This window comes from Paroedura picta, chromosome 3 (genome assembly GCF_049243985.1).
Source record: "Paroedura picta isolate Pp20150507F chromosome 3, Ppicta_v3.0, whole genome shotgun sequence".
Taxonomy (NCBI): domain Eukaryota; kingdom Metazoa; phylum Chordata; class Lepidosauria; order Squamata; family Gekkonidae; genus Paroedura; species Paroedura picta.
Window position 1 is genome coordinate 155,738,623 of NC_135371.1, and position 268,149 is coordinate 156,006,771.

At 44.9% G+C, this 268,149-nt stretch overlaps 4 protein-coding genes, 1 long non-coding RNA gene and 2 other non-coding genes across 11 annotated transcripts in view; 4 read left to right on the forward strand and 3 right to left on the reverse strand.

Moving 5' to 3' along the window:
* The window catches only part of LOC143833257 (sterile alpha motif domain-containing protein 9-like), a 15,166-nt gene extending 11,506 nt beyond the window's left edge, over positions 1–3,660 (reverse strand). Inside the window, 1 exon segment of the mRNA XM_077328851.1 lies at positions 2,767–3,660. The gene's annotated coding sequence lies outside the window, so the exon portion shown is untranslated.
* Positions 3,661–9,401: 5,741 nt separating this feature from the next.
* Positions 9,402–93,971, reverse strand: ERN1 (endoplasmic reticulum to nucleus signaling 1). Its single transcript, XM_077328852.1, has 22 exons — positions 93,667–93,971; positions 67,273–67,393; positions 47,454–47,487; positions 44,286–44,358; positions 37,054–37,126; positions 35,378–35,500; positions 32,224–32,325; positions 31,853–32,114; positions 30,153–30,231; positions 28,004–28,169; positions 26,806–26,924; positions 25,322–25,513; positions 22,743–22,998; positions 20,610–20,700; positions 19,385–19,574; positions 18,090–18,189; positions 15,561–15,760; positions 14,625–14,772; positions 13,718–13,845; positions 11,211–11,334; positions 10,903–10,970; positions 9,402–10,554 (listed from the first exon to the last, which is right to left on the reverse strand). The coding sequence occupies exons 1-22, from the start codon at positions 93,763–93,765 to the stop codon at positions 10,351–10,353; spliced, it is 2,952 nt and encodes a 983-aa protein (XP_077184967.1). The 5' UTR covers positions 93,766–93,971; the 3' UTR covers positions 9,402–10,350.
* Positions 93,972–103,024: 9,053 nt separating this feature from the next.
* Positions 103,025–104,966, forward strand: LOC143833259 (uncharacterized). Its single transcript, XR_013229576.1, has 2 exons — positions 103,025–103,384; positions 104,867–104,966. It is a non-coding gene; the product is annotated as an uncharacterized LOC143833259 (long non-coding RNA).
* Positions 104,463–104,525, forward strand: LOC143834611 (small nucleolar RNA SNORD104). The gene has a single exon (XR_013229859.1). It is a non-coding gene; the product is annotated as a small nucleolar RNA SNORD104 (small nucleolar RNA).
* A 31-nt stretch (positions 104,967–104,997) lies between the features above and the next one.
* Positions 104,998–105,137, forward strand: LOC143834614 (small nucleolar RNA SNORA50). The gene has a single exon (XR_013229862.1). It is a non-coding gene; the product is annotated as a small nucleolar RNA SNORA50 (small nucleolar RNA).
* Positions 105,138–107,377: 2,240 nt separating this feature from the next.
* TEX2 (testis expressed 2) lies at positions 107,378–202,783 on the reverse strand. Of its 5 annotated transcripts, none has more exons than XM_077328857.1 (12): positions 202,601–202,783; positions 151,528–153,167; positions 141,766–141,966; positions 138,904–139,240; positions 135,594–135,841; positions 132,598–132,741; positions 129,008–129,107; positions 125,361–125,493; positions 115,717–115,836; positions 112,135–112,344; positions 110,895–111,015; positions 107,378–109,441 (listed from the first exon to the last, which is right to left on the reverse strand). In XM_077328857.1, exons 2-12 carry the CDS (start codon positions 153,139–153,141, stop codon positions 109,319–109,321), a joined length of 3,351 nt encoding a protein of 1,116 aa, XP_077184972.1. In that variant the 5' UTR covers positions 153,142–153,167; positions 202,601–202,783; the 3' UTR covers positions 107,378–109,318. The 5 variants fall into 5 exon arrangements, with proteins under 5 accessions (XP_077184972.1, XP_077184968.1, XP_077184970.1 ...); XM_077328853.1 differs by having other exon boundaries at positions 115,717–115,842; positions 202,601–202,782; XM_077328855.1 differs by lacking the exon at positions 202,601–202,783 and adding an exon at positions 202,394–202,563 and having other exon boundaries at positions 115,717–115,842.
* A 37,479-nt stretch (positions 202,784–240,262) lies between these two features.
* Positions 240,263–243,913, forward strand: LOC143833262 (uncharacterized). Its single transcript, XM_077328858.1, has 4 exons — positions 240,263–242,219; positions 242,687–242,770; positions 242,952–243,035; positions 243,315–243,913. The coding sequence occupies exons 1-4, from the start codon at positions 241,598–241,600 to the stop codon at positions 243,842–243,844; spliced, it is 1,320 nt and encodes a 439-aa protein (XP_077184973.1). The 5' UTR covers positions 240,263–241,597; the 3' UTR covers positions 243,845–243,913.
* The last annotated feature ends 24,236 nt before the right edge of the window (positions 243,914–268,149 follow it).

A 268,149-nucleotide genomic window follows, 5' to 3' on the forward strand; every position in this document is an offset into this window, starting at 1 on the left:
GGAGGTCATCAACATATGGGTCAGAAATCATATTATAAGTGCATAGATAATTCTCTTGTGCACTGAAGGGAGATCAACAAATCAGACTTGAGTGTAATAGTTTACATTTGCTGTAGCAGTCAGCCATGGTTGCTCCTCTGGCATTTGAACTTAGCACTTTGGGAGAGGTCATATCATCTCTACTTTGGATGGAAGTCTAATAAGGTAGCAGTGCTTGAAAGATGCTACAGTATGAGTGTGTGGTGTGTTATTTTGGGTGGGGAGCAGAAAACTCAGTTGAAAGAATCTATAGGAGGAAGTTAATAGCAAAGGAAAAAAGAAACATGCATTTCTCCTACAGCTTTTTGAAACTCTTGGGGAACACTGACAGAAAAAGGCAGTTCAACATTCTCAAATCCTCACAGATTTATTGGAGAATTTTGCTATTCTGAGTGCCAAGAACATTACCATAGTTGCTGTAGAATTTTAGGTAAGGTTGAAGATCCCCACCCCCCCATTTCTATATTTCTGGATGCGGGATATTTGAACAGAGAGAGAACCATGCATATGGCAGAAGAGGAAGAGATTTAAACAAACACTTATGCAGGTGTCATAGAATCATAGAGTTGGAAGGGGCCACACAGGCCATCTAGTCCAACCCCCTGCTCAACGCAGGATCAGCCCAAAGCATCCAAGAAAAGTGTGTATCCAACCTTTGCTCGAAGACTGCCAGTGAAGGGGAGCTCACCACCTCCTTAGGCAGCCTATTCCACTGCTGAACTACTCTGACTGTGAAACTTTTTTTCCTGATATCTAGCCTATATCGTTGTACTTGTAGTTTAAACCCATTACTGCAATTTAAACCCATTACTACAATTCCCATGAGCCCCTGCCAGTAAACGCTTATGGGAATTGTAGTCCATGAACCACAGGCTGACTACCCCTGCTGTATAGGCATGCTGTACAGACAAGCTCATAACTTTTGTAGACAAGTTCTCTAAACACATCTAGTTTGGATCTAAACCTCTACATTCAGGGCCATTCCAAACCCGTTCAAAATTGCACAACGGTTGCAAATTGAAATCGCTACTGATTTGCTATTATGCACAACGTCGTTGACAGTCTGCAACACTCCTGAAACCGATCCGCAAAAAGCGCTTTGTTGTAGCGCTTTCAGGGAAATCCCAAAAAGTGGATTCACCCTCCGGAAAGCGCTACACTCTTGCAACCAATCTGCAACACTAGCGGGAAAGTTCTGTGCGTTACCATTGTTGCGGTTTCTGCAAAGTCCCTCCCCCTGGCTCTCTCCTCTGATCTTCCGGCGAAGCGATCGCCATTTTTTCCCCGAGCGGAGATCAACGCATTGGCGAGCCTCTGTTTACCCAGCGAGGCTTCCCTAGCTGCAGTCCCTCCCCAGAGCTGTTTAAAGTCACCAAGCAATACACAGCCCCATTTGCTGGTTTATTTTCCCTTTATTTTTTACTCTATTTACGGCCGAAAATCGTGCCCGTGTGTGTGGGGGTTATTTTTTTTCACTCGGGGGGAAGCGTGGCAACGATGAAACGGCAGCTCAAACACCACCTGCTAGCTAGATGGGTCCCTCCGTTGCAACGAATCAATGCAGATTCGTTGCAACGTGTGTGTGTGTGTGTTTTTAAACTTCCTTAAAGGGAAAGGGGCTTTTCGGGAGCATGATTACGGCCGCCCATTGGCTGCTTGACGGCCAGGGGCGGGACAAAGCTTGGCAATATCGCTTCCTGGCTAGTGATTTTTGCCGAGACCGGAAACCTGTGGGAAACGATAGAAACGCAACTGGATCCCACTACAAAGGCAGGTATGCATAACGACGAATTCCACTATTTAAAATGGCGTTTTTTCGTTCCGCAACCAATTTGCTACATAGATCCTGGTGTGGAATGGCCCTCAGTAGTCATTTACAGCAGAAGTTAGTAGATAAAGCCAAGATAATCATTGCATTGTGGGCATGTATTTCTGGTGGTCTGCACCAACTCGGGTTACCAACCTCCAAAGTGTGCCCAGAGTTCTTCCAGAATTACAACTGACCTCCAGATTAATATGGATCAGCTCCTCTGGAGAAAATGGACACTTTGTTGATGAGCTTCCTTCCTCTCCCTAATTCTCTCCTCTGCATTCCCTAGCCCTGAATCTCCAGGAATTTCTTAGCCCAGAGCTGGCAAACCTACGTGTACCCTCTCAGAAAAAGTTATAATTGGCAGCTTGCTTGTATCCTGTCATTCTTCTCAGCTTAGTCCAAAGCCTTCCTCCATTCCAAGGAGTCTTTGTCACATGTGAGACAAAGAGAATCAAAAGATTCTCTTACGTTAAAGGAAGGTCCGTTGGGATAAAATTTGGCTGAGTAAAACTGAAGAACACATACCGCTGTGATAATTTCTCCCAAGCACTAGCTTTCTGTTTGCTTAGCAGCAAGTTCACTATGCTAAAGAAAAGCTTAATTCCTCATCAGTTTTTAGCAAAGCTATCCCCCCCCTCCCCAGCCAAATATATCCTGCAATGAACTTTAAACTGAAACAACAGCAGCAATTCGCATCTCACCTCATAGTCTGCAAGTAATAATGCAAAATTATTGGGCTGGCACTGTGGACAACCATTTTGCGTTTCTGCAGCAGCAACTCCTGCTCTTGAAAGGAGACGATGTAAGATAACTTGTAGAGATAGAAGCGAAAAGCAGGAAAGTATCGTCTCTTGACTCAGCTGCCCGAAGCAATGACTTCATCGACTGCTCTCGGCTGCACAAAAGGGACTTACCTTGGACAGTGTGTAGAATCCAGAAAAGGTCCCATTTGAGCTTCTAAATGGTGAGGGGGAAAATATTTTCTGCTCCTGGAGAGGGGCTGCTTGGCAGAGAGGAAAGGAGTCACAGGGCAGACATGCCACTGTGTCTACAAGACACTGGGGGAGTTTCCGGGAATCCAGAGTTTCTTGCTGAACTTTTCACTTACCAGATTTAGAAGTTCACGAACAGGAAGCTAAACAAAATATGAGAGTATATTCCCAAACCAAATCTGCTCAAATGGGTTTTGGAATGTATGGAGGTTGCTGTCTTGTTTTCTCCGTTCCTCTGCCTCCAAGGAAGTGAAAATGAAACTTCATCTGTATAGAGACTGGGTGGGGCGGGGGTGAAAGGAAAGCTTGAATTGGTTTGTTCCCAATCATGTAGCATTTGTTTCATTTCAAATAAAAGGAGGAGGATGTAAAATGCAGTAGTTTAATAGTAAGTGGAATGGTACAGCATCAGAAGCAGGGACAACTATTAATAAAATCTAACTGATATCAGGAACGTGAGGAAACAAGGGGAAGAGTGCCTTTTCATAATAATTTGTTTGTCTGGTTTAGTTATTTGTACTCCTACCTATCCCCTATTTTTTTCCCATTTTGGTGTCATAGATGGGTTTGAGAATGACCATCTCTCCAGGAAGTCTTTTTATAGCAAGTATATCTGCTAACAGGCCTTGCTGCTAAAGTATAAAGTGAAGAAATATTACATTAGAGCAAGGGAGAAACTGGGACAGTTAGTGATCACAATGATATTTTTTTCCTTCACTAGATCTGCTTTGGCTTGTTGGTGAATGACAGAAGAGCATGAGATTGATCAGTAGTTGTTTTAACAGAAGTAATGGCATTAATCAGAATTTTAAGATTAAATCCACATATTAGAAAAATGCTCCTTGTGATCTGCTCTGACTTGGGGAGGCAAAGTTTTACAAACAACTAGAGCAGGGGTAGTCAACCTGCGGCCCTCCAGATGTCCATGGACTACAATTCCCAGGAGCCCCCTGCCAGCAAACGCTGGCAGGGGGCTCCTGGGAATTGTAGTCCATGGACATCTGGAGGGCCGCAGTTTGACTACCCCTGAACTAGAGCATATGAACTTAAACATTCCACAGATACAGCCAGGGTTTCCTGGAAGCAATTCTTGCAGTTGAATCCATGCACCCCCCCCCCCAATTGGAACTTACCCAAACTGGACATCTCCTGAGTTTTATTTGGGAAATTAGTGATTTACTTGGGGGCTTAGTGAGAGGCAGGCAACTATGGGACCTCCCCCGGTTTATAATGGGATGTTCCCTTAAGAGACTCTCAATAAACCAGTCAGGTGTAAACTACAAATGTTCCTTATTAGAGAGAATTGAAGAGGCACAGGCATACACCAAAAACACATAAGTGACTCATGCTCCAGAAGTCTAAGGAAAACAAGGGGTGAAAAGGGATGTAATTTTTTTGGGAAAAGGCAATAATTACTGTCACAATGTGAAGAGAGAGGCTCACAGATTCAACTAAATGGCCAACGCTTTGTGGAAAGAAAGAAAGAAAGAAAGAAAGAAAGAAAGAAAGAAAGAAAGAAAGAAAGAAAGAAAGAATAAATAAGCCTATGCATACGTAGGCACTGTATAGAAGGCACCCAGCACACTCTTGGTGCAAGCAAAAGCTTATATCTTGAACAAAATTTTGTTGGTCTTAAAGATGCCACTGGACTCAAACTTTGTTCTGTTGTTGAGACCAACATGGCTACCCTTCTGAATCCACTTGGGCCAATCACTTGGCGTCATCCTGGGACCAGCCTTGTAGAAAGCAAGAAATGATTACCATCTTTAGAAAACAAGTAAAGATTACCTTGTAGAAAAGAAGTAAAGATTAGGGAAACTGTGTAGCCAGCATTCCTCAAACATGCAGAACGGGCCCCCAAGCTGGATTCAAGCTAGTTTATTCAGTCATTTGACATGTAAACGATATTTATACTAGGACTAAGAGCAGTGAAGTTACTTAACAAATATACGTTCTTACTGCATGTTTTATTTTGTATTACTGTATTGTTGTTGTTGTTAGGTGTGAAGTTGTGTCCGACCCATCGCGACCCCAAGGGCAATAATCCTCCAGGCCTTCCTGTCATCCTACTGTCCTCCTACTATATTGTAGGAGGTTTTAAATTCTGGTTTTAATAGATGTATCGCCTCATCTTATGCTGGTCTATGACCGTAATAAAGAGTCTGTCTGTCTGTACTTAACAATTTAAAAAGTGGCAAGATTAAAATGTCACAAATGAATACAAGTTTATTACATGTGAATATTAAACAAAACTGACCATTGCTGGAGGCAAAATACTGAACTGAGAAAAGCTGTTAATATGACCTATTAAAAATATATATATTATTATTTAAACTTTTATTCCACCCTATAGATTCAGCCAACTCAGGATGGCTCACACCATAGTTAAAATCACTTGACTAAATTTCTAAAATGCAAAAATAGAATCTAATTTAGATTTAAACATTTTCAACATAAAATTAAGCTCCAATATTGCCTATAAAATTTCTCGGTCATGCGATTGGGGGGGGGGGAAGGGAAATAGCATGGACCTCCCTAAGGAGTATAGTTTGGTGGGTACAGACAGAGAGGTCACTGATGTCAGATATCAAACCTCAAGCCCTGCAGAACTGTCTGAGGTCCCGCAGGGTTCTGATCTCATCTGGCAGAGCTGGAAAGGCCCTGACTCTGGGAGAGACCAATTGGATCTCTTTGTGGCCAGGGATCCTGAGTAGATTAATGCTCTTTGGGGGACGTAATGGAAGAGGCAGTTCTGAAGATATTAAGGTCTCAGACGGCTCACCTCTGAAGGTGAGAAACAAAACAGATCTGATCCAGTCCTCAATCAGTGTAGGTGGGAGAGCACAGGTTTATCCCCAGGGTTCCAGACTAGCCAACTGCATTCTAGACCAGTTGAAGTTTCCAGATCAGCTTCAATAGTAGCCCTGTGCAGAGTGAGTTACAGTAATCCAGTCTGCAGGTGACTGTTGTGTGGATCAGAGGCTGGGTGCTGACAGATAGGGTGCTCGTTGCTGTGCCAGGCAAAGATGATAAAAAGCCTGGTGGGCAGCGTTTGTGGCCTGGGCCTCCCTAGATAGGCACCCAGGGTCTTGATGGTTGCTGGAATGAAATTCACAAGTGACAAACACAGATGTGCCAGACAGCTTTCCCTCAGGCTTTCGTATTCATCAGGCCACAGTGCTATTTTCAGGAAACTCTTAGCTTTTGTTTCATGTCTCAGCCTTCGCATCTCTGGAATGCAGTCTGCCTCCACCCATTGCTTAGTCACACATGACCATATCATTCCTGTTCTGCACAGTTCTAAAGAACAATGTCATCAAATTTTGGGGTCAATTTTCTCTGTAGCAGGTTGGGCCAAACTGGCTCTCTGGATGTCCATGGACTACAATTCCCATGAGCCCATGCACTCATGGGAATTGTAGTCCGTGGACATATAGAGAGCCACAGTTTGGCTACCCCTGCTCTATAGTGACCCTGAGCAGCGGGGTGGGTGAGAAACATAACTCAACGCTAACCTTAGCATCTCATGTCAGGCTGTTTGAATGTCCCAATTATATTTTTCTAGTAATTTGCTCCCTTGGACTATGTCTACTTTAGATTTCACTGTTCAAGCTGATGCTTTTGTGCAGAACCCAGCTCTCCCCTACAAAGGTTTCTTTTTCTATTTACTCAAGTGATTTGTGCTCAGTGACTCATCACGTGCTCTGAGGTTCCCCTTCATGTGAACGGGAGATTAAAATGTAAACAGTAAAATAAAAAGGTAAAGGTATCCCCTGTGCAAGCACCGGGTCATGTCTGACCTTTGGGGTGACGCCCTCCAGCATTTTCATGGCAGACTCAATACGGGGTGGTTTGCCAGTGCCTTCCCTAGTCATTACCGTTTACCCCCCAGCAAGCTGGGTACTCATTTTACCGACCTCAGAAGGATGGAAGGATGAGTCAACCTTGAGCCGGCTGCTGGGATCAAACTCCCAGCCTCATGGGCAAAGCTTTCAGACAGCTGCCTTACCACTCTGCACCACAAGAGGCTCTAAAATTTAAAATAAAGGTAAAGGTAAAGGTATCCCCTGTGCAAGCACTGAGTCATGTCTGACCCTTGGGGTGACGCCCTCCAGCGTTTTCATGGCAGACTCAATACGGGGTGGTTTGCCAGTGCCTTCCCCAGTCATAGGCAAGAATTAAAAGCTATGATGGTTAACAATAGCTTTGATTGCGAATGTTTACAAGCTTTCCCCATTCTGATAGCCACTTTAAAATTTATTTCCCAGTGAGATATAGCCTAGTTCAGAGGTCCCCAACATTTCTTTTGACCTCGTGGGGATACCTTTGGAAAGTCTGACCTTGTGGGGGCGCTTGGACAAATGCCATCCTAGGTCTCTGGAATCCTCAGTCCCCTTCTTGTATTGGTCAGTCAATAACATCTTGTTTCCTTTCAGAACTGTGTGTGGGCGGTGTATTTGGTGCTTGGTGCTCCAGCATTGTCTCGGAGAAACAGCAGGGAGATGGTGTCCATTTGCAACTCACCGGATTATTCCTGGCCCTTGCAGGGAGGTCATTGATGTGTTCTCTGGAGAAAGCCTGAAAAACCAGGGGTCAGGAGGCAGCCTTGGGAGGCTCTGCTTTGTCACCCATCCCTGTTCTGTGGATGAGGCTGACATATCCTTCCACAGTTGTATGTGGCTGCATTTGTCAATTAAAAAAAAAATCATGGCTTCTTTCTAACCCCCATGACCTTAATAAGGCATTTGTGGCCTGGCTTAGCAGGCACCAATCTGAGGAGTCATTCATGGGAGAGAAGCCCAAAAGGCAGATCTCCCTGCATATGGGGTCTTTGACCCATTATCATGTATGTTGTGTGGAGTTTCGTTATTCTAATCATGAACGATGGGAATGGAACTTTGGGTTGGGGAAGGACCTCTAGGAGTGGAAATGCAAGGGGGCCTTGCCAGTTCCATAGCTGGCAATCATCCCTCTTCAAGGGCTAAGTAAATAACTCAATGAACTCAGTAAGGTAGGTTAAAAAAAACTACTCAGTCAAGATTGCACAGTGAACCTAGATTAAGGCTGAGTGATGGATATTGACAACCTAGCCTCAAAGGTCCATGTCTAACACTATCATTAAGTAGTTCTCACTAATCACTTTTCATAGAGTACAGACGAGGATACCTGGGAAGAACATGCCTTACTTTTTGGTGACTGGGGATAGCCACAGCCAGCAGAAAGGAGGGGGCAAAAGGCTCCCTGGGGGCACTTCACCCTTATATTTAACCCTCTGGTTTAGCTCTCTCCTGATTTGAAGCAGGGAAAGAAAATGAGAGGGTTAAATGTCAGAGCCATTTAAACCCTCCTGATCTGCTCCCACCAAAGTGGCTGGGAGCAAAAAACCGGAGGGTTTAAAAGGCTTGGAGCCTTTTAAACTCCTGCTTTCTGCTCCACGCCACTTTTGCAGGGAGCAGAAAGCAGTGGCTTAAATAGGTCACAAAGCTGGGCAAAGTGAGTTCTGGGCAGGGTTGTGGGATAAAGAGGAAGAGGGGGCTAGGAAAAGGCTTTCCTTCCAGTCAGGGTAATGGCTGATCTGTTCTTGTGGGAATGCCAAAGGAGTGGAGAAGGTATTCCTTCCAGTCACGCTGAATGGAATTGTGCTCACCCCTGTAAAATTAAAAAAATATAATTCAAGCATTTCACAATCTAGTTTGCTTTTTATTTTTTTTAAATCTCTGTGAAGTTTTTATTTACAAGAATTATAAAAGTACTGTACAGTAGAGCTACAAAAATATGAAACGTCATTTGAATCATTAGGTAAGTCTGCCGTTATTTTTAAGCTTTAAAGTCCTGGAATATCCACATTTTGGTATCTTACCTTACTATCGGCTGTTGCATTACAAAACTAGAAAAATCCACTTCCCTGTGATGAAAGGCCCCAGAGAACAGAACAATAGACAGAGTATAAACAAACAGACAAGCCCGAAACCCAGCCCCATCAATGCCCAATGATACAAACAACCATTAATAATTTATCCACTTAAGACACACAGGAGCACAACCACACAGATTAAAAGCATGTATTAAAACATCTTATCCAGAATTATTGAGAATGCACAAGGCTGAAAAGATGCAGTATACCTTCCTGTTGCCAACTTAAAAAAAAAAAAGAGGCTACTGCACCAGACAAGATTCCAGGGTTTTTCTTTCGTTCTTTAAAAAGAAAAGATTTGGCATACTTATATTAGTACCATTTCAATATGGTACCCCCTTTGTATTAAAAATTAAATAAATATAAATACGTAAAATAAATATTTTTTTTGTGTGTGTAAAAGGCTAATACAAATGTCACATTGGAACGTCGTAGCACGTTGCTGGGGATTCGTAGGGCTTTTCTGCACACTCCAGGGGCACCGCGGTTCTAGGAGTACGGAAAACTGCATCCTTCAAAATGGAAAACAGGCGTCTCAATTGCTTTAGCTTTCCAAAAGATCTTGTGGGGATGGGGGAAGCAGATTCTACTGCTTGACAGAAAGAACCTCGGTCCAACATCTAAAAATCTTAAATGTCACCGTTTTTGGTTTTTTTTAAGGCAATTTAAATCCCACTTAGTTTCCACCTACCAAGCTCTGGTACTTCTGGCTGTTTGTTAATAATCTTACGAACAAAAGAAACGCTACCCTTTTTGCTCCTTGTTTCAACTGAACCATCTTACCAAGTCATCAGATTCTTGTAAAGACCCCAGAACTGGTACTTGAATAGATTTCTTTCAAACGCATAAGGGACTTCCAGTATCAAGTATTCTTCCAGAAATACCAGATTTGTTTGGTAGTATCTGGACAGACATTGTTAACTTATGAATCCAGAACCAACTTTAGGTATATCCAAAATTATCTGGAGACTGACTTTGGAGATCTATACTCTCCACATTTGTATTTCTGATTCTGGTCTACTTAAGCCACGGAATTCCCTTTAACAATCAACCGTTCCCTCATGTCAAAGACATTGCTTCAAGTACAGATTTTGGTAGTGGTCTGCTATTGGACAGAAATGGTGCGCTACAGTATAAAGCTCCTTCCTGAGATCCGGGAGATGCTTGGCAAAGGGACGGGTTCCAGTCAAGGCTTCTTGTTTTAGCATCTCTGTGCAGGAACGTTGGCCGAACACCGGCATTAAAGGAGAGTACAGTGTTAAGTCTTTCCAAGATCACGGTCCATGCGTGAGCCAAGTGGCACTATTTTATCCTTCACTGTCCTTCTGAGGAGCGGTTCCTTGACCACGCCCGCCTTCTGTGATGTAAAGCTTTCTGGAAATGACCACATCTCCCCACCTCGCCCCCCCCCCCCCATTTCCCACCTGGGGTTCTGTTCCTGACTCAGAGCAGGCGGAAAACAAGGCACATCGGAGAAAGTCTGGATTTCTTTAAGAGGATTATTCACGCCCTGATGATCCCTCTAGTCACCCTGCTAAGGCCAGGCCTGTCTCACAGCCCTGTGTGTGTTAAGAACAAGGAGTCCCCGTCCGTCACACTGCATCTCCAGGAGGTATCTGCTCAGAGTCCTGCATATAATAAGGCTGGAACAATCTTTCCTGGGAGCAGATCTGCATAGCACGGTAGGTGTGCAAGAGAAGGTGAGGGAAACGCAACGTAAAGTAGCACACAAAGTCGTCTGGGACAGAGCCCAGGGTTTCCTGCACTTCTTGGGGCAGTTCTCTATAGTGGTGCTTCTGGAAGGGGGGAAAAAAACCGAATCAGAATAAAGCACGTGCATGGAATTCACATGTTTTAAACGTAGCCCATGAGAAGAAGCCCTCCTTAAACCAGCCTGCTTTAGTTTCCATGGTGCGACTTTAAACGTTTTCGTTCCCATAGCAGCATCTACTTTAAGCCCAGGGACTGTTTACATGAATGATACCCAAATGGAATCGCCAGATTTGTCCCTAGAAGTACACTCATAAAGGGAGACTATTTCTGTGAAGCCATGTGCAGAAAGTGGGGAGACAGCCCGGGCACCCTCACTGCTATTGCAACCCCCCCTCCTTTAAAACAGGGTTTACCCCTCCAAATATAGGTACCTTATTTCTCATGGCCCGCAGGAGATCTCTCACTGAATTCCCTTTATAGGATCGGAATTTTCGAAGATCTGAAAAAGGAAAGGAGAAAAGGAGAACCATGACATTAAAAAACCCAAAACAAAACAGCTTAAGTATATTTGCAACCATGGTTGATTCTTCCTTTTTTGAAATGTACCAAGCCCAAACTTCAAAACAGTTGGGCTTGTTTTGTGCTCCCCACCCCGCCATCAAAAGAAGTCCGCACGGCACAGTTATCATGTATCAAAATCCAAATCGCTCCAGCAACTTTCACACCAATAAAAATGTACCTGTCTGTAAAGGGACAGTGATGTGCTCCCTCCAGTCCATTTTCACCACCACTCTCCCCCCTTTCTCCAGCTCCTTGACTATCAGGCCATCTAGGGATTCTTTTTCTATTCGGTCGCTGACATCCTGCAACAGACATGACAGTTATTTCCCCTGAAGGTTGGCCCTGAGTTTTTGTGAATGCTCCTGGAGCAACGTGTTGTCCCCCTCTTTTCTCCAGGCAGGGTGGCTCCTCCTCCTCTTTCTGGAATATCTTGACTAATGTACTTGAATAGGCATGTGCTGCTCAGAGGGCCAGTTGTCCAGTGAAGTCATACATTGGACGGGCAGCAGAAAGCAGCGGGGCTGATGGGTCTCCTATGGCTTGAGCCACTTTGCAGCACCACTACAACTGGATTTTGGATCTGGGCAGTTACTCCAGGACAGCAGAGGAGGAGGTGGCCAGCGCTGTCCTTTTTGAACCCTCCTTCCCACAGCAGCAATAGCAGCCCCCCTGTTGTTGGGAAGGTGGGACAGGGGACTGGCCCACACCAATGCCTGCACCAGGGGAAAGGCCGCAGGGGTTTGCACTGGGCAGTTATTAGGTGTTGCACTGATGCAAGAGGCTGCCGTGCCCAGCCTTGAGTCTTCAGGGGCTGGACTGCCTGCAGCCAGTGCAACCAGCACGCACACCACTGAGCTGTCCTCTGCCCCCTAGGGCAGGTGTCAGGGGCACGGGCCAGTCAGGGTGTGTGGCTCCAGTGTGCCCCCATCAAGTATGGCACTGAAGGCACGAACCCTGGTTGCCGTATCCTAAATACTGTAGAACAACTGTAAGTTGCTCTATGGTAGGCTGATCTAGAAAATGACCCAGAAACCTCAGTGGCTGCAGAGTGCAGTGGCTCAGTTGTTGTCAAAGGATAGTCAAAAGTAACATATCTGGCCTAATTTAAACCATCTGCCAGCTTGTTTTCAAGTTCAATTCAAAGTGCTTGTTGTGACCTTTAAAGCTCTTCACAGCTTAGGGCCCACACATCTCAAGGGCCATCTCTCCTCATAAGTCCTTGTACGCCAATTGTGGTGCTGCTAGTTGCTTCTCCATCAGCCAGAGCACATGGCTTTCCTGTAGAAAAGTGGTTCTCCACCTTCCTAATGCCACGACCCTTTAATACAGCTCCTCATGTTGTGGTGACCCCCAACCATAAAATTATGCAAGTGTTCTTTCACAGGAATTAAACAGAAACAGACCAATGGCATGAAGATCCATTCTTCATGATTGTATATAAGTTGTATATAAATTGGCGGGTGCCTTCAGGAGGAGCGGCAAGAGTGGTGGCGCCCCCCCCCCCGGGCAAACTGCTCACCCTGCTGCGACCCCTGGGAAAGGTTCGTTCGACCCCCAAAGGGGTTGAGAAGCACTGCTGTAAGAGGTCCCACGCTATGGAATGAGATGTTTGCCAGGGAGCACTGCTGCTAGAGGTGCTTAAGGTGGCCCTGCAAGGCCATTTTCATTTCTAGGGCTTTTATGGGCTGCAGGCTCCTGGCGTTTAGGGGAAGAGGGGTTTAGGTGTATGTCTAAAATATAAACTTGGAAGCCATCTTGAGTGACAGGAATATGCAGGTCTGTTTTTATTATCTATGTTTAATTAATGTGAATGCGGGATTTTAATTAGTCTGTTAATGTTTTGCTTTTATTTGTTCTATAAAGACGCTTGCTCCTGGGGAGGAAAGATATGGCAAATCTACACAGCATCCTAAAAAGCAGAGACATCACCCTGCCAACAAAAGTGCGTCTAGTCAAGGCTATGGTCTTCCCAGTTGCAATGTATGGCTGTGAAAGTTGGATCATAAGGAAGGCCGAGCGTCAAAGAATTGAGGCTTTTGAACTCTGGTGCCGGAGAAGACTCTTGTGAGTCCCTTGGACTGCAAGGCGAACAAACTGGTCAGTCCTAGAGGAGATCAGCCCTGACTGCTCCTTAGAAGGCCAGATCCTGAAGTTGGAACTCAAATACGTTGGCCACATCCTGAGAAGGAAGGACTCCCTGGAGAAGAGCCTAATGCTGGGAGCGATCGAGGGCAAAAGAAGAAGGGGACGACAGAGAATGTGGTGGCTGGATGGAGTCACTGAAGCAATAGGTGCAAACGTAAATGGTCTCCGGGGAATGGTAGAGGACAGGAAGGCCTGGAGGATCATTGTCCATGGGGTCGCGATGGGTTGGACACGACTTCGCAACTAACAACAACAATTTTATTATAAGCCCCTCTCAGGCAGGTTCCTGGAGAGACAGCCTTCAAATATTCTGAGCACGAAAGAAATAAAACATTTAAACAAACCAACCCAGAAAGAAAAGCCTCTATCTGACAAGGCTGAGCAAAAGAAAGACAAGCAGCAAATTAAAGAGCAAACATTTAGGCCATTAGGCATTTCTTCACATACTCCGTGCAAAAAATGACTCAAATATTAATCATATGCAGCTAAGTACTGATGAGCGCAGAAAACTGAAAGGAAGAGGAAAGAGTTGGGACTGACCTGGAAAAACTGGAGCTGCTTTTCTAAGCCCCAGAAAAATGGATGCTTCAGCACGCAGTTAGCTGACGGCCGCTTCTGTGGATCTGTGCTTATCATTTGCTCTATTAAGTCACGAGCAACTATATCCTCTGTGGGGGTGGGGGAACAGAAAAAGCAACATGCTTACAACCGGGCTACTTAAAATTGCAAAGTATTCTGATACCTTTGAGTACATCGTGTCGCCAAATGGACGAGATGCTGACACACACACACAAACCCAACAGTTGAACTTATCAAATTCTGTTTTGGTTCAAACTCCATACCTTTGCATAGAAAAGCTATTTGGATACTCCCCCCGTCTCTTTCCCAGAGACATGTCTGATGGTTCTTGAATGCTATGGGTAATATCTTCGCGTACCTTTTCTTGGCATAAATATATACAAAAATGAAGGGCCAAGCCTATTGCATTCAGGAATACAACGGGCAATAGATTGGAGGAGTGGGGTGGAGGAACTCTGTGGATGGCCTCCCCCTCCCCCCAGGACACGGAAAGGCTGGAGGCAGCTGTTATGGAACTCACCAGCAGGGGCAGCTCTCACACAGCAGGGATCTGCAGCCTCCGAGCCTCAGAGGGAAGTGGAAGGAGGAGGGGGTGGTCAGGTGGGGGACGGAAGGCAATTGGCTGGCCTCTGGACAGACAGGCAAGCTGGTTGGAGGAGGAGGCACTCAGGGGTGGGACAGCCATCCTCAGTGGGTGTTAAGTGCTGAGTGACACTTAAGCCATGAGACACACTCCTCCTCCAAGTCCTTACCAGAAATATATTGTGTGGAACAGATAACTTTTCAAGCAAGAAACTTTATGTCTAGCGCAAAAATCCACAATGAATGGCTGTATCTGCCAATGACAGGAAGCAATCCACTCGCTTACCATGCTTCTCTGGATTTAGGCAGTCCAGGCTGTAGGCACTCAGCAAAATATTGGCTTGCCGCTGCAGGGATTTGCCAAATGGGTGGTTGCCTTCCGATATCACGTAATAGAAGACACATCCCGCTGAAAAAATATCTACTGTATGGGTCTGCGAAAAGAAGCATTCGTAAAGAAAATTTACTAGAAGAGAATGGGATGAGGGGGAAAAGATGTTAAAATCCAAAGTCGAAGAGCAATGGAAATCTTATCGAAAAGTCCAATGTGTACATATTTTAAGCCAACTTGCCCTTTGGCAGAGAACCTCTAAAAATAAAGAATGCCACCAGTACAATCTGAAGTGCTGCATAATATAAATATAATAAATAAATAAATAAAAATAAAAGCACACAACACTAAGCTTAAAGTAAGTCGCTAAATATTAGAATTTATTTCAATTTAAAAAATGTATAATATATTGGTTGCAGTAACTGATTATCTTAAATAGCCTTTTGACGATTAAGTTCCACAAATTGCAGGAAAATCCATTTGGTGCCAATGTGGCTTTAATCTGCAGATTTAGATATCCTCAGTTGGGGATATCTTCACTTCATATATTAGAATCAGAGTTGGTCATCTAGTCCAACCCCCCTGCACTATGCAGGACACTCACATCCCTATCGCTCATCCACTGTAACCTGCCACCCCCTTGAGCCTTCACAGAATCAGCGTCTCTGTCAGATGGCTCTCCAGCCTCTGTTTAAAAATGTCCAAAGATGGAGAACCCACCACCTCCCGAGGAAGCCTGTTCCACTGAGAAACCACTCTAACTGTCAGGAACTTCTTCCGGATGTTTAGATGGTATCCTCCCAGCCAAGTCATGCTTCGGATCATACCCCACGTAACTTCCTCAAGAATAAGCAATGAGCCCAAAAGCCCCCAGAAGTGCAATTTGCTTACTGGGTTTTCTTTGCAGTCCTCACTCAGGATCTCTGGAGCTATCCAGCCTTCTGTGCCCGGCACCCCAGACTGACGGCTGAAGCTGTGCCTGCCCACCGCAAGCTTCTTGCACAGGCCAAAGTCTGAGATCATGGCTTTGACTTTACCGTGGGCATTAGGCATCGAAATGAGGATATTGTGGGGCTTCAGATCTCTGTGAACTAATACAAACACAATGGTGAGCCGCCAAGCAATTTTGTTGCTTGAATAGATCTCCGTGAATTCATTAATACTGGACCACAAACCATGAATGAATAAATAGGTGGTGCTACAACAGGACAAGGCAGGTGGTTTCCATACAGATTTTATCTTTGGTCTTTATTGGCCTCCCAATTGCAGTGGGTTATTTCTGAGCTTCCACACAACAGTGTAGCCCGTTCACTGAGCTGCCATGGTTTCCCGTGTGTCCTCAGACCACTTTGGATCCCATGATTCCTGAGGCATGCAGCTGAAATGCAAGGTATGCTGAGCTTCTTAGGGGCCACTCCCTGAAGTGCTATTTTCTCTGTCCTCTTCTTCTACAGCTGTCATTTCCTCACTTTTGCCATCAAATGGGGGAGGGGGGGGCTTGTTCAGGTTCTTTTAAAAGCAAAATTGGCAATAGCTAGATCACTAGATTGGAATAAGGTTCTAGCGATATATCAAGTCCTTTGAATTCTCAGCTTTCATATTTCAAAAAGTTAGTCTCTGGTCATGTGAGTTGCCAGGGATACCTTTTCCCCTTTGCTTACTTTTAAGCAAGAAAGAAAAGCATGGAAACTGAAGGAATGATTAAAAAATCAAATGCTCCCTTGTTGGGGAACGGGGTGGAAAGGGTACAGGGAAACCAACCACTGGGAAGGCCTGTTGCCACTACGCTGAACTGGTGAGTACAACAGGAAAACTACGGGGGATCATTGCCTTGGGGAAGACACCGCAGTGGTTATTCCCCCCACCTCCCAAAGATTCCCGAGTTTCCTGACCAAACTTTCCTGAGCCGCATATACGCTCACAAAGAGAAATGGTGTTATAATGTACCAGATTTATAAAACTTTACTCATCTTATAACTTTTTAATTTAGAGGGTTTCTCGTAAAACACTTGCAGTCCTAGGATTCTGACACAACACAAAGAAGTGACTTTTCCCTTTCATCCTCCCCAAACTTTTCCTTTGTATGTCAAAAACATCTGCTTGCTAGATACATTTTAGTTTAGAAAAAACTAAGGGCAATGTGTGTGTGTGTGTGTGTGGGGGGGGGTTATAGAGATGTATAAAATTATACATGGGATGGAGAAAGAGGACTGAGAGAATATTTTCTTCCTTTATTGCAATGCTACAACTGAGGATACTCAATAAAGTTGAAGGGCAATCGTTTCAGGACGGACAAAAGGAAACACATCTCTACTCGAGTAATTAAACCGTGGAGTTCCCTCCAGTGGATATAGTGAGGGCCATGACTATATATGTGGCTTTGAAAGATTAGACAGACACGTGGAGGATAGGAGGAAAAGTCCACCAGTGCTTTCTAGTCATGGCCACCAAGAGGAACCTCCATATTTAATGTCAAGCAAATCTCTGAATACCAGTCCTAGCAGCAACACCTGGCAGGACCTGGCCTGTTTGTTGGGCCTTTAGGTCAAGGACACCATGTAAAAGTGGATGCTGGTCTAGGCGGATCCTGGGTCCGATTCAAAAAGCTCTTCTGGGAATGGAAAGGCTCCATCATTCACAATACACAACTTCCTACAGTGAGTTGGGAAATGATATATTTTTATCACCTGAACAGAACATTTGAAGAAGAGAAGAAGAAGAAGAGTTGGTACTTATATACCACTTTTCTCTACCCGAAGGAGTCTCAAAGCATCTTACTGTCGCCTTCCCTTTCCTCTCCCCACAACAGACACCCTGTGAGGTGGGTGACGCTGAGAGAGCCCTGATATTCCTGCTCAGTCAGAGCAGTTTTCTCAGTACTGTGGCTAACCCAAGGTCACCCGGCTCGCCAGCTTAGAAGTCCGCACTCCTAACCACTACACCAAGCATAGGCAGAGTCTACCCATCAGTGTTAATGGTAAAACTGATACAACATTTCTCCATGGCTGCATTGTGACCATCAGAAGCCAAGAAGATCCCAAACCATCCTTAGAATGTCTTTGTTACAACCTTGTCATTATAGGGAGGGTGAGAATGCAGTTTAATACCCCTGTATATTTTGGATGGACTGTGCTACAGTTTATGGCTGTGCAGCCATAGCTGGTAAAATATACCACTGACCACCTGATGATGAAGCAGAATATTTTATAATCTTCCAATCCTGAAAGGGCCACTGAATTTTGACTGGTCAAAAAGTTGTTCTTGGTCTAAGGAGACCTGGCTTCAAAATCAGCTACAGTATGAAATGACTGACTGAAATGACACAATTTTAAGAATGATTTCAAACAACTTGTATCTCCCCCCAGCCCTGAAATACAGCTATCAAAGAACGGGATATAATAAAATACAACTGCTTCTTACCGATATTGAGAGAGTGGAGATAAGCAAGACCGGACATGGTCTGTTGCAACACGGTGATTGGCTCCAAATTGTAGCAGTTGAAGTCCTTTTGCTCCACATACTAGAACACGCATAAAACAAAGTGAATTTATAATGTGTGCTAGCACCCCAGGACTCTGCCCAGACTGCAAATGCTTAAGGTGATGCTATATCTCTGTCTCTATCTCTGTCTCTGTCTCTCTCTCTCTATAGATAGATAGATATAGATAGATATACACATACACACACTTAAGTCATAGTAGTAGCAAAATGTCATGCCTCCATAGTTATTTTATTGCTGGAGATCCCACTGCTATTTAGATTCAAACTAGACATTACTTTTTTAAAACCTTTCACAGGGGGAGGGTTGGCTGTTTAGCCCACACCCCTTAGTGTAGGAGAGGCCGAAGCCCCTCCTCCTTCTACTCTATGGTCTCAATCTGAATGGAACTCCGTGGGAACGTAGTTCCTTACTGCTGCTGTCAGACAGAAGAAAATGTGATTGGGGTTGGCGGGGCCAATTCAGAAGTGAATTATAGTGTCTGTAGATCGGCTGAGGACCGAACTTGAGACCTGAGGCTTACAACAGGGGTAAGTCAACCTGTGGTCCTCCAGATGTCCATGGACTACAATTCCCATGAGCCCCTGCCAGCGTTTGCTGGCAGGGGCTCATGGGAATTGTAGTTCATGAACATCTGGAGGACCACAGGTTGACTACCCCTGGCTTACAATGTAGATCCCCTCAGTTTTAACCGAAACTGACCAATAGTGCACACTAGTGGGAAGATCCATTGTTTGCTAGTGTATGTAAGTGGGGGTTTTTGGAAGGTTTGTTGGTTCCGTTCAGTTCTGCTTGTATCATGCTGGGGTCCATATAGAGAGCTCAAATCTCTTCCAGTGTCTGGACCCATCCTGAACCCACGGATTTAACACGAATCATTAAAAAAATGGTCTAGATTGGCCCTTGCTGCAGTCAAAGCACAGAACAAAAAAACACTGTCTAGAGGGAATCGTGCCTCCTCTAAAGCAGAGGTCGTCAACCTGTGGTCCTCCAGATGTCCATGGACTACAATTCCCATGAGCCCCTGCCAGCAAACGCTGGCAGGGGCTCAAGGGAATTGTAGTCCATGGACATCTGGAGGACCACAGGTTGACGACCTCTGCTTTAAAGCACAGCCAAGAAACTGCTCAACCTGAAACCGTCGCCCTCCCTCCTCGGAACGGCCAGGTCTCCCACTGCCAGAGCTGTCACAAGGTGCCTGTCCCCCAGCGCTTACCTCCTGCAGAGTGGCCGCACAGAGCTCCAGTGCGATGTACTGGAACTGGCGGTCCTTCTCCGTGCAGAAATAGCGGATGACGTTGGGGTGCTCGTCGGACTCCCGCAACAGCTGCACCTCTCTGTCAGCAAAGCTGAAGCATTCGGGGAGGATTCTCTTCACGGCCACCGCTCGGTTGTCAAAGGTCCCCCTGGGGATGTGCCGGCACATGGCAGAGAAACCCCTTGACTGTTAATAGTCTCTCTCAACTAGGTCCTCGCTTGAACTCCCCACGTCTCACTGCTTAAAATGGGCTCCCGTTTACACATGCAGGCATGAAAAAAAAAGCTCATAGTACTGTGAGCACACTTTGGGTTCTCTCTTTTAAAACGGAAAGATGTATTTAAAATCTCAAGATCATATCCCCAAGTGTAGCTCACTGATGTTTTATGCAGGGATACATAACTACTGCACTTTGCTGTAAGCCAGTTTCTAACGTCAGTCTGGCAACAGCTTCATATTTAAAGAGATTTCAGTTTAGTTTCGATAGAGAAAAATATTGAATATCCTTACATGGAAGAATACACACCAAACCACACCAAAACAGCGTACTCTCTTTTGATGGTTCTAATACTGGTTTATTGCAAGCACCCCACTAAAAGAATGAGATTATTAACTACTAGCAAGCAGGAATGCAATGGGTGCTAGGACCCAGGGGACACCAGGGGGTGCACATCTCTCTCTGTGTCTCTCTCTCTCCCTCTCCCTCTCTTGGTGTGCCTCACAGCAGGAGGCATAGCAGGCAATCAGGGCTGGTTTGTAGGAGGGAAGCAGGACTGGTGTACAGTTTGGGGCAGCTCTCTGTCTCTCTCTCTCCCCCTCTGTTGCAGCAGGGGCAGTTCTCTGTGTCTCTCTCTCTGTGGCAGCAGGAGCCATAGCAGGTAATTAGAACTCATTCTTGGGAGGAAAACAGGGCTGATCAGCAGCTTGGGCAGCTCTGCCTGTCTTTCTCTCTGCCTCCCTCACAGCAGGAGCGATAGGAGGGAATGAAGGCTCACGTTAGGTCTGGCAAAGCTCTGTGTCTCTCTCTCTCTCTCTCTGGCAGGAGCTGTAGGGGCAAGGCTCTATTCCAACTCGGACAGCCGGACACGTTCCACCCCCCCCAGGCTGTTTCACAAATATATAGAGGAAACATGGATAAGGATATGTTGCCTCTGAAGATCAGAAAGAATGATGGGTGCTTTACCTGTAAACAATTGTTCCCTCAGCTCCATGTCCAAGCATGTCCTTTGGGTGGAATGAAATCTTTCCAACCGTTATGACATCTGTATCTCCATCTAAGCAGCAGGAGAAGGGGGGAAAATTGCATTACACATAATATTTTTGGGTGCATACCTCAACTGGCATTTATTATTATCAGATAGATTTATTGCAGTGGGTTACATATGATGAAACTCCATAATATAAGATTAACTCTTAAAAAAAATTAATAACAACCCAATGGTAAAATGCCACCCCCACCCCCAAAATCCAGTAGCCCCCCTCCGTGCCTCAGGGGAGTACTAAGGGGCTGCTGACAATCCAGGTAGATAGATGAATAAGCTTGCCTGGCCTGGAGGGGCCCCTGTGAACTTCTATGCCCTGGCCTCAACCAAAGACCTGGCAGAAGAGCTCTGTCTTGCAGGTCCTGTAGAACCGTAAAGCTATTGCAGGGCCCTCAGTTCTTCCAGGAGCTCATTCCACCAGGTTGGGGCTAGGACCCAAAAGGCCCTGGTCTGGTTTGAGGCCACACGAACCTCCTGAGGGCTGGGCACCACCAACAGATTAAGACCTGCAGAGCACAAGGCTCTGCAGGGGGCATAAGTTGACAGGTGGTCCCTCAGATATGTGGGACCCAGACCATGAAGGGATCAAGACCTTGAACGTGATATGGACCACAAATGGCAACCAATGCAGCTGCCTCAGCACAGCCTGGATATGGGCCCTCCAAGGTGTTCCCATGAGGACCCAAGCAGCTGCATTTTGCACCAGCTGCAATTTCCGGGTCAAGGACAAGGGAGGGCCCATGTAGAACAAGTTATAGAAGTCAATTCTGGAGGTGACCGTCACATGGATCACCATGGCTAGGTGTTCTGGGAACTGGTAGGTTGCTAGTAGCTATGCCTGGCATAGGTGGAAGAATGCCTGGTTGGCTATCTTCATGACCTGCGCCTCCATAGAAAGGGGGGAGTCAAGAATCTCTCCCAGATTCTTGGTACAGGGTATGGTGACAATTCAGGACAGGTAAATGTGCTTCCTGACCTGCCCCCTTCCTTCCCAGCCACAGGACCTCTGTCTTGGAAGGTTGAATTTCAGGCGACTCTGCTCAAGCCACCCAGCTATGGCTTCCAAATATCTGGAATGTAGACATTCAGCACCAAATATGGCACTTTAAAAGATTCTCTTTAATGCAGAAGGGCAGATCTAGACACACAAGTTCCATCTTGAAATAGATGCCAATAACCTACTATGTTGTCTGACTCCTTCAGCAGTAGAAACTAATTCTAGTCAATCTGTAACTTGCTATATTAACTTTCTTATCCTTTGCATGAAAACAGATTGTGAATGGGTGGGCTGGAAGGGTTGTATCAAGGTGGCTCTTTCTTGCAGGCCCAGGAAAATGCCGATCTCCACATTGGGTTCAAGAGGTGAATTTCTCCAGGCCAGATTGGCTAAGGCAGGGGTAGTCAAAATGCGACCCTCCAGATGTCCATGGACTACAATTCCCACGAGCCCCTGCCAGCGAATGCTCATGGGAATTGTAGTCCATGGACATCTGGAGGGCCGCAGTTTGACTACCCCTGGGCTAAGGAATCTGGTATTCTTGGGGGGAAGGGAGGCATCATTTGAGCCTGAAATTGTGGTCACTATGGGTGGTCATTGTGAGTTTCCTGCATTGTGTAGAGGGTTGGGTTAGATGGCTCTGGAGATCCCTTCCAACTCCATGATTCTATGAAGCAGCTTGACTCTTACTTAAGAGAATGCTTGCAAAACAATCATGAAGGTAAAACGTCAGTGAACGCAGAGATACTACAAATGTGGGCAGGAGGATGGGAAATGCTTGCTTGTATCTCTAACAGCTCTCTTGAATACATCCACTTTGCAACAGTCTCCACAATGAAGGCTCATGGAAGGATGTTTTTCAGGGGCTGCCTCACCTTTGCCTCACCACTCCCATCTCTCTGGTGACTTGTCAAAGATCAAACTGGAGCCTAACCTACCTAACCCAATAAGCACCTTTTCCTTTGCTGTCGATGCCTCTCTTGTTGTGTTTGCTAGACTTCGGGAGAAATGCCAGCTGTCAGCCCTCCCACTAGGAAAATTAGATCCCCCATCTCACCTTCTTCCTGCTCGGTGGAAAGGCCACTCCCGACATCCGAGGCAGAAACAATGGAATACGCAGAGTGATTTGACGCCTTCGGGGACATGTTGGGGGTGCTGGTGGCTGAGCTCTCTGCCCTCGCGCAGGAACCGTCCGAGAAGTCGGCTTCAGGGGGCAAGTCGATGGCAGGACTGAAGGGCTGATGCTGCAACAGCTGGATCTTCTCCTCCAGCTGTTTCTGGAACTGCTGATGTTGTCGCTGATGGTGCATGCTCTTAAAAGGGCAGGGGAGAAAACCATGAATTGAGAATGAAATAATAAAAGTTTTATTTTACTGTCTTTGTGAGAGTTGCCATCTCTTTTTACTACTTTTTATGCTTGTTTGTTTTTATTTATTTATTTTTTCGTATTTATATACCGCCCTCCCCGAAGGCTCAGAGCGGTTTGTGACTTTGACTACGGATATGTAGCTTTAGAGTCAGTACTGAGTAGGCTGAAAGTTGATGGTATGTAAGCGCTGTGAGTATCCTTTAGGGCAGCGGTGGGCAAACTGTGGCCCTCCAGATGTCCATGGACTCCAATTCCCATGAGCCCCTGCCAATGCTGGCAGGGGCTCATGGGAATTGTAGTCCACGGACATCTGGAGGGCCACAGTTTGCCCACCCCTGCTTTAGGACATACGTTTGATACAAATGGAATAATTAATAGTTTTTCAAGAACATGACTGTATCTTTGCTCATGAATCAACATGAAGATGAGCTTAGCTCCAAGCGAGTATATTGGTGTGGAGAACAAGCTAGTTTTTTTCATGGCTAATAAGTCAAACATTTATACTATTAGAATAACTGTATCAAAAGTAACTGCCGACTTTAACTTCCACAGTAAGGCTTCCAAAAGGCTGTTACCACATGCTGACAATAGGAAATCCACGAGCGAACATGCAGTTCATTAGGAATGTATTTGCCAGTTTAAAATGTTTTAAAATTAAAGCCCACCCTGATATAGCACCAAAGGGCTTTCTGTAGGTTGCCGGAGGTCTCTCCCCCAAGTTCTGATTATGTCTATAGGCACTGGGTACTCCTTAACCATTTAACAGTAAAGACAATCCAAGATTAATCTGGAATTGAAATTGAGGGAGACCAAGGTCCTGGCCTGTGCTGTGACTGGTCCTCTTAGTCACTGTTTGAGAAAAGGTCATCATCACCCTCTAGAATTGCCAGGTCTCCCCCGGCAACTGGTGGGGGGATGGAGGGTTACTGACTGGGAGCAGGAGAAAGGCACAGCTAACATTGCAGCCATGTGTCTATGTCACTTTCAATGTACCAGGAAGTGGCATCATCACTCTGTGACGTCCGGGTGACATCCTGGTATTTGTGCAAAATCTCTATGGTAAATTGGGCTTCTACCATAGAGTTTTTGCCCAAATCCTAGAGTGGTGACCCGACACTGCTGATGTGATGACATCATTTCTGGGTTGTAGCAGAAATGACATAGACATATCATGACAACATTGACTGAGCCAGCTGATCTGTGGTTGTGGGGCCGGCAAAGGATAGTCTGATCTCCAGTTCTGTGTTGCTCTGTTTATCCAGTGCAATTTCACTCATATTCCCAGACAAGATCTCTCTTTATACAGCTGGCTGCCTGCACCTTCCTAAACTTCAGCAGGGATATAGCAGGAGAGGGCTGGGAGGAAGGGAAATCCAACTCAAATCGCTGTTAAGCTTTAGGCCCTAAAGGGGGGAGGCAGAACTTCTTCCTCAGAAGAAAGACCTAGATCTAGCTGGGCTGTAGCGTTGTGAGAATCCAGAGTATGGGGAATGAAAGCAATGAAAAGAAAATGCCATCTGGAATTAAGTGGGTGAGAGAAGGAGGAGAAGAATAGGGTCCAGACCAGGGTCAAGGGGCATTTTGTTAGCTCTAAGAATTATCTACAGTGAGCCTGTTTTCCTATCCCAGTCGATACCTCTTCCCTGGATTAGTGCCTGTGGCATGTTTCCCATTCTGATCCTCACTACAGGAGAAGAGGCAAAAACCTACACGTTTGGGGATTAATTAACTATTTTTGATAAAGGGACACAAAATAATAGTCCTCAGGTTTAGACCTTTTTCTTCCTTTCCTCATTTCAGTGTAGTTAAGCAGGAGTAGGCGTGGGTAGAGTTTATAGTCTGAACATCAGATTCCCAGGCACATTCCTGATTGATGTGTATAGGCTTTCGCAAACCTGGCTCACAGCGACGGCAAAATCACAATTCCAGGGGTGAGATATATGGGAACCAGAGGGAAGGCTTAAAATTTAGGACAGATACGTTGTGGTGGAGATTACGGGATTCTACTGACACCCCCTCCCTTTCTCCCTTGTTCTGATTCAAATCCTCTCCAGTGCAATTCTCAGGATTTCTCTCATTCTGACAAGATCCGGATTGTATTGCAAGCTTTCAAAATATCTGGAAAATCAAACAAATCAAATCCTGTACTTTGCCACTGTGGAGCTACCCAAAGGGCTCTGCGGCAGGATATAAACCTCAAATAAATGCCTGTTTCCTTTTGAGTCCTCTGCCAAATGGTGCAAGAATCTCACACACCAGCCCATTACCATTGGATACGTGATGACAAGGGCGACCCAGCTGACAACTAAGAATGTGCTGAGGATGACGGTGGCCATGTCCTTCAGGATGGAATCCACGGGAGCTTCGGGCCGGGCCGTAGGTTGGCCGAGCATCTCTTCGGCATCCTCCGGGATGGGAGGGTGCAAGTCTTTTGCGGAACGCCCAGCAATGTCGATTGCCTAAGAGGTAACCAGAGACTGCCTTAGTTGAAAAACCTCAACACAAGCAATGTCCACCATTACCGTTGGCAAGCTGCTTCCAATTCAGATTTATTAGTTGCCATTATTTAGTGAAAAATGACTCTGCGGTCCTAACCCGACTGCAGTAGACCTAGAGGGGAAGACCATTGCAGTTCAAGACATACTTATTAGACATCTCAATGCTCTTAGCCCAAGAGGAAGTGGCATTTCAAAAACTAAAAACCCAGAGATTGGAAGATAAAGGTAAAGGTAAAGGTATCCCCTGTGCAAGCACTGAGTCATGTCTGACCCTTGGGGTGACGCCCTCTAGCGTTTTCATGGCAGACTCAATATGGGGTGGTTTGCCAGTGCCTTCCCCAGTCATTACCGTTTACCCCCCAGCAAGCTGGGTACTCATTTTACCGACCTCGGAAGGATGGAAGGCTGAGTCGACCTTGAGTCGGCTGCTGGGATCGAACTCCCAGCCTCATGGGCAAAGCTTTCAGACGGCTGCCTTACCACTCTGCGCCACAAGAGGCTCTTGGAAGATATAGATGCCCAATTAATTGGGTCTTCAGTAAGCAGTGCATTTTCTTCCCAGTTCTGGGAAATCCCACTTTTATACATAGCCTTGCCAGTGTATCTCCATATTTTGGATGTAAACTCATTAAACAGAGCATATCTGTCAGCTTGTTTAAATAGTTTTCCATCAAATTCAACCCAGGGTAGTTACAACAAATTCCCCTCTCTGAGACACCATACCCAAGACACCCAAACTCATATAGTGTTAGAATGCCCAAAATGTGCTAGTTACTGACCCTCACTAGTTGACCATCTGAAGAAATTAAACATCTTTTGTGTAGACAAGAAACATTGAATAAAGATTATGTTCCACGAGACAGATCATACATCCATTGTGACAGTTGCCTTGATCCTGTCGGTCATTTTAAGAGACAACCTTTTAGCCACGAGCTCTGTAACTGCATAAAATGTTAATGCTATTGGCTTTGGTTCTGTTGATTCTTTAGGCCAATAAAGGTAATCTGATTCATGAGAATTTTAGGAGGAATTGTTCAATGAATAAACAAGCGAGGGGGACTGGGGAAAATGTATGGATTATTTTTGCCCATGCTTCATTCCACCTAAGAGCTGTGTAAAGATAGGAGCTTGTCCTGAACTCTGTCTGCGATGGTGTGAGAAATATATGCAGCTCCCTGTCCAAGCCCACTCTTGTAACACAATAAATTCATTTTCACCATACGTTTATTAGTACTTTAAATTTATTCCCAAACCTCCTCAAAAGCAGCTTTGTCTGAATCTGCTGGGATAATGTTTTCTTGCCGCTTTGGCAAATTGCTTGGGAATTTCTCCAGGATCTTCGTTGGGGCTGCCAATGGTGTCTCGTGGTGCCCTAGAAATTAGAACAGAACTTGTATTCTCCTCAAGGAAAAGAAATCATCTTGTGGCGGACAACAAATACATTAAACAACTCATACACGTAAAAGGTGGAAATGAAGCATTTTCTGTAATTGTTACAAAAATCCTGCTGGGTAGAAAAAAGTGACTATGCAGTCCGCCATGTATTAATTAAGTTCCAACTATTTCTATCCCACCTGCAACCAAACAGGGCACACTTTCCAGGAGTGGCTAAGCTTTTGTTCAGGTTATACTTGCTTGTTTCCAGAATCCATACTATCTATGAACATTGCCTTTTCAAGCAGTTATCATGGGCCATAGCTGTGAGTAGACCGCTGTGAAGCGATCAAATGTGTTTTAAAGACTGCTGGCTATCGTTCCACAGTGGCAGTGAATTTTTCAAGCTAAACATTTGCACAGTTCACAGATTTGTAGACCGCTGCTGTAAAATGGCTTGGGACTTGTAAATTACTGTCCAGGCTTTGCAAAGAATCAAAGGGGCCTGCTCACCCCAGTTTTAGTTTTGCCATCCTTGTCATGACAATTTAGGATGTAAGGAAATGATGGTCTATGGCAGAGGCAGTCAAACTGCGGTCCTCCAGATGTCCATGGACTACAATTCCCATGAGCCCCTGCCAGCATTCGCTGGCAGGGGCTCATGGGAATTGTAGTCCATGGACATCTGGAGGACCGCAGTTTGACTACCCCTGGTCTATGGCCAGCTCCCTGACTCATATTTTGCAAAATGGAGGCTGGAACATGGTGAGCTACATTCAGAACGTGAGAAAAAAAATCTTACTTAATATTATAAGGAAGCTACAATCACATTCTTGGCTCCTAAGAAAAAATACCTGTAACTGCATTATCAGTAACATATTAACAGAAAAAGAAATTTCCCTGTTGTGCTCTTGTGGCCTTTGTAATCTTTTATTTATGCTTTAGGAATCGTAAGAACTTTTGCCAATTGGGGAAAAAAAAAACATAGTAAAGGTCAAAGTTCACCCTAATTTAAATTTGGAGTTTGTCCACCAGAGGGCAGCGCATTACAAATGAAATCCGATCCCTTTCTGATACCTATTAAAAGCCAGTGATTCCTCAAATAGTTGAGTCTGTTCTTGTGTTTCAAGCCGGAGACAAAGTTCAGGTCTGTACTGGGGGTGATGACACATTCGCCATTGTCTTCAATGGTGACACCCCGTGTTTTGGGACCCTCTATCAACGGTATTGCACTTCCCCGGGGCTAGAAAGAGAGAGAGAGAGAGAGAGAGAGAGAGAGAGAGAGAGCGAGAGAGATTATTTATCACTATTCTTTGAACACAGCAATGGAACATTTAGTGCTTTCACAAAAGGCACAACAAAATCCTGCATGATAAGCCACTTGGATTTATTGGGAGGTTAGCTTCATTTTACATGGCACATAGGCTCAGTTTTGCTGCCTATTGAAACTAGTAAACAAGCCACCCATTCAAAGTGGATGGGCCATAAAGAATCTCCGCTTGTGACATATGGTAAACTGCCAAGAAAATAATGTCAGGTCTTTTACTGCACTTTACCTGGGCCATTAATTCAAGGTTGGGCACTGCAAAGATATAGCAACAGTATCGTCTTAGTATAGTTTAGCCCTGTTAACTGTGGCACAGAACAAAGTCAGTTTCTGCATCTTGTACAGGAAGAGCTTCACTGGACCTGATAAGGTGTTGTGGACTGGGAGCCAGTGATGCAGTCTGAGACAATCTCTTATTTCTGCCATCTGTTGCAATAAAATGGCTGCAACTGTAGTGGGGCAGAGTGTTCAATTAGGATCTGGAAGGTGCAGACTTGAATTCCCTCTCTGCCACCGAAACTTGCTGGGTGAGCTTGGACCAGCCTCCCTCTCCTTCTCACACGGTGGTTTGTAAGGATAAAATGGAGAAAGGGAGAATGAGGGCACTAGCCATTTGGGGGTGGGTCTTCACTGGGAATAAAAGCAGGGTATAAATCTGTCAATGAATGCGATTCTTTCCCTTGCACCACTGTCTGACTGTATATTTACCTTTTTCTTCCAGGAGGAAATTGGCCGTTGATTCTTGTTATATACACTCTCAAAGCTATTTCCTCTAACTTGAACAAAATACAACTAAGACGGACGAGGTTTCAAATTATGACATCTCTACGTTCATCACAAGCCTCCTATGGGCTGCTGGGGACCTTTCCTCTTGAAATGTAAGACAGAGGGAAGGACTTGGGTATTTTGTTTTCAAAATAGGACTTGGCTTTTTTGTAGAAACAGTATTTGTCCATGACTTAACCCTTGTTGTTTAAGGATCAAAAACTTGGTCGAAACATCGATTTACAGGAACAAAGTGCATTCTAGACATATTTTTGCTTAAGTTTTCTTCGTTGAAAAGGTACAGTATATATTTTTTCACACTCATTTATAGTAACCGTAGTCATGGCTTCTGCCAAGGCGTTCAGAGCTATAATCTATGGTCCCCTCCCTTCCCATTTAATCCCAGCAATGACCTTGTAAGGTTGGCTGAGAGTGAAAGAGCCGGTGTCACCGACTGAGCTTTACGCTAACCAACGATCTGGCGTTTCTATCATTAGGAGTGGTGTTCCTAATGATAGAAACGGCAGGGAGCATACCAAAGGGAGCATGCCACGGATGCTGATTACTTTTTGGGCAAGAATGCAAGCGATTGCTTAAGCAGTAATCAAACCAGGTATTATTTTTATTACTTGAAATTTATTTCCCGTCACTCCCGGCTGGGCTGGCTCATGGCGGGTTACAAGATAAAAAGTCAAAAACACAATAATCCCCTTAAAACCCCACTAAAACTACAAACAGTTCACAAATGCAAATCTCAATGTCAAGCATGGCAGCAAAACCAACCTCCCACCTAGCCTCGCTGGGGCACAGGGCGTAAACTGCTGGCCACCATTACTGAACACTAGTGGGGTGGAGTATTTTGGAGCAGCGGTCCCCAATCTTTTCTAGGTTGAGGACTGTTTCCAGGGGTGGGGGAGAGCCGGCGGCCCGGGCGCCACTTCGCTTGTGGCCTGGTGAGCTTCTCGCTCCGGGGGGGGGGGGGGGTAGAGGCAGGCGTGGCCGGCGGTGGCCCGGTACTGAGGTTGGGGACCACGGCTTTGGAATATTATGAATCCCAGTTCTGAAGAAACGAGGAAAGGAGTTTAAAGCACTATTTTGCGTCTGGGCATTTTCACTTCCAATTGCACAGCTTACCATAATTGCCACCCCTTCGTGAACCATGGACAGCGATGCGTACAAGCTGGTGGAATATTTCCCTACGTAGAGGGTTGGCCTAGAAGCATAACAACAGGAAGGAAATTTTACAACGTGATTTTCCATTTAAAGACACACACAACCATCTATAAACATAGTTATGCATTATATAATATACCAACAACGGTAAGTTGTTTGCGCAATCAGAAATATACTTATTATACTCAGAAAATAACACAAGATGGCGGCCAATACTCTACCAACGCCACGGAGTGCTCCTCGCGCAGCGCCGTGCCGACGCCTCCTGCGGCCGCCCCAAAATGGCAGCACTTTACACGTCCAAGGACAGAAGATCACCGCCATGACTTGGCCAACGCTGCAGAGCCGTTCCTTGCCCACCGCCCCGCAGATGCCTCCCACCGCCGCCCCAAAATGGCGCCGCTGCACAGAGCGCTGCTGCAGAGCCACTGCTGCTGGACCGACACGCCAACCCTTCGGAGCCCGCCCTGACCCGCCTGCCCTCCCGCTGCCCACCTCCGCACCTGTACGCCGCCGCATGTATGGCACCCGGTGAGTCTCCAGGACGCTGAGGGGGCGCCCAGTACGACAGCCACCACCCCTCCAAGCCAGGGCCCATCCAACAGCCTCCCGCGGCCACGGTATCCCCCAGCTAGCGCCCGCTGTATTTAACCCACAGCGGGCTTAATTCCTAGTAATATTATATAGCTAGAAAGGCAGAAGTGACGTTTAGATACTATTTAGTAAACAGGATCAGAGGGCAACTGTGATGTTCTGCAGTAGAAAAGGGACCTTTCCTCAGGAAGCTCTGACTCTTGAAGGGACATACCCCCAAAATCTTGCTGGTCTTTTAAGATGCAACAGGACTTGAATCTAGCTAGACCATGAATGCCATTTACACAACATGGTCATGGCACCATGCTCTATCTGCCCCTACAGCAGAAATCATACCTTGGAGAAAGGCGTTTGGATTGCCAGTCAGGCATAACTAGTATTTATGGGTACAATCACCCCAGGCCAGATGGGTACTGGGAATTCCGTTGTGAAATTTAATTCCCAGGCACATGGGGGGAGGGGGTTCAGATTGGGCCCATGGAATGTGTGGTTAAGGGACTTAACCTCCTCCCCCGTGCTTCTTTCCCAGCATGAAATGGCTCCAGGGATTTGCTGGTAGGATAGCCTATTTGTGCACATAAGTTTCTCCAGTCGGTAAAAAGTGGTTCCCAGGGGCCATTTCAGCTGCACAATAGTCCTAATAGAAATTGGGATCCTGCTCACCAGGGAATTAAGTTTCAGCATAGAACTCCCAACGCACATCTGACAGAGTAGAAGACACAAATAGGCTCTGTGACAATTGTGTAGTACCCTGCTCATTTTTGGTGCTGTAATGCCATCTGGGATTTTACAAAGATCAAGCAGGATACAGTTTTTACAACAACAACAACAACAGCAGCAGCAACAAAAGAATCAGCCAAAAAGACCCGAAGATTGTGATCCTATTCAACATACAAAGATCTCAGTCCCTTAAATACACAATCTGCAGATCCGAGACACAACAAATTTAAAAATCAGACAATCACTGTAGGCAACATGTGCTTAAAACATATGCTCCTTCCCTGCCAGAGAACACCTGAGTTGACCAGATATAAAAACATCTTTTAATCACAAAACTTAATACTCACACCAATTTGCTCTTGGCCTCCGTTTCTTTAGGAAAGGGGTATTTCCACTTGGTGATGCGTCCAACTTCGCCAGACATGAATGTCAGGTACCGCAGCGTTTCGATCCCCACATTGGTGTGCATCACTTTCCATAACCCCTCCCGCTGCCAAATGTAGAAAGCTACAACGGGGGAGCCATAATTCTGGATCCACAGGACGTCCCCAGATTCGCTGTCCACCGTCACCACCAGCCCATCTCCATTAGACGCAAAATGGGACATTTCTGGAAAGCAGACAGAGGCGAACTGTCACTTGGAAGCTCCACCTACTCACGGTTCTGAAAGCTTGATGTTATCGACACACTTGTCTTTAGTTAGAAGCAAAGTTCTTACTGTACTGCATGTCTTCTTCAGGCAACGTGGCTGCATAATCAAAGTAGGTGGCATTCCATCGTAGCTCTTTACTCTTGGTATCGTACATTGTTATTGTGTACTCTGTTAAAAAAAAAAGAATTGGCAATGTGCATTGGGTGGGTCAAAGCAGCCTGGTGCTTCTCTTGTGAGACAACCCTAAAAATAAACATCCCATCATCAAACAGTTCCTGGGGGTTGTGGTTTTTTTCCTGGCACTGGGTGGAGTTCAATAGTCATCTTGTGTTATTTTAAAAAGGAAACACAGTTTTTTTTCTCTTTTAGAACCTGGTTTTCAGATTATGAGCTCTCCCCCGCCTTCAGGTGTGTAGCCATTCCTGAATATGTGCTACAAGACTGATTATGCATGGGGTGGAAAGGCTGGGCTGGCACAATGCTGCTGCCATCCTGGCCACCTCCTAGCCCTGGCCCAAATCAGAGTCTCAGATGGCCCGCAGTAAGGGAACATGGATAATTTTGTGATCCCTGTGTTGCTGTGGTCGCCATCTGCAGCCCTACCGAGCCAGCCCCATGCAGGGACACCAAATGCCCCGGTCAGCTTTGTGGTGCTGCATGCCACTCTTCCGCCATTGTGCAGTGGGGGCCCCCCTCCCTGCCATGTGGGGTCTTCCAGCGCCGGTGTTGTACCTGTGTACACACAATGCCAGGGCAGTCTGCATGTGCCAGGGGATTCCTTTCCCCGTGCGTTCTTGGGAAGTGGCAGGGCATGCAGTCCTTTCAGGCTATCTCTGGTCTCCTCCTTGGGTAATGTCGCTGTATTGGGCTGGTTGATGTATTAGCATGGTTTTTATGTATTAGTGGTTTTTATCGGGGGGTTTTATATGCTGTTACCCACCACGAGCCTTAGGGGAGTGGCGGGCTATAAATCCAAACCCAAATCCAAATCCAAATCCAAATCCAAATCCAAATCCAAATAATAATAATAATAATAATAATAATAATAATAATAATGCTACCTCATCACAAGGAACTGGCAATAGCCCGGCACAGCAGCTGCTTAACTCACCTTTGTCTGCTGCATTGTGTCAGCAGAGACATAAAAAACTTTATCATAAGAGCCACTGATTCTAATAATTATAACCTCTCCAGTTCTGGAGGCATGTTTTCCAGTTTGAGACTGAGGAAGTGACAACAGCCAGGATCCACAAGGCTGAAGGTACAATTTTGAAGGAGAACTGGTATACTGTTTTTTTAAAAGATGTATTGCGTTGGCCAATGGCAAATATCTTGAAAGACCAAGATCAGATTGAGGCAGAGACAGATGAGCAATTTGGTGCCTTTTGGGAATTAATTTAGATGGTACCCTCCTCTCAAGATGGACAGGATGTTCCTAGGTCTCCAAAGGTTTCTTAGCTCACCCCATTGTTGTTATATCAACACTCCACCTGTTACTCAGATAAGCACCTAATTGGAAGCTCTGTCTTATCTGCTGAGGTGTGCATTCCATCTGGTCTGTAATAAAAGCTAGTCTTTGACCCTAGGCCATCTTGCTAAGGCAGAAATCAGGGGGAGCTAGCCATAGTCAGAAAAGGTAGGAATAACTCCATGAGGAAGACATAGCTCTGCAAGCATAAGGGATGCTCAGCAACGGGCAGTCATGTCTCTGCTGACACAATGCAGAAGACAAAGGTGAGTTAAGCAACATGTTGAGGAGGCCGGAGCACCCAAGTCCCTTCTTCGCATATATAGTAACTTTAAAAACATAGCTAACCCAATTGCATAACTTTCAGAAAATAAAGCCCAGGTTCTTAATAGACTATTACAGACAAAACCAATTTTGAAGCTGAGGTGCCAGCAGGGATGCAGAATCTACTCAGGGTTTTTGACTGAGTGCCACATTTACGTTTGCTTCCAGGAGGGGCGGGGGAAGCTTTTTATGAAACCCGGCAGGCATGGAGGGAAGGAACTAAGTTTTTGTGCTGATACCAATTGCATTTAAATAAATAAATAATTTGCAGTTACAAATATCAAAGAATCATAGAATCATAGAGTTGGAAGGGGCCATACAGGCCATCTAGTCCAACCCCTGCTCAACGCAAGATCAGCCCTAAGCATCCTAAAGCATCCAAGAAAAGTGTGTATCCAACCTTTGCTTGAAGACTGCCAGTGAGGGGGAGCTCACCACCTCCTTAGGCAGCCTATTCCACTGCTGAACTACTCTGACTGTGAAAACTTTTTTCCTGATATCTAGCCTATATCGTTGTACTTGTAGTTTAAACCCATTACTGCGTGTCCTCTCCTCTGCAGCCAACAGAAACAGCATCCTGCCCTCCTCCAAGTGACAACCTTTCAAATACTTAAAGAGGGCTATCATGTCCCCTCTCAACCTCCTTTTCTCCAGGCTGAACATTCCCAAGTCCCTCAACCTATCTTCATAGGGCTTGGTCCCTTGGCCCCAGATCATCTTCGTCGCTCTCCTCTGTACTCTTTCAATTTTATCTACGTCCTTCTTGAAGTGAGGCCTCCAGAACTGCACACAGTACTCCAGGTGTGGTCTGACCAGTGCCGTATACAATGGGACTATGACATCTTGTGATTTTGATGTGAATATACGGTGCAGCACAACATTATTTGTGTGCAGTCTGTGCAGCATTGCATTGTTACGCGAGCAAATTAACAAGGATCTCTCTGAATTACATAAACGGGCAACAAATTGGAGAATGAAGATTAATTTGAAGAAATGTAAAGTACCGCAAACTGAAGCAACCCCCTTAGCCTCACACACCTCTAACTTCACTTACATATGGGCAGGGTTCTGAACTGAGAATAACTAACCAAGAAAGAGATCTGGACTTTGGAGCAAGGATACGTAAATGAAAATGTCACCTTAGTTTGCCTATGTAATATGGAAATTTTTTATATTAGGGGATCTAAGAAAGAAAGAGGAAATTAAGAGGATAGTATTTTAAAGGTCTTTATCTAAATCTATGGTGCAAACTGCATTTGGAACCCTGTGACAGTTCTCATTTCCCAAGCTCAAAAAAAGACATTATGGAAATTGTTGTTCTATCTAAAGCAAAGCCTCCATCTTTAGAAATTAAATAAACCTAATGATTCACCAAAGTATCTCTTTCAAACCGTTAAATGTTAAGCAGCGGATGAAAAGCTACCTTACCTGTTCGGCCAAGATAAAGAAGAGATGTGGACGGGCAAAGGCTTTCGGCAACTGAAGAGGTCAGCGTTTGTTGCTTCTCCCCCGTCATGAGGTCTATCACATACCAGCTGTCCTGTTTCTTTCCTAGTCGGGAATTATTGGCATTTCAGTATTGTTAATACTCAATTATGCAAAAGTTATCTCCCCATCTGACCCCAGCCCAAGCTCCCCCTGCTACAACCAGCTGCTTTCAACATGTAGTGTTACACGAAAGAGAGTTTTATATCCCTTTTCCTTTCTCATCTTTGAAAAATAAGGGAACCGAAGCTGATACACGCAGCCCAAGTCCACTCAAGGAGCTGAATGACGAACCAGAACTTAAACCCAAATACCCAAGACCCAACATGACCAATGCACAGAGATTTGTGTTGGTCTGCAGCACAACAGCTAGATTTGAGTCCAGAAATACCTTAGAGAAAAATATACCCAAGATTGTGGAGATATGAATTTTGGAGATCCAAAGCTCCCTTTGCATCTGATGAGGGGTGCTTTGACGTTCAAAATTTTCTATCCCCCCAAATCGTGGTGGTCTCTAAGGTACTCCTGGACTCGCATCCAGAGTACAGGGAAAGATCCCTGACTATAAAATGGTTTTACAGTTAACCAGATTGAGATTAAAGTTTGACAATTTTCTAGCAGAAAACAGTGTGTTGCAAAACAGTTCACTGCAGCAAAGACCGATGATTTACAGTACAATCCTAGACAGTGTTAAACCTTTCAAACATGATTGGAAATAGCTGTGCTTGTCTATTGCAGCATAGTAAAAGGCCTTAGAAGGTCTGGGTCCTAAGTACCTGAGGGACCGTCTCTCAAAATACGTCCCGCAGAGATCTCTCCGCTCAGCAAATACCAACTTGCTGATGATCCCCAGCCAAAGAGAGGTGCACTTGGCCCAGGCTCCAGCCTGGTAGAATGAGTTCCCAGCTGAAGTGTAAGCCGTCATAGAGCTTTCTAAATTTTGGAGGGCTTGCAAGACAGCACTCTTACATTAGGCATTCCTCCAGGACCACCATCACCATCAAACTGGGCCACCTGCCACCCTCTGTTATGTGCCTGGTTGACAAACCCCAAGCGTCTTTTCCAGGCACATAGGGAGAACCAGGGTTACATTTATAGATAGACCCAATGTTATGCCAATAAAGGTATCTTGAGTCTTGATAGATCTAATGCATTCTTCAACATCTATTGTATTGGTTTTTAACTTACTGTGTAGGCCACCCCAAGACCGTGAGGAGAGGGGTGGCCAATAAAAATAAATATAAATGAATGAACGACTTAAAATCAAAGCCCTAGAAGCATCTTAAAGACATTTATTTCACGATGAGCTTTCACAATTTACAGCCTGCTTCTATGGAGAGAAATTTTGTTAGTCTTTAAGGTGTAACAAGATTTTTATTTTCTTTTACCCTTCAGTAGCTTTAGAAGGATATAACTCTGTCCAGGATTGCACTGTTGTATTTTGAAGAAAATTAAATCTGGATTTTAAATATCAGAAAATATCCAGAGGGCAGAAAATCAATGGTCATCAACTGGGAAGTAACGGTTGCGCAAGAATGCTGCCTCCGTACAGAGTTACTTGTACTTTTGTGACAGTGCTCTAAATTCAACTGACATTCAGAAAGCAAATGAGGCCTTACCCATGTATAGGACTCCATCCGAACTGCGACAAGGGGATGCTTGAACCAGCTCAGGAATGGTGAATGGCAGTTTCTAGAATACATCATTTCACTTTAGATACTTTATTCTGACACAAATGTGATTAGAAAAAGAGATCAGCAGGCTTTGTGGGGGTACATTTAAGAGTCTCACAATAAATTTGAAGATACTTGGGGCCTGCCTTTTCTTACACACGTCATTGTCAGCCGGAATAATCTATAAAATTACTGCATCATATGACGTGGCTGCCTCCTGTACCAGTGAAGCTGGGTGTGTAACTTTTCGCCACTACAATGTACCACATAAAGAAACAATGTACCACAAAATAACCGGCAACAACAATGTACCTGGAGCCTGTTTGCCCTTAATTTTGCCTTTGCCTCATTTATTCTTACACTATGGTTTTAATGATGAGATCTAAGGGTCCCCCCCCCTGGTTATTATATTGTAATATTGTTCACCTTCTTAAGATAAGGATCTAATTGTCTCTTTGAGAAAACATAGGGAATGGCAGCAGAAGTTCTCTCTCTGCTACGGTTCAAATGCACATTTCTTACAATGGAAGTGGATGACAATTTGGATGCCTGCTTGCCCTCCAAACATCCTCGCCACGCACAACAACATGTTCTGCCTATGGAGTTCTTAGATCCTGCTGGCTACTAACTTTCTGGCTGATCTTTTGAAAACCTGTCAATTTTACAGGGGACCCTGAGGTTGGGTAAGCTTTAGGTTTTGCATGGAGATCTTTTTATGTGCTGCTGTTTAGCATGCTGCCCTGACCTGGACGGCCCAGGATGGTCTGATCTCACAATCTAAGCAGGGCTGGCCCTGGATGGTACTTGGATGGGAGATCTCCATGGAAGACCAGGGTTCCTGCACAGAAGCAGGTATGGTCATACAATCTGAGCCACCTTGCTGGGAGGGCAGTTTAAAAATCCAATAAACATAAACAAACAACAAGCATATGTCTTACCTTGAAAACCCTATAGCAGGAGTGGCCAAAGTGTGGCTCTCCATGGGCTCAGCTCATGCTGGCAGGGGCTCATGGGAATTGTAGTCCATGGACATCCCGAGAGCCATACTTTGGGTACTCCTGCCCTATATGGTGGCTTTACATCAGCTGCAAGCCGATGGAACTTTACACATACACAGGTAGTATGCTATTATCGCAACTAGAAGGTGCTCTTTTTAGCTGGAGGTTTTAGGCTGTTATTGTTATCCTATTTTGTTAGTAATTATTTTTGAAATGCAGTTTCATTTAATTTGGTCACTTTAAGTTGCTTTGATCTATTTTTAAGAGACTGAAAGTACGTGCTTTCTGAATAAATAAACACAAAATGTACTGCTATTAGAAGAGCAGAAGGGTTGTTTTTTTAATACCCCACTTTTCACAACCTTACAAACACCTTTCCCTTCTTCTCCCTGCAACAAACACCCTGTGAGGTAGATGGGGCTGAGAGAAGTCTAAGAGTACGGCTCTGTAAGAATAGCTGTAAGAGAACCGTGAGTAGTCCATGGTCACCCAGCTGGTTATACATGGAGGACGAATGGGGAATCAAACCCGGTTCTCTAGATCGGGGGTCGTCTACCCCCGGTCCGCGGCCTGGTAGCGGGCTGCGAAGGCCACGGTACTGGGCTGCCAGCAGCCATGCCTGCCTCCACCCGCCCACAGCAAGAAGTTCATCAGGCCACAAGCAAAGCGGCCACTTTGTTTGCGGCCTGGCTAGCTTCTCTCTGCGAGAAGGAGAGGAAGAGGCAGGCGCGGCCGCCGGCACGCCGGAGACGCAAACACACATGTGCGGAGCTGCTGCGCATGCACGGTTGCACCCTGCTGGCGAAGACGTGCATGCACAGCAACTCTGCGCATGGGCATTTGCGCGCAGCTGCTGCGCGTGCACAGCGCTCGGGCCGTTGGCTCTCCCCCACCCCCGGAGGCGGTCCCCGACTACAGAAAGGTTGGGGACCGCTGCTCTAGATCAGAGATGCCCACAGAAACACATTGTGGCACCAGATAGAAGCAAGGATTGATTTTTTAAATACTGCCTTTCATATTCCATCCCTTGAGATACGTTGTCTTAAGATAGAGGTGCTAGTCAAGGGTACTTTTTAAATGAGATTTTTAATTCAATCATCCCATAATGGCTGTTTTCCTGGCAGAACAGCTGCAGCTCGGGCAGCTGAAAACATTTAGTAACCTGACAATCTAGATAACTAGGAGAGGATTAACATGGCCTCATCATGGCTCTGCTCACAGGATTTAAAAGGAAGACATAATCCTTCTATAATGGTTGGGGGGGGGGTTGAGAACAAGACTGCCAACTGCATAATATCAAGGCTGAGCCCCCCCCCAGTTTTGTGGGTATAAATCTCGGATAATTATTCATTAAATAACTTTACACTCTGGAGAAATAGTAAATTAGATATACAAGAAAGGTTACTAGATAATCAACATGGTAAAATGAGAAAAAGTTTTAAAGGGACTTAACCCCCCTTTTTTCCCAAATAAGGGAAGTGGTGACTGCCTTATTGAGAAGGCACAATGATTTGCAGCCTGGGTGTTGCCAGAACCACAAACGTTTCAGCATGAGCCAAAGGCTAAGAGCTTATAGACCTTGCCCCCTGAATGAACCAGAGAACTGGATCCAGAACCTGCCTTTGATGTACCGTTTGTTTGTTTGCTCATTCGGATTTTTATACTGCCCATTCTTTACAGCTCTGATATTTCACACACCTGAATGATATTTGGTTTAAATGGTTTATTCAAATTATACTTGGGGACAGCCTAAGCTACTTTGAGCCCCGACTGAAGAAATAAGCAGAATCGTAACCTGTCTACATTTTTAAAAATGTTGCCATGCTGAGAGGAGGGGCTGTGGCTCCATAGCACAGTATCTGCTTTGCATGCAGAAAGCCCAGATTCAATCTCTGCCATCTCTAGATAAATCGACTCCTGTGAAAGAACTAAGACCCTGCAGAGCTGCTGCCAATCAGCAGACCCTAAGGACCTTGACAGACTAGGTGGCTTTGTGTCTTATAAAAAAATCTCACCCACTGCAGTATCTGATGTGGCAAACTGGCCATTCAATGCCCTCGGGGCCACATGAGATGTGCACCAACCAGCCGTTTTGGCACTTAGGAAAACCAGTGGAGGCTGGGTAGGGTGGGGGGACAAGATCTCCCAAGACTGCTGCACCATGGGCCCAATCCTCAGGTCCCTGTGATAATTTTTAAACGACTAAATCTTCCTCTGCAATGGTGTCAGTAGCCGTGGGTTGGTCTCATGACTGCTGTCATGTCTAGTTTGGTCCACAGTATTTGTGCATGAGTTTATACATGCAGGTCCACTAGAGTCTGGATCAGGGTTTCTCAACCAGGGTTTTGTGCAACCCTGATGTTTCTGGTTGGCCCTGGAAGGGTTTCCTGAATGGGTGGGTGTTGATTAATTTTTAGTATATTTATTTGCATTTGTTAAACATTACCAGGCGACATGACCATATATGGCCATGTTGATCCCCCAAAATAGCCAATGATGACCCGGGATAGGGTGGGAACAGGAGGGGCTCGGGTGGGCATGTTTCCCAACCATATTCTGCACCATCTGCCACTTCGGGGGTTTCTCAAAGGCCGAAGAATGTCTCAGTCATTTCTCAACAGCAAAAAAAATTGAGAAAGGCTGGTCATTCACAATCATTGACTGCTCAGAGATACAAATCCCACAGACTTGGCAGGGGAGGGACCAAAACCTCAAGAATAGCAACTCTGAGACATCTGCACACACACACATTAAAATGTTTTTAGAAACTACTTCCTCTCCCCCCCTTCCTCCCAGAACTCCACCAGAGCGCTCTGGACCTGTTGTGGTATTGCACCGTTCCATCGTTATATTATTTTATTATATTGTTATACTGTTACATTATTCTGTTATATGGTTACAACCACTGTTATTAATTACTGTATGTTTTAACGAAGACTGTTTCATGTATCGTTGACTAGTTTTAATGTAAACCGCCCTGAGCCTTCGGGGAGGGCGGTATATAAATCTAAATAAATAAATAAATAAATAAATAAATAAATAAATAAATAAATAAATAAATAAATAAATATTTCAGCTTCCTTATCTATGAGCAGGGCATGGAGGTACTTTTGCACCTCAGTACAAATATAAAAATGCTGGACACAAAATATTCCCAAGAAATTGGTGACAATATGCTACAGCAATGAATACTGAATATTAAAAAAACCTGGTTGCAAGAAATAAAAGTCACACAGCTCCTTGCTACCCTAAAGCTATAATGTACTTCTAAATGGTGTAGGATGCATTCAACTTTATAATCTTCATCTACATTCTAAAGGCTATGAAAGATAAAAGAGTGATGTTCAGAAAACTCTGCCACCTACATAACAGCCAAAAATATAACTAATTAAAATGTATCTTTTGAGCATCAGAAAAGGGAAATGATGAACATAAAGTTATAAGGGGAAGTCATATCAGCTTCCAAGAAAAGAAACTGGTAGGAATCAGATATTTAACTTTATTTCATCATAAGCAGCTTTTAAACAAGCAGGCAGGCAACATCTATCTAGGGCAGGGGTAGTCAAACGGCGAATGCTGGCAGGGCTCATGGGAATTGTAGTCCATGGACATCTGGAGGGCTGCCGTTTGACTACCCCTGGTCTAGGGGGTCCTATCCGGCCCGTTTAACACTTTCTGTACTTTCGCAGAAGAGAACTGCAGAGGCATCTTATACTGAAATTAGTACAAGAACTGATACCCCTTCCATTGTGTCCTGGTCCAGGCTGGATTTCTCAACATGGCTGCTTAACACCCTCAGGCAATAATTGTTATGGCTCCTCAAAAGACACTCCAGAAGCTACTTAATCTCCTTCAAGTGCTGCACATGAAATACAGGGGTGGAAATAGGCCAAACACCCCACTTGTCTACTGGAAACCAAATCAGTTTTCCCGACACTCATAAGGCACCGGGTAATTTCTGCTCCCCCTGCCACGCCAGAAGTTTGAGAATCCAGAGAAGCAGGTGCCACACCGTGCGGGTGTCTCCATTCCTGGCACTGGCATCCTGACCTGGCACCAGCACTTCATGAAGTTGCCCAAACAGGACACGATTCTGGGAACCACAAGAACTCTGCGTACAGAACTTGGCAGCTTTCTGAGAAAAAGAGGAACGCCTAAGCCTCGGGGCAAATCAATCATCAATATCTGCGGCCTAGAAGAACGTCAAAGTATATTAGGCATCAACCTGTCTGCATCTTTTAGAAGGCCTGATTATTACATTTTCACTTGCTAGGGAATTTCCATATGCTGCATTGTCTTGAAATGGCACTTGAAATTTGGAAAAGTTAGCCATTTCCACTGAGGGCCAGAGTAGCGTAGTGGTTAGAGGGCAAGACTAAGACTTGGGAAATCTGGGTTCTGATATCCATTCTGCCATGGAACCTTGGGCCAGTTATACATGAAACTACATCACAATGTTGTTGTAAGTATAAAATAGAAGAGAGAACAGTGTATATTGCTCTGGATCCCTGGGGCTGGGGATAAATGAAGTAAATGAATAAATTAATTCTCTGAGGAGGGCCTAACCACTTCTAATATAATTCTAATAACAACTTTTAATATAATTAATTCAGTCTTCTCTCAACTTCACCATAGGAGAAGCAGACTCAAATCAGCAGTCTGGATGCATTTTCAAGATTTATATCTTTTTGTCTCTTCAATATGCTTGCAATACCTCAAGCAAGATGACTCTGATTGAACATTCTTGGAACTCTTTGGTTTGTTTACTAAGATGAACATGGTGCAATAAAGGCAATTCCACCCCTCAGGCACTCTCCTTCCAGTCAGGTTCACTTCCAATATCTGAGCTGACATCTAGAGGCAGTCCACAGTAGATTGGGGGGCTGGGGGTTGGCCTGGGGAGGGGCTGTGGCTCAGTGGCAAAAGCTATGCTTGGCATGCAGAAGGTCCCAGGTTCAATCCTTTGGCATCTTCTGTTAAAACGATCAGGTCGTCAGTGACATGAAAGACCTCAGCCTGGGGCTCCAGAGAGCTGGTTGCTGATCTAAAGTAGATAATCATTGATAATCTTGAAAGACTAATGGTTTGATCCGGTACAAGGCAGCTTCATGTGATCACGGTTTAGATGGTGGTGGGAGATGTGTGCATTGTTCTTCACTTTTCCTTGTGCTTTTTATCCCTGATTTCTCTCCCAACTGCCGCTTTATACATCATTCATACAAAGAAGCATAAATGTTGTCTGTCATTGTCATGTCCAGTTTTGGCCCCTAAATCCCTGGCAGGTGTGGGATAGTTCACAGCAGGCAGGCTGATGTAGGAGGCTTTTCTGAGTATACAAATGACTGGATAGTGCCTGGTGATGAACATCAACCTTTTTTTTTTTTTCCTTAGGGAACTACTTCTACAGTTTCACTCTTGCTTTTCATTTTAAAATAAAACAGTAGAGGCTTTTCTGCCTTTGCTATCACAGCCAGGTGCGGGAGTACTCATGCAGTGCTTAAAAATAAGTCTTACGTGATAGCTGCAAAACCATCCCCTCGCCTTTGCATTCGGTAAACTTTAAATGTTTATTTTTTCACATTAAAATAAAATAAGTTCTTTGAAGGCTACCTTTCTCTAGAAGTATACCCCACTGTTATATTTTTTAAAAACCAGAAAAGCTGTGAACAGAGGAGCCTTTAGTAGAAGCGAGATCTTCTGAACGGCCAGACTAAGAGTTACCTGAAAAGCGACCTATTGAGTCTGGGGTTTATCTACAGCAGGGGTAGTCAAACTGCAGCCCTCCAGATGTCCATGGACTACAATTCCCAGAAGCCCCTGCCAGCAAATGCTGGCAGGGGCTTCTGGGAATTGTAGTTCATGGACATCTGGAGGGCCGCAGTTTGACTACCCCTGATCTACAGCATGTGGGAGGAGGTTTGGCCACCACAGGGGAGGGGGTGATGGGTGGTGGCTGTACTTAGCATCTTTTGGGTGGTGCTGCACCAGCAAAGGGAGAGACTTGGCCTCTTCCATTGCATGGGTGCCCATATCTTTCTGCTGGCATTTTTCTGGGGCAGAAGCAATATCCTCTGAACAGCCAGACTAAGCATTACCAGGAAAGCATGTTTTTGGTCACTGGCAAGAGCTGTAACATTCTGTGCGACCAACACAGCTATCATCTGATCAAATCATACGTACAGTCAAGCCTTCGTTATTCTTGCCGCCGAGAGTGTACAGACTGCCGTCATTAGGGTCAGGAAGAAAAGCCGGTCTAGGAGTTAAGAAACAATTAAAACGCTAGTGAGTGAATTTGCATTTGTGAGATCAGGAAGCACAATGGCGGTTCTCGGTAAAGGCAGCTGCTTCCTTTTAGAAAGGCAAACTGTGCTATTCCCTCCTCCCCAAAGGAAAAAAAGACATGCGAAGTATTCGGCTGAGCTGTGTTCAGCAAATTAAACTGACAAGCCTTCAGCACAGGCCCCGTCCCATATGTGACTGCATAATCTCTTTCAAAAATCACACCCTGCACTTCTGCTTTAATCTGAAGGTTAAGTGGGTTTATTGTAGGCTTTGGAGGCACGTAAGCCTACCTCAAAACATCCCCTTTTGAAATATGTGACTGCTTTCGCGAAGTAATAAACCGTTTGATCTAGTAAACATGAAATACCACTATGTTTGCTGATAAAGAGTAAAGCAACCCTCCACCCAAAAAACACCCCCCCCAAGCACATCCTGTCCCCAAGAATGTTTAGTTACTGCTATTTGAGTGAGTCTGAACTTCATCTAGGTATTCTGAAAGGGTCTCTGTGGGCTACACAAATAGGTGAACTGGGTGGTAGAATCCTGAATGGAACAATGTTTCCCAAACCTGTCACTTCCTGGACAATAAAAGCCAGCACATCAGTGGATAGTCTAGTCCAGGGGTAGACAACCTGTGGTCCTCCAGATGTTCATGGACTACAATTCCTATGAGCCCCTGCCAGCAAATGCTGGCAGGGGCTCCTGGGAATTGTAGTCCATGAACACCTGGAGGACCACAGGTTGACCACCTACCCCTGGTCTAGTCCACAAGGTAAGACAAGGTTATTCTTCTTCTCTTCTTCTTCTTCTACTTCCCCCCCCAAATCCCCCCAAAGTCTTAGGGAAGCTTTAAAACTGTGACCCCTCCCTGCAGTTTGGAGCAACACAGTCTGTTCTACAGGTTCAGAACTCTTATTATCTCCTATTGTTAAATCTGTAGACCAGATTAACACAGAGAGTGAGCCAACTGCTCTCTCTCTCTCCCCCCCCCCTAACCTACCTCACAGGGCTGTTGTGAGGATAAAACGGGAAGAGGGGAGACTGAGCTATGCTACCTTGATCTCCTTGTGGGATAAAAATGTAACCCTCAATATGATGCCCTGTTGCCTGCTAACGAGCTTCCTGGTGCGCAGCTGGTTCTTCCCTGAAGCATCCCTTCCTCAAAGCAAAGATCCAGTCCAGGCTTTCCTCTACTCCATCTAAATAAGACACCCATAAAGCACTGTAACGCCCACTTGGAAGTAACCACTGCAGAAGTCAATGGCACTTGTCTTCAAATTTGTGTGGCTGGATCAAGCTCTTCAAAGAGCGCAAGCCAGCCTACTTCAAATGGAAACACAACCAAATATTTTAGAAAAGTGTAGACCACATGAAAGGGTGGGTTTTTTTGGGGGGTGGGGTTGGCTTTGTTTTATACTACTAAGTTTGCGGGCTACGCTGGCAATGAAATGGTAAGATCTTGTCTCCCCTTTCTAGGAGAAAAACTTTGCCTACATTCTATGCATGTGCTAAATCACAGCAAGAGCAGTGTGCGCATACCAATTCATCTTGCTGAATTGTGGGCTTGAATATATTTATTCATTTAGGAGATTTATATGTCACCTCTCCCGAGGCTGCTTGAGATGACTTTCAATAAAATCAATGTAACATTATCATCGTAGAAATAAATCAAGCCATTAAAGCAGGGGTAGTCAAACTGTGGCCCTCCAGATGTCCACGGACTACAAATCCCATGAGCCCCTGCCAATGCCGGCAGGGGCTCATGGGATTTGTAGTCCGTGGACATCTGGAGGGCCGCAGTTTGATTACCCCTGCATTAAAGACATAAAAACAGCAGAAAATACCTGTCAAACAAGCCTCACACCAGAAGCAGCCCTTAAAACTTCCAAAAAGATCAAAGGATTGAAATAAAGGGATCCTATGATCCTGCTCTTTCCTGCTTCTCTATGGCTATAGTGAGTCACTGTAGGGCTTGCTTCCTTTGCTTCTAGCATTTCTGTGTGCATGAGGGCTCCTTGAAAAAAACTGATCTTGCACATGCAGAAATGGTGGAAGCAGAAGTAGTGAGCATTACAGCAGAGAGAGGCCTCGGCAGTGGCTGGATAGAAGTGCGAGTGAAACAAAATAGGATCCAAGCTGAAATCTTGGTGTCAGTTATTTGGGCCAATTCAATGACCAGTTTGGATCAGACAAATGTTTACTGCAAGGGAGGCTCAGCGCCACTTGGTCTTTGAGCCAGGGCAGGTTGCCTCCCCTCTTCCTGCTCATGCATGGGGAGCATTTGGGTTATTGCACCCCATGCAGCACAGTGGAGTCTCCTGGGGCATTTTTTGGCTCCTTCTGAGTTGCCATACTTTCGCCGAGGACAGCCCAACTCTTCCCTTCCAGATGGCCCTGGCCTGACATAGGCCCCATTGACGCCCGGGGCAAAAAAGGGAACATTGATTCATCTGTGTTCCTTTGCCCCAGGGCAACTGAGGACATGAGTTGGGCCAGGCCTGGGACAGTCCCAGGCTGGCGCCAATGTTATGCAGAACCGGGAATTTGCCCTGCCACCATACGAGCAATGAGTTGGGGCAAATTCCTGGTGCAGAAATGGTCACAGTATGGCAAACCACAGTTTGTTGCTATATGGACAATCCTCAGATTCTTTAACTTGGACACTCCCTTCCACCACCATAGAAACTGCCAGATATTTCTAATTTTGTGGTAATGTCTAAGGAGCAAACAATGGCCTGTACGTTCTTCCTCAACCAGATGTCCAAATAATGGTTTGTTCCCTGTTTGGAAGCCTAGCTTGTGAAAAAAGAACATGCTGGTGAGGACATAATGCTAACCTATGGCTTCTCATGAAAGCAGAACTCATTCATTAACTGCCTGCCTGTGAGTGGAGGAGGGAGGGAGAGGAGGGAATATGAAAGTCTGATGATCCTTCGAGGCTATGGTTGGCCATATGTTTGAAATAAACCAGTACTAAGCTGCTTGTATTTACCACAATTCTCAACTTGTCAATGAACCAAGCTGTAACATGGAAACTCAAGCAAAGTAATAATGAAGGTGACTTACTCTTCTACATGTAATGGCACCTGAAGTACAGGATCTGCAAAAAAACAAAATAAGAAAAAGTCAAGACCAACCTTTTAAACATCACAACTGCACACCAAGGTTGAAATCCATGATATATAGCTGTGGTCCCCAACCTGTTTATCACTGGGGACCGGTCAACGCTTGGCAATTTTACTGAGGCCCCGGGGGGGGTAGTCTTTTGCCGAGGGACGTTGCCACCGCCTGAGCCCCTGCTCCACTTGCTTTCCCACCGGCACCCCTGACTTCCCGCCGCCCACTGGGGAGCGCTGACAGCAGCAGCTGCACAGTGCCACGCTGACGGGGAGGTGGCCGCTGGAGAGCATGAAAGGTGAGCAGACGGCAGAGTGGCAGGGCAGCCCCCGAGGCAGCTGCTGGGGAGGAAGACGAGGAGGATTCATGGCCTAGTACTGACTGATCCACGGACCAGTGCCTGAGGGTTGGGGACCACTGATATATAGGATTGCCAAGTCTAGGTTGGGAAAAACCTAGAGATTTGGGGTTTAGCCTCTATATAAATTCCCTGACCTGGAGGGCTTCCCTGATCTGAAATGCCCCCAAGTAGCCAAGGGAGGTCTTATTGATTCCAGGGCCCTTGGGGGGGGGGGGGGGAACCTTGGCTAGAACTCCATAGAACCACAGAATTGGAAGGGACCTCCAGGGTCATCTAATCCACCCCCTGCAGAACTCCAGATGCACTGCCTTCTTGCAGAGGCCAAGCAAGGGGTGGCTTTTATCACATGCAGAACCATCAGAAGCCAGTTGCCTGACTCTAGGCAAAGTAGGTGCAAATGGTGGCATAAGGCTGCTCATCTAGACCAGTGGTCCCCAACCTTTTTATCACCGGGGACTGGTCAACGCTTGATAATTTTACTGAGGCCGGGGGGGGGGGTAGTCTTTTGCCAAGGGCCGTCGCTGCCGCCTGAGCCCCTGCTCAACTTGCTTTCCCGCCGGTGCCCCTGACTTCCCACTGCCCACTGGGGGGTGCTGCCAGCAGCAACTGCACAGTGCCACACTGAGGAGGAGGCGTGGCCCGGTACCGACTGATCTACGGACTGGTACCAGTCCCCAGACCGGGGGTTGGGGACCACTGTTCTAGAGGACATCCTCTCCCCTCCACCATCAGCCAGTGCTCTTATCTATGGCTGCAGAAGCCTGAATGGTGTTATTCCTGCTTCTAATGCTTGCCAATGGAAAACATGCACAACAAGTCATACACAATTCATCCTCATCTGTACAGGACAGTGCTAAGAATACAACAAAACGAGATTAAAAACAGCCTCAGGTTGGAACAACCATCCAGTGACTAAGGAAAACACGCCAACTATGCCTACCCAAAGCTATAAACAATTTTAGATCAGCGTCTTTCTTTCACAAACACAATGATGCAAGAGCAAAGAAATAGCAGATTAAGAAATACTCTTATGAAGAGGCTCTCTAGGACTAAACAATTTCCCCCCTGCATAAGTAAGGTGATCTTTTTCTTTTCTGTCAGGGCCAAACAGGTGAAGCTTTCCCTATCAGTGAATGTAGGTGCCATAGAAAACTGCATCTGTTGAATTTCTGCCTGTTTAAAGCCCCCCCCCCAAAAAAAACCCAAAACAGCCCTTCCAGAAACATAGTACAAAACCTATACACAGATTTCACTTCTTCTGGTGGGAAACTATATAGATACTTTAATGTGTTGCCAACACATAAATCTATTTTGCTATGTGCATATAGAAGAAGATTTGGTTCTTATATGGCACTTTTTTCTCTACTAGAAGTCTCAAAGAGGCTTACAATCACCTTCCCTTTCCTCTCCCCACAACAGACACCCTGTGAGGAAGACGAGGCTGAGAGCCCTGATATTACTGCTCGGTCAGAACAGTTTTATCAGTGCTGTGGCAAACCCAAGGTAACCCAGCTGGTTGCATGTGGGGGAGTGAGGAATCAAACCTGGCTCACCAGAAGTCCACACTCCTAACCACTACACCAAGCTGGCTGCAAGCAACTACCACCTATGCTCTTTTAAAATATGGCATCACAGACATATGTATACTTTTTGCATATTATGTCACATACAACACTTCCAGCATGATATCCATGTGGAGTCCAATTTAACTCCAAACTCTTACAACGTATAACTCCAAACCAAGTTTCTGAACTGTATCTCCCTTCTTCTCTGAGTACCTGTTTTTGTTCCTGTTCCTTCCCCTCCTATTTTGGAGAACACCCTACTCCACAAAATGAAAATGATGCCACAAGCCAACTCCAGGTCAGGCTGCTTGGAAACCAGTTGAGTTCCATACCTTTAGCTGTGGGGATGCTGAAATAATCTGACGGAAGAGCAAAGCAGCTCCCCCCTCTGAATGACAGGACATTCAACCAGAGCCTGAGTTTACAAGGCATGGTTGAAGACAGGATCCCATGCAACTGTTTCAAAATCCTGTTGCATCTAACAAACAATATACCAACCAGGCCCAACTGTGGATTCTGGTTCAGCAATTACAGACCAGATGTCAGAGTTGTTTTTAATTTTACAAAGCAGTTTCAGCTCTGTGGGGAAAAAATAGTTTTGCATAGAATAAGATACTTCATTAAGGATGGTATATTATTATTATTAAGATGCCTCTTGTGGCGTAAAGTGGTAAGCAGCAGAAATGATGTCTGAAGCTGTCTGCCCATGAGGCTGGGAGTTTGATCCCAGCAGCCGGCTCAAGGTTGACTCAGCCTTCCATCCTTCTGAGGTGGGTAAAATGAGTACCCAAGCTGGGGGGTAAATAGTAATGACTGGGGAAGGCACTGGCAAACCACCTCATATTGAATCTGCCATGAAAATGCTAGAGGGCGTCACCCCAAGAGTCAGACATGACCCGGTGCTTGCACAGGGGATACCTTTACAGTATTATTATTGTTATTGTTATTATTTCTATGCCACCCTACCCCAGCTAGCTCAGGGCAGCTTACAACAGTCACATGTATCACATAAGATCAATAAAACCATACAAAATCCTAAAATTACTGACCTTAAAATTAAATTTAATGATTTCATAGAATCATAAAATCACAGAATCATAGAGTTGGAAGGGGCCATACAGGCCATCTAGTCCAACCCCCTGCTCAACGCAGGATCAGCCCAAAGTATCCTAAAGCATCCATTTCAGACAGGCCATCTTTTTTTCTATAGAAATATGTGTTATTCAAATACAATATAAATATATATATATATGTGGCATTGCTTTTTTCTCCAGTACTTACACATTAGAAGATTTATGCAGAGTAAGCACAATAAAATAAATGTATCTAGGACTCCTAATAATTTTTAGTAAATTTTATTATACCCTGACAAATGCTTAATGGCCACCATGTCTGCTGTACTTGCAGCTGCTGACAGAAGTCACGGCATATAAAGAAAGCTGGGGAAAAGGTATGTTAATATTTATAGCTGAAAGCCAGTGAATTAATCTGCATGAAGGTATAAACAAGTCAATGTCACAGTAATGGAAAATATTCTTACACTTATGTATTGCTGGTATCTGACACCAGAGAGATTGAGATATCACCCTCTATAACAAATTTATGTTGTAAGTGTAAAAGGCATTTGGGGTCCTTTCTTCATATTTGGTGGCAATGCTCAATTATAAAGATCTTTTGGAACAAAGTATTTCAATTAGTAAGAGAAATTACTTGCATAACAGATACATTTATTGCTATAGTAATTCAGACCAGATTGCAGACAGTAAATTATGTGTTTAATGGCAGCGGCACAAAACTTGGCAACCTGTATTGCTACCCAAGTTCCCGCATTGCTTAGCAACCTCATTACCCTATCTGTAGCCTGGAAACCTTTTAACTAGTTGTGGGTTAGTCAACTTGTACAACATGACAAGTGCATCCTGGTACAGCACTTTTGAATATTATGCCAAAAGGACTTTCCAATAACAAGATTTATTTGATAAGTACTTGATTCACTTCTGCCAGAACATTAATTGCAAAAGCAGGGAAGCAAAAAAGCGCATTCAAGATTAATTAATGTTTAAGGAAAATATGATAGTCAGTGTTAATGGGATTTTGTGTGAGTGCGTGTGTATAAGATGTTTTGGGAAGGAGAGAGATGATCACAATATACATTTATTAAAGTTTGGTCTCCCTTCTTTGAATACTGGAATAAAACTAAGCCAAGAGAACCAGTAAAAATAGAAATTTGGTTTAATTCTCCCCCGCCCCCTTCTATGAATGGGTTGTTTATAGACTGTTTATCTCCCTGACTTTACGTAAGAAACAGTATCTATTATTTATATATAATTATAATCTGCCTGTCTCACCCAGCTGAATGTTCAGCAGACAGGCCATACATTGTTTTCCTGTCAGAGAATAAAGGAACAATAAAAAGAAGATCTACAAGCAAAAGCTTTTATTTACAGTCAACCAAAATTTTTAATAACTAAGGAAAAACCTTAAGGTGGCTAGTTCCTAAGCGTTTAAGAAAAAAAAGTACAGCTGAAGTCAGAGTTCAACTAATACGCTAAATGAACCATTAGGTACTTCCTGTGAAGGGACTTCCTCCTCTGAGAAAAGGAGGCCATTTTGGTGGGTGATTCCTTCCCTCTAGTCAGGGAGGCAGGAACAAATTTTCCACTTCCTGTCTCCACTGTTCTGGCAACTCCAAAAGCAGTTAACAAACCTTCTAAATGATTAAAGAATCAAAACACGAACTATAACAAGGAAAAAGATGACCCTTCACAGTAAGTATTCAATAGTCTGTTCTCCCTCTGAGACATCTTAGTCCGCGCGTCCCCGGGGTCGCCCTCTCCCCCCACCCCGTCACAGCGGTCTGCGGCTGCCGAAAGGTTGCGGACCGCTGCCCTAAAGTGACGTACGTAAGGGTGTCTGGATGGACTCAGACTTTGGAAATGTGGCAATATCATTGTCAGAGTTAGAATCATAGAGTTGGAAGGGGCCATACAGGCCATCTAGTCCAACCCCCTGCTCAACGTAGGATTAGCCCTAAGCATCCTAAAGCATCCAAGAAAAGTGTGTATCCAACCTTTGCTTGAAGACTGCCAGTGAGGGGGAGCTCACCACCTCCTTTGGCAGCCTATTCCACTGCTGAACTACTCTGACTGTGAAAATTTTTTTCCTGATATCTAGCCTATATCGTTGTACTTGAAGTTTAAACCCATTACTGCGTGTCCTCTCCTCTGCAGCCAACGGAAACAGCAGCATGCCCTCCTCCAAGTGACAGCCTTTCAAATACTTAAAGAGGGTTATCATGTCCCCTCTCAACCTCCTTTTCTCCAGGCTGAACATTCCCAAGTCCCTCAACCTATCTTCATAGGGCTTGGTCCCTTGGCCCCAGATCATCTTCGTCGCTCTCCTCTGTACCCTTTCAATTTTATCTACGTCCTTCTTGAAGTGAGGCCTCCAGAACTGCACACAGTACTCCAGGTGTGGTCTGACCAGTGCCGTATACAATGGGACTATGACATCTTGTGATTTTGATGTGATGCCTCTGTTGATACAGCCCAAAATGGCATTTGCCTTTTTTACCGCTGCATCACACTGCCTGCTCATGTCTTGTCTCAGAGTAGAAGATCTGGGGTCACTGGCATGACCATCTTATAGAAATGTCAGAATGGAATTCATCTTCATTTTCAAAGGGTCAACTCCTTTTCTTCTACTCCACTTGACAAACACCTTTTAAGAAGTGTCATAAATTCTATTAGCTGATTGCTTTCACAGAATAGCCTAGTAATAACAAGTTATCCTGTTCAATTTCCAGGTGGTGAGATGCAGCCACTCTAGATGTGGATGCCAAACAGGTCCTTGTTGGAGCATGTATGGTGATCCTGGAAGTTGCCATTTCTTGAAGGTTGATGCCAATACTGTGTTAGCAACATGATCCCTGCCTTTTGCTCCTAGATCTTCCTGATCAACTTAGGAAGAATTGGTGTGGGAGAAGTTATCGAGCCTCTTGTGGCGCAGAGTGGTAAGGCAGCCGCCTGAAAGCTTTGCCCATGAGGTTGGGAGTTCGATCCCAGCAGCCGGCTCAAGGTTGACTCAGCCTTCCATCCTTCCGAGGTCGGTAAAATGAGTACCCAGCTTGCTGCTGGGGGGTAAACGGTGATGACTAGGGAAGGCACTGGCAAACCACCCCGTATTGAGTCTGCCATGAAAACGCTAGAGGGCGTCACCCCAAGGGTCAGACATGACTCGGTGCTTGCACAGGGGATACCTTTACCTTTACCTTTACCAAGTTATCCTGTTCAATTTCCAGGTGGTGAGATGCAGCCACTCTAGATGTGGATGCCAAACAGGTCCTTGTTGGAGCATGTCTGGTGATTCTGGAAGTTGCCATTTCTTGAAGGTTGATGCCAATACTGTGTTAGCAACATGATCCCTGCCTTTTGCTCCTAGATCTTCCTGATCAACTTAGGAAGAATTGGTGTGGGAGAACAGACAAACAGAAGACCCGTGGGCCACTATGACATCAGGATGTTGGTTGCTTTGGTCTTGGAATGGAAGAATCTGGTGAAGTATTGATTCATTCAATGGTTCTTTTGTGAAGCAAAGAGGTCTACCCGAGTGGGACTTGATCAGTTGGAACAGATCTTTCTTCTGGGACATTCCCCCTCTTGGATGGTCTTCCTACTGCAGGCTTTCTCAACCAGGGTTTTGTGAAACACTGGGGTTTCTTGACAGCCCTGGAAGGGCTTCTTGCACGGGTGGGAAGGGGAGGGGCCTGAGGTGGGCATGTACACAGCTATGCTTCCCTACCATATTCTGTACAATCACACCACTTCTGGGGTTTCTGGAAGCCTGAAGAATGTTTCAGGGGTTTCTCAATGGTAAAGAAGTTTAAAAAGGCTGCCCTACTAAGCCAGTCTGTTTGGATATTCATTGATCCTGTTATATGCTCTGCCTTGACTGATGACAGGTTCCTTGCAGCCCATCCTATGATCCTGATTGCCTCTTTGTGGAGCATTGAAGATCTGGACCATCCTTGCTTGCTGGGGCAGGTTTTGGCAGGCACACTGTCGGTTCTCATTAAAACATGTTGATCCTACCCATAGGCTGAAGTAGAGTAAGGCTAGATAGATTGTCTAAAGCTCCAGAAGGTTGATAAAAAGGTAAATCTTGCTTCTGGAACACCGGCCCTATACTAGTGAGTCTTCTAGCACTGCCCCCCAACCAGATAGATTGCTGTCCATGAAGATTTGCTTCACCTCTGGGATGCAGTACTCTTTTCCCTGCAAAAGTTGGGCATTCTTGTCCACCAGACAAGACTGATTCTTATTGTCAATGGAACCCAAATGAAAAGATCCTCTTTCCACATGATTTGTAGCTAGAATGGTTTCTATAGTTGCTGTAAAAGATCTTCTGAGCAACCAACCCCACTGGATATTCTTGATGCTGGAAATCAGTAGACCCATCAATTTTGGGAATGTCATCAGTAATGAGGATCTGCTGTTGATAATCACCTGTGCAATCTCCTTGATTTTCTTTGCTTTTGGTTTCCATTAGAAAAAAAGCAGTTGCATGTTGTGTCTAATATGACACTCAGCTGTTCTAGTCTGAAGGTCAGCTTGCTAAGCCTACAGCCATGATGTTCTTTGGAGGAAACTGATCTTTAAAAATCCCCCTGTCTGGATGGGGAAGGGCAGGAGGAGAAACTGTAGTGGGATTAACTTCTTGCATCTCCATCTTGGCAAAACCTGGCAATTTCCTCCCGCATGGCTTTTTTAATCAAGACTAAGAAATTCAGGGAGAACACTGAGGATCCCAATCCCTGCACATTACTCACAAGTAGATCAGAGGTGTCCTGTCAAAACTGGATCCAGTGCCGCTGTGACTTGTGTTTCTAATAAACGGATAGAGAGTCTCTCACTGGATCCTGCACTGTTTGTGACTTTATGGATGTGGGGAAAACCACTCTGCAGCCTCCTCCTGGTTGGTTTACAAGAGTGCTGATAGCAGTAACCACAGAAATGGCGGCCATGGGCTCCGTCAGCAGAGAGCAATGGACCATGAACAACTGAGGCCCCCCTCTGGCCAAGGCTATGCCGTCTTGCAAATTCCCTCGCTGTGACGGGCTTATGCTGCTTCTTGTGTTTTATGGCATTAGGGGGTTTGATTGGTTTTACTGGGGGTTTTATTCTGTTGTATGTAACCCACCCACCACGTGTCCATGGAGAGTGGTGGGATATAAATTAAAATAATAAACATATAAACAAATAAATATTTTGTGTGCTTTTGAGGTTCTAATCTCTTCGTGCTGGGAATGGCTGACAAAGTGATTCCTGTGTGATCTGTGTCGTGTCACTGTTCTGCCTGGGATTGGTGGTCAGGGGGGCTTCCAAACTCTCCCTCTAAGAGGAATTCATCACTGCCCTCAGGAACTTCCATGTTAGAGTTCTCAAAGGATGAACTCTCTAAGCCTGCAAAATTTTAGAAAATGTTAGACACTCTCCTGGCTCTTTGCCTGTGATCTCACGGGCACGAGAAACAGATCACGAGAAAGAGATCACAGAGCATGAGAGACAGATCAGAATAGGAGAGAAAGGGAGAAATTAGTGAGAAAGTAAAGATTTAGGAATATAAAAGAGTAAAAAAGAGGACTTTGAATTGAATAGGTGAGACACAGCCTATTCTGTACTACTCTTCCTGTTGAGGCAGAAAAAGAACTGAGAAGACAGGTGACATCAACAGAAAAGACAAGAAGTGGATAAGAATTTGTCCTGCCTGTTTGAATGGAGAGTGGGAATCATCCACCAAGATGTCCTTTGCCTCAGAGCAAGCACTAGAGTCACTTTATAGGGAAGGAAGTGGTTGACTTTTCAAAGTTACCTTGATAAAATAATAAGGAACAGAAATTTCTGTGTACAGATTAGAAACACAGCTTGGTTCTTAAGGAGTGTTTCTTTTTGAGTAGATCACAATTGATCTTGTGGTCCTCACTTTTAAATAACAATATTAGAATTTAAATATGTCGTCATGTAGCTTATCTAGTTGGGATATAATATTTTGTTTGTACTATTGCAGTTTTTTTAAACAATTGTGGCTGAATCCATTACTTTATTAGTATGAGAAACCTTCTGAATTGCCACATCTTGCGGTAATGGATTCTGTACCTTAATTTGGTGTAGAGAGCCAGCTTGGTGTAGTGGTTAGGAGTGTGGACTTCTAATCTGACATGCTGGGTTCGATTCTGCACTCCCCCACATGCAACCAGCTGGGTGACCTTGGGCTCGCCACAGCACTCATAAAACTGTTCTGACCGAGCAGTGATATCAGGGCTCTCTCAGCCTCACCCACCCCACAGGGTGTCTGTTGTGGGGAGAGGAATGGGAAGGCGAATGTAAGCCGCTTTGAGCCTCCATCGGGTAGGGGAAAGCGGCATATAAGAACCAACTCTTCTTCTTCTTAATTATGTGCAATGTGAAGAACATTTCTTTTGTTTCTCTTGAACCTCCCAGTAACCACAGAACTGGATTCCTTGAGAAAACATGAATCCTTTTCTCTCTCTTCCCACATGTTATAGCTGTATCTCTACCTGTTCTCTGTCTCTAGCAGTCTTTCCTCACATTAAAATGTCTCCTAGATTATACATTATGTAGATGTAGAAGTTTATCCAGATTTAACTCACTACTTGAGTCTATCCTTTAAAACTTCTCTTTTATTTTTCAACTGAATAACTAAAAACATTAAACAGAGGGGCATTATAGATTTGGATCAATGGCTTTACGATACCTCTTATTTTACTTTTAGTTTCTCTCATAATAGTCACATTGTGTCTTTTTCACTGGTTAGGCACTGAATTGCTATTTTCATCCATTCTGTTGGCATAAGTGAATCAAATAAATGCTCTTCTCACAGTTTGACATCAGCATATTCTCATTCATTATGACTGCAATTGATGTAAAGACCCTTCCCTTTCCCCAAAACACTCCTTTCCACAAAAAATTCAATGGCAAACTTGAAATGTGATAAAAGGTGGAAATGAGACAGAGAAAAGGAGAGTTCCCACTTAACCACCCCAAAATGCTATGGGTTGTGCATGTACACAAAATCCTGTGGGATGGGAGTTGCATTAAGGAGGGGGGACTGTGTCTGAAAAACCTGGCTGGATCCACTTCTACATTTGTTCCTAAGCAGCAAATGTATAACAAACATGGAAGCAGAACACCTTGCAGTAGAGACTGGATTGTAATTTCTGTAGCCAATTTTCATGAATAATTGAAAGGTAAACTTCACTGTTATTGGCACTGATCTGTAAGAACTTTGGATGTATGTATTTAAAGAACCCCTCATCTTGACAGGCCAAGTCCCTCTCAACTTCCCTGATTATTACATGTCTGTTCTATAATTTACACACCTGGTTGGCCTTGTCTAGACCAACATAAACATGTGCTAGAAACTTTTAATTAAGAGCTTGCAAAAAGTGGTAGCCACTGGAGAGTGCAGGGGAGAACTATTCCTTTTAGTTAATGACTCACAACACAAAGGTAACAGAAGAGAACAGTATAATATTGGTATAAGCAAGGACTGAGTTTGACCTCTTTCCTTGTTTAAAGTATCTGTTAGCATGACTCAAAGTTGACTGACGCCTAGTCAGTCAATCAGTTTATGTTCTTGACCAGTATAGCCAGGCCTGGTCAAAACTACACACTTCTTGTGTTACTGGCTGCTGATGCAATGTCTGGTATAAATATTTACAATGAGTATCACAAACACCAATATCTACTACAACTACATGATGTAAAGAAATAAAAAACAAACAACATTCCAATGTGACATATCCTCATTCATCTTTAACAGCTCAGGCAGTTTCATATCCCAGAAGTCAGTGCTAGCTTTCTATCAGTTGTAGAACCCACCTCCCTCTAAAGCCACATAGTTGAAAGAAAACCACAGATATGCAGTGGCTAGATAGTCTCCACTCTTTTAGATGGTTTGGAATCAGGACTCAGTTGCCAAGCAGGTACCAACAGCCTCATCCACCATGGGCACAACAATGCAAGTGCTCAAAATGCCATGGGCTAGAAAGATCACATCAAACAATCACTGCATTCTCGAGGTGGGGTTAGGCATGCCAAAGGAGGAAGGCAATTTTTACAAATGCACAACTATGTTACATAAAAATAGAGGATTCATTTAGAACGCGCCTTGGATGATCTAATCTAATGCAGTGGTTCTCAACCTTTCTAATGCCACGACCCTTTAATACTGTTCCTCATTTTGTGGTGACCCCCAACCATAAAATTATGCAAGTGTTCTTTCGCAGAAATTAAACCAAAACTGACTAATGGCGTAAAGATCCATTGTTCATGATTGTATATAAATTATTTTTTTCTGGGATTTTTCAGTTCAGTTCTGCCTCTTGTCCCACCATACCGATCTCACCCTTTCCCGCTGCTCCAGACAGATGAACACTCTATCTCGATCTACATCATAAGGCTGTTGTGTGGATGGCTCCCCCTCCCGGCCAAGCTGCTTGCCCTGCTGTGACCCCTGTGAAAGAGTCATTCGACCTCCAGGTTGAGAACCACCAATCTAATGTTTGCCGGCCATGATGCCTTTTGTAGCAGTGGGATCCTAGTGGAACTGCACAATCTGAATGGCAGGACAATGCAGTCACATTTTTGGTAGGTCAGTTTTTTCTGACTACCACTGCACAAGGAAAAACACTAGATTATCAGATTATCCATCTTTTGTGTATATGTTGTGAAACTTGTTTGACCAGTCACCCTTTATAGGCCATTCGTATCATATTATGGCCCAAAGCTTTACATGCATGCCCCCTTTCACAGTTTCCCTTGTCTCTGGGGAGAAGTACAGAGCATTTTCTTAAACTATTATAGCATTTCAGGTTTGTCAAGGAACAAGCTTAAACGGCATTGCATTGCTTCAGGTCATGTCAAAAGGCTACTGTCTAATTTCTTGTTCCCGGGTCAGGTTCATTGACGTTATGAACTAAAGTTCACAAATGCCCCTTTCTCCTGGGAGCCAGTTTTCCTTGATGGAAATTACATTTCAACCTTCATAGTTCCAGAGATAAAATACCAAATCGCAAACTAGCAATGTGCTCTCACCAACAAACTCCCTGCTACTCATTCAGCACTTAACGAGCCATTACAAACAGATTAATATTATTATATATTAAAAGAAACAAGAAGTGTAACAGTGTCCTGTTTCCAACAGAAACCAGACAGCACACAGACAAGGCATGAAACCCTTCCCCTATTGCTTCTCCCCTACAGCACAGAAGTTCAGTGCTTCTGATTCATGGCCAATTGGACGCATGACCAATGGCCTTAGACCAAATCAGGCCATTGGTCCATCAAGGTTACTACTGCCTTCTCAGACACTGGTTCTCTGGGGACGCTGGTAGAGTTCTTTCACATCACCTAGTACCTGGATGTTCCTTTTAGCCATTCCCTTCATGATTTTGACTAACCCCACTTAAACCATTGACAGCATATTCTTTGTGCACTGTATAAAGAAACATTTTAATCTCCCCTGAACTACTGCCCAACTCTCTATTTCCCACTTTCCTCCAATGGGGACCCAAAGCAGCTTACAGCATCATTTCCCCTTCCTTCAAATCATCCTCACAACGACCATGTGAGGTAGATTACAATGAGGCAGAATGACAGGCCCAAGATTACCCAGTGAGCTTCCATGACAGAGTGCAGATTTTAACTGAGGTCACCCACATCCTGCTCCAATACTCTTAACGTTCCACTAGGTAAGGTTTACCCATTTCATTTGGTGATCTGAAATGCTGCTGTTCTGACTGGAGAGGAAATTTCCTCTCCATCCTCTTTCTCTGCCCTGTGCATAGTTGCATACAACTATATCATGGTCACACCTTTCGATGTTTTGTTGTTTAGGCTTTTTTTAAAGACTCGAACATTTTAGACTTTCCCCAGAAGAATGGTGCTCTAATCTGCTAATCATTTTACTTGCCACAGCCTATACCTTTTTGGTGTTATTCTGTTTGAAATGGGGTGACTGGAACTTTACATAGTATTCCAGATCTGGCCATATGGAGTCATGGGATTTGCCTTTTTGTTTGTTTGTTTCAATACCCTTCTTAATGCCATTCAATGTTAAGTTTGTCTTTTTCATGGCTATCGCACACTGAGCACCTTACTACATGGTGTATGGGCTATCTGTGATCGTGACTTCCAGAAGTTTAATTTTGGGGGGAGGCATTTGAATTTTTGACATGGTCCTAAAGCCAGCACGGGTAGTGGTTAAGAGCGCCGGCTTCTAATCTGGTGAGCCGGGTTTGATTCCCCGCTGCTCCACATGCAGCCAGCTAGGTGACCTTGGGCTCCTCATGGCTCTGATAGTGCTGTTCTGACTGAGCAGTCCTTTCAGAGGTCTCTCAAGCCCACCCCACAGGGTGTCTGTTGCGGGAAGGAAAAGGGAAGGAGACTGTAAGCCACTTTGAGATTCCTTCTGGCAGTGAAAAGCAGGGTATAAAAACCAACACTTCGTCTTCTTAAAGCATGAGGAGGGGGTGATCCTTTCCCCCTTCTGTCTTTCCCCCTTAACACAGAGCAGTCTGAGCAAACGTTGATTTCTATCAAGGAAGTGATATGGGTGAAAAAGGTTTAACTCCTTCCTGCCCTGCCAGTGCTGCAGGCCTAATCTAAATCTGACTCATCACTCCACCCCTGCACCCAGTTTTTAAAGTACTTATCCAGAGGTAGGATCACAGTCCTCCAAATAATACTGATATTTTATGGTTCTAAATATCATAGAATCATAAACTTCCTGGGTCATCTAGTCCAACCCCCTGCACTATGTAGGACACTCACATCCCTATCACTCATTCACTGTAACTTGCCACCCCCTTGAACCTTCGCAGAATCAGCCTCTCCGTCTGATATGCTATCCTCCAGATCCTGGATAACAACAGCCAACTCAGACCATACCAGTATATATGTGATAAGGATTTTTTTGACCTCAGAGTGAATCTGCATGGTTGCTGATGCACTTAATTGTAAAAGGTTGGTGAGGTAGACTATTCTTCCCCATCCTCACAGTCACTCCCCAGACTGTAGAAGATGGTTTGATCCCAGTCCTCCCTCCACTGGCTATGATTTCGTTGAAGTTAATTCTCTTCCCTGCCATTAGTGACAGCTTCTGCCCTCACAGCCCCACCCTGGATTTTATTTCTTGGTTACGCAAGAACATGAGAGAAAATTGAGACAGCAAGTTGGGAATGGGCTGTTAAAGGCATGGCCCAGATACATTTTCTAGCTGGAAATATGGTTCCTTTGGGTTCTGGTTTGGGTTGATAACTCTGGGTTGGGAAATACCTGGAGACTTCGGGGGTGGTGCCATGGCCAGGCAAGGACCTCAGTGAAGTATAGAGCTATGGAGTTCACCCTCCAAAGCAGCCATTTTCTTCAGGGGAACTGATCTCTTTAGTCTGGAGATATGAGCTATGATGCCAGGGGATCCCCAGGTCCCACCTGGGGACTGGCATCCCTAGTTCTCACTGCAATGTCACATTGGTAAGGCATGGTTGGTAAACTATTATTGCTACAACTTGTTAAGGTTAGCAGGCAGGGAGATAGCTTGGGGGTACTGCAATCCTTGGATGAACCTCTCAAAAGATCGAGGAAGTACCTTGAATCCTGGAATGGTTCCTTAATCCAATGGAAAGGCAGATCCTCAGGGGAGAGATTGCCAAATGTATCTTGTCCTGTGCAATCCAGTTTTTTAATCAGCCCATATTAATTCCAGTATGACTGCTGGATCCCACTAATTACTACAGGTAGTCCCTCCCCACTGTTCATGCAAACATTTTGGCGCTTTCGCAGTGTTGAGCAAATAATGTTGCAATCTTATTTGTCCTCCGAGCTTTGCATATGCGTATCACCCTGTTTTCTCCCCTCCAGTGCTCTACTGTAGGTTTCCAAACTACTGTTTCAACTTGGTCTTTCATTTTGCGTTTTCAACATGAATTGCTATTTCATGAATTGCTTTCATGAATTGCTATTATGTTTTAAAGTCACACCAGTATAACAACAAAGCTGTCCAGGTTTTTGATTTCTTCTTATTTCTTTAAGGATCTTCCTTTCAGTCATGACTATTCTACAAGATTTTTATATTGACCACTCATAGGAAAGTGCTGTTTTCATATCTGTGACACCGAGATAGAACTAAGTGAGATATTAAGCTTTTACCTCAACGTTTAGAATTCTAGAGCGGCTTAAAGAACAAAACAGTTTTAAGAGTTTGGCTGCAACCCGTTTAAGACAGGCAAAGTGTGCTAGACACTCGTCTGTGTAAATGAGCCTGCTTCCTACTTGGTTGTAAATTCACTCTGTGGAACACAAACATAAGGAAGAAACTTCTCTTCTGCCACCTCTCACTCCTGTTCTAAAGGGGCTGCAGAAGTAAGTTTAACCAAGTAATCAAAGAAGTTGAAAAAACAAACTTGTATGTAAAATATCAAGGTCAACTCCAAAAAACCCCAAATTAAATTAAACCACAAAACACATATATATGCCATGCCATTGTGTAGAAGTGTAATTTCACAAAAAAGGGCTGTTTTTTTTCATTAGGGAAAAGTGCCCATATATGTAAATGAAGCTGATGGGATTTTATGTACAATTTTTAACTTAATGTTTACAATTTGATTAAACATTCTGTGATTTAATGTCAACTGTTTTGGAATTGAACATGATATTTCTACATACAAGGTTTCCCCTCTTTTTTAAGCTCTGGCTTGAAATCCCCTCCTTCCTTCCTTCCTTCCTTCCTTCCTTCCTTCCTTCCTTCCTTCCTTCCTTCCATTCTTTTATTTATATACCACCCTCCCCTGAGGCTCGGGGTTAGGTTTAACACCTGGTCAGGTATAATGACACAAACACTTCTATGAGATCTTTAAAACAAAAGGATCCAAGGCAGGCATAATATCAAATCATGTTTTAATATCCAGGAAAATATCTTCTCCTGTCTTTGTTGTGTTCAACAGAATGGAGGCTTGATATAATTGTTAGCCATGTCCTGATTGCTCTCTTAAGGAGAAGACTGCTGGAATATAATTGGGGTCTGTATAATTGGGATACGGAACTGGATCTGTTATAACTGAGATATAAAAATTGAATCCATGAATAATTTCACATTTTCCTCTCCATTATCTAGCACAAAGGGTTCTTACCACAGTTTACAATGACTGAAAAGATTTGGAAGTCACAAAAAAGATTTGTTTTTAATACAAATCTTGCAAAATTCTCCATTAGCTGTACCAAATTGTTTTCTGTTTCAAGCTAATAAGGAAACAGGGTGAAAACTGGTTAGCCCCATCACTGTAAAAGATGTCTCAGACATTTCTGTCCTATATAATAAAATTAAAGCAAGCTTAGTTCTCACTGTGTCCTGTGCAAAGAGGTTTTGTAACAATAAGCTAGAACACAGAAATGCTTTTAAAAGCAGCCTTAATGTTATTGACTCTTCTTAATCTGTGTTTTTATTGCTATGTGGAACTGAACCAGTGAGTATTAGGTACAGAACAATACAATGATTGAGTAGACCACATACAGTTAAGAATCTAGATTAGCAGGGCAAATAAAATAAAACTTTCATGTATAGAACTGGACTATCCAGTCTGACAGTTGTAACATACCAATGATATTTTGCAATGCGTTTCTTTAAACCTTGGACTAGTAATTTCCGTGTCATTGCTAGCTACAACAATCTTACTCCATGGACTTTACTGCCCTTTATTTATTATTTGCTTACATACAAGAGTCAAACTCAATAATGAATGCAGTTTACAAAGCCCACCCACCCCCATACATTTACCTATTGTAATACTACAGTACAGGCAACAGTAGAAAAATCGTTATTAAGCTTGGCCTTCTAAACCAGGGAGCTCCCATACAGATGTTGGTAAACACTATGATTAGGCCCATTGCACTTGGACTTGCATAGCCCAGGTTAGCACAATTGTTTCAATATTTGGAAACTAATCAGGGTTAGCCCTATTTGGTATATGCACATCCTAGATATTCCAGACTAATTTTTTTGTCTGGGAATAACCATCCTAACACAACTCTTGCTTGGGTTACCAATGTTGGAGAATGGTGTCAGTTGTTAACAATGTATCCTCCTGGATCAGACTGGTAGACCGTCTAGCCCAGTATCCTGTTGCACAGAGCAGCCAGTGAGTTGCCCTGGAGGGTCAAACAACCAGGGCATACTGGTCAAGACCCTCATCTGACAAGGGAGAGACAGTGGCTCAGTGGCTGAACCTCTGCTTTGCATGCAGAAGGTCCTAAGTTCAATAACTAGCATCTCCAGTTAAAAGGACAATGAAATACCTCAGCCTGAGACCCCTGAGAGCTGCTGCCAGTCTGAGTAGACAATAGTGACCTTGACAGGCCAATGATCTGATGCAGTATAAGGCAGCTTCATCATGTGCATTAATATTCATGTATGTATCTACCTGCTGCCGCCGCCTCTCTGCACTGGTATTCTGTAGACGGAGACTCCCTTCAGTCACTATGACTAGTAGCCATGGATGGACCTCTTCTCCATGTTTAAACCATCTATGCTTCTGGTCATCACAAGCAAATTCCACAGTTTAATAACTCATTTAGAGAAGTACTTCCTTTTTTTCAGTCCTGAACCTTTTTCTCAGCAATTTCATTGGGTAGAAGGGGGCGTACCCAAATATGCAAAATGGCGGGTGCTGCAAAAAACCAAATGCACACATTTCCACACTGAACAGCTCAAAATAGACACTGTCATACCCCCCCTTGAAAAAATGATAACTGAATTTCTGGGCATTCCTTTGCTACAAGGCAAGTGAGGGGGCAACTAGGGTCTGCGCCTGAAAAGGTGAATTTCAATGTGGCAAGGGATGAAAAATTCAACCCTTTAAAAATGCAAATCTAAATGATACCCCTAGTGTGGAAATGGTCCCAGTCTCTAATTTCCTTGGGACGCACAGCAAGGGGCCATGACTTCTCACATACATGTTTTGTGTAATCAGCCTTCAAAAACTCAGCGTTGGCTAATTTATTTTGAGTAGATCATGTTCCTGCACGAAGTAAAAATGAAAGCATCCTTTCTCGTAACTGATTCCAATGTTATACTATCAGCTTACTTCAAAGCAGCATCTGTCCACAAGACATTTTAAGCATTCTGCTTCTCTGGAGGTTTTCCACTACCAACCATTCTTTTATCCACAAATAGGGTTTCCAACTTCCAGGTAGCAGCTGAAGATCTCCCGCTGTACCAACTATTTCCAGGCAGCTAAAAGACCTATTTTCCTGAAGAAAATGGCCACCATGGAAGGTGGATTCTGTAGTACTATACCTCACTAAAGTCCTGCTTTCTACCCAAGCCCTGTGGTCTTCAGGCTCTACCCTTCAAATCTCCAGGTACTTCCCACCCTAGAAATGGCAACCCTATCCACAGGCAATATCTGAAGTTTAACAATACAGTCAATTCATTTAAAAATAGTGAAAGCTGCAGTATGAAGTATGTGCTCGCTTTTTCCTTCAGCTCACTTTTGGCTCAAGAGATTTAGTTCATTCAATGTTTCAGCTAAGTTTAAATGCAAACCTGACTGCCCGCTATAGAAAGAGAAAAAATATATTTTTAAGGCAATGTTTTGCCTGCTAAGCAAGAGTTGTACATGCAGATTGCTTTTTCCATCACAGGCTGTTTGCTCTGGGAATAGAACTGATCACTGTAGGTACACAGAAGGCACTCCTTATCAGACAGCCACAAATATTGGCACACCATCAATTAAAACACTCCAGAATATCACAGCAGTACAAATTGGAAGTCATGGAATAGCACAGCCAGACCTCAAAAGCAAAAGGGTGGCCTATATTCCAGTCATAATGCCAGTAGGGTAAAATTCTTAGGCGGTCAGGCTAAGACCAGATAGGCCAAAGTTTAGGTTCCTGCCCAAGATGCAGCTTGCTGGATGAATCACCTTCTCATAGTAACCTACCTCATAAGGTTATTGTAAGGATAAAAGGGAGGACAAGAGAACTACATATATTATATTATGCCAACTATAAGTATCACTCCACTTAGAGGAGAGCAGGAAAAGGTTCCTGTTGGCAGTAGAGGACAGGATCCGCAGTAATGGGTTTAAACTGCATGGAGAATGATATTGGCTAGATAACAGGAAAACATTTTTCACAGTCAGAGTAGTTCAGCAGTGGAATAGGCTGCCTAAGGAGGTGGTGAGCTCCCCCTCACTGGCAGTCTTCAAGCAAAGGGTGGATGCACACTTTTCTTGGATGCTTTAGGATGCTTAGGGCTGATCCTGCATTGAGCAGAGGAATGGACTAGATGGTCTGTATGGCCCCTCCCAACTTTAGGATTCTATGATTCTTGGAAGAAAGGAAGGATAAAGATACAGTTAGCACTAAAAATAATGTTATTGGACCCAGAAAGCTCCAACAGTTAGGCTAATAACACCGTGCTTGGTTCTGTGACATTAGTTAGTATTAACAAGCAGGATGCAATTCATGCCAGGAGCAGCAGTGCAATAATACACAAAACCTTTGAAGATATATGCAGATATATTTTTTAAAATCGATTATTCTTGACCAGAAACAGAGTGTAATCCTATGATGAAGAACTTTACATGGGATTGTATTGCTACAAACCAACTTTATGCAAACATACTTGTGAATAAGAGCCATTTAAATCGACAGAACTGACATCCATGTAAACATGAATGCAACCCGGACTGCAGACAGATCTTCCAAGATTATACCATTTTAACAGTGGCTACAAAGGAGACAAGGTAGCATCTCAAACTCACCTTCTTTCAAAGTCCACTTAATTGACCCTGTCCTCTTGCTCACAGCATGTAGGTTCCCGTCCAGAGTTGAAACAAACAGCAATGTTTCCGGAAGAGTCACTGAATTGGCATTTCCACAGCTCTGGGGAAAAAACAAACAAACCCCATTGTTTACTATTGACTGAGGAAAGTTGTAGGATAGCAAGCAGTCAAAAAGGCAAGAGCGGCAATCTTCCACCCTACTTCCCTGTAAGGATTGCTCAGCCTTCCCTTCAAGATAAACGGCTTAATTACACAAACCAACTTGGAGATCTGACTGATGTCCTACAGGATCACTGCTAAGTTCATGTGTCCCCATTTCTGAACTTTGCCTTGTTGCAACCATATTTTCATCACTTTGACTGTTCAGTTTAGAGATCGTAGGGAAAGAGATTGAGGAGTGGTTAATGTCACTTGACAAGGAACTTGACAACAAAACAGAAGTTCTAAACCTGCTTCATATTGCATTTTAATCCCACCTCTGAGACTCAAGGATATCTATGGAAAACAGTTGTCCCTTGCCTTCAGGCACCAATGGCAGAAGCAACTATCATGGAAAGGCTGCTGCCTCAGTAAGCAGATTTTGTGCATCCTTGACAGCAAAATAGGAGAGATTATTTGACTGCTGGGCCAGGATTCTTTGGGAAATTCTCCTGCATTAATATCAGGCTGCAGAACTGCATGATATCTTGCCCCATACTATTTATTTTATAGGATTGATATCCTGCCTGTCAGCAGAATCAAGGCCATCTAGGCACTTAAAAACAGCAGGAAAAATAAAAACAAAAACATAAAATGGAGTTAAAAGAAAAGCTAAAAGACATGTATATACAAATTCAGAAATATCAACTAAAGCACAGGGCAGGGAAGAGGGATCATCGAGGGAATGCCAGACAAAACAAAGTCTTAAACCACTGGTAGAAGACAATAATAGTAAGAGGACATACAATATTCCTGGGGAGGGAGTTCCACAGTGATACAGACCTATCTTTTTGTTGAACGTCAATTATAAAATCTTTTGCTACAGTAATGACAGAAAGACTAAGAAAATGTGGACCAAATTTAATATACACCGATCAAAAAGGCTTTGTACCAAAGAGGTATATGAAAGATAATACATGATTCATAATGGATACAATCAAATTTGTGAACAAGAAAAGAAAAAATGCAGTTTTTTATTTCTGGATGCAGAGAATGCATTTGATAATTTAACATGGCTTTTTCTACTGAACATACTTCAAAATATGGGCTGTGATTCTGAATTTTAGAACTGGATGCAACATATATACTCAATCCAACAAAGATGTTAATAAATGGAAAATTAACAGAAACAATTCAATTGTAAAAGGAACACACAGGGAATATCCCTTGTCATCCCTACTATTTATCCTAGCAATAGAGACTTTAGCTACAAAAATTAGATAAGACAAGGATCAAAGGAATAAAAGTTGATGATGTATAATTTGAAATGAAAAGCTATGCGGGTGTTGTAGTTCTGACTGTCTTGGATCCCCCAAAATTGTTACAGTATGTAATAGAACATATTGAAAAATTGGATCCTTCTCAGGATTCAAAATCTACAGGAAGAAGACAAAAATTATAACAATTTTTTAAAATTTAGAATAAGATACTGTGTACAGTAGCTAATGATTCCATTAAATATCTGGGAATAAATGTCACTGGACAAAATACATCTTTAAAAAATTATCAGAAGATTTGGAAATTGATACAAGTAGATTTACCTGGATGGGAAAAGGAACACACCAAGGATATCCTTTGTCACCCCTATTATTTATCCTATAGATAAAAATCTTGCAGCTGGGAAGAAACACTGCAATCAAAATGCATTTACTGCCAAAACTAATTTTTTAATTCCAAATGCTACCTATACATATAGACTACTGACAGACCCCCAAGGGGGTGGCAGGTTACAATGGATGAGCAATAGGGTTGTATCCTGCATAGTGCAGGGGGTTGGACTAGATGACCTATGAGGTCCCTTCCAATTCTATGATTCTATGAAAGAATGGCAAAAGACAGATAAATAAATTTATCTGGAATGGCAAGAAACCAAGAGTAAGCTTTAAAATTTACAAGAGGAGAAAAAGAGAGGAGGGGTAACAGTTCCATATATAAAATTATTACCAAGTGGCAGGCCTGGTTTGAATTGCTGATTGGATTAAAACCCAAGAAAAAAGAAAACAAAAAACAAAACTTGAATCACACAATTATTTATGGATTAAAAATCAATTTAAACAACCATTGTCTGGGCTTGTGTGCAGGAGCACAAATCCAGGGCGGATGAGGTGCACCGGACCAAATGTTCCCCTGGGCAGGAGCAAGAAGAGGCGGGACAACCGCCTCCAGCCTATTGCCCAGTGTGGAGCCACCAGTGTGGAAATGGTCAAAAGGAATCATACAGAGATGGATTTTTGAGAATAGCCATCAGCTTCAAAACTAAAGATTAATACAGAAAGGGTTCTAAGACAGCTGATTATAAAATAAAAAGACCATAAAAAGACCAATAGATATATAACATTGCTTCAGTTAGAAACAGAAGAAGTGAAAAGAAGGATGATTATATGCAGAATTTTAGAGTACAGATACCTATGCCTCAATGAGAATAGGCATTATGAGAAACTGGTACAAAATGTTTTTTACAAGATATATAACCCCAAAGGATATTGAGAAAGTAGGAAAAAAATACAAAGGAAAATGCTGGAAATGTCAAGACACAGATGTGAGTAGGCTTGTAAACAAGCAAAAAGACATTGCAAGGAAATATATGGGAAAATGCACAGCATATAAATATTTAAATTCCCTGTGTTAGCTAAAAGTATGCTATCAGGTATACTGTCTAATAAATTTCCCAAAAGTCTGATAGAGATATTCAAATACATGGTGACAGCAGAAAGAATTATCCTTGTAGGAAAACTGAAATTAGATATTTGTCTAAGCTTAGAAGAATGGAAACATGAACTTGCCGCCTATGCAGGAATGGCAAAATTAACAGCCTATTTGTGAATCAGATAAATTATGAAATTTGAGAAGAGGGTGTATTATACAAACAGAAGACACATTTAGAATGAGAAACAGTTTTAAAATCGCATATAAATGTATTGCAATGCAAGAAGGAAAATGAGAACAAGTTTTATAATAGACATCTTGAATATGACTGCATAAGGAAGTGCATTTCCTTACGAAAAGTCATCAAAACTTATAAGCATGTTTTCAGCCAATCAAAAAAAGCACACAAAAAAACAAAGCCAAATCCTGACCAGCACTCTTATGAGCGTTAAATTATAACTGAAACAACTGTTTAATCTCTGTTTTTATGGTTTAGACACCTGTCATGGTTGTGAAGTTTCAGAAAGATATTTAAATCTCAAATTACTATTGCGGGTAAAGTTTCAACTTTCATAATTACCACTCCATCCAATAAACAGTGACATTCTAGATAACCAAATCGTTCCATGACAGCAGAATATGTTTAGAACAGAACTAGAATATCAGCAAGCTCTGACACGTCACATCCTGGTTCTTGAAAAGTTCTGCATTTCCTAGTCTATTAGTAATCCAGTACAGCCTTTCAAAATAAAATTACTCAGCTATAGCAAACTCCTCTGCAGGGCACAGTCTGGACCACAACACTGCATCTCAGAAATAGGAATCAGACTCAATGCAAATAAATCTACAAAGGGGTTGGGAAAATTTAGGCATTACTTAATTCAATACAGCACAGGGTGGCTCCTATAAAAAAAGGATACTCACAGTGAAAGATAATCACAAAAACATCAAATCATGTCTGTTATGACATCTTTCACTTTCTTTCTCCTTGAAGGGGATACAAGAACAAAACCAACCCTGGGTCACCTATTCAAGCCTCCAACAAAACTAAACCAGATGCTTTTCCTGAATGGTCACCACTGCTCTGTGGGAACAGAATGTTTATCAGTGCACCACTGGCTCGTGTGTGAGCATCAATGCTCAAAAAAGTTTAACCCACCTGGTATACCCGGCACACAACACATTATAATTAAGGGTTAATGCATTCAGATTCAATACTAAAAGATAAAGGTAAAGGTATCCCCTGTGCAAGCACCGAGTCATGTCTGACCCTTGGGGTGACGTCCTCTAGCGTTTTCATGGGAGACTCAATATGGGGTGGTTTGCCAGTGCCTTCCCCAGTCATTACTGTTTACCCCCCAGCAAGCTGGGTACTCATTTTACCGACCTCGGAAGGATGGAAGGCTGTCAACCTTGAGCCGGCTACTGGGATTGAACTCCCAGCCTCACAGGCAGAGCTTTCAGACTGCATGTCTGATGCCTTACCACTCTGCGCCACAAGAGGCTCTGGATTCAATACTATCTGCTGAAATTGTAATATAATTGTGTGCTATCAAGTTGCAAGTGCTTCATAGCAATTCTAGGACTAGAGAGTTTTCCAGATAGATCTCCTGTTCAATTAAATGCTTTACCCTAAAGGCCATCATGCACTTTAGGGTGTTTCCACACAGTGTCAACTTTATTTTAATGTTTAAAGGGAAGATGTGCCTCAAATACATGGGGAAAATATGCCCAAGATATGACCATTTGAGCAAAGCCACCCTAAAATGTAATAAATTCAATTTACATTTTAATATAAATTAAGTAGAATGATGGGAAAAACAATTCTATGAACACTTGCTTGGAAGTATGGCCCACTAGGGTGAAAGTGACTTCCCTCAAGGAAGTACAAACAGATGCCTCACTCAAATTGCATGCAAACATTCTGCTGAGAAATCAAGAATATGAGAATGGTCAAAATAGTCTTCTCCAGGAATGAATTATGTGGGAATAGGGGGACATTATAATACCACAACTTATTTATACTGGGTTATATTAGGGGGCTATCTTACATAAACTTTACTGGCAATCCAATCCTAGGTATGCTAATCAGCAGTAACTCCTACCATGTTCAATGGTGTCTACCCGTGGGTAAACATGCACAAGATTATATTGTAAGACAACACTGAAATCTACATAAACTTCCGAAGAAGGAGCTAAAGTTTTGTTTTTTTAAGTGATACCATTATCATGCGTTACAAAATAAAATGAGGAAAAACAATCAGTCCCTGCCTCAAAGTTTACAGTTTCTGTTTTGACAATGGGGGAGATGATAGGGAGGGAAATTATTGATAAGATTTTTTTTTAACTGCAGTCAGAACTATGCAATTCTGACACTTCTTTGATCAGGAAATCTTATATGAAGAAGAGTTTGTTCTTATATGCCACTTTTTTCTACCAGCAGGAGTCTCGAAGTGGCTTACAATCATCTTTCCTCTCTCCACAATAGTGAGGCTGAGAGAGCCCTGATATTACTGCTCAATCAGAACAGCTTTATCAGTGCTGTGGTGAGCCCAAGGTCACCCAGCTGGCTGTATGTGGGGGAGCATGGAATCAAACCTGGCTTGCCAGATTAGAAGTCCTTGCTCCTAGCCACTACGCCAAGACACAGACTTTCCCATAAGTTAACAGATAATGAAAGAGTAAGAAACAGGATGTGAGAATCCTGGCTGTTACTTATTTGTTTAACTAGGGGAGTACAGTAACTTCTGTTTACGCAGTTTCATCTTTCTAGGCAAGGTCACTTCTGAAGGACATAATCAGAAGGAGGAGAGAATTACTCTTGCTATTCCCAAAAACTTTAATATTTTTTCTATTTTGCTAATCAACAATTCTTTCTCTCCTATAGTATTCATATTGACTTCTCTCATTGTAGGTTTCAAAGTATTCCGAGGGCATCCAAAACTCAATGAAGCATAATTCTATTATCTGACCTATGGCAATATTTAAACAAGTACTTTTAAATTATCACAAAATACTCTCTTTGGTATCAACTACCAATAAATAAACCTACCATGAAGCATATGGCTGTTTCCCACCCCTGGGGAACAAATGACACCCCTTCATCTATTAAAAGAAAATATTTATACAGCAGTATTTGTTTTGGCTAGCAGCCTTTGCCTAAGATCTAACTGACTACATTTACTGCCAGAAAGAAAAGAACAGAAGCATGTGTTTTCCAAGAAATAACTCTAGTTAAGCAATACTTTAACCACTACAGTACTGGCTAGCATTTTATTAATAAACAAATTGCACAAAAGCACAAAAATCACTAAGAAAAATAGGAGTTTCCTCTCACAGAGCAAAACTAATTGGGGATTTGTCTTTTTGACAAGAGAAGTGTATCAAAGTAAGTTGTACATTTGCAATGTCAAGAAAACATGTATCTGACCTTGGGATTAAAAGAAAAATTACTTTTCTAACCCTCAAAAAACTCTCTGGTGGCACAATAGAGGAAACTGACTGATGGAAGGAAAATGGTGCCAATAATGGTAGAGTCTTGAAAATGGACAGCTCTCTGTCCAAACTTCATGCTAATGTACTTGGACTATGTTTTTTTCAGAAAAAAACTGTAGTAGAACAGACTGGAGGAAGTGTGTGTTGATAAGGCCATCCATGGTCTGGGCCCGGTGTACCTGAGGGACCGTCTCTCTGCCAATGTCCCCCGAAGAGTGCTCTGCAAACAGTAACCCATTGGTGGACCTTGGCCCCAAGGAAGTATGTTTGACCTTAACCAGGGCCAGGATATTTTCAGTCTTGGCCCCCACATGGTGGAATGGGCTCCCTGAGGAGATCTGGGACTTGACGGAACTGGATCAGTTTTGCAGGACCTGGAAGACGGAGCTCTTCCACCAAGTATCTGCCCCCCCCCCGACAGAAAACACTGCCATCAAATTATCTTAATCTGGAAAAGATCTAGTAGGGGGTCTCTAAGAAATAATGTCTGCAACTGCTGTTACTGCTAGTCAAAGATGATGTTCTAAGTGTTTTTGTTTTAAATTGTTATCTATTTTTGTTTTGAATTATATGCTGTCCACTGCCCTCGTCCAGCCTGCCAGGAGGGTGATATATAAATTGAATGAATGAATGAATGAAAGGAAAAATGTGGAAAGTGGATGATTAGAAGATATTTTATGGAAGATTTAAAGAGACAGCACTTTTTTATGGAAGCCAAAGTAGAGAAAAACAATTACCAGGAAGCCACAAGTTTTTATAGAGCTTGGGCAGTCCTTGAGACAATATATATTATGATGATCTACAGCGGTTCTTATTCAGCAGATAGAATAACATGTTTTTATATGATTCTTTAACATATTCCTTGTGATACACCTTGTGAGATTCCTTGTGATACACCTCTTGCTCATTCTGAAATTAAACATCCATGTTCCCTTGTAGGGGTTGTAAACAGTTTGCTAATCTTATTACTTACTTCCTAGCAATCCATACACTCCTGAATCACTTGATGTGGAACATATGCAGTTAATTTTTATTCATTAAAGCACTGAAGTATATGTATACCTTTGCTTATCATCACCTAGATAGACCACAAGGTCCTGCCATTAATTAACTGTTTCTGCAAAACAGAGACAAGACAAAATGTCCTTTACACTTTTGGGCTAGCAATTGCTCCTCTCAACAGCAAGCAAGATAAATTCCCATTTTAAATGATTGTATTTCATTGTATTTTAACGTTAGCTCAATGTAAAAGAATACTTTACCCAGAACGCATGGCAAAATTAAAACTTACTCCCTTTCTCAGATGTCAGCTTTGAACATCCCAGGAGGCTCTTACATTAAAAAAAAAAAAAAAAAACAGCCCAGGATTCAAGCAATCAGTTCTGTCTGCTGTGTAATTATACATTCCAGTATCTCTTGTGCGGAATACGGACAGGTACATCTGTTCAGAGACTTTTGCTATTGGGTGAAAGCATGGGATGTTCTTGTCCTGTCAAACATAGGAAGATCCATAAAGTGTATGACATGGAATCATAATTATCTAAAATAAGAACCATGAGTCTACTCTACTGTCCTTTATTCTATAGCCATAAAGCAGCCCTTTTATTGTTGATAAACCCCTGGAACATTCTTCAGGCTTTGAGAAACCACAGAAGTGGCATGATTGTGCAGAATATGGTTGGGAAGTATAGCTATGTACATGCCCACCCAGGGCCCTTCGTCTTCCCACCCCCTCCAGGCCCATGATTAGCCATTGGGGGGGGGGCAGGCTGACATGACCATAATTGGTCGTATCACCCAATAAATATTCAATGAATTAAAAATAAAATAAAATTAATTAACTCCAATTCATTCAGGAAACTTTTTTAGGGTTCTCAAGAAACCCCAGGGTTTCATGAAACCCTGGTTGAGAAAGCCTGCCATAAAGTGAAAGACAAGACACAGACTAATAAAACTAGTGCTGTTTAATATATTTATATGTTTTTAATTAATTGAAAGGTTGCTTAAAATAGTATGTATACTCATAAAAACTGCTTCTAATTGTCATGTTGAAAGCTATTGTTTCTAGTCTCTGACTTTAATCTGATAATGCAATTTATTCCATTATAGTTTTATATATGCTCCTTAAGCTAGAACATTTTATTCTTTCCACAGCAATTAATGATCTTGAAAGTCCAAGCTTTAAAAGTAAAAGAAGAAGAGAAATGGGAGGGGGAAATGTGTTGTAGGATGAGGAGAGAAAGGAGAAGGGGGCAAGGTGAGGAGATGAAGACCATACAAATAAAATATTAAGGAGTGAAAAAGTAGTACACATTTCCTCTGGTAATCCAACTGTCATGATCTTAAGTCAACACTGTAATATTTTCAAAGTAACATCAGATTTACCTTGCATGAGCCTATCAGACTAATTATATTAGAGGACTAATTGATGGGTAATTGCAATGCCATCACAAAGATGGTATGTGAAATGTGTTTCCTGCATGCAAGTATGGTACAAATTAGTTTGGTTCCTCATGTGGTATTCAACAGATTATATAGATCATCGAAATACAATTTTAAAAAGGGCATTGTTCTTGTTAGGTGTGAAGTTGTGTCCGACCCATCGCAACCCCATGGGGCATTACCAGGATATAAAAAGCACATTACATAAATCTTAGGAATACCTGCATTGCACATCACATAACAAGTATTTTAATTTTACCTGGAATTCTTTCAAACTACTTATTCAACCTCCATCAACACTGTTATTCAACATCTTATTCCTCCCCAACATGAAAGTATTTGAGGAAATAACTTCAGAACGCAAAAACTCTGGAGGAGTGGAAATTAAAAGGACGGCTCCCGTGGAAGGCGACCCTGCAATGCTCAAACTGTTCTCTTGCTACACAACTGATTATAGAGTTGCAACATCTTGAGAATGGGGAACTTGTAAAAACTTCCGCAGAAAGGGGAACCTGGAAGACTTTCACATAATACTATAAATAACAGAAACAGAGCCTGCATAATCAATAGGGAATACATATGCAACATTTGTCTGGACAAATTATTCTGCTTCACTATACTTATTAAGACACATCCAAATGAATGTTCTTCCATCACTGATTGGGATCTGGAGTTACCCAATCACACCTGAGGGAGGGGCAAGAGTTAACTTTTACTTCTGGCAGAAGTCCCTTATGCCTTATAGAGTGCTGCTCCAGAAGACTTTCAATCTTCAAGGAGCTGGGAGGGCGGTACAGGAAGAAAGGGTCACCACCAGAAGACCACAAAAGCCCCGTGCGTAGAACAGCATATGTAGCAATTTGGATCAAAGAGATGGGATTGCTAGGAGTAATAATTCTGCTGTTCTAAACTGACTGAAAAGGCCCAATAGAACAGACTCATCAGCTCAACTACAGTCTGTGCTCCCAGCTATGTTTCCATATATAAATCCATGTAATATTCACTTGACTTTTTCTTGGGTAAGGTTAATATTCGCTGTTTTTTTCCTCTTTCTCTCCTTTCTGGTCCACAGATATGTAAATTTGGGCTTGAAAGCAAAAATGCATATTATATGTATTTCCGTGGTTCCCACAGTCACCGGACTTTCTTTTACCATTTAATCTAATTGCAGGTGACCCCATAGCTGCTTATCTCCCTGGGAGGAAAGAAGGTACATGTCCCTGTATCTTTTGCCACTTAGGGAGAAAAATAGCTGTGAAGGTCTTCTAATGCAGAGGTAGTCAACCTGTGGTCCTCCAGATGTCCATGGACTACAATTCCTGACAGCATTTGTTGCCAGGGGCTTATGGAAATTGTAGTCCATGGACATCTGGAGGATCACAGGTTGACTACCCCTGTTCTAATGGTCTTCTGCTCAAGTTGGAGATGCTTTTTTTAAATAAAAGAAAGCCATTAGGAAACAGAATCACAGAACTACCAAGTAGCTGGCCATTGGACATTAATAGCGCCCAGGCTTGTAAGTATGTCCCAGGAGGGTTAGAGTGTGGATTAACATATAATTATTGTTATTTCTGGTTATGCTGTATAAGGACTAGTTGAATGCAGGGCTATAGGATTTGGAACTCAATTTTTTAAAGTTTTTGGTTATTTCACCACACTGATGCAAGTGTTCTACTCCTGCTGACATGGGCAGGAGCATGCGAAAGATCACCGATCCATTATCTTTCCCGTACCACATACCCTCTCTAACCACAACTGACTCCTGAAGGGCCTTGCACAACGCAACTGCACATTATCTGGATGTCCTACTGTACCACAGCAACCCTAAAACTCAGGATGTGGAGTGCAAAAACCCATTTACTCAATCTGTCCACATTTTGCCTTACACAAAAGCAGATTTTGCCACTGGCTAATTCAAAAGTTGACACACAAACTCCAGCTAGCAGATAAAGAGAGGTGTGCATCCAGAGGTCCAGGCAAAGTAGCAAGGACTTACCTTTCACTTAAGCTTTGGAGCAGAGCTCTCTGCAAAATGCTAGATGGCGTCACCCCAAGGGTCAGACATGACCCGGTGCTTGTACAGAGGATACCTTTACCTTTTTTAACAAGGGCCCCATAACATTTGGAATGCCATAACCATGAATGCAGTAGAACAACATCTGAGACCAGAGGCACCTTTAAGACCAACAAAGTTTTAGTCAAGGGATAAGCTTGTGCATGCACACTTCTTCATTAGAATTGCACTGGTCCTGCTGCCTAGGATTGTGATTCTGTGCTGTAGTCCTGGTGAACTGGCATTTGCCCCAGTGAGGCACTGTGTTCTGCTGCTGGGCACTAGTAGGGTGGCTCAGGGTTCTGCTCTCCCTGTTCCCCCTCAGTTTCTACTTCAGAGATTCTCCAATGAGAACCTGGTCCTGTTGGGTTGGCATTGCCACAGTGGAACTGGTTCTGCTGGACAGTATTGCAACTGGTCCTGTTCCTGGGCTGGATTTCCCAAAATGCCCCCCTCCCTCACTTTCACTGCAGAGATTCTGCAGGACACGTACTGTTGCCTATTTCCCCTCATAGGATACAATAGATGATGGGACACCTTCTAGCACTTCACACTGGTAGTATAATGTGGATATCTCACACCAGTGAAATTTTTGATCCTAATCCTGTTCTGTGAAATTGTTCAGAAAATACCAACCAGGGTAGCTTTATCTACTAGAAAGGATACTTAAGAAAGAAGAAGAAGAGTAGGTTCTTATATAACAATAATAACAGGATTTATTCCACACTGCTATCAGCAAAGCTGTCTCGTGGCGGGTTGCATAAAGTTAACTTCTGCAGTAGCCAAATTCACTTGGTTGACTATTGAGATTAGGAATGTTTGGAAGAAATCTGGAGGAAATATGAAGAAGGATTGTACTACTTGCTAAATTTACAATGTATTTTAGATTATCTAGACTTAAATTTTAACATGATTGTTATTTATGATCCTTAGAATTTTCCTATTTTATTCCTTTGTAAATTGTAATTTATTTTATCTGTATGTAGTCTGTATTCTGGTCAAGTACTGTAATAAATCTTCTGATTCTGAATGGGTACTAGAAAGGATACCAAAAAAAGCTTCATGCAAATGCCACATAGGCCAAACTTATATCAAGTGGTAGCAAACATTACCAGGCTTGTGTATACTCAGGTTTATGGAAACCATCTCCATTAACCGCATTATTGGGTAAAAATAAAATTAAACCTAATTTACGTTTTCTGCTATAAATCCATTATGTTCAGAATAAACTGTTACAACCTGAAATCCTGCTTTCTGTAATGATCAGGAGGGGTCTCTTTCATTTACTTTGTTTGCTGACAGAATCAGAACTATCTGGTAGGCCTTCGTAAAGCCAGGGACAGACTGTTGTAATGCACTCCACTTGAGACTGCCCCTAGACCTTGTTTGGAAGATTCATCCCAGCGTCATCAACGAAGAAGTGATATATAAACGAAAAAGAGAAAATAAACAATGGCCCAGTTAAAACAAAATGCTGATCATATGCAATATCACAAAGATGGGTTTGATTTGGCTGCTAGGCCAACGTATGTGCTCTACACCAGTGGTCCCCAACCTTAGAGAGCCAGTTTGGTGTAGTGGTTAGGAGTGCGGACTTGTAATCTGGCATGCCAGGTTCGATTCTGCGCTCCCCCACATGCAACCAGCTGGGTGACCTTGGGCTCGCCACGGCACTGATAAAACTGTTCTGACCGGGCAGTGATATCAGTGCTCTCTCAGCCTCACCCACCCCACAGGGTGTCTGTTGTGGGGGGAGGAATGGGAAGGCGACTGTAAGCCGCTTTGAGCCTCCTTCGGGTAGGGAAAAGCGGCATATAAGAACCAACTCTTCTTCTTCTCTTCTTCTTTCTGAGGCTGGGGACCGGCAGGGCATCGGTCTGCGCCCACGTGGACCACGCCCACGCAGCAGGCCGCGCTCTCACGGGCCGCGCATGCGCGATGATTCCCTCTCCCCGCCCTCCCGCAGTAAGAAGCTTCCCGGGCCGCAAGCTTGCGGCCTGGGAAGTTTTTTACTGCGTGGGGGGGGGGAGAGGCCCGCAGGTTGGGGACCACTGCTCTACACAACTGCTCCAGCATCTGCCCTGGCTTTTCACTTAATGCCTTTCATGGATGCTATTTTTAAGCTTAGATCCCTACAGAACTTGAGCTCACTGCTTTTACATCCCATTGCAATTATCACAGCCTGCTAATTTACTAATGCTACCAATGCCCCAAGCTACAGCAACACTGCATACACATAGAATCATAGAATTGTAGAATTGGAAGGGGCCATACAGGCCATCTAGTCCAACCCCCTGCTCTACGCAGGATCAGCCCTAAGCATCCTAAAGCATCCAAGAAAAGTGTGTATCCAACCTTTGCGTGAAGACTGCCAGTGAGGGGGAGCTCACCACCTCCTTAGGCAGCCTATTCCACTGCTGAACTACTGTGTGAAATTTTTTTCCTGATATCTAGCCTATATCGTTGTACTTGAAGTTTAAACCCATTACTGCATGTCCTCTCCTCTGCAGCCAACAGAAACAGCATCCTGCCCTCCTCCAAGTGACAACCTTTCAAATACTTAAAGAGGGCTATCATGTCCCCTCTCAACCTCCTTTTCTCCAGGCTGAACATTCCCAAGTCCCTCAACCTATCTTCATAGGGCTTGGTCTATGAAGACCTGCTCTTTCTCAGAGGTTAGCCCAGCACTCCGCTTCCTCACAGACTTGCCCTGACATCTTTTCCAAGCCCTACTCATTCTGGCAAGCAGACATTTACTGTTAATGCTGGCCGGATCTCTTTTCCAAGTGAGATAAAAATGTTACTCATTACATACGCAACACAACATGCAAATTAGCTGCGCCCTCCAGCAGCTCATGTATATACCTCTAATGCATGAACAAAGTAATTTCCCACAACTCAAAGGGTACCATGCACCGTTGAGGCAGTCATAGTTATTTATTTTATATTTATAATATATTTATATTTTGACGTAGGCCTCTTCAGAAGGTCTTGGGGTGGCTCACAACAACATGATTAAAAGCTTGTACCAACTATCGGTTTTAAAATGACATCATCTAAAAATCAATTACACTCCAACAAATTTCCCTACAAAGCCCGGGAATTAAATAGATTGAATACGGATTATTGACCCAGGTGTAAGATGGTGGGAGTAGGAATCTGGCTGGGGGGGGGGGTCCTTATTTATCTGAGATTTTTATGCCACTGTTTCCCAAATCTGATGCACGTTTACTTGGGAGCTACTACTGACGGAATTTTTTCAAGGAGTAAATGTGTCGCACCGCACAAAAACCAGTGTAGATCATGGACAGCAGGAGTGGTTTGGGAGGGGAAAGCAGCCCTGAAAAAGGGTCCCATCCCCAGTTCTCAAAGGAGGGAGGGAAAGAGGAAGAGAAAGACTGTCTATCCCGGTGACACATGAACTGGTGGGTTGGATGCCTCTTTCCACATGCTGCAAAAATCCTTGAGTGAGCCAGGTGCTGCCTTTCCCACGCTGGCCCAGGTGAGGGAGAGGCCAACAGCTTACTAGGAAACATCCCAATGGCTCACAGCCAGTCTACTCCTGATGGAAATCCATTGTTAAGTATACATGTAGCCTGATCCTATTCACAATGACTTAAGAATGTGCTACTGAATTCAGTAAAACTTACTCCCCATGTATTCATGCTAAGGATGGGACTAGATGGCCTGTATGGCCCAACTCTATGATTCTATTCTAATTAATAATATTTATTTACTTATTATTTAAACGTATCACCCGCCACTCCTGAACCAGCTTGTGGTGGGTCACAATCTGTCCATATAAAACCCCAGTAAAACCCCATTAAAACAAACAAAGATAGCACTTGAAGTATTCCATCCCTGTTCAACATATTGCTACTCAATCTTGGATTGAGTGGGCTGGCAATTAATCAATAGACAAAATCAGAGCAGCCTGTCAATGCAAAATTCTGGCACTTAATTAAGGATAAAGTGAACAAACTGCTCGCTTGATATGAGTACACTTTGCTACTTTTCTACAACATTACTAAAAACATTGGAAGCTACTGTTCAATTTGTTCTGCAACTTGGCTCCACCAAGAATGAACAGTCCCATCTGACATTCAGATCCAGCAATATCTAATATTGAGAAAGAGTCAAGGAAGTTATTTATCAAAGGTACAATCATAACCTTTATTGGGAATCTACCCTCAGGTTTCCGTTAAAGGTTATGAATTTCAAAACAATAATAATTTTTCACCGCATTCCTTCGAACATCATTATCGAGTAAAGATTTGAACTCTCTGTACAGATTATTCATACAAGTTGTCACAGGCTCAGACTTTAGTGATTGGCTTTTAAATAAAGACTGACGCAACGAGACCGGGCCATGAAGCAGAGTTCAGATTTTAACAACTCACATACTTTCACTCAGTGAAAAGCAATTGTGTATATATAGGAATCGCTCCTACTCCATGTACAAGAGGATAATGTAGCATAGCCCCAGTTGCACATGTGGTTCTGGACCCAAAGGTGAAAACAGGTCATCACAGGGTGTCTCCTGCATTTGTCCCCCTTCTCTTTCCCCCTGTAATGGGGGAGGGAGGCAAGAGAAACACCCTTCTTCCTTTCACTCAATTATCTATTAATTGGGGGAAAGGAATAAAATAGAAGCCGACCAATGGAACACTGCTGTCATGGACCCTAGGATTTAAGTCAACCCTTGACTGTTTTCAAACTCAAACTGTATATCTGTACTTTTCTGCAAAGTAAGAAAACTGTGGTAACGACTCATGTTCAGTTCATGTTAAATCATACATGAATGACTGAATTCAAATTATTAATTATGATGATCACTACTATATACTTCTATTTTTAAAAAACGACCTTTACAAGAAACAAAATTAGAGGTCTGCCGTCAACAGATCAGCTGGTAAAGTCCAATACATAGAACCCTTTTCTCCCCAGCTACCAGGCCGGTAGATTATGGAAAAATAGTTTTCTTTCCTCTTCCTACTAAATTGTCCCTGACCAGATGCCTTTCCTGAGAGACCCACCTATCACTCAAGCTCTCTCTGGTACTGTCCCCCCTCAAAGTACCACAAATAATGTGAGCCATTTCCATCACAAGCATAATGCAGGATTTGTTTTACATTTTATATATCCCTATATAAATCAAATACATCTTATGCATTCCTCTTACCCATTGCAATATTACAGTGTTTAGGCTTTCAGCTTCCAAAAGCAATTTCATTAAAGCATGTCTTCCCAGAAGTCTTTTTACATTTTAGAAACCATTGCATTTTTCTAGGGTTAAAACTAACATCCCAGACAGCAGAGAGACGCCCTTAAGTAGCCTCCACTGCAACACGCTTCCTCTTATCAGAGTCATCACCAAGACAGTAAGAGGGACAAAGCCAATTGGATTTGCCAGAGATAAAAACAGTGCAAATGATGTAAACAATTTCAAGTATTTGTATGTTACTTCTATGCATGTGTGACCAGATAGGCATTTTATTTTAATTACTAACATAACTAGAGAAGCCAAGCCAGCCTGCACAATCTATGACCTTCCCAAGTCAAAGGGAACCATTCAGTGCCTCTGAGATGCTTGAGAAACTGTCTGCTTTTGCCATCTGGCTACATTAAGAGTGGCCTTGTCAAGCCCCTGGCTGCCCCAGGGCGGGCGGGTCATAGGATGTGAAGGTCTGATGCAGAATATTCTATGAATGGTCAATGTTTGATCAGAGGTGTTGCCCCATTCAAATCGATCCCTTGGAAGACTTACAGGGTTTTACTTTCAGAATTGCTCCACATTTGTATTTCTCAGTTCAGAGAATTCTGGCTTTATACAATTAAATCTCATGGGACAATTTATGATTAACATATATTGGTGTATTCAGAGGGGTAGCCGTGTTGGTCTTTAGCAGCAGAACAAAATTTGAGTCCACTGGCACCTTTAAGACCAACAGTTTTACTTAAGGTGTAAGCTTTTCACGCATCCATACTTCTTTATACATAATTGTATCTTCAGATACAAATTACATGGACATGAAAACTTATGCCTTGAATAAAACTTTGTTGGTCTTAAAGCTGCCACTGGACTTAAAGTTTGAAATACTGGGTGGAAGGATCACTCGGGCATGAAACTGGGGTCACTGTGGGTGGGTGGGCAGGCAGTTGTGAGTTCCTGCAATATGCAGGGGGTTGGTCTAGTTCAGCGGTCTCCAACCCCCGGTCCGTGGATCAGTCGGTACAGTGCCGCGGGTCCTCCTTGTCTTAATCCCCGGCTGCTGCCTCGGGGGCTGCCCGGCCACTCTGCCGCTGGCTCACCTTTTGTGCTCTCCAGCAGCCCCCTCGGAGTGGTACTGCACAGCTGCTGCTGGCAGCACCCCCCCAGCGGGTGGCGAGACATTAGGGGCACCAGCAGGAAAGCAAGTGGAGCAGGGGCTCAGGTGGCGGCGACATCCCTCGGCAAAAGACTATCCCCCCCCCCCGGGCCTCAGTAAAATTGTCAAGCGCTGACTGGTCCCCGGTGACAAAAAGGTTGGGGACCACTGATCTAGATGACACTGGAGGTCCATTCCAACTCTATGATTCTATGGTATACACAGTGTTCATGGGGGATTAACAAAACAAGTCCCAGCATTATATGTGAAAGCAGTAACTACGAGTTATTGTGCACATTCTTTCAAGGACACATTAGAAATATATATTTGCACACGTCCTACAATCTAAAATATGGCAGAGTATATTCATAGTTCTTATAATGAGTACTTAAGTCAACAAGACTCTTTATCTTCTACCTGCAGAACTTGTGTTCGATCAACAGCTGTCTTGGAATCCAGAATAACACTATGTTTTAAATGATTTCGACCTCTTTCTATTAAGCTTGAGAAGTTATAATAACATGAACTATTTAGAAACCACGAAGATGATACAAAAAGGCCCAAAGGTTCTTTCAGTTTCTTGACTATGTTAAGTTGTGAGAAATGGGCACAAGTTAGCTTACAAACTACATGTGATCTCTGATACAAATGAGACATGAAGTATATGCAACCGAAACGCTCCAGCTAGCGGGTGATATTCAAGCTCATGTTTATGTTTTTTTACTGTAGCCATCAGGTATTATCTGAGGCGGTATGGAGGACTAAATGTACCAGCACAAACCAGGGATGGCCAGTTTTAAGTATAATCCTAAAATTAATATAGCACAATTGAGAAGGTGCTTTTTCTAAGGATCTACATGCCAATCCAAACAAAATGTGAGTCCAGTAGTACCTTAAAGACCAACATAAAAGTCCTGGAGTATAACATCTTGTGAGTAAACATTCACTTAGATATATCAAGCATTTTTTATTCATCGCTAGAACTTAAAAATGCCACGGCTGGGCTGAGTTAGCTACATAGGTGTTATAGGCTCAACACGATTGTCAACTGCATTTCACAGAAATAACAAGCTGCTTACTAGTATCATTCGGCACCAGACGACATAGCTAAAGGGAGACCAAAAGCCATCTAGATTTGCACCCAGTCTGTGAGCTGCATTGACCATCATGGCTTAAATGAGATCATAAACTGCACCAGCTCTCCCACAACAGGGACCAACTGGGGAGCCTCTAGTTTTACTGTACAGATACCCTTATATCAACCACCCCGCTGTTCAGGTACGACAACCAGAGCAGAAAGGCTAAAGACCGGGGAGGGATGCTGGGATAAAAGGCATCCAGCTTAGAGGCAGTGAAGAGGCAGATCACAAAACTGGACTGTAAACCAGGGGTAGTCAAACCCGTGGTCCTCCAAATGTTCAAGGACTACCATTCCCATGAGCCCCCGCCAGCAAACGCAGGCAGGGGCTCATGGGAATTGTAGCCCATGAACATCTGGAGGACCACAGGTTGACTACCCCTGCTGTAAACGATCCACAAGGCCATGTTGCCACTGACTCCCTGTAATTTTACTAAGAAGAATCGCTAAAGACAGTTTAAGGATTAGGAAAAACTCTAATTCTTACTTCTGTAAACCAGAACAACTACAGTTTCACAGCTAAAGCATATGCTTCACTCGGGTTGATTTCCATTCTCCCAATGCTGGAGTTATACTCAGGAGAGTCCAGAAGAAGTCCTTGTTAGCCTATTCCAGGGGTAGTCAAACTGCAGCCCTCCCGATGTCCATGGACTACAATTCCCAGGAGCCCCTGCCAGCATTCGCTGGCAGGGGCTTCTGGGAATTGTAGTCCATGGACATCGGGAGGGCCGCAGTTTGACTACCCCTGGCCTATTCTTTCACCAGCCCATTTCATCAGTGAATGGCCAAGTGGATAGCCAAACTAGGATACCTTGCTTGAAATACAGGACAGCCCTAATCCCAAGAGAAAATGTGCTTTTTTAGCAGATTCACAGTATAAACCTAGACAGGTTTACACTCTTCTAAATCCACTGAAGCCTATGGGTTTAAAAGGGTGTGACTATGTTTATTATGTCTGCAGTCTCAGTTTAGCAGGATCAAGGAAATGCCAGTTTTCTGGTTCGCTTCCCCTGAGATTAGAGGAGAAACTTAAGGGACAGTGGAAAAAGCACAAGGCTTCTTCTAGAGAGCAGCTCTAAGGGGGAAAAAATCTCCTGTAATCTGCATTGTGCCTGACACAGGAAGAAAGGGAAACTGCTGAAGGTTTTTACTCAGATCCTGAGCAGAATGCAGGATCAGACTGTACAGTCCACATTTGCAAATAATCTATAAAATTCAGACTCTGAACCTGCTTCGCTCAGCTCGGTTGACAGCACAGAATTAGCATTAACAAATGACATTAACAAATGTAAATGGTGTTACTCAGTGTACCATACATATGGGCAAGGCAAAATATTTTTAAGAGCGCTTCTGCACAATAACATAAGCAACCAGCACGATCATCATATATACCCTATGATTCATGGAGCTTATTTTGTCAGCTAGTGCTCTAATTACATTGCTAGGTTACACGCTGACAGCATGAATACTTGGGAGAAAAAAAACAAGTCACTAAAATATCCTTAATGTAGCAGAGGCAACTGATATTCCAATTGTATTACTGATGTTTAAAGGGAAACAGTAAAACATTTTTTTTCAAATGGAAGCGAAAATAAATCTTAAATACATTTTAAGGCCACCGTGATTCTCACAAATATGAATTTATGAAACACTTGTTCTGTCATTCCAGCTCCACTATTTATTTCACTTGCATGCCACTGTTCCTTCAAGTAGTTCGGGAAACGACACATGGGCATTCCCCATTTTGTCCTTGCACAACAACCCTGCGAATTATAGTAGAAAGTAAAGATTGGCACAGCTTCCTGGTTCCGTAGGGGTCTGAACACAGGTCTCTCCACTCCAAGCCTAACACCATTCTCTACAGAACAAAGCTTGAGTCTGGGGGAATAAAACTAGCAACGTTTTATTCAAGGTATGAGCTTTCACGTATCGGACGAAGTGTGCTTGCACACAGAAGATTATATCTTGAATAAAACTCTGTGGGTCTTAAAGGTGCCCCTGGACTCAAACTCTGTTTTGCTGCTTCAGATCAACACAGCTGCCCACCTGGAACAATCCTTTACAGCAGTGGTTTTCAACCTGGGGGTCGGGACCCCTTTGGGGGCTGAACAACCCTTTCCCAGGGGTCATGGCAGGGAGAGCAGCTGGGCCGGGGGTGGGGAGCACCACTGTTGCTGCACCTCCTGAAGGCACCAGCCAATTTATATACAATTTATAACCAATTTATATACAATCATGAACAATGGATCTCCACGCCATTGGTCAGTTTCACTTTAATTTCTGTGAAAGAACACTTTTATGGTTGGGGGGGTCACCACAACATGAGGAACTGTATTAAAGGAAGGTTGAGAACCACTGCTCTACAGTATAGATCTATGTACTCATAGATGGGTAATTCTCGGGCAAAAGGTTAAGCATCCTCAGCTATCAGAAGATGGAGCTGATGCATCCTCAATTCATTTCTGAATGCAGTCTCTTTTATGGAATCACTTATCTCGTACATACTGGAAGGAATTCTCAGAAAAACAAGAGAAGTTGCAGCATACACTTGACCCTTTGCAAAGGAGATTATTCACTAGGAGCATTAGTTTTAGGCACAAGGAGGCGGATAGTTTCTCTTTATTAAGCTCTACCTAGTGGCATCTGTATCCACAGCCCAAGTATAAGAGTGTTTGTGTCTTATGCTTCTTTACTCACAGGTGCTGAACCCTTCAGGCGGTAGCGAAAATTTGGTAGGAAGGGCAAGTGCAGATGGACACTTGGCTGATGGCTGAGACTCACTTCATGTTAGTTTTCTAGGGTTCAAGGAGCCAAATAAACGAATCTTGCATTCATTCAATGGCTTGCGAGCCATGTGTGCTTCTTTGACATACCACTTGTGGTTCTCCCAAACACTGTTTTCCAAAGTGACACCTCCTTTTTTGTTTTAGGGAAGTGAGCAATAACTTAGCCCTGTGGTCATCATGGTTGATGGGTGGTTCCCAGCTCGAAACAGCCACTGCTGCAAGAACTGCAGGATTGGGAAACTGTGAGCTGCAGGCTTCATGCCAGGGATGGAATAAAGGGTCCGTCTTCTCCAACAGCTCCCCTTCTCTTTAGCCTCTGCACTTCATCCCAGCACCTTGGACACAAACTGGTCTATCTAGCACCGTGTGGCCACTCTGACCACAGCACTTGTCCAGTAATTACCATCCAAGATCCTTTTAAATGGAGGTGCCAGCAATAGAACAGCTTCCCTGTCCTGCCTCCAATATTCTCCTTTAGGTAGGTGGATTCTAGGAACAGTGTGGCAGGCAAAGTGGAGGACTGAACCAGGAAGGAGGAACTGGCAAACTGAAAAAAATTCTTTCTCCTCCTTTGCAGATGGAACAGCCACTTGCTGATGGAGCAGCAGCATCTTAAGATCCAAGCCAGCTATATCTGAACCCATGCTCCAAACTAGCACAATCCTTCCTTTTAAATGTGCAACATTAAGGTGCCACAAACCTTAGTTGTTTTGTTTCAAAACAAATAACACAGCTAAGGAACCTTCCTTTTTCATTAACCACAATGATATCCCCAATTAGCATTTCTTACATAATTCACGGGGGGGGGGGGGAGGGGGGTGGAATGTATGTTTTAGCCTGAAATCCTAATAGCACTTTCCTGGAAACAAGCCCCAGTGAATAAAATGGGTCTTACTTCTGAGTAGACCTACTTAGGATGGCTCCCTAAGAATCCGTAGAGGCAGCAATCTGTTAACTGTTGTAATTAATGGCCGGATCAAGCCCCTTTCCAATACAAACTACTGATATGAAGAGTTGTCTTCAGAAGCAGTTTCTATACCTAGAAGGGAGGGAGAGGAAACAGCAGGAGGGGACTACAGCATGCAGAGCAGTGTGGGAGGGGAAGAAAAATTTGTAACAGGAGACTGTACCCAGTGTCCTGGTCTCCAAACCCACGGATCTAACAGCCAGCATTAAAGAATTATCATTTTTCATGAACACACCAAAACAACAGCATTTGCCTGGATTAAGTTAAACATAAAGAAGAGAAGAAGAAGAAGAGTTGGTTCTTATATGCCGCTTTTCCCTACCCGAAGGAGGCTCAAAGCGGCTTACAGTCGCCTTCCCATTCCTCCCCCCACAACAGACACCCTGTGGGGTGGGTGAGGCTGAGAGAGCACTGATATCACTGCCCGGTCAGAACAGTTTTATCAGTGCCGTGGCGAGCCCAAGGTCACCCAGCTGGTTGCATGTGGGGGAGCGCAGAATCGAACCTGGCATGCCAGATTACAAGTCCGCACTCCTAACCACTACACCAAACTGGCTCTCCAAAAGGCAACAAGGTTAGTCCTGGACTATTACAGCTGTGGGCCACAATAAGTTTTTTTCTGGTAGTGCAGGTGCACTCTAAAAGCAGGGAACTGGGACTTCTGCATTTGCTGCTGGTGTCTAAGGAGTATTCCCGATATGCACACTTAACTTTAGACAGTCATAATAATCTTGAAACTAACAATAAGCCCGCTCTGCAGGGGAAGGGTTCAAAATCTTTCTCAAGATGGCCTGCAGATTTGTGTTTTTCACAATGTTCCTATTTTCGCTAATTAAAGTTTCAAGATAATGTTTGCTAGCTTCAAGTGAAATGCTTGATTAACTGTAATTGTAATACCCGTGTTGGAGCAATAGTGGAGTAATAACATAAGATGCTTAAGCTTGTATTTTAATATTTGTAAAATATTAAGTTTTCTAAAAATAGTATTCATTTTTTTTAAATATTAGTTTTTCTCACAAGCTTTCCGCTCATATTTTTAGATAAAAATAGACAACACAAATACAATATGCAGAAAAACTATTGTATATAGAATTATAGGAGATCTTTAACATTCTGTATATTAAGTCGGCTAATATGTTTTCCCTCCAGAAACTGTATCTTATCAGACCCCAGGGGTACAATTTCTTTTAATGAAAGAGTAGCCGTGTTGGTCTGAAGTAGCACAGTAAAAACAGAGTCCAGTGGCACCTTTAAGACCAACAAAGATTTATTCAAGGCGTGAGCTTTTGAGTGCAAGCACTCTTCGTTAGACTAAGAACTGACCATCATAACAGTAGGAATATATAAACAAAAGTTAATCTTGTTACATTAGTAAACTGTGTCATAGCATCCAAACACAGCCATATGATAACTCTCTGCCAAACCAGCCAATCAAACCTCTCAAACCCATTTGTAGTTCACACGGACATATTAGAAATAAAACTGTCAAAGCCAGTGATCCATGGCTCACACCTTACTATTTACTGCCCTGGACTCAACAAAGACAAAGGTTTTTTATCTCACTATGCATGCTAACCTTATGTAACTTGTGTACCCACATTCCTCACAATTTATTTTAATTGGGATTATGTGACTGTTAGTAATATGTAATGTAATTTTGAATTCTACTTTCTGGTCCGAGGACAAGATAGCTGCCAGCTTAGCTTCTACTTGTAAGAAAGTTTCACGCTGGTATGGAGACAGGTGGGGCATCATTTTAATTCCTGCAGCTTTACAGAGACAAACTTGTAAATATGCTTTATTTTTTAAAGGGAGAATAAATGCAAAGAAAAAAAGGAATTCAACTTGATTCATTCATTAAATTTTTTTATAACCCATACCCACAATACTAAGAGACACATGAAGCAGACTTTAGCACATTTTAGCTTCCATACCTTCCCTCAGCACTAAATAGGCTGGTGAATCCACTTTATGTGATTCCCCAACTTGCGCTTTAAAATGGAGGATGTAGCCAGCTGGTTACTGCCCAGAAGCTGGATGTTGGCAACGTCATACGGAGGGACCAGAATATAACAACTACATTAGGTGAGCATTTCACTACATGTAACGGGCAAGGAAATGCCTTTAGAAGTTAAATAACAAGAGGGAAGAAATATTGTAGTCTCATTTTCTAGGAAACAAATAAATGAGAGAACTGTGCTCATAATGATAAGAGGTAAGTAGAGTTCGTGGCTGGTTTACACTACTGCCAACTTTTGTGATGTGAGTGTATTATATATATAATAATAATAACAATTTTAAGTATATATATATTTCCCTTCTTCAAATTGACACTATCCTCTCCTAGTAAAAAGTACTGGTATTATTACTTATTAAGCGTGCATAAAGTGGATATCTTGAGCAGTCACGAATCAAGAAGAAAGGTGTGATATAAGTAGTTTAACAAATAGATACCAGTGGTATTATACCTGCAGTTACAGCAGGTAGGTGCAAGTGGAACTCAAAGAGAGAAAATAGCATACAGAAAAATAAAAAGTGTGTAGACAAAGATGACACGCAGACGCTGGAAAATGGCAATTGTTCAAGGGCATTCAGTTAAACAATCAGTCTTCTGTAAAGATATATAAAATGAAAATGCATCTAGAATTAACCAGAATGGTATGTGAGGTCGTTCAAACATTTTTTGAATAGACAAAACAACCACAACAAGAGGTGCACCAGTCTCTCATGAAGAAGTCTGTGTACACAGCAGGGCTAGAGCTATGGGGCTAAAGAGGCACAAGAAAAAGCACATGGCTGTGTGGTAGGACTACAGGCTTGTCAGGCAACTCCTCTGCCCCCCTAAATTTATAGAGTTGTTTCTGGTGCAGATGATATCCATCTTTCTTTATCGAATAGGCTTACATAGCAAAGATGGACCCAAGAAAGCTGGGGGAGGGGGGGACAACTGGGTACAATAACATTTCCCCTCAATAAAATCAGAGTCCAGTAGCACCTTTAAGACCAACAAAGATTTATTCAGGGCATGAGCTTTCGAGTGCAAGCACTCTTCCTCAGACTATAATCTTTTTACATAACAGGGAATATATAAGAAGATCATAGTCTGACGAAGAGTGCTTGCACTCGAAAGCTCATGCCCTGAATAAATGTTTATTGTTCTTAAAGGTGCTACTGGACTCTGATTTTATTGTGCTACTTCAGACCAACACGGCTACCCATTTGTAGATTTCCCTTCAATGTTAATTTGCCTTACAATCCAGGATGACCTGAGGCAACTTTCCCTTCTTCAAATACACAATCTCCTCTTCTTTTTCAGTTCACTTTGGATGTGGCAAACTCACTATGAAGCTCAGTGGTCAGGAGGCAATTTCACTGCATTATTGTCCCCCATACCATACAAACAAAAGGATAACATAAGACAAGGACCCCAAGCATTGTCTCCATGAAGGACGCTTGGGGAGGATACAGGGGACAGTTGCCTTGCTCTCTCGGGTTCACGGTAGGGGCAGAATGCAAGCAGGGATGCCAGCCTCCAGGTGGGACCTGGGGATCCCCTGGAATTACAGCTCATCTCCAGACTACAGAGAACAGCATCCTCAGTGAAATTTGTATGGCACTTTACACCAGCGAGGTCCATGCCATCCCCAAACTTCGTCCCCAAATCTCCAGAAGTTTCCACCCTGGATCTGGCAACTCTGCTCCTACCCCACCAGTGCCCAGGGAGACCAGCTGGCAACCCTAGATACCAGGTGGGAACTGGGCCCCCTTCCCAGAAAAATCAGGATAATACAATTTAAACCATCACAGAACCGGCCTCTCCGTCAGGGGGTGGTGGGGAAGGCTGCTGCCATCCTGCCTTGTTTGCAAACAACTCGGGAGCCGCCTGGTTTCCCAACAGGAGCAGCCCAAAGGGGCTGACCCTGGCCGGCAGGAAAAGGGCGAGATGACACACGGCCGCCCAGACAGGCTGAGCAAACACTCTCCTCTCCCAAGGGCCCATCCTGCCCCACACCGGGCTGGAGGCACCCTCGGGACACCTGGGGAGCGCGGGAGAGCGGCACCGCGGCTCCCCCCCCCCCATCGCTTCTTGCAAAGGAGGAGGAGTGTGTGCGGGCGAACTTGTTTTCTTACCGCCCTCGCCTCCGACCAGCTGTCACTGACCGCCCCCCCAGGCGAGGCCGAGCCCCGCATCCGTGCCCTCCCGGGGCAGTTGTCAGGGCGACCGCGCCACCCTCCCTGCTTCCCTGCCTCCCAGCCCGACCCCCTCGACGTCCCCTTACCGGGCCCTCCAGCCACAGCAGCCACAGCAGCGCGCCCAGCTTGAGGAGACGTCCGCCCAAGGCCGGCCGGTCCCGGGCCACGCAGCCCCCCAGCGCCATGGCCGGCTGTCCGAGCCGCCGCCGCCGCCGCCACCCCCGGGCCCCGCCGCCCCAGCGCGCTGCGTCCGGCCCGCTCGGCAGCTCCCCGGCGCTGGCGCTGGCTGCGGCGTGTCCGGCCCTTCCTCCTCCGGAGGCGGAGCCCGGCCCTCGCGTCAGCCACGCGGCGGGGCCGAGCCTGGAGCCCCGCGACGCAGGCCGAGCTCGCGGGAACCTCCCTGCGGGGTTGGCGGTCCCCGAAGTCAACCCAAGAAGCAGCCAAGGCCTGAGGGGAAGGGCAGAGAGGGCGCCTTCCTGGGCGAAACAGGCTCTCTGCGCCCTTCCCCTCGGGCCTTGGCTGCTTCTTGGGTTGACTTCTGTTGTCGACCTCCCTTTGTGGGACGGGTTAGGAGCTTGGAATTCTGTGTAAGCCTTCCAGGTCTCTCAGAATTAGCATGGAATTTATATTTATATATATTTATTTATTTATATTTTAACTTCTATACCGCCGCTAAGACAATAAAAGAATAAAAGTGCCCAACCCATAAAATCCCCGGTACATTAAAAGATGGTTGTTCTATGGCAGGGGTAGTCAAACTGCGGCCCTCCAGATGTCCATGGACTACAATTCCCATGAGCCCCTGCCAGCAAATGAAAGCAAATGCTGGCAGGGGCTTCTGGGAATTGTAGTCCATGGACATCTGGAGGGCCGCAGTTTGACTACCCCTGTTCTATGGAGTTAACTCCCCATTTCTCCTCCCCTGTCCAGCAGCAGTCAGGGCTCTTTCCTTTTCTTGAAGGCCCTTCTTTAAGACTCTGGGTTTTTCCTGCTGCACTGTGTAGCAGGGAGTAGCCAGTTTTGTAAAGATGGAAAGCATGGTATCCTTTAGCTGCTGCTTTTGACCCAGGAAGTCTTGCATGGTGGGTTCTGCCTTGGCCTGGTAGGCCTTGTGAGATATACCCTTGTCTTCTTTATTAAGCCTTCCTTGAACCTTCTCAGGAGCTGTAATTGTTGACTGCATTTGGGCAATAAGTTTTGTTTGGCTTCTGCCTAGTCCAAGAATTCAACAGGGTACGGATATCACTTCCCCTGGAGACAATAGATCAGGGTGGCTAGCCAGTTGGTCTGAAGCAGCAGAGCAAGGTTCAAGCCCAGGGGCACCTTTCCTTTGCCCTCCTGGAGAAAATGGCAGCTTGAGAGGGCATCACGCCCCTCCTGAGCTCCTTCCCCTGCCCAAATCTGATTCATTTATAATGAGGTGTGTGCTATCCTTTGGCCCTCTAATCACACCCCTTTCACTGTGCCCACTTTCTAGACTCAGCTGAGCGGGAGTTGAGTGGCACTTGAACAAAGCTTTCATAAATGGAACTTCCACCATACTAAGCCCATCAACTTCAATGGGGACTTGGATGGGTGAAACTGCATAGGACTTGCATTTAAGCTTTCATGAACTAGAGTAGGCTTCCTCAGATACATATATTGGCTGGCCAGAGGTCCTCAACATGGTGCCTATGGGCACCAAGGCATCCATTGATACCTTTCTTGGTGCCCACCAAGTCTTTTTAGAATTTGGGCAGGGCCAGGTGGGACAATTGGCTGTTTGAAATTTGATTGGTTCTAATTGTTAAAAATGTTGTTTGGGCAGCAACTGCAACCACAACACAAGAATCTCTAGGATATGGCTGAAGGTAAGCTTCAGCAGCCATTTTTTTGATGGCTCCTCCTTCTGGAGCACCCATTTTGTGGCATCCATTTTATGGCTGTGCCCACCATATTGTGTCCTAAGGTGCCCACAGGCTCAAAATGTTTGAGGGCCCTGGACTACGCAGATTTTTTTTGTAGCAGGTATAAAAAAATAAATTGGTAGGGTTAAGGGGGGCATGAAACTCAGGAAGCACAGCATGAACTGTTATTTATGTCTAAATCAAATTGAATCAAGGGAAAAAGCACACAGATCATCCAAGGCAGCTGATTGGCCCCTATGTGAAACAGGATGCTGGATTAGATGGAGCACTGGTGTGATCCAGTGGGGCTTATCTCATGTTCACACTTTTACTGTGCTAATTAAAACCTGCTATAGGTGGGGAATGAGCCTCTTGTGGCGCAGAGTGGTAAGGCAGCCGTCTGAAAGCTTTGCCCATAAGTCTGGGAGTTCAATCCCAGCAGCCGGCTCAAGGTTGACTCAGCCTTCCATCCTTCCGAGGTCGGTAAAATGAGTACCCAGCTTGCTGGGGGGTAAACGATCATGACTGGGGAAGGCACTGGCAAACCACCCCGTATTGAGTCTGCCATGAAAACGCTAGAGGGCGTCACCCCAAGGGTCAGACATGACTCGGTGCTTGCACAGGGGATACCTTTACCTTTACCTTTATAGGTGGGGAGTCCCACCTTCTTAGGCATTTACCTGAGATTAAGTACCACTGAATAAAATGGAACTTGGTGGTGGTTGTGGAAAGTGCTATCAAGTCGCAACCGAATTATGGGGGACTCTGTATAGTTGTCTAGGCAAGAGATGGTCAGAGGTGGTGTGCTGTTGCCTGCCTCTGCACAGTGACTTTGGACTTCCTTTGTGGTATCCAATTTGAATACTAACCAGGGCCAACCCTGGGCTGAATCTGCACTTACTTTGTTTAATTCATTGTGGATCCTGCTGAATTTGGATCAATTTGAACTTGGGTCTTCCTCTATGCCCCCCTCCCCATTGAAAGAGAAAAGTGTTCTGCACGTGATTAGGGAAGCTCAGAAGGGGGGGGGGAGCCAAGTGCAGCAGGAGCCTCCTTCTTTTCTTGAAGGGGAGGGAGTGGGTTGGAGACAGCAGAGGAGGGGGAGAAAAAACCAAGAGGCAAATCTCTTCCCAGAGAAGGTTTCAGGAGCATCTGCTGGGAGAAGTTAGGGCTTCCCCTTTAAGAGAAGCCTTGCACCTTGGGAACAAGGAAGCCTTTGAACTGACGCCATGGCCAATCAGGGCTTTTCTACAGCATTGCAGGCTCAAGGCAGCTAGTTAGTTTGGGACAAAGCAGAGCGTGCACCTTTAATTATGCCCATTTTTCAAATATCAAAGGTTACATCCACTCCAGGATATTGCGGGGAAAAGGTAGGGTCACTCCGGATCAATCTTGCTTGTTGCAGAGAGAAAATTGTAATCGAACAAAATAAAAATGGAAATCACATTCAGTGTGAATGGCAGGGATTGATTCGAACTGGGACTGGAATAAAAGCTCCGTGCAGATTCAGCCCTGCTTAGCTTCTGAGATACAGCTAACCTGGGCCACGCATGTCAAGGCAAGTGGGACTTACTTTTGAGTAAACATGATTAGGACTGAAGAAATTTGCAATCATGAGATTATCTCCAAATTCTCATTAAGATGCCTATGGGCTGTGCCACTGCAATTGGAAGTTAGTATGTGCTCATCTTCTGTGTTCAGTCTGCAAGGCCTGCTACGCAGTGGCAAGTGACTCAGAGCTGCTTCATGCCTTACATTCTTGTTACATAGACATAAATAACCTGAGAGAGGGGATGCATGTGCACCATCATGGGTGAACATCTTGTGACTGCCTGTATGGGAGCTCTTCCACCAGGCATTTGGTGAGGCCGACTGACCCATAACATCTGCAGGTCCCCCCCACTGACTGAGGGACTGAACCTACTGAGGGTGTGTCAAAGTTATTGTTAAAATACTGTTCTAGTTGGTATGTTATTGTTATATTCTTATACTGATTTTGTTATAGTGTTATATTGATGTAAATGTTCCAAAATGTTTTATGTAAATCGCTCAGAGCTGTAGGGAAGGACAGTATAAAAATATAAATAAACAAACAAACAAACAAATAAAATAAAACCATTTTCACAGCGCTCATGGCTGTACACTGAGACGTGAAAAAAAATTACACAGTATTTATGTGAAAGGCTCCTCAGCCTCAGATTTCCTTTCATTGTAAAACTGGAACCCCAGAGGCCAGGACCAAAGAGTTGTGATGTTTAGGAAACACAATAAAGATTAGCAAGCACTTTGAAAAGATAAGGATGTGCTACATAAATAAGTAGCGATATGCTTCACAGTATTCCACAAATACAAGAGTTACGCTCTGGATTGACACTGGTCCAAAACAAATCTGTGAAGCAACCTCTCTTTTTATTCTTGACTACCATAATGGTCTTCATCCCTCATTTACTGAGTTACTATTTATTTCCAGAGTCTAAAAAAAAAAAAAAACCCAGGCTACATGAGGGGAGATGAAGGGGGGAAAAATGTTAGAGCATATATCTCAGTTGGTAAAAGGCAATCAAATGGACCAGGTTGGTTTTCCCTTGCTGGGATGAAGGGGATACGACCATACTGTTGTTCTTTGAACTCTGATGGGCTATTATTCTAGCCTCACCCTGACATAAGGGCTTTTGAATGCAATCCTCTCGGACTGGTTAGGTCCAGCCACACAACCTGTCTCACATCTGTCTCTTGTTCACACATAAAACATGGTGAATCAGATTTAGTGCCTGCAAAACATAGACCTACTGCAGTTGCCTTTTTGTAAAATGGGACCAATTGTGATCTGTCTCATGGAGTCAGCCTGCACAGTGGCTAGTGTGTTGGATTACACTGTGAGACCCAGGTTCGTATTCCCACTGCCACTATGGAAATTTGCTTAGTGACCTTAGGTCAGTCATGCACTCTCAACAAAATCTGAGGGTTGTTATGAAAGCTAAAATTGAGAATGGGAAAGTGATGTTGTAAGCAATGTTGGGTCCCCATTGGAGAGACAAGTGGGGGTGTTAAACATCAGCGTGGAGGAGTGGTTAGGAGCAGCAGCTTCTAATCTGGTGAGCCTGGTTTGCTTTCCTGCTCCCCCACGTGCCAGCTGTGTGACCCTGGACTCCTCACAGCACTGATAGAGCTGTTCTGGCTGAGCAATAATACCAGGGCTCTCTCAGCCTCACCTCCCTCACAGTCTGCCTGTTGTGGGGAGAGGAAAAGGAAGGCGGTAATATCAGGGCTCTCTCAGCCTCATCTCCCTCACAGGGTGTCTGTTGATGGGAGAGGAAAGGGAAGGCAGTAATCTCAGGGCTCTCTCAGCCTCCCCTCCCTCACAGGGTGTCTGTCATGGGGAGAGGAAAGGGAAGGAGAACGTAAGCCGCTTTGAGCCTCCTTCTGGTAGAGCAGCATATAAAAGCAACATATAAAAACCAACTCTTCTCCTAAATACAAGTTATTTTGAGGATTTGGAATTTAAATAATTGCTGTGTAGGGTTAGGGCAGCCTATAAAGACATATAAAAGGGATATGTCTAGTATCCATGTGTTGTTTTTCTTGATTACAGTGTATGTTCAACATCTAGCCTTTTTTGAGAACAATTATACCCATACCATATGGTTCATTCATTTTCTTCAGGAGAAGGGGAAGCAACTGACACCAAATGTGTTATCACTGAAACATGATGGAATAGCAAGGTTATGATTGGCACAGAATTCTTTTTCCGACGGAATAAACTATATTTGACAAAATGAAGCCTGATTTCATGCTAGTAAAGCATTAGGTCAGCCTAAAGGTTAATCCTGAAAGAGCATTTATAAAACAACAAAAGCTTTTTTTAAAAAAAACCTCCTGCCCTGGCAATTTTAACTTGCAGACCCGGTTAGCTGAGTAAGCAATATGTTTGCTTTACACCCTGGCAGGGGAATTAGGGGAAAAAAGTCACTATGACCTGTATGTGCCTAGGGGAATTTCAGATGTAATGAAAGGAGAAGCCATGCATTTCCAATTATTCCTCAGTTCCAAAATTCCTTAAACAAATATAAGACAAGTGAAGGAGACACTGAACAAACGCTGCTTAGCAAATGATTTTCCTAAGGGCTGCTGCCTACACATTTGCCCTTGTTAGATATTATTGGCTGCTGTTATAGTTAATAGGGACTGCAAGCAAATGGTGTTCGGTTCAAGGTGTACTCCTATTATGCATTGTGTACCTATATCAACTTTGTCTCCTTTGAAGGAAAGGTTGGCCGTTCGGGGAAGAATATCCAATCCATCCAATTATAAACATAAAAGCCCAACAGTGCTTACGGAGGGTGGGCGTGCAAGGGCAAGATTTACACATGCTGCTCCCACCCCCTGGATGAATGGTGAAGGGAGAGCAGAGGCCCTTCTTGCTTCACCACCTCTGGATCCAGGTCACTGGGTGCCATTTGGCATCTAGCTATGCATGTTCACTCAAAAGTAAGACCCCATTATTATTTTTCAGTAATAGCAGGGCTCTCTCAGACTTACCCACCTCAAAGGGTGTCTGTTGTGGGGAGAGGAAAGGGAAGGCGAATGTAAGCTGCTTTGAGACTCCTTTGGGAAGAGAAAAATGGCATATAAGAACCAACTCTTTTTCTTCAGTAATATCAGGGCTCTCTCAGCCTCACCTCCCTCACAGGGTGCATTTTGTGGGGAGAGGAAAGGGAAGGTGACTGTAAGCCGCTTTGAGACTCCTTCAGGTAAAGAAAAGCGGTATATAAGAACCAATTTTTCTTCTAAAGCCCTTGAACACATTAAGAGTTTCTCCCAAATAAACATTCAAGGCTCATTCAGATGATTATAGGCAAAGATTGCAATCCTATGCACATTTATTCAGGAGGAAGCCCTACTATCATCAGATGTATTTATCTTATTGCTTGCATTAAGTTTTAAAGGGACATAAGGTTAGTGATGTAGAGCAGTGGTCCCCAACCTGTGGGCTGCAGCCCGGTGCCGGGCCGCGAAGGCCATGGCGCCGGGCCGCGGCTCCCTCTCCCCGCCCCCCCCGCAGTAAAAAACTTCCCAGACCGCAAGCTTGCAGCCTGGGAAGCTTCTTACTGCGGGAGGGCAGGGAGAGGGAATCAGGGCCGTACTGCGCATGCACAAATGCGCCATGCGCGGCTGAAATCGCGCATGTGAGGCACTTTTGCGCATGCACGCATGCGTGAAAGTGCTGCGCATGCACGATTTTGGCAGCACATGGTGCATGCGTGCGTGGGCCGTTAGCACAATGGCGCATGTGCGATGCGCGGGCTGGGCAGTTGCCCTGCCGGTCCCCAGCCTCAGAAAGGTTGGGGACCACTGATGTAGAGTACTTGAATGCAAAGCACCTTCCACGCTAGCACTTTCCTGGGAGTAAGGCCCACTGAATAGACCTGAGTAAGAATCTGAGATTGTTCTGCAGAGATCCATAGCTCCATTGAGGTATTGCTCTTTGGCAGTCAGGCACAAACAGCACAGCACTGTGCAGCATGGACTATCTGTGTGTCATTTCAAATGCACAATGTCCGTCATCCCAGCAACAGCAAAAGTGGCCGAAGTATTACTGCACACAGCCAAACTAATCACAAGCAAAACTAGTCTGAATGTTTTCTCATCAATTTTATTTTTATAAATGGGGAAATATTTTAATAAGGGAGCATTCCACTAATATAGACAAACATGAAATTAAAAAATTAAGGAAAATGCACATGAAAGCTGCTGAAAGTAATGGAGAAAAGGGACTGTTCTGCTGGATGTATGGAGCACAGCTGCAAGAACAGCTGTTTGTTGAGGGAAGCATGGGTCTTATCTCTGGTTCCTTCTCCTGCAGAGGTTTTAACCAACAGATAGGTCTTGGGAGCTGAACAGGTAATGACGGCACAGCCAGGAATTACAAGGCAATCCGTGCAAAAAGACAGCTTCCTTCGGGGAAGTTCCTCTGTCAGGTGAATGGCTTTCCAATCTATAAATGTGCATTCAAAGCAAAATCAGCAAAAACTTTCAGTAAAGTAGGCCTTTAAAAAGACTGAAGGACAACAGGGAAAAAGCTGGAATGCTATGATTTGGCAGCAGCAGCTGGATTCTGTGGAATTATGTAATTTCTAGAGAAAACTGCTAGTGTGAACACAGTTCAAGCCAGTATTTGCCAGAATTATCCCTGGGATATGGTGAGGTACTCTGTCATTCTAAGCATGTTTACAATTGAGTGCAACTCTTTTGACTTATTAGCAGAAAAAATTATACTGGGTGGGGGTTCAAGGTAGAGAGGTTACAGCCATTCAATTTTTTTCTTGCCATTATTTGAAATAAGGACTAAAGCAACAATTTCCCTGTTGCTTTAGTGTTGATGTAACCCTTTCTTTAATTATATCACTGTAATACATATTTGTGAAAGCTTAAGACCTGCAAGAGACAATTCTATCGAGATAGAGGAATACCATCCTCTCCACGGTAACCCCTAGCTGGCTTTTAAATGAGCATTCCGCTCCCCCTACTGGTCAAAAACATCAAATGCGTCCTATTTCCCCTTAATATCTCGCTTCTGAGGAATCTAGAAGACCACTTACTACTTCAAGATGAGTTAACAGCCTCTTGTAGCGCAGAGTGGTAAGGCAGCAGACATGCAGTCTGAAAGCTCTGCCCATGAGGCTGGGAGTTCAATCCCAGCAGCCGGCTCAAGGTTGACTCAGCCTTCCATCCTTCCGAGGTCGGTAAAATGAGTACCCAGCTTGCTGGGGGCTAAACGGTAATGACTGGGGAAGGCACTGGCAAACCACCCCGTATTGAGTCTGCCATGAAAACGCTAGAGAGCGTCACCCCAAGGGTCCGACATGACCCGGTGCTTGCACAGGGGATACCTTTACCTTTAACCTAATCTTCTGCAGTGCTATTTTAAACGGTTCCACACTTTGAATGCCAATGAAGTTTGAGAAGAGATGGGTGTAACTCTGCTCAGGATAGTAGCGCTGGTCCGCGCCACCCGATTTTACAAAGTGCAGACAGATGCCTTTCACAAGGGCCACTTTGTTTCTTCGCTTGACATCCAATTTAAAGATGAAGCATTTGGGGAAACTCTTCCGTTTTTTTTAGTGGATAAATCCCCTCCACACTCACACACACAACTCAGCACCCGGAGTGTGTAACGAAACGAAACATTTCAGAAAGAAAGAAAATCTAAAGTTATCTTTAGAAACAAAACATCTTGAAGAAAGTGACGTAGAAGGGGAAATGGAGCCAACGAGGCGTCTTTGTGCATCATGCATCGCAAGGGGTCGTGCGTCAGTTGCCGCCCGGCCTCCCTTCTCGGCCAAACTTGGACGCTGCAGATCTCCCTTCCCTTCCCTGAGCCCAACGCAGAAGCCCGGAGGCGGAGAGCGACTTCAGCCTGCGTCACAGCGGCGCGTGATAGTGCACGAGCAACCTAATTGGCTTCGGACGCAGAAGGGGCGGCGCTAAGGAAGGGCTATAAATACCGGGGGAGGGGCGGAAGTCGCCCTTTTCATTGCGGCCGCGGAGGTATGTAAGTGCACGTCTCTTGCATTGTGATTCGGGCTCTGGGCCCCCCGGGTCATTGTTTGCATGACTCTTCCCGAGTTGCTTTGCCTGGGGAATGGGATGCCCAGGGCCGCCATTAACGCGCCCTCAAGCTGAAGCCAGATTTTTTGGGGGAAGTGGGTTGAGTGGGTCTGGTGCACCCCTAGATCTCTCGTCTGTGCGCATGTGGCCAGGAGTCATGCCTCTGCGCCCGTGGGGCCTGCTCCTGAGCTCGGGCGCAGTCAGTTCCGCGAGAAAAGAAAACCCGGGATGCTTGCAGTTCGCCATGGTTTTTGCTCGTCATCGACGCTGGGTCTTCGAGGCATAAAGCGCCAGTTGACCCGGGCAGAAGGTCTGGCTGGCCAAGTAGTGATTTTGAACGCAGCATAGTGATTTGGCCCTGCCGATGGTTTAATATTTATTTTTAGAATCCTAACCCCGCCATTCTCCGAAAGGGCTCAGGGCGGCTACAAACAGAGATTAAAACAGATATAACTCAACTTTGACATATAAAATTTGGTTTTAAACTGCAAACTAGTCTTTAAGTACAAAATCTTATGGCTGCCAAACCTTAGATAGATTTCTGCGTTGGGGGGGGGAGGCATAGTGTGACTTCGGATGTTACTTACAGGTGGACTTTGGAGCAGGGAGGCCAGCATCTTCCGGATGTTAATTCTGGCTTTGGCCAGGCGGAACAGTGCTGTCTTGCATGCCGAACTGATTAAGGTCCCCCAGGGCCCTGGTGTCATCTGGCAGAGCAGTCCACCAGGCAGGGGCCAGGACTGAAAAGGCCCTGGCCCCTCTATTCTGCTGCAGACCACTATCACATAGTGAGAGACAAAAGTGGAGGGATACAGGGTCTTGTGGGTGTGTAGCAGCTCTATTCAAGTCCAGTACCACTTTGAGACCAACAAGATTGCTCTCCACCCTTTCAAGAGTCAAAATTCTCTTGTATGATCTCAGACAAAGCAGGCTTAGACTCTTAAAACATCACCCTCCCAAAGATCTTTGGTTCTCCTGGACTTAAATTTAGCTGTTCCACTGCAGCCCAACACAACTACTTGCTGAAATTTTTTTACGTGTTATTTTGCAGATGTTAGCCAGCCCTTTAACTAGTTCTTGGAGAGGGTGTAGAAATATGTTTCCTTGCATTTCATCATCTAGTAGGACCAAGATGTGCTTTAGTAATGCGGCTGACCCCCATCAGAATGATTTCTGGGGCACATCTGGATCGCTGCACTCTCAAAACTGGCTAGTGGACAAGTCTTGTTCTGCAGAAACAAATGCATTTGGGATATGTTTCTAGTGTGGGAGGAAGAGGAGGATTGAGATTGGAAGTGAGGAAATGGATCCCCTAAACTGGGTTTTTGAGTGGGGGGATTTTCACTGGGCGAAGCTCAGGTGGCTCCTGTCTTGGCACGTTGCTGGCAGCCGTGATGATTCTTTCTGCGTGTTAGACTGCTGATGCAGATGAGGAGACCTTGAATCTGAGCCTTCAGCATCAAGTGCCCCAAGGCAGAGAGTGATGTGCCCCAATTTGTCACTCCCAATTATGTCCCTTGAGACATTAAGTGGGGTGAGGAAGGGTTCAGCAGCTGCCTGTTTGCGTGAGCAAAGATCAAGGCTAGCAGGTGGCAGTGCTATGAAAATAACTGTTATGGAGCCTACAGTAGAAGCCTGTGGGATTGTCTTATTAAATCTGTTTAGGGCTTGCACAGAGTCTAGCTCCTGGGCCCACTTTGATAGATGCCCATATTTGTTTGCTTGGAGAAGGTGCTGCATAAGCTGCTTAAGCAGGAGCCCTATGTCTGAGTTCTGCTTCTCTTTCTTGCAGGTAGAAAATGGTCAAGAATGGAAACACAACTGGAACCACGGACTTAACAAAGGTTGAGATGGGGATGTTGTCTTCTGTAAATAAAAGCTAACTAAAACCATGCGTCTTGTGTGACTCTTTCAGTGACTTGGAAGCACTGCCTTTGAACCAGGGCATGGCCCCATTCATGGCTCCTCTGGTTACGCTGCAGTGCAAAAGTAAACAGCACTTGCTTCTAACTGGTCCTGCTCAGCTGAAACCTGAGTGGTTCTTTTAAGGGCAAGTTACATTTAATCTTGTGATATGTCTTTATAATAGATTGTAGACTCAGTAGAAGATCTTGCAGTAGAGGCGATCCGGTTTCAAATCGGCTTTGCTTCGCTAAATGATATTAAAGTGACCTAAATCAACAGGAGACTAGTTACACCTTAAAGATTAATTCATGAAAATGTATGCTGGAATAAACATTGTAATTTTGCTATAGCTGCCTAACACTGCTACCTCTCTGGAGTAATAATGTGGGAATATGCCACCATTGCTCTATGCAAGAAATGCTTTTAAAGTGATTTAGAGCAGTGATGTAACGGCAATCCTAAACACACCTGGTTAGAACTCATGAATTCAAAAGGGATGAATTGTTCAGTAAAGTATATACACAATCGCAACCTTGATCTCCCAGTGTTGGTCAACTAAATGTGTTGCCTTAGAATTGACAAATGCTGCCCACCAAGCCTATGAATGCATGAAGTTGCCCTGTATTGAATTGACTGGCAGATCTCCAGAATCCTAGGCAGAGGCCTTCTCTGCTACCTGGCCCTTTTAAATGAAGGTGTTATGGGCTGAACCAGGGACTATTTAAAGCGAGTGGACTAAGGATGGAGTTGTGGCACTTCAGGTTTGTTCTCTATTCCTGAGTCCAGGAACATCTTAAAACAGTGGTCCGTAACCTTTCTTAGGCTGCGGACCGCTGCGCCGGGGTGCAGGGAGAGGGCGACCCGGGGCCCCGTGCGTGCGCGGCAGCCCTGGCACATGCGCGGACTTGCCGTGCGTGCGTGTTTGCGCCACCGGACGCAAACGCGCACGTGCGGCAAGTCTGCCTGTGTGCGTTTGTGCCGCCGGCATGCCGGCGGCCGTGGCTCCAGGCCACAAGGAAATCGGCCGCTGAAGCGGCCGAATCAGCTTGCAGCCTGGCAAGCTTCTCTTCCCGCCCCCTCCCAAAGCAAGAAGCTTGCAAGGCGCAAGCTGATTGGCCGCTTCGGCGGCTGATTAGCTCGCAGCCTGGTGAGCTCGCTGTGGGGGGGGGGGGCAGGAAGAGGGAGCCGTGGCCCGGCACCGGGCTGGGGACCGGGGGTTGGGGACCACTGTCTTAAAAGACCAACAAGGTTCTTGGGGTATGAGCTTTTCTGAGTCAAAGCTCTCTAATCTGATGGAGGGAACTTTTGACTAAAAATCATCTTTGTTTACAAGGCTCATTTCAGGCTTACTTGTATCTCTGGCGCCACTGAATACTTGACTGCCAAGCTATAAACTGATCTGAGTTGAAGCAGTATGTACTTGCACCAGTAGTTGCAGAAGCACTTAAAGAACTGCCAGTCAGGGTGAAGCCTTGCTCATCTACCCAGGATACTTTCCCAAGCATCCTTAGAACTTTAAAGAAGCTTTTAAAGTTGTACCTATCAGAACCTAAGCTGTTACAGAGCTCATTTAGGCAATTGGATCCAGCAGCAGATCAAAAGGATTATGTAATTGGCGTGTTGCAGACAGTTGTCCTTGCAGTGTAGACAAACAGATTAGAAAGGATTTTCGTTCTTGCTTCCAACAAAAGATGCACAGCCCTCCAAATTTCTGCTCTTTGTTCAATTTGGTGTTCTCTTGCATGGTATTTATTTTTACCATTTGTATGCCACCCCTCCTTATTGACAGGTTTGGGGTGGTTGGCAACATAAAACCAACAGCAATAATAAACTGAATAAAATAATCTGCACTCCTACCATATCTTTCTGTCATCTATCTGGTCAATGGTGGATTCCCAAGGAGAGGGAAAGCGTGGTATGAAAACTTTAAAAGGGTGTGGGGGGAAATGGGGAAGGAGAGGCTCAACTGGATTTCAGGTTGTCATGGTTTCTTAACCATAGGCCTGGTGAAAGAGTGCCATTTTTGCAGGCCCTGCAGAACTGGCCGGCTGGGGCTCTGCTCTAGACCAGGCAGACCTCTCTGCAGGTCTATTGATTTGTGACTAAGTTTTTGTGATTCCCCCACATGCGACCAGCTTGCCACAGCACTGATAAAGCTGTTCTGACCACAGCACTGATAAAGCTGTTCTGACCGAGCAGTGATATCAGGGCTCTCTCAGCCCCACCTACCTTACAGGGTGTCTGTTGTGCGGAGAGGAAAGGGAAGGCGACTGTAAGCCACTTTGAGACTCCTTTGGGTAGTGAAAAGTGGCATATAAGAACCAGGCCGTACTGTGTTAATTCTGCCACTGTCTCTCCCGCCCACTCCAATTTAGAAACAACATCCAAACTACAGATCTTTGACATGGGATAAATTTATTTCCGAAAAACAAAGCAAGCCCATTGTAATAACCCACATAGTCTGATTATGAAGTGCAATGAAAGTCACTTGTGTCAAATCTGAATCATTTTACATATTAGTGCATCTAGTCTTTAGACTTGGATTGTTATTGCACATGGAGGGGAAAAAAAGCTGTGAACGAGACATGCATACTTGAGGAGAGGCAAGTCGTGTTTCCATCCCGAAAACGAGAGCTGGAACAGTACAGAGACCGGAATGGCAAGAGAAACTTAAGTAACAAAAATGGAGGTCCAAATAATATGAGTACTTAAAACACTTAAATGCTAATTTCTTCAGGCAAGGTGCTTTTTTAAAAAAGAAAGAAAAAAAATCACCCTTCACTCAGAACCCTTTCATTTTGAGATCACAAATCACGTTAAGTTTTACACACGGTAACTGAACACAATGTACAAAAAAAAAGTTTTAAAACCACTTAAAGGAGTATGCAGTTAAAAGGTGGCTTCAAGAACATGCCTCCTTTGTAAACTAAATTAACATTCTTTTTTGACATAAGGAAGTTGGCAATATTACCAGGGGGTGGGGGAAAAACCTCATTACTGGTGTTGATCGTTATGTGGTGTTCAGAACAGTTATTGATTTCATAATGCACAAGTTTAGTCTTGAAGGTTGACACAAGAAATCAGCGGAGGCAGTTTCTCTTAAAGAGGTTGGTCGTTATCAGCAGGAGTGCTTTCCGGAGTCGGGTGTGGCTCCTTGTCAGGTTTTCCTATCTTTATGTACCGAGATGACCTAAAGGTACCCTCAGCAACAGCTAATAAGGCTTTTCTCCTGGAGGAGTTGCAAGCAGTTCCTGCAACACTTTAAACCTTTAAACATTCTAAGAATGTGAGGACCTGCTAGTGTACGAACACCAGTGCAATGAGAAAACTCGTGGCAACAGAAACACGATACAAGTTCAGTCAATCAAGTTGAACGCCTCCGTCAGGAATAGCTGTGATCGTTTGTGTCGTATGCACACACAGACACAGACGCATCGCGGTGTGTCTAGCATTCTTTAAATCACAAGCCACAGCGACTGTACCTCACTTTTTGTTGTTGTTTTGTTTTTAAAGAAGGCTTACAATGGTTTGGTCTCATAGCTTTAACCAAAGGTTCCTTTCACTGAAAAAGAGAACACGAGATCCCACACTAGCCAAGTCAGCACGTTTGCATCTGTTATATGGCTACTCGTTTCCAAAGGAATTGCAATTTTATATGAAAAAATAAGTTATTATGTATAATCCACATGAAGTGATTCACAATATTACCTATACATCCGATTTACATTCTTAACTCCAGAAAACATTTATTTTCGAAATTTGCTTGACACAAGCTATCGACTGCAGAAGTGAAAGAACATTCCAGTTCATTTTACACCTCCAACTGCCTGAGAGAGAAAGAGAGAACACAATACACACGAGAAGGGGGGGGGGGGGGAACCAAACCATCTTCCGGTTATACAAGATTTGTTCCTTATGGAGGTACAGATTTCAATGGGCTGCATGAGAAGAAAACCCTTCAATGCGCCATGTGCACTGCCCACAAACTGCATGCCCACAAGCTGAACTCCATTTGTGCTGCAAAGCTCCTGATCAATAGCAATTGGTGGGGAGGGGGGTGCCTTAATTTACTGCAGAAAAGTGCACATTAGCTACTGGGTTGAAACCTCAACAGCAGCTGCTGCAAACGAGATACAAAGGACCTTAGAAATGGAACTAATGCTTGCATAACTTAAAGTAGATAGGAGCAGTGCCTGGAAAACTGGGCAACCATTGGCATAAAGCATTCATCATCAGTAAGGAGAAAACGGTGTGGCACGAGGACAGAAACCTAGTTCACTTTTGTTTAAAAAAATGGGAAAACATTTTTGTTAATACTGTAAACTGCAGTTTTCACATTTCATGGTTGATCAGCAGCCTCTGCGGTAGGATCTTTCAGAGAGCAAACCAATGAACGAGGATCCATGGCCGAGTGCATTAGAGGAATATAAACGTCGTCCATGTTTGGCATGACAAAGATTTTCTGCAAAGTAGAACACAGCTCAGGTTATACAGTCAGGTGCACCATTTTGCTCCAAAACTAGGCCATTTATCTAGCAGGTGGACCCAGCCTCTGAACAGGAAGGTACCAGAAAGCCATTTAAGTTGATACCCTCTATTCTGGCAGTTTTGGACGTATCAGCTACAGGGTTTATTGCACAATAAAATCAGAGTCCAGTAGCACCTTTAAGACCAACAAAGATTTATTCAGGGCATGAGCTTTCGAGTGCAGGGACTCTTCCTCAGACTAAGAACTACATGACCAAGCAGCTAACAGGCTGGATCCAGCACAAAATCTCCACTTGTTCTAACTCTCTGGAGCAAGCAGAAATAGAAGAAAACAACTAAAGTAGCCACTTGCACTAAATCCTTCTTATATCCCCCTAAATTTTTCACTTGCACAAAATCCTTTGTGATTACCTTCTGACCACTATGAGAGACAGGGAGGGAAGCCCAATTTGTTGTGTGAGATCCTGACTATAGTCAGTCAATTTATGTTTCCTTTTGTGCACCACTGGGTCCAAGCCAGAAAGTGTCCAAAATGGTTAATTATGAAATGCAGAGTAAAGCCCTGCATCATCATCATCATTATTGTGATTTATTTCCTGCCACTCCCAAGATGGCTCATGGTGGGTTACAAAGTTCTCAATAAACCCTGATAAAACACCCATTAAAAGGACATACAAAAACACAGTGAACAAGGCAATAAAACCACAATTCCCACACCAATAATACAGTAACCTACTACCTACTATGGGGGGAGGGAGGGGAAGGGCCCTCACTGGCAAGACAACCCCAGGTACTAGCACTAGCCCTGCGGGGCGGGGGGGGGGATCTTATGTTTATACCCCAGAACAATCACAATGCAATATAATACACACACACATATACACATACCCCAACCATGAATATGAATACACATAGTAAAGTTAATAAGTTTTTTCCTATTAAAAAGTCTATTAGTGTCTTCAGTCTGTAAACTGAATTAACTTAGCCACCTTAGAAACATTCAAATTCTCTGCCAATCACTTTTAAAAGAAGGAAAAACAGGCTGTCACCATTTTCTGGCAATCAAGATTTTTTTACTTTTTTTTTTTGCATTTATGTATCAGGAAAATGCAGCAGTGGGGAGCTTCCATGGAGGAGCAGGGATTCAAACCTGGGTCTCCCAGGATCCCAGTCTGACAATCCACCCACTGCACCACCTCAGCTCTTGCTAGTCCATAAAGAATCTCTCTTTTAATGTCTTTAATTTCCAGTACTTCAGACTTCCTGCCGTTAATGATGGAGATTTTGGGAGGCTTGACAGCTGGCTCTGCCTCTGCTTGATGCGCGGCATGAAAGACTGTTTAATAACATTACGTATTTACAAACACCGAAACACAACAAAGCACACTAGCACAAGTCAAAATAAAAAGCTCTTTGAAGAGACATACCTGGAATTCTTGTTCCAGTTTTCTCTCTATCCACTCTGTCACATGAACCAAAGTCACTTCTCTCTCTCCAAGCTTTGGACGAGCTTTGAGCTCCAGATAGGGCGGCCTTCGGAAACCGTACCTGGAGATAATGTGATCAAGTTTTGTTTTTCTAAATTTACTTATCAGATCTTATACTTATACTTATTTACTTATCAGACCTTCCTCCACCAGGGAAGCACACCCAGGGTGATATTTTTTTTTCTTCGGCAACTTCCCTGTGAGTTAGATCAAGCAGTCCAAGGCTTTTGTAAGCTGAGACCATGTAGAGTTATGAACTTAGTCTGATCCAAGTCCAACAGCCTATCCACTGGGAATAGCTCTCTCCCGTGCACTTTACTTGTTCATTTCTGCAATGTCTCTTAATCAGCAGCTCGCAAGCAACTGAATTGGTGCTGAGTCCCTGTACCAAACTATAGGCAATGAAGCCTAGACTTAACAGCAGCTGAGTGGATCCTTGGACATCTGCATCCAGATAGTTCTGCTATATTATCAATTAGATTATCACCACATAAGGTGGTATTAAATAAAAGTTGCTGATTGGCTGCTATACTATAAAACAGCCTTTCTCAACCGAGAAACTCCTGGAACATCCTTCAGGCTTCAAGAAAGCCCAAAAGTGGTGCTATCATGCAGAATATGGCTGGGAAACAAAGCCCACCCCCTCCAGACCCATCACTGGCCATTTTGGGAGGGGGAAAACAGATTGACAGGGCCACATATAGTCATATCACCTGATTAAGGTTTAACAAATTTAAAAAATATATATAAAAATTAACTTCTGCCCATTTGGGAAACCCTTTCAGGTCTGTCAAGAAACCCCAACATTTCACAAAACCCTGACTGAGAAAGACTGCTGTAAACTTTTAAAATGAAACAGACTCTTTAGAGGACACAGTATTAATTTAGAAAATGGTACAAGACAAATGGTGTATTTGTAAAAGCTAAAGTAGTGTTTGTAATTTTAGCACAGCCCTCTTCAATGGTCTGCAGTCACAGCAGGTATTGGCTACAAGGAGCACGAGGAAGTGTTACTTCTTGTCAACTTTGTTAGGTTTTAGCATTTCACTTTTATTTTGTCTACTGACTCTTCTGCCCTGTCCCATCTAATCAGATCAGTTACCCAGAAATAGATGACAAGCACTTCCAACCCAAGACAGCTCTGACCAGCAGACCCCCCAAACTCCCTTGCTACACTTACCATATTCGATCAGTAGGTGGTGGTGGAATGTTAACGGCCAAGGTCCCTTTGCATTCTTGTACCTCAACGGTTAGCAGCAGCGGAGTATTTGAGACCTCCTCAATTTTCTTTTTGATGAATTCTGTCTCTGTTGCTTTCTGGAAGTATTTTGACTTGGTAATTTTATCCACAAACCTCATGATTTTACTTGTTCGGTGCCCTGCCACGTAACTATAAACGAGAGAGACAGTAAGAAGGCATCCAAATGGATTTTATGGCAGCTGGGCAAAAAGAAGGGTTTCAATACTATTCAGCAGATGTGAACACAACATTGGCTGCTAACAGATTGCACGGGGCAGCAGAGACACCAACCCCACAGAAGTAAGGCCTACTTGTGCTGTAAACTAGTAGAGATCAGAGGCCAAAAGTGAAGCAAAACCCAAGAGGGATGTGGGCGTTCCCTTCTGATGGTGGCTTTATGGGTCAAACAAGGTTATCAACCCCTTGCTTTTAGCTATATGAAGATGTGTAACCTCCTTCTAAGTACCATCATGTTGCTTCCTTCTAATATGGAAACCCTATGAATTACTTAAATTCCTGCATAGTGCAGGGGGCTGGACTAGATGACCCTGGAGGTACCTTCCAACTTTATGATCTATAGTCCTCCAAAACATCCTGCCGTTAACAGCTTTGCTCAGGTCTAGCAAACTGAGGACCACAGCCTCCTTTATAGAGCCAATCCATCTCATATTGTGTCTTCCCCCATTTCCTGCTACTTTCAGCTTTCCCTAGCACTATTGTCATTTCGTGGGACCCCAAGTACAACAGCCTCAGTTGAGTCATTTTAGCTTCTTGAAGTATCTGAAGATACTGGACAGAACATACATGAGGCCATTTCCATCACCCCACTGGGTATTCTGGCCTCAGAAGGAGGTTACACAGGCCAGAAACAAGAACGCTATGTATAGAAAACTGTCAAAGCACAAGTTTCTTGTTTCAAAGGTCCCAAATACTTTTGGAACCATGAACAGTTTGAGGGTCCCAGTGGGAAATGAAGGGGGGGAAGTGTTTGTGTGTGGGGGAAAGATCCTGTTTAAGAGAATTTTGTGGGTGATTGAGACTGCTTCTTTGGCAATTGTATGGATTTGCAAGGTTCACTTGAAATCTCTACATTAGCGATCCCCAACCTGTGGGTCGCGGACCACATGTGGTCCTTCAACTAATTGGAGGTGGGCCCTGAAGGACGCCTTCTCCCCCCCCCCCCCCCGGCCCTTTACTTCATCCCCCCCCCCCCGGCCCTTTACAACACACTTCGGGTATCATTGTCTCCCATCACTCCCAGATGGGACTATCTCGTTGCAGAGAAACAAGCTCAGGGTTCCCATTGATTTGTCACAATAAAATGTTCCTTATGTTCATTGTTGTGGCGTGTCTGTATCTTATTTTGAAGGGATGTTTAAACATCACCATAGCGATCAGAGAGCGTTAGGGCAGTGGTTGAGAGTAGAGGAGTAAACTATCCCCCCCCACCGGGCCTCAGTAAGAGGCGTTGAATGGTCCCTGGTGAGTGGTCCCCGGCGTTGAGTGGTCCCCGGTGATAAAAAGGTTGGGGGCCACTGCTCTACATTACAGTTTTAGCACAGTGTTGAGTTGGGGCCTCCCGGGGTCTAGCCAGCTGGGGTCCTAAAGTTGCTAGAGATTAGTTTTTGAAATTAAAAAAAATGAGGAGTGAAAAAGTTAAAAGTAAAGCTCAATGCCTGGAGAACAGTAAACTGAGTAACAGTGATAAACACAGCGAAGTTATCCGCAGAAAGGACTTTTCCAGAATTGTGGAAACACATAGATGTGGTGGATGATCCTTACCCGAGAACATACAGTCACAGGAGGCAGAGATAAGCCATTCCTCTTTAAGTTACTGCCCCCCCTTGCCACATGCCTGTAGCTACAGAAGATTTTTAGGCATTACAGCAACACAGGCAGCAGTTCCAGAAATTCCTGTCACCAGCTGAATCCGTTCAATTATTTATGCCTTTCCCCGAGACACTGCATTGATCCTCATAATACATGCAGATAGTCAGACTGTTAGCTTTAACAAAAAAAAAAAGAGCCCCCTGCAGAAATACCTTCCTGTTTACAAATGTTTTGCAATGTTCTTTTCATTCAACCCAAATGCTTCTCCTTTCCAGATGGCACGGGAACTGCGACAGTTGGGCTATTTTTAACCGCTAAACACATTTGTCATCATGTAAAGTGGCATAGTAGATGGTGATTTATTCCTCAGATTTTTAAGGGACTCGCCTGGACACACACTCAAGCACAGAGTTATTTCCCAAGCTGTCACGTCTCCCACCTGCGGTATCTATGTCCTGGGATAGCTGGACCAATGACAGTACAAAATGTTTCATATGTTCCAAACTGGAGACACTGACGACTGTTCAGATGCACTGCAGGAATAACAGCGCAAAGTAGCAAGGTGGAGCTATTCAGATTTGCTTCCCTTATAGTTTGACTATCATTTGTGACTTACTAGATGTGAGAGAAAAAATAACCTGACAGGGAAGTTCCTCCCAAATAGCTGTGGCAGACAAAAAGGGAAAGAAGAAAGAACTGAGCAGGGAGGTGCAGCTTCTACCTTCGGGGCAAGTACAGTCCAAGACATTAGAAGAGCCCTGCTGGATCAGACTGATTGCCCATCTAGTCCAGCATATTGTCTAACACAGTGGACAATCAGTTCCTCTAGAGAGCATAGAGCAGGGTGGCCAAGCTGTGGCTCTCCAGATGTCCATGGACTACAATTCCCATGTGCCCCTGCCAACATGTTGGCAGGGGCTCATAGGAATTGTAGTCCATGGACATCCTTATCTGTGACTGTATGTATAAACAAACAAACAGTTCATGGACATCTGGAGAGCCACAGTTTGGCCACCATAGAGGCTGAGGCCTCCTCCTGATGTTGCCTCCTGGCACCGGGATTCAGAGGCTATTTGCCTCTGAACGGGGAGATTCCCCTTTAGTCATCATGGCTAGCAGCCACTGATAGACCTCTCCTCCATGAATCTGTCCAATTATTTACACATGTCTGAAGGAAGAAGTTTTTTTGGACCTAAAAGTTAGCTCCAGAAGTTCCTAAATGATGACTGTGCTGAATGTCTCTTGGTGTGCCTCGTAGCAGAAGGCAGAGCAGATAATTAGGAGGGAAGAAGGGCTGGTGTGCAGTTTGGGGCCAGCTCCTCTGTCTGTCTCTCCCTCCCTCCATGCAGCAGGGACAGCTCTCTCTGTGTCTCTGTCAGCAGCTTGGGGCAGCTCTCTCTTTCTCTCTCTGTGCCTCCCATGCAGCAGGAGCGATAGGAGGGAATGAGGGCTCGTGTTCGGTCTGGCAGGGCTCTCTCTGTCTCTGGCATGTCTAAGAAGAACGTGGCTAGCTTCCAGGGAGGGCGGGAGCTGCAGGGGCAGGGCCTGATTGGCCCTATTCCAACTTGGACAGCTGGACACGTTCCACCCCCAAGGTTGTTTCACTAATATATAGAGGAACCCTGGATAAGGATAACAGCGCTAGTAATAATAATGCTAGATTCACCAAGTGGCAAAAAGAGATGGACTCACCCTTCTGCTCCTGGCACTACAGGCTTCTCGCTACCTGTGGCCTCTGGAGCGTCATCTTCTTCTGAGGAGCCGGCACTAGAGGATTCTTCATCGCTGTCCGCAAGGCAATACGCCCTCGGTCTGAAACTGAAGTGAGGGACACCAATTGTGATATCTACATGCAGCTTCATTGACCACACGAGCCTTGTGCCATTGGGTGACTTGGCCACTTACGCATCCTTTCTTCTGCCTCTGCTTAACATGGATAAGGAAGATCAAAGTAGCAGATGTTTCTGCAGTACTTTTCCCTTCCACACAGCTGGGCCAAGATGTGCTTATGAGTGAAAGGCAACACTTGTGTTGGACTGTGGAATGCCCGGCATGCAATCATGTGGAATATGGAATGATTGAAAGATGTTTAGGATTGCCTCCTCTTCAAGGTTTTTTCAGCAAATTAAATGCACCGCAGACAGTCACAGCACCAAAATACAACGGATAAAGAAATTTTATCAAGCACTGTTTTCGACTTGATGGGGCATGCTTAAGAAATCCAACAGGTTTCTCTGTTAGACGCAGGATTGATTTTGCAAGTGCTGTACACTTTCAGAAAAATGTTCATGTTCCCACATCTATACCTCTTATTTGCCTCTGCACATATCTACCTATCAAACTGGTTGCTAGCAGCACAGTTTATTTTTTAATTTTACTTATTTATTATTAGATTTCTATCCTATTACTCTCCAAGAACTCGTGACGGGTTACAAAGATAAAAATCCATAATGCCCCATAAAACGCCTCCACAAGAGTAACCCCACCCAACATCAACAACAAGCCTGGCAGCAAAGAAAACCTCCCTAATCCACAGCAGCCACCCTAGATTTATTTTGTACAGATTCTTTGTACCCCTTTGGCTTTTGAAGGCAAATGGATTTTTTCAAAGTTTTCAGAAACCTTAAAGATAAAACACTACTCTCCCACAGTTAGTGAAGCCTTCGTTCAGGTTCTCCAAAAACTTGTTTGGATCTGGTTTTGCTGCTGCTGCTGCCCTTTATCCTTTAGGTGTGTAAAATCTTAGAGTAGTTTTGGTGTAGTTGTTAGGAGTGCGGACTTCTAATCTGGCATGCCAGGTTCGATTCTGCGCTCCCCCACATGCAACCAGCTGGGTGACCTTGGGCTCGCCACAGGACTGATAAAACTGTTCTGACCGAGCAGTGATATCAGGGTTCTCTCAGCCTCACCCACCTCACAGGGTGTCTGTTGTGGGGAGAGGAATGGGAAGGCGACTGTAAGCTGCTTTGAGCCTCCTTCGGGTAGGGAAAAGCGGCATATAAGAACCAACTCTTCTTCTTCTTCTTTAAACAACTTATTTGATAAGCAGATGTAAGGGCAGTTGGGGATCACAGTAAAATCTATATAAAAACGTAAACAATTCAAGTTTCTTTCTAGATATTTTGGGATCTCATGGTGAATCCAAGTTCGCTTCAGATTTTGCTTGTACAAAATCAAAGCATTTTAAATCCTGTAAGTATGTCAAATATTGCAATTTTATATCCTAACTGGTAAATTATGCATTTTATATTAAAACAATAAAATGCAGTAGAAACAGCATTTATGTCAATTTTCCCCCAAACACCCGGGTTCCTTTCCCCAAATCCAATTTTTTCACCCTGGCCTCAAATTTCCCAGAAATGTTACGTCTCTACTTCTCTTTAGAACAACATATAACTGAATAGGGAAAAAAGATCTAGAGCAGCCTTTCTCAACATTTTTACCATTGACAAACTTCTGAAACATCCTTCAGGCTTAATATATGGTCATATCACCCAATAAAAGTTCAACAATGGGAAAAAAATATTAAAAATTAATTAACTCCCACCCATTCTAGAAACCCTTCCAGGGTCATCAAGAAACCTTCATGAAACCCTGGTTGAGGAAGCCTGATCTCGAGTTTAGCAGATGTACCTTTCCACTATGGATCAACTGTAATCATAAGCCAAACCCATGAAAACACTTAGAAGCTTTATATCAGGAATAGCAGAGCTTCTCCACATTTTCATTTTACTCGCTGTTAAGTTCCTGTTTCTTCAGGGTTTTTTCCTGCTCCGTATAGTGTTTGTTTCAATATAAAATTTTATTTCCAGCTTATCTCCCCGCAATAACTGTTTGATATCAAAGGGACTACTAGAGGGAGAAAGATATATGGAACAGGGAAAAAAAACCTAATAAACCAGGAACTTAACAGCAAGCAAATTGAGAATGTCGAAAAGCCCCTAGGCTGGAAAGACTAAAGCTGGGTCTAGACATTATTACACTTTGCTGCTTTATATATGGCAGCAGCTTCAAGATTCTTTTCAGCTGAGAATGCACAGCTATAGAAAAAAAAAAGAGGGTAACTCAGCAAAAGCTGAGGTAATACCTATACTGAAACCCTGATAGCTTGGGGTAGTGGTTAGGAGCGCGGACTTCTAATCTGGTGAGCTGGGTTTGATTCTGCACTCCTCCACATGCAGCCAGCTGGGTGACCTTGGACTTGCCACAGCACTCATAAAGCTGTTCTGACTGAGCAGTGATATCAGGGCTCTCTCAGACCGTTTATGCACTGGAGGTTTCATGCCGGGCTGCAGGCTGGAGTTTTAGTCGTGGTAGGTTGCTCTACCTCTTCCTGCACCCACACGGGGGAGCATTTGGCCTGGTGTACCTCATCCAGCCCCGATTTGTGCTCCTGCATGGGAGCTGGGGCAGTAAAGTTCCCAGTGCATAATCGATCTCAGCCTCACCCACTTCACAGAGGAAAGGGAAGGCGACTGTAAGCCGCTTTGAGACACCCTCGGGTAGAGAAAAGTGGCATATAAGAGCCAACTCTTCTTCTTCAGTAATATCAGGGCTCTCTCAGCCTCCCCTCCCTCACAGGGTGTCTGTTGTGGGCAGAGGAAAGGGAAGGCGAATGTAAGCCGCTTTGAGACTCCTTCGGGTAGAGAAAAGCGGCATATAAGAACCAACTCTTCTTCTTCAGTGTCTATATTGTCAACAAAGGGGGGATGAGTCCCAGGCATCCATTCCTCCATTGAGGTCATGGCTGACCAGTGAGGTGTGTTGACTACAGAGTCTTTGGACCACAACTTATCAGTGGAAGAAACAGCAGGGGACAGTAGCCTAGAACGGAGGTAAAAATATAGGGAAAATAATCAGTTTTGTACAGTGAACTTTGTAGCTTTTAAATTATTCTTTTGATGTGAAAACAATGACAGCCACATGCACAGTAGAACTGTGCAACGGAAGTGGACTATGGAAATGAGGGCAGGAACTCTTGTGGCTGTGCACCATCATCTCAGGCCAACAACCAGCCATCACCTCATTCTCCCCCCACCACCCACTGTCACCCGAGGTCACCAACCAGCACTGTGCCTGGCCACTGTGCCTGGCTGAAGGTGCACAGCATGTCAGATAGGGGGGAACTGGGCTGCCAGGCAAACTCCATGGGAACCTGATTGGGCAGGATGGTGGTTTTCTTGGGAGGAACCAGCCTTCCCTGCTGGCACTCATCAAAAAGAAGGGTAACTGAGGAGAACAGGAAGGGCACCATTACCCAACCACAGCTGAAATTTGCTGTGTCCACTGATGCGGCTGTGGGCTTGTGTGTCTCTGATTGCTTCTGGGCTCTCTGCACATTAATTCGGGAACTCCTGGGACTGGATTCCCCAGCCCGCTCAGTCATGCAATTTACTTGGGAGTCACTCTCCCAGCATTAGCTTTGGATTCTGGACCAGAGGGCCTGAACTGGGCTTGGCATGCGGAGTGAGAGCAGTGCCTTGGAGCAGGTCTATCCCAGAGCAGTGTGTGCCTGGCAGCGGTGGGGGAGGAATATTTGGAATGGGCTCTGCCTCTCCCCATATCTGGCATGGTTCCCTGCCTTAGAGCATCTTTCACTTTTCCTGGGCTCAGCAGAGGAAGGATTCTGCCCATTGTTATCTGGTTTCACCAATACCCTACTGGTATTTGTGAAGCCAGCACAAAAATTACTTGCCCACCTTTTGTTCTGGGCCAGGGTGTGGGGAGGATGCTACTGAAGAAGCAGGGTGTCTGGCTGGGGTGGTTGTTGGAATTGTGGTTGCTCCCCTGACACCCTTCTGCAGCCTCATTCAGCCTCCTGGTCCCTCGTCCTCCTCCCTCCCCCTCCTGCCCTTCCCCTAAGAAGTATTAGATGGTCTGTATATTTATCTTGGGTGGGGGGCAAGGAGGAGATCAAGGATGGGGCCGACCACAATGTCCTGCCTTGCAAAGAAAGAGCTGGGTGATCAGCAGTTCTGTGTAAGATGTTTTCACCTATATCTTATGCAAGAATCTGACAGAATGAGAGAGAGAGAGAGAGAGAGAGAGAGAGAGAGAGAGAGAGAGAGAGAGAGAGAGAGAGAGAGAGAGAGAGAGAGAGAGAGAGAAAACAACAAAGAAAAAATAATCCCAAGAGAAAGCAAAATGCCTCTTCAGCAAAAACACTACAAGACACTGAATATCATGCGGGTCAGGAGAGAGCATACAACAAATATAGACAATTTGCTCCCTCCCTTCCCCATTGTCTGTTCTAAAAATATTGATGCTTCTTGAAAAACAGTAATCTATGTAACAAAATACTCTCCTGCTCTTAATTTTCCTAAGAATGTTTAGTGTCACACATCTCCTTTTTCTTAGATACTCTGGTTGAACACAGCAAGGCCTATACTGAATGGGATCCTTTATAAAATGCACCTAAAACAGGCAAGATTCTTCAAGTCCTCACCACTTTGAGCCCCCACCACCCATACCCACCAAACACTTCCAGGATCCCTGTGTCATAGTAGCTACATACTATTGTTGGCATGCTTTAAATGGATCAACTTGCCTCTACTTCTAAAGGAACACATTTTGTGCATATAAACTGAATGTATAAGGACTATGGCCATCCAGTCTAAAAGCAGGCTCTGCCATTGTGACAAACTCAAAGCTCTTAGAACTTATAGTTAAATTTGTGTTAGGAATCCTTACAGATAAAGCTAGCAGATGTTGCTCTCTCTTAATTGTAGTTTGGTGTAGTTAGTCTCTTATTAGTCTCTTATTTACCCCTAGTGAAAACAGATGGGCATCACAGTTGGGGAGAAGCTCCATCTTGGATTGCCAATGAATCCAGAAACACCATACCAACTTAAAACCAGATAAGACAAAACCTAGCCAAGAAAAGGCTTTCATATGCCATATTCTGTAAATAGTATAATATGGATTTTCATATCTCGATGATATATGATTACAAATAAATCAGTGTCTGTTTTCTAGGAAAATTTGAAAGTTAAATAATTTAAATATTGTTAGTAAAAGAAGGCAAACAGACCATATACATGCCCAGATGAGGTACAAACAGCGGGCTTTGTACCCCATACCCAACATTTAGCTCATCTAACAGGATTTATATGGGGTGGAAATTTTTCCATGGCAAAATATACTATCAGCAAATTGTCACTATGCCCCACAACTCTGCAGACAAATCTCACTCATTTTTTCTAAATTCCTGCTGTGGTAAGAGATTTCTAAATCACCAGCTACCACAGAAAAACAAATTACTAATTCCAACCCATACTCTTAAGGAACTTTCCCAAATTTAAGTGAGTTATCTGTATCAACATGGAAAGTAAATAATCTAGAAATGTTGGTGGGCATTTTTATGATGTATACCACCCTGAGTCAGCTTGCTGGGAGGGTGGTATATAAAGTGATTAATAAACAAACAAACAATTAGGGACATGCTCCATTCCCCTTACCCCTTCCCAGTTTTTGGTATGAAGCTAGACGGGACAGCTTCCCTGAAGTTAGTCAAAAAGAATCTGTCAACTAACTGCATGGCCCGTCTTCTAACAAACATTGGTTGCACTCCCACTCCAGTACAATTATCCATATTTGATACAAGACAAAGTTACAGCAATTCTTTTAAAGAAGGTTTTACGCATCCAAAATGTGCAGTTGTATACATATTTTAATGGAAATGCATTAACTAATAATTCCTAGGTATTTCTGTATATTTATTTATTTATTTGGATTTTTATACCGCCCGTTCTTTACAGCTCTGGGAGGTATAAGAATCCAATAAAAATATAAAATATAAAAATAAATTTTCAAGGACATGTTCATTGTTCAAATGTGAATATTTTGCAACAATTAATATGCTACAGTGTGATAGCACAGCTTCAGTTTCTGGAAATTCTGCTTTTCTAATTCCGTGTTCTTCTAATAGGAAATGCTCTATGACTAAAAGTTACCAGCAAAAATATTGATCTTTTGTCATTTATTTTTCTGACATCAGCCCTGTATTTCAGCCAAGACTGAAAGGAACTTAATACTGTCCAGTGCTGCAGTAATTACCCTGCCATGCCTCTACTACATCTCTACTTGAATTTTAATTACGAGTGACATAATAGAAAACGGAAACATAAATATTACAAAGGATTTTGTACTCTCCTTTGAAGGCGTGTATAGTAGCAAACCAATTTTAAAATGTAACTTATAATAAAGTTATTAATATGTCTAGCCCTGGCCATTTAAGAAAACTGGCTCATGTAAAAGAAACTGTGAATGATCCAGATGTGCACAGTTGGAATTCCTTGGATGTTTTTGCTACAGCCACTCCAACAGCCAAAGGAGATGCTGTTTTAAAAAACAAACACACACACAATGGCTTGCTTCTTTATCCGTGGCTGTGGGGAAAACTTTAGAACAAGCTTCTGGTTTTTGCCTTCCTAATGCACACATCTCTATTAAGACAAAGCTATTAACACGGATATTCCGGGAAACTGGTGGCTGGGCTTGAATGCTGGCAGTTAATATAAAAGCAGGGCAGTCAGCAGCACTATTTTAAAACTATTTAAGGAACACAATCCCTGCAAAGATAACTGTAAATTAACACGAGGCATTTAAACTGTTTCCTCTCATGGACTTCCGGATGTTTATCATCCCCTTGAGCCTACTATTTAATAACAATAATAATTTTTTATTTCTATCCTGCCCTTCCATATTGCTCAGGGCATGTAACGACAGTAAAACAATGTACAAAGGTGAAAACTTAAAAACATCTACAGTTTTCCTAATGCCCTCCAACTAAAATTCCCAGACAGGGGGGATGTTGGGCAGGAGCTGATTTTCCAAATCTCCTTTCCCTCCCAGTGGTGAGGCCAGCCTTTCTTGGTGGATGTTACTTTTGGCCTCGATCATAAGCCCAGTGGAATGGCTCCATCTTGCAGGTCCTGTGGATCTGGTTTAGGTCCTGCAGGGCCGTGACCTCTCTTGGGAGCTCATTCCACTAGGCTGCAGTCAGGGCCGAAAAAGCCCTGGCCCCAGTCGAGGCCAATTTCACCTCCTTTGGGCCGGGGACCCTGAGCAGATGTTGATCCAAAGATCTTAATGTTCTTGGGGGATTATAAGGGGAAAGGTGGTCCTGTAGGTACGTTGGTCCCAAGGCTACAAAGGTAAGGGCTCTAAGACTTTAAAAGTATTTGATCTAGAGAGAAGAAATTCCATTTTCTTTTCCACCCACAGAATTAGCCAAAGCTTCAGGAAAGGAATAAGTTCTTTGTTGATACAACTTCAAATTAAACCAGAAGGCCAAAAAAGGTTATTCTTTAGGGACTGTCAGTACTTTCTAGATACCAGGGGAAAGTAGTGCTATTTCTGGCTGAATCATGCACATCTCCAAATGCACAAAGCACAGCATGCACCTTTCCCCCCTCTTCATTCCCACCAAGAGATGTCCAAGCTGAACTTCAAAAGCCCAAGAAAATGCGGGAAGAGAACTTCATTCCCTTGTCCTGTTTCCCTTCCACTTGTTCAGAATGTAAGAGGTCATTAGTGAATCCAACTAGAATCTCTAATCACAACCCACCAGCAAACTGAAAGAATCCCTATTGTGGTCCTTGTCAGCTTTGATCATCTGTTCAAGGGGGTAGCTAAAATGAATTAAAGGCAGGTGTCAGATTCAGTCCTTAAAAATACCCTCCACAATATCAACCTTTCATCAAAAGATGACCTCTAGAGCAGGGGTAGTCAACCTGTGGTCCTCCAGATGTTCATGGACGACAATTCCAGCAAATGCTGGCAGGGGCTCATGGGAATTGTAGTCCACAAACATCTGGAGGACCACAGGTTGACTACCCCTGCTCTAGAGAGTTATTTGAACTAGGACATAAAATCTCTTTTGATTTCCAGCAGAAAGCAAAAGAAAAACTCTCTGAATAGTTTCAGCACTAACAGAATCAACACTCCACGAGGAATGAGATGATGCGATGAATGCCACTCACCAGATAAATACAAATCCACAGATTGACGAATCCAAATATTATTAAAGGAAAGAAAACGAAGGAGAAAAAAGCACACACAAATACAAGTTAGAGAAGATGAGCAGCGTCAAAGATTTCTACGTACTCTTGAGTAGGAGGGCCTCAATTTGGCCAACGGGAGAGGAACGTAGTTTTGATGTTTAAGGAAAGTTGCTTTTTTTTTAAAAACATATATCCCCAGCTTAATAAAGTTTGAATACTTGGCACAGAGTATTAGATACACTAATGTAGGTCAAGTGTGTACGAGCTAAAATATTAATACTAAGTATTAAGTACTAAAAATAAAGGAATTTATATAAGAATCATTAAGGGGAGAATCACTGTGAACAGACAACAGCTATGCCTCATATTAAAGCAGATAGGAGATGGCAGCCAGACACAGTACAACTCTAGAATAAATGGAAAATGAGATGGCAGCAGAAACCTACAGCTCTAGTTCCAGTTGTACCACAGGTATAGGACTGCCATAGCCTTTAGTAAACCATGATAAAATGTGCCCGTTGATGGCTTTAGCATATATAATGCATGCCCAGGATGCCCCGGCAGTATTTTCTCTGAGTACGATACTCCCAACAAGCCTAGATCCACTGCCAATATCATGTTGTGCTGTCTCTGCGTAATCAATGGGGCAAGTAGCTTTACTGCTGACTGCTTGACCTTCTGTAGTGTGCATAAATACATCCCCTCCCCTGCCAAGTATAAGAAAGTATAACAACCATCGCCATCAAAAATAAATTCCCAATCCTAAAGTAGACCAAACATGTGAGTAGAGGGGTAAAGGAAGGAGCAAGGATACCTTGCTGCTATTTGTAGTCCTTTCCGAATTTAAACTGCTGCACAGGTGCTCAAGAATGGGGCAACACATAACCCGGGGGGGGGGGGAGGGCACGAAGATAAAGGCTTACAAAATGATTATTGCTTCCTCTCTTTCAATTTGGCAGGTTAGACATTACAGAAAATAAGTTCTTTCTGAACACAATTACTGTTCAAAGAACAGTTATTAGCACTTTGCTTGGGTACAGGTTAATTACACCAATGATAACTTTGATGTTATCATTTCTAACCCCTTGTTAGATTTATCTGCAGCTGCTCTGAAGTTACACCATCCAAAATACACATGAATTCCTCCTTCAAGCATCTATTTAGAGAGATCAGTATCAACATAGCACGACTGCTTTCCCGTGATTTGGATAATCATCACTACAATAGCTTTTGATTCATCAACTCTTTCATAGCTGTTATTTTGTGCATTAGAACTGACTCCTGCTCTTTCTGTGTACTAAAAAGGAATCGAAACAGTAATAGCTTCCTTACCCTTCTTTGCCAATCTCTCCAACTTTCAGCGCTTCACTCAGAGGCTCTTTACCAAGTTTGGTCAAATTCATTTTGGTCTCGAGGGTCATTAAAAAAGATCCATTGTAGGATATCTCCAAGTCAATCCAAAGCCCTAGAATTGACATTGGGGAACATTTTATAAGTGTAACATACTGGAACTGTATATACAGTGAAACACTTCCACAGACTTTATTAAGTATAATACAAATTATTTCAGAAAGCATGTTAGTCATAGGGTTATAAAATTTTAAGCCTCATTTAAAAGATCCCACCTCTTTAAAAGTTTTTAAGCCTCATTTAAAAGATCCCAACTCACCTCTTTTTCAAATCACTTGCTTCCCAGCTTACAGCAGGTCAAGGTTACAAGTCAGAGCTATTTCATTTCTATATACTAAACTAACAATTTTTGTTAACAATTTTCATGATACAGACAGCGGCTGCCATATTGATCTCAGACCTGAACCAACCTTTGGCTAAAAAAAAATTAATTCTTATTCCATGAGAAGCTGGGTCCAGGCAAGAAGATTTAGTCTTACTGCTACCTTGGGCAACTCTCAAAGCAACTTCTCTTGCCATACGTTGGCCAATAAGACCATGGCCTGGAAGATGCAGCTCTTCTGCTGGGCCTATGGTTGAGGCCAGCCGATTAACAATTCCTATGAAATCTCAGGCCTCCCTCCTTAATTAAGATTCATTTATTGGTTTAACTGTGTTTAAGCTGTGTAAACTGCCCCAAGATGGTATTCCAAGAGGGATGATGTGTATATATGTGTCCAGAACCTATATCTTGGCTACTTCTGTTGTTCACAACTGCTGGTCTTTTAGGTAGCATGTTGTCCAAATTTTCAGAACAGCTTGTCAGGCAGTGCATGGCAAAGGAAGAAGAGTCCTGGGCTCATTCCACACACATTGGATAATGCATTTTCAATATGCTTTCCTGTATGGAAAATCTGCTTTTAAAGTGCATTTGAAGTGCATTATCCAACATGTGCAGAATTGGCCCTGCTGATGGAAGCTAGACTTTATTTACTGATTGTGTTTATATTCTGCCCTTCTGGAGGCTCAGGGCGATTTCAGTGGTTTAAATGGGCAGCAAAACTGCAATATCTGTTTATTCAGAGCCACTTGCAATGGGTACATTCTCTAAACAAAAACAGAACTCCCAGCCATTGCAATGCTCTTTTCCTTTGTGTGCCACCCAGCAATTACAATGCAGGAAGTCTGAGAGCCCCTGCGATCCACAGAGCCATAAAGGACCACTTAACAGATCCAGAACTTAACAGATTCCTGCTAATGGCAGCAGGAAATGGAGAAGCAGCATTGTGAAGCTTCTGCCACACGATATTTATTATGAATCTGACGAAAGTATGCTCTTCATTCAGAAACTGCTTTGGTGAACACAAGCTGCTCATGTCGACCAAGGGACAAAATGCATTCAGCTAGTTCACCCAACAAACAAGGTTACAGCAGGACAGCATATAGAATGCATTTGACATTTATGAAACATTTGGCTACATCTTTCTATTTTTGTGCAGTTTCCCCCCATGGAAACACTGTAGCGCTTGTTTAAGGCCCTTGCTTTTAGAAACTGTGGTCATACATTAACACAAATTAACATTAAATGATATAAAATTACACAATACGATTCAACCCATGGCAAACTATACACTAGGGGTGGCCAAACTGTAGCTCTCTAGATGTACATGGACTACAAGTCCCATGAGCCCTGAGGACATTTGGAGAGCCACAGTTTGGCCACCTCTGCACAGCAATAGAAGCCAATAATTCATCCAAGTAAATTTTGTATAGCAAAACCCTCTGGAATAATTCAGTCTTGCATTGTTTGTGGAAAGCCAGGAGAGCGGGACACTTCCTAACCTTCTCAGGCCAGTCAGTCCATAAGATCAGGCATAGTCAAACTGTGGTCCTCCAAATGTTCATGGACTACAATTCCCATGAGCCCCTGCCAGCGTTTGCTGGCAGGGGCTCATGGGAATTGTAGTTCATGGACATCTGGAGGACCACAGGTTGACTACCCCTGAACCAAACAGCTGAATGGCCAGTCTTATATTGGCCAGAAAAATTATTATTGAAAGGTACAAAAGCCATAAGAACTCATTAAAAGCTGCATTTCCAAAGGCATTAGTCTTTTGGCATACCTGCATTTCAGAAACCAGAAACTGAAGACAATGTGTGGTTTTTATGAACAGCCGAAGTTGCTAATTACTTTTTACTAATTATCGATTAGTAATTACTAATTACAGTCCTACAAGAACATCAAAACATGAACAGTGCTCATCTGCGTAAAGTCCATTGCAATGATCATGACTCCCAGCTCAATATTACCAAATACAGAGTATTTCTGTGGTTCCATCTGGGGAAATGAGGGGACGCCTACAGAAAACAGAATCCACCTGGTTGCAGAGCAGACTTGGCTTATGCAGTCAGTGGATCAGCTTGTTCCAAATACCAACGTTCTTTTGAACAATGTAATGAATTAAGGAAATGAAACAACTTGATCATTTAATAACAATATTATAATAATTTTGTTTTTATAGCCCATCCTTCCTGGTTGGCTAGGTGAAGAGACCTTTTTCTTCCTGTCTATGCGACTCTGAATTATCCAATTTAGACTGCACATGCATAATTCAAACCAGGAACAACCTAATGGAGGGGAGTTTGGCAATAGTGAAAGACTTCTTTCACCACAAACTGTACGTATCCCTATACTGCAAACTATAGTTTGTGCTCTTGCCTACAAACCAGGATTCCCAACCACTGTTTGGAATCCTGATGTACAAGAAAGACGGCCAACCAACATTCTGTGAGATGGATGCAATGACTAGTTATGGTTTGCCAAGAAAGCCTTTTGGAACTCAGCTGGCTGTAGATAGGCTTGGGGGAGGGGAGGTTTGCCAGTCTGAGTGAGCCTGTGAACTGTTTCATATCACCATAGCTGGAGAATGTCTTACACTTGTGCCCTAGCATTTTCTTCAGAGGCTTCATGGATGAGGTTTGCTGATACTTGGGATCCATCATATTTGTGGTCATGGAGATCTTCCTCTCACCTGACCCAGATTAGTATGAACTCCAGTGGATGTGAAGGTGCAGGGCTGCCATACTTGGCTTCACTCATTTTCTAGTGGCACCTGAAAATTGTTGCATGCAGTAGACCAGCAGTTCTCAACCGCTGCAACGCCATGACCCCAACTGCGGAGGCGGCGGCATGCACAGGCGCACAACAATCTGGAGTCAGTGTGGTGGCAGCCAGTGCCATAGCTCCGCTGCCACCACCTGCCGCCTGCTACCACTGCCGTGGCAGCGGCCACCAACCTGGCAACCCTGCGGAAGGGCCTAGGCGACCCCAGTTGGGGTCGGGACCCCAAGGTTGAGAACCACTGCAGTAGACTGTATCACCTAGACTGTAGCCAGTGTATTTATTTCCTACAGGTTGTTGTTAGAACAGGCCTTGCAACTCCATTAGTAACTGGATCATAACCTTTTACAGATTAGAAGCAGGTCTCTGAGGAAGGGGCATCTAATTTTTTTTAAAGTCAAACCACAAGAAGTTGCTAAGTACAGGGCAGTTTTCATTGTTAAAAGAGCCAACAACTTTTATGTGTTACCTTTGTAATCAATAGTGGGCTTGTAGGCTTGAAGGATTTTCGGCACTGCAACTCCCATGTCAAGTTCAGTTAGTGTAAGCTCATTCATGAAGTATGGCAACTTGGAAAACAAACAAACATAAACACTTTAGCAGCACAAAGGTAGGCAGAAAAATATGTAAGGCAAAATCATATCAAAAAAAGGCTTCTTTAAGCAGAAGGGGACAGATGGGAGAACTATGACCAATTTCTGGTGGGTCATCTTAGATAAGCCTTTCTCAACTTTTTTACTGCCGAGCAACCCATGAAATATACTTGAGGCTTTGAGAAACCCCAGAAGTGACTGGGAAGCATAGAATATAATTGGGAAAAATATGGTTGGGAAGCACAGCAGTGCACATGCCCACCCAGGGCTCCTCCCCTTCCCAACTCTCCAGGCCCATCACTGGCCATTTTCGGAGGGGGTGGGTCAACATGACCATAGATGGTCACATCACTTGATAAATGTTTAACAAATTAAAAAATATATATATTAAAATTTAATTAACTCCCACCCATTTGGGAAACCCTTCCAGGGCCATCAAGAAACCCCAGGGTTTCATGAAACCCTGGTTGAGAAAGCCTGCTTTAGACTGATTGATAGGATTCTTGTAAAAAAAGAAATCCTACCACTGGACATGGAGAATCATTTAGCAACCATGTCCAATAGACTTTTCTTTTAAGTTCCCTTGCTCTTTAACTGTGATATTGAAAGAGGGCACTATTATAAAAAGTTCCTTTCTAAGCATCAAGGTAAAGAGCCTGGGAAACACAAGTTCCATGATTTGAGGGAAGAGGTTTTTTCCTCTCTGATCGGTTTTCAAGCTCAAAAGTGCCCTCCTCAGGGTCCTTTTTTTTTTACCCACGGGGGAACAGATGAAAAAGCAGCTTGGGGAGGGCAAGTCTAAGCTTGAAAACAATGAAAGGGTCACATGACCCCGCATTTGTCTGCTCAGATCTGCCCAAGCCGCTTTTGACTTTTTTAAATGAAGGAAATCAGAGAGCTCCCTGAGACACATTGATCTGGTCCCAGTTTGCATCAAGCTTGCCTGATGCAGTGCATTTGCTAATCCGCTGTGCATGCATCTGGGTAGCTGGGGTCTGCTTCTACTTATCAGCCTCCACTTCTGCTTGCCTTTCCTCTTGCACTGTGCTCTTGGCAAGAGAATGTAAGGCAGGGGATGCAATGTGAGAGCTGATTCTGCCACCATTTTCCCTCAACCTCCTCACAGTGCACTTGCTGTGCTTCCCATCCTTGCCATTACAGATTGTCAGCTGGCAAGGTGGCTTTCTGCTACCAGGAAAACAGCACCAACAAGCAAGTAGTTGCATAAGTAAGAGCTAATTAAGTCAACCTGCTTAGCGCTTCATACGAGGAGACCATTACTTCACAGGCATATTTGCCAAAGATGCATTCAGTGGTAATAAAATGGTGAATGTAAGAACATCTTATGCTGTGCTTGGATTGGTGCCTTGGACAGAATTGCCGGTTTCAAGCTGACAAACACATTATCCAGAACATCACTCCTACTGTGGCTTCAGAAGCAACCTAAAGAACTGCCTGCTTTAGAGATGCAATTCAGCCAACCCAATTAAGGTATAAAGGTCTAACAATAGGATGCTTAAAAAGAAAAAGAAAGCAGGAAGGAAATTAGTTTTTCCATGCTAAGGAAAAACATTATTAACCCAAGAAGGATTATGACTGTTTTGCAAGAAAGAAACTTGCATGAAAGAAACTTCCTTTAGTTCCTCCCATTTCCTGGGTAACTTCGAGCAAGATATGGGTTGTGTGAACTTCTGGAAAACTATCACTCCTTTCCATGGGGATCATAGCCATATTCTAATTATAATCCAGGAAGAAATCCCTTGGATCTAGTATCTCATTTGCCTTCCAGTTTGCATGCATTGCCAGAGTTACACTGCTTCCCCTCCGAAGCTCTGCCAAGAACTGTGAACCTTTGATATTTAGTAGGTCAAGGTATAACGCTTAGTGTAAGAATGGGAACCAAATTGCATCAATAAAAGCTTTAAAGCAAAAGTGTAGAAACACTATAAAGCAGGCTTTCTCAACAAAAGTTTCATGAAAACCTGGGGTTTCTTGACAGCCCCAGAAGGGTTTCACTAACTGGGTGGGAGTTAATTTTTTAATATATGTTTAATTTTAAAATATTTGGTAATATGACCACATATTGCTATATTGACCCACCCCTCCTCCCGAATTGGCCTGGAGGGGGTGGAAAGGGGTGGGGGGTTCCAGTCATTACAATCCTTGCTGGCTGGAGCTTGTTGCACATGGCAGTAACTGGAGTATAGAAAGTTAACTGCATTGGGGGTGGCAGGAAGCAATGGAGCAGCAGATGCCTGCCCCAGCCCAGGCTTCTTCTGATCTTTGGAGGGAAGTGAGGTCATATCCCATGGAGTGTCTGGGTGATGTCATTTCTGATGACATGTGACTTCCAGAGGCGTGGCAGGGAGGTGTGGCCTGCTGACATCACTTCTGGGGTTTCTTGAAGCCTGAAGAATGTTTCAGGGTTTCTCAACAGTAAAAATATTGAGAAAGGCTGCTATAAAACTTTATATTGGACGGTAATATAATTTTCTAGATGGATATCTGATTATATATGTCACCTATATCATCTTAACACCAGATTGTATATTGCACCTTTGAAATATGACTAAGTAGGGGGGGAAATCACTGGCACAGTAAAGGAAACAAAACCCAGAAAATTAATGGTCTGCAAAGCCTTTATTTCAAAATGCCAGTTTTGACCTTACATATATTTCTGGAAGAGCCTCTTGTGACGCAGAGTGGTAAGGCAGAAACATGCAGTCTGAACCTCTGCCCATGAGGCTGGGAGTTCGATCCCAGCAGCCGGCTCAAGGTTGACTCAGCCTTCCATCCTTCCGAGGTCGGTAAAATGAGTACCCAGCTTGCTGGGGGGTAAACGGTAATGACTGGGGAAGGCACTGGCAAGGCCACCCCACATTGAGTCTGCCATGAAAATGCTAGAGAGCGTCACCCCAAGGGTCAGACATGAACCGGTACTTGCACAGGGGATACCTTTACCTTTTATATTTCTGGATTCTGTCCTAAGATTGTATATTCTTATAAAATGTTGTGCTGAGAAAAACTGAACTTGCCAATTAACTCAGCAGATTGCAGACCACCTGCAAAAATTGATGATATCTTCCCATTAACATGATAAGAAAAAAAGGAGGCCACAACCTCTGGTGAAATATGAAGAGCAGCACTGCTCATCCAATCAAACTGCAAGACAGATGGACTCACCAGAAGATATCTGCAGTTCGGTTGTTTGTTGCTCGCAAATCTAGACTGGGTTGTACTGAGGCAACTGACTATTAAGCTATTCATTTCAGCAAGAAGCAAACAAAAGAACGAGAAAGCTCTTGCTAAAATCACTCTTGTTTGTTTATATGATCACCAAAACAAAGTAAACGTGAAGGCATTTAACCAGGACGCTTCATTAAAATATGTACAAATAGTAGTCAGATATTATATATTCAAGAATATTCAAGAATAAAAAGAAGGAAATCTTAGGATGTATTCCTACCTTTATTTTGCTCAGTTTCATTTGTATCTTCTTAGACACAAGGTCAGACCAATACTTTTCTCCCAAAAAATCCCAGAATATTCTTCCAAGAAAAGCATTCACCCACGCTTCCTGTTCCTCTTCCTCACTATGGGCATCTGACAACTACAAACAGGAAAAGAGAATGGTTGGTCCACTTCTATCTATTCACACAGATGAATCATTATCTGAAGGTACTTATGTGCCTGGGTCAGTTACTACCCTCACAGATTTCTTTCCCAATGTCATTCTGGCCAAACAGACTTGGTGGGTGTTTTAAAAACACAAAAGTGTTACCAAAAAAACTTACATGGCAAAGGTAAGGGTGGGATCTGCACACAGAAGAAACTATCCATAATTAAAACAGGATTTAATTCAGAATAATAATTTAAAAAAAATAGTTGGCTGTCTCCACCCTGTAATAACAACGTGTAAGTGACCTGAATTTTCTTTCATGCTCCTTGGGTAATACATTTAAAACAAAAACACTTGCATCACCCTTAACATGAAAGGAATGCATAGAAGTTTTCTCTAGAGCTCACGTATTGCCACAGGGAGGAACACAACTCCTCACTTTGTTACCACATGTGCTCCCTTTCATGTGTATCCAGAGGCATGTGTGGGCTCTCTAATTTGGGTACTGATCACCCGCCCAGAATCGTGGCCAACTTGGAAGAATTTAAGCTCAGTGATGGGGGAAATCTCTTTTTGCTTCCACAATCTGGATAGCTTGGAAAACTGACACCCTAGCCAACAAGGAGGGCAGAAGGCACGGTTCAGGAATCCTTACCTGGATTGTGGGCAAAAACACTATCTGTTAAGCTACGAGTAACCAGGTCTTTCCCAAAGATCCAACCAGATCTTCTCTAAAACAGTGGTCCCCAACCTTTTTATCACTGGGGACCGGTCAACGCTTGACAATTTTACTGAGGGGGGGGGGGAGGGGGAGTTTTTTGCCAAGGGACATTGCTGCCGGCTGAGCCCCTGCTCCACTTGCTTTCCCGCCGGCACCCTTGACTTCCCGTTGCCCACTGGGGGTACTGCCAGCAGCAGTTGCGCAGTGCCAGGCCGAGGGGAAGCCCCAGCTATGGCGGCCACTGGAGAGCACCAAAGGTGAGCCGGCGGCAGAGTGGCAGGGCAGCCCCCGAGGCAGCACCCAGGGAGGAGGACGATGAGGAGCTGTGGCCCAGTACCAACTGATCTACGGACCGGTACCGGTCCCCGGACCAGGGGTTGGGGACCACTGCTCTAAAACAAGGTTTAGATTTTATTTAGTGAAATATGGGGGTATGGGACTTGAAAGGAACCTAGGCATAAGGATAATTAAATGTTTGTATCTAGAAAGATGTGCATCTTGAAGAGTCAAAGCAGAGAAGAGGAAGAGGAAGTCAAGTCTCACGAAGCAATGGCCACAAGATAGGGGTGGGGGGAGTAGGGGATTTAGAGACAGGGAGAGTTTTGAGAGAAAAGTTCAAGTCCCATTAAAGAGGAGAAGTTTACCTATCCTCATTCTACTGAGCTGTGTCCATTTACCTGAAGGGTGATGAGCCAGAAATCTAGACAGCAGTACATATGCCCAGGGAAAAGTGGTACAGTAGCAGGGGATTTAATGTGGAGATGTCAAAGATTACAAGAAAACAGTGAAAGGTAAGGCAGCAGAGGGATGCTCCTCCATGGAAAGGTTCCAAACATACAGTAGGGTTGGCAGCCTCTGAATGAGTAGAGGGAGTGAGACTGCTACTGCTGTTTGGCTGGTGGAGCAGTGCTATACAGGCACCAACACAAAAGAGTGTCAAAGAAATTATTGTAAAATGCAGAGATTCAAAATGAATCCATGATGAACATCTATGGATTTTCTGGTTCTGGCTAATGGGGGGGGGGGGGGAGATGTCTTCCCAGGAGAACAACAAAAGGCGATTGTATCCAAGCAGGGAATATCCTGGATGGCCAAAAAGGCCTGGCCGTGTGGAGGCTTCATCCATGCCTGAAGAAGGCTGATAGGAGACATTCAGGCAAGGTTAATTAGAGTTCTTGAGCACATCTGGTGGCTTGATAATACTCAGATTTTGTAACCAGGAGGACTTGCATTTGCTGGCAAGGTTACATTGACAGAGCAAGAAGGGCACCCAGCTTTGAAATGGTGGACATGCAAGTACTCCACTGATGGATCAGTCTTCCACCCATGATTTTGGCCACTCATGAGCATAGCCTGTCTAAAGAGAGGCAAAGCAAGGCACTGCTAGGTCCTAAAATGGCTGCTAAGGTATGAGTTTAGCCAACTTGGGGTCAAATCATTAAATACCTAGGAAAAGGGTCCCCGATAGCACTTTGAATGTTTTGCGTAAGTTGGTAACCTGCCTTGAGTTGCCTTGATGTAACCTGTCTCAAGAGAGACAGGCTAAAAATTGAATGAATGAATGAATGAATGAATGAATGAATGAATGAATGAATGAATGAATGAATGAATGAATGAAGGAAGGAAGGAAGGAAGGAAGGAAGGAAGGAAGGAAGGAAGGAATATCCATAGCTAATCAAAGTCACAGGTTCAGTAACAGTACACAGGGGAACCGAGAGCAGGGTGGCAACATCCAGCTCCACCTACCATATGGAACCTTGGAATAGTAAATATTATGTTGATGCTATAACAAGAGTTATACCAGCTCTGGAATCCTCACCACCCTTTATGTAATGGGAGTCAGTAAAGATCAATGGTAATGACTGGGGAAGGCACTGGCAAGGCCACCCCGTACTGAGTCTGCCATGAAAACGCTGGAGGGCGTCACCCCAAGGGTCAGACATGACCCAGTGCTTGCACAGGGGATACCTTTACCTTTAAAGATCAACAAGACAGGAGAAAGTGACAGCCAAAAGGATCAAAGCCACTTAATGGAAGATGTTCCCTTTTCTAAATACCACAAGACAGGCAAAAAGAAGCTCACTGCACACAATGGAAGACTACCGAGAACTTTACACGTCACCTTCTTCACAGTGGTAGGACTACTGTCAGCACTGTGGACTGGGCTTGTGATGGGGCTTCTCTGTTCCTGTGGAATGCACTTTGCCATATACACGCTGTAATCTAGCAACATTTTTTGTCTCATGATGGCTGCCAGTTCCTTCTGCTTTGGCTGAGAGAGGATTTCTTCTATGCTTCCTTTACTGCTGCTTCGACTGTGTGTAAGAATTCCAGTCTGGCTATTGGATCTGCTGTGTGCCGGCAGAAATCCTGAGGGAGGAAGGGAAAAAAACCTCACAGTTATCAATAAATGAATACAATTAACAAAAACAAAACTGGAAGGCTATGAAAGGCAGGTTTAAGATGCAATGATTAGAAGGCTGTTAGCACAGCAAGGCTGGCACAGGGCAGTTTTAACAAAGGGTAGGTAATTACAATAAACTCTAAACTCCCAGTTGCTGTACTGGTATCTAACAGAAGATGTCATTGTTTTGCTTAGCAAACTCTCCAAGTCATGCACACACTTTACTATCAAATGTTTAATTTTCAAATCTCTTTTCAGGAACTAAAGCACATAATTAAGGAGGTATATGTTAGCAATTGGAAGTGGTAACTACTATTTGGAAAGGGAAAACAGGGGAGGATATCACATGACCATAGCCACAGCTGCAATAGCTACTTTCCGAAAGGAATTGTACTTTATAAGAGGCAGAGTTTGGGAAGCCCTTACAAAGCTGCATAACCACAGCCTGGGGCAGAAACTTATTAATAACACACCAGTATAAAGCTTGGCATATTTAAATGGCATAATAAAATGCTATCCTCAAACAGAGCTCCAATAATTGGAGTAAAAAAAATGGTTTATGTTTGGAAGTGAAAAGTGGTACTAGTAAATCATGCACAAGAGTACATTATTTGTGTATTTTGACCATACCATGGTTTTGTGTTGACAGTCACAGTGGGAAGGTTGGTTTTGAACAAGGGTTATTTATTTATTTATTTAAAACATTTCTGTGCCATCGTTCCACCCAGATAGGGCCTCCAAGGCAGTGAAATCAAACATTTCAAACATTAAACAGTGTTTAATATATGCTATCTGTTCCGCATAATATATTTCTGGTAAGGCTTTGGAGGAGGTGTTTGTCTCATGTCTTAAGTGCCACTCTGCGCTTAACACCCAATCAGGGCAGCTGTCCCACTCCTGAGTGCCTCCTCCTCCAACCAGCTTGCCTGTCTGTCCAGCGGCCAGCCAATCGCCCTCCACCCCTCCGACCACCCCCTCCTACTTCCACTTCCCTCTGAGGCTCAGAGGCTAAAGATCCCTGCCTGCAGCCTTTCCAGGTCCCGGGGGGAGGGGGAGGCTGTCCACAGAGTTCTTCCGTTCCACCCATCTAATCTAGCACCATTGTATTCCTGAACGCAATGGGCTTGGCCCCTAGTTTTTGTATAAAATCTTTAAAACAGTAACACATACAAACACATACATGAGGAAGAGGGCTTATAAGAGTACAGAATGCCAAATGAAAGAAACAAATCTTCACTCACTGGCATAAGACAATGACAGAGGGAGACAGATGAATCTCGCTAGGGACGGGGATCCAGAGATTCTGTGCCATGATTGAGAAGGCCCTTTCTCAGGCTGCCACCACTACAGGCCTGGCAGTGGCACCCAGACCTCCAAAGATGACCAGGGTAGATGGGCAAGTTCATATGGGAGAGGTCATATAAAAGTAAAGAGGAAAGCTGAGACCCAAATTTAGTGTATACTTATGGATACTTCTCTAGTTTCTAACTGTTTAACAGAATCTGCCTCAGCATCTTGTGCATCCTTTTTGGGGTCATATTACATGGTGTGTAGCTCAGTTACAGCACAACTACTACAATAGATGACTGAATTGTCTTGGAGTACACAAACCTCCAAAATACATTTTGTTCTGCGAATTTCTTGGGGGGAGGGAAGGGAAGATGGAAGACGGAGGAAAGCTAAAAGGGCTCATTAAAAATTAAAGGCTTCCCACATTACTTATTCAGATCACAGATCTTAGGCAGTATGTCAGATGTTCCTTGCCAGAGCAACTTCAAAACACTGTAGATTCATGTCAGTCTTAAACATAAGCATTCCTTTAGCTGAATCCCCTGTTTTCTTACATATTTCTCCAACAACATCTGGACACATTTCACCATTATAAAAGCAATTATTAGCAGACAGCAGAAGCTAATCCAAGCTGTTAATTAAGGGTTTGGTTTGCACGCTTTTAATCTGAAAGCTGTTATTTGAAGGTGCTCAGTGGCCTATGTTTTTATGCTGCAGCTGTATTATACTGGATTTTATGTAATGAAATAACTTTTACTGTGTTTTCTTACTCTATTTTATGTTTTATGTCACTTGGGCAGGTACCTTGGCGGGGTGGCATTTAAAAAATTCTAATTTAATGAATGGGGCAAAAAATTGATGCATTTTTAAGGCCTACTAGACTGAAACACTATGAAGCAGTACAAGCATATAAGCACATACATCTGAACACATACACCAGGTTCTTCAGAATCGTTTAGGAAAAGCTGCCCACTGCACTGAAAATAGAAAGATTTTCAAAGGATTTCATCCCGGCCTATGTCTACTCAATTGCATGGATTGCTAACAATGCTTCCCATATATTCCCATATGCTAACAATGCTTCCCATATATTATAAAATGGGAAGAATTAAAACAAATCTTCAGACTACAGATCAGCCATTTTCTAGTTAAATACACAAAATACATCATTCTCCATCTGGAATATGTAACTTTTATAAGCTGGCACCATATATACTCGCATATAAGCCGAGGCACCTAATTTTACCACAAAACCTGGGCAAACTTATTGACTCTCATATAAGCCGAGGTTGGGAAATGCTCCATCATCACAGGCTCTCCCATCCAGCCTCTCCCCACCCCTCCAACAAATACAGAAAAGTCAAGAGGATGAATAGCTGTTGGTTTTTGTACCCCGCTTCTCACTCACAGAAACCAAAACATTAGTCTGGAAGAAGTGATTAAGAAAAGGAATAAGTGAAGCCAAAAGGAAAAAAAAAGATCAGAGTCCCTCAGTCAAACTGTTGATGTCCTACAAGCTGCCGGATCAACGATTGGCTGGAGCAGGCTTTTATTTCAATTACTGTATATATCCGCAAATAAGCCGAGGAGAGCTTTTTCAGGGTGAAAAAAGGTGCTGAAAAACTAGGCTTCTATGTGAGTATATAGGGTATCTTATTACAATACATGTTTTATCAGAGAAGATATACAGAACGAGAAGAAACCCTCTTCTAATACCGACTGTGAACATGATTCTTACCTGGTTTGTTTCCACATAGAACTGGCTTCTTCCCATCAGATTTTAATTTGGAAGCCAGAAGGAACCTCCTAAACCACTCTTCCTTTTCCCTACCAGTCCTTCCAAAGAGATAAAGCACTTGATCCTTCTGAGTCGTGGACTTCACGCCATCCTGAGATTGTTTCTTGGATTCCTCACTACCGAGCTCTGCTTTTTCTGTGGGTGGCTTCTCTTCCAAGGTCTCTTTATCAGCCTGGGCTTTAGCCATAAAATCATCTTGCCACCCAAGCTCAATGCAAATAGGATACTTTTTATTCCATACTCGTTTGCGAGCCAAACTTTTGGGGACCAGGTGAATCTAGGAAATAAGTTGTAAGAGAATTTCAAAGTCATCCTCACCAGAGAATACAAAATTCTATGCATTGCAAACAGAGAAGACTGCCATCTTGATTTAGAATGGGCCTGGTATTTCATAGTCTTCTTAGAACACTCCCAGAAATGCTTAAGCTTTGGGGAGAGGAGAGGTCTATTTGACATTATTGGGAAATTGCCATCTCTTCTATTGCTAGGGAAGTCTGAAGGAAGAGGATGAAAAGAAATGCTAGAGAGAGAGAGAGAGAGAGAGAGAGAGAGAGAGAGAGAGAGAGAGAGAGAGAGAGAGAGAGAGAGAGAGAGAGAGAGAGAGAGAGAGAGAGAGAGAGAGAGAGAGAGAGAGAGAGAGAGAGAGAGAGATGGTGCTTTTATGTAATCCACCTCGAGTTCCCCAAGGAGGCAGGAGGACTACAAATGTAATACACAAACAAGAAAACAAATAATGAATAAACGAACAAGCAAACAATGGAAAATCTCATGGCCAGGAGCAAGCAGGAGAAGGCTCTTCCATCCTCCTAAAGAGGGAGACTTTTGTGGAAGGTTGTCAACTCTCAAGAAATTCCTAGAGATTTGAGATGGAGCCTGGGAAGGGCAGAGTCAGAGGAAGGGAAGGAGCTCAGCAGGAATATGATTCCATTCAGCCCACTGTATGTAGCTGTCATTTTCTTCAGGAAGCTAAGCAGGGTTAGCCCTTCTCAGCACTTGGATGGGAGACCACCACCAAGGAAATCCAGGGTTTCTACTACCCAAAGGCAGGCAATGGCAAGCCACCTTGGAACATCTCTCACTAGTAAAACACAGCCACAGCAGGAAGATTCAGACGCCCCCCCCTACTGCTCCAAAATTCCTCACCACCCCTTACTGACACAACATTTCTTACCCCTCCTTACTGCCCCCAAATTCCTCACTGTCCCCTTGAATCTTTCCACCACCTCCAGGGGCAGAAACGCCTACCTTAGAATACCATTTTTAGCCTAACAAACCCCATAGAGTTATTAAAAGGATAAACCAGAGTAGGGAAGACTAATGTACAGCATCCTGAGCTCTTCAGAGGAAAATAAGTGTTGGTTCTTATATAATACTGGGATAAAGTATACTATTAAATAAAGAGGGGATTTGTTCAGACAGATGACTCATCTTGCTATGTACTAATACAATATATATTTCAAACTTACTATGGGATAACTGTTAATTACATTTAATCTATTCCATTCTTTCTAATTATTCTATGCTCTACAAGCCTAGTTCTCATAGCAGTAAAGCTATTCAATTCTAATTATGAAATCCAATAATAATTCTTTAAATAAAGTCCCACCTGGGGAAAGAAGTCCGATGCCACATATACAAAATCATAATCAGGTACTCTGTCAGTTAATCCAGAATAATTTTTACTCTTGTTTTTATACTCAACACTGCTCTGCTGTTTAAAACAACTATTTCTGGTTTTCATTTTTAACCTGTTTCTATTCCCTTAAGAAATCTGGCAAATCTAGACAGCATCATAAAAAGCAGAGACATCACCGTGCCAACAAAAGTGCATTTAGTCAAGGCTATGGTATTCCCAGTTGCAATGTATGGCTGTGAAAGTTGGACCATAAGGAAGGCCGAGCATCAAAGAATTGTGGCTTTTGAACTCTGGTGCTGGAGAAGACTCTTGCGAGTCCCTTGGACTGCAAGGCGAACAAACCAGTCAGTCCTAGAGGAGATCAGCCCAGACTGCTCCTTAGAAGGCCAGATTCTGAAGATGAAACTCAAATACTTTGGCCACCTCATAAGAAGGAGGGACTCCCTGGAGAAGAGCCTAATGCTGGGAGCGATCGAGGGCAAAAGAAGAAGGGGACGACAGAGAATGAGTTGGCTGGATGGAGTCACTGAAGCAGACGGTGCAAACTTAAATGGGAATGGTTGGCTGGTTCCGACAGTGGAGGACAGGAAGGCCTGGAAGATCATTGGCCATGGGGTCACAATGGGTCGGACACGACTTTGCAACTAACAACAACAACAATTCCCTTAAGAATGAGGCACCACTCCTGTATTTGGAATACAAAGAAGTGGGAGAAGGAAGAAATAAATTAAACAAGGCTTATTTTTTATGGGGATGAGCAGTATTGTAAAAAACAGAAAAGCAGGATTTAATAATCAGGTAGAGTTAGATTTTATGGCAAACACAAGGCTGCCACTTTATACAATAGCCCTGGGTTTCCTTCTCTCTCATAAACTCTAGGTATACTCAAGTAAGCATCACCATGCTCTTAAGTTTCCCTTCCTATGGCTTGTTTTAATGGCTGGCATATCTGGAGACAAGTGTGGAGACATTTGTGCAATATCACACCATGCTTTGACAGTGCTTAGATTTTACCGGAAGAAGGGAATGAAGAAGACATGGGAATGCCATTTTTGCAAGCAGTACATGTCATTCAACAGCTACTCCCCCCCCCCCCGATGCATGCACTACAACAAGCTGGTTGACCAATGATCAATCATGTGGGATACAATTTCACCTGCACTCACCGTGCTGTCTGTAAGATCATAAATCTTCTGGCTAATATAGACGACTTCAGGCTTTGCTTCATTATAGATAGCCCTTCTGGAGATATTTTTGTTGGGTTTTGAAAGTCTTAAGGTGCTTCCCTCAAGTCTCACAAAGACGGAGTGAGTCAAAGTAGCATGGTAGGTTTCTGGATCATAGTTAGAGATCTCATTCATCCAGCCCTTGTGGGGAAAACACAAATGCACACAGAGTTATTAAGCACGAGGCCGAGTTCATAATGTAAAGGAGTAGCCACAGTAATTGCAAAGCCTAAGTAAGTCTTTAACAGAAGAAGTTCAAGCTACTTTCTACCCTGAGAATAAGATTCAGAATGATTAGTTCCCATATGTGACCAGACCCTTCGTTTCCGTGGCATGCCAACCACATCTTACCTGTAGTGTTTAAGAATGGAAACACTTATAGAATTGAGGAAGATCAGGACAGAATGATACTGCACCATTAAGTAAGAGGAAACAGAGTTAAGGAGATTAGCCTACTGGTCACACCTGTGTGAAATTGAATGAAGTATTGTAAAGTACCAGGTATTGACCCTGGGGGTCCCTTCCAACTCTATGATTCTAAAGTAATTAAGAAACTGGTTTGCTAGCTTAGCAGACAACTCTTAAATAAGTGGGAAAGGATATTAACAAACAGTTGAAAAGCTTTATTGAACTAATAAGTGTAGGCCAAGACAGGCAGAGCACCGTTGTTTTAGAACCCTCCCCCTAGCAACACAGTTCTTGTTAATTTCCTTTTATTATAATATATATACAGACAGGAGAGACCTTTAAATATTTCCAGCCAACCAAATGCCTTGGAAACTCACCTTGAGTATTTGTTCTCCCTAACTGCATCTTCAAACATTATAGAAAACTTGCAATCAGCACAGAAGCAAGCGAACAGAAATTCACAATTTCATAACACGTAAACCAGCTTTTAAATGATGAATTCAGTGGGGCTTTAATTCTTGCAAGAATTGAGGAGTGCTCAGTGAAAGCATGGAGCCACCACACTGCACTTATTTGGCATTTTCCCATATCCCCTAGAACAGTGGTCCGCAACCTTCCCATTGCCATGGACCGCTGCTCTGGAGTGCGGGAGAGGGTGGCCCGGGGCCCCTTGCAAGCGCGGCAAACGCACATGTGTGGACTTCTACGCAAACGCGCATGCGCGGCAGTCCGCGCATGCGTATTTGTCCCGCTGCCATGCCGGCGGCCACGGCTCCCTCTCCCGGCCCCTCCGGGCCTCCAGCAAATCGGCCGCCAAAGCGGCCGATTAGCTTGCGGCTCGGCAAGCTTCTCTTCCCCCCCTCTCCCGATACAAGAAGCTTGCCGGGCAGTGAGCTTCAGCGGCCGATTTGCTCGCAGCCTGGCGAGCTTCTCGCTTCGGGGGGCGGCAGGAAGAGGGAGCTGCGGCCCGGGCCATGGCCCGCGGGTTGGGGACCACTGCCCTAGAAGAGAACAAGGCAACTTGTCTAGGCATGAAGCTTTTGTGTATACTGGACACCTTAGATCAGGGGTAGTCAAACTGCGGCCCTCCAGATGTCCATGGACTACAATTCCCAGGAGCCCCTGCCAGCGAATGCCATGGACATCTGGAGGGCCGCAGTTTGACTACCCCTGCCTTAGATCATCATGTAATATAAAGCAACATCAATCCATTACAAGAACTTCAACATTCTGTAACATTAGGCAAGACTTACCCACAGCATCAACACAACATCCCATGAACAGTATACTTTTACATAAACAGGAAATGAAGCCAAAACAAAAGGGCCCATTTTTTACTATAAAATATTACTTTTGAGACAACCACAAAACACAATCCAAAACCACTACTGGTTGGTCTATTCCATGTTCCTACACTTGCTTAAGCAGATGATAGAACCACCACATACTACTCCATGTTATTTAAACCAAAAACTTGATGCAAAGGGTGCGATAAATCAAGTTGATTAAACTCTGCCAGACTGATCTAACCACACTAAAATTTAATCTGATTTGTTTCTCATACCAAAAAAAAGTCGCACCTTCATTTCTTTGGTACCATCAAAAATATATATTAGTTAGTACTTAGAACAATCAGATCTCAAGCAAAGGATTTCCCCCCAGGTCTCCATCTATTTTATAACAGCTACTTTAAAATACAGATGATGGGCTGGATCCAGCCAATTTTCTACTGATGAAAAAGGAAACAACCATAAAAAGGCTTTGCTGAGTCTCATGGGATGTGCATGGACAAAGCCATGTATGATGGGGCAAGTAATTAGGGAAGGAAACTGGGTTGGTTGAATCTGAACCAATTACATAAATGGAAACTTTCCCCATTTCCCCCCCAAATTGCCCAAGTAATGGCCTATTCTGCCTATTCTGCACACACAGCTTACTCCCAATTTTCACAGAATTTGAGCTCGGATAGCTTTAATTTGAGTGCTGTCCATGCACTATGCACCTTCCTTTTTTCTCCTAAGAATCACGGAGTATATACTGATGATGCAGATGAGAAAACCTGGGTTGTATTGTGGCACTCTTATTTTTTGAGGACACATTCATCTCCTGATTGGTCACTTTCTTGAGATATGTGCTTTTTTAAAAAACGAAGGAGAGTCTTCAGTTTTGTATCAACTCTTGGACAGCCTTCTTGATAGGATTTGGCTGGTTCCACCTTCCCCACCAGTGCAAAATCTTTACATATTTTAAATATATATATTTATATATTACATCAGGGCTCGTCTAGTGAAAAGGCATGCGGATAACTAAACTTGGATGACTAAGCAACAAGTCATTGGTAGGGAAAGTTGTGCTAGAAGCATCACTGCCCTGCATTGATCTAGCCACACGTGTTTCAGCCTTCTGAGGAGCCTCTGTGCAAGCTCCGAATTAGTATGTGTGTGTGTGGAGGAATGTGGGTCAAGTTGGGCATTGGGTCGATAACAAACCATCATACCCAGCAGCGAGCCCGGTGGGTGGCCCACAGTACTCAGCTGGGGGTGGGGAGGAGGATGCATGCAGGTGTGTGTGTACTTGCTAAAATACAGAATGGTACAGCAAGCCACAAACTGAGAAAGGAAAAATACTGAGAGAAGGAAGGAGTAATTACACATTTCATGGCAAAGTGCTGGCTGTACCATTCAGATCTAAGGAATTTACAAAAGGTTACACGCTCTTGCATAGCAGGGCTGCGACTTGCTAGAACTTAAATAAATAAGTTAATACTTTTATTTTTCTAGCCTGCCCTTTCAGTGCTGTTCAGGGTGTGTAAACTGTGAGCATAGGGGCAAAGGTTCCAACTTTTTCTGAGCTTGTGAGCAACAATGGAATTTTGAGAGGGAGTAAAGAGCGTCTCCCCAATGCAGCTGCTGACTCAGAAACAAATACTAAACTGCCTGCCACAAGAAATGCAGACAAACACAAACATATGTGCCCCCATCCCCAGCAGAGTAGTGTGGGCCATGCACTATGTTCACTGCTGGGCATGAGTGTTTGCTATCAATCTAATGCCAGTCTTGATCTCCATTCCTCACTCCCTCCACCAATTCTGAGCTTGCACAGAGGCTCCTTAGAAGGTGGAAACACGTACTGTGAGATCAATATGGGGCAATGTTACTTCTAGCAAAACTTTCCCTGCCAAAGGCTTCTCCCTTAGCAACCCAAGTTTAGCGTTCCATGTGTCTTTTTGCTAGACCTAACCTGAGGTCAGCCTCCCCTCTCCCCAAGTTCAACAAAATTTAAGCTGCCCCTCCGTCCTGAAAACCACAGGACATTCACGCTTTCCTGGTCTTTGTCCCAGATCCCGCCCGGGTCCTTAAAAGTCCCGCCAGCCGGAGCCCCCTCCCTGCCTGCCTCCCTCCCGGCCAGCAGGATGGCCGACAGCGGTGCTCTGCTCTGGCTTGCCGACACCGTGCAGGCACATGAGACGGGAGTGGCGCGCGGAGGCGAGGTTAACCCAATCGGAGGGACTGAGGGAGACTGCCATAGCGGTGGCAGCATGTCTCGCCTTATGGTTTCTAAATTCTGGTCACCTTAACAAAACTGGAAAGGTAATGAAGCTCATATACCAAGGGGTAAAGGAGGGTAGAAAGTACAATGTGGGCAGTGGAGGAATGGTCTCCCAGGGATGGAAAAAGGGCAGGGGGGGAACTCCAATGGAACCTTTGGCTTGGGAGCTAAGAAGGGGGAAACTGTTGCAAAACCACTCTCAAGAAACCCAGATACACAGCAAATAGAAAGCACCAAAAACACCAATGCAGGGGCACAGGCAAAGCTGGGCAAAAAGCAAAACAAAAAAGAAAACCTGGCAGGAAAGCACCAGTGCATAAAAGGCCAAGGATAGCCTTTAGTAGCAGGGCAGTTTATGAACATATCTTCCCTGATTTTCCTCAATGCTTTTGAACAGATATACAGAAAGAAAATATTAATACAAATCTGTGTTATGTGAGAAGGTAACTCAAATTGAACAGTTCTGACTCAATATTGTCTACTACCTTTATTATTATTATTAATTATTATTATTATAATTATTTATTTATTCCCCACCACTCTCAAAATTGGCTAGTGGTGGATTACAACAGTCCATCATAAAACTCAGATAAAACCCCATTAAAACCAGGACATCCATCAATAAACAAAAAACTACAGATGGCGAAGCCTAGCCCGACCCTCTTACCAATATCTAATCACGTGGGCTAGGAGGGGGCTGGCTATCGATGTTCCATAACCCAGTGCTAGGAACAGTAGCAGTATGCTGCCATATAAAACGGCTGTTATAGCAACTTAGACCCAACCTACATATTCAGAATTATGTGACACCATCATCTACTTTGCATGTTTAAACACTCCCCACCATAAATCATTCACTGCAAAACAAAACTGGCATGTTGAGAAGGCACAGTCAGAGAAGCATTCTCTCTGATATGAGAGGCAAAACTGTTTAGTGCGTGAAGAGCTATCTGAGCATTCACTTTGAGCTCTACTATGACTCCTTCCTTAGTCTCAAGAGAGACCACCTGAGCACTAACCAAACCCAAAGCTACTTAACTTTCGCAAGGGTACTATATCAAGCTTCTATAGACCCCAGTTCTCCGACAATTTATCCATCATTCCAACTCAGTCTTGTTGAAACAGCCTCACTTGCAAATGGTATCTATAAATATCATATTGTGTAATGATATCACAATCACTTACGTAGGATTTCTAAGTACAGTCTAATGCTTTACTTAAATTGAATCCATCAAACATCTTACCACCATTTTACAGCTCAAAGCGGCCTTCCCACAATAGCAAGACTACTCCCAAAGATAACTAGAAGTATCACAGCAGCACAATCAAAATATACACTGAACTTTCATCTAAACTTGCAGCTATTGCTCCCATCTTGTGGAACCAACTTTCACAGAATATGATGGGTCCAGTAATCTGGTGCTGATGATTCTTTCACAAAGTTATTAGGGATTGTAGTCTATGCTACTGTGTATATTTTGCTGTAAATTGGATGCTATTGTGTAATTTTGCATCATTTAATGCGCCATGTTAACAGTGTGCTTTGCTTCAGTTTTCTTTGTTTTAGATTTCTGGTTGGTTCCACAACCCAAATCCTATTTCACTGTTTATGGAATGTCCCATCTGGTTGATCGTATTGACTCACTCTGTGTAATTTGCCTTGCCTTGACCAATGTAGACTATAAATAATGTGAAGATTTCCCATGTCTCTACCACTGCGTAACACCACAGCATATTCCAGTACCAGGAAAGCTGATTTCTGGGGCTGCAGAACTTACATAGACTGATAGTCTAAACTGAGAAGGGAAAGGGGTGAAACTGCATTTTTGGCTGTTGCGTAGGCAGAGGTGACGCCTGTGGAAGGGGGAGATGGGGTGATTTTACCCCTTCATTGGTGCAGCCATGACTACTATGTCATGCAAGTCCTGTAATTAAGCTTTCTGGGTCAGAAGGGATGATATTGAACCAAGGATATTAAATTGGAATGTCCATTGGTGGGTTCAGGGCTGAACTGGTGCAAATGAGGACCCAAAACCCTATTAGTGGATCTGGTCTGTGAGTGCCTAACTGAGCCAATCTATGGTGGAAGGAATACCTGAATATTTATGAGATGACCACTTGAGGCAGGTGTTATGTTTTAGCTTAATGGTTTCATGGTACCCAGGAAGCGGACAAATGGCCCTTTCAAGTAGATTATTGCTCTGTCAGAATGGTCTTTGTAAGTGAGATTCAGAAGGGGGTTGACTGTTTTATATTTGAACCTTCTTCTACTTCTACTGGAGACCCTCTCTAGTGTTTACCCCAGGCCTTAGTACACTGGGGAGGATCATGAAGCTACTCCAGGAATGCTCTTGGTATACCCACAGCACAGATCAGGCCTGCTACACCACTTTACAAAACTAAAAAGAGCATTCTAAGGAATGCCAGATAGTCACTACAAGCATACACAGCAGAGGAAAAGATGTTCAAGTCATTGCCAAACAGCCTTCTAGCAAAACCTGTCCATTATAATTGATTTGTTCACTGATGCATTTCTAATGTGCTTCTGAGGAACCCGAAGGAGCTACTTACATGTATGTAGCAGGTTTGTGCTAGTCAAGGACATTGTTTCCTTCGAACAAACGTTCCCTAGGCCCTAGTGTAAACTGTTTTTGAAATAATCTCAGGTTTCAAAATGCTATGTTTTATGTTACACCGAAGGGGTGTGTGTTTGTGTGTGAGATGTTTGAGAACCTGTCTAAAATCTCCTTGCACTTGTAGAACCAATAACTGGGTCCCAGTTATTCCTGGGATACAGCTGGAATTAAATCAACAGTCTACTGAGCATGGCAATGTTGCCTCAGCTAGTTCTGTCGATCAATCAATCAATCAATCAATCAATCAATCAATCAATTTGATCTTAATATTCTTTGGGAGGCATAGGGGAAAAAGGCAGTCCCAAAGAGGTGGACAAATATGCTAGCACAGAATTCAAAGGTATATCTATCATCTTCACCAGACAGTCACCATTTATAAGATCTGAATTATTTTAGATTAAAATCATTATCAGAAGCCTATAAAAGCAATCACCATTTCTTTTGAAAAGGCTGAACCTCTATCAAATGTGTATGCTTTTATACTGAAGCCAATCAGATACCATACAGAGCCAGAAGCAGATACTGAATTTCATTCTGGACTGGACTGTGGTTTAACCGGTTATATTGAACAGTGTAGCACTAATTATACTGTCTCAGGTATCACACTACACTAAGGCTTAAGGTGCTGTAGTATAATGCCTAGCAGTTGGTGTGGGTGGATTACTCCCCACAGCATCTGAATGCATGAGTCATACAAAATGATGCAGATCTCTCTGAGAAACCTGCTCAAGGAGACAATGAGTGTTATGCAAATCCAATAAGCAGGATAAACAAAAAGTGTCACACCTGTGTCAAAGAATATCTAGAAAGAATTGTGATCTGTGCTTTGACCCAGAGCTAAATGAGACATGACAGAAGCAGACGTTATGGATCTGCCTTACTGATTCAAGAAGCAAGAGGATGAAGTAAGTTTTAACATCAGATGTGAAGCTTGTCTGGATGAGGGGAGTGGAATTGCTCCCACTCAGTTGTTTCAGAGACATTTTATTCAAGACTGGAGGGAGTTCATTCAATGACGCAGTGAACTCTGTCTCTGAATGAATGATGTTAGTTTTTAATGTGCTACTTTGGACTTCAGTTTCATTCCAGTACCAAGTCAACCTTCTGAAGGAAAGACAAGTTCTTCTAAGCAGCATTATATTTTTCATCTTAAAAGATCTCCATCGCTCACTTTAACATACACTTGATTGAATAATGAATAAACAAGACATTTTCAAGCAATTGTTGTGTGCCCAAATGGACACCAAGATCTAACTTTCATACACTCAGAGGACACAATCTGGACATGCAAAATTTAATCATTGAACCCGATGTCCATTTTAGGAGGGGGATGGTTCGATAATATGTAGACTTGAAGATCAAAGTATGTATATTATAATGAAAAGAGTCTAATGACTAGAGCGTTGATGAGCTTTAAAATGGTTAGAGATGAACTAATGTAACAATATTCCAAGTAATATAATTGTAAGTTGAAAGATATATGATGGCTGTTCTTTGCTCTTTTTCTTTTAATCTTTTGTTTTTTATTGTATCCTATAATTAGAAATTTAAAAACTACAAAATGTAATCAGAGAACCAAGAATATAAATTCAGTTTTGAAGCCACCGAGACATTAGAGGCATGAAAATGCAGTCAAAATGTTTTTAAAATGCTATTTCTAGTCCTCAAGGCAGATTCCACATAGTGAGTCAGTACAATCAACAAAATGAGATATTCCATAGGGTATTAGAAGACTGGAGGAACATAGCTTAAGTCTTAACATGACATACTAAGTGGTACAGAAATTACATAATAGGATCCTGTGTACAATATGCTAGATACAACAGAAAAGACGACAAGTACTAAGCATTTATCCAAATTCCTGAAACCATTTTGTGATTTGCAACCTTATTATTCACACAGAAAAGCCTAGAGACTGTAGAATACATAAGTATATTACACCGTAAACCATGAACCTTCCTATAAAACCTCTTCATAAAATCTCTCTCACTGAACAGCATGTTAAGAATTTTGCTGGAAGCCAAATGCCAGGGTTTGAATGTGGTAAAGACTCCTCCACACATAAAATTATTTGAATTAGACACCTACTGCGTTTATTTAAAAAATGCCCTGTGGAAGAGACAGCTGTGTGAAAAATCATAGCTGCCTGTGTCATGTGAAGTCTCGCTCTTGGTCATTCTTGGGCAACCAGAAGCAAACAATAAAGGCCATCAAACAGAGCTGAAAAAGCAAGTAGAATGTGATTCTTCCATACCTTCATAAATTCGATGAATTTGGAAAATGCAGGGTTCGGTTACCCCCACCCCCAAATTGCAACCCAGGTACATTAGATAGGAGTTACCTTTCCCACCTTGGAACAAGGAGATGTTAGTGACATTATCATCCCAAATATACTCCAAGATAAATTAAACTGAAGGTTCACTCGCAGAACAATACAATTTGGAAGCTAAGCTTCCCCAACACAGCTTCTTAGGTGTTTGGAGAACACTTTTTGCATGGATATAGAAGCCCTCTTCACATAAATATGTGGAACACTGAACAATACATCGCTTTGTGTGTTTGCTACATACACCATGGCAAAAACCCTCTTAAGAACCAATCTTCCTCGGGAGTGGAAGGAAAGCTAAGCCTTTTCATAAGTTAAGAACCCCAGAATTTACTTCAGTACACAAAGATAAGCTCATTCCTTTGCTTGCAAAGTTCTTTGGTATTAAAGAACAACAGTTATTTTTGATAAGGAAGTTCCTAACAAATACAGTTATAGAAGATTAAACCTAACTATGTAGGTTAAAATATATAACAGTACGGCCACCCTCCATAATTTTCCTGCCTCTTTTCAAAATCGGTGTGTTTGTTCACACAAACGTTTTGTGCACTTAAAACACATGCATACTACTATCCGTTATGAACACAACACTAATTTCTTCATTGAAGTGCAGCAAGAAATCTAGCCCCGCTTCAGTGTGTCTTTTCTGAAAATTCTTACCTATCCACATGCCAGTACATTGCATTCGCATAAGAACTGGCCTCTGACACAGCTTAATCCAAGGGCATTACAATACAAAACAAGTATACCCAGATATGAAAATTAAAGAAAGCAGGAACTCACCTTCAATATCTCAGGCTCTTTGATGTCCAGAGGTTCTGCAATCAGCTGCCTTGTCCCATATCTATGTAGCCTGTTATACCTAGCACTTGGTGTAAAAAGCCAAACAACAAAGACTGCAATCATAAATCCAATGGCAACTCCCAAGAAGAGTCCACTGAAGTAACTAGGGAGAGGGAGTATAAGGTAAGCATAGATCAACATGGTGAGAAAGTACAAGGTCTTCATTGGAAGGTTAACCTCTTGCACGTGTACTTGAATTTCACCTTCACTTTTGAAAGATGTAGATATCTCTTTGGGCATCTCCGTCCTCAGAGAACTTTCCAATTGTTTGTCAGCTTTGCTCTCATCCTCGATCACATAGAAGTCCTCAGAGTACAGTTCACAGAACTCTTCATCATCTTTGCTTGCCAAGGCAGATAGAGAACATCTTTCTAGTACCAAGGATGCCTTTGAATTGAAGTCCTTTGTGCTTAATAATGGAGAACTTTTAGTTTCAATCTCTTTTCCGTGTTCTTCAGCTGCTTGGGCCTGTTTGCTACTCTTACTTATGTGGGAATCACTTCCATAGAAGTCCCCTTCTGAGTCATACTCCTCCTCTTTAATGCTATAGTTGTTATTGCTTTCCAAATGGCCATTCAAGCTGGAAAGATTGGACAGTTCAGAAGCACTTGAAGATAAGGCTTTGGGCCTGTGGCTACTACTCTCATCGCCCATTATTTTACTCAGGAGTTGAAAAGGCTCATAGATGACTTCTGAGAGGCGTCTTTTAGTGTCCTCGATTTTGGCCTCCATTTCAGGTACTTTAAAAAAGGATCGAGTATCTGAAGGAGATGTTAAGGGGGATGAGGGAGCAGTTTTGGAATCACCACCAGTACTCCGTGGTTGGGTGAACTGCTTGAACAAGTGCAAGTTCAGCTTAGAATCAGGTGGTCTGCTGGGCACACTTTCAGACTCCTGTTTAGAAGTGTCCGTAGACAGAGACTTCACTATAGTTTTCATTAAGTGTCTATGTCTCGTGGGTGGAGTGGGTTCTTTTGGTTCTACTTCTGTTGAAAGAGACTTCACTAAACTCATGAAAGGCTTTGAGCTAGTAACAGTGGGTGGCGCACTAGACAAAACAATTGACTTGGAAGGAGAAGACAATGGAGAAGACGATAAGCTGGTTCTCAGTTCTGAAGGCAACGCCACGCCAGATGGGCTAGCAGTATGACACAAATGGGAAGAGGGTGAGAGGGCTAATGGCACTGCGCTGAATACTTGGGATGCTGAAGACTCCAACAGCTTTGCAGTTGGCATGGTGGTAGGCGAGGAGGCAAGTGGAGATGCAGTCTTGTTAAGCGAGGTAGTGGGACCAGAAGAGTCATAGTCACCATGATCAAAGCATAGGTCTTCCTTAGCTTCAAGCGCTGTTACAATGCTTTGGTCATCCAGTGCCACAGTGGGAAACTCTTTAAACTCTTCCTCCTCCTCCTCCTCTTCCTCCTTCCCAAATGCCGAGAAATGAATGGTGATGGTTTCTCGGGAGACAGATCGCTGAACCTGCACTTTTGGCGCTGGCTGCTTTGAAGACATTTCACCAGTTTTCTCTGCATGGCTACTGTTAAGACTTGTCATTGCAGGTCCCAGAGATGCAACTGGGTCTGTGAAGAGGAAGCCAAACACAATTAGGCTGAGGCAGAAAGACTGCTTAAATCAGTCCAAAAGCTTATGAATACTGCACATAAATGTCTGTTGATCTATAAGGAGTAGCCAAAAGAAAATACAAGCCTCTGTCATCACTTACTCTGAAGTTCTCGCAACCAAAAGAGAGTTGATGAAGACAAAAGGTTAACCATTCTCCATTAGGGTTCAGGCCTTCAATCCTGACTCCTTCAGCCTGGAAGCTTCCCAGACATTCCCATGCTCAGGGTGAATGACGAACAGAAAGGAAAGTAGCAAAGCAGGCAAGCAAGCAAGTTATAACGCATCAAGGAATAAAAGGACACCTAAGATATTTGAACTGGGTGGCTCAGCTTAGCCTCATCTCGTCAGCTTGTGGAAGCTAAGTAGTGTTGCCTATGGTTAGTATTTGGATGGGATATCACCATGGAATTCCAGGATTGTTATGCAGAGGAAGATAACAGTAAACCAGTTCCATTAGTCTCTTGCTATGGAAAACACTATGGTGTTGCCACAAGTTGGCTGTGACTTGACCGCACTTTACATGTGCATAACGTATTTGACCGGGAACACTCATACAAACAAAATTTAAAACATCATGCATCTTTGACTGAGCATGAAAAAGCATTTGGAAAGAGAAGCGTACAGGCATGAATGTTAGTATAACTTGCTGTCAATCCACTGCTGGCTTATGGCGATGCCACTAGGTTTACAAGGAAAGTGGTTAAGCAGGGGTGGTTTGCTGTTGCCTTCCTCTGCAAAGTTTTTATTGGTGGTCTCCCAAAAGCCTTAGCTTTTGAGATCTGACAAAATCAGGATATTCTATATGATTCCACACCCTCCCAGACATGAATACATATGCGCAGTTAGCTATACAACCATCATTTAAATTAACCATCATGATCATTATCAAACTAAGATTCCAGGCATTTCAAATCACTTGGATGAATGCTATAGTTGAGATTTAAGGAACAGAGAATAGGTATGTGTCGTGTTCAAGCTCCTCATACTAGCTTGGGGCACTACTAGTGAAGAACTGGATCGCTGAAAATCACTACTGTGAACAACCCAATGATGCATAGCTGAGGGAAGACAAGGAGAATTTGTGGGCAGGACTTTACAGTTCTTCACTGAGGGTTAAATTGGCCAGAAGAAGAAAAAGTACAAGGAATCTTGCATCATTTCTATGCAAAAGTATACGGGGAAGCTTTAAGTTGACACATCCTAAGCAGTAATAAAATTGTATGAGAAGAGGGACATGGCATTATTTATCACTTCGGCTGACTTTTCAAAGTAAGGCACATTGTCAGGATAATTACCAGGATGGCAACATGTACCCCAGCAATGACAGCATCAAGCAATGATGGTTATTAATGGGCAGGAATGGGATTTCATTCATCAAAGTCACTTGGTCCCCCTGAACATTAATCTCTTACGTAATGATGCTTTAGAAGTGTTTATTCACCACATATATTTTATATATACACACACAGAATTAAGATCACTTGTGCAATGTAATTGCCAAAAAAACTTATGGTCGTCCTGTCAAAGCCAAGAACATTGTGAAGAATTGTGGCTTTGCATTCCATAAGCAGAAGCTTATTGTCAGACATAATAAATCTCAGATTATGTGACAGAACTCAATGCTCTTTGGAGAAGGAAACACCTTCTACACATTAATGATACTGAAAGTATTCATATTTGGCTAAGGGCTAAGTGGGCGGAGAGTGGGCAGGGCCAGTCCGGGTGAGGGGCCAATCAGAAGGCACGATTGGCCCCTCACCAGGACAGACAGCAGTTCTAGACAATCGGGTGAGGGCACAATCTAGGCCCTCACAAGCATAGGCCAGAAAGACTTCTAGGCCCTCGCCAGGACAGGCCAGAAAGCCACGAGGAAGCAGCAGGACACAATGAGTAAAGATGAAAGGCTTCCCCTCTTCAAGGCCCCGGATGTGCTTCTAGGCCCGAGCGGAACGCCGCACCAACACCAGGGGGGAGGGGGGAAGCAGGCCTTCCCATCGGGCCTAGAAACACACCGGGAGGGGGGGGCTTTCAAAGCCTGTTCTCACTAATGGGCTTTGAATCTAGTATTACAATAAACTGGGTCCAACGCTGATTACTCTTTTCTTGGTCAAAGTACTCTAACCTATTGGCAATATGTAAGATACTGATAGTGGTGGCTCAGGAGCCCAATGTTGCTCTATGTCATGCACTCGTGGCTCTGCTGAGCACTGTTCCCCAATATGGCACCAACCCTGAATTTTAGGAAAGTGTGCAATGCTGTTGCTCAGTGGAGCTTGCGGTGGCAGTTGGTTCCCACCTTCAAGCATCTGCTGCCAGAGGACATGTTACGCTATGAGCCTCCTGGAAGTGCAGGCATCATGCTCACAATGGAAATGTGTAGCTCTTTTGGAAGATGATAATGACAAATATGGCTGTCTGTGACCCACAGGGCAAATACCAATGGGGTAGTTACAAACTGCATTTACAAGAAACCACCACTAAACGGTACAGGTTCTCTTCAATATACACAGATGAGAACATATAAGATTTTTCAGAGGAACAAACCAATGGCAGATTCTAAGCACATAAAAGATCTACTTATATGATATGGGCAGGTGGGGACCACAGGAAAAGCCTTCCCTTGTTAGCACCCAAGTTTGCAGCAAGCCAGTTTTATGTATCTATACTATAGCACATATGATTTAGAACAGGGGTAGTCAAACAGCAGCCCTCCAGATGTCCATGGACTACAATTCCCATGAGAATTATGATAGTGATTTAGAAGAAGAGAAAAGCTAGGTTTTTTGTACCCCGCTTTCTGCTACCCAAAGAGTCTCAAAGTGACATACAATCACCTGCCTTTCCTCTTCCTACAACATACACTCGCCTATGAGGTGGGTGAGAGTGAGAGAGATCTGAGAGAACTGTGACTGGCCCAAGATCATCCGGCTGGCTACATGTTGAGGAATGGGGAGTCAAGCCCAGTTCTTCAGGTTAGAGGTTGCCACTCTTAACCACTACACCAAACTGGCTCCCCATCTCGATGACCCATGTTAGCCTGATCTTGGAAGTGTTGACCCTGGTTAGTAATTGGATGGGAACCCACCAAGGAAGTTCAGGGCTGCTATGCAGAGGCAGACAAAGGAAAACCACCTCTGAACACCTCTTTCCTTGAAAACCCTATAGTCGGTTGTGATTTGACGACACCTTCCATCACCATCAACCCAAATGCTTTAAAAGCTCATTCAAGTACGGTTGGTATGCTGTAAGCCAAAACCACAGGCTAAATGCTAACTCACAGAAAGTTCTCACTACTGCCACACATCCAGTGTACTGCCAAAAGTTATCAGATTTATACCATCACCCTGAGAATAATAGTTTTGAGAATCTAGGCCATCTTCGAAAATAGTCAGAGAAGTGTTGCCTTGGAGGTGGGGACAAACAGATTACCATAATTGTCAGGACAATAAGGTTATCACCTTAGTAACAAAATTATTTTTGAGACCTGCAAAAGGTGCCATAATCAAACTGTCAAGTCGAATTAATCAGCAGTCCTTTAAAGTGGAGCTAATCTTTGCAAAAGAAGCGGAGGAAACTTTTTATCTCAATTTGGTTGCTGCCTCATGCTCATTGTCCACCTGGAAGCACAGTTTTTATTCTCTCTTATTTGACAACCTTAAGAAGCAGGCAGCAAAGAAAGCCTTTATAAAATCAGCTTTGAATATAGCAAATAGCAAATGTGCATGTCTCACTGCCAGTCCTTCTACTTTACACATAATGGAGAAATTAAAATTGGAATTTTTAAATTGGTTGTTAGATTGGTTAGATAGATTTATTGAAATACGGCTCCAAGCCAGCTATAAAACCCACACAATTTACAGATTAAATTAGTTTGGTCATCTAAACAAACTCTCTGGCTCTGGTCATTCTGTTACGGTGCTAAAGGAGTAGGAAGTTACTGTTTAAAAGCTGGTTTTGTAAGATCTGCTTTTTGAGGAAGCTCTTCGGAAACCAAAGCATGCGTATCACACAATTGCCATCTCATCATGTGAAAAGGGAGGATGCGATGAAAGCAAGTTAACATTTACTAAGGCATGACAATATCCTGGAACACAGCATGAGCACATCCTGGATATTTAGTTGGAATATGGCACATCAACACACACAGACAAATACTAGTCATAAAACACAGGCAGAAGGTCAAAACAGCTCCAGAGATCAGAATATCTCTCTCTCTCACTCATATACACCCACAATCACTCTCTCCATCACCTGCCATTTGACAGAAATGCAATGGACTTATTTGACACACAAATAATTTAACAACATTTGCTGACATAGTAGCACTAACTTGGTCCTACCAAGTTGGTTGAGATGATTAGGGATAGGGATAGGGATGTGTATGTCCTGCATAGTGCAGGGGGTTTCTTCCTACTTTTGGAAAAAGTACTTCTTTCCACTTTTTTTTTTTAAAGGGGGAAGCGTTATAAGGGATATTTAATACATGACTTTGTATGTAACACAAAAGCATATCATCTTAATGGAATGCTTTCTTACGAATAGACCATTCATGAAACTAGGAAGACCTCCCTACGGAACGGTGCCAGCCTTATTATTGGGAAGGGGTCGCATCGGTCTGTGGAATGACTGCATGTTACATTAACAAGTTCAAAACCTTGTCCCCTCTGGCTCTCACTAAAAATCAGGTTCCACTTCCATATGGGTTGGAATCATGTTTGTCTTCAGTTAGACCGTTTATGCACTGGAGGTTTCATGCCTGGCTGCAGGCTGGAGTTTTACTTGGGGCAGGTTGTCCCACCTCTTCCTGCACCCACATGGGGGAGCACTTGGCCTGGTGCACGTTGTCCGCCCCTGATTTGTGCTCCTGCACAGGAGCTGGGGCAGTGAATTTCCCAGTGCATAAACAGTCTTAGACAGTTTTAGTGTTTCACATTGGTACAGTTCATCTATAGCATAACCAAGCTGAGTTTTATAATTCTTAAAATTTTATTCAAGCATTTATACCTGGCCTTTCTTGGTGGTCCAGGGTGGCTTAAATAATAATTACAAACATTTCCATTTAAAACCATGATACTAAAATACAAATACCTGGAAACAAATGGCAACCAGCCATTGCTCCAGTGATCTTTACAAAAGCAAAACATTTCCTCCTCACGCTTTGAGGGCGATATTAAGGAGAATATTTTGTTTTCATTAATGAACCCTTTCACTTTATATAAATCAGATTTCCAATTCCATCTCCTGATTCAGAAGTTACTCCGTCCATTAGGCCAGTGGTCCCCAACCTTTCCGAGGCTGGGGACCGGCAGGGCATCGGGCCGCGCCCCCGCGGACCGCGCCCGTGCGGGCCACGCCCGCGGATCGGGCCGCGCCCGCGGGCCGCGCCCACGCTGCGCCCGCGGGCCGCGCCCACGCCGCGCCCGCGGATCGGGCCGCACCCGAGCCGCGCCCGGGCCGCGCCCACGGATCGGGCCGCGCCCGCGGATCGGGCCGAGCGGGCGTGGCCCGCACAGGCGCGGCCCGGCCCTGATTCCCTCTCCCCGCCTCCCGCAGTAAGAAGCTTCCCGGCCTGCAAGATTGCGGCCTGGGAAGTTTTTTACTGCGGGGGCGGGGCGGGGAGAGGGAGCCGCGGCCCGGTGCCATGGCCTTTGCGGCCCGGCACCGGGCCGCGGCCCGCAGGTTGGGGACCACTGCATTAGGCTACTTGACCACATGGCACTCCTTGCTGGCAGAAGGCTCCATCTTCCTAAAAGGTTTGTGTCGCTAGAACAAAGAGTCCAGTTTCCTGGGTTGCCAAATAAAATAAAATTAAAATTAAATAAAATACGGTGCTATTGCCAAGAATTTGGAATCATTTCCCTGTCTGGCCCACAATTAATTTAAGAAACAATAGAATAGATTCTTCATTCTCATGAAGTCAGATATATATACACCATTGTACCTAGTACAGAATCTGCTAGATTTATAACATGCTCATTCTAGGTCAGAGATTCCCAACCTGTGAACACCTTTGGAGTTCTGACACAGGAAGATGGGAGCAACCACAAAATGGCTGCCACAAAATGTCAAGGAGTGAGATTATGTACAACTCCAGTGTTTCAAGCAGAAACTCTGTTCAACAGGATGCCTTTTAAAAATGGATGTATTGATGAAAAATAATTTCTTGCATACACAAAGCTTACCTTCAGCACACAGTGTAGTCGTAGCTCCAGCCAAAGCAATTTTGGGGGAGAATATGCAGATTTCCAATGACCACTCAGAAACCCTGCTGGGCAGAAGTCCCACCTAACCCTACCCACTTTATAAAAACACTTAGCAGGTGCCAGGAAGGGTGTCAGTGACATGGGAACCAAAATGGGGACTCTGTTCTAGTCATTATGATTGATGATTGGGGGGGGGGGATACCCAGACTTCTTATAACCATATTGTTTTGACTTTTATATCTAGGGACTGTATGTGCAAAATTCAGACTGGCCGTTCATGATTTTTGTTGCTGTTGTTGCTCACTGACTCCACCGGTCATTTAATCATTGTCAACTAGCTTATCTATCCCTGATTCCTTTTTAAAAATATATATATATATATATTTTTTTTTTGCAAAAAGCTGCATCTAGATTATGCAAACTACATCCATAAACATTTGGTGATTTATCTTGAGAGCTCTGGATAAGCATACTCAAAACCTTGACTGTAATTGTTATTTTTCTCAGTTCAGCTGCATTATTCTAGTTAGTGTTAAAATCCATGGAAGGCAACAGCAAGCTTGCATATGGCATCATATAACTCATTCATTTCACTTTTACTAGTGTCAATTTTATTTACAATGTTTACATCCTGAGCATCTGTAAACAGCCCGTGGCGCCACGGGCGCCACGGACTCTATAAAGGAGTAAGGGGTAGTGGGGAGGAGCTAGGGCGGGACCGGTCCGGGATAAAAACTCGGGGGGGGGCCAATCAGGAGCTGCGAAGCGGCTCCTGATTGGCCCCTCCGAGTGTCAATCCCGCCCCAGGCAGACAATGGGGAGCCGCGCAAAGCGCGGCTCCCCATTGCCTGCTTCACTCGCTCGGAAAATGGCGGCCCGCCTGGTGAGAGCCTCGGCTGGGGGGTGGGCCGGGAAGCCTTCTCTTGGCCGGCGGAGCGGCCTCGCAGCGTTGTGGACGCTGCGAGCCCGCTCCGCCGGCCGAGAGAAGGCTCCAGAGAGCCTCGGGGGGGTGGATGGGTGGGGGGGGACGGGAAGCCTTCTGCCGCCGGCCGCAGCGGGCTCACAGCGTCGTAGACGCTGTGAGCCCGCTGCGGCCGGCGGCAGAAGGCTCCAGAGAGCCTCGGGGGGGTGGATGGGTGGGGGGGGGTGGATGGGTGGGGGGGACGGGAAGCCTTCTGCCGCCGGCCGCAGCGGGCTCACAGCGTCGTAGACGGCAGAAGGCTCCAGAGAGCCTGCGGCCGGCGGCAGAAGGCTCCAGAGAGCCTCGGGGGGTCTACGACGCTGTGAGCCCGCTGCGGCCGGCGGCAGAAGGCTCCAGAGAGCCTCGGGGGGGTGGATGGGTGGGGGGGGTGGATGGGTGGGGGGGGACGGGAAGCCTTCTGCCGCCGGCCGCAGCGGGCTCACAGCGTCTATGACGCTGTGAGCCCGCTGCGGCCGGCGGCAGAAGGCTCCAGAGAGCCTCGGGGGGGTGGATGGGTGGGGGGGGGACGGGAAGCCTTCTGCCGCCGGCCGCAGCGGGCTCACAGCGTCATAGACGCTGTGAGCCCGCTGCGGCCGGCGGCAGAAGGCTCCAGAGAGCCTCGGGGGGGTGGATGGGTGGGGGGGGGACGGGAAGCCTTCTGCCGCAGGCCGTAGCGGGCTCACAGCGTCGTAGACGCTGTGAGCCCGCTCCGCCCGGCGGCAGAAGGCTCCAGAGAGCCTCGGGAGCGTCGGTGGGTGGGGGGGGGACGGGAAGCTTTCTGCCGCCGGGCGGAGCCGCCTCGCAGCATCGCCGCCCGCCTCACCTCCGCCCGGACTACAGCGTTCAGAAGCCTGCCAGATCAGGAGCCGACGCCGACAAAAGGTACGCCGCTTCCTCTCCATGTAGCCCCGGCCCTCCCCAACACCTTCTGCGCTCCGCCGTGGGGAAGGGGGGCAAGCCTCCTGCGGCCCTGTGCTGCCCTGTGCTACGCCAGCCAGGCCTACCCTTGCCCCGTGCCAATGCCATCTAGCGCCCATTTTATCTACAGTAAAATGGGCTTAAAATCTAGTATTAAAATATAACAAAGCTATTCAGAACTAGCCCTGCCAACGCCATCTGTACCTAAATTCCAGCTACACAGCAAGCCTCTGAAAAACATATAAATAAGCATCTGAAGGCCAAAAGAAATGGTCAGAGTCTCTGAGCAGGGGGTTCACAACTGCTGCTCCCGGCATAAATAATACCCTGAATGAATCTTATTGCTTCGGGCCACACCCATATTCATTTGGAAAAGCTATTCAATCAGTTCATTGTTCTTTGGACAAATGTGGCCACACCAATATAGGACTCATGTGGCAGACCCTTTACTTCTCAACTCCAACCAAAATAAAGATTCTCACACTCATCATCTCTTAAACTGACCTACTCCCTTTAATTTAGTCAAAACATTGAGAGGCATCTTAATAGGATACTACGGCTGATGGTACTAGTGGCAACTGCTGAGAGATCCAGAAGGACTAGCAGAGTCACATTCCCCCTGTCCAGTTCTCAACAAAGGTCTTTAACTTAGGCAACCCAAGCAGTCTCCGTTCCAAAATTCAGTCTGAATCCAGACTGAAAAGGGTCTAGAAAATTACTCTTCCAAGAACACCCGAGCCAGGGAGCAACCATCCACTCTAGTACCTTGCCCAAGCATGGAAGTTTGGGAACTGAAGTTCTCCCCCATCTCCTTCCTCAACACAGTAGAACAAACCAATGTATGGCCCACTAAATGTGTAAGGGCAGCAGTGACTTGGGATAGGTCCATGGTTGTCATGAAAGCCAGGAAATCCAGAGCTGGTCCTCACAGGTTGGTTTTGGCATGGATGCTGAAGTCACCTGGGACCGCCAATACACCTGAGGGGGGGGGGATTGTGCCAAATCCTATGGCTATTCTAAATATAAGGGCTAATTGAGCGTAAGACTTCCTTGCCTAAATTCACCACTTTAGCCACTAAACCAACGACGAGTAGAAATTAGGGTTGTATTAAGACTACAGACCATCAGCTACATCTGTCACGATGCTCATGGAGTGACCTTGGGCTTATCAACCCTCTCAGCCTGACCTTCCTCATAGGGTTGGTGTCAGGATAAAACTGGAAGAATCATCACATTTACTGTCATGGGCTCCCTGGAGGAAGGGTAGATTACAAATCCAATACCACTCTGGTTCTGTCATCAAGCCTCTCCCCAAGAGATAAACCAACTGATAAACGGAGCCATTAAACTAGTTTCCCTCCATTTGTTATATAGCTTCCCTCATTTGTTTCATTGATCAGTCCCTGAAATTCAACTTCTGCCATGATTAATGTTGTTTATGCTTTTCGATGTAAAGATACTTTTGCCAGCTAAACTCCATTCCACAGTACCAGCTGAGATGCAAAACCTGCTCCTTTTTGCTATGAGTGATGCTCTTTTCTTTGTTCTCTGTAGGAATTGGGAGAGGAACAAGCCCTCAATAAGGCCCACATTTCTGGTTTACCATCTCCTGCTGAAAAATCAGTCTGCAAACAGACTGGAATGGATAATTTTCTTTGCTATCTGTAACGTGTAGCCAGGCCACCAAACATTCATGATGTCCCCAGTACTTACAGGGCTCTTACAGAAGAGAGGAATATGGTCTCCCAGTTCTTGGAAACGATAGTAGAGTTTATCAGGCAATCAGCTAACAGCATGTCAAAGTGAGCATGGTTGCTAGTCAGCTCTGATAAACCTGTCTCCAGATGGACTTTGGCCATCCTCAAAAGTCATATCTGTCTCCTACAGATGAGCCAAGCCCAAATAACCCAGGGACTGTGCTGTGTACTTGATTCTCTCTTTACAGAAAACCAGTTTTTATAAGCCACCCAAACAAAAGATTCACAGCCATAAGCTTTCCAATTTAGCACTCTTATTTAGCAAAGCTCGTAAAGAATTAATACAAACACTTCCCTGTATTTCCTTTATATTACAGCCAAAACTACCTTGTCTTTATTCTTCCCTGGTTCAATATGCAAATTAAGACTTCAGTCGGATAGCAACCCCCTTCTGGTTAGGAAGCAGAGTTTGGCTCACATTTCGAAAAGGAGCAGCATGCTAAATTAAGCCATTTGGAATCCACAGGAATATTTAGTCAGAGTTTCAGGCTGAAATAAATTCTCTCCACCGCTAAATTTCAAATGTCCAAAGCTGTCACAAATTAACGTTGCCATAGTGGAGGCCCACTCCACAGGTAAGCAAGATTCTGATTTGGTGTGCATATATCTCCGAAAAGACTAGCACCTGCACAGCTCAAGCAAGACATGTTCTCTAGGGTTGCACTCCGTTTGCAGAGGTGAACATGTTTGGCACAAAGGAGTCCAAAATGTTTCCCAAATCCTCACAGAGTTTTACCTTGTGCATTATGGATCATCAAATGAGGGCAAATGTCTATATACCATGTATAAGAAACCTGATGGAGCTTGGACTGTTTAGCCTGGAGAGAAGACAACTAAGAAGTGATATGATAACCATCTTCAAGTACTTGAAGGGCTGTCAGATAGAAGTTGAAGCAAAGTTGGTTTCTGTTGCCCCAGAGGGGCTGAAATTAATTTCGGCTAAACATCCGGAAGAAGTTACTGACAGTTAGAGCAGTTCCTCAGTGAAACAGGCTTCCTCAGGAGGTGGTGGGTTCTCCTTCTTTGGATGTTTTCAAGTAGAGGCTAGACAGTCATCTGACAGAAATGCTGATTTTATGAAAGGCAGATTGTGAGTCGGTAGGTAGGAAGGGATGTGCCAGTGTTTGTCTCTTGTGGCCCTTCCTTGCATACCCAGGGAATTGCTGATCACCACTGTGGGATGGTAGGTGAATTTCCTCAGGTCAGACTGGATTCTGGAGATTTTTTTTTGGGGGGGGGGGGAATCACTAGGACATGAAATTGGGGTCACTGTGGGTGGGCAGGTAGTTGTGAGTTCCTGCATTATGCAGGGGGTTGAACTACATGACCCTGGAGGTACCTTTCAATTCTATGATGTCAAATGCCCAAAACTAAATCACCACTCTTCTGAACCCAAGAAAAGCCATAAATGAAAATAACTGCACGAGAAGGCCTTCAGCAATATTGGGGGAAGCAAGAACAAGTTCCCCCTTCAAATTGTCATGTAACCCCCCCCCCATGCCATGTACTTTAGTAAAAGATAAATAAAAGTCCCAAGAACCGGTGGGGTTAATCTGTTGTGCTCTTCCTTCCCTCTCCTCTTGGCCTACACATTGCCTGTTCCCAGGAAATCCAGATACTTCATGATGCTATCTGTACTTTGGTATGTTATGACTTTAGTACTTAGTCCTGGACACTTCATGGCCACCAGGTGTTCTAACTATTCTTTGAAGATAAAAGCCCTTCTGCTGTGGGAATTACAAACTGCAGGAAACTGAAGTGTTGATGGGGGAAGGGAAAGAGCGTCTCTATATCTATCCTAGTACTGACCATGCCAATTGTTCTTATCAATAGATTTTCTATCATGAAGCTTCCAGTTGTATCTTCTTCTTCTTTTCTTCTTCTTCTTCTCTTCTTCTCCTTCTTCCCCTTCCTCTTCTTCTAAGAAAAATGTCTAGCTTTTTCATGTCTCCTGCGAGAGAGTGGCCTTGGTTTGTGACACAGACTTGGAGTAGCTCACAGCCCGTCTAATGCTTCCCCTTCACAAAAGACTATTGATGGCTTGTTTTGAAGTTCTGTTTACCTTTTTTTTTTTGTAGGCAGTCATTGCTTGATGCAAATCATGACCAAGAGCCATAAGAACAGCACATGCTCTGCTGATTAAGAGAGCCGACAGCTGCTGCCAAGTCCTCAGTCAGAGAAGCACCAGGAGCTGGTTGGCCCTCTTCTAACAACATGTTTCAGGAAAATTCTGTTTTCTGCTCTTTGCACAAGGTGCACTTTTCCAGCCTCAGAGCTGATGCCTACACATAGTCTGTTGCTGTTATCATTACACCTACAGCAGTGAGGGTACAAATACATTCTCAAATACCAAAAAAAAAAAAGGGGGGGGAGGATCAACAATGAATATTTTGCATTAAAGCCCAAGGAAGCATGGCTACACACCAACCGCTTCCCATTGTGATATAAAATGTGTGCAAAGGAGTAGGTGGATAGATTTTGCGGAGGCACAGGGAGTACAGCAAGAGACCGGCTGTGAAGTGCCTAGCTGAGCGGGCCTCATATGTAATCTAGTTGCATACCTGAAAGTGGTTCTCTCCCCTACCCAATTCTTCCTACTTTCAGTTTCTTGGAGAGGACAGCAGTCCTTTTTTAAATGTATGAATTTTGTATAAGGCAGAAATCGGACAGAGGTACATTCCTCATTGTGACACCAACCAACTAATAGTAGAGGCAGGCCTCTCTCTAACACAGACTTTCTTACCTTTTTTACTGTTGAGAAACCCTGAAACATTCTCTAGGCTTTGAGAAGAAGAAGAGTTGGTTCTTATATGCCACTTTTCTCTACCCGAAGGAGGCTCAAAGCGGCTTACAGCCGCCTTCCCTTTCCTCTCCCCACAACAGACACCCTGTGAGGTGGGTGAGGCTGAGAGAGCCCTGATATCACTGCTTGGTCAGAAGAGTTTTATCAGTGCTGTAGCGAGCCCAAGATCACCCAGCTGGCTACATGTGGGGGAATGCAGAACTGAACCTGGCATGCCAGATTAGAAGTCTGCATTCCTAACAACTACACCAAACCCCAGAAGTGGCGTGTTTGAACAGAATACAGTTGGGAAGCATTGCTGTGTACACACCCACCCCTGGCCCCTTCCCTTCCTCCTCCAGGCCCATCACTGGCCATTGGGGGGGGGCAGATCGAATGTCCATATATGGTCATATCACCCAATATATGTTTAACAAAATTGAAATATATAAACATTAATTAACTCCCATCCATTCAGGAAATGTTTCCAGGTTTGTCAAGGAATCCCAGGGTATAACAAAACCCTGGTTAAGAAAGTCTGCTCTAACATCTACTGCACAGATGACGCCAATTTGAGTGCTACGGGAGGCAGGAAATTAAAAAATGAAAACTTTCTTACCAAAGCAAAACCAACCATAAATTGGAAGAATGGAAAGATCTTTGATACATAAATAAATTATTTATATACTGTCCCATCCCTGTTGGCTTTGGGAGGTTAACAACATTCTAAAACAATACAAGTAAAGAGTAAAACTAGACAAAAATAAAATAATAGCTTTCATAGACCCCTTCTATTTTCAGCCTTTAAGCACCAATCGGTCTATAAATATAATATAATAAATAATAATTCTCCTGATTTCTACAGAGGGCGTCTTACTTTCATTGTCCCTTCAACTGAGACACTGAAGGCTGATCCTAAATTGGTTTAATTTTCAAGAATAGCTTATAGCTTTTTGAAGAGAGGCAAAATCAAGACCCTGAGAGTTCATTCTACAAAAATGTGCAAGTACTTTGGATGGACTTTCTGTACAAAACATTTTTTTAGACAAATACTGACAGAAGCTTCTGAATACTGACAGAAGCTTTTGAAAAGCAAGCCCAAACTGCATTTACAAGGCTGATGTTTAGCTTCTTTTACATCCAGCTTTCTGAACTCTGTTATTTGGGGCAAATGTATACAACAACCTCAAAGTAAATTGTATACAACAGTCTCAAGGTTAATTGCCATACTTCATGCCTTTGTGTTTATATATGTTATCTACTAGGCTAATTCTTATTCTTCTGGGAAGTGGAGTGTATGTGTGAAGGAGAGGACAACAGTTGCAGAATAGGCCCCATGTGACTTAGGGGTTGTCATGTTCCCTTCATGGCACGGGAAATCTATGCGGCAGTAGTTCTCACATTATGAAGTTAACATGAGAACATGTCCCAGACGGCAATGAACTATGCTGCTCAATGTTTTAAAAAAAAGTTCTATCATCCATTTAATATGCCCTTTTTCTTAGGAACCACTAAAAGGAAACATGATTAAACCAAATCTTTTCCTCATGGCAACTGAAAATGAATCAGCTCTGGGCAGAACACAGATCTCCCAGTTTAGAAGAGAACCATTAATCCACAGAACAAGAGGGTGGTGTTTTTATTCAATCTTGAAGATTTATTTGAAGTTTCATTCTTGCCATGAGCCCAAGGGATTATCTGATGAGACTACCACTTCAATATCATTCAGAGCTACCCAACAAAAATTTACTTAAGGACTGCAGGCACACGCACACATTAAAAGAAACCCACAAGAGAACCAATGGAATACAAGTGGAATACAAAACCCTTTTAAAATTGTTTTTCTCCTCATGTTATATATTTAGGTCTGGGGTAGTCAAACTGCGGCCTTCCAGATATCCATGGACTACAATTCATAGAATCATAGAGTTGGAAGGGGCCATACAGGCCATCTAGCCCAACCCCCTGCTCTACGCAGGATCAGCCCTAAGCATCCTAAAGCATCCAAGAAAAGTGTGTATCCAACCTTTGCTTGAAGACTGCCAGTGAGGGGTATTTGCTGGCAGGGGCTCATGGGAATTGTAGTCCATGGACATCTGGAGGGCCACAGTTTGACTACCCCTGATTTAGATCAACCTGTTACCTTATAATCATTACTATCACTGAGATCAGCCTTATTTCACTGTGCCAGCTTGTGCCATGGAAGACAAATGTTTCATCACTGGAGCCCAGTGATCATAGCATCACATCCTCTCTGGGCTATCAAGAGTCATATTCCTGTTCAACCTTGGAGAGGGCATGACCCGGGGAATTCATTGTTTCTGTCTGCCATTCGTTCTGTCTGCCATCCTGGCAGAGGATGAGCACAGGGAAGAGTGGCGAAATGGCCTAAAAGAAGTAGCTAATGATCCTTGCTCCAACCAGATTCCCTACACCAGTGGTCCCTAAAATGGTAGCCGCTGGGACCTTTCCTGGCGGCCAGGGTTTTTTAGAAAGTGGGATTGACCACAGGAGATGCGATGTGCTGCGCATATTCTAAAGGAGCATTGCTTTTGGTTGCTGTTGCCACCATAGCACGCGGATCTTCAATGTGTGATTGAAGATCAGCTGTGTGCAAGAAAATATTTTAAAACAATATGTTCATTTTTAAAACCAGTTACTTATTACAGTCACACATAACTTCATGCATCAACACTTTGTCATTGGCTCTGGCTCCTGTGCCAGCCATTTTGTGGCAGTGGCCATCACCTGGCATCACAGGAGACTGGTCTTATTCATTTCATAGAATCATAGAGTTGGAAGGGGCCATACAGGCTATCTAGTCCAACCCCCTGCGCAACGCAGGATCAGACCAAAGCATCCTAAAGCATCCAAGAAAAGTGTGTATCCAACCTTTGCTTGAAGACTGCCAGTGAGGGGGAGTTCACCACCTCCTTAGGCAGCCTATTCTACTGCTGAACTACTCTGACTGTGAACATTTTTTTCCTGATATCTAGCCTATATTGTTGTACTTGTAGTTTAAACCCATTATTGCGTCTGCAGCCAATGGGAACAGCATCCTACTGTCCTTCAAATGACAACCTTTCAAATACTTAAAGAGGGCTATCATGTCCCCTCTCAACCTCCTTTTCTCCAGGCTGAACATTCCCAAATCCCTCAACCTATATTCACAGGGCTTGGTCCCTTGGCCCCAGATCATCCTCGTCGCTCTCCTCTGTACCCTTTGATTTTTATCTACGTCCTTCTTGAAGTGAGGCCTCCAGAACTGCACACAGTACTCCAGGTGTGGTCTGACCAGTGCCGTATACAATGGGACTATGACATCTTGTGATTTCAACATGTAACTCAATCACCAAGTCTTAATGATCCTGGACAGTCCAAGTGGGAAGCAACCATGTTTAAATCTATTTCAGTTTTACACTTCTGATCAACTTTTTTAAAATGAGAAGTTCCTACGGAATGCCATGAGAATCGCACAGAAAGCTAGATTTAATTTAGAATAATTGCTGAAGCAGAAAATCTGCTTTGCGGCACACAGTCTTAACTGATTAAAGCCAGTACAAACAAGCACCATGGGGTCAAAAAAAGGGAGAAATACAAGAAGCCTTACTGAATATTACAGCTGTCTTCCGAAAAGGCCATAGAAACCCTGAAAAAAGATTAAAAAACGGAAAGACCTTATATAGCTCAGGAAATTGCTCTCTGTTCACACCGCCAAGCACAATTTAGTAAGTGGTAGAGAGAACAGTGAGGGACGGGACATCTTTATATCCCCATCATGTTTGTCCAGTAGCAGAAGAGAGAGGGTGAAAGAGTTGCAATTTGCACAGCTCAAAGAAGCAGGCACTCAACTGAACGTGTTTTACAAGGTGAACAATTTTCATTTTGTTCCACTGTCAGAGGTGTCAGAGAAGGTATAGGCTTGTTGGTGGCTGGCTTCCTTCTGGCTTTCCTTCCTCATTAAACTTCAGCCATCATAAGAACAGACAGTCAAGGAGAGAGGTAAAAGCAAGGAGCCTATGAGCACAGGTACATAAAATTGGACAGGTTACCGAGTAACACTCTCCTGAACAAATGAGATAAAAGTAATTCCAAAATGAGGATATAACTAGCACCATTAGAATTATAGCTTTGCTCTGTGCAGCGTGTATCAATAAACAGCATGGTACGGCCTTGTTTGAGTTTCAATGTACAGATAAATGAGCCTGCACCTCCACAAGAAAACAGCTAGCTACAGGGAACTGACCAGCCAAGAAGAGCATGCTGCAAACAGGCATGTGTACAATTCATTAGCTGACGTTTTCAGTTTTTCATGAACACTTTAAACTCTGATACTCACAGAGGGAGAAGGGCTCCTGTGGTACATGCTGGAATTGAGTTTTAATTTAAGTCAAGCCTCGACACTTTATGCTATCGTTCGTATATTAGAGCTATATTAACAGTGGCCATTTGTTTACTAATATATATTAACTAGAAGATAAGCCCGCTGTAGGCGAAATACAGCGGGCGCTAGCAGTCTCTCCCCCCGGCCCCCGGGGGGGGCGTGTTCCCGGACTGACCTGTGGGACCGCAGGAGAAAGAGAAGGAGGCCTGCAGGGAGTATGAGGAGGCGCAGAAGCAGAAGGCTCGTATGGTGGGGGCCTCGTCCGAGGCCGCGGGGAAGGCAAAGGAGCACAGGCGGCATGCTGGCTCAGAATCGCTGAAGGCTTGCGGGCGCAGGTGGGCTCCGGGCGCCAGGATGGACATTAGGAGGCCCCACTCAGGAGCCGCTTCGCGTATCCTGATTGGGCCCTCCGAGTTTGTATCCCGGACAGGGCCTGCCCTAACTCCTCCCCAACAGCCCTTACCCTTTTATTTAATCCGCTCCGCAGGAGCGGTTAAAGATAGTATACCATTACTATGTTAAAGCTATATTCCAAATGATGCAACTTATTTCCAAGAGCTATTTGCAAGCTATATAGGTAAACAAGGGTAAATCAAGAAGGGCCAGAACTAAGGATGCTGGGTGGAGTTCCAATTAGTCTTTTTTGCTCATTTGTTTTGCAATTCAGTTATTAAGCTTGCTGACCTCCATGATGGCATAGCCAAGACCCTATATTCATTTGTTTTAAAAATCTTACATTACAATTACCTTGCTTATAAATGCTTTTATAGTAGCTTCTTAGTATTTAATTTTCCCCCATAGTGATTTATTCCCATCTTCCAAAGAAACACAATGCATTGTGGAAGATTTGGGGACATTCTTCTGCATTGTAGAAGATTTGGGGACATTCTTGCACACAATTAATGACACTAACCAGGGCTGAATCTGCACAGGGCTTTCATTCCAATCCCAGATCAATTCATTCCCTGCCGTCTACAATGAATGCAATTTCCATTTTGATTTTGGGCACTTTATATTTTCCCTCTGCAACAAGCATGATTGATCCAGAGTGACCCTATCTTTCCCCCGTGATATCTTGGAGTGGATATAACCGTCTATATTTGAAAAATTGGCATGAGTAAAGGTGTAGCTCTCTGCTTTTCCACGCACTAATTTGCTGCCGAGCATCCAAAAATGTAGAAAAGCCCTGATTGGCCAGGGCATCATTTCAAATGCTTCCTTGTTCCCAAGTTGCCAGTCTTCCCTTAAAGGAAAAGCCCTAACTTCTCTCAGCAGAGATTTTCCTCTTAGATTTACTTCCCCTCCTCTGCTGTCTCCAATCCTACCCCCCTTCAAGAAAAGAAAGAAAGAGGCTCCTGCTGCGCTTGGCTCCCCCCCTTCTGAACTTTCCTAATCACGCGCAGAACACTTTTCTGTTTCAATGGGGGGGGGGGGGAGATAGAGGAAGACCTGAGTTCAAATCGATCTGAATTCAGCAGGATCCACAATGGAATAAACAAAGTAAGTGCAGAATCAGCCCAGGTATACTAGATGACACCGTTGTTTCCTGTGTCAACTGAATACGCTGTACCACAAATAGACCATGGTGGGCCAGCAAGCCATCTTCCAGAAGATTCTCGTTTGCCATTGCTTACTTTCTCACTGGGTGTCACTTCTATGGGCATCATACATTCCACTGTTTCCTGATTATTGGTTTGTAATATATTTTCCCTGCCCCCACTTTTTGCCTCTCCCTAATATGATGAAACCTCTGCAACACCAGTGGTTGCTACATCGGCACAGGGAGTAGAAACTCGTTCCAGGACCAGCTGAACAAAAAGATCTCATGCCAGAACTCATATGCTAATACCTTACATCAAACGTAGACAAAAGGTGGGCACCAGAAAAATAAAATAATTTCACTGCCCTGTTGGCATATGATAATCCACATTCAAAATGAAATTTCTCCCACCAAAGACACTCCTAGATTACCAACCAGCCAAGGGTCAAAGCCAGATTTCTCCATCACACAGTACTACAAGGCTAAATCTTCTGCAATTTGTATTTCCCACTCCGTTATCCAATATGCCATCACTTGCTCCCTCTTGACTTAACTGCCTCCAGACTATTTGCTGAACCTTTATATTAAAATCCATCTGAGAGATAAAGAAATAGCAATTGCTGCGTGTCAATTCTTCCTATTGTTGAGCTATGTGACATTTGGCTACTCTGATAAACCAGAATTTAAAAGCATGAAACTAGTTAAAAACATCTAGCAGCAAATCGACAACAGAATATATATATTCTGTTTTCAAACAAAAAACTTATACTGATAAATTTATTTTAGGCAGAGAACAGACACCAGTTGATTGCAACTCCAGCATTCTGAGGACTCAAAGGTCAAAGACTATAAGTATCCCACTGGTCTCTAGATTATCTGGACAGGCCTCCCACAAGTAAGCCAGCTTTTGCCTTCTTGTCTGGTCATATTACTGTACTGAAGCACCCTTCTATCCCGAAGGGTATACTCACCAACAGGAAGTATTCATTTGATCAAACAGTAAATGCAATGCAATTTTCCAGATAGAGTATGCAAATACAAGCTGCTTCATTGCTGCCCTTTCTCCTGTAGTAAACTAAAAGCTTTTTGTTCGTCAACGTTAAACCTTTTAAATGGCGTTACGTATACGTGTGCGTGGTGTATGTATACAATCAAATCTCCTGCAGGTCTAGTCTTCAGATATAATATAGTCATCATCATACCACATAAAATTGTGATTGTCCTTCCAATGACGTACCAGCCCTGACTGGCCCTCAGGGAGAGAATGAGAGCCAATCAGAGGCCTGGCATGCTCTCTCCTCAGCCTGTACTCCTCCTCCCATTTTGCCAGAGGAGGAAGAGTCACTGGGAGGTAAGCCAGGGAGCTCTGGCCATCTGGCCAGCTGCGTTCTGCCACTGCCACACAGCCCTCCCTGTTCTTAAGATGTAAATGTGGGATGCTGTGGAGCAGCTGCAAAAAGACTCTTGCACAGTGGCCAGCCCCAGCCGCCAACCTTGCCCACCTATGCCCAAGTACAGGTGCTGGCTAGACAATGGTAGGGAACCTGTCAAGCAGCCCAACCCAGCTGCCAAGCTCACACACCCTGCTCTGCAGGAACCCTCCCCCGTCAACTCCCCTGCCGCAGCCGCTGCGCCTCGCCACCTATCCCGCCCTGCTCTACAAGAACAACTCCAGGAGCTTGTGGGGCGAGTAGCTGCTGGCCTCCTACACAGCACGGTGGCACTGTCACTGCTCTGCACCACCTGTGCCAAGCCACCAGCACAGCTGCAGAGGGCAGAAAGCCTCCAGCAAAGCATGGCGCTCCAGCTGGCCTGCTCTGCCACCTGTTTTTTATATGGGCTTTGCTACTAGTATTAACAACAGCAACTTAATTTTCAAAGCCTGTCCTGGCTCAGGGTACATTATGTCTGTGAGATAAGTAATAAAGGGTTGGGCTAAAATGTTATAAATGTTATAAAACCACTATGCATTTTCAGAAGCAGCATTTGTACAAGCTTAAAACCCCCAAGAGTTTTCATACACCTTAACTGTCCTGTTCAAAACTAGTTTCTTCTTAAATGCCAAGAAGTTCAGACGACTTTAAAATTCCAATATCAGTTTCCCGTAATCTATTGTTAAAAGCCCATCAATGGACTACTTTCAGATCATCTAGATCAGGGGGCTTCTTTTTGAGCTTGTGGGCACCATTAGAATTCTGACACGATGTAGTGGCCACAGCCACAAAATGGCTGTTGCAGGAGGAGCAGCAAGTCACAAAATGGCTGCCACAATTCACCTTCATTTACACAGTGAAGAGATCTTTGTATAGCAGTATCAGCCACTGACAAAACAATTTTAAAAAATCTGTACAACCAATCAGATCTCCAAGGGCCAACCAGAAGCTTGCTGGGTAAACGCTCCACCTGGTCCCATCCACTTTCTAGAAACACCTGCCAGGCATCGCTTTGTGTATCCCAGTGTAGACTTACAGCAGCAGATACACAGCTGCACTAGGCCATTTTTATTTCACTGTTCCATTGTTCTTTCCTCACAAATGTAATGCAAATAACTGACAACACAATTCCTTTCCACAGTTTCCAGCCTTAACTGAACTTCTAGATTGTCAAAAAACTAGAGCAGGGTATTACAGGGCTCATGAGGACAGCTTGACAACATTATTTATGTGCATCCTGCTTTCAATAAAATTGACATTACTGAGGCTTGGGAGATCTTCATATGCATCCATCTTTTCCTTCTAATCATTTGTTTAATGTGCTGAAAATGACATGAAAACAGGCCATATGAGCGTAGGCTATAACACAGACTACGGGAGTCTCAGTCCAAACCTATCCTTGCCCATGGCAAGAGAGCAAAGCCATGGATATCTCTCTACCCTTCCACTTTTGCTCCACATCCATAAACTGATCACGTTGAGTGAGCATTAGTTTATTCTAACCCCATTTGTCTCAATGAAATGCAAGGAAAGGTAGAGCAAAGGGCAACCACTCAAAAATTTGCCACCTTCCCCACAAGGAAGGCTAAATATATGGCATGGTTTTGCTTGGAAAATATAAGGTGTGGGGAAGGAATATTATAGAGCAGGGGTAGTCAACCCGTGGTCCTCCAGATGTTTATGGACTACAATTCCCATGAGCCCCTGCCAGCAAAAGCTACCCCTGTGATAGAGGTTTATAACTGTTCATGCTATTGGACGGTGGGTAGAGAACTTTTACTCCCTCTTTTGTAACACTGGAAATTTAGGGTCATGCAATGATACTGATGGGCAGCAGGCTAAGGACAGAGGGAAGTTATGCTTCATGTCATGTAATGGTTAAGAGCTGTGGCCTCTAATCTGGGGAACCAGGTTTTATTCCCCACTCTTCTACATGAAGCCTGCTGAGTGCCTTTGGGCCAGTCACGGTTCTCTTAGAACTCTCTTAGCCCCACATCTCTCACAAGTTGCTTGCTGTGGGGAGAGGAAGGGAAAGTGAATGTAAGCCGCTTTGAGACTCCTTAGGGCAGTGCTTCTCAACCTTGGGGCCACGACCCCAAGTGGGGTTGCCAGGTTAGAGGCAGTGGCAGTGGGCGGTGGCGGAGCCATGGCACTGGCCGTCAACATGCCACCTCCAGATTGTTATATGCTGTGTGCGTGCCTGTGCGCACCCCCCCCACCGCAGTTGGGGTCGTAGCGTTAAGGCAGTTGAGAACGGCTGCCTTCTTCTTCTTCACTTAATGGTTACTGACACTCCTTCTAGTGTTGCTTGCTTATGCATTTTTAGATGTTTATAATTTTAAATGTTTAAATGTTTCTTATGTTTGCTGCCTTGTGGACCCTGACTGAATGGAAGGGCAGCATAACACTGTTTGAGATAAGGAAATAAATAATGCAAATTTAGTGTACAGGATTTACTGCCACTGGGTGTGGTGACAACCACTAGTTTAAGTGGTTTGAAAGGGAACTAGACAAAACCATGGAGGACAGGTTTATCAACAGCAATAAACCATGATTAAATTTCTTTGTTTAGAGGCAATACAAGCCAACTTCCTGGGGAGCAACAGCAGAAGAAACTTCAAATCCTGCCTGTGGATTTCCTGGAGATTCCTGTGTAGCCACTTTTGGGAACAGGGTGGTGGACTATAGGGATCTTTAGTCTGATCCAGCAAAGCTCTTTATGTTCTATAGATCATGGTTGGGGGCGGTGTAGAAATGGGATGAAGTCTAGTTAACTTCAGTGCAGATACACAGGGTTACTTGCGATTACAGAAAGCCAACAGGGAGTCTAAAGTGCTTCCAACTCCTCATGGACCAATTACACAATATTTATTACACAGCAATGAGTCTCTTCCAACAATTCACTTGACTTACCATAAACCTTGGTAAACCCACTGGTTAAACTGCAGGAGACCGTCTATGGTAGCCTAGATTTCTGAATGAGCTGTGCATAAGATAAATTGGACATTTGTATGCCTGGGGGTGAGCTGAAACCATCTTAAAACACATATTATAAATGCTAGTTACATATTAATGATGACTGTGGAAACCACCGGAATTTCTGGTAAAACCATTCTGAAAGCAGGCTGGTAACGCACAACTGCAAGGCAATCCACATTTAATTTCAGAAAAATTAATCGTGGCATAATTTCTTCAGCATCTGAAAGCAAGCACCAGAGTTACAGTATTTAGCCACAAATAAATCCAACTGGTTATTCCGTGTATTAATAAAATTTGGCATGACCATCTGGCCAGCAGATTTTTAATTTTTACAAGTACTTATCAAAACAGTAAGTGATGAGAAGCACCTTATAAAGGTATTCGTATTCCTTTTTTTATATATATACTTGCAGCAACACAGGGGTACACTATCTTTTAAAAAAGGAATACATTTTTTTTTTTAACGCTATTGTACTCATTTGCAAATAGACTGGTCAACTGTATGATTCAATTAAGCCTGAAGTTTCATGAACTGGGTACCAGGCCTACTTTGACAATCACATTTAAGAAACAGTATACTGTAGTTAACATCTTCTGTTAACCTTATATTGCAGGCCATTACTTTTAAATGAGATACATATCAGATGTCTAACAAATGTTTACATGGCCAACCTTTTTATGCCTCTTATTTCAGGTTCACCTTTCCTTTCCTTTTTTTTTTTTTTTAAAGGGGGCTCACATGTTCAGTAAACAGCTGAAATTAGCTTAATTAACTATAGAGGGTGAAAATTACATTACCTTCAGTGAGCTAGATAATAGCTAGCACCGCACAAAGGAGGATATGAAATATTAATGGCACAATCAGGTAAGGCTATTTGCTGAACAAAGATACCACTACTAACCACTTAGTTATGTATTATGACTGCCGCTACTAGATAAAAGTGTTGTTTCCTTCCAAATACCAGCTGGGGGTGAAAGGACCTCTTCTCATATGATAGCCCCCCCCCCCCCCGTGAGAGTACTTAATTTGAATCAAGATGGGAAGATTTCCAAGGCAAAGCTAAGCAGGTCTACTCAGAATCCTACTCAAATTTACTCCATCGCACTTTAGACTGCACCTGTATAGGGATGCTACTCCCCATGTGGGACCTGGGGATCCCCTGGTTTTATAGCTCATCTTCAGGTAACATATCATTTTCCCTGGAGAAAATGGCTGCTTTAGAGGGTGAACTCCATTGTGCTATACTCCACTGAGATCCCTCTCTGCCCCCAAATCGTGTCCCAGCTCCATCCCCAAAGTCTCCAGGGATTGCCCAACCCAGAGCTGGCAACCCTACACTGGTAGTTTCTCTAGAAACGAAGATAAACTCTTCAGCATTGGATATATTCCACACTTTATTGGGACTTAAAATGATTTGGGCTTTTGCATAATGCCATACTCATGCCTAACGCAAGGAGGAAGTCCCTGATTCTATGAGGAAGAGCATAGATATCACAAGGAGCCTGACTCTGGCGTATTACAACTATTTTGCACGTAGGTTAAAAAAAAGTAGATGAAAAGTAATCTTTGATGAAAAGTAATGAAGATGAAAAGTAATCTTTGAATGGTTTACCCTTCTTTGTGAAAGAAGGAAGTACTTCTTCCTTAAATCGCCACAACATTTGGGTGCATAATCCAAAAAGCAGTTATAAAAGTCTACTTTTTCATACCATTACTGATATAGTCAATTATTAAGCTTTCTTTTAGCTCACCAACACCCCTATAACATACAAGTCCATTTCTGAAGCTACAGAAGCTGACAATCTCTAGGAGAAAGTAACACAGGGTCTCATCATAATGTAGCTTGCTGTCACACTGTGATTGGTGTGTGGAAGCTTTCACAATTCGTTGTTATTATTATTATTTATTTCCCGCCACTCCTGAGAGCGGCTTGTGGCGGGTTACAAAATGTCCAATAAAAACCCCACTATAAACCCCACTAAAAAACAGAACAACAATCATAGAACAAAACTGGAACAAACATGGCAGTCATTCTCTATCTCTCAACCAGCCTCTATTAAGGGGTGGAAAAAGGGAACAAAGATAGCAAATGGCCTAACCACCACCTAACACAGGGGGGGGGGGGCAACCAATCTCCCTCACTACCCAGAACCATAGACCTGGTGGACAAGTTCCATTTTGCAGGCCCTGCGGAATGCCGAAAGCTCACCAGGGAGTTCATTCTACCAGGTCGGGGCCAGGACTGAGAAGGCCCTAGCCCTGGTCGGCTGGGTCTGTATGCATAAAACAGCCTGCACAACAGCAGTTTACACTTTACCCATGGTGTTCCTATGGCAAGGATTACCTTACCACATCACGTAAAACGGGCAAGAACTATCAAGGCAATCAACATCACACATGAGCATCCTTTACATGAAAAAGAGAACATGAAGATTTGTAGGTAAGGGCCAACAAATGAAGTTCCATATGGAGAATAGACACCCATTGAGAAGATTTTTGAAACAGAGCCTTGAGGGGGAGGGGTACGAATCCGATAAGGGCACAAAAGTACCAAGTATATTGCACAAATATATTTCACAACGGTCTCAAAGTATTATTAGTACCATCACAAGTAATCTGTTCCTAGAAAAAAAATTCTAAATTAGAGGCTACCTATGGCTTTTTTTTTTTAGTACAACAAAACAATTTAAACTCAAAATGCAACTGCAATTTAAAACCTAAGTTTTCCTTTACCGAGAGAGGAGGAGAAAGTACAAAGTAGCAATAAACTCTATCCCCTGAGGAAATAATGGAAAAGAATTAAAGGCACCTTTAATCTAATATGCAATATTCTAAAATGTGATGGATTAGTTGAATTGTAGGCTTCCCGCTACAAATGACTAAAGTTTATCTGAATGCTCTTTTGGTTAGAGATTTTATTGCTACACGACTTGAACAAATTAGTTTGGGGAGATTAATGGATCTGGGTCTTCAGAAGAAGAAAAAAGCCGTTATTCTAGCTGTGCGTTAACCAATCTTGATGCTAGATCAATGCCAGGAGGTTGCATTATCAGAATATTTTGTGCTCGTCATTGTAACGCATTTCACTTTACATTAAATGACACTGAAGATTAGACACCTAGAAGCTTCTTCTTTGTTTCATCAATACTTTATTCATGTCTTGGTTAGAGACGCTTCTCAAAGCATCTTCAGAAATTGGGCTTTAAAATACTTTTTATTAACTGCCAGAAAATTATTCATGGCACCAGCGTGGATGAGATTCCCATCTCCCGGAAAGCGAATGTTAGTATGAAGGACTGGAATACTGCAATGATTTGGGGTGGGATTATTCCTTCAGCTATAGCAGTGAGAAAAATGTGGGAAGAAACAGCACTTATCAACTAGCTTAGATTGCATGGAATATTTCCAAGGAGAAGCAGTATTTCCTTTAATGGTACAGATGATTCTCAACTCTTCCTCCAGCTCCTAAAGGTAAAGGTATCCCCTGTGCAAGCACCGAGTCATGTCTGACCCTTGGGGTGATGCCCTCCAGCGTTTTCATGGCAGACTCAATACGGGGTGGTTTGCCAGTGCCTTCCCCAGTCATTACCATTTACCCCCTAGCAAGTTCGGAAGGATGGAAGGCTGAGTCAACCTTGCGCTGGCTGCTGGGATCGAACTCCCAGCCTCATGGGCAGAGCCTCAGACTGCATGTCTGCTGCCTTACCACTCTGCTCCACCTACTGTCCCCTAAAACGCTGTTCTAGAACACATGGTACTCCCTGGAAACAGCACGGGAAGAAATGGAGCTCTGCAACAGGTGGGTAACCTGGCGGAAACCAAACTACCAATGCAAGTGATCAACATCAAAAATTTAAAATGCTGTTTTATTTCACCGTGTTTTTCAGCACACAACTATTTATGGCAGCTTTACAGAAGTTTTGAGGCACTCCAGTTCACGACTGTAAATACTGCCTCCAGAATAACCAGTTGCTGTTTTCATCTAACAGATACAAGAGGAGATATGGCCGAAAAACAAAGGGGAATAAGACAAGTGTTTTGCTGTTTGATTGCACCAGTCTATAAGTGTTGCCTCTGATCTTCTCATTTGCTTTGTAAACAAAATTCCTGGTAACGCACCAAAGTCTCTCAAATTGTGCCTGCTGATTCCACAACACAAAGGCAGCCATTCAAAGCTTGGTTCTGCTGGCACTTTACTCTGGTCAAGTGACAGCCAATACGCCCATTGCCTCATTTGAGGGGGGGAAATGATACTGTGAGTAAAATACAACATTTATACACACTGGACATGGGAAACCATCTTTTAATCTGGAGGGTGTCATTTGTTTTGGAAATGTCCATTTGCTTAGCAAGAATACTCTTCACCAGACGCACTGGCCTGCCTTCAGCCATGCAATTTCCAAAGACTTAAGGATACTTGGTTTTTTGGGGGTGGGGAGGTCCATTTATTACCTCCTGCAGCTGAAACTTATTGAGTCCCCCTCATCACAATTTTGTTCCTGGGGCTCAGCAGAGTCTCAGCAAAAGCACTGGGAACAAGGAAGGAGGAAGTAGGCAGAAGTTGTTGCTCCGTTTTCATAAAGTAAGCACCCTTAAGTCTTTGGAATGTGTACTTGGATACATGCCACTGTTTCTATCGCAGTGGTAATCTCAAGGGTTGGAAACACGTACACACACAAAGCCATGCATGGCCTTGGACACTCCTGTCTGCAAGATTGCCTCTCCTCTTACGTTCTGCCCCGAAAGCACTGCTCATCTCTCCAGAGCTTTCTCCGGGGGTCATTCTGCAAATGGGCAAGACTAACAACCAGCCGCACACACACTTTCTCGGTTGCGGTCCTCACTTTGTAGAGCAGCCAGCTGGAGCTTGTCAGGAGGGTTCCCAGGCTCCTGTCATTCCACAAACTATGGAAAACAAAATTGTTCAAGACAGCTTTCCTATACAAGAAATAGAGCTATACTGCTGAAGAACAGTTCAGGAAGGTGCTTTACAGGGGGAGGATTAGATCACTGTTACAGGATACACTGCCAGTCCACTGCATGTATTTCCCTGTTGTAATTTCTTTTTTAACTGTTGCAATACCATTTTTCTTCATTATGTCCACACTCTGTACTTATCATGCTTAATATGTCAAGTCCTCACTGTGCTTATTAGGTATCTCTTCATACAGATCCCACTGAGTCTTGGTGAGAAAGGTGGCTAATAAATACAGTAAAATAAAATAATAAAGAAACGAAATATATATTGAAGGAATTTCATTTATTAAAATTCTAGGGAAATATTATTATTTATTTGATTTATTGCCCACCACTCCCATACAATAGCTTGTAGCGGGTCACAAGGTCCTAATTAAAAATACCATTAAAACCCCCAGTGAAAGGACAGACTGATGCAATATAAAATACACAGTAACAGGTGATAAATAAAACAAGCCCCGCACCCAAAACTGATACCGACTATCGGGGAGGAGAGAGGGCCTAGGTGGCAACGCTCAGGTGCTAATACCAGCCCTGGGAGGGTTGTGTGTGATCTTCCAGTGATCTTCCTCACTGCCCTGACCTCAACCGTAGACCTGGTAGAAGAGCTCCATTTTGCAGGCCCTGCAGAAAGCTCCCGCAGGGCCCGCAGGTCACCCAGGAGCTCATTCCACCAGGTCAGTGCCAGGACCAAAAAGGCCCTGGCCCTGGTCGAGGCCAGGCGTGCCTCTCTCGGGCCAATCACCAACAAATCACTGACCGCACAGCGTAAAGCCCTGAGGCCATAGGGCAACAGGTGGTCCCTCAGATATGTGGGGCCAGACCGCCTAGAGCCTTGAAGGTCAAAACCAAAACCTTGAACCTGATCTCTTTTTTGTATATTATTTCTGTATACAAATACATAGCTAAGATTACTTGAGAAAAAGTGGGGTACACTTTTGGGGTAAACCACAACATTCTTGGATTGGATCTATGGTCAAGTGTTATAATCCTGACTCAGGAAAGAGATGGCACCAGTCTGTAGCCTTGGATCATTGAATTCACTTCACGAACAAAAGTCCTGGTTAGGCACCCGCTGATTCCACAACACAATGAAAACACATTATAGCGTATTAATTGTTGCCTGGATCAAGGTGGGTGGCTGTGTTAATCTGCCTGTAGCAGTAAAAAAAAAAAAGCCTTTTCTTTGGAAACTGACAAGCAGCTGCAAAGTCCCATTTCCCTATTGCAGGGCACTAGGGGATTCTCTGCTGTGTTCTCAACACACTTCGAAAAATGGGGAAGAATCACACAGTCTTATAATATGGGGGAACGTGTTGAGTATACAGAATTGCAAGCTGTGATTGTTGGCAATGTTTGTGTGGGGAAAAGTCGGCTGCAATTCCTCCACGCTCTGCACTGGGCTGCAGTTTGTATGTGGGAAGACTCTTCTGACTCTGTTTTTAGTCTTGCGCCACTAAATTTGTAAAAATGAGAGGTGTCACTGATGCCCTAGTGCACATGCATAGTAACGCTAATTTCCTTCCCTTCCTTGAAAATCTGCATGGTTTTCTTTTTGTCATTCACTAATCTGATCCTGCACACTGGCTGTGATCTTGGCAGTTTTTTATAGCTTGTTCTGTGCTGATTGCACTCCTTCCTCTGAATGGACTGATTCCCAAGCAGTTCTTAGGTTCAGCGGTTTGCAGAAGGTCCATGTCAGCTGTCTTTTTAATGTGAGGCTTCCAGAGATTGCCAAAATGGTTCCCCCCTCCCAAATTTTGCTCACTAAAACATTAAAGGGAAAATGTTTACAAAAGCTTTTGGTTTCCCATCCCAGTTTCTCTGTCTTTACATCTCATGCCAATTTCATTCCAGGCTGACTAACCCCCCCCCCTTATTTTGTTTGCATGCAGCAACTGAAATCCTTTTTAATTTTTCACACTGTGTATATTGCCATATGCTTCCTTTCCAATCCCCCTTTCAAGTGAATACCAGCAGGGAACTAAACCTCATCCAATTCATTTAAAACTTCCCCCTTTCTAAAAATTTTTAAAATTCAGTGATCTAAGACAAGCAATAATCTTATATCGCTAGACTCATGCCACTTGTTTAAAAAGTTAAATTTAAAATTAGGGGAAACTGGAGCTTGTGCATTGATGAAGGGGGGGGAGGATGGTAGAAGGTACAGAGTAGGCAGAACAACCTCAATGACTTCTGAGGGGCAGCAAAAAGATGTGTGTGTGTGTGTGTGGGGGGAAATCTGAGGGAATCTATATTTTTGAACTACCTTCAGCTTAGAAGCAAAACAAGGGGGAAATCAGCATAAAATCACTCAGAAAACCCAGTGAAACAATGACAAGAAAGTGAACTGACTGAAGGAAAGAAAATAAATGCAGAACAACAAAGAAAACCTGACAGTGAAAGCAGGGGAAACACCCATGTATAACAGGTGATGGATTCACTGTTCTAAACTGCCCCTATATGGACTCTGTCAACAGCACTTAAAATGAAAATAAAGTTGTTTTTTAAAAGGATCCCCCCCCCCAGTGCAAACAACACAGCAGACAGGTTTCAATTACTGGAATCAAGCTAGGGCTGAAGGATTACACCCCCCCCCTTTCCTCCCTACACAGCTCCGATTAAAACAAAGACTACAAGGTTGCAATCTACTTTTTACAGACTATCGACATCTGTTTTGCCTTTTGCTTTTGGCTACAATTCTTGGAAACTTTACCCCCCCCCCCCCAAAAAAAAAACTTTTCAAAATTTGCTGTAACATTTCTGGGGGTTTTTTTAGAGGGGGCATTCCTAGCAGGAAAAAATTAGAAAGAAACAAGATGGGCTCAACACCGTTTCATTTCTTCCAGTTTCTGAAACATACCGTATATACTGGAGTATAAGCCAAGTTTTTCAGCACATTTTTTACCCTCCTTGGCTTATACTCGAGTATCTATGGCAGTATTTTCCACAACATGTAACACTCTCAAAAAAGCATCTCTAAAAGTCTGATGACCACTAGTTTTAATGCTCTTAAAAGAGGATTGATCAAATTCATGGAGGGGGGGGATCCATCAAACCGCTATTAGCAATTGAGAGCTAAGGTAAAGGGAAGCATGCTACAGACAGACTATAGACTTCAGGTCCCCGAGGCATCTGGGTTAGCCGCTGTTGCAGACAGAATGCTGGAGTGATGGGTCCTTAGCTTGTCAAACTAGACTTTCCTGCTGAAAACCCAAGAAACCCAGACTGAAGTCTGTTAAAGGAGAGGATACCTTTTAAGAGGCTGTCTATCAAATTCCCCACATACAAGCAGTGCTGCAAAAGCAATCTGTACCACAAGAAAGAGTGGCTTAATATCAAAGCATACGCTAATCAAAGAAATCTACAGATTAATTTCAGGCGCCTATATCAAATGGTTGCCCTATATTCTTAGCCTATTTCATGTGTGGGCAGCGAGCCATGAGTTCCGTAGCACGATCTACAAGCTCCTAATTAAATGTGCTGGAAAACCTACCTATGTATCCCGGTGCACAAGGAGTGTGGCAATTTTTACTGTAATATTGAAGGGTGGAACTTAATTAAGGCAAGGCCGGGGAGTGCAGAGGGAAAAGCTGCTTTGAGTACAAGGCAACTCCCACTAGTTTGGTGAGAACTGATTCAGTTTCACACTGACCCTGCAGATGAAGCAAGACCTATTCCAAATGACAGGCAGTGCCATGGATAGGAAAGAACACGTATGAGCAACCTCTCAAAAAAGAACAGCTCACCACAGTGGCCAGGACTACTCTGAACAGCATGATAACTAAAGCAACCAGTCAGTGAGCTCGAAATGCCAAGACAAAGGAAACACGAGGATTTTTTTTCTTTTAGTAATATATTTCTACAATTAACTGAGATATGGCTTCAACCATTATGGTAGAACGAGCATCCCCCCCCTAATTCCACCTCCCTCCAATGATGATGGGAAATCCTATTAGGACTTTAATACTCTCCCACCAATACGATCTCAAGATAATCCCAGTTTCAAACATGAGAAAGGGGGAAACTAGTGGCTGGGACAAGTTGAGGGGGAAATGTCCCTCAGCAGGGTTCTAACCTTGATAAGTAAATTGCAAGTCACTTTATTTAAGGCAGCTCGGAACAGATACTAGAATTTGTAGTCCAGATAACATGAGCAAACCTAAATAACTAGTCGTTGATGAATGCCCTCTTGCTTCTTCTCTCCTGCTCACAAGATGGCAATAGTTTATTGATGTGGAACATCTACTGGTGCACGCTCTCAAATGGAAATGTAGACAGACGTGACGTCTGTTATCCCGTGCTCATTGCTCTCATGCTGCCACCACTGTCAGTCTTCCAAGGCTGCTCCCACCATCTGAGGAGCAAGAGCAGCCTCGGAAGACTTACGGGGCTGGCAGCGGCAAGCGGGCCTCAGTGCCCTGGCTCACTGGGCCGGCATTGCCCCAACTAGACTTCCGAGGCCACTCCCGTGCTCTAGAGCAGGGGTAGTCAACCTGTGGTCCTCTAGATGTTCATGGACTACAATTCCCATGAGCCCCTGCCAGCGTTTGCTGGCAGGGGCTCATGGGAATTGTAGTCCATGAACATCTGGAGGACCACAGGTTGACTACCCCTGCTCTAGACACCTAACAAAGGCCAACCCTGCTTAGCTTCTGGGATCCTCTGAAATCCCACTGTTTAGCCTAGGCCTGCTCTGTAGCCTAATTCCTAGTGGAATTTGTCCAAGGTGACATATCTACATCAAATAAGACCAACGTATAAATTACTAGTAAAGAAAAAAGATTAGCCAGCCAGCAGCACACAGTGAGACACATTAACACTTTATTAAAATAATAGTTGACTGCCTTCTTGATGTTTTCATTAGCAGCCCCCACTGGCCAACATTGTACAACTGCAGTTATTTAAAAAGAATGCCACAAGCAGAAAAGTATATGATCAAACTGAGGGAAGCAAGAGTATTCAGAATGCAGTAAGTTCTTTGTATATTTTGATATCTACATTGTGGTGGATCAGGCTACCTCTGTAGCCAGCCGTTCTTTAAAATGCCATTTTTTTGTATAATCTAGTGAAAATGTTTTTCCTGACGTCTTTGGTTCCTTTTTCTCTTTTGCATATTTACTTAGCACACAGATACAGAATATAGCCACTGCAGGCATTACTTAAAACTCCCCAAAGCTCGCTCATCATATGGATTAGTATATGACCTGAGTGTGTGAAGTGAAGGTGGTTTTCTCCATGCCACTGCATATGTCAAAGAAAAAAAATCTGCAGACATGGAGGCAGAAAGCTAACAGCTACCATGGAGAACAGTTTTAAGTTGTTTGTATTTTGTTGGCCGTTTACTGTGCACTAGCCCTCAGTAAGAACTTACTGCTGGAAGTCGGAAATAGTCACTAACATTTAAACCGTACTTTCTGAGTGCGATGATCAGTGACCCACTAATTAAGTAACCCAGCACCCTCCCAAGAACTTCCGATTTGCTTCACTCCATGCTATGCTAGTTTTCTACTTGTGGGGTAGTTTATCTTTTAACTCGAGACTGCTTTGAAATGTGATTCCACACTTGCAGTCAAAAGATGGCACAGTCCATTCCACTTCAGAAATCTGTGGTGTGTACAGACTAGGCCTGATTAGTTAAAAGGGACATCTACAGGAAGGCTTTGACAGGCCATAGCAGTGCATCAAATACACTTCTTTAATTGATCTCTAAATGTGTACCCAAAAGTTGCCACTGCAGTGGTACCTCCTCTGTCCCTTGAAGCTCTGTATGTTTGGGCATCAGCACAGGCCATCAGTCCCCAACCCTTTTTTGCCTGCAGGCATTTTTGGAATTCTGACACGGTAATGGGCACAGCCACAAAATGTATGCTACAGGAGTTGGCACCAGCTACAAAATCACTGCCATTGCTTACCTTCAGACACACGGTGAAGATCCTTGTACTTTGGTGGCAGCTGCTGCCAAAGCAACATGTTCAACAAATCTGCACAGTCAATCCGAAGCCCTGCTGGGTGAAATCTCCTTGGCCCTTCCCACTTTCTAAATAATTTGGTGGCTGTCAGGAAAGGTGTAGTCAGACACCATGTTGGGAACCCGAGGCATAAGCTGTACGCTCTTTGTGACTGGCTTTTCGGTTTGAAGAAGGTGAGGGAATTTATTTTTTTTAGGGAAAATATTTTTATTAAATTATCTCCATTCTACAACACACCATATACACAGCTGATTTTTCAATATATATATAACTCTTTTATGTACAGATCTTTCAAGTAACTAACTTAGCTTACAAATTACACAATTCAATACTAACAACTTTGAAAATTATAAATTACAAGATTCAGAGTTACACCAACCACAAAACAACATTCCAACGGTTAATTCTTTTTCCAGCAGTAAATTATAGATACTGTCTGCTATTTCCTTCTGTGATCGGCATTTTACAACCCTCCAGCCACAGCCACCATCTGCACCAAACGTGTACCAGTTTTCGTTCTTTGTCATATACAGACATGCTTTTTAACCAGTGTATTGTGTTCTCTATTGGCCTGTCTACCGTCCCTGTTTTCATTTGTTGAAACCTAAGAAGCATATGGGGTAACACTACCACTAAGTTTATGAACCGTGTGGTGGTCCATGGCAGTCTCCTAGCCCTTTTCCTAGTCTGTAGGCCTACTCTATCTTGTTGCGCCCTTTTCTCATGGTACCTCAGAATAACTGATTTTAGTAAGGTGGGGGGGAGAGTATTGGGAAGGGTATCATGTGTAAAGCTTTAAATCATGATAACAGGGTTATGCTGATCTGTTGTGACGGAAGACTGCGGTATATATTTGCCCTATCCCACTGGCATGTCAGTAAGGTAAAGGTATCCCCTATGCAAGCACCGGGTCATGTCTAACCCTTGGGGTGATGCCCTCTAGCATTTTCATGGCAGACTCAATACGGGGTGGTTTGCCAGTGCCTTCCCCAGTCGTTACTGTTTACCCCCCAGCAAGCTGGGTACTCATTTTACCAACCTCGGAATGTCAGTACTTCCTGTAAAACAACAACTCTTCCTTTGATACACTAGCTTTTCAGTGCGGGAGGCTTAAAAAAATCACGAATAAGCATTTGGATATGGTATCCCCACCAGTCACTGGAAGCACTGCAGCCTATGGAGTCTGCACGTATAAGCCAGGCCTCGGGAGCTCTAACATGACATATGAGAATAGGAATTCATTCTTTGGTTTTTCCATTCCTTCCCAAAATGCATTTACTTCCTGCTGCAGATCCATTCCTGCATGGATCAATTGTATTACAGGAAACAAAGTGCTGAGCTTAAATGGGTCCAAGAGATGGGTCAGAAGAGGAATAAGGCATCAAGACCACATTTGTTTAGATCATAAGGTTAAGTCATAACATGGTTATTATATCACATATCTTTTCTTCAATAAGCTGTGGGCTTCATGGTAACTGTGTGCAGTAAAATGGCAGGTACTGCAGAGTCAAAGTTTACACTTTAGGATTACCTATTAAATATCACCTGCTTAAACTGGCAGTATCCCAAGAACAAAGCAATGGTTCTCTAAAAGTACATTGCTTCCACTTAGCCTGCTTAGAACTTTCCAAGTGCTTGTTCCCATTTCTTGACTGTACAGAAATATTGTCAGTAGTCTACCCAGACCATAGTTTAGATACATAATAGATTACCTATTATGCACTTTAAAAAATACCCTGTAATTCTTAGCTCCTAAGACTGTTTCCAGCAGAATAAAGCATTTAGAAGACATGACTCAACCAAGCAGCATAAAGCTGCTAAAAGCACCACCACATAAGGTTGAAACAACCAGAGATAAAAAGTTAACTCAAACAAGGAGGCGGACAGATATGTAATGATGACAACCAGAACCAATCATATATAGAGCAGCCAAGTGTTTGCAAAACCAGAGTTTTCATGCAGTGTCTAAAGATGGACACCCCTGGCACCAGGCAGAATGCACTGGGGAGGGCACTACCAAGACCGCCCACCTGACCTCTCAAGGTGAGACTATATGGAGGAGGATCTTGACAAACACTTCAGATGAGGATGCCAAGAAAGTGTACATCTCATTTTATGCATCCGAAAGAGGCTTCAGGGTTGCAGCCTGGTATACAGTTGCAACTTTGTGATAGAATGTAAGTATCGGCTTCATAGAATCATAGAGTTGGAAGGGGCCATACAGGCCATCTATTCCAACCCCCTGCTCAACGCAGGATTAGCCCTAAGCATCCTAAAGCTTCATTGTGCTGGAGACGAATGCTGTGAATACGATGGACAGCCAAAGTTACCAACAAGATAGTTTTAGAGAGGAGCAAACCAACTATGTCATTAGAAGGCAAGAAGGCTGAAGCTCACTTACTTTGGACACATCATGCGATCAAACTAACTAGTAACATCATTAATGCTCGGCATGGTCAGCAGCAAAAGGAAACGTAGTCGCCAAAGGATCCGCTGGCTCGACACCATTAAAGTCGATACAGGGATGACCATGAACCAATTAAAAGAAGCAGTCAGAGACAGGGGCGCATGGTGAAGACTTTTCTATAGAATCATCGAGGGTCGAACACGACTGAACGGATAACATCTTCATCGGCTTCATAAAGAAAACGTGTTGGAAATTCCACTTTGCCCAATCACTGTACATACTTAAGGAATTCTTTGTATCCCAGTCAAGACACTCAAAACAAAGCTCCTAACACTTGTGAATAAGAACAAAGAGGAAATAAAATTACTTGTCTAAATGGAGCCAACATAAAGTCCATCTCTGTGTCAATGTTGGCAATGACCATTGTTTTGTACTAGGAAACTGCTCTGCCTGAGTTTGGTGATTTGAAAGCTGAAGTCCCGCTCCCTACCTGATCTACCACCATCTTGAACAGCCGCAGAATTATGTTATAGTCTTTCTCAACTTTTACCATTGAGAGACCTCTGAAAGATTCCTTCGGCTTTGAGAAACCCCAGAAGTGGCCCAATCATGCAGAATATGGCTGGGAAGCAGAGCTGTGTATCTACTTCACCTGAGGCCCTCCTCTTCCCACCCCCTCCAGGCCCACCATTTGCCATTTTGGGAAGGATGGGTGGGTCGACATGACCATGTATGGTTATATCACCTGATAAATGTTTAACACATTTTAAAAAATTAACTCCCACCCAATCAGGAAACCCTTCCAGGGGCATCAAGAAACCCCAGGGCTTCACAAAACCCTGGTTGAGAAAGCCTGGCCTAGCATTATAAATCAGTGATCAAGTGAATTAAATGCAATTTCTGTTTATATGCTCGAGCAAAACCACACTGAAACGCACACACTGGGATAGGATGACACAATTATCACCTAATTCCTATTGTTGGAATAGGGAGGATTAGTCATTCCTTCGGTATTTTATTCGCTGCTGCTCCAAAACACCTTCTCAAGGAATCTTAGGACAGTTCCAGATAATGCAGTATAATTAAAACCAAACCATGCTAATTACAGCAAAAGCAAACAAAATAATAAAAGCATACCTAAAACCAACAACCAATATACTCAGCATACCATAGACACAGAGCAGCAAAGACGTGCCCTTCCCAGGAGATGACCTCAGGAAGGGGAGGATAAAACCCAGGCTGTACCCAATAAAATCAAAGGCCTGTCCAAATACTCAAATTTAACCAAAAGTCTATCCTAATAAAACCGTCTTTAGCTGGCGCCAGAAAGACAGCAAGCCAAGTGACTGGTTGGCTTCTCAGGGCAGGGTGTTCCCTTCTATTCAGTGGACTTCCATGCCAGCTTGGGCCCTCATCTCATTTTCCTACAGAGGTTTTACATAGATTTGAAAACAGAAAACAAAAAAGTTATGCTCAAAACTGTCCACAGCCTTGTGTCTGATTGTTAAAGTAGCATGGGTACCAGCTTCAGGGTAAGCCTGACTGTTATTTATTTTAACTAATTGATGATAGGACTATAAAAGAAGCCGCACGAAAAAGATACTCTTGGGACAAGAACACTGAAGCTGAACACGCATCAAGCCATTTACAGAAAACAAAGGATTTATTATAGCATCTTTCAGACAGCTTTCTTGTTTTTGCCACTGCACAGTGGGGACACAAGAATGTGTCCAACCCACACAGATGCTGAGGCACGAGGAGGAGCCAAGATGGTAAGAGTTCATAACATTACGCCTTCGAGGCATAAAACAGAAATATCACAGTTCACCCTCTCTCATGATCTGCCTATGAAAATAATAGTTCATGTTACTGAAATGCTTCTCTCTCAAAGAACAGTTGTCGCTTCTCTTTGGACGGCAAACACAAGAACTCCACACATTTCCAAAAATTCTGGCCACAAAGGGAATAAGCTGACCATACAGTTAAACTGCCTAGTATGATGTTCTATCAGTAGCTGTTTTCAAAACAGATTTCATCTATGCTTATTCTTGACTGTAAGAGTATGAACTTGGCCTGAGCTTCTGACGTACCATCTCTGATCTACAGGCTCGGTTCAGCTGAAGGATTTCCACCCACAGAATGCAACTCCCCCCCCCCCCCCTTCAAGCACAAAACAAAGTTCTGGGATTCTGTTCCCGATGAGCAGGAGACAAAGAAGTCATGCTGCACAGGCAGAAATTCTTCCAAACTGGCACTCCACTGGATTCAGTCCTGGACCGTCAATGATTTGTGGGAGCATGCAGACAAGTACACCGAGTATCACCACAACTGATAGCCACTGGAAGCTAACATGAGCAAGGCACTTCCTGCCCCAGCTATACAGCTGAAGAGCCACAATCACAAACAAGAAATGTCTGCAGTGTCCACATGTGCTACTGAGAATATCAGCTTCCATGGAAACCAGGAAACTGGAAAGCTAAAACTACCTGTGTTTTTTGCCCCACCGACAGTTCTTTTGATGCCAGCAGTTTTTCTTACTCAGTAGTCCAAATGCAGAGAAGAGAAGAAGAGCTGCTTTTTTGTACCCCACTTTTTACTACCCGAGGGAGTCTCAAAGTGGCTTACAATTGCCTTCCCTTCCTCTCCCCACAGCAAACATCCTGAGAGGTTGAGAGAGAACCATGACTGGCCCAAGGTCATCCAGTTGGCTGCATGTGAAGGAGCAGAGCATCAAACCTTGGTTCTCTAGATTAGAGGCCGACGCTCTTAGCCACCAAACCAAGCTTGGTTATTTGGTTACAGCCACTGATAGTGCCAAATTTACTTGTGCAAGCTATCCTTTGGGATCGGCGTTGTTTTGCCTTTCAAGAGGGGAAAGGGCAAGCTGTTGAGGGATAACCTTTGGGCACATCAGTTTCTCTCCAGTCAAGGGTGGGGTTTTGTGTGGATTAATGCCTGCAAACTCCAAAGTTTCTCAATGCTCCAGGAGGTCAGCTGAACTTGGCATTTTTAGTTCCTCCCTCTTCCACCCTAAGCAGCAGCCTGAGAAGGCACATGACAGTTTTAATTCTCACCAGTCACTTTCACATGGGCTGCTTGCTCCAAACTAAATGCTATTGGAAAGCAGGTTCTCCCACCACCACCACCACTTCCCCACAGCATGATCATGCTTCCATGCACTTTCCAGGTATTCCCTGTCTTTCCTGCAATCTTCCCCAAACTTCCTAAAGCATGTTTTGAGAATTATTGCAGCAAGGCCAGCTTGACACTCATGGAGAAGGGAAAGTTCCGATCATCCTTGTCCCACCATTGCCATCTTCCTGCCCCCATCCTCTTCGGTGCCCATCCTGCCCCTACCCCACCCCTCAATTCCAGGCTTTCTATTTTCTTTAAAAGGCCCTGGACCCTTTCATGAGGAAACATTCCTTTCCTCTTACACCTCCACAACAAGTGGAGACTTACTTTTGTTTTATAACAAAACCTGAGAATTCAGAGAATTTGAAACAGACTAATGTCAGTTGCCCATTCTAAAAGAGCAAAAAAAAATTGAAGAAGCCCCCAGAGGCATGTGGTATAGGGGGCGGGATAGGGAAAATGTGGGGGAAGCTACCATGTGGGAGCTCTATGACTATACATCTGCAGCAGAAACAGACAAAGCTCATAAAAGATCACTTTGGTCTTATGTTAGAAATCATTTTGACTGCCAAGACACAATGATGGATTTTTTGTTGTTGTTACTATCACTTTGAGCCTTTCAGCTTGACAGACTAACCAGCTCTACATAGCACTGAAGAGGAGGGCTGGATTCAACCTGTGGGCATCACTCCACCTATAAATGCCAAAGATTTTGCCCAAGTGGAGCTATGGAATGTCTTCCTTCCACAGTAAAGCAAGAGAGTTATTCTTGACCTTGGATGGCCAATCAGGAGCCTAAGTATAATTGTAATGATAATAAAATTTTATTTATACCCCACCTTTCCCTGAAGGCTCAGGGTGGGTTACAACAGATGGATAAACAATGCAACATACTTATGAGCCAGTTTGGTGTAGTGGTTAGGAGTGCGGACTTCTAATCTGGCATGCCGGGTTCGATTCTGCACTCCCCCACATGCATCCAGCTGGGTGACCTTGGGCTCGCCACGGCACTGATAAAACTGTTCTGACCGAGCAGTGATATCAGTGCTCTCTCAGCCTCACCCACCCCACAGGGTGTCTGTTGTGGGGAGAGGAATGGGAAGGCGACTGTAAGCCGCTTTGAGCCTCCTTCGGGTAGGGAAAAGCGGCATATAAGAACCAACTCTTCTTCTTCTTCTTCTTCTTATATAATAACCATAAATATTAAAATCACTTATTACTATTTCAATTTAAAATCAATTATTCTAGAAGCTGTCGACTTCTCTCTCTCTAGTGAGAAGGTGGCATATGTTTAAACAATCAGAATTTGATGGTAATTAACTGATGTTTTGAAGAAGAAGAAGAGTTGGTTCTTATATGCCACTTTTCTCTACTCGAAGGAGTCTCAAAGCTGCTTCCCTTTCCTCTCCCCACCACAGACATGATGAGGCTGAGAGAGCTCTGATATTACTGCCTGGTCAGAACAGTTCTATCAGTGCCATGAGCAGCCCAAGGTTACCCAGCTGGCTGCATGTGGGGGAGCCGGGAATCAAACCTGGCTTGCCAGAATAGAAGCTATTGCTCTTAACCATTACACCATACTGGCTCTCATATAAGTATATGAGTAAGTAGTATACAGGAGGAGGGATGTCAGCAATTGCAACCCTTCAAGCTCCTGCCATGCAATTAGAATAAGTTACTCCGGCTGAATGTCCACCTCCACCCACCTACAGTAACGGATATGACGGCTGTTGTAGGACTGGACCAGGCATCCATTTCTTCAGTTCAGGAGCAAGTTTTATTATCAGGGATCTCAGACACACATCAAATCAATGCCAATCAATGCCAACAGACTGAGAGTTGGCATTTCTGAAGCTACTCAGATTCTTCCTGTCAATTTAATGGCATCATTAAAGGAGCAGATTGAGGACGGGGGAGAATTAGAACCGTGTTTCGACAACAATTTGCTATAAATCACATATCTATGAAATTCCCCAATTACTGTACAGACAAAGTGATCATAATAGCCACACGAGACAGACTGACTAAGATGAAATCAGCCCGAAATAAATCTATAGCCCTTTCCCCTTCCTTTGTAAAGGACTCCATGTGCAAAAAAAAGATTTTTCCATCAATCAAGCCTGGAGGTAGTGAAAATATACATCTGTATTTGCAGGCAGAGGGACAGCATGTGAGCCAGGCAACAGCACTCTAATCAACTTGAAGCAAAACATCAAGGGGTGGAAGGATTAAGTCTATTCACCCCTCCCAGGGATATCTGGGTCCTAATCAAGGCTGTGCACAGCAGCAATCGAGCTTTAAAACAGACTGGGATGATTCAATCACGACATCTTGTCAAGTTTAATCCTCGGTTGCTACCCCATCGCTATGCATCAGCTGACTGCCTTATAATCCACGCATAGCCCAACCAATATGGTGCAGGGATTAGACTGACTAGAACTGGGGGGTTCATATTCAGACCCGGTCATGAAGCTTACTGGTGAGGCAGACAGACCTCGAGCCAGTCACCACCTCTCAGTCCAACATATTTCACTGCGCTGTTATGATAAAAGGGAGACAGACAGAGCCATGCCTTAAGCTCTTTAGAGGAAGAGCAGAATTAAAATATAATGGACAGTCTATATTGTTACTTACAGGGAACCAAGATTTTCATACTACGTTATTTAACTAATACTGGACCATAATAGGCACCATACATCTGTAACAACTGCAACTCCAAACTAGAGAGCCAGTTTGGTGTAGTGGTTAGGAGTGCGGACTTCTAATCTGGCATGCCGGGTTCGATTCTGCGCTCCCCCACATGCAACCAGCTGGGTGACCTTGGGCTCGCCACGGCACTGATAAAACCGTTCTGACCGGGCAGTGATATCAGGGCTCTCTCAGCCTCACCCACCCCACTATTGTGAATTTTGTGCTTAATTTCTTTGTTTCTATTCTATTCACTCATTTTAGATATGTCCATTCTCACCCATCTCAGAAAACCTGATGTGGCGTGGGCGAGGGGAAGAGAAATCTGAAGCTCTAGTCATAAGAGTAATGCTGGAAAAAAGCTTTAGCTGAACAATGTTCATTATTGAGAGATCAGAACTGATCACAGAATGTTACAATCTGTAGGCTGAAGTACCTAAATAAGTTTTCCAGTTAAGTTCACAGAAATATATAGGATAGCAACGCTACAAAGAAGTAGATGTCTTGGGATTTCCTTAAAGGAGGGTCCTCCATCCAGTTTCCACACTATTCCCCAAATATCTTTCATATCAGACTCTTGTTTGGGAGTAAGTACCCTTCGATTATTATTACAACTCCCAACAAGATTGTACAGTCCTTATTTTTCATCATTTCAAAGAGCTAGAAATTTTTTTTAAATCCTTTAAAGCAGGGGTAGTCAACCGGTGGTCTTCCAGATGTTCATGGATTAGAATTCCCATGAGCCCCTGCTGGCAGGGGCTCATGGGAATTATAGTCCATGAACATCTGGAGGACCGCAGGTTGACTACCCCTGCTTTAAAGTATACAGCACAGCAGGAACAATCTTGAAAAGTAGATAATTTCATATAATAATTGACCCTCCTCCCAAATTCATGAAAATCATATCAAGCTTCAGAGTCAAGCTCAGTAATGCAAACAGAAACACCATTTCACTGGTAATGCTGAACAACACTTTATGGATACAAGCAGTAAGAGATTCCATGTTTCAGAGTTTTCTGCCTATTTTATCCAATAATTCCCCATAAGATACTTTGAGGATGCTCAGCAACCCCACATCAATTAAATGAATAGCCTCTGATATCTAGTGTAAATTACAGTATTTGCTGGCGTATAAGACTACTTTCCCCCCCTGAAAAACATGCCTCCAAGTGGTGGAGGGGATCGTCCTATACGCCAGGTGCACTTCAGTTGGGATAGACATAGTTGCCCATAGTGGCCCATAGTACTGTAATGTAATGTAACAAACTCTATATTTTGAGTGGAAATTTTGGGAGGTCGTCTTATATGCCCAGTCGTCTTATACACCGGCAAAGGTAAGTCAGGTGATAAAGTCCTGGGAAAATCCTAAAGTAATTGAAATATTTAAGTACCATACATATCTATTACATCATACTTAGAAAGTCCATGATGGACAAGTTTCTTACAGCCTAATCTAGTCAAAACAAAAGTTCCTCCTACATTCTAATCTTCCTCTACATAGGGGAGCTGAACCGTATGGATCATTGCACTGCCTCCACCATGCGACCTGTGGAACTTCAGAGCTATCTAGTCACCATCGCATATTTACACCTTTCCAGAGCAAGAGCAATGCAAACCTCCCCCCTTCCAGCATAGCTTTGTCTCCATCAATTCATGCTCAGTCCCCTTCATGATTTTACACACAAGCAGAGAAACACCAAATGATCTACTGCATGTGCACTTAGCATGACCCTTTGCATCTCCACTACAATGAATTGTGACTGTACTACAGGGAAGTGAGCAAGTACATACTTCAGCCATTACTCTGAAAACATGAAAAACAGCAGCACAAACTATGTATTGCTTCCTCTCAAACAGGCTTTCACCCAGGTCATGACACAGGGTGCTTCCAGACAGGGTGCTGATGTAAGGCTAGGCACAGTTCAAGTCCCATGTACTTGGTGGATCACTACCAGCTCACACTTTGAGGTTGACCCAGGAAGCCTTACTACAGGAACCCTAGTCCAGTAGCACCTTTAAGACCAACAAAGATTTATTCAAGGTGTGAGCTTTCGAGTGCAAGGAAGAGTGCTTGCACTCGAAAGCTCATACCTTGAATAAATCTTTGTTGGTCTTAAAGGTGCTACTGGACTCTATTGCATAGGAACCCTGTCAGAGAAATCCAATTGGAGTGAAACACCACGAAGGCTCTCTTGGCATACCCCCTCCCCTGCTTCTACTCAAATTTCCTCTGCACAGAGGATGGCTCCTTCACCAGGAATCTTCCAGCATTAGCTTCTTTATTATTTAAACCATTATTTTATTTTTCAATTAGATTTGTACACTGAGCATGAAAGTTTTTAAAGGCTGCTATCAATTTTAGCGATATTTATCCAGAGCAAAGATGATCCTGAATGTAAAATGATCCCCAGTCATACACAGGGATTTACATTAGAGAGCTACAGGCATGCTAGTAGAAAAATGTGTGTGTGTTTTTTTTTAATAAAATTAAAAAACAAGAGAACATTAGACAATGCCACAATAACAACCTGCCTATTAATGCATCCACATGAAAATCCATCATCATTTTGATCCAAACTCACCTCATAGTTTTGCATAATTACACACAGCAACAGCTTTGCTTCCTCTGCAAAGTTGCCCTATGGCTGAAGGCCTACCAACAGCAGAGATACACTTTCAAGTCAACATGTTTAGGATGGCTTTAGAGGTTGACTTCATGCCCAGGGAGTATGAGAATTCCAAAAAGGGATGGCTGCTATTCATTATGTTGCAAGGCCACACTTGTAGGGTTGGGTAGAAGTAGAAAACAGGATAGCTGAGGCCAAACTGGCTTTCTACAGCTTGATATTGATGAACCAATATGCATGCCAAGTTCCAAAGATCTGCAAATATCACATGTCATGTTTTAGTCTTCAGCTAATCTGAGTTTTGAATGTACATTGTACAAAATCTCAATGAAGGCGTCCTCTTCAGAATTCTGAATAAGAGGAATACTCATTTATAAGCTCAATTCACAAACAAAGCTATTTGTCATTATTTGAAGGAAAAGATATATCTTTTAACAGTTTCTTGTTCATACGGTTTGTTAAAGTGCCATGCTCTTTAATTCTATACTGCTGCAGGGACGCAAGGCCAAAGCTATTTTCACATAGACCCAACAACATTTTAGAAGTCAAGCTTAAAAGACAACTAATTTTAATTCTGCGTTAAACTTCAGTTATCCATAAACATTAACGAACTAAAACTACTACAGAAACTACTATAACTCTTTTTTTATTAAGGAGTAACTGAAGTTTAGTAAGTTCACCCTGAAAGACAAATTAGTCATGTAATGCACAGTAGTCCTTCCCTTCCTGTGCATATTTAATTTGCCTTATGATACACCATTCAGGAATCCCGTGCTTTTGTGTTTGCCCACCAAGCCAGGGGCAAATTTTAATGATTGGTTGAAGATTAAATTTACCAAGAGAAGCTCACAGCATTTTTTTTAGCCCCCTCATAAACCCCACAAAAAAAGTCACATTTGCAGGGAGTTTCTTGCACCGTCTGCAGATTCCATCCGTCCATCCAACCATCTATTTATTACATTTTATGTATTTATTTAGAATAATTGGTTCACGACCTGAAGGAGTTTCAAAGCGGCTTACGTTCGTCTTATCCCCACAACAGACACCCTGTGAGGTAGAAGAAGAGTTGGTTCTTATATGCCGCTTTTCCCTACCCAAAGGAGGCTCAAAGCGGCTTATAGTTGCCTCCCCTTTCCTCTCCCCACAACAGACACCCTGTGAGGGAGGTGAGGCTGAGAGAGCCCTGATATTATTGCTCGTCAAAACAGTGCTGTGGCGAGCCCAAGGTCACCCACCCGGCTGCATGTGGGGGAGCGGGGAATCAAACCCGGCTTGCCTGATTAGAACGCAGCACTCCTAACCAAGCTGGCTCAGCTTATTTCATTTATTTATTTTATTACATTTTATTTAGCACTGGTATTTATGGCATTTATTACATTTTATTTCTGTTTCAGGCAGCCACGTAAGAGCACGCTCTCCCCATTCTTTTTACTGGAAGAAAGTACCACTAAAAAAACCCTTGTAAGTTAAGTTACCATGGGAAATAAAACAAGACGGTCTGAGTGCCCCCCCAAGCAATATCTACAATATGTAAACCACACTGAACCAAAAGGAAGGGCAGTGTAGAAATATAACAAATAAACAAACAAACATATTGGTGGGTGAGCAAACAAAATGGGGAGGAAGAGAAGAGTGGCATTCTTGGAGGGAGATGCTTGGAGCAAGCCAAGCCCCATCAGCATTGCTGGCTTCTCAGGAACTTGTCCTGTAGTCAGTAGGATTTGAGCAGGCATAGGGGGTGATGACATGCCGCACCTGTAGCCTTCTTCCAGTAGTACTGCCAGTGCTTTGATTGCTTGGACAGAGATCTGGCTATAGGTGAATACCTACCCTTCAATTATACACCAGCATGATCATAAACACATGCTTTACTAGAAGCTGACTGCTACCTGAGAAACTTCTAGATAGTCCTCCAGGTTCCTGCCTACTAGCATGTGGCACTTAACAGGCCAATCCTATTACTTTCCTATGCCCCCTGCAGGGCTTTTCATTCAGCAGGCATCAACCTGTTGGTGATCCCCAGCCCATGAGAGGTGTGTCTGGCCTCAACCAGGGCCAGGGCCTTCTCAGTCCTAGCCCAAACCTGGTAGAATGAGTCCCCAGGAGAGTTGAGGCCCTGTCAGAATTTTCTCAGTTCCATTGGGCTTGAAAGATGGAGCTTTTCTGCCGGGTCTTTGGTTGAGGTCAGGTCGATTAAGATCTAGGGCCCCTCCCCCAAATGGCTAGGTCATCTGCCACTCCCTCCCCATCTGCATCCCGAGGCACATGTTGTTGCTGGAGGTCAGTCCGTTGAGCAGGGAGGGATGGTTAGTTTGAGACCAAGGTGCATATTTTATTCTGTTTTTACTGATTTTATTGAGGGATTATTACCTTACCCACCAGGAGCTGGCTGCACTGGGAGTGGCGGGCTATAAAATAAACAAACAATTCACACTTGTGTACTGGGTCAGATCAGAACCACTTGCTTGTAAAAGTGTTAAATACACTTGCATTAACAATGGAGAAACCCATAAGAAAATGCAATCATCCGTTATTATGTACCCCTTGAAATAAAATGAAAATACAGTGATAAAATGTTATGGAATTTTTTAGAACACACCTGTTTTCTTTTATCTCTATAAAACCTAAATTCACTGGCTTTATGTGGCATTTATGCATGAAAACTCATAAGTTATTAATCTTTTAGAAATACAAATCAACTAATATAGTTCAAGATACTAACTTCTGTAACTACGATCTGCCTTGAAGCCAGAAACACACAATTTGAAATTTTACTTGAATAAATTATTAAGGGGGGGGGGCAATTTCCTTTTTTATAAAGCATTGTTCTTACCAAGTTGAGGTTTGAAGCAAGGTAGACAAAGGTAGAGGGAGGTTGGTTGGTTTCTGTCATGTTCTTCCTTCCTCCCTAATGTGAAATCTTTAGATTCAAATCTTTAGAACTACGAACTCTGACCTTGCTGTGTGTGTACAAGTTGGAAATAACTTCAACAGCTGTCCAATCAGAACAGATCAGAACCTAATCCAGCTGTAAAAAATGAACAGAGCCGCATCTATCACTGCCATTCAAACCGCCCTCTCCCCTTACGTAGCAATGCCTACATAACGTTTTGCTGTTTCAACTCTGCTATGGTGAACTGAGACACTGCAAGAAATTCACCGCATATTCACAAGCAACTAGTCTGCAGACAAAGTGAAAGTAGCCCTCTCCCACAGCTTCTTTTCTCCGGTTCAACCTACTGGACTATTTTAGGGGTGAGTTTTAGCCACAGAGGGACAAGCCTCAAACAAAACCCTCCTTCTACAAAACTGACTGCTAACACTTTACACCTGACAATATAGCGAGAATTCAGGTCAAACTATAGCTACTGTCAGGTGTCCCAGGGCTGATGAACCCCCAACAGCTGTGTTTACCAAGGTGTACTTCCTATAAACTGTGATCTGTTATAGAAACAAGGATCTGCATCATTATTAGTGAAAGCTCTCCTCCACTCCCATTCTACCCCATTTATTCACCTCACAACAAACTTATTCCTTCGGTACACTCACTGCCCCCCCCCCCCCAGATACCTTCCAAAAGCAAACCTCCCTAGAACCACCTACCCTCTTGCAGGCTCATTGGGACTTTTATTTCACTTAGTGCTTTCTGTCCAAGCCAAGGCATCATGCACCGTAAAAACGCAAAGTCTCTCTGCAGTCCTTATAATACTTTCCTTGTGTTGCACCTTTTAACCTTGTATTCCCTTTGTCCCCAGCCTCTATTCTGGCTGCCATTTCTCCTCTGCAAAAAAACGGGGAGGGGAGGGGGGGAGAACACTTTGTCCTGTAGTAGCCACGTCTCCTCTCTTACAACTTCCAATATTGTACAGCCGGCACATAATGCTTATAAAAAGTTCTAGGGATGCCACCCACCGCCTCCCCGTTCAACTCCTGCCTTCACCCCAGCTGCCAAGCACCAAGGCCGCCACCACCACCCACACTGGCGCCCCGCAGCAAAGCAGCTACGCCTGGCCACATGCAACAAATCCTAAACCCAAACAGGCCTCAAGTGGTGAAGTTCCAAAATCCAAATAAAGGCAGAAAGGTAGGTCCCGGGTCTCCATCCTGCCCGGAGCCCCGTCTTCCACGGTGGGGCCCCAGCTCTGCGGCCAAGCGGCGAGAGAAGGGCACTCGGCACATGCACAGAGGCTTGCTTTGCCAGCGCACCAGAGAGGGCCGCAAGGAAGTTCGCCGCCCACCCCTGCTCCCCACCCAAGCCCTTTTCTTCAGCGTCTCCCCCCCTCCCTCCTCCTCCTCTCCCCCGTTTCCACTCTCTCACCTGTCCGCCTCCCTCTCCCTGAACCGCCATGTGGAATCCCCGAGGAGCCTCGCGCCCGGTTACCCCAGCAGCCAGCCCTAGGCCCAGGCGGGCGCCGCTACCTCCAAGGCCGAAGGTCTCCTCCGCCCATCGGCTCCAGAAGGAGGGAGCGAGCGAGCGAGGCGAGCAGACAGGCGGGCTCCTGGAGCCTCCGCGCGGGCTCTGCGTTGGCAGCGGGGCGGGCGGGCTGCCTGCCTTGCCTTGCCCTGCCTCGCCTGCGGCTGCTCGCTCTGGCGGCGCAGGGCGGGCGGGCGGCTCGTCCCGTTTACCTCATCTGCGGCAGCTCATGGCATCGCATGGCACGACGCCCCCCGAGGTGGCTGGGGCGGCTCCCTGCTTCCCCTGGCCGGCTCCCGGGCTCCGCTGGTCGCTCCTCGTCCAAGCCGGGCGGGGACAGCCAGGGGGAGGAGAAGCGGCGGCGACTGACAGAGGCGGCCGGGGCCGCCCCGCCCGCCAATGGGCTGGGTCTGCGGAGGAGGCCGGGTTCCTCGTTAAAGCGACAAGGGCGGGCGGGCAGGCAGGGAGGAAAAGGGGGGGGGGGGAAACGCCACGGGCGCCGGCCCGGCCGCTCGCCTCCTTCTCCGGCGCTGCACCCGCAGAATGTGTTAGGAATTATGCCGGGGATCTGTTGGGAGTGGGTGGGTTGTGAATAAGAAGCGAAAGGCGCTTCTAAGCATGTGCAGAGCGCTTTATGAACCGCACCCCAGCAATACAGGTGAGATTCGGGCTGGGGGGGCTGTCAGGTAGGTCTCCGTGGCCCTAGGCTAGCTTGCCAGCCTTTCCATTTTCTTCCTCCCAAAGTCCAGGGGAGGCCTGCTGTTATTAACGTGACTGCTTTACTTATATTCACTCCCCAGAGCCAGATTTGCAGTTGCCACTAGCCAAAAGAGTAGCATGAGTAGGGATGTCAGTCCCCAAGTGGGGCATGGCGATCCCCTGGAATTACAGCTCCTCTCCAGGCTGGAGGAAAGGGTTGCTTTGGAGAATGGACTCCATTGCATTATCCTCCACTGAGTCCCCTCCCTGCCCCAAATACTGGCCAGTCCCGGCTCCACCCCCTAAGTCTCCAAGTATATTGTAACTCAGAGCTGGCAACCCTAGGCATGAGGCTGGCGCCTCGAGGAAGCCTGAAGCTTAGCTTGTTCTGCTGGCAAACCACAAGCTCAACCGGAAATAAGGGGCAGGTGCCACACTGATGAATTATGGTTGGAAGAGTCACGGATAACAAAAGAAATAGACGATTTAGAGCAGCCTTTTTAACCTTTTGACCATGGAGGAGCCCCTGAAATAATTTTTCTGGCTTCAAGGAACCCCAGAAGCAACGTCTGTTGGCCATACTTCCCTGCCACCCACCCATGGGAGTGACATGTCACCAGGTGTCACATCATTACCTGTGTTAACAGGTAGTCTTGAGGAAGACTGAGGGAAGGGGAGACAGGAGGCAGGCTCCACCCCCTCCCAGTAAAACGGAGGGGGGGCAATTGAAGTGACCGGTTCCCTAGCTTGTGGCCAAGTCCATTAAGGCAGAATGGGAAGGACCATAGACCAGGGGTAGTCAAGCTGTGGTCCTCCAGATGTTCATGGACTACAATTCCCATGAGAATTCTGGGGGACCACAAGTTGACTACCCCTGCCATAGACTCCTTCCAGAGCTCCAGTGGACCCCTAGGGATCTATAGACCCTTGGTTGGGAATCCCTGATATGGACCAGAGACTAACTTGTCTTTGTTAAAAGAGGCAAAATACAGCAGTGTTGGCGGCCAAAGGGAAATCTAGAAAGCAAAAGTAAAACAAGTTCATGGCCTGTTTAGTCACTGGGAAAGTAGATCATGATATATACTCAGTCTGTATCTAACATGGGGATTTTCTTGTAAATGCAACCTGTTCTGGTGACTACTTTCCCCAAATATACTGACATTCATGACAGGAATGGCCATTAGGAACATTGGGATACGATGGACTGCCCCATGGATATTATGGGAACCAGGAATGCCATTTGACTTGAATGTGCTCCATTGAAATACATTATGGCAACAAAAAAGTTGCAGTGAAAATGCAGCTTCTTGATTTTGGATGAAGGAATCTGTATCCAAACAGACTGCTCTGGGACTGGAATGACAGCCTCTAGAACTGAATTATGGTTCCCGAGAATGGAGTAAAAAATACTGATTCTCTTCCTAGGACTGCTACTACCAGGCGCTGTCATTTCAGTTCCAGAGCAGTCTCACTCTAACCAGAGGCCTTCATTCAAAGTTCCATATTTCAAAGTCAAATACCTTTATTGGCATAATAGCAAAACATGTATATAAAAGACAGAGAGTTCCATATTTTTGTTGCAACCTTTGGGGTGCAAGTCAACTGGCATTCCTGGCTCCCATTCTAGCCAATGGGTGTGTCAATGTTTCTCTTTGTTTCCAGGGCTCCTGTGATCTTAACATGAAATTCAAATTCAAAAATTCAACATAGGAGGCCTGTTTTGGCAGCAGGGAGCAAAAAGACAACGGCCTTGGTTCTAACAGAGTACTTATTTGACTACTGGATTTCACAGCCTTTTAAGTCTGACTTTTGAAACCCCGGACATTTAGGGTGCTTCCGCACAAGGACCAATGTTGCCAATTGGTTTCACAAAGCAATAACGCTATTTTAAATAGTGGAATCTCGGCGTTCTGCATATCTGCATTTGTAGTGGAATCCAGTAGCATTTCATTCGTTTTCCACAGGTTTCCAGTCTCGCATGAATCGCTAGAAAGGAAGCGATTTTTTCTGTGCTTGGTCCCGCCCCTGGCCGTCAATCAAACGAACAGCCAATGGGCGGTTGTTATTATGCTCCGGAAAAGCCCCTTTCCCTTTAAGCACAGGTTTAAAAAAAAAAAAAACACATGTTGCAACGAATATGCGTTGATTCGTTGCAATGGCGAGACCCATCTAGCTGGCGTGTGAGCTGGCGATTCATCGTTACCATGCTCCACCGAGTGAAAAAAAAATCCCCCCCCCCCGCACGGGCGTGATTTTTGGCCGAAAATAAAGGGAACTTGCAAAAGGGGCTGTGTTGTGCTTCGGGACTTAGGGGAGCTTTAAAGCACTTCTGTGGAGGGACTGTAGCCGGAGAGGCCTCGCTGGGTGAATGAAGCCTCGCTGATTTGTTGCTTTCCCCACTCGCTCCAAGGAAATAAAAATGGCGATCGCTTCGCCGGAAGTTCGGAGGAGAGAGCCAGGGGGAGGGACTTTGTTGGAACGGCAACAATGAGAACGCACAGGTCTTTTTCACTAGTGTTGCAGATTGTTCGCAAAAGTGTAGCACTTTTCGAAGGGTGAATCCACTTTTCCCGATTTCCCTAGAAGCGCTACAACGAATGACTTTTCGCGGAACTGTTGCAGGAGTGTTGCAGATTGTGTGCGACGTCTTGCGGAACTGCAGATTAGTAGCATTTACAATATGAAAGCCTTCTGCTACATTACACTTGTGCGGAATTAACTAATCTTGGATAGTGACTTCCTCCTTCATTGCATCCTACCAACAATTTGATGATGTTCTTGTCCTACTGGGGTTTTTAATGTTGAATATTGCTGTTAGCTGCCATCTTGAGGGCCTCATATGGACCTGAAAGGTGACAAACTAAAACTTAAATAAACAATAATAAGGGCTTTTCCTCACATTGGGCATTATTGCGTGAAGCCTGCTGTATGGCAAAGCGCGAGAAATAATGCTGACTCACTGGCACTCCACATCACTCAAGCTGTCTCAAATGCTTCTGGGTTCTTTTCATGCATCCTTACTCGCTGCCGGAAATGTGAGAAGAGACAGCAAGACTTTCTTGTTTCACTTTGCCTACCACTGTCACCAACCAATCCCCTCCCGGCATGGCTGATTGACATATGAACTTCCAGCAACCGCCAATTTTTTTTAAATAGACTTATTTTGTTTAACCGCCTATTCGAATATTCATGGAGGCACAGACAATCACAGCCAAGGTGTGTGTCCACCTATATGTTGCACCAGGCGGTTCTCCATTTTTAAAAAGAACTTCCGGTTCTGGAAAGAGGGGAGTGGGTATGAGGGCGGGACATTGGAGGCGGAAGTAGCACTTCTTCGCCTCCATACATTTCTTTTGCTGGTGGCCTGCTAGTTGTCCACCGGGGGATAGCACTTTTTAGGTTGGTGAATCCACTTTTTGTGATTCACCAATTTGCGCTTTAAAATGACGGATGTAGCGAGCAGTTTGCTGGCCAGATGCAAGACGTTGGCAAAGTCATGCAGAGCGGACAGAATATAGCATCTTCAGATGATAAGCATGACGCTCAATTTATGGCGTGCAGAAAAGTCTTCTGATGTATGAGGGTTACTAGGTGATTAATAAAATAAAATGGCATGTACTTTCATATGCCTAGCACAATAGTTACAAACAGAAAAAAATACTTATTTTTAGATGGTATATGCACATGCCATCTTAAAACAGGCATTCTTCTTAGAGGGCTACCACCAACTGTCATTTTTCTAAATACTTTAATTAAAATAATTAGCTTTTATAAAAAAAACGTTGAGCCTGTTAATTAGTTTTAAGTTGATTTTCTGGGGGAATATGTTGAAACTGGTTATTCCTATTTGAACTTTTCCTGGCAGTGAAGTTTAATGCTAAAGCTTGTTGGTTTTTAATTTTTAATGGAGTATCTGACTTGTTTTAGTAGTTGTTTCTCTTTATGCCCTGTATGCCACTTGACAGAGACCCTCCAGCTATTTGCAGCATGAGCAAGCTATGATCAGCTCCCTCCAGCTGTGTTTCTAGATCACCCCAGAGCTCCTGTAACACCGCTTATGGGATAATCTCTCACTTCCTTATGAGAACAGCATGGGAGGGGATAGAACAGCATCTCTTTCATGCAGCTTTTACAGCTTCTGGTTGCTTGGAGCATGAGAAAGTTATGTTCCACATCCTCCAGTGTTCATCCCAATTACCTCTGGAGATCTGGAGGGTGAACTCCGAGGAGGGTAGGGTATGGGGAGGAGAAGGATCTCAGCAGGGTATAATGCCATCAAATCTACCATCATAGAATCATAGAATCATAGAGTTGGAAGGGGCCACACAGGCCATCTAGTCCAATCCCCTGGAGATTCAAATATCTCCAGATGTCCACGGACTACAAATTCCAATGAGCCCCTGCCAATATATAGTGGCAGGGGCTCATGGGAAATTGTAGTCCATGGACATCTGGAGAGTCATGGTTTGGCCACCCCTGCTCTAAGGGAACTGATCTTTGTCATCTGGAGATCAGTTTTTACTCTGGGAGATCCCCAGACTCCAGCTGTTAACATCACTGTCTTCTAAAGACATTTAATCCCCAAGCCATTTAAACTTTGCTTTTTGATCCTGTGAAAAGCCATGGGGACTTGAAAGCAGGGGTAGTCAACCTGTGGTCTTCCAGATGTCCATCAAACGCTGGCAGGGACTCATGGTAATTGTAGTCCATGGACATCTGGAGGACCACAGGTTGACTACCCCTGAACCAAACAGCTGAATGGCCAGTCTTTCAGCCAGTTCTCTTCATAAAACACCATGAATTGTGTCAAAATTAATTTTAGTTTGTCCCGGTTCTTCAATTAATCAACTCTAGTTTGAAAACCCCAGCCAAAATTCTTGATGAACTTTGGTTTGTCATCCACTTTGCATTTATTTACATCTGCATTATATATTATTGCTAATGGATTATTTTTTCCTATATTATCATTATTGAACTTGTGCGACATATATTTCAATCATTTTATACAATAATTATTCACTAAGAATATATTATTCATATATTCATCAGTATTTAAAGTATGTTTTTATTCATTTTATAGAATTATAATCCACTGATTATTGTTCATCATTATTGAATGGTTATTTAATATCATCTCATGCATTCTCTTATGGTTTTTGGATGCCGGTTTACTGTAGTGGTTAAGAGACCTTCTAATCTGGAGAGCCAGGTTTGATTCCCCAAGGTCACCCAGCTGGCTGCAAGCTGGCCCGGGTGCTAAAGGTGCGGCCGCACTGGGTGCAGGAGAAGGGGCGCTCTGCCGAGTGCTGGTTGTGCCTGTGTCTCTGCAAGTGCCGCTTGTGGGCAAAGCTCCGGCCACACTCGCCGCAGGCTGGCTGCTGGGTGACCTTGGGCTTATCACAGTCCTGTTAGAGCTGTTCTCACAGAGCAGTTCTGCCAGAGCCCTCTCAGCCCCACCTACATCATAGGGGACTTTTTATGGGGAGAGCAAGGGAAGCCACTTTGAGACTCCTTTGGGCAATGAAAACTGGAGTATAAAAACCAGCTCTTCTTCAAATCACTGAATTTTGTATGATGTCTCATAGAATTCAGATTGGCTCTCTTCGATACATACTGTTTTTTACACTATGTTTGTTTGCATGGTCATTGTGGCTTTGGCTTCAACAATAAATTCAACTTCTTAAAAAATACACATTTTGACTTTATATCCCATTTTATTTTTTGTACTTCATTGCTTTCTTTGGTACATTTTGGGATGGATCTCTGCATTCATAGTTAATTCATATATAACTCCATCTTCCCACCTAAAGTCTCCTAGTAAGATTTCTTTTTGGAGGATAAGGAGTATAAAAAGCATTATGAAATGATGAATATTTCAGTAACAGCTGCCTGAATTGATATGGCATCTACACTGGGAGGAGGGTGATGCCCTCTGCTATGTATTTGCTGACACACTGAAACCAACTGATAGCAATTCCTGCAAGCCTCTTTCAGGGCAAGTGGAAAACAGAGGTGTTCACCATTGCCTTCCTCTGCAGAGTCTTCCTTGGTATTCCCCCAGCCAAGCACCAACCCTGCTTAGCTTCCAAGATCTGATGCGATTGTGGAATTCATTATTCCACATCTTTCTTTTTTTTTAGTAGCTTTACTGATTCCTAGATTTGTCACCGTAGGCAGGCACTGCAAGTTACTTTTATGCTAACCTGTCAAGAACCTATCACCTTTGCTTATTGATTTCAAACGGTATTTGGGAACTCAATAAATTCCTGCAGTAATTCAGAAGGAACCAGCAGATTCTATTAGCTATTTCCCATCTCTGGGGCTTAATTGAGGCTTAGTGTCAGATCTGAATGCAGCTGCTATTGTCTAAAAGAACATTGGGTAATTCTGTGTGATTTTGTCATTTGACTCTGCGGAACCTCAAGAAGAATAATTATATATCTGTTATCACACCAAGAGGAGGGTCTCCTTCAGGTTACTCATAAGCAGAACAAATATGTTAATGCAAAATGTAGATTAGTATTCAAATCCTCTGCCTCTGTCTTGGACTATTTAGGCAAATGGAGGTGAGCAAAATTTGTGAGCAAATGTGCATGTTTGTTTACTACTTTAGCTGTTTTGTTTTAAAGTAACAAATATATTTCTTACACCGAGGTATTTAGATTTAATTCTTCCCAGCCATGTCATTTCAGTAGTCATTGACTCTTAGGTAAATAGCACTAAAATACTTAAAAACATATTTATGGAGGGGAACAAAAACAGGCTTTAACCAACAGTCTGTAATTATACTCCAAGCCAGCTTGTTGTAGTGGTTACGAAGAGCAGAAGGTTCTAACCTGGCAAGTGGGTTTGACTCCCTGCTCCTCCAACTGCAGCCAGCTAGTTGACCTTGGGCTTGTCACAGCCCTGATATTGCTGTTCTGACTGAGTAGTCCTGTCAGAGTTCTCTCAGCCCAACCTTCCTCACAGGATGTCTGTTGAGAGGGCTGGATAGCCATCTGACGGAGAGGCTGATTCTGTAAAGGCTTAAGGGGGTGACAGGTTACAGTGGATGAGCAATAGGGTTGTGAGTGTCCTGCATAGTGCAGGGGGTTGGACTAGATGACCCAGGAGTCCCCTTCCCATTCTATTATTATATGATTCTATGAAGGGAAAGAGATTGTAAGCCGGTTTGAGATTCCTTTGGGTAGTGAAAAGCTGGGCACAAAAGCCAACTCTTCTAATTTCTTTGGGCCTGGTTTTACATTATCTCTTCTCTGAATGACCCTATCCCATACCAACAATCTCATTTGTCATGCAAGAAAAAAAATTTTTTTTGAATTGGCATTAAATAGACCATACGATGCTAACAGCCTCAACAAAGTGTTCCTACCCTAGAGTCCGGGGGTATCTTTAAGACCAACAAAGTTTTATTCAAGGATGAGATTTCGTGTTCACGCCCACTTCCTCAGATACAATGCCATGGAATAAATGTAATCAGTTCGAACTTACAGGTAGAGTCAAGTGGTCTGAAGCAGGACAACAAAATAAAATCAGAGTCCACTGGAACCTTTAAGATCAACAAAGATTTATTCAAGGCGTTGAATAAATCTTTGTTGGTCTTAAAGGTGCCACTGGACTCTGATTTTGTTTTAAAGTTAGAGTGTGAGCGTAAATTAACACACAGCATAATGAAAATGGTTAGCAGATTCCAGAGATAAATAGGAAAAAGGTGCCACTGGACTCTAAATTCAGGCCAACTTCAGCCCAACAAGGCTGTCTACTTGAATCTGTGTTCCTATCCTGTTTACTTTCACATGTGTGCCGAAACAAGTGTTGCTAGGTCCCTCTTGGCCACTGGTGAGGGGAGGGGCAGGTTGCCGGCTCCAGGTTTGAAACTTCTGAAGATTTGGGGGTGAAGCCTGTGAAGGCCAGGGGGTATAATTGTCATAGAGTTCACCTTCCAGCTAATCCTTTTTCTCCAGGGGAACTGATCGCTGTAGCCTGGAAATGAGCCATAGAAGAGGGACAGAACCTTGAGTCAGAAGATGCTCAGATCACCTCAAAGTGGAAGAGAAGGTGGGAGGCAGGCTAGAAGGAGGATGAGGCGGAGGAGAGCAAGGAAGAGCGGCTATTGGCCCTAAGTAAGGGATATTCTACCAATAGGAACATGGCAGTCTGGTTGACTGCCTTTTTCCTATTAGGCAAATATCCCTCCGAAGGCCGTGTTGAGTTTTAACCAGTGCAGCCACAAACTGCATTTTATTAGGTGGAAAGATATTCACAGATCAAGAGTATGGGTGTTGGTAGTATCCAAACCAGTTAATCTGTGTAAGTTAATTTAAAAGTAATCATATTGTCTTCTGAAGGTGTTTCATTTTATGTATATGTGGAGGAGGGGACCATGAATAAAAATAGTCCCTGTACACTTCACCCTTCAAGGAAGGTACTGTTGTAAGCACATCAATGCAGTCAATCTATGGTATTCCTTCAGCACTTCTCTTTGCAATATATCATATTTGATTGATGATGGATTAAGTTATTCTTGAACTGAGTAGACCAAGAAGGTAAGGCATATTTTTTGCATATTTTGCTAGTCTTTGAGTAAATTTGTTTGCTGAAGGTTACAGAAGCAAGCTAACAGAAAAATAATATTATCTAAAATATTTATAGTGCATTTTGAAAACCCTGGCCATAATACTTTCTGAGTACCTTTAGCATTACTTGTGAGGCTACCTTTTACCAATAGACTGTATATTAACGGAACTTCAAAATGACACATATGCATCCCAATGCCAATGTAGGGTTTTGGGGAAGCAGGAGTAGGCTACATAGGTGTATTGTAACTGAAATTGATACCTAGCTAATCCTTCTGATTTTTTGGGGGTATATCTAATAATATGAACTTTTATCTTAATGTATGGCAGTGGTTCTCTACCTGGGGGTCGGGACCCCTTTGGGGGGGTCGAACGACCCTTTCACAGGGATTGTGGCAGGGCAAGCAGCTTGGCCGGGGCGGGGGGGTGGCATCCACACAACAGCCTTGCAGGTTAGATCTAGATAGAACGTTCATCTGTCTGGGGCAGCGTAAAAGAGCGAGATCAGCATGGTAGGACAAGAGGCAGAACTGGACTGAGAAATCCCGGGGAAAAAACCAATTTATATACCATCATGAACAATGGGGTGTCTTCCGCACTCGTTCAAAATAGCACAATGGTTACAAATTGAAATTGCTACTGTTTTGCTGTTATGTATAACATCGTTGACAATCTGCAACACTCCTGAAACCGATCTGCAAAAAGCGCTTCGTTGTAGCGCTTTCAGGGAAATCCCAAAAAGTGGATTCACCCTCCGGAAAGCGCTACACTCTTGCAACCAATCAGCAACACTAGCGGGAAAGTTCTGTGCGTTACCATTGTTGCGGTTTCTGCAAAGTCCCTCCCCCTAGCTCTCTCCTCTGATCTTCCGGCGAAGCGATCGCCATTTTTTTTTCTCGGAGCGAGAGGAGATCAACGCACTGGCAAGCCTTCATTTACCCAGCAAGGCTTCCCTGGCCCCAGTCCCTCCCCAGAGCTGTTTTAAGTCACCAAGCACGAAGCAACACACAGCCCCGTTTGCTGGTTTATTTTCCCTTTATTTTTCACTGTATTTTCGGCCGAAAATCGCACCCGTGTGTGGGGGGGGGGTATTTTTTTTTCACTCGGGGGGAGCGTGGCAACGATGCAACAGCAGCTCAAACACCACTTGCTAGCTAGATGGGTCTCTCCGTTGCAACGAATCAACGCAGATTCGTTGCAACATGTGTGTGTGTTTTTTTAAAAACCTTCCTTAAAGGGAAAGGGGCTTTTTGGGAGCATGATAACGGCCGCCCATTGGCTGCTTGACGGCCAGGGGCGGGACAAAGCGCGGCAATATCGCTTCCTGGCTAGCGATTTTTGCCAAGACCGGAAACCTGTGGGAAATTCAACTGGATTCCACTACAAAGCCAGGTATGCATAACAATGAATTCCACTATTTAAAATGGCGTTTTTTCGTTCTGCAACCAATTTGCTACATAGATCCTGGTGCGGAATGGCTCTGGGTCTTCACGCCATTGGTCAGTTTTGGTTCAGTTACTGTGAAAGAACACTTGCATAATTTTATGGTTGGGGGTCACCACAACATGAGGAATTGTATTATAGGGTTGCTGATCAAGTGGAAAATCTGGCACAAAACCACTCTCAGAAAATATGGGGCAACAGTAAACAAAAATGTGAACGGAATGCTGAAGGGAGGAAAATCAATGCAGAATGAAAAAGAATGCCCAATGCATGTGCACAGTGAAAGCAGGGTGAGATGCAGAAAGAAAAAGAAAACCTGACTGGAATGCACAGGGAACATGAAGGAAAACACCAGGGCATTAAAAGCCAATATTACTTCTTAACTTCACTTTAAAATCTTAGCATACCAAAACTGAGTCTGTGAAAAGTAAAGTGCATATGACTTCATTATAACTGTAATGTGTATATGACCTGATTGTAATCTGCCGTGAGCCAGCTTGGCTGGGAACGGCGGGCTAGAAATCCAAATATAAACCAACCAACAAACATTGTGGCTTTTAACAATATCATAAGAGTTCTGGTATGCCCAAAAGCTTGCATATACTTTGGTGTCACTGTAGCTGGTCCAAATAAAAATTATTCTGTGGATTGTGGCTTTTGGAAGAGACTCTCTGCAACTTGTACTTGTAAGTCAAAAACAGTCAGCGTGAGAATTTTAAGTGTTTGTGACAAAGGAAGACAACTTTTATTTTGTGTTCCAGTCGTCTTCATCATTTCACCAATCATGTCATTTATTCAAATTTTCCTTTTAAAGCACAGATAATTGCATTTCCCTTGAAACCACCAATATTTGTGTTATCCCGGAAACTACTGAGAATCTTCCATGTTTATCGTGTGCACACACGTGCGTGGATATCTATTACCAGATGCATGCAGGTCTGATGTCTCCTGCTCCCAGGCCTTTTCACTTTTGTATCTCAACAGGAAATTAATGTGGCCCCAGCATTTTAAAGATCTGTGTACTTTTGGCTTGCTTGTGTCCACCCCACAATACTGACAGCCTTGTGCACTCCCCATTAACCAGCAGTTGTGAGTGAGTGTGGGTGTTTACTGAATTACCACCTCTTGCCTTTCAGTGTTTGCCTAAGCCTCGTTTCTACCTGCCTCTTAAATGCTCCAGAAAGGCAAAAGTGTTCAGTTTGTGGAGCATAAGCATGTGATAGTCACACGGTTCTTTTAGTGCTGCCTCTCTGTTCATTTCAGCCTCATTCAGTTTCTGTTATCAGCGTCCTTCATCCTTTCTAGCCCAGTCCAAAACCACAAGCCAAATAATGACTCGTAGTAATACCAGTTAAGATAACACAAAACATTGTGAGAGCTTTTGAGTCATTCAAAACTTTATATCAAACAGGATGTTAAAAAGTGGGGTTGGGGCTTTCCAGCCTCATGAAGAATTCTGAAGAAAGCTTAAGCAGTGTATTGTGTTATTTTGTCTGGACATAATGCAGTACTTTATGTGCCTTTTGGTTTTGGATTTTACTGTGGTTGATGTCTTTGTATAGTTGCCACCTTCTAGGTGGTGGCTGGAACTGTCCCATTATTACAACCAATCTTCTAATGACAGAGATCACATGGAGAAAATGGTCACTTTAGGTGGACTTTATGGCATTATAGCCCACTGATGTCCCTGTCCTCCCCAAAGTCTGCCATACTCAGACTCCACCCCCAAATCTCCAGGTATTTCCAAGGTATTTATGTGTTTTAAGCCGCCCTGAGATGAGTGAGGAGCAGCCAATAAATATAAATAAATAAATGAAAGAGCTGGCAGTCTTGTGTATTTGTGTTTCTTTTTGCCCTGTATTTTAGTCCAATGGGGATCCAAAACACCTTAAAATACCATATCCTTCCTCCATTTTCTCACAACCACTATCCTTTTCAGGTAGGTTAGGATAAGCAGGTGTGACTGGCCCAAGGTCACCTAGCAAGCTCCCATGGCAGACTGGGGATAACTACTTGAGTCTCCCATATTCTAATCTGATATTCTAACCCAGGGATAGTCAAACTACGGCCCTCCAGATGTCTATGGATTACAATTCCCATGAGCCCCTGCCAGCACATGCTGGCAGGGGCTCATGGGAATTGTAGTCCATGGACATCTGGAGGGCCGCAGTTTGACTACCCCTGATCTAACCCAGCCTTTCTCAACCTTTTGACCTTTAAGAAACCCCTAAAACATTTTTCAGGCTTTGAGAACCCAAAGAAGGGGTGCGACCGTACAGAATGTGGTTGAGAAGCATTGCTGTGTACACACCCACCCATGGCTCCTCCCCTTCTCACCCCCTCCAAGTCTACCATTGGCCATGGGGGGGGTTGACTTGACCATACATAGTCATATCACCTTATGAATGTTTTTAACACATCTAAAATATATAAAATATTGATTAACTCTCACCCATTTGGGAAACCCTTCCAGTGCCATCAAGAAACCCCAAGGTTTCGTGAAACCTTGGTTGAGAAAGCCTGCTCTAACCACTACACCACATGGACCGAAACAGCTATCTACTTTTTGTTTTTTGGTTTCACTAGCTCCAGTTTCCTCAGACGTGGCTGACACTGTTTTTATCTTCTTCCATGTACAAATAATAGCAGCTCTGCTTCCACCACTCTGGTTTTCTCTGGCTTCTCTCCCACGTACTCAGAGGCTAAAGTGAAGCCAGCAAATGGACACCTGAAGGACTGATCCAGTAAAATATTTTTCATGGCATTTTAATTTGTGAAATGAAAGCTTCAATTACAGGTTGAGAACTTTTTTTTAGAATAGAACAAATATGTCGCTGGGGTGCTTTGTGCTGCACCCACAAGAGCCACCCTGCTGGGCCTGCAAGATTCCTCCTGGCTCAAGGTAGATTTATAAAGATCAGTATCACTCTCAGTGTTTCTGTGTGTCCTGGAAAATAAAAACTCCATATTTATTATGGCCATAAAAATGAGCAAGGGGCAATAAAAAGTGAGCGAAGGGTCTTTAAGAAAGCTATAACTAGCAAAAGCATATGTATTCTTGGAAAATAATGGGATCTGTCTGTCTGTCTGTCCGTCTGTCCGCCTGCCTGCCTGCCTACCTACCAACCATCTATCATCCATCATCTACCTACCTACCTACCTACCTACCTACCTACCTACCTACCTACCTACCTACCTACCGTCATTTAGACCAATATAAAAAGGGTTGTATTTAACATACATTTCTGTCAGCCTGCATGTGTGAAAAAAAATCATAAACATAAAAACATGCATAGGCAGATAACAGGAATCAATCATTCTCTGTTCTTCTTCTTTTTAATTCCTCTATTTTTATGGCAATCCCATCAAGGAAGATAGGAAGAAAGGCATATTATGGATAGTGTTGGGCACGAAGCACATTTTTGCTATTTAGTTCACGGTTTGTGCCTGAATCACGAATAGAATAAATATACCAGTTCCCAAACTGAGCCATTCAAATAGGTTTGTGGGGCATTTAAAGTTTAAAACCATGTTTTTTGCTTCCTGTGAAAGCTGGGGCTCTGTTCTATTTAAGCCCTTTAGTTCTGCTCTTTGCCACTTTGAAGTAGGGCAAAACCAGAGGACAAAATATGGAGTGAAGGGGCTCCCAGAGGGCACTTCACCCTCTCCTTTCTGCTCCCCGCAGCTTTTGTTGGGACGCAGAAAGCTGGGTCCCAGTGGACAGCTGCCATTTAAACCCCAAGCCATTTAAACTTTGGTAGGGAGCTCCCAGTCATTCAGCCATTTCTCATGAATTTCTCACAAACCACCATGAATTGTGTCAAAATTTATTTTAGTTTGTCCCAGTTCTTCAATTCATAAACTCTAGTTTGGGAACCCTACCCAAAATTCATGATGAACTTTGGTTTGTCAGCCACTTCATACACATCCTTAACTGTGAACCTGAATAGAAATCTTCACATCTTTCCTCTTTCTATTTACCACACACGTATAATTTCAGTGACTAAACCAAGTTAAATGAAAAGCAATACACAGTATGAAAAATACGATGTATACAGGACAGGAAATTGAGGTTGGATTTGGGTAAGATCTAGGATTTGTCTTGTGGTTGCAGGGGTGATCATGGTCTGCTAACTCCCGCTAGGGCCATTCCGCACCAGGATCTATGTTGCAAATTGGTTGCGGAACGAAAAAATGCCATTTTTAATAGTGGAATTCGTCGTTATGCATACCTGCCTTTGTAGTGGAATCCAGTTGCTTTTCTATCGTTTCCCACAGGTTTCCGGTCTCGGCAAAAATCACTAGCCAGGAAGCGATTGCCGAGCTTTGTCCCGCCCCTGGCCATCAATCAAACAAGCAGCCAATGGGCGGCCATTATCATGCTCCTGAAAAGCCCCTTTCCCTTTAAGGCAGGTTTAAAAAAAAAAGAAAACACGTTGTAACGAATCTGCGTTGATTCATTGCAACGGAGAGACCAATCTAGCTAGCAGGTGGTGTTTGAGCTGCCGTTTCATCGTTGCCACGCTCCCCCGAGTGAAAAAGGAATACCCCCCCCCCGCACGGGCACGATTTTCGGCCGAAAATACAGTGAAAAATAAAGGGAAAATAAACCAGCAAACGGGGCTGTGTGGTGCTTGGTGACTTAAAACAGCTCTGGGGAGGGACTGCAGCCGGGGAAGCCTCACTGGGTAAACGAAGGCTCGCCGGTGCGTTGATCTTCGGTCGCTCCGAGAAAAAAAAATGGCGATCACTTCACCGGAAGATCAAAGGAGAGAGCCAGGAGGAGGGACTTTGCAGAAACCGCAACAATGGTAATGCACAGAACTTTCCCGCTAGTGTTGCAGATTGATTGCAAGAGTGTAGCGCTTTCTGGAGGGTGAATCCCCTTTTTGGGATTTCCCTGAAAGCGCTACAACAAAGCGCTTTTTGCGGATCGGTTTCAGGAGTATGGCAGATTGTCAATGACGTTGTGCATAACCGCATTTTTGTAGCAATTTCAATTTGCCACACTCCTGCTACAAAGAATCTGTGCGGAATTGCCCCCACTGATTCTACTGAATATTAGTGTTGGTTTATTCACAGGTCTCATACAAGTCTCATAGCATGGACCACCAGTCAACAATTCCTTGTTGGCCTGTTCAGCCCATCGAGATCCAACCCAAACACTGTCTGAAAACAAATCACGTGACTCCATAGTCAAAATTACCATGGCTCCTACAATTTTGTCCCTCTAGTCTCACTTCCTTCAGTGGCTTAGGCCTCAGAGACTTTCTTATTCTTGGCTTGTCTTTGTTAGTAGTGCCAATTGAAGTGGCATGACAACAGTGTGATTTCTAGCGTAGTTCACAGTGTCGTGGTATAAACTCAGCTGATAAAATGACTTAGGCAAGCATAGATTCCACACTTTAGTAACATATGGATGAATTTGGCTGATCCTGCATTGAGCAGGGGGTTGGATTAGATAGCCTGTATGCCAAACGCAACCTGAGTCGAACTGGCACACGGTCAAGTGTAATTACCCTTACAGTAGTGCACATTCATGATTCATGAAACTTGGGAACAAATATGGTCTATTAGATTTAGCAAGAAACTCTCCTAGAATTATACTACAATTAAACGCCGAAAGCATTGGACATATAGCTTGGGAGAGAAACCTATTCAATATAATGCAATTTGTTAAAACACTGAATTGCTTTTTGAGATAAAAAAGGGGAAATGTGTGTGTATTGCTTTGACTGAAAGCCTTTATCAGACATTCTGTAAAGAAAAAGATAACAATACAAGACAGCTACGTGTGCAGTCCGCGTTCTAACAAGCTGTACTAGGAATAAAGGTGTCTCTTTGTGCCACTGAATCCTTGTCCTCTTTGTCCTCTATCAGTCCATGCCAAAAGAGTCCCCATTGGGAGTGTTTATCCACCTGATTGGATTCCCACCAGTTCTCAGCAACTCTGTTAGGCACTGAAAGAAGATTGCTTCTGTCTGAGTTTCTAATACTTCTACCTCCTCTGGTCCCTACAAGGCTTCTAGCAGTTTAACAACAGCCAGATCTACATCATATATTCCCCCAGTTCCGAAGTTTCTTCAGCACCAGGTTTCTGAAGACCAAGGCATTCAAAGACAGCATAACTTTTTTTCTATATCTCCTCAGGAGACCTCTTAGGCAATGATAATCTCTATAGGGATTCTTTGTGGCACAAATATAGCATAAAGTAGACTCAAGAGCACTGGTGGCAAATTTCCAGAAGGTGAGTTACTAGGCCTCAGAGCCTGCGTAGGAGTCACAGACCTTAGAGCCGCTGTGCAGACAGGCAGTGGTTACTCTGTGAGTAGAATATAGAAAACTGGTTCTGGGCCTGAGCCCAGGCTCAGTTTAAATGCCACAAAGCTTCCATTAATCGGCTCAAGCCAGCCTTGGCCGGAAGCTGATGCTTATCTGCATTCTCACACCATTTGTATCTTAAAACCTCTAGAGCAGGGGTAGTCAAACTACGGCCCTCCAGATGTCCATGGACCACAATTCCCAGAAGCCCCTGCCAGCGAATGCTGGCAAGGGCTTCTGGGAATTGTAGTCCATGGACATCTGGAGGGCTGCAATTTGACTACCCCTGCTCTGGACTGTGCAGCACAGACCTGCCTAAACCGCTGAAAGTCACAGGAAGGTAACAAGTGCAGGCATCTGGATCACTAACGCATTTAGGCATTGCCCTCACTGGTCTAAATGGCTGGAAATTGATTGGCACACAATGAAGATAATTCCCTTGCTCTTTGTGAGAGTCGATGGGAACGGTAACGCAGAGAGGAGATGGCCTTTCAACCTTGAAAAATTACAGTAGTGCTGAAGGACAGAACGACACTGCTATAAATTCAGTCCCTTCCAATAGAACTTTGTGCCAGAAATCCTTGACAATATTATTAGATGTCACGAACAGCTCGCTTCTGGTATTTGCTACTGGCTTTCTATTAATAGAGAGATGAAGAAAACATGGCAAGATCTAAAAATAAACAAGGCCCCTCAGTGTATTACTCATGAGTAAATATGGGAGTGCTCCTAAGCAAGGTCTGCTCAGAAACAAGTCCCATTTTAGCCAATAGGCTGCATGGTGTATCTAAGAGTCAGGCAGGGGTAGTCAAACTGCCGCCCTCCAAATGTCCATGGACTACCATTCCCATGAGCCCCTGCCAGCGAATGCTGGCAGGGGCTCATGGGAATTGTAGTCCATTGTCATCTCGAGGGCCGCAGTTTGACCACCCCTGGTTTAGCGGGAAGACTGTTCCCTCTCCCTCTGACACAGGTGTTAAATCTCTCCCCCATCAAGTTACAGCTGAGTTATGGAGACTCTTAAGGGGGTTTTCAAGGTAAAAGAGTTCAGAGGTGGTTTCCTTTACCTACCTCTCTGTAGGTAATTATAATTTGGGGCCATTCCGCACAAGGACCAATTTTGCCAAATGTTTTCAGAATGTAGAAACGCTATATTAAATAGTGGAATTTCGTCATTCTGCATACCTTTATTTTTAGTGTAATATAGAAGTCCCAGTAGCGTTGTATTCATTCCCCACATGTTTCCGGTCTCGCTGGAATCACAACAAAGGAAGCAATATTTTTCTGTGCCTCTTCCCACCCCTGGCCATCAATCAAATGGAACAGCTAATGAACTGTTATGTTCGTGCTTCCAAAAAGCCCCTTTCCCTTTAAGAACTGTTTTTTTTAAGCTGAAAACATCAGTAGCAACGAATCTGTGTTCATTCGTAGCAACGAATCTGTGTTCATTCATTGTCTCAGAAAGACCTTTTTTGCTGGCGTAGGAGCTGGCAATTAATCATTTACACGCTCCTCAAGAGACCCCCCCCAATGGCCGCAATTTGTGGCCGAAATTACGGGCAGTGCCGAACAGGGGGCTGTGTTGTGCTTGGGAATTTCAAAGACACTTGCAGTACTGAGCTTTGTTTAACTTTTAATCACTTCTGTGGAGGGACTTTAGCCAGAGAAGCCTCGCTCGTTCATTACTTTCGCCGGTCTAAGGAAAAAAAAAAATTGCGATCACTTCTCCGGAAGTTCGGGGTGAGAGCGGGGGAGGGACATTCTTTCTACCGCTACATTGAGAACGTACATGTCTTTCGCTGATGTGTTGCAGCTTGTGCTCAGAAATGTAGCGATTTTTTCAATGGGAATCCGCTTTTCCCGATTTCCCGAAACGCGCTACAACGAAGGGATTTTTGCGGAAGTGTTTGCGATGTCATGCGGAACATTGAATTAGTAGCGTTTACCAAAGGTAAGACTTCTGCTACATTTAAGTTGTGCGGAATGGCCCTTGGTCTCCCATCCAATAATTAGGGCTGACCCTGGTTAGCTACCCAGATTGACGGGATCAGGCTAGCCTGGGCTATTACCCTGAGTAAATCACCAGTCATTCTGTGAGGAGTAACAGGCACTGGCATTGCTCCCACTGCAATGTGGCTCCTTACCCTGGCTCATTCGCCTCTCTGAGCTACAGCGTCCTGTGAAGTAAAAGTAAAACATAAATTTGGTTGTAGGAAGCCCAGGTATATGTCCCTGCCCAGGAACGAGTCTCCCTGAGGAGCTCGGAGCAAGTAATTCCTCTCCACTCCAGCAGAACCCCCCTCATGGGGTTATTACGAGAAGAAAATTGAAAACCTTATGTAAGCCATCTTAAGCTCCTTACGGGAAGAGTGGGATGCAACTTTGTCGGATTAAATAATCCCGTACTACAGTTGCATGTGTAAAAATGGCTGTGTAGATACACCCTTCGATTGGTACAGAATGACAAAACAGCCTGTGGCATTCTATATAAATATATATAGTAGTAATCGCTCAGATATCCTTCCTAATAAAAGAGTAACGTCATGTTTTACAGCTCAGGACATTTTGACCGGCAAACTATCAACTGCATACAGTTGGAAAGAAAATAAATGCTAGCACACACTGTTGATAAAGGGAACTCGTTTAAACATGCCATTAAAACAAAATCAGAGATCAGTGGCACCTTTAAGACCAACAAAGATTTATTTAAGGTGTGAGCTTTCGAGTGCAAGCACTCTTCCTCAGACTATGAACATGCCAATAGTTGCGCTGATCCAGAGCTCTGTCGACTCTGGGATGGGTAGCGGAAGGTTTTTAGGTGGCCCTGTCCTTACCCCACCCCCCAAATTCTGATGCAATGGTGGCACCACTCTGGCGCCAATAATACAGCAGACAAGCATGAGGTCAAGGGCTCTGTACATGGAATTTATCCAGATTTGAGAGAATGGCACCACCTAGATGCAATTCAGATTTCCATACATAGGGCCTTTTCGCACAGGGATCTTTGTTGCAAATTGTTTGCGGAATGAAAAATCGCCATTTAAAATAGTGGAATTCGTCGTTATGCATACCTGCCTTTGTAGTGGAATCAGTTGCGTTTTTTAGCGTTTCCCACAGGCTTCCGGTCTCGGCAGAAATCGCTAGAAAGGAAGCGCTATTGCCAAGCTCGTCCCGCCCCTGGCCGTCAAGCAGCCAATGGGCAGCCGTTAGCATGCTCCCAAACAGCCCCTTTCCCTTTAAGAAAGGTTTTTTAAAAAAAAAAAACGACCCATAGCAACGAATCTAGGTAGATTCGTTGCTACGGAGAGACCCATCCAGCTGCCTAATGTGAGCTGTCGTTTGATTGTATGATCGTTTGTATGATCGTTTGCACGCTGCCTCGAGTGATAAAAAAAAAAATCCCCCCCCCCTCTCACGGGCCCCATTTTCGGCTGAATTTATTTGTAAAAAATAAAGGGACTTTATTTCAGCAAACGGGCTTTTCAGTGGTTTGTGCTTAGTGACTAAAGGTGAAGGACTGAAGCCAGGGAAGCCTCTAAACAGAAAGAGGCTCGCCGGTGCGTTTATCCCCGCTCGCTCGGAGAAAAAAAAATGGCGATCGCTTCGCCGGAAGTTTGGAGGAGAGAGCCAGGGGGAGGGACTTTGAAGAACCAGCAACAATGGTAACGCACAGGTCTTTAGCGCTACTGTTGCAGATTGGTTGCAGGAGTGTATCGCTATCCGGAGGGTGAATCCACTTTTCTGGATTCCCCTGAAAGCGCCACAACGAAGCGCTTTTTGCTGATTGGTTTCAGGATTGTTGCAGATTGTCTACGACGTCATGGGTTATGGCAAATTAGTAGCGTTTCCAAATAGCAACCATTCTGCTACTTTGAAGCCGTGCGAAATGGCCCATAGTTTCCTCTCCTGTATGTTAGCTTATTCATACTTATCCATATGAATAGCCTATCCCAAGTGATCAGGCTTCTGCATGTGCCAAGAATTTGTATTTGGGGAAGACTGCTTTCTTACTTCTCTGATAGCCTAAAATGCCCCTGTAAATCCAGAGCGAGGATTGTAGGGGACTTTATAGATTGCTATGGGAAAGGGGAGACAGGAAAATTGTGTTCCGTGGTCAGAGATCCTTGCTCCTGCAGAAACAACAGACTGGTTCTGAACCATTGGGGTTCGCCTCTTGGAAAAAATAGTGCAGCTGTTTCACTGGAACTCTGTTTGCCATTATCATTTGGGCTATTCACAGGGTTCTGAGCCTGCATGATTTAGGTGAGTAAACCTCTTTATACAAGTGTAACATCTCCAGTTTTATTACTGGAGAAGCAAGTTAATGCAGGTGTAGTCCAACAAAAATGCTTTCCTTCACCTTATTTTAGCCCAGAAGATGGACCTTAATCTTGACTTGGCCACCTGGGACTGGACTGCTATAATGCAATCTACATGAGTCTGTACTTGATTCACCTCAGAGACTCTAGCTTTTATGAAATGCCAGAGCTTGGTTATTACCAGGGGCTAGGCAGAGCACCCACCGTTTCTGCAGTCACTGAGTCGATTTCCGCACTACAGATATTGTTGCAATGCTGTTTCTAAGTTTTAAAAAAGCAGTCTTCCAGTCTTGCGCAGCAGTGTTTTGATGTTATAACATTGTAACAGGTTTTTCATAAAAATTGCATTGGGACACTTTGGGGGGAAGAGGAGGAGGTGATCAATGGCACAGAATGGTGAGATTAAGAGGCACAAAGAAAACAAAAGTGCAAACAGGCACCATTTTGCAAAAAAACCACCACATTTTTGGGAAATTGAGCAAAGCATGATGGGAAGCCTCCGCTGTTGGACTCAGTGCAGAAAGCATGTCACAAATTTCAGCCCAGGAAATAAGGGGAGGAAAGCCCAAATGCGGAGAGGCTATAGTGGACTTGCAGGATCCAAAGGAAATCCAGGCGCACATTAGGTATGTCTCCTAATGTGGAAATAGTCTCGGCTACCCATCAGGTACCTGGCTCAATTCAAGGTGCTGGTTATAACATATAAATCCTTTGATGGCTTTGGATCTTCATATCTGCAAGACTGTTTCTTCTCCTGTGCTGTGTATATACTTAATGGAGGAGGGCCTTTGGCAGGTGCCACGCTGCAAATGGGCAAGTTGAACAAGTTGCTATACATGTCCATTCTTGGGCAGTACCCTGTGCAATAGCTTGTCTGAGAAAGTCCAGAAAGCTCCTCCTCTTCTGTCATTCTTCAAGTTATATAAAACAGAATTGTACAGGAGGCATTTTTATAAAAGAGACAGGGCTATCACAGAATGTTTTCATCAAGGGAATGGCACTGTGGAACACACTGCTACATACAGTATGTATTATTTGTTTCCTGTATGCATTACCTTGCTCCCATTGCATGGCTTTCCACTTCTGCAAAACCATTTTCCACACTGCTGAAAACACCTTGTGTAATACTCGCGCTGTCTTTCCGATTTCGGTAATCCCAGTCCGAGTGCATTGACTTACGCTTCAGTGAGAAAGGCCGACTGTGCATAGGGCAAATAAATAAATAAATAAATGGTGACCTCGCTTTGTTAGCAGTCCAATAAAAAGCACACAGGAAACAGCCAAAGGAGGTAGGAGTTGTAATCGATCGAGTGCACCACTGATGCAATTTCTATTTACGTTCATGTAGTTGCTGTCAGTGAAGCCTATCGAGGATTACTGTGGTAACAATTGCTGTTAATTGGATTGTCCTGTCATCGGAATCTCTTTCAACATTTTTAGGGGTGAGCTATTTGCTCTGTAGGGGAAAGTGACATGTAGACTTATCAATGCATGCCCACAAAAGGGCAAACAGCGCCCCCCTGGGGCCATTTCCGAGTGATAAAATGGCACGGGAGGGGGGAAAGGTTTAAATCCTTCACTCTATCTACATGCCACAGTCCTGATCTGAATTAAGTTTGTGCATGCGTGGTGAGTGTGTGGAACTTCAGAACATGCCTCTCGTCCCAGAGTGAGGATATTCCCAGGGAATGGTAGCATGTTTTTAGGCACTTTTGTAATTAGTCTGGGCAATTAGCAGGTTTTCCCTGATGTAGTTACGCAGGATCAATTCAAAAGTACTGAGTGGAAAGATAAAGGCCATTCTGACTTTTTTTTTAAAAATGGGTAATTGTATGAACACATCTTATAAATATGTCACAGACAGGAACTGCCTGAAAGCTGCCACTTATTCTTAGGGAGCAGAACTCTAAACATGCATGTCAAAACTTTGTTATTTAAATGGCCATTACGTAAGTACCGAGAAGTGTGTTGCTCAACTGTAATTACTTGTAACCTTTCCAGGAGAAGCTGGAGTGTTCCACACAAAAATTATATTTCCTAACTGGTCAAATATCTTTTATACTCTTGTCTCATCTGGAAAACAGTGAGATATAGAACGCTAGATAGGTAGCCATATCCTTACTTTCTGCATAATAACGCCGCCCCCCTCCATAGTATAATTTCATTTTATTAAAACTAGAGAAAACTTATGTGTCAGTGTGTTTGCAACTGGACAACTGAATACACATATTTAGGATTGCACTGTATGGAACTTGAAAGTGCATGGCTTGCTTCCCCAGATACGTGGGAATTTGGTGGCAAGTATGTGGATATATCCCAGCAGCTGGCTCAAGGTTGACTCAGCCTTCCATCCTTCCGAGGTCGGTAAAATGAGTACCCAGCTTGCTGGGGGGGTAAACAGTAATGACTGGGGAAGGCACTGGCAAACCACCCCGTATTGAGTCTGCCATGAAAACGCTGGAGGGCGTCACCCCAAGGGTCAGACATGACCCGGTGCTTGCACAGGGCCCATTATGCACGGCCGCCGAAACGGCGATTTCGGGTCACATGGAAAACGCGGAGGGGGAAGACGCGACGCACACCGGTTATGCACGGGGCGGGGCGCGACGGCGGCAAAACCCAGAGTAACCGATTATGCACGCGGCGATCCGGGCGCCGCTTCTGGTTGCGTCCCGGTCACCCGGAAGCTGCTCTTTCTTCCGCGTTTCGCGAACGCGGCTTTTTCGGCGGCATGCACCGAAGCTGCGGCCGGTTGCAGCCGGCATCGTGCGTTATCGGTGATTTTAGTCGCCGCCATTCCACCTCGAATGTGCGTTAAAACCCCCGTGCATAATGGGTCCAGGGGATACCTTTATGTGGCAATATGGTTGGTTTGTTTTTTTGCTGTAGAACAAGGCCCTCATGTGGAAGATTGACACCAGCTAGTCCTTTTCATAGTACACCCATGAAAGATGTGAATGCAACTTTACAGATAGTAGCTTGGAAGCCATGAACAAATCTTTGCTGGCATAAGAAATGTCCATCGATGGTGGTGGGACTTCCTAGTCACCCCCTTCCATGGCAGCTCAATATGTCTACCCATGTTTATCCTGGAGTTCAGGAGAACTCAGGAACAGCATCTATGTCAGGCTTTCCCAACCAGGGTTTCATGAAACCCTGGGGTTTCTTGATGGCCCTGGAAGTATTTCACAAATGGATGGGAGGCATTATTTTTAAAATTTGTTATTGGATGATATGACCATATATGATCATGTCAACCTGTTCTTCCTTCCAAAATGGCCAATGATGGGCCTGGAGGGGGTGTGAATGGAGGGGCCCCAGGTGGGTGTGTTGCTAAAAAAAGTCGAGAAAGCCTGATTTATATGAATACCCACAGTATAAATATTAAATTAAAGTTAGACTTCTACATGGCTCAGATTTCTGCTTCCCCCAAAAAAGCTTCTGTAAGAAGCTGCCACTGAGAGCAGAGAAATGGCTGGAACTGCTTAACCTTCTTTCCTCGTACCTTTTGTCTCTTGAGATTCTCCTCCCTGAGCCATTTTCCCACAGGTACCCTTGTAATATCTAGTTCTCATTCAGCCTTTACAGAAAGCACCCCCCTCAGTCATTTTCACCAGAGACATTCATTTATATCACTGTACTGATTTAAGGGCAGCCAACTCATGCCGACCCCACTGTCGGGAACCCGCTTGCTAACTGAAAAAACAGGGTGCCCCTTGAAGAAAACGTCACGCCAGGCCGGGTGGACGATACAACAGGAACAAGCTTTATTTCAGCAACGTGGAGTCCGCTGGTATGGAGTAAGAGCTTCCACCGAACTCCAGGTGGAAGCTCTCTTTTATACAAAACCCACCTCCTTTGGCTGTATTGCCCCACCCAGTACTTCCGGAGGGAACATGCTGATACAATCATGACTCATGCACATATGCGAGGTTTTCCGGGGTTCCCGATGGCCCATTTTCCTGGAACAAAGGACCATCTCTGGGCCCTTGTCAAAAGGTGGAGGGGGACATTGAGGTTCTTTAGCGGCCATTGCCACCTCAACGATCGGGTGGGGCGCCCAGCTGCCGGCTTGCCTGTGATCACCATGCCCTACCTCCGTGATCGCGGGCGCCTCTGATGGCGGGGTTCGGTCTGGTTCCCAAGCCACCAAGGATCGAACCACGACATTCTGCCCCCCCAAAGGTCCATTCTCCAACCCCCCGGGACGGCCAGGATACCGCTTGTGGAAACGTTCAGTGAGTCGGGGCGCAAGGACGTCCGCTGCCCAGACCCATTCCCGGTCCCCCAAAGCGAAGTCCTTCCATTCCACGAGGTACTGCAACTTCCCCCTGTGGAGTCTAGAGTCCAGGATATCCGCCACCTCGTGGTGCTCCCCCCCCGGCAGGACCTCGGGCGCTGGCGGGGAAAACACGGGGTGCCAAACGTCACCGTCCGGAGTTTTTTTTAGAAGGCTCACGTGAAAAACGGGATGGATGTGCCGGAGGTTCTTGGGGAGCTTGAGCTTGACCGAAACTTCGTTGATCGGGGCCAAGACCTCGAAAGGCCCCAAAAACCGAGGGCCTAGCTTCTTGCTGGGCAAATTCAACCGGAGGTTCCGGGTGGAAAGGTAAACTCGATCCCCCGGTCGGATCTCCTCAGCTGGTCGTCTCTTCCGGTCGGCGTCCTCTTTCTGCGCTGCCTTGACTTTGTGGAGCTGCTCCTGCAGCGACTTCCAGCAGCTCCCGGCACGCTTCCCCCACTCGCGAAGGTCGGCCGATTCCCGGGCGGGGACCTCTCCAAGCTCCGGGAAGTGTCTCAGGTCTGTCCCGTAGACGACGGCAAAAGGCGACATCTCCGTGCTGCTGTGGTCTGCGTTGTTGTACGCGAACTCGGCCAGGGGGAGCAGGGGCACCCAGGTGTCTTGATGATAGGAACCGAAACACCGCAAGTACTGCTCCAGTACTTGATTAACCCGCTCGGTCTGCCCGTCCGTCTGGGGGTGGTAAGCGGAGCTCAGCCCTTGCTCGATGTCTAACAGGCGCAGGAAAGCTTGCCAAAACCGGGACACGAATTGTGAGCCCCGATCGGAAATCACCTTGTCCGGCAGCCCGTGCAGTCGGAACACGTGATCCAGGAACATCCGAGCCAACTGTGAAGCACTGGGGACACTGGCGCAAGGAATGAAGTGGGCCTGTTTGGAAAATAGATCTACCACCACCCAGATCACCGTTTTCCCCTTGCTGGGAGGCAAGTCTGTTATAAAGTCCATGGAGATCACTGACCACGGCCGGGTCGGGACCTCGAGCGGGTGCAGCAGCCCTTTCGGCTTGCCAACCCCCGGCTTGCAGGTCAGGCAGACAGGACAACCACTGACGTAAGCTTTTGTGTCCCGCCGCAGACTGGGCCACCAAAACCGCCGCCGGGCCAACTTCCAGGATTTTACGAAACCGAAGTGCCCGGCGGTCTTAGCATCGTGGCAGAGGCTGAGGGCTTCCCGTCGTAGCCCTTCCGGGACGTAGACAGCCTCCCCCCTCCGCCAGAGACCGGAGTCCAAAATCAAAGAGTCCCGGAGCTCAGCCAGCTCCTCGTCTGTCCCGTAGGCTGCCACTAGGCGGTCTCGGAGCGGGGCGGTCGCCGGGTCGGGCTCCCATTCCCCCCGGGCCCGACGCCTAGTGACGACCCCCCGTCCCAGCTGCTCCTCACCGAACACAGACCTGGTGCAGGGAGCGTACCCCTCCCCATGATGCGGCAGCCGGGAGAGGGCGTCCGCGAGGAAATTCTCTTTGCCGGGGATGTGACCCAGCTTGAAATTGTACCGCGAAAAGAACTCCGCCCACCTCATCTGCTTGGCGTTCAGGGATCGCGGTTGCCGGAGCGCCTCCAGATTCTTGTGATCTGTCCAGACCTCGAACGGCTCCTCTGTTTCCTCCAGCCAATGCCGCCATTCGGTGAGGGCGAACTTAATCGCAAACGCCTCCTTCTCCCAGGTAGACCAGTTCCGCTCCGTTTCGGCGAATTTTCGTGAGAGGTAGGCCGCCGGCCTCAGCTGTCCCGCCTGGTCTCGCTGCAGGAGAACCGCCCCGGCTGCTGCGTCGCTGGCGTCGACTTGTACCACCATCGGCTGGGTTGGGTCGACGTGCAGTAGCGTGGGCTCAGACGCGAAAGCTTGCTTGAGGGCCAGGAACGCTGCCTCCGATTTCTCATTCCAGCCGAGCGCTGCGCTGGGCCGCGTGGCGCGAGGACCTCTCCCCTTGGTACCTAGCAAGTCCGTGAGGGGAGCCACTACGGAGGAGTATCTGGGGATGAAGCCTCTAAAAAAATTAGCAAACCCCAGGAAGCTTTGTAGCTGTTTCCGGGTGCGGGGCCTTTCCCAGTCCAGCACCGCCTGCACCTTCTCGGGGTCCATAGCTATGCCCTGGGCTGAGATGCGGTAGCCCAAATAGTCCAGGGAGGGACGGTGGAATTCGCACTTAGCCAGCTTCACGTATAGGTGGTTTGCCAGCAGGCGCTTTAACACCTCCCTCACCAGGGTCACGTGCTCTTGGGGATCTTGGCTGTAGATCAGGACGTCATCCAAATAAACAACCACCCCCTGAAACAGAAGGTCCTGCAACACCTCATTAATTAGACTCATGAAAACCCCAGGTGCCCCGCTTAAACCGAACGGCATCACTTTAAATTCGAATTGTCCCAATTGACAGTTAAACGCCGTTTTCCACTCATCCCCCTCCCGGATGCGTACCCGGTAGTACGCCTCCCTTAGGTCCAGCTTAGTGAACAGAGTCCCTTTGCCCAGCCGGGCCAGCAAATCCGGGATCAGCGGGAGGGGGTAAGCGTTCCCCGCTGCGATGGCGTTGAGGCCCCGGTAGTCCTGGCACAGCCGTCGGGACCCATCCTTTTTCCGGACGAACAAGACTGGAGCTCCCATGGGACTGGAAGCGGGCCGGATGAAACCTCGGGCCAGATTTTTTTCCAAAAACTCCCGGAGGTCCTTGAGCTCACCCTCACTCATTTTGTAGATGCGCCCTTTGGGCAGTACCGCCCCCTCTGGGATGTTGATAGCGCAGTCCGTGCGGCGGTGTGGGGGTAGCTCGTCCGCTTCCCGCTCGCTGAAAACGGCTGCGAGGTCTCGGTACTCTGGCGGGACCTCGGGCTCTGGTTTCTCCTGCTGCGCCGCCGCCGCTCCCCTGGGACGCGCCGCCGTCCTCTTGTGGCTGGAATTCTCGCGGGGGACCCGATGCCGTGCACCCACCGTCAAGTCGAACTTCAGGGTCCCCGCCCGCCAGTCCACCACGGGGTTGTGTTCCTTCAGCCAATCCAGGCCCAACACCGCCCGATATCCCGCTACGGGGACCTGGATCAGCCACCGCAGCTCTTGGTGGTCCCCTATGTGGATGGCGATAGGACCCACCTCCTCCCCGAAAGGTCCCCCCTGAATCGGGCTGCCGTCCATCTGGACGAAAACCAGGGGAACCTTCCGAATGCGCTTCGGTAGCCCCAAAGCCCGGGCTATCTGGGGGTGGACCATGCTGTGGTCGCATCCAGAGTCCAAAAGAGCCTCCCCCACCCAACTTAGTCCGTTCTCCGGGTTCCGGAGCTCTAAAATTACTACGTTCGGAGGTCGCGCCTCATGCTGTAGGGGTTTTCCCTCGCACCGCGGGACCTGCTGCCCGGCGCCGTCTACAGCAGGTCCTGGCCGTTTCCCGTCGCCTGGACGCTTCCCGGTTCGTTGCGGAGGTCCTCCGCCCGGCGTGCCTGCTGGGGGCGTGTCGCACCTCCCCCCTGGGAGAGCCCGCGGTCCTCCCCCCCTTGCCGTTGGCACGCTGCTGCGAAATGTCCTGACCCCCCGCATTTCAGGCACAGTCCTTCCCGGCGTCTCCTTTCCCGCTCGGGGTTCGGGGGTCGTTTGGGGCGAGAGTTGTCGGGGCCCGGTCTTGGCGCCTCGGCTGACCCGCCTTTGGCCTCCCGGGGGGGTGCGGCGGCCCAACCCAGGCTGGCTTCCAGCTTGGCGACCACGAAACACCACCCCTCCAGTGTAGACAGATCTTCTTCCGTCCCCTTGATCACGGCCCATTCCCTGAGCTTCGGGTTAAGGCCCTCCCGGAAGTACTCGATTTGGGTCTCCTCGTTCCAGGAGAACACCTTGCCTGCTTCCCTCCGGAAAATGTCTATATAGTCCATAACCCCCCTAGTACCCTGTCGAAGTCCCTTGATCCGACTCTTTGCCTTGTCCTCAGCCTGGGGGTCCTGGAATCGTCGGCGGAGCGCGACCACGAAGTCCTGCAGGTCCTGAGTTGCCGGGTCGCCGCGCTCGGCCAACCCCAGGTACCACTGACCCGCCTTGCCCTGGAGACACGAGGCCACCCCCCAGACCAAGTCCTCGGAGTCCTCATACCGGTCTCCATATCTCCGGGCATGCGTCAGCGCGTGGAGGAGGAACTGCGGGAGGTCGTCCGGCGTCCCGTCGAAACGCGCCTTAAGCTCTGGGGGGGAACGTTTTGGAGAGTAGTCCGACCCCCTCCGGATCCGGGATTCTCGGCGTCCGCCGTCTCGTCCTGCTCCGCTCCACCGGCTACCAACTTGCCCAACGACGCCGTGCCGCTCCCTGCCTTGCACGTCGCTCCTGCGTTGGTCCGGCTCTCGCCGCCCCGTCAGCTCACCTGCTCCCCCGAGATCCTCTGCTGTCTCGCCTCTCCGCTGGCCGTCTCGCCTACTCGGGACTGAAAACTGCTCCGGGTCGGGGTCCGGGGCCCGCTCACCAGTGCCGGGCTCGTCCTCGTCGCTGGAGGCGTCCTCACTCGACGCGATCCCCTCCGCCGTTGTATTACCAGTCCCTCCGGGCCCGGCCCGAGCTTGCTCACGGGCTTCAGCTGCCTGCAAGCGCCTGGCCAAGTCCGCCATGGCCCGCCGCAGGTCCTCTAGGGATTCCTCAGGTCTTACCGGGCGAAGCGCCTGCCTCAGCTGGGTGTCCCAGGTTGGGGCCAACCCCCCAGACCTCGGCGCGCTCCCCGCCGTGCTTGGGAACCCCATGGCCCGGCGCCTTCCCTTGGCCGCCGCTGCCGAGGGTCTCGGGGTCCCGGACAGCTGCTCCTGGCCCCCCGATTTTCGGAGGAAATCTCCCGGGGACATTAAACCCATGTTCCCGGGGTTCGTGGGGGTCGAGACCGCCTCGTTGCTTGAAAACGCCATCTCTGGATCCGTCCCGATAAGCGCTCGGATGCGATGCCGACCCTGGAGTTCGGGGGGAAGCTCTTACGATGTCGGGAACCCGCTTGCTAACTGAAAAAACAGGGTGCCCCTTGAAGAAAACGTCACGCCAGGCCGGGTGGACGATACAACAGGAACAAGCTTTATTTCAGCAACGTGGAGTCCGCTGGTATGGAGTAAGAGCTTCCACCGAACTCCAGGTGGAAGCTCTCTTTTATACAAAACCCACCTCCTTTGGCTGTATTGCCCCACCCAGTACTTCCGGAGGGAACATGCTGATACAATCATGACTCATGCACATATGCGAGGTTTTCCGGGGTTCCCGATGGCCCATTTTCCTGGAACAAAGGACCATCTCCGGGCCCTTGTCAAAAGGTGGAGGGGGACATTGAGGTTCTTTAGCGGCCATTGCCACCTCAACGATCGGGTGGGGCGCCCAGCTGCCGGCTTGCCTGTGATCACCATGCCCTACCTCCGTGATCGCGGGCGCCTCTGATGGCGGGGTTCGGTCTGGTTCCCAAGCCACCAAGGATCGAACCACGACACCCACAAGGATTTCAATGCAAGAAACCATCGGAGATGGTTTGTCATTGCCTGCCTCTTTAGAGTGACCCTGAATTTTGTTGGTGTTTTCCATCCAAGCCCTTACCATGACCGACCCTCCTTATCAACTGAGATCTGATGAGATCAGGCTGGCACCCTGTTAGGGTGCTCACCGCATTTTACCATCTGCTATTTTCTGAGAAGCTTCTTGCCAGTTTTATTAAATATATATTACAGTATTTGCTGGCGTATAAGACTACTTTTCCCCCCTGAAAAACATGCCTCCAAGTGGGGGGGGGGGTCGTCCTATACGCCGGGTGCACTTCAGTTGGGATAGACATAGCTGCTCATAGTGGCCCATAGTACTGTAATGTAATGTAACAAACTCTATATTTTGAGTGGAAATGTTGGGGGGTCGTCTTATACGCCCAGTCGTCTTATACGGCGGCAAATACGGTATATATATTTACTTTTTAGAAAACAAAGTAAAGATGTGACGGGAATACAGAAATGAAAAAGGGGTTACATATCACAAGTATATATATATATATATAAATATGTATCACAGAATATAGGGAACAAAAAACATTTATCCCCAACACCCCCTTCATTAAATTTTTAAAATGCTGTCTCTAAACTACAATACCAGGAAGTGGCATAGCACTGTCGGTGACATTAGGGGGCAACGCTCTGGTTTTGGGGCAAAACTCTATGGTAGAAGGATAATTCTACTATAGAGGTTTTGCCCACAAACCAGAGCATTACCCCTGATGTCCCTACATCACTTGTGGGGGGGTGATGTGCTGTTTTATGGTCAAAACCTCTATGGTAGAATTAGCCTTCCACCATAGAATCCTGCCCCAATATCAGAGTGTTGTCCCCCTGGGTGATATAGGCCTGTCACGTTTATTTCTGACTTTTCACTTCCTGCTCCCAGTAAATTCATTTCCACCCCCCACTAGCTGGTCTGATGGACCTGGCAAATCTACATAAGAATGTGGCTTTTTCTCAGATTTAGACTGTATGGGAAGCTGATTGTGTTGTTTTCGGAAGGAGTTGTTCATGGCAAGAAAACAGGACTTCTCTGGATGTAGCCAGAAGAAGGCTTTCTTCTGCACCTCCTGAGGTCATTCCTATTAGTCCCCTCCGCCCCCCCCGCCCCCCGGCCACTGATGGAAAATGGAAGGGTAGGGTTGCTAGATGCAGGATGGGAAACGCCTGGAGATTAGGGGATGGAGCCTGAGGAGGACATGAACCTTCGTGGGGTACAATGCCATAGGGTCCGCCCTCCGGAGCAGGGGTAGTCAAACTGCGGCCCTCCAGATGTCCATGGAAGGGTAGGGTTGCTAGATGCAGGGTGGGAAACGCCTGGAGATTAGGGGATGGAGCCTGAGGAGGACATGAACCTTCGTGGGGTACAATGCCATAGGGTCCGCCCTCCGGAGCAGGGGTAGTCAAACTGCGGCCCTCCAGATGTCCATGGACTACAATTCCCAGAAGCCCCTGCCAGCATTCGCTGGCAGGGGCTCCTGGGAATTGTAGTCCATGGACATCTGGAGGGCCGCAGTTTGATTACCCCTGCTCCAGAGCATTCATTTTCTCTAGAGGAATTGATCTCTATAGACTGGTTATCAGTTGTAATTCCAGGGGAGTCTCAGGTCCTACCTGGAGGCTGTATCCCTAGTTCCAAGTGAGGGACAAATTTTTATTTTTTGCAAATATTTATATCCCACCTTATTTGTTTGGACTCAAGGCAACTAACAGCACAAGAAGACCCAAAGCCACAGAACCAAAGAATCCATTTACAAAATAATACAAATCTTAAAAATACTCAGCCAAACCTGTCAAAACCATTCAAAGCAAACAGCTACAACTGTTCATTACAAGCAAAAGGAAGTGCAATGAACACCAGACGTGAACCACAAGGATGCCAGCCTCTGGAATTACAGCTCATCTCCATATTAGGAGCACTTGTATATAATTTTGCAGCTATAACACTAACAGTGCTATCCTATACCCTTCTAAATCCATCGAATTCAGAATACATAAGACGTAACTGTAAATACAACTTCGAGTCTCTTTTTATGCCATTGGTATGCACACATGAATGTGGTTAATATCATGTATTAATACAAAAGGACGATTTTAAAAATTTTGATAGTGTTTTATTCATTTCATTGTAAACATTGAGGAAGGAAAAAAATCCCCTTTAAGTGTCATGTTTGCAAATGCTTCAAGGTCTATGCAGAGTTGAAATCATATATGTATGTGATGGGGGGGGGGATAACTATGACCTTTGTCATGTATTACCATGGTGCTAATTATGATGTCATAAATAATAAGCATCAAATATGAATGTGTGGGCTAAGCATGCATTGTATTGTACAAAAAGGCAGCAATTGCGTTAAGATGGGAATTATGCGTTAATGATTCAGAGTTGAAAAAATACCATAATGCAGGAAATGTATAATTAAGAAGAATAAATTATAGCCTTCTCTTTCCAGGGGACATTTAATCAAGCCTCCTTTTGCTGAACCCCACAGACAGCTGTGCATGATTATATGAATTAGCCCATAACAGGAAAGTAGGAGTAAGCGACAACATGGAAAGACAGCTTGTTTGATTTTTTTAAAAAAATAAAAGGGATTTTAATAGCTTTCAGAATGATTTGTTCCTGACAGATAACAGGTAGAGATATAAAAGCATTTCATACACTGGAACCCTGAGAGCCAGTTTGGTGTAGTGGTTAGGAGTGCGGACTTCTAATCTGGCATGCCGGGTTCGATTCTGCACTCCCCCACATGCAGCCAGCTGGGTGACCTTGGGCTTGCCACAGCACTGATAAAACTGTTGTGACCGAACAGTGATATCAGGGCTCTCTCAGCCTCACCCACCCCACAGGGTGTCTGTTGTGGGGAGAGGAAAGGGAAGGCAGTAATCTCAGGGCTCTCTCAGCCTCCCCTCCTTCACAGGGTGTCTGTTGTGGGGAGAGGAAAGGGAAGGCAGGAATATCAGGGCTCTCTCAGCCTCCCCTCCCTCACAGGGTGTCTGTTGTGGGGAGAGGAAAGGGAAGGCGATTGTAAGCCGCTTTGAGCCTACTTCGGGTAGGGAAAAGTAGCATATAAGAACCAACTCTTCTTCTTCTTCTTCTTCTTCTTCTTCTTCTTCTTCTTCTTCTTCCTAATAATGTATTCTTCTTTGGACCTTCTTTCCCTTTCATTTAAAAGCAGCCCTTCTAAAGGCTCAGTCATGCAACCTATATAGCTATCCAGAGCAAGTCTGATCCAGCCAGAGGAACAAACTTCACAAGCACTCTGGGCACTGCCACCAACAATGGCCCTTCCTGTAAGCAGTTTAATTTTATTATCACCAAACTGATTTTGGTATCTCTATAAATCACTGCATCCTGATTCTGCACTCTTCACTTTTCTTCTTTCTCAGATTTTTCTCCTCCAAATTGTAAACTGACACTAATGAGAAAAACAGATTTCTGAGTTTTTTCTTTTTCTTTTTTTGGTACTGCTGGTTGGTCTCTGCTCATTGGTTAGTATCAAATGGGATGCCTTTAAGACAGATTCTTAAAGCTTCTTTCACTCTTGGGTAGCCATCTTAATAGAAAGTTCTTCCCCCCTTTATCTTGTCTATGCTCCAGTACTACTTAAGCATTTAATTCTTTAAATAAGCATCCCCCACATGGCTAGGGATTTCCACATTCCTATCTGAAACCCCCCCTCCATTTATCCCACTAAACCTTTTAGTCTCTTTTGGAGTAGCCCATCACCCCACCCTCCCCAGGCTCTACATCCAAAAACTTCAGGCATTTACCCACCCAGAACTTGCAATTCTATTGTAGAATGTCTTCCCCAGAGGGCTAAAGAGAGATTTTGCTCAAAGATTATCATATGAAGCTACCAGGGTACTATCTCTAACAATTGCCCTCTACCCCCTGAGATAATATCCTCAGGTGAAGGAACATTTTCTCTTATTTAGACCCTGGCTTAGTGTTAACCAGCTTTTTTTTGGGGGGGGGGCAATTTCATATACAAATGGCAAGATGCAGAACTTATATTACTAATCCATGAATGTAAACAGTACAGGAAATTTAAAAAAGGAATAATTTGGTATGTAATATGGCAATAAAGTTTAAACTTTATTTAAGTTGCAAATGTTGCATCACATATGGATCCCCAGTCCCCTGTGCAAGTATGTGACCCTTAATCACATTATGACAGATTAATAACAGATATTATCCAGCCTTTGTGTTTATCAATTAATCACAAATAATGGCAAAAGCGCTCTTAATGATTACTTGGTTGAACTTGTGGCTCCTTCAGTTCCACCCTGGAAAAACAGGAGGCTCTCTCTGGACAATGAAGGAAAAGCTGCTCAGGTATATAAAGGTAAAGGTATCCCCTGTGCAAGCACCGGGTCATGTCTCCCTTGGGGTGACACCCTCTAGCGTTTTCATGGCAGACTCAGTACGGGGTGGTTTGCCAGTGCCTTCCCCAGTCATTACCGTTTTACCCCCTAGCAAGCAAGCTGGGTACTCATTTTACTGACCTCGGAAGGATGGAAGGCTGAGTCAACCTTGAGCAGGCTGCTGGGATCGAACTCCCAGCCTCATGGGCAGAGCTTTCAGACTGCGCCACAAGAGGCTCCTTCACATATGGATTATCCAGGCTAATTAACAGATGAGAGGATCATTGTCACGTATACAGGTTCTCAGTAGGAACAAAGTCTGTTTATTGTATCAGCAATAGCTTGTGGACTACAGTTTCCTGGCACAACCTAGAGACTGTAAAAATGCTTATCTATCCAATCTAGGCCATAGATTGATCAGCGAAATGGAGCTAGGGAAAGATGGGGAATTTATTTAGATGATGAAGAAGAAGAGTTGGTTCTTATATGCCGCTTTTCTCTACCCGAAGGAGGCTCAAAGCGGCTTACAGTCGTCTTCCCTTTCCTTTCCCCGCAACAGACACCCTGTGAGGTGAGTGAGGCTGAGAGAGCCCTGATATCACTGCCCGGTCACAACAGTTTTATCAGTGCCGTGGTGAGCCCAAGGTCACCCAGCTGGCTGCATGTGGTGGAGCGCAGAATTGAACCCAGCATGCCAGATTAGAAGTCTGCAGTCCTGACCACTACACTAAACTGGTGTATTTACCAATGTGAAGGAACTCATAAGTTTGCAGAAAAACTTGAGACCTAAAATAAATATATTGGAGAATAAAAAAAACCTCCTCAAAATACTAGACACCAGGCCTGTAACTTCTAAAAAAAACATGGCCCCTGAAATCTCAGGCCCATTTTAGAGGTTGCTAGGCAACAACATTGCTGAGCCTTCCAAGCTTTGATTTCTGTAAAGCAAAACCACAGTGTGGGCAGGACAGAGATGGACTTGGACAAAACAGCCCTTGAAAGGGTTCTATACCAGTGGCCCCCAACCTTTTAATCACCGGGGACTGGTCAACGCTTGACAATTTCACTGAGGCCCGAGGGGGGGGGTAGTCTTTTGCCGAGGGACGTTGCCACTGCCGCCTAAGTCCCTGCTCTGCTTGCTTTCTCGCCGGCACCCCTGCCTTCCCGCCGCCTGCTGGGGGGCGCTGCCAGCAGCAGCTGCACAGTGCCATCCCGAGGGGGAGCCCAGCCATGGTGGCCACTGGAGAGCACCAAAGGTGAGCCAGCAGCAGGGTGGCAGGGCAGCCCCCAAGGCAGCAGCCAGGGAGAAGGACGAGGAGGAGCCGCGGCCTGGTACCGACTGATCCACGGACCGGGACCGGTCCCAGTCCCCATACCGGGGGATGGGGACCACTGTTCTACACCACTCTGATGTCATGTGCTTTGATGGAGGAGGACTTGTTTGGGACAGGCCCAATGGAAACACAATACCCACACCAGCTAACCTGGTACTGGTGGCCACTGCACAACTGGGCCTGGCAGGGGCTATCACACAACTGGGCCAGACTTTTCCTGGGAAGAAGCTGACAGACAAGTAAAGGAGAAAAAACTGAATATAGGGGAGCAGACTAAAGTAGTTGGCAGATGGATGTAAAGAAAAAGATATGAAAAAGGGGTAGGTCATGAGGGCTTCCAGAAAAGGGAAAGAAGAAATAGAAGAAGTGTTGGTTTTTATACACCACTTTTCGTTACCAGATGGCATCTCAAAGTGGCTTACAAAGACTTGGAATGAGCTATCAGGCCATCTAGTCCAGTGGTCCCCAACCTTTTTATCACCGGGGGCCACTCAACGCTTGACTATTTTATTGAGGCCCGGTGGGGGGGGTAGTTTGCTCCTCTACTCTCAACCACTGCCCTAGCGCTCTCTGATCGCTATGGTAATGTTTAAACATCCCTTCAAAATAAGATACAGACACGCCACAACAATGAACATAAGGAACATTTTATTTTCATGGGAATTTTAACTCATGACAATGACAAATCAATGGGAACCCTGAGCTTGTTTCTCTGCAACGAGATAGTCCCATCTGGGAGTGATGGGAGACAATGATACCCGAAGTGTGTTGTAAAGGGCCGGGGGGATGAAGTAAAGGGCTGGGGGGGGGAGAAGGTGTCCTTCGCGGTCCACCTCCAATTAGTCGATGGACCACATGTGGTCCGCAGCCCACAGGTTGGGGATCGCTAATCTAGTCAATGCAGGATCAGCCTAAAGCATCCATGATATCTGTCCAGCTGCTGCTTAAAGACCACCTGTGAGGCCTTTAAAGAGCTGAAACGTTGCCTGTTACTGCAGAACTAGGGGGCATTTCCCACGGCTTAAAAATAGCACAATGGTTGCTGATTGAAAACGCTACTAATTTGCCATAACGCACGACGTCGTTAACGATCTGCAACAATCCTGAAACCGACCCGCCAAAAGCGCTTCGTTGTAGCGCTTTTAGGGGAATCCAGAAAACTGGATTCACCCTCCGGATAGCGATACACTCCTGCAACCAATCTGCAACAGTAGCGCTAAAGACCTGTGCGTTACCATTGTTGCGGGTTCTTCAAAGTCCCTCCTCCCGAGCCTGTCCTCGAAACTTCCGGCGAACTGTTCGCCATTTTTTTTTTCTCCGAGCGAGCGGGGATCTACGAGGCAACGGGACAGCGACTGGCTTTCAAGCACGATCACTTTAGGAAATTCTGCCCGGACACCACAAGAGTTTTTCACAAGCACAGTGGCACACACCGTCACGTTCCCTAAATTTGGCCAAAGCTTAAAACCCCGTCTACCATCGGCCAGTCCTAGCGGAGTCAACGTACAGGGAGCATTTTAAAAAATTCTCCTCTGAGCGTGCCAACGAACATTCGCCGCTCGCAGTCTCCTGCTTAGCTTAGAGGGGTTCAATAGACATGATTCGTGGTGATATCATGAGGGGCGGCTTATGTGTAGTGGGTCTTTGTGTGGTTCCCGGTGCGTGCTTGTGCTTGGGTGCGGACAACCCCTTCCATTGGCGGCTAGACCTCCGGCAAGCGGAGTTGCCGTCCCCCGTTCATTTTAAAAAATTTTCCTCTGAGCGTGCCAACGAACGGTCGCCGCTCGCAGTCTCCTGCTTAGCTTAGAGGGGTTCAATAGACATGATTCGTGGTGATATCATGAGGGGCGGCTTATGTGTAGTGGGTCTTTGTGTGGTTCCCGGTGCGTGCTTGTGCTTGGGTGCGGACAACCCCTTCCATTGGCAGCTATACCTCCGGCAAGCGGAGTCGCCGTCCCCCGTTCATTTTAAAAAACATTCCTCTGAGCGTGCCAACGAACGTACGCCAGTAACATGTCATGTTTGGTTGATTTATGCTGTGGCTGGTGAATATTATTGGGGAACTGCCGAGTACTGCCGCACTTGCTCTCGGTTGAACACCGGCATGCGTTTGTGTAATGGCGGACATTTTCCTAAAATGGCTCCCGCTGCATGTTCAAACTGCTCTTCTCTCGTGTAAACGAATCAGCGCATGCGTTAAGTCAAACAACAAGGGCGCCAATCTGGCCATTAGGAGCAGATCCTGTTCCCGCGCGAGGAGTTTTGAACGTGACATGTGACCTAATGTGGCCAATGCGCGTGTCCCCTACTGCCCTCTACCAATCAGGAGCCGGCTAGTCCCTTTGTCTTTGTGTGCGGGAAGGTATATGATCCGTTGCACCCTGCACCTTCCACCACCATTTTGCTCAGCTACCAGCGAAAGCAACATGGAATCGTCTTCTCAAGCCTCGTCCGTCCCTGCAACCGGCCGTGGCCCAACTTGGAGGGACGCGGAGATCAGGGACCTGATCGGGATTTTCTCGGAGGAGAAAATCCAGGACGCGTTCCAGTCCTCCCACAGGAATAGGGAGGTATTCGAACAAGTGGCCATTAAGATGCGCGCCCTGGGCCACAACAGGACCGGCCTTGAATGCCGGTCGAAGACCAAGACAATGAGGGCAGAGTATATGCGTGCCGTGAACCATAATAAGGGTTCCGGCAACGAGAAGGTTACCTGCCCCTACTTCGAGGAGCAGCGCCAGCTGTACGGAGACGGGGAAGGATCCGGCAGGCCGAAGCGCGTCGGCCGGAGCCTTAAGGTGGTTCGGAAGCCGGCTGCCCCGGTCGAGGAACCACCCGCTGAGGAGGATCCCGGCGAGGGCACCTCGTCCAGCTTTCGCCCTCCACCCCCCGTCCAGCAACGAGCCGCGGAATCGGTAACGCTGGACCTCATCGCCATCGTTCCTGGGGAGCCAGAGGAGGCTCCTGAGCAAACGCCCCTTGCCTCCGGTAAGTGATTTTATTTTTATTTTATATTTCCTTTTGAGCAAATGTGTGTTCTGACGTTTGGCCATCGTTTTCTCGTCAGTTCGTTGCAACGCATAAGATGGTAGGCTGTGGAGTGCTTGCTGTGTTTACTATTTGAAACGGTTTTAATTTTATAATTTAATTTTAATTTTTAAAAGATTTTAAAAGATGGTAGGCTGTGGAGTGCTTGCTGTGTTTACTATTTGAAACGGTTTTAATTTTATAATTTAATTTTAATTTTTAAAAGATTTTAAAAGATGGTTGGCTGTGGAGTGCTTGATGTGGTTAGTATTTGAAACGGTCATGTTTAACCAACAGCCCCAAAATATTTGCTGCATGCCTCGCCCATAGGCCTTCTGCAGTACTTTGGCTCACTACTTTGGGAGCTTGCTTTGTGGTTCATGGTGTATGCTTGCTCATTTTTCACTATTTTCTGCTCTTGTCCACAGAGACACAGTTGCCAGGGACGGGGCCCCTCGAGTCTCCAGCAGCACCTGACGTGGATAGTGATTCGGGGGCATCAACTAACATTGGTAAGTATTAGTTAAAATAGGGGGGGGGGGGCTGTTTTGACTGCTTTGTGCTTTTCTGTTTGTGCAGGGCAGCAGCACTGCTAAGAGAAAGAAGAGAGTCCCTCTGCGTTGCTGGTGTAGCCTTTGAAGCTGGCTTTGCCACCCTTTGGTCCTAGATCTGTTTTTTTTCCTTTTTTTGCAGATTTCATACCCGGAACACAGGAGGAGGAACAGCCTGGGTTGCTTGGACCTCCTGCACGGCGCAGGCGGATACAGATTCAAGATGGTGAGCGTGCATGACCTGTTCCTTTCGAGCCATAGCTGCAGGACAATGTCGCTAGGCACTAACCATGTGCTCCCTTTTAATTGTTGAGAGTCCTGCTGTGAAAGTAGGCAAAAGTAAAAGCACACCATGGGCAAACAAACAATAGCCATGTGCTCGCCGGGGATTGTTTAAATTCTTGGCAGGAAAACACGGGGACAAAAAAGAACACCATGTCCACCATGGTGTGTTTTGACTTTATTGATGTCACTAACAGTTTTGTTTCTCATTTTTTGCCAACAGAGGTTCTTTCAGATGAGGAGGAGGAACCACCCCTGGCTCCAGGCAGCCCACCACCTAGAGGTGCGCTCCCAGCAGAGGAGAGGCTTACGAGGGAACGCGGCAGGCTGAGGCGCGTCTCCGTCTTGACAAGCGTGGGAGAGAGGCTCCTTGAGCACTGCTATGAGGAGTCACGGCGTGCCGCTGCCGCTGACCAAGCCATGCTCACACTCATTGCCCAGGAGGGGAGAAAATTGAGGGCAGTCCTTAGAGAGACAAACCAAATCCTACGCGAAGGCGTGGAGGAGGTGCGACTGATAAGGAGACTCATGGAGAGGGCTGTAGTGGTCATGGAAAGGGCCTACCCTCCACAAATCGCCCCCGCCCCCCCACCACCACCCACACCACCACCCCCACCACCACCCACACCAACACCACCACTTCCAGCACCCACCCCACCGACTCCCTCTCAGAATGCCTCCACCCAAACACGAAGGAGGACTATTCTCGGAAAGAGGAAAATAAAACCAGCAGACAAGTACTCCCCCTCCTAGTTTTGCCCACTTTTTCTATTTCATGTTATCTGTGTTTTGTTGTTTGTTGAATAAAGTTTATATTTTTGACTCTGTCTCTGTGTACCCTACTGTGGAATCTGCAAGGCCGAAAGCGGCCTCTCTAGTGATTGTCTATATTGTGGTACTGCTGTGTGGGTTGGAGGTTGGAGGGGTGTTAGTTCAAGGAGTTTTAGGAGTGTGGTGTGGGGTTAAATATGTGCGAGTTTAAGAAGTCACACTGGAGTCTTGTTATAAAATTTGCAATAACATTTTATTTTAAAAAACATTTTAACAGGGGAAAAACATTAGGGAATGAAACTTGGAGCCCCACCAGCACCACCACCCCCCACCCCCCTGGAAAACCTATTTTTTTTAACAAAACTATACATTTAACAGGGGAAAAACATTAGGGAATGAAACTTGGAGCCCCCCCCCCAACCCCTACCCCAAAACACAAACAGGAAACAAAACTCAGGTCCCACTGCTCCCCTGCCCAGCCCCTTCCATCTCCCTCACTCTCCTGCTCAACCTTCCCACGGACCCCCGGACTTTGCGGCGGAAGAGGTCCTCATCCTCCTTCTTCTTAACTGTGTGGGGAGGGAGAAAAAGTACACATTAGTGCCACACATATTTTCAAATTTCTTTAGTTTACATGCATACACTTTTAAGTGGCCTTAGCCACAGTGTGAGAAGAGTTGGGCAGTGGGGAACATAACCTACGTTCTTCCGCCTCCCTCTGTTGCCTTTGCTGCTCAATCTCCCCTTTCAGCTCTGCCACTTGAGCCTCCAGGGAAGTAACTCTGGCCTCCATCGCACGCAGCCTTGCCTCCACAGTTTCAGCTATAGAAATCAAACAAAGAATTTAATAACACTTCAAATGGGAGCATCACAGCAGGCTCCCATATGGCTCCATGGGGGTACACACACATGGGTCTCCCGCACAGGCATAAAACTCTCACCTGCAGCCTGTCCCGAGGTGGAAGGTCCCTCTTCCTCCCCCTCCTCACGCTCAGGTGCTGTTGCCAGCTTGGATGGTGATTGTGTGGCTGGGCAAAGAAAAAGACAAATCATAATTAAAAGCACACAAAACAGAGATGAAACACAGCTGGTGGACACACCACAGTTAGAGTCTAAGCGCATAACCAAAGTGGTTCTACAGTACTGGCTGGCTAAGTCTGAGGGGGTTGACAGCATCTAAATACTTTCTCGAATTTCATTGGGGACAGTAGGGGAAAGAGGCAGCTAGTCATTCCATGCATGTTTAAGGGTAAAACACAACGAGGGCAGCACTCACCCATATGCCTCCTCATGTCCAGGGGGGGCTTCCCAGCCTTCTCCCATATTTTTACCATCTGGTCGTGGAAGACCGTCCTCCCACTTGGCTGCGGGATCCCCCCCCACTGTTCCAGACTGTTTAGGAAGTCCAGCTTAAGGCGCTTGAATTTTGTCCGGACCTGCTCCCAGGTCCGGACGTAGCCCCTTTCCCTCAGCTTTGAAGCCAACACCAGGTAAGCACCCTTGGTGTGGCAGTGGGTGCTGGCCATAAGGCGGCCAACACTTTTCGATTGGAGCACAAGCTCCAGAAGTGCCTCAGCCTCGGCGCGCTGCCAGAAGGAGCCCTTCCGTGGCTTCGGCATCTTCGGAATGACGGTTAGGGAACGAACGTGCGTTGCTCCGATAGACCACCCCGTTTTTTAAATGTATCAAAGCTGCCCACCAATAAAATTATTCATTGGAACATAAGTGGATTGATCCTCCGGTTTGACAGGGGTCGCCAATACTTCCTGGCTACCCGCCTCCCCGAACTTTCCCCATTCAGCGCTTCCGTATTGTGTTTGTCAATTTCAGTTGGGAGTTAGCATTTAGGGCTGTCAAAGTGCTTTTGGACCAGAGAATCCCCGTTTTTTTGCTGGCAAAGTACACAAACCGCACAAGACAAGGTTAAACAAATAACACAAAACTTTATTCACCAACAAGAGAGTGGGAAAAACAATTAAACACGCCTCCTGTTTCTGTAGATGTGGGTGGCTATGGCGTCCCGAACCTTGCACCCCTCTGCATAGATTCTTCTTCTCCTTGCTTCAGGGATGTCTTGTGTGTCCTCAAGGACAACAGGATCAGGTTCATCCACAGGGAAGGGTATGTTATGTCCCTTGTCCTCGCATATGTTGTGCAAAATGACACACGCGATGATCAGCGGAGTCACATTGTCTATATGCACGTGTAGTCGGGACATCAGGCAACGGAACCGGGACTTCAAACGTCCAAAGGCACGCTCCACTACATTCCTTGCCCGGGAGTGAGTGAGGTTGTAGTGGCTATGCACGTCTGTCCTTGGCCGCTTGTAGGGAGTCATGAGCCAGCGTCGTATTGGGTAGGCTCCGTCCCCGAGCACCAACGGCGGCACACGCACGCCCTCAATGGTGGCGGTGGGGTTTCCTGGAACAAAGACCCCTTCGTCCATGGCTTTCCTGAGGTTGGATTCCCTGAAAACAAGGGCATCATGCCTCCTGCCACTCCACCCCACCTCGGCATCGATAAACCGGCCGGAGAAGTCCACTGTTCCTTGCAGGAGAACAGAGCAAAAGTCCTTCCTGTTCCCGTACTCTTTTATGCTTCCCCCGGGGGCACGGATAGGGATGTGGCTTCCATCGACGGCCGCAAAACAATGCGGGAATCCAAGCCTGGCAAACCCGTCCATACTCTGGAATAAGGGAAAGAAAAGAATATAAGCCATTGCATGTCAGCGTGGGGTGTATCGCGTCTTCGTTGCTGACCTGTCAAACAAGAAAAAAAATTTAAAGGGCAAAGGGGATAGAATGACACTCACCGCTCCAAGCCGGTCTCCGAGGCACACGACTTTGCTGAACAATTCCGCCTCCATGGCGAGGCAGAACTCCTTAAGGATATCGCCAACCGTAGTGACTCCGAGTCCGAATTGCTGGGCTACTGTCCGGAAGTACTGAGGGGTGGCCAAGTACCACAATGCGGCAGCCACCCTTTTTTCAACTGGAACGGGGCGCCGCATGCCAGTGACTTGCCTCTCCATGCGTCCACGTAGAGCCTCCACGAGTTCAAAAAATGTCCCCCTCGACATCCTGAAGTTGGCAATCCAGTGGTCATCATCCCAGCGAGTCCACACAAAATTCTCCCACCAGTCAGAGGATCGTTCGTCCACCCAGAACTGTCTGGGGAACCGGACCTCTGCCAGTGCTTGCCAGCGTTTCTTGGCCGCCATGGTTACCCTTACAGAACGTCTTCTGCTGCTGGTCAGCGTTCCGGGCACCCGTTCTCGGTACTCCGCGATAGCAGACGTCCGACGCGACAAGGCGGTATTCATGCGCTGGAGCACCGCGAGCATGTAAGCCAGCAATTGAAAAATAAGCCTCTCCATTGCAACGTTGACCTGTGCTGCGGGCAGTAGGCTACGCAAACAAAAGAGTGAGGCCGACCGCGTGTCTGCCCAGGTGCATATAAGCAGGTAACCTGTGGGCGTGTACTGTGGGCGGGGATTAACCAATCAAACATGTCAATGCATCTGGTTCCTAGAAAACAATAGAAAACACGTTCCAAGGGCGCCAATGATCGGACGATAACGCGTTGCTACGGGGTTTCCTGGGTTTTTTAAAAAAAAAGGGGACCCCGACAAGTTCGGCTTTAGGGTCGAGGTCAAAGGTGTGCCTGCAGTTTGATTGACGGGCACGGGAGGCCAGAAGCGCTAAAAAGGGACCTCCTTTGTAGCGATAAGACGGAGAACCGGAAGCCTGTGGGTTACGAAAGTGGCGAGAAGTGAAAGTGCCAAATTCCGCAAAAACCGCAGCTGTGCGTTACGGGCACGGCTAGTTACATTTCGCTACTTGAAGTAGCGCTTTCACAAACGGCAACCAAATAGCAACTTTGAGCTCTGTGCGAAATGGCCCTAGGTGTGTACATCATAGCACTTCTGTTTCATGGCACTGTCAAAAGAAATGTCTGATTTTTTTGGGGGGGGGGGATATATGTCTGACACGTATTTAGTGTTTACAAAGGGTTCGTATCTACACTGTCCACAAAGGTTGCATTTGAGTGAGAACTGCTATGCTCAGTGGGCATCTCTTGGGAGTGAGCAAGTCAAAAAAGATCTCCACTCTTCTCTTTTCATTTAGACATGGTGGCCTGCACATTATTTCTTTTTTTCTTCTTCAAATAAGAATTGTGGGAGAGTTCATCCCCCTCCTACTTAGCTATTCCGTAACATACTTAATATACTACTAACATTTTTAGAAGTGCACAAATTATCCCACTCATCCATCACTTCGATCCCTATTTAATTGTCTCCATTTCTTTAAACAGGGCTCTTTTCATCTTCCACTGCTTTCAGTCATTTTCGTTCTTGCTGTGATGAGCTCACCACCAACATGGGGGGGGGGAGTCACGCGTTCACAACCAACTACATATGCAAAACCTTGTCATGGGACAAAGCTATAGAAAATAACTCTCTCCTCTGTTAATATAATAGACGAGATATCAGAAATTCAATGAATGGTTTGCAACAAATCATTTCTATTTCAAAGCTTCCAGACTATTATTGCTAACAGAAAAAAAACAGAGAGGTGGTTCACATTTTGTTGTTGTTGTTGTTGTTGTTAGGTGCGAAGTCGTATCCGACCCATCGCAACCCCATGGCCAATGATCCTCCAGGCCTTCCTGTCCTCTACCATTCCCTGGAGTCCATTTAAGTTTGCAGGTTCACCTATAGTTACTCTTTGTTTACTAACAATCCAAACCCACAGTACCATACTAATGACAGATGATTAGGGTACCTCAGGCCTGTCTATGAACATGGTACATGGTGATCTCCCAGCACTGAAAGTGATTTCTAGTTGACAGAGATTAGTTCCTCTGGGGAACATGGCTGCTTCGGAGGATGGACTCTATGGCATGGACTCCATGGGTGGGACTCCACTCCCTAACCCACCATTCCCAATTTCTATTAACTGAAATAAGTAATTTCCCAACCCACAGTTGGCAAACGTATCTGAGACTGTATATGGCATGGAACAGAGACAGGGTTGCCAAAAACCTGGAGGGGAAAGAAGAAGAAGAGTGGGGTTTTATACCCCACTTTTCACTGCCTGAAGGCATCTCAGAGCGGTTTATAATCCCTTTCCCTTCTTCTCTCCACAACAGACACCCTGTGAGGCAGATAGGGCTGAGAGAGTTCTGACAGGGCTGCTCTGTGAGAATAGCTCTAACAGGACTGTGATGAGCCCAACGTCATCCAGCTGGCTGCATGTGGAGGAGCGGGGAATCCAACGCAACTCACGAGATTAGAGGCTGCTGCTCTTATCCACTACACGGAGCTGGCTCGTGTCCTGATACTTTAACAGGTGCCTCATGGCATATTATTTACCAGACAATATTATTATTTATCTCTATGCCATGAAAAGTTTCAGTGGCCTATTTCCATCCATTTTATTTCTGTTAAATGGGCAATGCATTTTTTTTCTCTTGGAGTTGTTGGCAAGCTTAACACACCTGCCAAGAAGCCAGAGCTGCTAATGATCCTTTGGGGAACCACATCAGCCAGTTTCCTGAAAATCTGCTGTAACATAACTTTATGTTGCAAAGTATTCTAGTGGTCCCCAACCCCTGGTCCGGTGACCGGGACCGGTCCATGGATCAGTCAGTACCGGGCCACAGCTCCTTCTCGTCCTCCTCCACAGCTGCTGCCTTGGGGGCTGCCCTGCCACTCTGCCGCCGGCTCACCTTTGGTGCTCTCCAGCAGCTGCCACGGCTGGGGCTCCCCTTCGGCGTGGCACTGCGCAGCTGCTGCTGGCAGCGCCCCCCAGTGGGCGGCGGGAAGTCAGGGGCACTGGTGGAAAAGCAAGTGGAGCAGAGGCTCAGGCGGTGGCGGTGACATCCCTCAGCAAAAGACTACCCCCTCCCCAGGCCTCAGTAAAATTGTCAAGTGTTGACCGGTCCCCGGTGATAAAAAGGTTGGGGACCACTGTTCTAGAGAACTCTGCACTGTGTGCAATCAATTCTTGCAGGGCTGTGGCCAGACCTGTTAGATCTAAACGTTGCACTTGTGAACTTGGTCAGAATCCTGAAACACCCCCCTGAAAGACCACACATGGCAGGAAGAGTACACCAGTGATTGGCAGGTCTGTCTTTGAGGGAACTTTGGCTGTCATTACTAATCTTTTCACTAAGGAATCATGAGAAGATCCACATGAGAAGATCCACAGAATTTGCCTGTAACATAGTTTCTGACAACCACTAGTAAAGGACAGCAGGAAATGTCATGATATTTCAGTAGCTATCTAGTGACCTTTCAATTAAGCAGTCATCATCAGGTGCAATTCTCGCAATAAAATCACCTGCTAATTAAAAAAAGAAGAAGAAGAAACCCACCAAATTTGTAAATAAGACCGGGGGTTATTAGTCCTAGTAATCCCTGTAATAAATCAGGAATGCTTTCCACTAACCAAATTACAGGCTTTTCTGTTCTATGATCAAATGCTTTGCAAGTGTCCATAAAACCTCTGCCACCAGGGGGCAGAAGTGATTTAGCACTTCTGAAAAGAGTTATTTAAAATAAATTATCTCTCAGGGCTGGATAGAAAACATGAATTGTGGAAAGTAGTTGCAGATGGAAACAACACCAGTGTTGTGAGTCAATGTGTCCATTTTGCTTTTCAGAATCCTTAGGGTTTCTCTGGAAACTGGTCATAGTTAAAAACGTTGATTCTCGGTGTGTGTGTGTGGTTGTACTTCATGTACCTAATATAGGTCAAAAGTTAAGCTACATATTAAATTTTATAAGGATTTTCCTCAATAGTAGAGAGATATAATTTTTTAAAATGGCTAATGGCATGAAAAGTATCAAGTACAGCTGAAATTTCCCTCAGTTCACAGGTAAGTTTGTAATATACATTCTCAGGTATTTTTAAACCTTAATCTTCAAACTAACACTTTCCAACATTATTTTCTTCACAAAGCTTTTCCATCCATTTTTTTGTTTCAATAAGATACAGGCACCAAACATTTCAAGCTTTTCCTTCCACAAATTCTCCACACAGGGTTGCTGTGAAGTTCAAATATTCATGGGGGGAGGGGGTCATATGCTGCCTTGAACTCTTTGGAGGTAGTTTAGGATTAAAAATTAGATTAACAACAAACCTAGCCATGAGAGGAAGGCCTATAAAGCAACTGGATTGTTAACCTCAGGGCTTCAACATTTGCCCCAAGGAACGTGAATTAAGGTACTTTGTTCTCATGCGTAAATGCTAGTTATAGAAGTGTTTTTTTTTCTTTCATGACTATTTGTTTCCAGTGGGTTGTCACCCACCTGGCCACCTGTGATCCATGCAATGGAACACCTGGCCACTGTGATCCATGCAACGGTTACTTCTAGATTAGACTTCTGTAACTCGCTCTACGCGGGCCTACCCTTGTCTCTAACCCGGAAGTTACAGCTGGTACAGAATGCAGCTGCACGGGTCCTAACTAAATCATCTTGGAGGTCCCATGTTCAGCCTCTGCTGAAGCAGCTGCACTGGTTGCCAGTTTGTTTCCGGATTAGGTTCAAGGTTTTGGTATTAACCTTTAAGGCTATACGCGGCTTGGGTCCTGCATACTTGAGGGACCGCCTATCTCCTTATGCCCCCCGCAGGGTACTTCGCTTTGCGGGTAAGAATTTGCTGATGATCCCAGGACCCCGGGAGGCACGACTGGCCTCGACAAGGGCCAGGGCCTTCTCGGTCCTGGCCCCTACCTGGTGGAACGAGCTCCCTGAAGAGCTGCGGGCCCTGTCGGAGCTCTTTGAGTTCCGCAGAGCCTGCAAAACGGAGCTCTTCCGCCAGGCGTTTGTCTAAGGCCGGGTGATGGCCCGGGGCTAAGATCGGACCCCTCTCCCCGGAGGGGGGAGGCCAGTACTAGACTGACCTGGTTCCCCAGATTGTTCCACCCTATGCCCAATTATCCTCCGTTCCCTTCTGCTCATCCAGTGGGCCTGTACGGGAATAGTTTTAATCGCCATCATTGTGACTCAGTCATTATTTTAATGGGGTTTTAATGGGGAATTTTAATGGTTAATATATTGTATTTGTATTAAAACATTGTGAACCGCCGCGAGCCGGTTTCCGAGAGCGGCGGTCATACAAATCAAATAAATAAATAAATAAATAAATAAATAAAAATATTGTGTTTTTAAAATGAAGTGGCAGAACTGGAGTGACTGGGCATATGGACCAGTTCATGATCTACGCTGGACCTGAGTTAGGTAGTGATTGCTAGAGTAGGTAATAGTTTTTCAAGTAATCTCCCATTTGCGATTGCATTTTAGGTGTTCCTAATATCAGTTCCCAATGATAAAGATAATTGTACTTGTATGGTGTACATATATAAATCATAAATAAATACCAACAACCTGGTGGTGTTTTGAGAGTCAAATGGGTCAGCCAATCCATGTAAGGGGTAGCTGTTAGCTATTGTTACTGGAGACACAAATCAGTCCAGTGGCACTAAGACCAACAAAGATTTATTCAAGGCGTGAGCTTTTGAGTGCAAGCACTCTTCCTCAGACTATTCCTCAGACACTATAGTAATGTAAAACAATATGCATGAAGGGGTTACACAGCAATAAAAAAACACTCTATAAATGGGCCCGATTAAATCCAACATACGTACACAAAAATAATGTGTATATTCCTTTAAGAAAGTGCAGGCATAGTCCAATTTTCCAACATCTTATAGGTTCATCACTGATATCCGCACAAAGACCCAGTAAGACTCCGTTTTGCTTCCTCAATGGACCCACAATACCAGAAGGATAAGTCTAAAAAGTGCCTGAAGAGGGTCTCAATAGTAAACACACATTCTAGAAGAATTCTTCACAACTGCAAAAGTCTGTGCAGCTTAAAGAAACTTCTTTAAACCTGGAAAATCAGGCATGACCTGGGCTAAAACATGCTTTTAGATAGAGTTGCCAGCTCTGAGTTGAGAAATACCTGGAGAATTTAGGGGTGAACTGGAAGTGGGTGGAGAAGCATGGAGAAGAACTAATTGGGAGGACTGGCAAATACTCCGGAAGATAGAGACAGAGTTCAACGAGATCTGAACACAATGGAAAAATGGGCAAATGAGAGCAAGATGCAATTTAATAAAGTGTAAAGTTCTGCATCTGGGTCAGAAAAATGAAAAGCATGCCTACTGGATGGGGGATACGCTTCTAGGTAGCACTGTGTGTGAACGAGACCTTGGGGTACTTGTGGATTGTAAACTAAACATGAGCAGGCAGTGTGATGCAGCAGTAAAAAAGGCAAATGCCATTTTGGGCTGTATCAACAGAGGCATCACATCAAAATCACAAGATGTCATAGTCCCATTGTATACGGCACTGGTCAGACCACACCTGGAGTACTGTGTGCAGTTATGGAGGCCTCACTTCAAGAAGGACATCGATAAAATTGAAAGGGAGAGCGACGAAGATGATCTGGGGCCAAGGGACCAAGCCCTATGAAGATAGGTTGAGGGACTTGGGAATGTTCAGCCTGGAGAAAAGGAGGTTGAGAGGGGACATGATAGCCCTCTTTAAGTATTTGAAAGGTTGTCACTTGGAGGAAGGCAGGATGCTGTTCCGATTGGCTGCAGAGGAGAGGACACGCAGTAATGGGTTTAAACTTCAAGTACAACGATATAGGCTAGATATCAGGAAAAAGTTTTTCACAGTCAGAGTAGTTCAGCAGTGGAATAGGCTGCCTAAGGAGGTGGTGAGCTCCCCCTCACTGGCAGTCTTCAAGCAAAGGTTGGATACACACTTTTCTTGGATGCTTTAGGATGCTTTGGGCTGATCCTGCATTGAGCAGGGGGTTGGACTAGATGGCCTGTATGGCCCCTTCCAACTCTATGATTCTACGATTCTAACTATAACTCTAGGGGGTCCCCAGGTCCCACCTAGGGACTTGCTCCTTTACTTTTAGAACACCTTGGAATAAGGTTGCCATCAGTCCTGGATTTTAAAGTCACATCTTTATAATAGAGGCTTAGTATGTAGGAATGAGTGGCTGAAGCTTGTCCTGGAATGGTGGTAGATCACATCACGTGGTAGACAGTCAGGCCTCCCTTAAAGGGACAGGACATTTTTTCCCTCCAGGAATCTGGCTGCTCCATAGCTGGGATTTAACCTCCTATCTTCCACTTCCGCTAATTACTATTTAAAATAAGGTGACCAGATTTTAACATTGGTAAAGCGGGACACCATTGACCGGGGGGAAAGGGATTTCTTGATTAAAAATTTGGTCTATATGGAGCAACAAAAAAGTTTCACAGAATGCACAGAATGCAAAAATAGTATTGTAATATATATATTTTAATTTCAACATAAGTACAATTTGCCAGGTGCCCCCAAATGTCCCTCCAAAAGTGCTATAATCTGGTCACCTTAATTTAAAAGGTCATCAAACCATATGGCTTGTTTTCATTTTTTCTGGCAAACCTTGAAAACAAAAGCTGTAAGAAAAGGAAAGAGCAAACAGGAATTGTCTGGCGATAGTTTAATAGCCATTTTACTATGTCACAAAGCGTGAGAGAGAAGGGAGTAGGATCACTCTGCTTTTTAAAGAAAAAAAATTGTTTTTGTGTTCCTGCTAATTTACATTTAACTTGCAAGGAGACATCTAACAACAGTGGAACATTCAATTTAAAAAGTCAAGAAAGAAAGCAATACCTTTTAGGCACAGCAGTAGCAGAAGCCAGGCAGCTCTGTTTCAGCATGGGGCCTTTTCTAAGAAGGCCAAAGGGCAAAAATTGGAGAAACTGTTTCATGAGCTCCTAGGAAATCAGCCACCTGTCTCTTCTCTTGCTTCAGGAAATTCAGGATAACACCAGGTTTCCATTCTGTGGCCAGGAATATTGTGCTACCCAGACAGAGCACAAACAACATGACAACCTCATTCATGCTCCCAAATTTCATGATTCCAGCAAACTCACACTCTATAATTTTTCATGATATTTTGTTTCTGTTTAGCTGCATCATAAAGGCCTATTATGCACGGCCACTGAAACGGCGGCATAGAGAACGCAGAGGAGGAAGAAGTGAAGCAAACCGCTTATGCATGGGACGGAACGCATCGGCGTCAAAACCCAGAGTAACTGATTATGCACGCGGATACTCCGGAGCCGCTTCTGGTTGCGCCCTGGTCCCGGGAAGCTCCACTTTCTTCCGCATCTCGCTAACGTGGCTTTTTCGGCGGCATGCGTTGACTCTGCGCCCAGTTGCCGCCTGCAGCGTGCATAATTGGTGATTTTAGCCGCTGCCATTCCACCCCGAATGCGGACCTTCCACTCCGTGCATAATGGGCCAAAGAGAAACAGGGGCATACCACTACCATCACAATCAGTGACAGGTGCCTTGCTGCCTTCTAGGAGCACAAGTCTTATCTCCCTTTGCCATGGAACTTCTATCCCACATGGAAAGAAGTGATCCCCATCTTCCTATGAGAGAGCTCTCAGGGTGTCATGTGATCCCTCTCAAAACCATGTCCTCTTGGTCTGAAGCAATGAGGTGAGTTCATCGAGAGATCCCATCACAGTGTTAGAGACCTCTCAGGGTCCTGGAAGTGGGGTCATTTCCTACCACATGGGATAGAAATTCCAGGCAGAGTGAGATGGGAATTAGCATCTAGAAAGGGGCAGGGTGCTTGTCACTATGAAGGAGGTATGCCTGTATTTCTTCTCCATGAGATAAATAGCAGAGGAGTACTTGGCTTTCACAAAAGCCTGCACCAAAACAGAACAAAATTAGCAAACAATAGTTAATTTGCAGATGCAGAAGCATTAGTACAAGCCAAGAGAATTTGCCTGTTGTTGCTTTCTACTGTAGCACCCCTGGTTCTTCTGTCAAGCACCAGCAGCACTACAAGAAATAGTGAACTGAAAATCTGAGCTCCTGTCCTTCTCCCAGAGCAGATTGGCTTACTGTTGAGTACAAATCCAAGGTCTTTGGCAACTTAAAATCAATGAGTTCTTAAATGATTGGGTTTCTTGGAACTGAGAACAAATGCAACACATTCAGACCCCCAGACACATGTGCATGCGCTTGTTGACTGATCCAGATGGAATTAATGCCAGATGGAATTAGCTGCTAAGATTGGCCTGGGCCTGACTTCTGAAACAAACACCACAATGGAGTAATATCCATACAGTTCTGCCGATCACTTCCAACATCTCTTTTATACCTGAGTAGAACAGGTGAGAAGAACTGCCTTATATGCTAATTCATCAGTTGCAGAGTGCCTGAAAGGCAAAGGGCTGGAGCGGCTGTGGCTATTTTGGGAGACTATATTCACTAGAGCACAGGCAGGGTTCACTTAATAATTGCATGGAAGGAAGAAGATTGGCAGGTTGTTTGCCATATCACATTGTTGCAGGGATGAAAAACATCACCCTGCTGAGAATTCCTTTTCTGTGCTACTAAATGGTACACAGGACCTTGTACTCTTGGTAAACTTATGGCCACTTGACCCGTTCATAGTATTGATACCTGTCATTAGTGACTGGAAAATTCAAGAGACCAACTTGCCTCGAGGAGTGGAACGGACTTTGAGTCCCCTCGGAGAGATTCCAAACAGCAGTAATAGAGGGGAGCTCCACTGACCATTTAGGAAAGATGAGTATGATAAAATCTCTTGGGACAGGTTGGCCATGATTATTTTTGCAAGTGGAAAGATCGAAGCAAGCCAACTTCATGATGATGTTAAACTATTCCAGGAATATCTGTACATGTGTGCCAGAGAAATTATTGACTCTGACCTGGATTTCACTGGAATCAGCTGAGTTCCCCTCGCTGATTTTAGAGCCGTTTCCTACAATGCACATCTAAGGAGAGTTACAGCCTTCAATGAACTTAGAAGGTTGTAATGGCCAATTTTTATCTCACCCCTCAACAGTAATAAAATTCCCATTTGTTCCGCTATGAACAGAAGATTTTGTGTAAATAAACTCCTAACACAAATCTGGACTTCCACATAATCAATGAGATTGTATACGTAATAAAAATGGGATGTCAGTTTTTACATAGGAAAGTTGATATTTTTTAATTTATGAAATTCATAATGGAAAGACAATACAAAAGGCTGTATCTAAGATTACGGCCTTATATAACCCGCTTCTCCCGCCAACACCAATTGTGGGAAGAAATTATGGGACCCGGGTTTTGGGTGTACATGTGACAAAAGTTATTATGACTAATGCTCAGGCAACTGCATATAACCATTCACAAGCAGAACAAGGAAGTACAGGGAAAGAAAGCAGGACACACTAGGGGTAACAGATGTCCTCTTTTTTTAGTGTTCATACACTTTTGGACTCTTTAAATAAAGACACCTGATGAACGTGTTCTCTTTTTTGGGTTGGAAGGTTATGAATATTCCTAGTTAGTAACAGTGATAGTAGAGGTATTTACAAGAGTTGCCATAGTGTTCACTTTACAAACAAATTATTATTATTATTATTATTATTTCGATTTATTTCCCGCCACTCCCAAATGGCTCGCGGCGGGTTACAATGTCTTAAAAAACCCATTAAAACTCCCATTAAAAGACTTTAAAATGTCACAACATGGCAGCACAATAATAAGATCCCCTTCCTACCCCCATTCCTAAAAAAGGGGGGGTGGAGGAGAAGGAGGTCAACGATGTTCAGGAAGCCCGAGGGAGAGCAGTCGATGTACCCCGGCAGCCCCAGCCTCAACCATAGACCTGGCGGAAGAGCTCCGTCTTGCAGGCCCTGCGGAACGTTAAAGGGTCCCGCAGGGCCCGCAGCTCACCCGGGAGCTCATTCCACCAGGTGGGGGCCAGGACCGAAAAGGCCCTGGCCCTGGTCGAGGCTAGGCGTGCTTCCCTAGGGCCGGGAACGACCAGAAGATTCTCACTCGCAGAGCGCAGAGCCCTGCGGGGGGCATAGGGCACTAGGCGGTCCCTCAGGTATGTGGGTCCCAGCCCGCGTAAAGCCTTAAAGGTTAGAACCAGAACCTTGAACCGGATCCGGACAGCAATTGGTAACCAGTGCAGCTGCCTCAGCACAGGCTGGATGTGGGCCCTCCAAGGTGTGCCGGTGAGGACCCTAGCGGCTGCATTTTGTACCAGCTGGAGTTTCCGGATCAGAGACAGGGGTAGGCCCGCGTAGAGCGAGTTACAGAAATCTAATCTGGAGGTGACCGTTGCATGGATCACAGTGGCCAGGTGTTCGGGGGACAGGTAGGGCGCTAGTAGCCGGGCTTGGCGAAGATGGAAAAATGCCTGGCCGGCTACTTTCCTGACCTGCGCCTCCATAGTCAGGGAGGCATCAATGGTCACACCCAAGTTTCTAGCCTGGGACGCGATGGTAAGATGCGCCCCTGCCAGGGTGGGTAAATGCGCTTCCTGTTCCCGCCCCCTACTTCCCAGCCACAGGACCTCCGTCTTGGAGGGGTTGAGTTTCAGGCGACTCTGCTCAAACCATTCTGTCACTGCTTCCAAACATCTGGCGAATGGTTCTGGGGGGGAGTCTGGGTGGCCGTCCATGAGGAGATAGAGCTGGGTGTCATCAGCGTACTGATGGCAGCCCAACCCAAAACTCCGTACCAGCTGGGCCAGAGGGCGCATGAAGATGTTAAATAGTGTGGGGGAGAGAACCGCGCCCTGTGGGACCCCACAAGGGAGTCCATAAGGGCGCGAGAGCTCATCCCCCACTGCAACCCTCTGGGTCCGGTTCTGGAGGAAGGAGCGTATCCAGCGCAAGGCTGTACCCCGTATCCCCGTACCGGCGAGGCGGTGGCCCAATATCTCATGGTCCACGGTGTCGAAAGCAGCCGACAGATCCAGAAGGACCAGCACGGCTGACCCGCCTCTATCCAGCTGGCGACGGAGATCATCCAGCAAAGTGACCAACACCGTCTCCACCCCGTGGCCAGGACGGAAGCCAGACTGATATGGATCGAGTGCCGAAGTTTCATCCAAGAAAGCTAGGAGCTGGTCCGCCGCAGCCCTTTCCACCACCTTGCCCAGGAACGCTAGATGCGACACCGGGCGGTAGTTGGCAGGGTCCTGCGGGTCCAGCGTTGATTTTTTCAGGAGAGGGCGAACCACTGCCTCCTTCAGCCGCTCGGGGAATTCCCCGGAACTCAGGGAAAGGTTGATAATATCCCTGAGTTGGCCTCCTATCCCCTCTCCGCTCCCCTTGAGAAGCCAAGAGGGACAGGGATCAAGGGGGCAGGTGGTCGCCCTGACCGACCCCAGCAACTTGTCCACTTCGGAAGAAGAGAGCCGTCTGAAGCCATCAAACCTCGCTGCCAAAGACGGCCAACAGGTCTCCAGTTCATTTACTGTATTAATTGTGACAGGAAGGTCATGGCGAAGCGACAAGACTTTATCCGCAAAAAAGCTCGCTAATGCCTCGCAGCCAAGTGCCAATTGACTAATATTTTGGTGCCCCTGAAGGGCGGTAAGGGATCTAACTACCCTAAATAATTGGGCCGGGCGAGAGCTTGCGGACGCGATTTCCGTGGCGAAGAACTCTCGCTTCGCCACTTTCACCGCCATCTCATACGCCCTCATAAGCGTGCGATAAGATGTTCTTGCAGCTTCGTCGCGAGTCTTCCGCCACACTCGCTCTAGTCGTCTCACCTCCCTCTTCTTTTCCCGGAGCACCCCCGTGTACCAGGGGGCCCGTTTGAGTCGAGGGCAGAGAGGACGCTTAGGGGCAATCTCATCTATAGCGGCTGTCAGACGGGACTGCCAGTCCTCTACTAACGCCGCCAGTGAGTTGCCAGGAGGCATCGGGTCCCGCAGAGCATTCCGGAAACCAACTGGATCCATGAGTCTCCGCGGGCGGGCAAAAGTGCGCCCGCCGCCCAACTGGGGAGGGGGTGGCATCACAAGCCGGGCCCGCAGGGCATAGTGGTCTGACCATGGCACGGCCAAAGCTGGCTCCAGAACCACCTCTATCCCGGCACCGAAAATCAAGTCAAGCGTGTGGCCGGCGTGATGAGTGGGACCGGCAACAAATTGCGAGAGCCCTAGTGTCGCCATGGATGACACCAGGTCCCCACCAAGTCCTGAAGTGGGCGAGTCCGCGTGGACATTGAAGTCACCCAGGATTAAGAGCCTAGGGAACTGCAACGTCCAGGCGGCCGCCGCCTCCAGCAGGCGGGGCAGGGCATCTGGTGGCGCGTTGGGCGGACGGTATACCAGCCAGATGGCCGCGCTCTCGACCGAGCCCCACCCAATACCAACACACTCCACTCCACTGATTTCCGGCACCGGGAGAGCCCTGCAGGCGAGAGTCTCCCGGGCCAGAATTGCCACCCCCCCCTCCCCTCTTATGGGTCCGAGATTGGTGTAGGACCGAGAATCCTGGGGGGGCCAGTTCTTTCAAGGCCACCGACTCCCCCTCCCTCACCCAGGTCTCGGTCACGCAAGCAAGGTCCGCCCCCGACTCTGCAAAGAAGTGCTGCAGAGTGGAGGTCTTGTTCTTAATCGACCTTGCATTGCACAGGACCAAGATCGGACCCTCCCTAGCCTCCACCCTCACAGCCCTGGGGATGGGACGGAGGTTAGAAGGGGATCGAGCACACCCAGGGCGCCGGCCGTGTCTCCACCGCCAGGTCCTATGCGGGACACCAGTGCTCCCACCCCTTCTCTTGTCCAACCTCCTCCCCCAGCCATAGCGCCCCTGGCCCATGATCGTTTGGATCCCGGCCCCAGCATCTGCCATCTCTCCCAGGCGACCCTCCCTCTCCATGTGCCCCCCTCGAGAGAGGACGTCAATCCTAACTCCTATGCTAAGTCCCGCCTCCTCCCCAGCTACACTAACCCTCCCTAACCCTCCCGACCCCACTGGCTCTGTCACCACCCTCCCCCCCTCCCCCACCCTAATCTAACAGCTGGAGAGCTGGGCAACACTGTAGGGGTGAGATCCCGCCTATCTCAGGGGTTCTCTCTGCCCCCCAGCTCGTCCCCACCTAATTCAGCTGAACCTAGCTCCCAATTATCATTCCTCTCTCAATGGTGGTCACTAACACCTTCCTATCACCTCAGGGGAGGGCCTAGGCCACAGCAGCAAGAAAAGAGCGAAAAAAAGAATTTGAGATGAAATTCGGCCTTCTGCCACCAGATGGTGCAAGGGAGGCGAGCACTAAAAACTCAGAATCCCTGATCTGGCCAATATCTCAGTCGCCACTGGGTGGCGCCCAAGAGACACGATTCTCTACTCCTCCAGTTTCGGCTGAGTTCTTAAAGCAGCAGCACCCCAGTCCTCCTCGTCCTCTAGGTTACCATCCAACCGGGGAAGGAACCGCCCGGGACTCCAGCAGTCGAACCGCGCGCAGAGGGGCCGGCCCAAGTGGCCTCTCACTGTCCGCGGGATGAACCTCTGCCGCAACCACCGGACTCCAGCCCCAAGCGTCTGCTGCAGCCGTGATTTTTCAGCCCCACTAGCAAGCTTCAGCCTGGGGCCCGGGTAGGGGAATGATTCTGTTGCTGTGCCGCTAACTTCAACCTGGTAGGTGCTCGATCTTCTGCCCCTCCTCACCCTAAGCCAGGCGGGGGGGGACCCGCTGGGGAGCGCCGGGTCTGAAGCACGCTGCAAAATGCCAAGACACAGAGGAGGAGCAGGCAATCCAAAGGGGGGGCATAGGAACTCCCGCAGGGACCCTCGGCCTTGGGGCCCCCGCCGCGGCCTGCGCAAATGCGCCCCCCGGCTCACGTTGGTCTCCTTCCCCTTGCAATGATGACTCTCGCCGGGGAGGCATCCAACGCAAGTCCGGTGCTGGAACTGGCGCGCGCGGCCGCCACAGCCCTTCTCCTTCAGGTCCCTTTTTCTTCCGTTTTCTTCCGTTCTGCTGCCGATAAGCATCAGGCTGCTCTCCCAAGAGAGGGGGGAAGGAAAAAACTAACCCCCAGCCCCCAAAAACAGCAAGGGGGAGAATGCTCCATAAGCCAGGAGCGCTCATAGTCCAATGACCAGGCGGAGCTCTAAACCCCGGCGTCTGGTCGAGCCGCCATGTTTCCAAGTCCAAATGACCAGTCAGAGTAGTTCAGCAGTGGAATAGGCTGCCTAAGGAGGTGGTGAGCTCCCCCTCACTGGCAGTCTTCGAGCAAAGGTTGGATACACACTTTTCTTGGATGCTTTAGGATGCTTTGGGCTGATCCTGCGTTGAGCAGGGGGTTGGACTAGATGGCCTGTATGGCCCCTTCCAACTCTATGATTCTATGACCAGTCTTTTAAACTAGCAATAAAGCCCGTTCTGCTCCAGAGAACTGGTGGTGGTGGAGAGACCGAGGCTGTGGCAATCTGGAGGGGGAGGGAGAGAAAAGATGAATGCAGCTTGGGTGTGTTTTCCTTGTAGCTGCAAGGCCAGCCATAGCAGGAGTGTAAGTGGCTCACAGACACACCTGCATTGCTCAGGCTGCCCTTCAGCATGACAGACAGTCAAATAGACATGTTCCTCACCTCAGTCAATTGCAAATAGAAGCTTCCTTCACAGCAGGCGTGAAGGGAAGGGGTGTGGAATTCTGAGTAAGAGCTGCAATGAACCCTGAGTGGGGGATATTCCACCAATAGGAAAAAGGCGGTCAGGTTTTGTCAGCAGTTGCTGGGCAAATCCCTCAGACATCAGAGCATGCTGGTTAACTGGTGAGCCATCCTTGATCACAACTTCCCTTTTCCCTCCTAGCCACTACACCAGCCAGTGTGGACCATCTTCAGCACTTAAATCGGTCCTTTCTGAACATCCTCATCAGAGTGAGAGATCACTGTATCGTGAATCTCTCGTGTCAAGTAATCTCTCTTAGCTCTCTATCCCTTTCTTTCTGGATGCTGATAGAAAGAGTATATGTTTCTTGTAATGTATGAGCCAATTTGCTCAGTTTGTTCACAGCAGAACAAACCTGTCTTCTGTGAGCAAGGTCAGCCCATATCTTTGCATTCAAAAGACTACAGGGTAAATACAGCAATATGTCTTGTGGCACCAACTTTCAGTTGGGATAATATATGTTAAAAAATAATTTCACTCGAAAGTACAGAAGCTTTACTCAGTATCCCTGAACCTCCACATCTCATGGTTAAGGGGAAAATATGGTTCAAGTTATGAAGACAATCTGACTTCAATAGTAATGAGAGAAAGAAATTTTATTTACAAAATTAGATGCACATCTTACATGGCATATCAACGTAGGTACATTTAACTTATTTTGAACAGATTAACTTCAAAAGGTTAACTTGCTGCAGCTCCAAGGCCAGGTCAGATAGAAGAAAAGAGGCCTTATATAAGATGAAAAACAGAAGACAAGGGTCAAAGAATCTCAACATCTAACCAATAAGAAGGTAGGGCCAACCTGTCAAGTGAGAAGAATTCCCTTTACCCTTTTCCTCCCTAATGTTATTGCATGCAAAATTACAATATACTACATTTTCATGGTCTATTCAGATGAACATACTGTACTTACCGATTCAGAAAAAAATGATAAACAATAAGGCGAAAAGCCATCAAAAAGCACACGGTATAGGTGTATTTAGGTTTATGACATTTCCAGGCCAAATGCATGCAAGATAAAAACAAGTTATATTGATTTCCTATAATGCATGTCCCATCCAACATCTCCCAATTGAAACTAAATAATAGTTTCCAGCAGCAGAGCTGCTGACAGCAAAAGGTCAACAGCACATTAGGTTTTTATGATGGTTGTTCCAGCTTTGGTGAGACAGCAGAAACATGAACTACACAGTCGGGAGTTTTAATGCCTCATTGTTTTTGCTCTTGTTGAAACTGAGCCCAATTTCAATTAAGACACAAAGGTCTTTCCAAAATGTTCAACTTCCAGATGGACATACGTCACTGGGGGAGTTTTGTCTGAAAAAAAGGGCACTGACATCCGCATCAGTGAATTCTTTTTAATTAAGAGTGGAGCATTTCTAATTGGTAATATATGAATTATGGGCTTCCTACCTTGTTTGGACATATGAAAATCACCAATTTAAACTAGTTTCATGACAGCAATTTCCTTTTCCCAAGAAACCCTGGGAACTGTAGTTCTGCAAGGATGATAATCTCCAAAATATTCCCAGTGCTCTTGCTTGGCATGATTTTTGAAAGGCATAAGAACTACTCACCTGTCCAGGTAAAAAACTTACCCCCAACCTGATCAGAATAATTTAAAACACTACTTCCACCCCTTATTTATGTATTTTAGAGAAGCTGTTTTTTTGTACCCCGCTTTTTACTACTCAAAGGAGTCTCAGAGTTGCTTACAATTGCCTACCCTTCCTTTCCCTGAAACAGACACCCTGTGAGATAGGTGAGGCTGAGAGAGCTCTAAGAGAACTGTGGATGGCTCAAGGTCACCCAGCTGGCTGCATGTTTCCATTTATATTTATTTATTTATTATTGGATTCCTCACCCACCACTATCAGCAAGCTGTCTTGCGGCAGGTTACAACAACAAAATAGTAAAATTCCAACATTAAAATAAGAGGACCAGATTGTCCTACTTTTGGAGGGACATCTGGGGGTACCTGGCAAATTGTACTTATGTTGAAATTAAAAAATATATATATTACAATACTATTTTTGTGTTCTATGCGTTCTTTGAAACTTTTTGTTGCTCCATATAGACAAAATTTTAAATCAAGACCCCCCCCGTCAATGGTGTCCCGCTTTACCAGTGTTAAAATCTGGTCACCTTACATTAAAACCCACTCTAACCCAGCAGTGAACTAAAACCCACCTCTACCCACTCGACAACTGCCCACCCAGCACCTCAGAAGTGTGACAAAGCTTTCTGTTCTGGTTAAAAATCAGGAGGGGCCCCTGATCTTACTGCCCTATCCTCAAGAGCTCTGTCTCACATGCCCTGTAAAACCAAGAAAGTTCCTGCAGGGACCTCAGCTCTTCCAGGAGCTCATTCCACCGGGTTGGGGCCAGGAGGAGGAGAAGTAGGGAATCAAACCCGGTCTTCAGATTAGAGGCTGTCGCTGTTAACCACTATACCAAGCTGGCTCTCAGAAAGAAAACTGAGGTGGTACACATCTTTGCTTACTTTCCATTGTATGATCCTGGCTGTGGGTTCTTGAGGTGCTTCCCAGAAACCTCTTAATTGTTTGGCAATCTTAGTGATCCTCAGGGAACTCAGCTGTGATAGGATGAAATGATGCTCATACGTTTTCCCCTTAACTCAGACTGACAGTTTTCAGCAGCTTTCTAAAATCTCCTCATATCCTGCTTAGCTTTTAAATCATATTATATTCACAAGTACGAGTGGGTTGGAGAATTTGGGGGTGGAGTCTGGGAAGAATGGGTTTGGGGGAGGGGAGAACACTTAGCAGAGTATATTACCATAGAGTTCTACCTCCAAAGCAGTCATTTTTCTCCAGGGGAATGGATCTGTCTTCTGGAGTTCACTCAGAATTCCAGATTTCCAAGTCCTACCTGGAGGCTGGCAACCCTACTCACAAGCTTCAGCAAGGAGCTTCCATAGTAGATCTTACAGAGGCAAACTGATGATCTTCTTACCAGGGTTGGATTGGGCATTAAGGCTACCAGGAAAAGAAGAGTTGGTTTTTACATCCTGGTTTTCATAGCCCAAAGGAGTCTCAAAGTGGCTTACAATTGCCTTCCCTTCCTCTCCCCACAACAGACACCCTGCAAGGTAGATGAGGCTGAGACAGTTCTGACAGGACTGCTATGTAAGAACAGCTCTAACAGGGCTGTGATGAGCCCAAAGTTACCCAGCTGGCTGCATGTGGGGGAGCGAGGAATCAAACTCAGCTCCCTAGATTAGAAACCTCTGCTCTTAACCTTTTCACCATGCTGGCCTGCTGGGTGAATGAGTGCGCACTAGATGGGTGGGAGCCACCACTACAAGCCACCGTCTTTTGTTTTGTGCAAGGTGTGTGGGTAGGAGCTGCTGTTGACAGCACCCGGCCCCATGAGTTGGGTGGGACTTGTGGCTATGAGCCTGGTGATCCTCCATTCCTTCATCAAGGGGGCAGGTCTCTTTCCAAGACAATTTTAGCCTTACAGTCTTTGCTCTCCACACCCAAGCATCAGGTTTTATCTCAACAGAATGCCTTCCCTAGCAAGAAGGCATTCACTGGCAGTCTTCAAACAAAGGTTGGATACACACTTTTCTTGGATGCTTTAGGATGCTCTGGACTGATCCTGCATTGAGCAGGGGGTTGGACTAGATAGCCTGTGTGGCCCCTTCCAACTCTATGATTCTAAGAAGATATCTTATCATTGAGAGCCAGTTTGGTATAGTGGTTAGGAGTGCAGACCCCTAATCTGGCATGCCGGGTTTGATTCTGCACTCCCCCACGTGCAACTAGCTGGGTGACCTTGGGCTCGCCATGGCACTGATAAAACTGTTCTGACCAAGCAGTGATATCTGGGCTCTCTCAGCCTCACCTCCCTCGCAGGGTGTCTGTTGTGGGGAGAGGAAAGGGAAGGTGACAGTAAGTCGCTTTGAGCCTCCTTTGGGTAGAGAAAAGTGAAATATAAGAACCAACTCTTCTTCTTCGTCTTCATATAATGTCCTCGACAGGAGCAGAACAAAAGGACAAAAGGCCTGTTTCTGATTTCTATCCCGGCAGGTGAACTACCTCCTCAAACAGACTCCAGTAAAGAATGCAAGTATTTACTTGTACAAGTGCCTCTGGATGTGTCCTCCAAAACTCCATATTTTGAGAGGCAGAAGTAAGAAGTGTTCCATTATGTGTAGGTTAGGGTTGCCAGCTCTGGGTTGGGAGATACCTGCAGACTCTGAGGGTGGAGCCAAGAGTGGGCAGGATTTGGGCAGGGATGGACCTCAATGGAGTTTACTGCCATGGAATCCACCCTCCAAAACAGCTGCTTTCTCCAAGGAGATATGGTTGCCAAATCCAGGGTTGGAAACGTCTGGAGATTTCGGGATGGGACCTGGGAGGGGAACCTCAGTGGGGCACAATAACATATAGTGAACCCTCCAAAGCAGCCATTTTCTTCAGGGGAACTGATCTCTGTAGTCTGAAGATGTGCTGTAATTCCAGGAGATCCCCAGTTCCCTCCTGGAGATAACCCATACAATCAAGGGGGCCCCATGACCCACTGGGGACTGGCATCTCTAGTGTAGGTTGGGAACCAGGCCTGAAGGGCCAGGGAAGGGGACTGTTGCTACACTAGATATATTTTGCCTGAAGGATCCTGCCTGGAATATATATGTAGTTTCCGAAATGAAACAGAAAATCTTCTTTCATGACTCATGAGATTGTACTGATTAGATGTTCACTCGTTTGCAACAGCCCCAGAGAAATCATGCATGGGAATAAAGGAACATAAATATGCAAATTGAAACAGGGATATTATGAATACGAGACTGAAATATGTTGATTGGCTTGCTCCTGTGCCTTTAATGGGGGTTTGATAGATAAAAGTCATCAGGGGAAGATTTCAATGATGACATGGAACTCAGCACTAACACCTGCCAGTTGCTGCAGATCAAACATCTTTTTCAAGCATTGTCACTCTGAAGTTATATTGATTTCCTCTGAAGTTGGGCAGATCCATTTAATGCTAATCAGTTAACTCTGGGAATCAGCAGGGAGGGAAGGGTCTGCTTTGTATCATGCATAGAATTTTAATTCTGAGTCAGAGAAGAAATACTATTTAACCTGAACAGAATTCTCTCGTCGCCCTGAATGGGTTAATGTAGGGGTAGTCAACCTGTGGTCCTCCAGATGTCCATGGACTACAATTTCCATGAGCCCCTGCCAACATTTGGATTAATGTATATCACTCTATTTTCTCCACACACCAAACTACAATTCTCAGGAATTTATCAGTAGAATCTACTGCATTAATCTTATTCAGATTTGTTGCATAGATATATCCTTACAGCAAAACAGCACCGCTCAATGGAGTCTCAAAGTAGCTTACAATCACCTTCCCTTCCTCTCCCCATAACAGACACCCTGTGAGGTAGGTGAGGCTGAGAGAGCTCTGACAGAACTGCTCTGTGAGAACAGCTCTAACAGGGCTGTGGTCAACCCAAGATCACCCAGCTGGCTGCATATGGAGGAGTGAGGAATCAAACCCAGCTTGCCAGTTTAGAAGCTACTGCTCTTAACCACTACACCAAGCTGGCCTTTAGTGATCCTCAGGGAACTTAGCTCTGTTGAGATATAATACTCGTACATTTCTCCTTCACTCGAAGGACTGGCAGTTTCCAGCAAAATGGCAGCAGGAAGAATACTTTTCAAATATGCCCCATGTTCTGCTTACCTTATATATTCATAAACAAATCTGTTATC

Excerpts from the sequence above, each read along its gene's own strand:
- ERN1 (XM_077328852.1), bottom strand. The coding sequence starts at position 93,765 with ATGGCGCTGGGGGGCTGCGTGGCCCGGGACCGGCCGGCCTTGGGCGGA. Across the intron at positions 28,170-30,152 it reads ACGAAGGGGTGGCAATTATG|CCCCGGGGAAGTGCAATACC; the intron begins GTAAGCTGTGCA and ends CTCTCTTTCTAG. Across the intron at positions 20,701-22,742 it reads TTCCACCGAGCAGGAAGAAG|ATGGAGATACAGATGTCATA; the intron begins GTGAGATGGGGG and ends CCTGCTGCTTAG.
- TEX2 (XM_077328853.1), bottom strand. The coding sequence starts at position 153,141 with ATGACAAGTCTTAACAGTAGCCATGCAGAGAAAACTGGTGAAATGTCT. Across the intron at positions 125,494-129,007 it reads GCCCACTATTGATTACAAAG|GGCTTTGGATTGACTTGGAG; the intron begins GTAACACATAAA and ends TGTCAATTCTAG. Across the intron at positions 111,016-112,134 it reads CCACCTACTGATCGAATATG|GTACGGTTTCCGAAGGCCGC; the intron begins GTAAGTGTAGCA and ends CATTATCTCCAG.
- LOC143833262 (XM_077328858.1), top strand. The coding sequence starts at position 241,598 with ATGATCCGTTGCACCCTGCACCTTCCACCACCATTTTGCTCAGCTACC. Across the intron at positions 242,771-242,951 it reads GGGGGCATCAACTAACATTG|ATTTCATACCCGGAACACAG; the intron begins GTAAGTATTAGT and ends CTTTTTTTGCAG. Across the intron at positions 243,036-243,314 it reads GCGGATACAGATTCAAGATG|AGGTTCTTTCAGATGAGGAG; the intron begins GTGAGCGTGCAT and ends TTTTGCCAACAG.